At 36.7% G+C, this 270,558-nt stretch overlaps 42 protein-coding genes, 1 long non-coding RNA gene, 1 other non-coding gene and 4 pseudogenes across 63 annotated transcripts; 25 read left to right on the top strand and 23 right to left on the bottom strand.

Moving 5' to 3' along the window:
- Window positions 1-1,018: 1,018 nt before the first annotated feature.
- On the top strand, window positions 1,019-3,350 carry LOC147792651 (L-type lectin-domain containing receptor kinase S.6-like; annotated as a pseudogene).
- A 5,886-nt stretch (window positions 3,351-9,236) lies between these two features.
- LOC147792650 (uncharacterized) lies at window positions 9,237-10,359 on the bottom strand (annotated as a pseudogene).
- A 362-nt stretch (window positions 10,360-10,721) lies between these two features.
- LOC147792649 (uncharacterized) lies at window positions 10,722-11,552 on the top strand (annotated as a pseudogene).
- Window positions 11,553-29,483: 17,931 nt separating this feature from the next.
- On the top strand, window positions 29,484-35,004 carry IVD (isovaleryl-CoA-dehydrogenase). Its single transcript, XM_023678666.2, has 15 exons — window positions 29,484-29,665; window positions 29,985-30,068; window positions 30,183-30,240; window positions 30,568-30,692; window positions 30,816-30,860; window positions 31,210-31,258; window positions 31,362-31,471; window positions 32,351-32,427; window positions 32,646-32,696; window positions 32,789-32,853; window positions 33,481-33,635; window positions 33,714-33,754; window positions 33,840-33,894; window positions 34,186-34,242; window positions 34,615-35,004. Exons 1-15 carry the CDS (start codon window positions 29,555-29,557, stop codon window positions 34,759-34,761), a joined length of 1,230 nt encoding a protein of 409 aa, XP_023534434.1. The 5' UTR covers window positions 29,484-29,554; the 3' UTR covers window positions 34,762-35,004.
- LOC111795958 (auxin response factor 4) lies at window positions 34,995-41,191 on the bottom strand. Of its 3 annotated transcripts, none has more exons than XM_023678608.2 (12): window positions 40,248-41,189; window positions 40,078-40,134; window positions 39,728-39,922; window positions 39,528-39,612; window positions 39,375-39,465; window positions 39,143-39,307; window positions 37,976-38,095; window positions 37,823-37,898; window positions 37,128-37,281; window positions 36,367-37,040; window positions 36,087-36,277; window positions 34,995-35,404 (listed from the first exon to the last, which is right to left on the bottom strand). In XM_023678608.2, exons 1-12 carry the CDS (start codon window positions 40,587-40,589, stop codon window positions 35,218-35,220), a joined length of 2,337 nt encoding a protein of 778 aa, XP_023534376.1. In that variant the 5' UTR covers window positions 40,590-41,189; the 3' UTR covers window positions 34,995-35,217. The 3 variants fall into 3 exon arrangements, with proteins under 3 accessions (XP_023534376.1, XP_023534375.1, XP_023534377.1); XM_023678607.2 differs by having other exon boundaries at window positions 36,367-37,043; window positions 40,248-41,188; XM_023678609.2 differs by lacking the exon at window positions 34,995-35,404 and having other exon boundaries at window positions 36,153-36,292; window positions 36,367-37,043; window positions 40,248-41,191.
- A 5,486-nt stretch (window positions 41,192-46,677) lies between these two features.
- LOC111796018 (uncharacterized) lies at window positions 46,678-48,934 on the bottom strand. Its single transcript, XM_023678699.2, has 4 exons — window positions 48,795-48,934; window positions 48,620-48,707; window positions 48,052-48,526; window positions 46,678-47,177 (listed from the first exon to the last, which is right to left on the bottom strand). Exons 1-4 carry the CDS (start codon window positions 48,820-48,822, stop codon window positions 46,848-46,850), a joined length of 921 nt encoding a protein of 306 aa, XP_023534467.2. The 5' UTR covers window positions 48,823-48,934; the 3' UTR covers window positions 46,678-46,847.
- Window positions 48,935-51,372: 2,438 nt separating this feature from the next.
- LOC111795977 (MLO-like protein 6) lies at window positions 51,373-55,001 on the top strand. Its single transcript, XM_023678643.2, has 14 exons — window positions 51,373-51,651; window positions 51,735-51,792; window positions 51,897-52,150; window positions 52,260-52,376; window positions 52,474-52,534; window positions 52,601-52,689; window positions 53,152-53,226; window positions 53,309-53,403; window positions 53,482-53,531; window positions 53,627-53,667; window positions 53,748-53,957; window positions 54,153-54,220; window positions 54,297-54,357; window positions 54,425-55,001. Exons 1-14 carry the CDS (start codon window positions 51,529-51,531, stop codon window positions 54,881-54,883), a joined length of 1,761 nt encoding a protein of 586 aa, XP_023534411.2. The 5' UTR covers window positions 51,373-51,528; the 3' UTR covers window positions 54,884-55,001.
- A 5,766-nt stretch (window positions 55,002-60,767) lies between these two features.
- LOC111796044 (Preprotein translocase Sec, Sec61-beta subunit protein) lies at window positions 60,768-61,423 on the top strand. The gene has a single exon (XM_023678737.2). The coding sequence runs from the start codon at window positions 60,888-60,890 to the stop codon at window positions 61,209-61,211; it is 324 nt and encodes a 107-aa protein (XP_023534505.1). The 5' UTR covers window positions 60,768-60,887; the 3' UTR covers window positions 61,212-61,423.
- A 2,504-nt stretch (window positions 61,424-63,927) lies between these two features.
- On the top strand, window positions 63,928-67,049 carry LOC111796023 (syntaxin-71). Of its 2 annotated transcripts, XM_023678707.2 has the most exons (9): window positions 63,931-64,272; window positions 64,361-64,486; window positions 64,576-64,735; window positions 64,817-64,902; window positions 65,143-65,211; window positions 65,302-65,346; window positions 65,434-65,496; window positions 65,572-65,648; window positions 65,740-67,049. In XM_023678707.2, exons 1-9 carry the CDS (start codon window positions 64,117-64,119, stop codon window positions 65,759-65,761), a joined length of 804 nt encoding a protein of 267 aa, XP_023534475.1. In that variant the 5' UTR covers window positions 63,931-64,116; the 3' UTR covers window positions 65,762-67,049. The 2 variants fall into 2 exon arrangements, with proteins under 2 accessions (XP_086980229.1, XP_023534475.1); XM_087124103.1 differs by lacking the exon at window positions 65,740-67,049 and having other exon boundaries at window positions 63,928-64,272; window positions 65,572-65,652.
- On the bottom strand, window positions 66,840-69,105 carry LOC111796031 (uncharacterized). Its single transcript, XM_023678722.2, has 4 exons — window positions 68,555-69,105; window positions 68,324-68,408; window positions 67,132-67,173; window positions 66,840-67,046 (listed from the first exon to the last, which is right to left on the bottom strand). Exons 1-4 carry the CDS (start codon window positions 69,026-69,028, stop codon window positions 66,964-66,966), a joined length of 684 nt encoding a protein of 227 aa, XP_023534490.2. The 5' UTR covers window positions 69,029-69,105; the 3' UTR covers window positions 66,840-66,963.
- A 331-nt stretch (window positions 69,106-69,436) lies between these two features.
- On the bottom strand, window positions 69,437-72,409 carry LOC111796024 (putative pyridoxal 5'-phosphate synthase subunit PDX2). Of its 2 annotated transcripts, none has more exons than XM_023678708.2 (7): window positions 72,155-72,409; window positions 71,934-72,061; window positions 71,529-71,616; window positions 71,370-71,443; window positions 70,430-70,621; window positions 69,913-70,007; window positions 69,437-69,735 (listed from the first exon to the last, which is right to left on the bottom strand). In XM_023678708.2, exons 1-7 carry the CDS (start codon window positions 72,258-72,260, stop codon window positions 69,615-69,617), a joined length of 804 nt encoding a protein of 267 aa, XP_023534476.2. In that variant the 5' UTR covers window positions 72,261-72,409; the 3' UTR covers window positions 69,437-69,614. The 2 variants fall into 2 exon arrangements, with proteins under 2 accessions (XP_023534476.2, XP_023534477.1); XM_023678709.2 differs by having other exon boundaries at window positions 72,206-72,406.
- A 425-nt stretch (window positions 72,410-72,834) lies between these two features.
- On the bottom strand, window positions 72,835-73,138 carry LOC147792648 (signal recognition particle RNA). Its single transcript, XR_015421275.1, has one exon.
- A 1,339-nt stretch (window positions 73,139-74,477) lies between these two features.
- Window positions 74,478-78,998, top strand: LOC111795987 (serine/threonine-protein kinase GRIK1). The gene is made up of 13 exons (XM_023678656.2): window positions 74,478-74,964; window positions 75,179-75,342; window positions 75,545-75,926; window positions 76,638-76,712; window positions 76,798-76,842; window positions 77,011-77,085; window positions 77,392-77,479; window positions 77,565-77,689; window positions 77,895-77,990; window positions 78,067-78,133; window positions 78,218-78,333; window positions 78,416-78,494; window positions 78,578-78,998. Exons 3-13 carry the CDS (start codon window positions 75,609-75,611, stop codon window positions 78,760-78,762), a joined length of 1,269 nt encoding a protein of 422 aa, XP_023534424.1. The 5' UTR covers window positions 74,478-74,964; window positions 75,179-75,342; window positions 75,545-75,608; the 3' UTR covers window positions 78,763-78,998.
- A 1,178-nt stretch (window positions 78,999-80,176) lies between these two features.
- On the top strand, window positions 80,177-82,419 carry LOC111796001 (F-box/kelch-repeat protein At5g60570). 2 transcript variants are annotated; one of them, XM_087124088.1, is made up of 2 exons: window positions 80,177-80,358; window positions 80,620-82,419. In XM_087124088.1, the coding sequence occupies exon 2, from the start codon at window positions 81,070-81,072 to the stop codon at window positions 82,198-82,200; it is 1,131 nt and encodes a 376-aa protein (XP_086980214.1). In that variant the 5' UTR covers window positions 80,177-80,358; window positions 80,620-81,069; the 3' UTR covers window positions 82,201-82,419. The 2 variants fall into 2 exon arrangements, with proteins under 2 accessions (XP_086980214.1, XP_023534444.1); XM_023678676.2 differs by having other exon boundaries at window positions 80,177-80,391.
- An 850-nt stretch (window positions 82,420-83,269) lies between these two features.
- Window positions 83,270-87,861, top strand: LOC111795953 (zinc finger (CCCH-type) family protein). The gene is made up of 14 exons (XM_023678602.2): window positions 83,270-83,977; window positions 84,334-84,426; window positions 84,514-84,819; window positions 84,922-84,994; window positions 85,152-85,284; window positions 85,364-85,517; window positions 85,623-85,706; window positions 85,824-85,946; window positions 86,064-86,234; window positions 86,318-86,452; window positions 86,550-86,645; window positions 86,827-87,210; window positions 87,323-87,366; window positions 87,465-87,861. The coding sequence occupies exons 1-14, from the start codon at window positions 83,405-83,407 to the stop codon at window positions 87,709-87,711; spliced, it is 2,616 nt and encodes an 871-aa protein (XP_023534370.2). The 5' UTR covers window positions 83,270-83,404; the 3' UTR covers window positions 87,712-87,861.
- LOC111796039 (uncharacterized) lies at window positions 87,588-93,402 on the bottom strand. Its single transcript, XM_023678731.2, has 2 exons — window positions 92,778-93,402; window positions 87,588-87,728 (listed from the first exon to the last, which is right to left on the bottom strand). Exon 1 carries the CDS (start codon window positions 93,299-93,301, stop codon window positions 92,795-92,797), a length of 507 nt encoding a protein of 168 aa, XP_023534499.2. The 5' UTR covers window positions 93,302-93,402; the 3' UTR covers window positions 87,588-87,728; window positions 92,778-92,794.
- Window positions 89,101-92,062, top strand: LOC111795981 (uncharacterized). Of its 6 annotated transcripts, none has more exons than XM_087123973.1 (9): window positions 89,101-89,287; window positions 89,366-89,448; window positions 89,533-89,982; window positions 90,078-90,240; window positions 90,352-90,673; window positions 90,863-90,935; window positions 91,011-91,101; window positions 91,266-91,373; window positions 91,604-91,825. In XM_087123973.1, the coding sequence occupies exons 2-9, from the start codon at window positions 89,395-89,397 to the stop codon at window positions 91,687-91,689; spliced, it is 1,347 nt and encodes a 448-aa protein (XP_086980099.1). In that variant the 5' UTR covers window positions 89,101-89,287; window positions 89,366-89,394; the 3' UTR covers window positions 91,690-91,825. The 6 variants fall into 6 exon arrangements, with proteins under 6 accessions (XP_086980099.1, XP_086980098.1, XP_086980096.1 ...); XM_087123972.1 differs by having other exon boundaries at window positions 91,005-91,101; XM_087123970.1 differs by having other exon boundaries at window positions 89,103-89,287; window positions 91,294-91,373; window positions 91,604-92,062.
- Window positions 93,403-96,122: 2,720 nt separating the features above from the next.
- On the bottom strand, window positions 96,123-97,567 carry LOC111796022 (aquaporin PIP2-7). The gene is made up of 3 exons (XM_023678706.2): window positions 96,880-97,567; window positions 96,662-96,802; window positions 96,123-96,579 (listed from the first exon to the last, which is right to left on the bottom strand). Exons 1-3 carry the CDS (start codon window positions 97,480-97,482, stop codon window positions 96,466-96,468), a joined length of 858 nt encoding a protein of 285 aa, XP_023534474.1. The 5' UTR covers window positions 97,483-97,567; the 3' UTR covers window positions 96,123-96,465.
- Window positions 97,568-101,891: 4,324 nt separating this feature from the next.
- LOC111796040 (protein S40-4) lies at window positions 101,892-102,927 on the top strand. The gene has a single exon (XM_023678733.2). It carries the CDS (start codon window positions 102,308-102,310, stop codon window positions 102,806-102,808), a length of 501 nt encoding a protein of 166 aa, XP_023534501.2. The 5' UTR covers window positions 101,892-102,307; the 3' UTR covers window positions 102,809-102,927.
- Window positions 102,928-108,750: 5,823 nt separating this feature from the next.
- LOC147792647 (uncharacterized) lies at window positions 108,751-110,770 on the bottom strand. Its single transcript, XM_087124105.1, has 2 exons — window positions 109,407-110,770; window positions 108,751-109,086 (listed from the first exon to the last, which is right to left on the bottom strand). Exons 1-2 carry the CDS (start codon window positions 110,497-110,499, stop codon window positions 109,052-109,054), a joined length of 1,128 nt encoding a protein of 375 aa, XP_086980231.1. The 5' UTR covers window positions 110,500-110,770; the 3' UTR covers window positions 108,751-109,051.
- Window positions 110,771-110,916: 146 nt separating this feature from the next.
- Window positions 110,917-113,873, top strand: LOC111795990 (double-stranded RNA-binding protein 2). Of its 2 annotated transcripts, none has more exons than XM_087124104.1 (3): window positions 110,917-111,369; window positions 112,188-112,435; window positions 112,819-113,873. In XM_087124104.1, the coding sequence occupies exons 1-3, from the start codon at window positions 111,209-111,211 to the stop codon at window positions 113,610-113,612; spliced, it is 1,203 nt and encodes a 400-aa protein (XP_086980230.1). In that variant the 5' UTR covers window positions 110,917-111,208; the 3' UTR covers window positions 113,613-113,873. The 2 variants fall into 2 exon arrangements, with proteins under 2 accessions (XP_086980230.1, XP_023534429.2); XM_023678661.2 differs by having other exon boundaries at window positions 110,925-111,369; window positions 112,216-112,435.
- A 4,130-nt stretch (window positions 113,874-118,003) lies between these two features.
- LOC111795957 (homeobox-leucine zipper protein REVOLUTA) lies at window positions 118,004-123,531 on the top strand. The gene is made up of 18 exons (XM_023678605.2): window positions 118,004-118,827; window positions 119,115-119,274; window positions 119,376-119,461; window positions 119,554-119,644; window positions 119,729-119,824; window positions 119,901-120,014; window positions 120,109-120,192; window positions 120,340-120,495; window positions 120,575-120,649; window positions 120,750-120,856; window positions 120,957-121,140; window positions 121,302-121,490; window positions 121,781-121,861; window positions 121,945-122,079; window positions 122,265-122,599; window positions 122,757-122,862; window positions 122,970-123,119; window positions 123,224-123,531. The coding sequence occupies exons 1-18, from the start codon at window positions 118,595-118,597 to the stop codon at window positions 123,371-123,373; spliced, it is 2,532 nt and encodes an 843-aa protein (XP_023534373.2). The 5' UTR covers window positions 118,004-118,594; the 3' UTR covers window positions 123,374-123,531.
- A 3,739-nt stretch (window positions 123,532-127,270) lies between these two features.
- LOC111795956 (uncharacterized) lies at window positions 127,271-137,067 on the top strand. 2 transcript variants are annotated; one of them, XM_087123943.1, is made up of 19 exons: window positions 127,271-127,558; window positions 128,781-128,884; window positions 129,058-129,144; window positions 129,244-129,319; window positions 129,419-129,493; window positions 129,655-129,708; window positions 130,307-130,366; window positions 130,454-130,570; window positions 131,415-131,509; window positions 131,594-131,802; window positions 132,108-132,205; window positions 132,363-132,466; window positions 132,631-132,796; window positions 133,112-133,234; window positions 134,089-134,171; window positions 134,728-134,869; window positions 134,997-135,026; window positions 135,238-135,308; window positions 135,955-137,067. In XM_087123943.1, exons 1-19 carry the CDS (start codon window positions 127,520-127,522, stop codon window positions 136,772-136,774), a joined length of 2,553 nt encoding a protein of 850 aa, XP_086980069.1. In that variant the 5' UTR covers window positions 127,271-127,519; the 3' UTR covers window positions 136,775-137,067. The 2 variants fall into 2 exon arrangements, with proteins under 2 accessions (XP_086980069.1, XP_023534372.2); XM_023678604.2 differs by having other exon boundaries at window positions 135,952-137,067.
- Window positions 137,068-143,834: 6,767 nt separating this feature from the next.
- Window positions 143,835-148,413, bottom strand: LOC111795965 (auxin response factor 18). The gene is made up of 5 exons (XM_023678621.2): window positions 147,608-148,413; window positions 146,288-147,409; window positions 144,387-145,297; window positions 144,214-144,282; window positions 143,835-144,120 (listed from the first exon to the last, which is right to left on the bottom strand). Exons 2-5 carry the CDS (start codon window positions 147,374-147,376, stop codon window positions 144,039-144,041), a joined length of 2,151 nt encoding a protein of 716 aa, XP_023534389.2. The 5' UTR covers window positions 147,377-147,409; window positions 147,608-148,413; the 3' UTR covers window positions 143,835-144,038.
- Window positions 148,414-151,150: 2,737 nt separating this feature from the next.
- LOC111796011 (UDP-xylose transporter 1) lies at window positions 151,151-153,409 on the bottom strand. The gene is made up of 7 exons (XM_023678690.2): window positions 152,675-153,409; window positions 152,400-152,584; window positions 152,240-152,307; window positions 152,032-152,164; window positions 151,793-151,954; window positions 151,436-151,705; window positions 151,151-151,348 (listed from the first exon to the last, which is right to left on the bottom strand). The coding sequence occupies exons 1-7, from the start codon at window positions 152,793-152,795 to the stop codon at window positions 151,253-151,255; spliced, it is 1,035 nt and encodes a 344-aa protein (XP_023534458.1). The 5' UTR covers window positions 152,796-153,409; the 3' UTR covers window positions 151,151-151,252.
- Window positions 153,410-153,559: 150 nt separating this feature from the next.
- LOC111796000 (uncharacterized) lies at window positions 153,560-157,907 on the bottom strand. Of its 3 annotated transcripts, none has more exons than XM_023678672.2 (15): window positions 157,672-157,907; window positions 157,057-157,208; window positions 156,829-156,940; window positions 156,646-156,753; window positions 156,352-156,456; window positions 155,860-155,943; window positions 155,660-155,775; window positions 155,394-155,495; window positions 155,195-155,308; window positions 155,047-155,103; window positions 154,754-154,820; window positions 154,576-154,629; window positions 154,306-154,380; window positions 154,069-154,104; window positions 153,560-153,953 (listed from the first exon to the last, which is right to left on the bottom strand). In XM_023678672.2, exons 2-15 carry the CDS (start codon window positions 157,071-157,073, stop codon window positions 153,852-153,854), a joined length of 1,149 nt encoding a protein of 382 aa, XP_023534440.2. In that variant the 5' UTR covers window positions 157,074-157,208; window positions 157,672-157,907; the 3' UTR covers window positions 153,560-153,851. The 3 variants fall into 3 exon arrangements, with proteins under 3 accessions (XP_023534440.2, XP_023534443.2, XP_086980257.1); XM_023678675.2 differs by having other exon boundaries at window positions 157,057-157,190; XM_087124131.1 differs by having other exon boundaries at window positions 157,784-157,906.
- Window positions 157,908-159,645: 1,738 nt separating this feature from the next.
- On the bottom strand, window positions 159,646-162,266 carry LOC111796033 (cytokinin riboside 5'-monophosphate phosphoribohydrolase LOG1). Of its 2 annotated transcripts, XM_023678724.2 has the most exons (7): window positions 161,939-162,218; window positions 161,696-161,793; window positions 161,576-161,606; window positions 161,209-161,308; window positions 160,324-160,394; window positions 160,101-160,244; window positions 159,646-160,023 (listed from the first exon to the last, which is right to left on the bottom strand). In XM_023678724.2, the coding sequence occupies exons 1-7, from the start codon at window positions 162,056-162,058 to the stop codon at window positions 159,931-159,933; spliced, it is 657 nt and encodes a 218-aa protein (XP_023534492.2). In that variant the 5' UTR covers window positions 162,059-162,218; the 3' UTR covers window positions 159,646-159,930. The 2 variants fall into 2 exon arrangements, with proteins under 2 accessions (XP_023534492.2, XP_086980268.1); XM_087124142.1 differs by lacking the exons at window positions 159,646-160,023; window positions 160,101-160,244; window positions 160,324-160,394 and adding an exon at window positions 160,411-160,704 and having other exon boundaries at window positions 161,939-162,266.
- A 6,705-nt stretch (window positions 162,267-168,971) lies between these two features.
- Window positions 168,972-173,508, bottom strand: LOC111795964 (protein CNGC15b-like). The gene is made up of 8 exons (XM_087124140.1): window positions 173,447-173,508; window positions 172,323-172,399; window positions 171,698-172,232; window positions 171,402-171,614; window positions 171,038-171,327; window positions 170,315-170,426; window positions 169,930-170,166; window positions 168,972-169,824 (listed from the first exon to the last, which is right to left on the bottom strand). Exons 2-8 carry the CDS (start codon window positions 172,349-172,351, stop codon window positions 169,153-169,155), a joined length of 2,088 nt encoding a protein of 695 aa, XP_086980266.1. The 5' UTR covers window positions 172,352-172,399; window positions 173,447-173,508; the 3' UTR covers window positions 168,972-169,152.
- Window positions 170,025-173,308, top strand: LOC147792646 (uncharacterized). The gene is made up of 3 exons (XR_015421168.1): window positions 170,025-170,160; window positions 170,230-171,306; window positions 171,423-173,308. It is a non-coding gene; the product is annotated as an uncharacterized LOC147792646 (long non-coding RNA).
- Window positions 173,509-174,436: 928 nt separating the features above from the next.
- Window positions 174,437-177,178, bottom strand: LOC111796028 (exosome complex component RRP41-like). The gene is given in 8 exon segments (XM_023678717.2): window positions 174,437-174,855; window positions 174,944-175,093; window positions 175,176-175,264; window positions 176,109-176,229; window positions 176,320-176,422; window positions 176,617-176,695; window positions 177,038-177,118; window positions 177,121-177,178. Coding segments are annotated over 8 exon segments (771 nt in total). The 3' UTR covers window positions 174,437-174,765.
- On the bottom strand, window positions 177,092-180,928 carry LOC111795962 (E3 ubiquitin-protein ligase WAV3). 3 transcript variants are annotated; one of them, XM_087124139.1, is made up of 3 exons: window positions 180,469-180,928; window positions 177,802-179,769; window positions 177,092-177,230 (listed from the first exon to the last, which is right to left on the bottom strand). In XM_087124139.1, exons 1-2 carry the CDS (start codon window positions 180,685-180,687, stop codon window positions 177,820-177,822), a joined length of 2,169 nt encoding a protein of 722 aa, XP_086980265.1. In that variant the 5' UTR covers window positions 180,688-180,928; the 3' UTR covers window positions 177,092-177,230; window positions 177,802-177,819. The 3 variants fall into 3 exon arrangements, with proteins under 3 accessions (XP_086980265.1, XP_086980264.1, XP_086980263.1); XM_087124138.1 differs by lacking the exon at window positions 177,092-177,230 and adding an exon at window positions 177,362-177,435; XM_087124137.1 differs by lacking the exon at window positions 177,092-177,230 and having other exon boundaries at window positions 177,590-179,769.
- Window positions 180,929-183,409: 2,481 nt separating this feature from the next.
- LOC111795984 (lysM domain receptor-like kinase 3) lies at window positions 183,410-184,777 on the top strand. Its single transcript, XM_023678652.2, has one exon. It carries the CDS (start codon window positions 183,424-183,426, stop codon window positions 184,696-184,698), a length of 1,275 nt encoding a protein of 424 aa, XP_023534420.2. The 5' UTR covers window positions 183,410-183,423; the 3' UTR covers window positions 184,699-184,777.
- Window positions 184,778-186,113: 1,336 nt separating this feature from the next.
- LOC111796014 (OVARIAN TUMOR DOMAIN-containing deubiquitinating enzyme 12) lies at window positions 186,114-193,920 on the top strand. Its single transcript, XM_087123836.1, has 12 exons — window positions 186,114-186,247; window positions 187,153-187,264; window positions 187,402-187,736; window positions 187,833-187,993; window positions 188,688-188,761; window positions 188,936-188,990; window positions 189,227-189,301; window positions 189,438-189,511; window positions 189,619-189,667; window positions 189,876-189,960; window positions 192,753-192,809; window positions 193,555-193,920. Exons 3-12 carry the CDS (start codon window positions 187,418-187,420, stop codon window positions 193,617-193,619), a joined length of 1,014 nt encoding a protein of 337 aa, XP_086979962.1. The 5' UTR covers window positions 186,114-186,247; window positions 187,153-187,264; window positions 187,402-187,417; the 3' UTR covers window positions 193,620-193,920.
- Window positions 193,921-194,703: 783 nt separating this feature from the next.
- LOC111795036 (uncharacterized) lies at window positions 194,704-195,225 on the bottom strand. Its single transcript, XM_023677261.2, has one exon. The coding sequence runs from the start codon at window positions 195,223-195,225 to the stop codon at window positions 194,704-194,706; it is 522 nt and encodes a 173-aa protein (XP_023533029.2).
- Window positions 195,226-196,536: 1,311 nt separating this feature from the next.
- LOC111795978 (ruBisCO large subunit-binding protein subunit alpha) lies at window positions 196,537-200,040 on the top strand. Its single transcript, XM_023678644.2, has 8 exons — window positions 196,537-196,699; window positions 196,953-197,130; window positions 197,298-197,419; window positions 197,543-197,750; window positions 197,856-198,001; window positions 198,106-198,412; window positions 198,651-199,102; window positions 199,522-200,040. The coding sequence occupies exons 1-8, from the start codon at window positions 196,646-196,648 to the stop codon at window positions 199,804-199,806; spliced, it is 1,752 nt and encodes a 583-aa protein (XP_023534412.1). The 5' UTR covers window positions 196,537-196,645; the 3' UTR covers window positions 199,807-200,040.
- Window positions 200,041-204,000: 3,960 nt separating this feature from the next.
- Window positions 204,001-205,282, top strand: LOC111796042 (uncharacterized). The gene is made up of 2 exons (XM_087124337.1): window positions 204,001-204,912; window positions 205,059-205,282. The coding sequence occupies exon 1, from the start codon at window positions 204,058-204,060 to the stop codon at window positions 204,904-204,906; it is 849 nt and encodes a 282-aa protein (XP_086980463.1). The 5' UTR covers window positions 204,001-204,057; the 3' UTR covers window positions 204,907-204,912; window positions 205,059-205,282.
- A 47-nt stretch (window positions 205,283-205,329) lies between these two features.
- On the bottom strand, window positions 205,330-208,263 carry LOC111796030 (uncharacterized). 2 transcript variants are annotated; one of them, XM_087124338.1, is made up of 6 exons: window positions 207,992-208,263; window positions 207,303-207,364; window positions 207,026-207,158; window positions 206,546-206,618; window positions 206,042-206,146; window positions 205,330-205,667 (listed from the first exon to the last, which is right to left on the bottom strand). In XM_087124338.1, the coding sequence occupies exons 1-6, from the start codon at window positions 208,150-208,152 to the stop codon at window positions 205,458-205,460; spliced, it is 744 nt and encodes a 247-aa protein (XP_086980464.1). In that variant the 5' UTR covers window positions 208,153-208,263; the 3' UTR covers window positions 205,330-205,457. The 2 variants fall into 2 exon arrangements, with proteins under 2 accessions (XP_086980464.1, XP_023534489.2); XM_023678721.2 differs by having other exon boundaries at window positions 205,364-205,667; window positions 206,081-206,146; window positions 207,992-208,259.
- A 429-nt stretch (window positions 208,264-208,692) lies between these two features.
- LOC111795985 (putative polygalacturonase) lies at window positions 208,693-212,708 on the bottom strand. Its single transcript, XM_087124047.1, has 5 exons — window positions 212,140-212,708; window positions 210,663-210,783; window positions 210,369-210,543; window positions 209,677-209,747; window positions 208,693-209,509 (listed from the first exon to the last, which is right to left on the bottom strand). The coding sequence occupies exons 1-5, from the start codon at window positions 212,467-212,469 to the stop codon at window positions 208,869-208,871; spliced, it is 1,338 nt and encodes a 445-aa protein (XP_086980173.1). The 5' UTR covers window positions 212,470-212,708; the 3' UTR covers window positions 208,693-208,868.
- A 489-nt stretch (window positions 212,709-213,197) lies between these two features.
- LOC111796020 (ethylene-responsive transcription factor ERF061 pseudogene) lies at window positions 213,198-214,315 on the bottom strand (annotated as a pseudogene).
- Window positions 214,316-220,492: 6,177 nt separating this feature from the next.
- On the top strand, window positions 220,493-223,542 carry LOC111796049 (endoglucanase 6). The gene is made up of 7 exons (XM_087124286.1): window positions 220,493-220,801; window positions 220,888-221,100; window positions 221,178-221,378; window positions 221,766-221,855; window positions 221,953-222,117; window positions 222,208-222,492; window positions 222,600-223,542. The coding sequence occupies exons 1-7, from the start codon at window positions 220,607-220,609 to the stop codon at window positions 223,302-223,304; spliced, it is 1,854 nt and encodes a 617-aa protein (XP_086980412.1). The 5' UTR covers window positions 220,493-220,606; the 3' UTR covers window positions 223,305-223,542.
- Window positions 223,543-224,386: 844 nt separating this feature from the next.
- LOC111795970 (long chain acyl-CoA synthetase 4) lies at window positions 224,387-229,958 on the bottom strand. The gene is made up of 19 exons (XM_023678631.2): window positions 229,558-229,958; window positions 229,252-229,318; window positions 229,077-229,172; window positions 228,935-228,991; window positions 228,808-228,856; window positions 227,992-228,068; window positions 227,861-227,900; window positions 227,705-227,799; window positions 226,900-227,067; window positions 226,702-226,812; window positions 226,535-226,622; window positions 226,289-226,355; window positions 226,124-226,199; window positions 225,929-226,046; window positions 225,605-225,850; window positions 225,371-225,510; window positions 224,998-225,180; window positions 224,785-224,904; window positions 224,387-224,592 (listed from the first exon to the last, which is right to left on the bottom strand). Exons 1-19 carry the CDS (start codon window positions 229,704-229,706, stop codon window positions 224,545-224,547), a joined length of 1,995 nt encoding a protein of 664 aa, XP_023534399.2. The 5' UTR covers window positions 229,707-229,958; the 3' UTR covers window positions 224,387-224,544.
- A 1,095-nt stretch (window positions 229,959-231,053) lies between these two features.
- LOC147792645 (uncharacterized) lies at window positions 231,054-231,761 on the top strand. The gene has a single exon (XM_087123773.1). The coding sequence runs from the start codon at window positions 231,284-231,286 to the stop codon at window positions 231,536-231,538; it is 255 nt and encodes an 84-aa protein (XP_086979899.1). The 5' UTR covers window positions 231,054-231,283; the 3' UTR covers window positions 231,539-231,761.
- Window positions 231,762-237,819: 6,058 nt separating this feature from the next.
- TRE1 (trehalase 1) lies at window positions 237,820-241,488 on the top strand. The gene is made up of 11 exons (XM_023678639.2): window positions 237,820-238,735; window positions 239,128-239,247; window positions 239,338-239,453; window positions 239,553-239,653; window positions 239,738-239,847; window positions 239,964-240,036; window positions 240,118-240,282; window positions 240,381-240,468; window positions 240,566-240,665; window positions 240,782-240,995; window positions 241,112-241,488. Exons 1-11 carry the CDS (start codon window positions 238,104-238,106, stop codon window positions 241,193-241,195), a joined length of 1,803 nt encoding a protein of 600 aa, XP_023534407.2. The 5' UTR covers window positions 237,820-238,103; the 3' UTR covers window positions 241,196-241,488.
- A 7,021-nt stretch (window positions 241,489-248,509) lies between these two features.
- On the top strand, window positions 248,510-250,544 carry LOC111796013 (short-chain dehydrogenase TIC 32 A, chloroplastic). 2 transcript variants are annotated; one of them, XM_087123734.1, is made up of 8 exons: window positions 248,510-248,770; window positions 248,860-249,091; window positions 249,177-249,256; window positions 249,324-249,480; window positions 249,575-249,659; window positions 249,746-249,833; window positions 249,904-249,950; window positions 250,056-250,544. In XM_087123734.1, the coding sequence occupies exons 1-8, from the start codon at window positions 248,644-248,646 to the stop codon at window positions 250,254-250,256; spliced, it is 1,017 nt and encodes a 338-aa protein (XP_086979860.1). In that variant the 5' UTR covers window positions 248,510-248,643; the 3' UTR covers window positions 250,257-250,544. The 2 variants fall into 2 exon arrangements, with proteins under 2 accessions (XP_086979860.1, XP_086979861.1); XM_087123735.1 differs by having other exon boundaries at window positions 248,511-248,770; window positions 249,578-249,659.
- Window positions 250,545-251,500: 956 nt separating this feature from the next.
- Window positions 251,501-256,497, top strand: LOC111796016 (P-loop containing nucleoside triphosphate hydrolases superfamily protein). The gene is made up of 12 exons (XM_023678697.2): window positions 251,501-251,701; window positions 252,058-252,209; window positions 252,309-252,352; window positions 252,810-252,890; window positions 253,734-253,926; window positions 254,521-254,551; window positions 254,631-254,689; window positions 254,807-254,880; window positions 255,406-255,492; window positions 255,855-255,916; window positions 256,059-256,087; window positions 256,193-256,497. Exons 1-12 carry the CDS (start codon window positions 251,668-251,670, stop codon window positions 256,277-256,279), a joined length of 933 nt encoding a protein of 310 aa, XP_023534465.2. The 5' UTR covers window positions 251,501-251,667; the 3' UTR covers window positions 256,280-256,497.
- Window positions 256,498-257,073: 576 nt separating this feature from the next.
- LOC111795991 (uncharacterized) lies at window positions 257,074-260,197 on the bottom strand. Its single transcript, XM_023678663.2, has 6 exons — window positions 259,924-260,197; window positions 259,638-259,779; window positions 259,083-259,241; window positions 258,356-258,616; window positions 257,544-258,209; window positions 257,074-257,457 (listed from the first exon to the last, which is right to left on the bottom strand). The coding sequence occupies exons 2-6, from the start codon at window positions 259,716-259,718 to the stop codon at window positions 257,368-257,370; spliced, it is 1,257 nt and encodes a 418-aa protein (XP_023534431.1). The 5' UTR covers window positions 259,719-259,779; window positions 259,924-260,197; the 3' UTR covers window positions 257,074-257,367.
- Window positions 260,198-260,630: 433 nt separating this feature from the next.
- Window positions 260,631-265,845, top strand: LOC111795963 (glutamine-dependent NAD(+) synthetase). Its single transcript, XM_023678619.2, has 14 exons — window positions 260,631-260,889; window positions 261,005-261,224; window positions 261,481-261,786; window positions 261,902-262,125; window positions 262,222-262,325; window positions 263,243-263,377; window positions 263,464-263,632; window positions 263,829-263,964; window positions 264,062-264,200; window positions 264,287-264,463; window positions 264,544-264,711; window positions 265,077-265,172; window positions 265,262-265,390; window positions 265,466-265,845. The coding sequence occupies exons 2-14, from the start codon at window positions 261,031-261,033 to the stop codon at window positions 265,649-265,651; spliced, it is 2,163 nt and encodes a 720-aa protein (XP_023534387.1). The 5' UTR covers window positions 260,631-260,889; window positions 261,005-261,030; the 3' UTR covers window positions 265,652-265,845.
- Window positions 265,846-265,924: 79 nt separating this feature from the next.
- LOC111795968 (endoplasmic reticulum chaperone BiP) lies at window positions 265,925-269,821 on the bottom strand. The gene is made up of 8 exons (XM_023678627.2): window positions 269,643-269,821; window positions 268,759-269,026; window positions 268,449-268,663; window positions 268,116-268,358; window positions 267,165-267,644; window positions 266,906-267,060; window positions 266,724-266,806; window positions 265,925-266,633 (listed from the first exon to the last, which is right to left on the bottom strand). The coding sequence occupies exons 1-8, from the start codon at window positions 269,698-269,700 to the stop codon at window positions 266,135-266,137; spliced, it is 2,001 nt and encodes a 666-aa protein (XP_023534395.2). The 5' UTR covers window positions 269,701-269,821; the 3' UTR covers window positions 265,925-266,134.
- Window positions 269,822-270,558: the final 737 nt, after the last annotated feature.

The raw sequence follows: 270,558 nt of genomic DNA, 5'->3' as shown, positions 1-270,558 counted from the left end.
GGAGAATCAGTGAGATAGAAATCGTGAAGAAGATGCTACAGGTCACCCTAGATCACCTCGAGCAAGTTGCGATTTCAATCAAGATATTACTTGATGTGAACGACCTAACGGTGGAAGAGGTGACCTCTACTCCTCACTAAGGAGGAATGGCTTGCACGCCTAAAACTCTGCGACAACACCGGTGAGAGCAACGGGTCCTCTAGCCGCAAAGGCGGTAAAAAGCCATGGAAATCTCGCAAGCACACGTGCGGGAAAGAAGGGGATCAAAAGAAGAAGTCGACTAATGGCGGGCCGATCCAGTGCTTGAACTGCGGAAAAAAAAGCCACCTGAGCAAGAATTGTTGGAGCAAGCTCAAGGAAAAAGTCCATGTGGCCCAATCCGAGGATGTAAAGGCAAACCCCCTTTACATCCTGGAGTTGGAGATATAACAACCAGTCAGCCTCTCGGCCAGGATCGAAGAAGTATCTTGGAGGTGGCACGTAAGGTATGGGCACCTACACTTTCCTACCCTACAAAAATTACACAAGGAGGAGATGGTGCACAGTTTGCCGGCAATAAAAGGCGCAGAGGCGCACCCCCTTTCCATCAAAGGGATCCTACCGCACCGGTGAGCCATTGGAGCTCAAGCACGGTGATATCTGCAGACCCATCAAGTCGATGACCCCAGGCGGCAAGACCCTCTTCCTTCTGCTGATCAATGACAAAAGCCGCTTCATGTGGCTAATCTTGCTACAAGCGAAAAGTGAGGCGGCAGAGGCGATTAAGTACATTCAAGCGTGAGCAGAGGCCGAATGCAGGAAGAAGATACGAGTGTTGCACACAGACTAAGGAGAAGAATTCACCACGACGAGCTTCGGTAAGTATTGCGACAAGCTTGGCATACAACAGCACCTAACGACGCCCTACTCCCAGCAGCAGAACGGGGTGGTGGAGCGCCAAAATCAGACCATCGTCGGGACAGCAAGGTCATTGTTGATGACGGCCAGGATGCCCGGGAGGTTCTGGGGAGAGGCGGTAATGACGGTCGTCTACCTCCTCAATCGGTCGACAACACGAAGCCTCGATGGGAAGACGCCACACGTGGCTTGGTACAACAAGAAGTCAGTGGTACGTCATCTCCGAGTCTTTGGCTATGTCAGATACATGAAGGACGCACGTCCCCACCTCACCAAGCTCGATCCTAGAGGGTTGAAGGTCATCTTCATCAGCTACGATCCCGGAAGCAAGGCCTAAAAATTTTATGATCCTGCAGAGGGATGATCTCACGTGTCGCACGACGTCATCTTTGACAAGACCACCTTCGTAGTGGAATGATGTGACCGAGGTAGACCAAAACCCAAATCAATTCACGGTGGAGTACCTCGTCAACGAGCCAGGAGAAGAAGGAGCACAGCATCAGGAACCGTCACCGCCGCCAGCAGCTGCGCCGGGCACGCCTACGCCAACCCCGACCACAACTCTGGCTACACCCCCTTATTCAGTGACGTTCGCAACACCTCATACTGCGAATTCGACGCTGGATGCCGATCACGATGATGGTCTAGTGGCCAGGTACTAGAAGATTGAAAACCTACTAGGAGGAGGTGAACAACCTGGACTGGCAACAAGCGAGCTCGAAGATTGGAGTTTAAACAGTAAGTAGATATACGATAGGGCTTTAGGAGGAGATTGTTAGATAAACCTTTCTATTTTGTTGTTAAAGTAATCTCTGAGTGGAATAGACACGTCGAGAGGGAGGGCATTAATTTAGTTGTCATTTTCTTTTCTATTTTTAGGATATGTTGTTATTTAAATATGCTAATTGAATGACAAACAGCATCGGGTCTTCAGCGCATACTTTCTCTCTCTATTATTGTTCCGTTATTTTTTTTTCTTTCAACAAATTTCCTTCGGTCGTTTTTATTCCATCGACGATTTCCTCGTGATTGTCAGAAGTCAACAGGCATTTATTTGACCAGTGGTAGACAGATAACGATTTGAATCAAGTACTCGCCGATTAGGCCTCCAAGTCCTCTTCTTCCCCAATTTACCTCTCCAAGCAATTAAAAGATTGAATGCATTTTGGTTTCTCTGCCTCTAACAGATAGGGCTCAACAGTTCACATTGTTGATTGGTGGCAATTCAAGACCTTTGGGTTTCTTCTCTCGGTGATTCCATGGATACCAAGAAGGAGACCCTTTTTTGTGCTATTCTAAGGATGAAAGCATCAATTATTACCCCTTTCCCTTTGATCCTCATGAAAGAAGAAAAAAGGCAGTAGATATGGCTCTTGGATTGGGAGGTTTAGCTGCATTCTTCTTCTTCATATTTGAAATTCTTGCTACTATCTCTTCCTGATAAGGAAGAAAAGACTGATGGTCAGAAGAAAGAGAGAAGGCCTCACATGTAGAGTTCAAACGAGTAGAGTACCCTCATGTCACTTGCGGGGATAAGATTAGCCCTTTAACATGTTTACGAAGACCTCCGACTTAATAGAAAAAGGGGGTTCGATCGAAACAGAATTGTTAGTTCAGGGGCATCAGCGACTAGAAGGGGTTTCTTCCATCTGGTGGAGAAGTGGCTATTAAAAGGTTTGAGAGGGCCAATGGAATGGATTGCGTGCGCAATCCTTTCACCACAGAGTTTGAAACAATGCTAGGTTGTTTACGGCACAAGGACTTGGTTCAACTTCAAGGATGGTGCTGTGAAGATACAGAGTTAGCCCTGGAATATACCCCACAGAAACTCCAATTCGACGAGAGTCCTGTCATGGAAGCAAAGATTGAATATCATTTTGGGGGTTGCTTCCGCTCTGACTTGTCTGAATGAAGAATGTGAAAGGCAAAATAATTCAAAGAAATGTTCAGACTTGCAATAGATTGCTTGATGTGGAGTTCAATGCTAAGCTTGGGGATTTGGGTTTGGCAGAAGTTTAGGAACGCTGTTCGAATACAAGAGAAGCTACTATACCGGCAGGAACAATGGGATATCTTGCACCTGAGTATCTTTATTCGGGTATTCCCACTGAGAAGATAGATGTTTACAGCTTTGGTGTGGTAGTGTTAGAGGTGGCACTGAGAAGACAGATGTTTACAGCTTTGGTGTGGTAGTGTTAGAGGTGGCAATAGGGAGAAGGCCTCTTGATTATAATGGAATTATTGTTGTTGACTGGGTCTGGGTCTGGGACCTATGAAAAAAGGGGAAACTAATTGAGGTGATTGGTTGATGGGGAAGTTTGAAGGGGTGGAAATGGAAAGGATACTGATGATGGGAATTTCTTGTGTGCATCAGACAAAAAAAGTGAGTGTCGATGAAGGAAGTTGGAAGGATGATTAGAGGTGAAGCACCACTCTGTGTTACCGGTGAGTAAACCAAGAGTGGGCATTTGACCTGTTTTACTTATGAATCTGAAGAAATATTGAATCTCGGTGGAGATCGTCGCAGTCTTGATGATGCACTGTATATGACCCAACCCAATTTAACTAAGACTTGCTCAGGAGAGGCCACAAACATTACTTCAAATGGTTGTTAGTATGGGGTCTTTGTTGCAGTTGGTATCAGACATGGTTGAAGCTTGTTAACCAAGACCAGTCTTCAATTTTTTATATCCGTGGAATTCCACCTTTCAACAAACCTCATCAAAGAAGTTGTGTTTCCTTTAATATACTTTTTTATAACTATTCATCTGTAATGCCAAAAAATGAGGAGGCGATTTCTCTTATCACATTCAGTCTTAATTCAAAAACAATTCTTATCAATTTCATTCTCATTTTGACCGTTATGCACTTATTTCTGCTTATTTCTTGTTGTATAATTTTTATACAGTCTCCTTATTGCTAAGACTCTTTTTTATTGAATAGTGTGAAACTGTATTAACGCTCACCTCCTCCCCAAGGGCTTAGGCCTTGGTAGGGGTGAAGTCGAGCTAGCCCAGATATAGTCTTTCAGTTCGTTTCTAATAAGCAATACTTACTACTCATAACGAAAAAGATCTCGATTTATTTACAGACAGATATCTTGTGTACTGATTGACCAGATGCGACCGATACCTGTTGGCAGATGACAGATAGAAGAGCGATAAGTAGCATATCTTTCAAGCAAGGTATTCGCCCCCCCCCCCCCCCCCCCCCCCCCCCCCCCCCGCGAATAAAATCAAAGCAGCTATCTTGAATAAAAGAAGGGAAGCGGTATTGATTGTATTGACAGATTGAGGACTTCTTGATCCTGCTGATGTAATTTTAGCATAAAAAGCTTCTATTTCTTTAGCACCTCAATAGCACATAGTCATGCATGCTAACCGAAGCACCTGTACTTCAATCGATTAACCAAGCATGGGAGATATTCGCTAAAAAGATAACTGAGATATTGAATGAATAAAAGAAGGGTCGTAGACAAATGAGCCTTTGCGACCGTTTACAAGAGTGAATATCGAAAGAGACAATTCTAGATGCCCTCAAACAAATGCCATTAAACAAGTAAAGGACAACAGACATTTTTCTTGGATCGAAACACCAACTCTCATTAAAGGAAGCGGACCATTGACGATAGTAGGCCGGGAAGGAGAGAGACTACTAAAAATGGTGAAACTCACATGTTTTTAGAGGCCGTACTTGACCCATCCGACCCCATGAAACTCACAATTTAGCAAAGAAAACCATTCCGTACCTTTTTCTCATGTCGCTACCAGCTACAGATCATATATGACCGGTTGAAGAAAGAAGAAAAGAGAAATGAACGATTAAGCGAGACTTTGCCTTAGAGACCAATGAAATGAAAGTTTGATTATACAAAAGTTCTTTGAAGCCCTCTTGCTTCAACTTCCCCGCTTATTATTGCTATCACCTCAACAACTTTCGACCTGCTTACTTAGAATGAAGATAAATAATGGGCGGAAAGGCTTTACACAAAACCCTTACACAAGAGAGAGAGAGCCTTCGCTTAACTGTTTAATTGTTGCCTCCTATCGTATCTATATCCCCTTTCTTTCCTTTAGTTACATCAAGTCTTAGTTCTGCTTCCAACTACCGATGGAAGAAGGCTTAGACGTATAGCAAGAAAGAATAAGAGGTATGACATACGGGAATGGTATATGAAATGAAAGGCTAGAAATAGAGCTGGAGATGAGCGCTAGCCGATGGTTAATACTGAAGAAAGCACCTTAGTAATTACCAGTAATGCCCCTATCGACCTTAGTCTTGTTTTTTGCCAACTTGAGTAACAAACATCGACTATCTCATTAAAGGCCGAATATCCATATATATCTTTATGGAAGAGATTCGGCCCACTTTTAGCTATTCCAGCAATTATGCCCGTTTTAGCCCTACCGTCCACCGCTATCATAATAATGGAAAGGGTACTTTTGAGCTGATGTCTAACGGATCAAAGCGACTGTTAGTCGGGCTGATCTGTGATTGGTCAAGGTTGTTAGTTTATTTAATATTGTATTAATCGTAATTCATTTGTATTTACTGTTTGTATTTCAAATTATGTCAGTTAAGGGAAGTTTAGCGGTTAAGGGAAGTTATTAGGGGAAGTTATCAGCAGTTAAGGGAAGTTATTGGCAGTTATTAATGTGTGGTCATGCTGTCTATATATGTATTGTGTAACAAGTTGAATAAGATGAGTAAGTTGGTTCTTCTCTTAGTTGTATGAGTGTTTTCTGACATTTGGTATTAGAGCGTGGTTACATGCCAAAGATCATGCCGTCGAAGTCTGCAACAAGGAAGGTCTGGTATCACTCCAATACCCGACGTTATCGAGAACCAACTACTCATAATGGGCTATGAAGATGAAGGTCTATTTGCGTGCTCAAGGGGTGTGGGACACAATCGAATCAATTGAGTCTCTGGATAGTCTTGATGAAAGGAAGGATCAAATGGCCTTAGCAGCTATCTATCAAGCAATCCCTGAGGAGATGTTGTTTTTGTTAGCAGAGAAAGAGACAGCAAAGAAAGCATGGCAGACGTTAAAAACTATTCATGTCGGTGCTGAACGTGTAAAGGAGGCAAAGATCCAAACTCTGAAGACTGAGTTCGAAATTATGAATATGAAGGAGTCCGAGACTATTGATGATTATGCCGCAAGGTTGATAGGAGTTGTTAATAAAATACGTACTTTTGGAGACAAGTTTGAAGAGGCATACTTGGTGAAAAAATTTCTCCGCTCAGTACCTTCTAAGTTTCTTCATATCGCATCGGCAATAGAGCAATTTGTCAATTTAAAGGTGATGACCATGGAGGAAGTCATCGGGCGTCTTAAAGCATACGAGGAACGGATCGGTGGCAACAAAGAGAATGCTGAGCATGTCTTATTGACTCAAGGAGAATGGAAAGCAAAAGAACGTAGCGACAATGGAGGCCATAGCTGAGGGCGAGGTCGCAATGGTCGCTGGAGAGGGAGAGGTCATGGACGTGGAAACGACTCGTTTCATTAAGAGAAGAAGGCTGACAAGAGCAAGGTAAGATGCTAAAATTGTCAAGGCCTTGGCAACTATGCCTCAGAATGTCGTAAGGTGAAGTGTTATAAATGTCAAAAGATTGGCCATTATGCATCCGACTGTAGATCGAAGAAATGGGAGGATCAGGTGCACTTGGCTGAGACGCAAAGTGATGAGGATGAGCCAGCCTTACTTACAACACAAGTTTGTGAAGTCCGAACTCTCGGTTCACCAGAGTTGACAGAGATGGCTCTTAATGAAGAGAAGGTTGTCCTGGAAGAAAAACAACACTTGGTTCCTAGATACGGGAGCCAACAATCATATGACTTGTTGTCGAAGTTGGTTCTCGAAATTGAACGAGTCAGTGACCGGCACTGTGAAGTTCGGAGATGGATCACTTGTATAAAAGGACGTGGAGATGTGAAGGCTGCGTCTGTGAAAAAAACAGAGAAGATGATTGATGGCAAGAAAATCGTTAGCGCTGTGAAGTTTGAATCCGAGGAGAAGAGCAATGGCATTGTGGCGGAGGTCCAGAATGTGGCAACGGAGGTAGCGAAAGCAGAGGAGATAAAAGAGAAGGAGGTCACCTGTGACGGCAAGAAGAAGGAGAAGGAGGACTGAAACAATGGCGGTGCTATTGAAAAATAGGTCGCCGAAGAAACGAAAGTAGAGAAGGAGAAGGAGAAGGAGAAGGAGGCCATTGTTTCCGGTAGTGCAATTGAAGTAGCACAGGGAACTAAACCTGTCGTGGAACAGCAGTTAGCCGAACAAGTAGAACAGGTAATTAAACCTGTTGAGGAAAAGCCATTGGCTGGACAAGTAGAACAGGTAATTAAAACTGTCGATGAAAAGCAGTTTCCCATTGAAACAAAGATAGAGAAGAAGGAAGGCGGCGATAATGGCGGTAGCGGCAGCGTTGAACAAGTAATCAAACTGGTGAAAGGAACTATTGATATTGGATGTCATTGTGTGAAGGCAAAGCAAGCAGAAAGAAACAATTGCATGGGAATCCAATTACATGGACTTCAAAGAAACAAAAGATGGTGGCACTTTCATCCTGTGAAGCGGAGTATATTGTGGCGACGTCAGCTGCTTGTCAAGGAATATGGTTAGGACGTTTACTGAAAGAATTGGATTGAAAAATGTAAGAATGTGAAGATCGAAATACAAGATTAAGGGGATGATTTGTTAGTTTATTTAATCTTGTATTAACCGTAATTCATTTGTATTTACTGTTTGTATTTCAAATTTTGTCAGTTAAGGGAAGTTTAGCAGTTAAGGGAAGTTTAGCGGTTAAGGGAAGTTATTAGGGGAAGTTATTAGCGGTTAAGGGAAGTTATTGGCAGTTATTAATGTGTGGCAATTCTGTCTATATATGTACTACGTAACAAGTTGAATAAGATGAGTAAGTTGGTTCTTCTCTTAGTTGTATGAGTGTTTTCTAACAAAGGCAAGCGAGAGGACACATACCTCCTCCATATTCCTTAAATGGGAAAGACTCAGACACTGCATGCGAGAAGTATAATAGTTTACTAAACAACGACTTAGATCGTCGATTGATTTGTATGCGCAATGGAATTGGAGTGGATAGAGCATTACTCCAAAAAAAACAGGCATCCCTTGAGTATACGTGACCTCACTACCTGTATAAAGCACGCATCTCTTCTCAGAGAGTAGGTCAAAGACTTTTATCAAAGTCAAAAGCCGAAATCCGAGAAAAGAAGACCCCTAAGAGCATCTTGTAAACTAATTATTCGATCTGGAGATCCCAGCAAGGCTGTCGGAGACATCACTAAACCACCCAAGGATATCTCTTGCAAAGAAGAATTCGTAGATATTTTTACAGAACCCAAGTCCAGCATACCCGACTCATATAATCTAACATCCACTCTCCGCCCTAACTTAGTAGTAGGTGAATAATGACCCTACTTGTACGCGCATTCACAGGGCACATTCCAACATCTCCCGCAATGAGAACCTAAGGCATGGTTGATTGATAGTAAGTTGAAAGAATAAATGGATCGACCATAGGTTGGTTGAATATTGAGTTCCGCTTAGGCTACGTGTTTTGTTTACGCGCTACTAAGCCAGCACACAAGATCTTAGATAGAATTCGTCCCCTTTTGGGAACACCTTCTTACTAGTACGATAAAAGCCTGATGCAAATATACCAAAAAAAGAATTCTTTATAGATGAGTTGTAGTCGATTTGCCCCTTATATTATGGCTCGTCTCGCGCTTAGTCACTCGCGGGATTCGGATAAGGGGGCATCAAGTCTTTTCTGAAAAAACTCACAGTTCTACCCCTTTATATATATATGATTTTTTAGATACTAACTCTTTGGTTGGATCGGACAGGGAACTTCTATAAAGATCTTTCCACTGATTCATCATACTCAAAGTCGAAGTCACGGCCGGAAGAGGGGGCTCGGAAAAAGAATGAGAATTGGTGTCATGGTGGTACTACGAGATGGCGATTTATCGTATAGAAGAATAAATCCGCAGACCTATTGATTGACCATAGATGTGACCGTTATCTAAGAGAATCTTAGTAGTTCTTCAATCGTTCAAGGGCAAGGGGAAAAGATGTAGCGGCTTGCCTAGATCTCATATTTTCCACGTAGTCCGTCGGTCAAACCAAGGATTCTCTAATCAAAGTAATACAGAGATTCTTTTTCTTTTTCTAATATGTAGCTCCGCGAGCTAGGAGCGCATCATCTGGGCGAAAACGAAGATAGGATCATCATCATGGCCCTTTTCTTCTTTCTTTTGTTTGTGTCTAGCTTTAGTTACAAAGAGGTGTGTGTGTTTTTTTTAAGGCTTATCCGAGGGTTGCTGCTCTAGGGCATCCAATTCCTTTTCTTTCTTTTTCCGCGGATCTCACATCGAGAGCAACTTCTTCTTGCTCAAGGTCATCAGATGAGAGATCTTCCCTGATTCCGAGAAATCGGTCAAGAAGGGGGTTACCCTCTCCTCTTTAAGTCGAGCTACTTCCTCCCTCTCCTCACCTCTCGAGATATATATATAAACTCTTCCTAGAAGCTCCAGGATGAGTATGTCATGGACTCCCGAATTCATTCTCGTCCTGATCCACCATATAATTTTCTAAATCTACAAAAACATTGATGGAGAGGAAAGAAAAGATTATCGACCAATAGGGAGAGGAACGAAGCTGGTTTACCAATAGGGAGAGGGCTTGTAATGATCTTTGAAAACATCACAAGGTGCTGATAGGAGGGGGGATCCATAGGTTTTTGTGAAAAGGATGCCCCGGATCTGACATGACGCTTGCTGAAAAGAAAAAATGAATTCTTCTATTTGATGTTGATTCATTTTCACTTCCATTATTTGTAAAGTAAAGCTAACTGCTTGTTGGCTAGGAGCTGTATGAGCGGTAACGTCTACGTACAGCTTTGTGAGAAGGGCGGTGGACAGAAATGGTGTTGTTGTACCTCACTCTCATATTCAATGGGGTCTGCCTTCTTTTTTTTTTTTCTTTTTTGGGAGAGGACGCCAATATGATCTTAATGAGGTGCAGGGCTTTGCATCTGAGACTTGTTGGGCTTCCTTCTTTAGGGGCCTGCGTCTCGGCGTTTTTGTGAAATAAACCCCTCCAGCCGAAGACTAGTGGTAGGTGGTACCTCAGAGCTTTCGGAGAAGGATAGCCTAGTGTGTAAGCATAGCAATGAACTGCGGCGAACCCTCAGACGACCTATCTAGGATTAGGGGGGAGATCCTCAGTAGTGGTTACCCTTTCACTCTTCCACGGACTAATACATGTATCAAATGCTCATACGGGAAAGTTGACTCCTAGGTCTAGAATCTAGGGGGTTGCTCCAAGAAATCTCCCTTCTTTCTCGTCCACTCAAGGGGGTGCAGACACACCTGCGTGGATTACAGACGGTTACAAGAATGGCGGGAAAGTGAATAGTACTTAACGACATTTAGGGATGGATGTAGACCTATCGAGCAGGGATAATCATTCTGGTCCTGGGAGGTGGCGACCATTCTCAAGAACCAAAAAGACTGAGCTGAGGGAAGCTCTATAAGTCACTGAAATGACAGTAGGATGGTCCTTGATCTATCAATAGAGGAAGCAAAAAGGGGCTTTGCTCCCCTTTACAATATGAAGAAAGAAAGAAATCAGGGTCAAAGTTTAGACCGCTCACACTAGTTCGGCCTATAGAAAAGATCATGAAAGAGGTGATCAGAATGGTACTCGAATCCATTTACGATCCCAAGTTTCCAGACACATCGCACTTCCACTCGGGGAAAGGCCGCCACTCGACCCTAAGACGGATCAAAGATGAGTGGGGCACCTCTTGCTGGTTTTTGGAATTCGACATCAGGAAGTGTTTTCATACCATCGACCGACATCGACTCATCTCAATCCTGAAGGAAGAGATCGACGATACCAAGTTCTTTTACTCCATTTAGAAAGTCTTTTCCGTCGGACAACTCATAGGAGGTGAGAAAGGCCCTTACTACTCCGTACCACACGGTGTACTACTATTAGCCCTACCACGCAACATCTACCTACACAAGCTCGATCAGGAGATAAGGAGGATCCGATAGAAGTACGAAATTCTGATTGTTCAGAGAATTAGATCAGTTCTATTAAGGATAGGTCGTATTGATGACCAATCAAACTCTGGAGAAGAAGCAGGCTTCAACGCTCCCCAAGACTACAGAGCCCTCATTATGGGGAGGGTAAAGAGCTTCCAACGCAAAGCGGCCCTTCATTCCCTTGTTTCGTCGTGGCACACCCCACACACAAGCACCACCCGCTCAGGGGGGACCAGAAAATGCCTTTCGATTTACTCCCGGCCCTTGCCGCATTCCTTAACAAGCCCTCAAGCCTCCTTTGCGCCGCCTTCCTCATAGAAGCCACTGGGTTGACCCCTCAGGCCAAGTTCTATGGTCGAGAACACTGTAATAAGAAATTGGCCATGAGAGACCTTTTAAGTATTGCAAAAGAAAAGGCCTGCTGATAGAGCTAGGCAAGAAGGCGAGACTAGTTATCAGGTCAGAGAGACGTTTGGCCCGTAAGCTGGCCTCCTTAAAAACTCATTACTTAAGAAGGATTTGTTACGCGTGATATGCCGACGACTTACTACTGGGATCATGGGTGTCGTAGAGCTTCTCATAGAAATACAAAAACGTATCGCCTACTTCCTACAATTTGGCCTGAACCTTTAGGTAGAATTTGCAGGAATAACAACAATAGTTGCACGGAGTACGATAGAATTCCCTGGTACCATCATTCGGGAAGTCCCTCCGGGGATAACTCCCATAAAATTCTTGCGAGAGCTGGAGAAGCATCTACGAGTAAAGCACCGTATCCATATAACTGCTCGCCACCTACGCTCCGCCATCCACTCAAACTTTACGAACCTAGGTAATAGTATCCCGATAAAAGAGATGACGAAGGGGATGAGCAAAACAGGGAGTCTACTGGACGGGGTTCAACTAGCGGAAACTCTTGGAACAGTTGGAGTAGTCCGTCCCAAAGTGAGCGTATTATAGGGGACCATCAAGCACATCCAGCAAAGATCAAGGGGGATCTCGTTGTTGCATAGCTCAGGTCGGAGCAAGGCGCCATTGGACGTTCATTAGATAGTTTCACGATCGGGCATGACTGCCCAGAAGTTGTCATTGTATTTCTCGGCATGATCTTTGGCATGTAACCACGCTCTAATACCAAATGACAGAAACACACATACAAGAAAGTAATTTTTGCACAATAACGTTATTCTCTAAGAGAGACAATACTTAGAAAATAAACAAAACGAACTTACTTATTTTTATTCAACTTGTTACAAAGTACATATATAGACAGAAAGAAAAACTAACTTCTTACAATCTTAGCCACACGTTAATAACTGCTAATAACTTCCCTTGATCTTAGCCACAAATAAACTAACATAATTTAAAATACAAATGAATTTCGGTTAATACAAGATTAAATAAACTAACAAATCATCCCCTTAATCTTGTATTTTGATCTTCACATTCTTACATTCTTCAAACCAATTCTTTCTCGAAGCTCCACAAATTTTTGTCGTCCTAATGGCTTCGTAAGTATATCAGCCAATTGATCCTCAGTTTTTACATGATCCACTTCAATCTCTCCTTTTTGCACACATTCACGAATGAAATGGAACCTCATGTCTATATGTTTGCTGCGATCATGATGAACTGGATTTTTTGCTAATGCTATAGCAAACTTGTTATCGATATTTAAACGAACTGGATTTACTTCCTTCCCATGCAATTCCTTCAGTAAACGTCCTCACCATATTCCTTGACAAGAAGCTGACGTCGCCGCAATATACTCCGCTTCACAGGACAAAAGTGCCACCATTTTTTGTTTCTTTGAAGTCCATGTAATTGGATTGCCATATAAGAAAAACAATGTCCCCGTAGTGCTCTTTCGATCATCTATATCTCCAGCAAGATCACTATCACTATATCCGATTAAGCGATTTTCTACTTGCTTTGCCTTCACATAATGACATCCAATATCAATAGTTCCTTTCATGTACCTGAGTATCTGCTTCACAGCTGCCATATGAACCATAGTCAGAGCTTCCATATAACGACTCATAACTCCAACGGAATATGATAAGTCATGTCGTGTGTTCACTAAGAACAAAGACTTCCGAGAATACTCTTACAAAGAGTGGAATCAACAGATGTACAATTACTCACTTTGCTTAGTTTTGTTTTCGGCTCCATAGGAACATGACACGGATTACAATCCATCATTCATAGTTTTGCCAAAAGCTTTGCCGCATAACTCGACTGAGATAACCTGATTCCATCAACATCTTGTTTAACTTCTATTCCCAAATAATAAGACAACAATCCTAAGTCACTCATTTCAAACAACTTCTTCATTTGTTGCTTGAAGGTTAAAATATCATCCTTGCTTGACCCGACAATAATTAAATCATCAACATAAACTCCAACTATCTGAATTTTATTTTCCTTCCAACGTGTATACACAGCATGCTCTAAAGGACACTTTTGAAATCCAAGAGACTTTAAGCAATTATCCAATTTTGCATTCCAGGCACGAGGTGCTTGACGTAAGCCATACAATGCTTTCCTGAGTCGTAAAACATTCCCTTCTCGACCTTCCTCAGCAAATCCTTCTGGTAGTTCTACATAAACCTCTTCCTTCAACTCACCATTAAGAAATGCTGACTTGACATCCATATGATGAATCTCCCAACTCTCCTGTGCTGCTATAGCAATCAAGACTCGCACGGTTTCAAGCCTTGCAACAGGTGCAAATACCTCATCAAAATCCACTCCATATTTCTAGACAAAACCCTTTACGACTAAACGGGCTTTATATCTCACGATCTCCCCATCCGGATTTCTCTTCAACTTATATACCCATTTCAACCCGATTGCTCGATGTCCATTTGGTAGTTTTGCGAACTCCCACGTGCCATTTTTTCAATAACTCACAACTCTTCTAGCATTGCTTGCTGCCATTTCTCATTATCTCTTGCTTCCATATATGAATTTGGCTCCTCAAGTGAAAGAAAACACATCCCAACTTCTTCATCCAACTCAATAGAATCAGAGTAAATTTCTCTTAACTGTCGAAATTTTCTTGGACTTGATGAGATGTATGAATCGTCTCTTGGTGATGAATTGTCTCTTGGTGATAAATCATTTGCTGGTGATGAATCATCTCCCAATAGAGTCCCTGTTGATTCTCCCCGCTCTTCTAAAATGTCCTCGTCATTCACATTGACCTGTGGATCATAATGAACAGCGAATTTACCACCTTCCTTCTTATTTTCTTCCAATTGGTTCACATCCCATTTATATTCTTCTAATTCTAGAAACTTGACGTCTCGACTGATATGAAGTATTTTTTGCTTTAGGATCATACAAACGATAAGCTTTTGAACCTGCTTCATATCCCACGAAAATCATTGGTACACTTCGGTCTTGTAATTTTGTTAAATTTGGTGTTGTATTTCTTGCATACGCTAGGCTTCCGAACAATCTAAAATGCTCTACATTAAGCTTTCTTCCTCTCCATTTCTCATAAGGAGTTGCTTCAATTACACTCTTCGTTGGGGATCTAACAACTCTTCTCAAAATCTCAAAAGGTACTGAGTTGGAATCCCATTCTAACTAAGGATTCTTGTGGTTCCGGAGAATCCAGCTACAGGAGAACCAGGAAAGGAGAGCTTTCCCCTCTTTTCCGCCCGCCTCTTTGGTCTTAAGAATGCTGGTTTTAAGAATGAGTGATTGCCCTTCTCCGACCTTTACTGCCCAACCGGATAGCGGACAGCTAATGCGTTCCACTTATTGAACAGGGTTCTATGGTCAGTCTGCGACCCCTGGATACTGAAGGTGTCCTTGGGGTGATCTCGTAGTTCCTACGGAGTGGAGACGATGGGGTCGGTCCATGGATTTTCCTTCCTTTTGCCGCATTTCGCTCAAAGGGTTGAAGGGAGATAGTGCATCAAGCTGTTCGCAAGGGCCAACTTGATCCTCTTCCCCAGGGATCCCAGATGAAGGAACCCTAAGAGAGCCGCCGACTCCAACTACCGTCCATGTACAATCCATACTAGATCTGACCAACTGCCCATCCTACCTCCTCTACGTTCTTGACAGCCCATCCTACCTCATAAGGAGTTGCTTCAATTACACTCTTCATTGGGGATCTATTAAGAATGTAGACAGCTGTCTTCACCGCTTCTGCCCAGAAATACATCGGCAAATTTTTGCACTTCAATATGCTTCGCACCATTGCAATAATAGTTTGGTTTCGTCGTTCAACCACACCATTTAGTTGCGGAGAATAGGGTGTTGTTAGATATCTTTTAATCCCACTACTCTCACAATATTCTTTGAACTCAATACTTGTAAATTCTCCACCTCTATCAGTTCTAAGCGCTTGCAATTTCTTTCCGGATTCAGTTTCAATTTTATTCTTTACATGTTTGAATCCCAAGAATGCATCAGATTTATTTTTAAGCAATTCAATCCACATATATCTACTAAAATCATCTACAAACAGCAAAAAGAATTTATTACCTCCATGAGTTGTTGGAGTAATTGGACCACACAAATCGCCATGCACCAATTGTAGAACACTAACGGCTCGAAAATTCGCTTGTTGTGGGAATGGTGTTCTTCATTGTTTAGTGATTACACAACTATCACAAACTTGTTTGATCCTTTCAACACGCGGAATTCCTTTCACCATTTGTTTCGTAGACAGGTTTCTTAAAGCCTCAAAATTCAAATGCCCATATCTAGCATGCCACAACCAAGAATCTTCAGACAACTTACCAAGTAGACATGTTGGCCTTCGTTGTTTTTAGGCTAATTGTATATAGCCTATTTCTTGACCGCTTCACTTTTGCCAAGAACTCCTTTGCCTTTGCGAAAATACAAGTAAACCATGTTCGATCTCAACTTTACAGCCTTATTCATCCAATTGTCCTAAACTTAAAATGATACTTTTAAGTTTAGGAATGAAATATACATCGGAGAGGATACAGTAATCTCCATTTTCACATTGCAGCATCACATCTCCACGTCCTTTTATCTCTATAAGTGATCCATCTCCGAACTTCACCGTGCCGGTTACTGACTCGTTCAATTCCGAGAACCAACTTCGACACCCAGTCATATGATTGCTGGCTCCCGTATCTAGAAACCAAGTGTTGCTTTTCTTCTCAATTTCTTCCAGGACAACCTTCTCTTCATAAAGAGCCATCTCCGTCAACTCTGGTGAACCGAGAGTTCGGACTTCACAAACTTGTGTTGTAAGTAAGGCTGGCTTATCCTCATCACTTTGCATCTCAGTTAAGTGCGCCTGATTCTTTCTTTTCTTCGATCTATAGTGGGATGCATAATGATCCTCCCTTTTCTTCGATCTATAGTCGGATGCATAATGACCAATTTTTTTGACAATTATAACACTTCACCTTCCGACATTATGAGGAATAGTGGCCTAGGCTTTGACAATTGTAGCATCTTACCTTGCTCTTGTCAGCCTTCTTCTCTTGATGAAACGAGTCGTTTCCACGTCCATGACCTCTCCCTCTCCAGCGACCACTGCAACCTCGCCCTCGGCTATGGCTTCCATTGTCGCTACGTTTTTTCTCTTTCCATTCTCCTTGAGCCAATAAGACATGCTCAGCATTCTCTTTGTTTCCACTGATCTGTTACTCGTATGCTTTAAGACGGCCGATGACTTCCTCCATGGTCATCACCTTTAAATCGGCAAATTGCTCTATTGCCGATGCGATATGAAGAAACTTAGGAGGTACTGAGCGGAGAAATTTTTTCACCAAGTACGCCTCTTCAAACTTGTCTCCCAAAGTATGTATTTTATTAACAACTTTTGTCAACCTTGCTGTATAATCATCAATAGTCTCGGACTCCTTCATATTCATAATTTCAAACTCAATCTTCAGAGTTTGGATCTTTGCCTCCTTTACACGTTCAGCACCGACATGAATAGTTTTTAACGTCTGCCATGCTTCTTTTGCTGTCTCTTTCTCTGCTAACAAAAACAACATCTCCTCAGGGATTGCTTGATAGATAGCTGCTAAGGCCATTTGACCCTTCCTTTCATCAAGACTATCCAAAGACTCAGTTGATTCGATTGCATCCCACACCACTTGAGCACGCAAATAGACCTTCATCTCATAGCCCATGCTGAGCAGTTGGTTCTCGATAACGTCGGGTATTGGAGTGATACCAGACCTTCCTTTATTGCAGACTTCGATGACTCTACTCTCTCTCTAGTGTTGTTATTATTTCTCGGCATGATCTTTGGCATGTAACCACGCTCTAATACCAAATGACAGAAACACACATACAAGAAAGTGATTTTTGCACAATAACGTTATTCTCTAAGAGAGACAATACTTAGAAAATAAACAAAATGAACTTACTTATTTTTATTCCACTTTTTAAAAAGTACATATATAGACAGAAAGAAAAACTAACTTCTTACAATCTTAGCCACATATTAATAACTACTAATAACTTCCCTTGATCTTAGCCACAAATACTAAAACTCACATAATTTAAAATACAAACAGCAAATACAAATGAATTACGGTTAATACAAGATTAAATAAACTAACACTTCCTTCATTCATTTGCTTTTAGTTGCGGTAGCTCCCGCGCCAGCAAGATACAGACGAGGAAGCCAAAGCAATACTAAACGAGCAGCCGCCCTAACGAGACTCTTAGTCAAGCCTAAACGTCCTTATTTCAAACTAAAGCGCTAACGAACAAGAAAAGGCCCCTTCCTATACGAGAGATAGGCTAAGGCGCCTTTACTAATATTCTAATAATTGGCCCGGAAGTTTGCTTCAAGTGACTAGCTTCTACTGCTAGCGCTTGGACTTGGAAGCAAGCTACAGCTACCTTGAATCAATCAATGAAGCGCTTACCGAGGAATAGAAAGGGAGGACAAGTTGGTTCGAGGACCCGTTGGTCAAAGGAAAGGGTAGGTCCTGATGCCGGGACGGAGCCATATGAGGCGAGAGTGTCACGTACGATTCCTTTGAGAAGGTTGTGATACCACCACCTATCAGGCCCAACGAGCAGTCCACGGAGCTGCATCCCTACTCACCTAATCCATGCACATCGCTCTCTCCAGGAGGTTGGCCGCCTATCCTAGATCTTCCCATTTTCAAGAGGATCTCGGGCTAGATCTGGTTTAGTATCAAGGTGATTCTCTTTCTCTTTCTCTTTCTATATATATGGGTCCGTGCATCATTTCCATGATATCGTTATGATCAATTAATGGGACTTGGCCAAAAAGTGTTCTTGCCTCTATCATTAGTTCGGGTAGTCGCCATTTTTGGTGTTTCAGTCACCTTTCAATGGCTCCCTAAATTATGTGCGAGGAATTTCCCTCGTCGAGTAATGGAAAATGGGCTAGTCTCTGAAAATGCCCGTTCCTTTGTCTTTAGGGCCCAAAATCTTCCTTGCTGAGACTTGACTTGTAGTCGTGTAAGATTGTGCACTTGAAAAGACCTTTAGAGAAAGAGATGAACCCGTCGTACCTAATTCCTCCGAGGAAGAACAAGTGCATAAAGCTAACCCATCTAACTAGTAAAGAGCTAACCATATTCTAGTATATGTTATATATAAAGAGAAAGGAGACCAAAATCTTGATCGAGAAAAGCTTATTCAAGGCCTTTTTATGATATTCTACAGGGCATTTACTCTAGAAAGGTAGAACTACAAGAAGAAAGAGTGAACTATCGAGACGAGTAGTATCTCAAGGAATAGCTTAAGGCATGAACACCTCCTCGCTTTTTGCATAGCTTGCACTCTCTTTATTCGCCACTGAACATCCACCTTTCTTTCGTGTAAAGTGTATTTTTTGCTTGTTTGGATCCTCAAACGTCGAGTGAAAGCCAATGCGTTTTTCGAAGGGGATTTTGAAAAAAAGGCCTACCCGAGGAGATGTTGAAGTTGTGCATGAAGTAGTCTCTATCTTCCGGTCAGAGACAAGGGATGGATGTCACTAGGCTAGGTCAACTCTATCATTGGTTTCATTATCCCTATAACAATCACTAAATTAAGATATGTGCTACTACGAGACCGATGTTGTGAAGCTAGGTGGTGCTATTATGGCGAGAGAAGGGTCGACTTCTACTCCGAATGCTTTTTGTGGCAGATCTTTCTATTACCGATATGGACCTCACTAATGGGTCACGTTCTGTATCTAGGTCTCGATATCCATCACTAAGGTCAGTATATGAATCTGCTGCCTCTTTTATCTCAGGTCTTGATTACCTACTAACTACTGCGCTGCGACAAGGACTGGACCTATAACCATACAAAGGGGTGGAGTGTATAGGTCTCGATCACGTGGTTGGGGTATCGATCTGGAGCTACTGCATATGCGGCTGGGTCACCCAAGTATATCTGCTAAGTATGGATCGACTGTGTATGGATCACTGGCTAAGGCTGATGGTGTTAATATAACACATGCGGAAGCAATTTGGATCTTAGGCACTTTTAGAACATCAATTATATTAAATAACTAGCATGTTCATAAGTATTAAAACTTAATGAGTTTAGATACTAACCTTTTGTAGTTCAAACTCCTTTTTCCTCATGAACCAGTTTCGAACCACCACTAGTGTCTTCTCCACTATCCTCCAGCTTTAGAACGGGATTGTGGAATCTGGTGAGTGACTAAACTTGGGAGGGATTTTGTATATGTGAAGAGAGTGTTTGTGAGAGGTTTTTCTAAAGGTTTTTCACCAAGAAGAAGAAGACCTTCCATGTACCATGATCACTCTATTTAAAGAGCCATGTTTGCATGTTCATGCAAATTTGAGATCACCCAATTTTGACACTTAAAATTCCACTCAAATGTTTGGGATTATGTGGCAAACATGCATGTTTGAGTTAACCAAATTTTGACACTCAAAATTTCACTCAAACTTGTGGGGTTTATTTGGCAAGCATGCAAGTTTGGTTAAACTAAATTTTGACACCTCAAAATTCCACTAACATGAATTTTTCCATTAAATGAGGTCAACATTTTGACTTTCTTCATTTTAATTCAACAATTAATTTGAATAATGAATTTCAAATTAAAGTAACATTAAATGATTAATTAAACTATTTAATTAATATTTAATATTAATTCAAATGTCAATCTCAATCAATTCCCACACATAATTGATTAAGACATTTAAATCTTATTTAAATATCTCAGATTCTCTCTTTTTGTTTAATTCGTAAATAAAACAAAAATGCGGTTAAATATATCGTATATATGTAGCGCATATTCCCTAATTTGAATTCGAACACTTCGAACTCACTCGTCACACTGTTCTATGGTTTAGTCCGATATGAGCTAGCAGAGGGACCTAATGGACCTATAGATCATGGGCTCCAACGATCCAAGATTAACCGGTTAAACTCATTAACCTTGTTAACCAACATTCGTTAACTACTAGGACACTCCACTATAGCCTAGTAGTTGCACTCCCCTCACTATAGATATATTTCTGTCCATTTGATATAACCATGATCCTCTAATGAACACAGGTTGTTCGTAACTAGAGCTGGGTCAATTTACCGTTTTACCCCTAAAGTTACTTCTTGTTCCTTATGTCTCACTGATCCTCTAATGAACAATTGGTTTGTAGTCCAACAAGTAAACCGAATCCCTCTCAGGCTAATGAGAGGGTGGGGCCCCTTGTTCAAGACCTGGAGTCAGTGCTTAAGGGAACTACCTCACTTCTATCCCTAAAAGTGGGTAGGAGTGAGTTCCGTCTTGCACCCCCACGTCCCCAGCCATTTTCCCAGTCTTACCCCTGAAATGGGAGGCCTATTGAGTCGGCGAACTAGAGCCACTCTCACCCATGCAAATCTAAGGATAATTCCGAATAAACAGGAGTTCATGGTTAGCTCCGGATTAAAACCGAGTTACCTAGGTTATCGAATGAAAAGAAAATCAGTCTCAACAGTAAACGACATTATAAAGTGAGAGTGGTTTTCTTCATGGTCCAATCTTATGCAATACTCATTGCATAGGACGCCCCCACTCACATGTCTCCACATGTACAATTTAGTGATCACATTGTTTATATCATATACAAAAGTGGGTCGCATCCATAGTGTCCCCAGAATAGGTACTCAGCCTTATCCTTATACTATAGATCATTTTGACTATATACTTGAACTTGATCCACTCTTATGTCTCTACATATAGTTCAAGTAATCATACTATAGCCAGAGTGTTCTTAGTTTATTGGATTTAGATTAATGATCGTAAAGTTCACAATGAGTTTTAGGACATAAAACCCAACAAAGGCTGGCTTAGATGGGCTTGATGGACTTTTGGCAATTGTGAAACTATGAATCTGTGATGGATGGAATTATTGGCGGTAGTGGGACTAAGAATCTAAGAGATGGACTACATCAGTAATGGGGATTTTTTGCCGTAGTGGGAATGGATGGATAAAGTTATATGGTGATGGGCTTGTTAGGCTTGTTGGGCTTGCTGAGGTAATACGGTAGTGGTAATGATGGATGGGCTTGTTACAGTGATGTGTATGGACTAGTATTGGTGGGTTCGCTGACTTGAAGACTTGCGGTGATGGGCGCTACTATCAAAATATAAAAATTGATTGAAAGCGGTGGACTTGCGGATTTGCCGTGGAATTACAGCGAACTTGCAACTTGCGGCTTTATTCCTAGGACTTGCGATAAACTTTAGAAAAATTGTGGTAAGCTTTAGGGAAAAAAAACAGTGGTTTGGAAGTGGTGGTTGTTGTGATACTCAATTGGACTTACAGTAATGCATAGAGAGGTCAACAGCTATGAAGGCTCCAAATGAAATTTGATCACGATGGATGATCGGCAGCTATGAAGACTTCACCGATTGAGTTAGGATTTGGTTTTAGGCTCTGATACCATGTTGCAAGTATAAACAATCTTGTTCTCAATTCTGCGTTTATTTTCATAGAGATACATGTTTTTTTTACAATAGAGAAAGGCTAAAAAAATCTTCCTATATATTAGGTCAAATTAAATCGAGTTAAATCCCTAGATACTAGTAATAATATATATAAAGAAATCTCTTAAATCAATCTCTATATATTAAGGAATATTTTCCTTATTCGAAGGGATTACATAAATATCTCTTAATTACACAAATATTCCTTAAATCAACATCATTCCTTCAACTGTTGCTATTAAATTGGGTGTACCTGGAACGGCGTCGATCTCTAAATGGATCTGCTATAGCTACTCGATTTCGATCAAATAGGTTTGGATTTGTCTCTACATCTGAAATATCAGTTAGAGGATATGGAACTCAATATCGATTTGAAATGTCGAAGGGGTGCTCCATAGCGAAAACGGAGACTACTTCTAGCCAACATCGGTTATGGCTCACGCCCATAATAATAAGGGCATCTCGATATGGGGTTGGATCATCGGCCCTGGTGATGGCTCCACTTACTAGTAAAGGGAACTGAAAGGGATGCTATTGGTGGTATCGGTACTGCTCTCGTTATCATCCATCGGCGGATATGCTTTTTTTTCTATTAGCGTGGGTCTTTCTCTACTGTTCTTGGTATCAGCTTCTGTATATGCTTCTGCTTTTACTAATGCATATGGATTACTTGCTGGATCGAACCCAAAAACGTCTCGATTTGATCGGCCTGGCCTCGGGTGGTGGATCGAATTCACTCAACTGTGTCATCACAACTGCGATGTGTTGGGATTTATGCGCTAAAGCCTCATAATTAATTATGTAGTTTTTAAAATAATTTTTATTATTTTATTTGTAATTTAATTGTTATCTATTGTATGAAAATCTAAGGTTATTAATGTAATCTTGAACAGTATGTGGTTGACATACAAGAGGATCGTGTTCAAGTAATAACCTAAAGAGTCTATAGTATATGGATAAGGTTGGGTGTCTTATCCTGGTAACACTATTGATATGGCCCACTTTGTAATCGTTACAAATGATTTGATCCAAATCGTTCATGTGGAAACATGTAAGTGGGGGTATCCTATTCAATGAGTTTGTATAAGACTGGACCAAGAAATATTTAGTCTCTTTTTATAAATCCGTTAATTAAGAAGATTAATATTTCACATGATGATCATATGTGACTCGATCTTAATCCTGAGTGAGTTATGAACTCCTGCTTGTGAGGGCTTTTTCTTTAATTTACATGGGTGAGAATGGCTCTTTTAGCCGATTCAATATGTCTACCATTTTGGGGACTTGACCAAATAGGAAGTTGGGAACATAATATCATGAGATGGAATTCACTTCTTTCCATATAAGGAAAGTAGATGAGTTGTTCTCTTAAGTACTGATTTCGGGACTTGAACAATGGAGCCCCACCCTCTCATTGGCCCGAGAGGGACTTGGTTTATGATTGGATCATAAACAAATTGTTCATTAGAGAATCAGTGGTACTTAATGTGAAAGATGTAATTACAAGGATAAAACGAACTTTTGACCCAACCGTAATTATGAACAACTCGTGAAGGATCGACTTACTTGTAATGATTATATCAATGGACATAACTTGTCCTACATTGCATAAGAGTGCAACTCTAGGTCTATAGTGGAGTGACCTAGAGTTAAATGAATGGAAATTGATTAATTAATTAATTTTGTATCATTGGAGCTTATAATCTATAGATCCTTTTGCTAGCTCGTAGTAACGCTAAAGGATTCAATTTATTTGAAAGAAAATTCAGAGGGTTCAAATTGATATTTAATATATTAGATATATTAAATATAAAGGAGAAAATAAATTTAATTTGAAATGTTAAATTAATATTTAATATATTAGATATATTAAATAAATAGAGAAAATATATTTAATTTGAAGTAGGTTAAATATAAATAGAAAAAAAAGAAGGGTTCAAATTAATATTTAATATATTAGATATATTAAAAAAATATTTATTATATGTGATACAATTAAATATTAAATTAATTAATGTATTTTGATACAATAAATAAAAATATATTTCAAATTTGAATGAGATTCAAATTAGTTAAATATATATTAAGATATCTTATAATATCTAAATATGATTTGTAAAGGTATAATATCTTAATATATTAAATATGCAAATATATTATTTTGCAAATATTCTCCTAGAGTCCCTATAAATAGGACTCTTGGGTTGAGCCAAAGATACATCAATCTCTTCCACTTCTTATCGGGAGAATGAAATTATATCTTCAGAGAATTCTCGAAACTTTTTCTCCAATCCCTTTGAGATTTTCTTTCAAGAGGCTCCCACAAGCCTTCACCTTGTGTTCGAGTCATAGTAAGGAAGATCTTGTGAAATGTTGAAGAACTTCTGCATGGTTGGAATACTCGAGTCTTGCAAGCTAGGGTTTCTATAAAGGTAGAGTTGTTACTCTTCTATTTATTGCTTTGTTTTAATTCATAATAAAATCAAAACGGTTCCCAATGCTTCCGCTACGTGGATGAAGAGTTCATTCCCTTCACGATGGATGCCCCACCTTTCTATCTCTTCCTTCTAACTTCTCAATAAAGGCGGGGATGGACTCTGAAATCCTCCTTCGATCGATTCCGACAGTCTTTTCTTCACCTTCTCTTCTCGGCATGATCCAGGCATTCAAGCTAGCAGATCAAATCATGGGTTCTCATCCCCAATGTTGGGAGATGATATGTGGAAATCACTACAAGGGAAGTAAGATTTGGATTACCTTGTTGATCGAATATCTCAAGGCAAGAACATTGTTTGAGATTCGAATCATTCCACAAGCAAGATTGATCATGTCTAGATTGAATGATTCTTGTTGATCAAATATCTCAACGCAAGAACACTTGTTTGAGATTCGAATCACTCCACAAGCAAGATTGATCATGTCGAGCTTGAATGATTCTACATGCAACCTAAATTGCAAAGAAACTTAGTCATTGGTTAAAGAAAGCACAAATGCTTTTTTTACTTCATTCTACTTACCAATACAACATACATGGCTTTATATAGCCTCAAAATGAAACTATTAAAGGCATTCCAAGAGTAGTAACATTCATACTTTATGGTCATAATTAACCATGATGTAAATGTAACCTAAAGTAAATATAATGTCTTAAAATACATTAATGAAATACAATAACTCTAAATTACTCTAAATTGTAATCCACCCAAAATTTATAACAATTCAACTTCATTTCTATTCAATGTGGCATGAATTGAAATATCTTTTGATAATTTCAACCGCATTTTCTTTGCATCTTCATTGAAATATATTGTATGATTGATGTCTCTTGGTTCATATTAGGAGAGGCAAGTGAGTTGGTTGGTGGAAATGCAGTTATGCCGGGTGGACTCAAGTCAACTGGGAGGTGGCATCGTCTAACGTATAATAAAAGCACACTTGCTCTTCTTGTTTCACTCTGCTTATTAGTTGAGACACCTATGTGTTCTCATCTAAGTAAGATGTACAGTGCTCGGGGAGCGCACTTGCAAAGGACCAACAACGAGCTATATAGAGGATAAGAGAAAGAATCCCATATATATATATATATATATATATATATATATATATATATTTACAAAAAAGAAAGTGTTCGGGGTTGAAGTTTAGTTTCTTTGTTTTTCGTCTGAATATTCTGGAGCTAACCATGCATAAACTACACCGGATAAGCTAGTACGAAAAGAATCTATATAAATGGAGAACGGATACGCCCAATACATTAGAAACTCATTGCCCAAAAGACCTTTTCGACATAAAAAAAAATGACTGTAATGTAATGAGAGTGTGGATTCCAAATAGTAACCTCCCATTGCTCGAGATCCGATAGCATGCAGCAACTAGTTGTAAGAAAGAAGGGGAGGAGAAAGATATATAGAAAGTGTGCAATGAGGGTGGTTGTAAATCACTAGGTAGCCAGTCTTTACTTAACTCGGACCAAGCAATGTCAACTCCCATGCCTTTCTTGGTTGGACCAACCCAACCGGCCACTTTTGTCTTCCTGAATTGGGAGAGCAAGAACAAGTCTCTCTTTTTTATGGGGGAGAAGAGCAGTCAAAGAATAAACCAAACAAAATGATTGTTCTAAAATGGCTATTCCTCACAATTGCTCCTTGTGATGCAGCGGAACCATGGCAATTAGGATCTCAAGACGCAGCAACACCTATGATGCAAGGAATAATAGACTTACATCACGATATCTTTTTCTTCCTCATTCTGATTTTTGTTTTCATATCACGGATCTTGGTTCGCGCTTTATGGTATTTCTACTGTAAAAAAAATCAAATACCGCAAAGGATAGATCCAGCCATGACTATAGCATGACTGCTACCACAAAGAAAGGGTATCTAAGTCATACCGGTGGAATAGTTTTTTCATGATAATTATCTCAATACAATCAACCATGTTTTAGGTTCTCGTTGCGGGAGATCTTGGAACGTGTCCTGTGAATGTGCATACAATTAGGGTCACTGTTCTAAGTTAAGTAAAGGCGGAGAGTGGATTCTAGATTATATCAGTCGGGTAGGCTGGACTGGGGTTCTGGAAAAATCTCTACAAATTAGTGTTCGATAGAGGGGATAGGATCCATATGCTCTTTCTTTCTCAATTTGATTTATATAAAGATATAAAAACAAAAGGGATGTCTATTCTATTCCTCTTTGTTTTTCCGTGCAAGACAGGAAAGCGCCCTCCTTTTGTCATCCCTGTAGTTTTTCAGATTTTGTATTGAACACATGGCGTAGCTAGGACCTGAAAAATCCTCTTTGAGCCAATGTTCACACCCCTATTTGTTTGAATAAGGCTAGTAAAGAATGCTCGTCAAGTTCAGATAAGGAAATGCTTCCCCCAACCATTAAAGGAAAGGCTCAACGAAGGGAGGGGAATGAAAACGCTTTCGGAGATCGAGATTGGATTTCTTTTTCATAAAAAATGAAGAAGGCCAAGGATGGCCTACAGTGCGTCTTATCTGAAGGGAACGCGCTTTTTCGAAAGCGGTGGTATAATTGTCGGGCCCTCTCCTCGTTCCGCCCGCTGGCCTATTGGTAGGATAGCAGTCTTCAGGCTTTGCCTGCCCTTTCTCATAAAGAATTCCGACTTGGCTCAGGAAAGCGCTGGCAACAACAGAAAGGAATGGGTCTATGTAGTTGCTGCGCCCGCCCCCTTCTTAGTCACTGGGGCACATTCGACGAAAAAGGAGGACCCAATGTTATGCCCTTTATCCTCCCAAAAAAAAAAAAAAAAAAAAAGAAAGGCTTGGATCCCCTATTTCTTTTTTTTATAGGAAAATCAGCCTGCCCCAAAGAAAAATCTGTGTCCAGGAAGGCTATGTAAATTAGGGTCTTTAAGCCTTCACTCAGCACCTATTAGTTCAATCAACATACGTTTCAAAAAGCATTTCAAGCTCAAGCTTCTCGGGCTAACTTCTCAGGCAGAGTTCTTCCGCACGCAAATCTATATATCCTCCTTTTGTCTGTCCACTCCAATTAAGAAAAAAGATTGAAAAGACCCTCTCGTGTTCTCTTTCATTTGCCAGTTCCAAATCTACATTGTCAGTCAACTGCTGCACCATTTTTCTTACAGGATATCGAGATGAGGCGAGATATCATCGAGGAGGCCAAGTTAAAGAAGATAAGGCGAGTGAATAAGGTCCGAAATCCAATATGAAACATTTCTGCTCGTGGCCAGACCAAAAAAAAATGTGGGAGCAATGTCACTCGATCACAAAAAAAGAAGCAGGAAAGGATAAATTCTTTCCCTCTCTTTCCTTTTATGTCAATTACTTCGTACTTTTTTTCTTCTTTGCCCTTCTCTCTCAAGCTGATTAAAAAAAGATTTTTTTTTAAAAGCGTTCCGCCCCTCAATCTTAGACATTTTGGCGAGACTTTCCTTGCCCTCCTGGGGATTCCAGTCACGAATCCCAAACTTCTCGCTTCCACTGGCCGGCTGTTCCCTTTGGCTACTCTCACTCAGGTGCTGACGCTGGACACCAACCCAATCTCAACGAAAAAAGGAAACTTATTGCAACTACATCAAAAACTGAGATTTCTGACGTGAACGGCCGCTTTCTTAGAACTAATTCATAGAGGGCAACGTGTGATATATAAAAAAAAAAATATAAGAAGAAAAGATATGCAGCATCAACTTGGTGCTCATAATATCTCTCCATGTTTTTTTGAATAAATCAGGGATTCTTTCTCTTTAAGAAGGTAGCTAGGCAGATTTAGATCGATCAAATCTACTGCCTAATTGGTTTAGCTTATCGATGTCCTTGAGTCCAATGAGGATAAAGAGGATGGTCCGACTTATTTAGCATTTTATAGGAGTGGATGATAACAGGAGAAAAAAGGATGAAGTATTAGCTTGAGAGAGTAAACAAGAAAATGACACTTAACAAAACAGAAACGGAAAGACATAGGGTAGTAAGGGGGACTCACTTGCTGCAATGCACCAACTCCCCATTGTTGGACCGAATGAGACCTCTATAGAAGCAATTTTGTGGACTAATACGAACTACTTCTCACAAAAAGAAAGATCGGCAAATAGCGTACCAATCAGATCCCCTCTCTAATTCACATGGAAAAAAAACAAACCAAACAGACAGTTGAATTTGCAGCTACAGGCGCAACATGCCAATGGACATCGAGAGTCGCCCTATGAAGTAAGGAAAAGAGAAAGAGGAAGCGAAGCGAAGGAGCGAGGACCAAAATCTCATTGTATAGTTTGATTATGTGTAACTTATCTCACTCAGAGGCATTTTTTTTCCCATCAACTGCTGCATTCTCCCTAAAAATTCTCCCTAGAAATTATTCAACCTACCATCAGTAAGCATCTTGGTAACTCATTCAGGGATGAATTTAGGTAAAAAGGAGTTCAAATCAGAATTAATGAGGTTTTGGTTTTGGAGCTAATTCTACCGTTCATTTTTGGAAAAAAGTTACCCAACATAGTTTATTTATTATTATTTTCTTTTTTTTCTAATTATTTAGAATCTATTAAATAGATTTATATATTAAATTAATTTTTCTTTTTTTTCTAATTATTTAGAATCTATTTAATAGATTTATATATTAAATTAATTTTTCTTTTTTTCTAATTATTTAGAATCTATTTAATAGATTTATATATTAAATTAATTTTTAATAAATTAATTATTGTTTAAATAAGAATATTAGTTTTTACAACTCTTGCGTTGTCCAATGAATTCGATTATTCCGAATCAAAGATAGAGAAACAGATGACGAATTGATTTCTTATCTGTGTCACAAGATTTTTGTTAGTATTATTTATATATATGTATCCTTGATGATGGATATATAAAAAGAAAATGGCTAGATGATGAGTCATAGGTCACATCCAATCCTATTGAAAGTGGTTTTACCCTGTGGTCGCAACTAGCAGAGCACGGAAGAGTTCTTGTTATTCAATTGGATAACAGAGAATCTTCTCTTATTCTAACCAATGAATGTTTGCCACGTAGCGTACATTTTGTTTCATCCCAACTTCCGGCCTATTTACGGAACTCGTATGTCGTTTCACTATTTAAAGCTTCCACGTTTTTCCCCGTCTCTCTTCCATTCTTGCTCCGTTCTTCTTCCGGCCATCTTCCAGTAAGCGAGATGCAGAGACTCTTTGCTGCAAGGACTGCTGCATATGCTTCGATTTTTAGGAAGCAGAGGCATTCTGCTTCATTCTCTTCTGCTCTGCTTTTTGATGATACTCAACTTCAGGTCTTTCTCTCTTATTTTATGATGATGATGAGCTTTCAGTATGATTTGTTTGGAAGTTGTTGATTTCGTTGTCGATGGCCTTCTATTTTTGGATTTTTATTGTTTGAATTGGTCTGCGGAATCTTCAGTGTACCTTTGGTTGGTTTGTGATGTGAATTTATGACCATGAAGCTCGAATTGAGAATTGTTAGTTTCATTTGTGGATGGTTTGTTTTCGATTGTCTTTGGTTACAAGTTATGTACAACCTAGTTTGCATCAGTAGAATGATGAAAGTGTTTGTTACTGATTTTCTAAAAGAATTGATTAAATTAATTGCAGTTCAAAGAAAGTGTTAAACAATTTGCTCAAGATAACATTGCTCCCCATGCTGCAAAAATTGATCAAATGAACTCTTTCCCGCAGGTTAGTTGAAAGTCTCTCTCCCCCTATATATTTACTTCATATGTTTTTTCTTTTCTTTTTTAATTTACAAATGTGAGTTTCTTTATGATTTGGCTAAAATGTACCTTATTGTAGGATGTTAACTTATGGAAGCTCATGGGGGACTTCAACCTCCATGGAATTACTGCACCTGGTAAAGCGTGAGAAATCGTTTTTGATGCTTCCCTCATTCACTGTTATTTGGAGTTATTCAATCTTAATAATTATATTCATATCCTCTTTATTCATGAATTTTCATCTTTTCCGCTTCTAGTTATTATCCATAAAATTTTATTTAATTATACTCTTATTGTACATTATGAGTGTCCTGATGGAGGTAAATCTAATTGAGATAATTGATACATAGTAAGTGCCTTCTTAAATTAGATGAATATTGAGATGGTTGCATATATTTTGCTATAGTATTGTTTCTCTCATTCTTTCAAGATATTTTAAAACTAAGCTATTGATTGTCTTGTAGAGGAATATGGAGGACTTGGTCTTGGTTACTTATATCACTGTATAGCAATGGAAGAAATAAGTCGTGCTTCTGGGTCTGTTGCCCTCTCCTTCGGTGCACATTCTAACCTGTGCATCAATCAGCTGGTAAAGTGAAGTGATTAAATATTGTGTTAGTGACGTCATAGTAGGATTATATGTTGTAGTGAAACCATTAAGTGCAGTATGGACTACATAAGTTATGTTACCTCGTATTTATTGATTTTTCAGGTGAGGAATGGAAGCCCAGCTCAAAAAGAGAAGTACTTGCCTAAGGTTTTATCCTTTCTGCCATTGCTCTTTGTACCCGATTCCCACAATAATGTTCATGTTATAATAATTACCAAACTGCACATAACAATGTCATGCTCGCTTCATTTTCTCTGATGCCTAGCCATCTGGAAGTGTCATACCGGAATTTTTCTGTTTTTTTTTTTTTTTTTTTTTCATTTTTAATATAATTGCTGAAGTAAATTTTTCATTCCTTAACAGCTATTTTTTACTAAAGAAGATTTAGTAAATTCTATCTTCATGCTTTCCTTTGCTCTATTGCCTTCTCATTGCTCCTTTCTTTTCTATTAAAGTAATTCTTTTTGGCTACTAACTTAACTATATCTTTGTTAAGCTTATTAAAGGGGAGCATGTAGGAGCTCTTGCAATGAGTGAACCCAATGGTAACTTTAATGAACTTTTGTTTTTCATGTGTGCATGCAAAGGTAGATCCTTTTAAGAACTAAAAATGTTTTCATCCTTGGATGATGCATTTCCTATTTTCAGCTGGCTCGGATGTTGTGAGCATGAGATGCAAAGCCGACCGAGTGGATGGTGGATATATCATTAATGGAAACAAGATGTGGTGTACTAATGGTCCTACAGCTCATACATTGGTAGTTTTTGTTGCAATTTTTCTAAGCATGTTAAAAAAATTCTCCTCTATTTATTGGTTAATACTTGTGTTGCCTAAGAAAAAGATACCGATAGATAATATAGCATTCGATTCATTTATAACTGTAGAATTATTAAAAACAAAACTCCAAAGAAAAATCTTTAAGACCACTGAAATAGTTAGTCATGTTGGATGTGTGATATTTCATCAAAATTACATGACCTTTTTTCTTTGTTGCTATATGGTGAAAACTTTTCTTTCTTTCCTTTTTTTTTTTTAATTATTTTTTTTTAAATTCAGGGGTCTTTTATGGTTTGTGAACAACCTTGGACTTGATCACTTTCGTGTTGTGCATATATTAAATGTATTTGGCTATATATGTATTAAATGTATTTGGTTTATATGGAAACCTAGTTTTGATCGGTCATAAGCTTGTTGAAAAGAGCTGTCTTAAGCTTAATTTTTTGTTGTCATAGTATGTTAGCATGAATCACCAACATTTTCAGAGAAATTGGGACCCTTAACTAAAATTACCCTTGCAAAAGCTGAATCAACGGGAATCAATAAACTGAAAGGCCATTTAAGTAAATAGAAATAAAAGAAGAATTGCTTGACACATTCTTCTCCTTTGATTTTGTAGAATTCATAATTGATGTTATCGACCATGCCGTGGGTTTTATTTATTTTATGTATTTTCATGTAATGTAGGAGGGAATAAACATGTTGACGGAGTAACATTTTATAGGTTCAGGTTACATGTAGTAGTTTGTATTCCACCTTAAAATCTTAAAACCACGTAGGATGGTCAAATTGTGGTTGTTGGAACATTTTATTCTTGCTTATTTCATTAACTCATAGCTGATATACACAATTGTATCAGGTTGTTTATGCAAAAACAGACGCAAATGCTGGCTCAAAGGGAATTACAGCGTTTATCATTGAAAAAGGAATGCCCGGGTACTTGAATAATCTTTGGTCTGGTTAATGATAGGTTGAATTTGCAAGTGAGAGTTTTCTGTTCCAGTTCTATAGCATGCAGTCGTGTAGCACCATAGCATATATTTTTTTTAACTGTATTCCTAAACTAACCCTATGCTGCTGATTCCAACATCACTTAGAAACTATGAATGTTCTTATTCCTTCATTCTTATATTGGCTGCTTCTATGTTTCTCAGATTCAGTACTGCCCAGAAATTAGACAAACTTGGCATGCGAGGGAGTGATACGTGAGTCTACTGTGGTTTGAAATTCAAGTTTCTAAAATTAGAGCATGCAATCTTCTTGCCTCCTCCACTAATGTTGGCGATGGTTCGAACAGATGTGAGCTTGTCTTCGAAAATTGCTTCGTTCCTGAAGAAAATGTACTTGGACAAGAAGGAAAAGGTATTCTGCTGGTGTACTACTTCATTCATGCATCTAGTAAATAGTTATATTTATTAATATTTTATCTCTGTAAAATCATTTCAATGAGGTTGGTTGCGCAATTGATGGGGCTGTTACTTAATGGCAGAATTCAACACAGGGTTCTAATTTATGGTGGTGGCCTAATTTTGATCAATCTATTTTCTTTTCTCAGTTAAAAGAATCACAACATTCCAAAAAAGAAGAGAAAATATTATGTGATCTTATTGTTAGCAATCTTTGGACCTAGGCATTCAATAATTGTTGTGTAGGTGACGGTAGTTCTCTGACCAAATGTTGCGACGGCTAAATGTGATGTCTCCAAGGAATAATAATATCTAAAATGCTGACATTTCTAGCTCCAATGGCATCTCTTTATGATAATGTTCCAATCGTTAAGATTTTTACCTTTTGAATCTTGATGTAATAATAGATAGAAAAGATACGAAAAAGCTTTGGTGTTGTCATGCCAATTACTTGCTACGATACATATAAATGTAAATAGTAACTACCTTGTCTTGTTGCAGCCTGATTGGAAGAGAACCAAACTATTGCCATCATCATGTTGGTCATTATTTTAGTAGTGTAATGTACTATGTTTTATTTCAGGAGTTTATGTTATGATGTCTGGGTTAGATTTGGAGAGGCTTGTTTTGGCTGCTGGTCCCCTTGGTCTTATGCAGGCATGCCTGGATGTTGTTCTTCCTTACGTTAAACAAAGAGAACAGTTTGGTCGTCCAATTGGGGAATTCCAGTTTATACAGGTTCTATCACTGTGACTATCTTACCATACTTGCATCTGACGTTTCCTCTAAAATGGCTCAATTAATCTGAAATTGCAGGGAAAACTTGCCGATATGTATACGTCTTTGCAATCATCAAGGTAGAGATTTTGGAGTAATTATGTATTATTTCTGATTTCTGATTTTTGTTCTTTTGTCATGTTGACTCTCTCTGTCCCTCTCCAGGGCCTACGTTTATTCTGTTGCGAGGGACTGTGACAGTGGAAAAGTAGATCCCAAGGTTTGTAGGGCATCTTAAGCCTTTTTTTCCCATTTTTTTCCGCTTGAATCTTTTGGTTTCTCTATTAATATATAACATGTTCCTCTGATGTTTAGTTAAATAGAGTACTTTAAGTTTTGATCTACCCGTTGCTACTTTACTCTGATCTTTCACTACTTCTCTAATTAATATTATATAAGCACATGTTCGTAGCAGCTATGCTTTTAACCCATTGTTTCTTTTTCCATGGCCATGGAAACACTTGGTCAATAAATTCCTTGAAGTATTCACCCCGTGTGGTTTTGTGTCCAGGATTGTGCTGGAGTAATATTATCTGCAGCTGAAAGGGCAACACAAGTTGCTCTGCAGGTAAAAGTTGCATTCATTGAACATTTTTTTTTCAATCGTTTATCGCGCAGAACTATCAGAAGCACGTTTCTTTCAGAAGCTTTTGTTTCAGTCAAACTTCGAAAGGAATATTTGTTTTACACGCCATTCTTATCTATTTTCCAATAGAACCATATTACTTCTAAGTTCTATGCCAAAGCAAGAACTTGTGAAGGAAGTAACACCAACTCCAACTTGATGGGCCAATACTTGTCAAACGATTCGAGATTGAATCAATTTAACTGATCAAAATGACTTGATTAAATATGCCATCTTCATATTCACAGTTATTTTAGCACATTATGTGCGTAACATTACCGTGTAAATCGTTCATGTTCTTGTTCAATCTTGCAGGCCATACAATGTTTAGGAGGCAACGGGTATGTAAACGAATACACAACCGGTCGACTACTAAGAGATGCAAAACTATATGAAATAGGTGCAGGAACTAGTGAAGTGAGAAGAATGATCATTGGTCGCTCGCTGTTCAAAGAACAATAGGACAACTTTCACTCGTTGAATTGCTATAGATTTCATCCCACGATCAAAGTCTATACTCATGAGCAGCCCCCTGTGCAGATTTTGAAGAAGCAAAGGTGATTGAGATCTTTATCCACAATGTGTAATTTTAAGGAAACATTCACATTTATTATAAATAATTGTTGCCTTTGTTTGAAATAAATTAAGATGCCTCTGTTCTACTTTTCAAGTTATTTAAATCCCAATGATCTCTGTTTCTACTAAGTTCAAAATATTCAATATCATTCCATACCATTCCACACAGCTTAAAGGATTTGTAGAATTACACTGTCCATTAGAAAGCAGAGGTTTGAAACAGATTCGAACCTATTGGACCGAGAGGACGAAGCAAAGCTACTGACTTCGAGCTCAACTTTGATATGGAAAACATATAGTCCTAAGGAAATATGGGAAATCACACATCTTGATTACTACTAATTAAAACTCTCTTACTACTGTGGGAGAAGAATCAGGTTGGCCCACTGAAGAGGATTTTGAGGCTTCCATACACAAAGGAGCTTGGTCTAAGCAGCTTTGAGTATCATCGCTGATCACTCCATTTGTCATCTTCTCCACTTCTTCTTGGGTGTATATATGGATTTTTGAAACGGCATCACAGAAGTCACTGAACAGCAAAGAATGAGATTTAAAATGATCATAAGACAAGATTAAAAGCTGAAATATGTTTTAGAACTAATGTCAGAAACGCGCAATACAATAATCTATTCTGCCACCATGATCATCAGAAACACAAGGATAACCTTTAATTGAAGTTAGCCATCAAGCAATATCACGAGACTTTCTACTCAGGCTTGTCGTAAGTTTAACCCGTTACATATTGTCGTTAGCCTCACGGTTTTAAAACGCGTCTACTAGAGAGAGGTTTCCACACCTTTCTAAGAAATGTTTCGTTCCCCTCTCCAACCGATGTAGGATCTAACAATCCACCCCCCTTGGGGGCTAGCGTTCTCGCTGACATACCGCACGGTGTCTAACTTTGATACCATTTATAACAGTCCAAGCCCACCGCTAGTAGATATTGTCTACTTTGGCCCGTTACGTATCGTCGTCAAACTCACAGTTTTAAAACGCGTCTACTAGAGAGAGGTTTTCACACCCTTATAAGAATGCTTGTTTCCCTCTCCAACAATAACCGTTATTTACATATCTACATTGCTTAACAAGAATCCTTTGGCAGAACATGTTATCCAGATCTTATTTTATGTTCCTAGAAGTTCCACCTTAATAGCCCATCTTAATTGTTTTCATGCAATGAAATAATCAAGATTTCAAGATAAAGCACTTACAGCCATGGATAATCCCCAACAACCATTACGTCGTTCTCGTTGTCGGTGTACAGTACACGCCATCCTTTATCAGGATCTTTCAAGAGTCCTTCCATGCAAAACAGCCGCTCCAGTTCAGAAAGCAGATCAGTATAGCCACTGAGTCTAGAGAGATCAATGGCTCTTCCCACTAGACTACCTTGTTTGTGAACCTTCGCTTAACAAGACTAATATCAGAGCATGGAAGAACAGTAAAAGATAACATTACTGACCAAATTTCTCAGCAGCACCCATTTCTTACCTTAGTACAACTCCTCTTCCCTGAACTCTGCATGTTTGTAGCAGTTTCTGTAGTCAAGGAAAAGCCAAAAAGTCTACAGCCAGTTGAATTCTCATTCACATTTTCATCCTTTGAATTCTTTATATTCGACCCTGAAGTAGTGCTCATAACACTAGCATCAACAGATGGGCTGAACAAGGCACTCTCTCTTGGAAAGTTGCCATCATTTGAGCGCATCACAGCAGCAGCTTGGCCTGTACTGTAAAATTCACTACGAGGGAAATACATGTTTTGGGCTCCATTTGACGCCATGTGATAAAAACTAGAGTTTGGTGAGTGAAATGTGTTAAAAGAGTTGTCACTGAGATTGAACTTTCCCCAAACACCTAAACAATGTTCTGGTTTTCTTGTTTGTGGCCTCAATGAGCATATTTCTTGACCTTGCAAGACCTTCAGGAATCTTTCAGATTCCATAAAGCCTGTGAAAGATGAGTTCGGATGAACCTTTACGTAGTCACCTCTATACTTCTCAGCTCCACCCGACGCTTGATGTGCAGAAGATCGCACCTCGAACTCCAGGGAACGTTTTGTAGTATCACGTCCATAAAACGGTGATACAATACCTACATTTTCTTGACCTTGCAAGACCTTAGAGGATCTAATTGAATCCTCAAAGTCCATAAAACCGCCCCTCCCTACTGTAAGAAAATTTTAATGAATAGTTTTAACAACTCAAGCTTAGAAGAAACACAATATATCAGTTTCAATTTGGTCACTCATACCAGCAAAGGCGTTAGGTGGGGCTGCCTGCAGACTAGTCCTCAGTTTCTTCAGCCTTGGAGAAGACTGAACACTCAAGGGTGGGAGAGAAACAGAAGGTTCGATCTCCCAGGGTGAAACACGTTCTTGATGATCACCGTCTTTATCCCATCGTACCTAATGGATTATAAATATTAGAAAAATATTGTGTGACGACGTTCACATGGTTCTTGCTAGCTTCTATAGTACAGCGTGTAATGTTGTAATAGCCCAAACTCATCACTAGCAGATATTGTCCTCTTTGGACTTTCCCTTCTGGGCTTCCCCTCAAAGTTTTAAAACGCATTTGCTAGGGAGAGGTTTCCACACCCTTATAAGGAGTGTTTTGTTCCCCTCTCCAACCGAGGTGGGATTTCACAATCCACCCCCCTTGGGGGCCAGTGTCCTCGCTGGCACATCACCCGGTATTTGGGTCTGACACCATTTGTAACAGCCCAAATCCACTACTAGCAGATATTGTCCTCTTTGAGCTTTCCCTTCTGAGTTTCCCCTCAAGATTTTAAAACATGTATGCTAAGAAGAGGTTTCCACACCCTTATGAGGAATGCTTTGTTCCCCTCTCCAACCGATATGGGATCTCACAAATACGATTGTCCAACAGATACCCATGGTGCATTCTTATATGCAGCAACACCCTTATGGGGATTATAACACTTACCGTCAAGCATCTCCACTTTGAGTTCGGCCATCTCAAGGGATCCATGTCACCAATTCCGAGAACTACACCATTAAACCTGTAAGAAACAAATAGCTATAAATATATTTGTATAACATAGTAAAAACCATTGATCTTGATCGTGTATGGATAAACCTTCTTTCTGGCGAATCATCCATCTCAAATCTCATTTTGAATCTTGTGCCAACGGTCACTGGATTATTGATGCTCTTCACATACTTCTGACAAGATATAACAAACTGTGCATGATATGCCCTGCAAGTCAGTATGTTTAACATGTTATTGTATTTTCTGAGTAAGCAAAGGCTGGTCAAGAACACTATCAAGTTCTAATAATAAACATGAACCAGTATGACACTAAATAGAGAATATTTGAACGAACGGACTATTTCTTAAAAATACCACCAACAGTTCTGATTCAAACTTTTGTTCTTACTTGCAAGATCACAATATTTTAACTTAGAAATCAAGATTTCGCATATGATGTCTATCGATTCACTTAAATCCAAAATTGTACCATCTATCTGGTTTGAGATAACAGCTTTCATAGTTTTTCTGCTCAAGTTCAGAAGTGTTATTATACAATGGGAGGCATTTAGTAACGAACCCCCTCTAAGATTGTTATTTCTTCTCAGTTACAAACAGAGGTGTCTTAATGCTAAACCTAATAGAACATAAATCACAAGGCCATATGATCCCATGTTTGACTCTTGGCAGACCTCAGAAGAGTAATGACCACAAAACCTAGAATACCTACGTCGTAGTAAGTAAAGAATGCTTTCCCTTTTTCATCGTTAAAAAAGGTGGGTTGTTATGATTACATTTACTATCTGGATAATATGGATGCTTGTGATGCTTTGACCTACTAATATCACAAGGCCATATGAAACATGTACTATCAGTTCTAACCTGGCATAGCATTAACCTACTAATATAGTTGGTTATGTTAGAAATCATGAACCATATTGTCCACTTTCGGCATAAGCTCTCATGGTTTTGCTTTTGGTTTTCCCAAAAGGTCTCATACCAATGGCCATAGTGTTCCTTACTTATAAATCCATGATCAACCCTTTAATTAACCGATGTGGGACTCCTCTCCCAACTTAAAGCAAAAAGATATTCTCCTTTGTAAATTTATTATCATGGATTGGACCCAGGGTACAGATTTACAAAATTCTACATATCTGCTCATACCTCAAAAGCAAAGAGTTTTCCTGATGTCCTCTATCACCGCTCTAATAAAACAGTAATATATAGCTAATTCTATTTCTTGATTGAAGAGTACTGAACCATTAATGATACCTTGGATTGTAAAACACATCAAATATGCTCTTGGTAGATATTGCTTTCACCACACGAGCAAGATCATCTGCACAAGAATTTTGGTTGCCCACAATTGAATCAGGAAGACCATTTCTAGGCCGAACAGCTCGCCTTATGCCCAACCTTAGCTCTCCATTTTCACCCCTGCAGACAATCACAAATGGTTTAAATAAATATGACCAATTGTAGGGGTTAATATGTAGATTCATACCTTAAAAACAGCACTGCATCCCCAGAAATTAGATTCTTTTGGCTTACAAAAAGACTCCATCCAGTAGTCAGCAGATGCCGCCTAGGTTGACCTGCCGAGTTATTAAGAGTTAGTTCAATTATGACAGACAATCAAAGGAGTCTCACATTATACCTCTGTAAATATGTTTAAATCTCCACTCGACGCCATGTAGGTCCTTGGCAATTAGCTCTTGAGACGGCCTAAGCTGAGTGTAATCCTGCAGTAACCCATCGACCTCACTCAGAACATTTCCAAATAAAACAACCCAGATAAAACCCAATTCATTTCATTTGAGAAAAACTTAAAACAAGACATAGGAAAGCAGTAGCAACCAGAGGAGGGAAACAGTCTTCGGCAGCTCTGCGAGGAACAGAGAATCCTCCATGGGTGCTCGTATCAGACGCTGTGAGTGTTTTGCAAAACATGTGAGGTGTAGATCTAGTAGGCGACACTCCGCTCCCATCTCCATCAGCTCCATTCAACGCCAATTCCTCCAACTCTTTGCCCTCTAGACCAGTGCCTAAGAACTATAGAATATCCAAATTTATGGTAATCCACTATAAGGGTCATCTCATCCTCAAGCTAAATTAAACAGAAGAAAATAAGCTACGAACTTTATTAACCTTCCCAAACTCCAAATTACGAGTAACGTACTATAACAAAGTTTTGAATTGGAAACTACCTCTGGCAAGGGAAGCAGAGTAAGTTGTGTGTAGACCTCATCATTCTCCTTATTGGCCTGTCAAAATGGTATGAGCAGTGAAAAGCCGAAGGCTGTCAAGGGAAACTGGGGCGGCTGCTTGAGAGAGAAGAAGGCAGAACATGAATTTAAAATGTAAACCCATTACTTACAAGTAAGTGGACATTGATGACCCTGCAGAGGATCTGCGGCTGGAGGTCAAAAGTGCGCATTTCCATGGGGGAAAAGGGAGAGGCTGAGGCAATCTGCTCCAAGTGACCTTGTGGGAAATAGACAACTACATTTCCTTTCTTAGGCAATGAGGTGAGAGGACCAGCACAAGCATGCCAAAGCTCCAAATAAGTTGAAGAAGAGACGAGAGCTGGCGATGAATTTGAGGAACATGAAGAAGTTGAAGAGGATAAACAATAATTGCAGCGACCCTCTTCACAATTTCCATTGCAATATGCATTCTTGCCCACATCACTGGCTGTTAGGTTCAGATCAATTTCCATGAACACCCAGAGTTACTTCAAGTGTCTTATTGCTATGTTTCCCAACAGAAAGCAAAAAAGAAGAACAGCAACAGAACTAAAACAAGAAAGTGGAATCAATTGGCAATAAGGTGAGAAGAAGACCAAAGCTGTAGAAAACTGGAAATGAGGTCAAAGCATGGTAAAATTGCTAAAAACATATCCAGAAGAGATACCATTAAAGCTAAGAACGGGAGAGAAATGAAAGGGGATGAGTAGAAAAACAACAAGAAAGTAGTGTTTGGATGGATGCTAAACCAGTAGGGTGGTAGCTAAAAAGATAGAAAGAGGGGTATCAAATAATAACAAGAAATTCAAAGTATGATTCCTCGCCCATTTGCAGGTATTGAGAAGAGGGAGCAGAAGCAGCAGACATAGACAATTGCATAGGAAACACAGAAGCAAAAGGCGAAAAAAGGCCAATGCTTTGGTGGCTTTTGGAGTGTTAGAGAGAGAGAGTGCGTATATGTGTGGGTGGGTGGCGGGGACAGGCTAAGACAGAACAAAACCCACACTCCCCCATCCCCTTCTTCTTTGCTTTGCTTTGCTTTGCTTTGCCCTTTCCCTTCGGGCCTTCCCCCCTTCTCCTTTATTAATAATTTCTTTCACTGTGAAAGTGTGTGGGGGTGAGGCCGCCCTGGCCCTCCACCAAAGACAAAAAGGTTGGTTTTCATTAATGCAACAAAAATAATATATCTTTATCTCTTTGTACAATCTTTTTCCCTAATAAACAAGAAGATCCCTTCACTTAGTCATTTTATCAAACAGGTACTGGGCATATTCAGCCAACCCAATTAAAAGCTCCTAAACCCCATTGCCTATCTCCCAAAATGCAAAAGAAAGAGACCCACAATCACACAAACAGATGGAAAATCAATTGGATCAAAGCTAATCCAATCCAATCTAATCTAATCTAATCCGAAAAAGAAGCCAATAAAGTGGGGGCCAAGGCCATGGCATTGGTGGGGTAAGAGGGTCTTTAGCAGCATGTATAGTGGGCGGGCGGGGGTCAGAGCCCCGCCATTGCTGCAAACTGCAAATAGCAACACATAAACACCAAGCAGTGATACCAGTTCAGCAGTCAGCAGTGTATTGAGTACAACCCTTTTCTGCATCTCATGTCCTATCTCACTGCTTTTGTTCCTTTTTCTAATTCTAATTATGGAATCACTGTTTCCCACTCCCTTAAAACGCGCGTCCTCTTCTTCTTCTTCATCTTCTTCGAAGAATCGCCATTGATGAGCTTAAAAAAAGAAGAAGAAGAAAACCAAATCATCCATTTCTCTCTCCTTTGAAGGGCTGAATTAAGTAACTTTTCTTAAAAATTATATAAACATAATTAATGGGAGTTATAACTGTTTGAAATTTCCGTGAAACTAATTTTAAATAGGCGTGTGAGGTCAACGCCTGAGAAGGCGAGTGAATAAGAAGAGGATGAGTTGAGTTGGTCGTTTCAAAAGAGGAAGAGATCGAGAAGCCTGCGCCTTTGGCGCTGCTTCAATGCCCCACCTTCCCAATTTTACCTCTCCTTTTTACTGTTATGGTTAAAATATTAAATTGCAAGTGAAAAATTAAAATACCGTACTTATAATATAATATAATATCATAAATAATTTAATTAATTAAAATATGTTTTTTAAAGTCTGTTTCTCTAAAAAAAAATAAATAGAGTAATTTTTTATAATCAGATAGGTTTTTGAAATATCATAATAATGAAAATTTTCTATTATTTTAAAAATATTTATTAAGAAAACACTCTAAATATATTATTTAAAACACTAATAAATAAATAAATAAATAAATAAATAAATAAAGATGTAAATATATTTTTATTAAAAAATGCATAAATTAGAAGTATTTTGAATAAAATGGTTAAATATATATTTTTCTTAATTGAGTACGGAATATATTACCCTACCATTTTCCAGGAGGAGCAAATGAATGGAGTTTGGTTTAAAATATTAAAAAAAAATGGTTCCTTAAATGTTAATTAAATAAAAGTATATCCCCACAGCTGAGTTATTTATTTAACAATTTAAACTTTCATTTATGACCATTAATCTCTTCTCAACTATATTAAATTCCCATTATATACAAAATTTAATGATTTATTTTTTCAGTAAATTTAGCCGGGTTATATTTTTGTTTTTTTTTTTTTTTTATTTCTTAATAAAACCTCATAAATAATATTTATGATTTGATAAAACCGGGAGGCTTTTCCTACATTTTATTAAACCATGTGATATAATTTAAACAAACATTAATTGTTTTATATATTTATTTATCAAACCATCTTTATTTTATTTATTATTGATTATATATATAGACCGACATTGATCACCGTTATAATTTTTTAGGTTAAATTAATAAAAATATTCGTAAATTTTGTACTATTTTATCTTGAAAATACTCTTAATACTTTTTAAATATTCAATAATAACTTTAAATTTTAAAAATAAATAAATAAATAAAAATTACACTAATGGAAATCTTTAATATTTTGTTTAAAAAATATCCGACTTTATAAAATTTCAATATTTTTTAAATTCTTTTTAAGAGCGTTACTACTATATTCAAAGAATACCCATCAAACTTTAAAAAATAATATTAACGCATTTTCTTTTTATAAAAAAAAAGTTTTAAAAAATTATTGCCATTAATAATATGAACAAAATTCATCTATCGACATATCATCGATTATCTTCAAATTTTTTAATGTCACCTTTAAAAATTCATAAGTTTTTTTTTTTTAATTTCTACTGGTATTTTTTTTAATTATTTAAAAAAGTTTAAAAGTGTTTTTAAATTATTTTTTTAAAATTTAAGTATAGTAATGACTTTTTTAAAAATTCAATAAGAAACCCGAATATTTTTAAAACAATTCATTAATTTTTTCAAAATATGTATAATTTTGAAAAGAAGGAATTTATTTGGTGGTGTGTTTAGAGGGAGGAGAAATGGTGTGTGCTTTACACGACCATTATAGTGCACGTGGGGATGAAAATATAGAAAGAAATAATAATTGTATAATTTTTAAAAACAACAATAAATAAAATATAGAAGGAGGAAGCAAAAATAAAAATAAAAATAAAAATAAAAAAGGAAAGATACGTAACATCATGGTGAGAGACAGTGAGAGGTCACACCAACAATTGTCGCCAAAAAATATTTAAAAAGAAAAAGAAAATAGAAAAAATAGAAAACACTTTATTAAAGGCGTAAACGCTTACTGTCCCCTGCCCTTCTCCTCTCTCTCTCTCTCTCTCTCTCTCTCTCTCTCCCCATTTCCAATATTATCACAATTTTACCCTCACTAAAATCCAATTAACTTTTTAATTTTTATTTTTTATTTTCTTAATATAAAGCTTTCACATTTAAATATAAATATTAGTGAAAATAGGAGCTTTTCAAGTAATTACGTACCAAGTTAAAAATATATTTTTTTAAGTTTAAAGTTATTTTTCAAACAAAATATTAATAATTTACCACCAAAAACAACAATATAATTACGAGTAATTGTGTAAGTTTATAATTCAAAGAATATAATTATTAGTTTATAAATTGTATTTATTTATATTTATATGTTTTTTTTCAACATTTTGCTCCTCCACTCCCTTGGCAAAAAAAAAAAAAAGTAAAAAGTAAATAAAAAAAAGTGAAAACATAAAAGTGTTAATTAAACCAAATTTATGGTTATGTTGTTTTATTTGACAGTTTAATGAATATGTGTGTTGTCGGGTAGATTTTGTTTGTATTAGCCTCCATCTCTTTTTTTTTTTTTTTTTTTTTTTTTTTTTTTTTTTTTTTTTTTGCTTTAATCGCCCCATCTTTCCTACTATTTCCCATATGTCCATGTGTTTCTATCTTTTCTTTTTTTTCAACCCAACCCCTCATCTTTACTTTATTTACACTTTCACATTCATCTCCTCTTCTCCCTCCTTCAAAATCTTAATTTAATTTAAACACTAATAAACCTAATTAAGGAGTTTCTCTAATTCCAAACTTTGACTAATCCATATTATAATTAAGGATCTTCATCGGACTCCAAAATTCAACCACAAATCATAAAAGTTTGGTACTATCATTTGTTTTCCCCAATTTGTATTGAGAAGATTTTTTAGAAAATTGAAAAAATTTGACCAACCAAAAATAGGGTTACAACTCAACCCTATTTTTAAGATTATTACAAAAATAAAAAATATTTATCCTTTGTAAACTAATGGAGTTCAGTGATTTGTGAACGTTTGATATTTAAATTCTATGATATTTTAGTTATTCATGTAAACTGCATGGTAGATAAGTATATATTTTCTTAAATAACAAAAAAAAATAAGAACAATCTGACAAACTAACCAATTTTTTGATCCAGTTGTGAACGGTAGTTAGGTTTACTCGAATCACCAATTGGTTTGATTTTTTTTTTTTTTTTTTTTTTTGAAGGGTACATCCGTAAATGTAATCAAAGTTAAAAACTCAAAACGAAGTTGAAAAAGGTGTTTGAAAATAGTGGTGTAATTCAGGCCTATTTATGTGCCCAAACAGAGGAATCCAACCAGTTCTATTATTGTTTTTTTGGTTAATAATAATTAAAAAAAAAAAAAAAAAAAAAAAAAAAAAAAAGGAGAAATAAGGAGGAGCTGTGGGTCCTACTTTTAGAGGGGGACAAATGGTATCCCCATGATGACATGGGAATAATTACTTGCTTTTAACAAAGTTTCAATCCTCTATTTCAAACCCAAACATGATCCCACAATTATCATCATACCATAAATAAATTTAATATTATACATTTTAATTTAACAGTAATAAATAAAGTAATGAACATAATCTAAGACAAAATATTTTTAAAAAAAACATCAATAACAATAAAGTTTGATTGATTAAAGTTGTAAAGTGAGAAAGAAACAGAAATAAAACTCAATTATTTTCATCAAAACAAAAACCAAACAAGACAGAATCTAGAAGTCTTTATGTTTGAGAAATGAAATGGGCCTAGTTGGGCTCGGTGGCTGTCACTGTCCCCTTCTCCCTTTGAAATATCAAATCAATGTTTTATAAGATTTATGGGACGGCATGTTTTGTTCGCTAAATGGCCTCATATTGTGCTGTTCAACGTTATGGCTCGTGTCCAATATCCTCAACCCATCATAGGGCCCAATATCAATTCCACTGCCCCCGCCCTTCTTTCTCGGCATCTTAAAACAGTCAGGCTGACCAAACTAGACAATATCTGCTAAGACTATTACAAATGGCATCAAAGTCTGTCGCTAAACAGTGTGAGACACTGGCCAGAGTAGATCTGGACCCTCTACATAGCAAACACGTTTTAAAATGGTGAAGCTAACGATGATATGTAAGGCCAAAGCAGACAATAGCTACTAACGGTGGACTTACACGGTTACAAAAACATTTTGAATAATGGTATTTATATGTAGTTTTACTATCAACTGCAATGTTTTCGTTAATGTTCGTTTTGGTTCTAACACTGTGTTAAGAGAGGGCCGATTGCGACAACAAATGAGGTGGTGGTGTGGCGGGTAGGGGACAAGGTGTTGACAGTGTGTTTGGATCAATCAAATTAAATGGGGGTGTTTTGTATGCGCATAAGCCTTGCAAAATGGGGAGGGGACCAATTATAAAGGACAATTATGTGATGTCCTTTCTATTTTCCTATAATGGGTCCAACTTTGCTTTCTTAGTGAGCGCCCGAGGCTGATTGATGGACTCACTTTACTCTGTTCAAGCAAACTTAGCCTTATCTTTGATTCTTACTACCTACCATGTAACAGCTTAGGAGCCAAACAAAACTCGACACCATTCGATCCAACCAAATCAATCCATGTCGGGTAGTTTCAATTTGGTTATGCATTATTGAAAAAAAAAAGTGAACACGAGTGTAGTGTTAATCTACCTACACTCCAACTCTCGAGTCAGTACTAGAGTCTTAGATTAGCTTAAACCATAAAATTTATGAGTGATTTTGTATGTACCTTTGAATGTCGTCTTCCGAGTACCGATTTCATTGGCTCGATCTCAAACCAACCCCCATCCAATCACTTTACACTCCCAGTGACAAGTGGAACACAAATCCGTATCATGTATGTTTGATGAATATCAAGCAATCTTTAAATCATTTGCCTAGTATACAAAATAGAATATGAAAATGGCAATGCAAAACACAAAATTGGATGCATTTATAGAACACAAGCTGAACTAAGGCTACAAAATCAAATTCCGGTGTCATGTTTGATGGGTTTGTTCTGGTTCCATAGGCAAAGAACTTGGACATCTTTGGCATGTCTCCAGCTCTCCAACATCAGTTCCCACAATCTCATCTTTATCGAATTCACTGCTACTGAATTCTGGGGTCCTAGATTCGATTGCCGTAGTCTGATTACCTTCGTTGAGTTCACTGTCACAAATTTTAGTAGACGGATTGTGGGGGCCGCTAATGTTTTCATCTTGAAGTAAGCCGTAGCTAAGACTCACATCCTTCCACTCAGTTTTCATAGATAGATGTTCATGCCGAGTCAAGTAACGCTTTAGCTCGACCTTGAGGTTCCTGATCGGCTGTTGCAATAGACCAGATATCAATATAAATGGGAATGTAAAAACTGAGTTCTAAGCAGACCCAAAAGATCAAGGAGAAATTCAGGAAGACTCTTGTTCTTATGGCCAACAATTAGTCGTATTTTAAGAATAGATGGCACAGTGGCAACAAATTCAAGAGTGGAAAGGTGATGAACATGAAATTAGAAAAAAGAAGATACTTATCCAGTTAGATGTTTCACAAGACAAGATTCTCTTTGATAAAACTCTCGAATTTATTAGAGGATGGTTATACAACTACTACAGCCCACTGCTATAAGATGTTGTCATCTTTTTTAGGCGGTCCTTTCTGAGTTTCTCCTCAAAATTTTTAAAACACGTCTATTAGTTTCTATACCCTTGTAAAGTATGTTTCATTCTTATCCTTAACCGACGTGGATCTCATAATCCACCACTTCAAGATTTATTGATTTTGCTGCTACTTGTTCCTCTCTCTTCCATCAATATGGGATCTCGCAGATTAAACGGGCAGGAACTTGATACTAAACCAATATTGGCACCTCAATGTTTCACAGGAAATAATCTCTCTTTTCTATAGTTCTAACTATGGGTTGGGGGGCATGGGAAGGAATTAGCTGTGAGACCTGCCACTCTAGAAAATTCAAGAGAAACACGAAAGCCATGATATTACGTTCTTGTTTCTTCTTTTGCTGACTAATTTAATTCTAATTATGTCCAGACTACCTCATAATCACTTCCAAAGACATGCCATTAACAGCCTTTTGCAAAAATGGTCAAAATCAAAGTACTTTTTCTAGCATTACTAATGCTATAAGCTCTTCTAGATATGATCAGAGGTAAAGATAAAGATGTTCGAATATGTCATTTACACTACCTCGGCATTGCAGACATATGCAAGGCGAAAGAAATCAGCTGACACAAAATGCTTCCCAACGGATTCAGCCGATTTGATCTGAGCAACCCAATATGACGAAGTCTCCATCTTGTCAAAACGACAATTACTGCATTTTTCCGCAGTCTGATAAGGGGTGCCAGCGTTTCTCATCTTATGCAAACGAGGCCTAGCCACCGGCGTCTGAGGCTCCACAACGTCGTTCATAACACGCAAATCCTTTATGGCCGTTTCCATAAATTGCTGCTTGGTGCTAGGGCTCTTCTTCTTTGGCCTCGGATTCAACTTTTCAGTGATCTTCTTCTGATCAGCAGTAGCATTGACGGCGATTTGAGTTAATCGAGTGGATTTAGGTTGTTTCTTAACAGCTCCAATTAAGGGCTTAGCTAAGGGATTTTCATTTACTGATTTGATTGGAATGTTTGAGCTCCGAACAATTCCAAAAACTCGTTTCTGCCTAATGGTAACAACAAGATTCATACTCTACTACAGAAGAACATGATTCAACAAGGAAATTCCGAATGAAATCGAGAATAATAAAGTATAAAACCTGGAAATAGGAGGTTGAAGGGCAGTGATTTGGGGCGCTTCACAGGCTGGCTTTCGGATGAATTTCGGTTTAGAAGAAACAGGTTTCACTGACGATTTGAAGCAAATTTGAGAGAAATCAGTAACGAAATCAAGCAGAAATGAATGAGAAAACAAAAAACAAAACAGATCAATACCTGGAATCCGGGAGAGTTTAGGATCCATTAATTGCAAAGAATCGAGAGAGTAGAGTTGAATTAAGGCCGATCTTTCTGCAAATCCAGATATGCGGAAACAGGGGAGAGAGAACGGTTAGATCAGGACAGATGGAATTTCTTGAAGTTCAAAATTAGAAAAAGGCGGGAACGAGGTACTATTTAAATGGGCCGGGCTTCAACTCTTACGGCCCAGTTTTAGAGCCCAACCTAATATTAATTAATTTAATCATTTAATCTGTAAGTGAATATTAATTAAATAAGTTATAAAAAAAAAAAAAAAAAAAAAACATTTCATTAAAAACATAAAAATCATTAAAACTGATAAGCCCCCTTTAGTGATAAGGGCCAAGGGGCGGCTGGAATTTCTAGAATATGTAATATATGGAAAAAACGATGAAGAAACAAATAACGGTCCAGAATTGCGGTCTAAAAAGGGGACAACCCGGTCCGCATTCTACCTTCAATTACGTGTCAACACGTGTGACGATGAATTCTAAATTGCTGACGTGTGGAAATACGATTTGTCATTGACTGATAAAAAAGCAAAAATTACAAACGAACCCCTTGCATGAAGTTTGACCGAAGAAGAAGAATTAGGACTTTAAAGTCAGAAAATTATTTAAGTAATATGAATAAAATTGTATTTATAATTCACAAATTTCCTTTGAAATTTAAAATATAATATCTGAAAAGAATATACATATTATCATATTATTTTTGCGTACAGTTAGGTGGCTGAGCCCGCAAGTGGGCGTTTTTTCTTTTGGAATAAATGTTTATTTATTTATTTATTCGTTTAATTAGAAAATCATTTGTCACCGACATTGTATAAACACAGGTGTTGTTGGTGTATCTCTGGGGTTTAACGGTTGGAATATAGGAATTATATTATTAAAAATTGATTATATGTATATATATATTTGTCAAACAAGCTATAGTCTTCTTAGAGAGTCGCATGTGATACTTGTGGTATCGGTAGATTTCGAGAATGAATGACACCTTAATATTTGTACGGTGTTTATATTAACAATTAAAAAACGGAAGACTATGAGCAATTTGTTTAAATTAATTAATTTGAGGAGTTTTTATATCTCGAGAGATGAGTCGAGGGTAACTCTCGCTTGACCAAATTCTTAGAATCCTATGAAAATCGAACTACTTTTGATGTGAGATCAAAAAAGAAAAGAAAAAAAAGGCATGGTTATTGTTCCTATCGTTCAAAGGTTGTTGGGCCTCGAGAGAGTTTGATTGTGAGATTTCACATTGGTTGGAGTGAAAATCTCTCCCTAATAAACACGATTTGAAACCGTGAGATTGACGACTATACATAATGAACCAAAACGAACAATATCGGATATTTGTGAGTTTGGACCGTAAATAGGCAATAATTATTTTTAAACTTTTAATAAATTAAATTTCAAAATGGTTTTCCGGAGTTGATTTTGGATAATTATTTTAAAAAGAGTAATATAATTTAAATTAGGTCCGTACGATATATAATATAGTGATTTAAATTAAATAAATGAATGAAAATTGGAAAATCCTTTTCTTTCGGAAAGAAACACCATATGGGCGGTATTAATTGCTATTAAATGGTTTGAATTGTAGCTGACGTCATACCTTTTATTTTATTTTATTATTTTTTCAAAAGTAACATTGTTCAAATGTCATAATAATGTAACCAAAAAATGGTTGATTATGAGTATTTGATAATTGAAAGATATTTTAATGATTTAACGACTAACGATCCATTAATTTTGTTACCAAATTAGTTTTAAAAAAACACGACAACTAATTTATTAATATTAAAACTTGCGTTAAAAGTAGAATTATACTTCTGGTTTAAATGTCCAAATTCTTCGAGTTGAAAATAAAAAAAAGACAAAATAAAGAATTAAAGTCTTCTTGTAATACCTAATATGGATTTTTTTAAGCACATTATTTCTCTTTTGTATTCAAAAACAAAAACTCATTTTTCGCAAAATTTATATTTAAATAGAGAATAAAAGAGAAAGTGAATAGAGATTTCTATTTACTAATTAAACCAGGTGGTCGATAATAATAATATTTCTCATCTCCCTCTTCATACAGAATCTACCAAATCTCCTCTCCTTTATATTTTTGTTTATAAAATATTATTCAATTTTACATTTTTTATAGAAATTATTTAAAAAATAAAATGAAAAAAAATTACCGTAGAGAACCCGATCCCGTGAGGATTCCCCTCGTCAACCCCACAAAAATAAACGGACTTTTATTCATATCATACACACGAGTTTCTCTTCTATTATTGTCAAATTAAAATAAGATTAATGATTATGTTAGGTATGCCAAGAAAATAGAGTCTACAACTTATAGAAGGCTAATGTTGAAAATGGGAGAGTGACGTCATTTTTAAAATAAATTATTAATGTTTATAAACATGATATATAACGTGATTGATTCAGACGTAGGATTAATTAAGAATCCAATTTGAAAATTAGTCAAAAAAAAAAAAAAAAAAAAAAAAAAAAAACTCCAATAATTAGAAGAAAGAAAGAAATAAATAATTGATAAGGATAATCATACAACGGAGGAGGTTCATAATTGTGTCTGTTTCTCTTACGCGTTCTAAAGTCAAAACTCATCGTTTTGCCTTCACTTCCAACCTCTCCCCATTTTATTGTTTATCAATCCTCTTCTTCTCCTCTTTCTCCTCAAAAAAAACTTCCCGATGGCCGGAGGTGGCGCCGGAAGGTCCTTGGAAGAGACGGCCACATGGGCCGTCGCCGCCGTCTGCTTCGTCTTGGTCTTGATTTCCATTGTCATCGAACATAGCCTGCATCTCATCGGAAAGGTACCTACTCTAAACGCCACCGTTTCGTTTCATTTCATTTAACCCCATTATTTCTTCTATCATAATCTGTTTCTCTACTGTAGTGGTTTAAGAAGAAGCACAAACGAGCTCTTTACGAAGCCCTTGAGAAGATCAAAGCAGGTATCCATACATACATACATGCATGCATGGATACAACATACATATATATTTATATATATATATATATATATATATATAATCTGGGTGTTGTTTCAAAATTGTAGAGCTGATGCTATTGGGGTTCATATCGCTGCTGCTCACGGTAGGACAAAGCCTAATCACCAATGTTTGTATACCGGAAGACGTGGCGGCCACGTGGCATCCATGTAGCCCCCAAAAGGAAGAGGAATTAAGTAAACAAGATGACGTGTTGAACTCCGACACTAATCGCCGGAAGCTTCTCGCCGTCTCCCCTGTCAATGCCACTTTCCGGCGCGTCCTCGCTGGGGGCGGCGGAACCGACAAATGTGCTGCTAAGGTATGGAAAATAGAATATTTGAAAAGTATAAAAAATAAAAAAAATTGAATAATTAATTATAATAAAAACAAATTGGATATTTATTTATTATTATTTTGAAAATATATAGGGTAAGGTTCCATTTGTGTCGGAAGAAGGCATTCATCAGCTACACATATTCATCTTCGTGTTGGCTGTCTTCCATGTTCTGTACTGTGTTTTAACTTTGGCTTTAGGGAATGCTAAGGTATGTGTAAATTCATTAATTAAATCCCAATTTTATTATTTATTATTATTTGTTTTCTTTAATGATTTTTTTTTTTTTTTTATTTTTATAAAAAAAGATGAGAAGTTGGAAAGCATGGGAGAAGGAAACAAGAACTGTGGAGTACCAATTTTCGCACGGTAAATTAAATTTATATTTATTTATTTATTTCCGTGTGAATTAATGTTTATGTCTAAATACGACAGATCCAGAGCGGTTCCGATTTGCAAGAGACACATCGTTCGGGAGAAGACATTTGAGTTTTTGGACCAAATCTCCTTCTCTCGTATGGATTGTAAGATTAATCATCTCTCAGACTTTCGAGTTTTATTAAACATAAAATTTAATTTAATATTTAATATATTAATTAATTTAAAATCAAATCAAATATGTTTTTTTTTTTGTAGGACGTTTATAATTTTTTTTAAGGTTATTTGTTTTGTTTTTGTGTTTTTTGGGGACAGATTTTAATTGCATTTTAACGGCGTTTATGATTGGGCGTTTAATTCTTTTGACTTTTTTGTATAGGAAAGCTTCTTCAACCTTCATTTATGAACCTCCCCTCCCCCTACCCTATATATTTTCATTTTCATATTTAATTCTTTGTTGAATTGCATTTTTCAATTACATTATTAAATCTTTTAAATTATATTTCTAAACTAAATTGACGATTGATACGTGATTGACGTGAAAATCATAATTTTTAATTGAGTTATTTAATACGAAACTTTAATTTATTTTATATTTTTTGGAATAGGTTTGTTTCTTCAGACAATTTGTTCGGTCTGTTCCTAAAGTTGATTACTTAACCTTAAGACATGGTTTCGTCATGGTTAGTTCTAATTTTCTTTCTCAGTAAATTTAATATTTACAAAATTAATATTTACCTATTAAAAATTAATATTTTCAATTAGGCTCATCTCGCACCACATAGCGATCAGAAATTCGACTTTCAAAAATACATTAAACGATCCCTCGAAGAAGATTTCAAGGTCGTCGTTAGTATCAGGTAAATATTATTATACCAATTCTGCCCCTCTCTTTTTTTCTTATTTACTTTTATGCCCCTAATTCATTAATTCTGCAGCCCTCCAATCTGGTTTTTGGCTGTCCTCTTCCTACTCTTCAACACCCATGGTGAGTAAACTCAAATTAATTAGCCTAATTCATAATTAATTAACTATTACTAAACTAAACGCATAGTTAATTAACTTGTTGGGTGGGATTTGCAGGGTGGAGGGCGTACCTATGGCTTCCATTTATCCCATTAATCGTAAGATTAAGTAATTTAATTAAGGTTTAAAATGGGTGTATTTGATTAATTAATTAATTAATTAATTAAATTTTGTGCAGATTGTATTACTGGTGGGGACGAAATTGCAAGTGATAATTACGAAAATGGCAGTGAGGATTCAAGAAAGAGGCGAGGTGGTGAAGGGGGTGCCGGTGGTCGAGCCAGGGGACGAGCTTTTCTGGTTCAATCGGCCTCGCCTCATTCTTTATCTCATCAACTTCGTGCTGTTTCAGAACGCCTTTCAGCTCGCTTTCTTTGCTTGGACTTGGGTATGTTAGTTTAACACGACTCTCTAAAATAGTATGATATTGTCACTTTGAGCCTAAGCTCTCGTGATTTTGCTTTGGGCTTCCTCAAAATGCCTCGTAACAATGGAGATAATAACTCTTGATTATAAACTCACGATCATTGTCTCTTAATTTCTTTGAACTATTTTAATTCCATTTCGTAATTCAATTTTACAGAAAGAATTCGGGATGAAATCGTGCTTCCACGAGCACGTAGAGGATTTGGTAATCAGAATAACGATGGGGTGAGTGAGTTTGTAATCTTTAACGATCGTGAAATCAAATATTTACGTAGCTAATTAGATCTTGTGATTGCAACAGGGTCCTCGTTCAAATCCTTTGTAGTTATGTTACGTTGCCTCTTTACGCTCTCGTTACACAGGTAAAGTCATTACATTATGTTACAATTCCAAAACTCGTTCTAATTGTTTGTTTTTCTGTTTTTCTAGATGGGTTCCACAATGAAGCCAACGATTTTCAACGAAAGGGTAGCAACGGCGTTAAAAAACTGGCACCACACGGCTCGCAAACACATTAAGCAAAATCAGGGTTCCATCACGCCTATGTCTAGTCGCCCGCCAACCCCGTCCCACCATATGTCGCCGATGCACCTCCTCCGCCACTACCGAACCCAATTGGACAGTGTCCACACCTCTCCCAGACGGTCCGTTTTTGACAATGACCACTGGGACCCTGACTCAACGTCGCCGTCGCATCGCTTTCACCCTCGCGACATGGAGACAGGCGGTGATGTTGAAGTTGAGACTGATCATTCAAACCAACCCAATTCAACTCAAGTCGTGGATGTGGATGTTCAGCCAATGGAAATGAATAATGATTCTGAACAGCATGAGATTAAAATGGGTTCGAATGAATTTTCGTTTGACAAAAGAATTGATAGAATATGATGCTATTTGTATACTTTGTTTTTGGTTGATGTAAATGAAGGGGATACTTATCGTTTTAGTTAGTAGCCCAATGTAATAAATTTATTTTAATTGCAATAAAATTTATAATTTTAAAATATTCAAATTAATTTTTTATTTTATTAAACCTCATTTATTTTAACAAATTACTTTTTTACCCATTTGTAAACTCACAACTTTTCTTTCCCAGTAGTTGCGTGAGGGTCAAATGGACAATTATTAAACTTTAAAGCATCCCAATGAGATATTTTCAAAAGGATAGATATTTTAAGAAAAGGTATGGATGGAGAAAAATTCATAGTCAGAGTAGATCATTTAATATTAATACTGTCACATCCCATATTGTTGAAGAAGGGAAAGCTAGTCTCTCAAGTAGTAGATTGTGATATCCCACATCGATTGAAGAGGAAAACTCTCTTGTCCTCTCATGGATTCTGAGATCTCATATCGGTGTTAGAGAAGGGAGTCTTAATCCCCTTATGGATTGTGAAATAGGCTAGTCTCTTAGGGGTGGAATGTGAGATCCCACATCGATTGGAGAGGGGAACTCTGTTCCTTTATAGATTGTGAGATTCCACGTCGGTTGGAGAGTGAACCCTAGTCCCCTTATGCATTGTGAGATCCCATATTAATTACAGAGGGGAACTCTGATTACATTTCCACATATGTTGGAGAGGGGAACCCTAGTCACCCTAGGAGATGTATGGTAAGATTTCATGTCTGTTGGAGAGAGGAACACTTGTCTCCACAGAGGATGGAGGGTGAGAACCCACATCTTTGGAGAAAATCTCCTTATAGTTTCAGAGTGCTTCTTTTGACGATGGTCATTCTTCACGATGTCGGCGACAATGAGCCGATCGATCTGCGTGAGCGGAGCAAGCGTCGCTTCGAGCATTACAGAGCCCAATGATTTTCAGCAGCCGGTTTGAATCATGATGTTTGGTTGTGAATGTTGGTGACAACAAAAATTGAAGTGAAATTGAGAGGAGTAATTTGAATGATTGGAAAGGGAGGTCATTTTATAGGACGGGATTTCATTGCTTCCCAGAGTTTGTTGGGATTTCTGTGGATGAAATTGCTTTCACCTCCTCCTTCTCCGTAGTAACTAAATTTGTTAAACAAATTACTACTTTTTCTATCTTTAGAAATGTATCTACTAGTGTCCCTTCAACACCCTCCCTTAAACTGAATTCTGCATAAATAAGTTTAGGACTTCATTTTATCTTCTTGATATACATCTTGGATTCTGCACATCCTCATCTTTCTTCTAAGCTTCTCGAACAATGGTTGTTTTAAGGGTTTTGTGAATAGGTCTGCAATTTGTTCATCACTTCGACAAAAGTTGAGTTCAATAATGTCTTCTTTACACAAATCACGCAAGAAATGAAATCGAACATCGATGTGCTTACTCCTTCCATGCAACACAGGATTTTTAGACAACTTAATAGTTGACATATTATCACAATATATAACCGTACCTGGTTGCTTCTGATTAAGAATTTCAAGCATTTTTCTTAACCAAATTGCTCGGCACGAGCATGTTGCTGCTGCCACAAATTCTGCTTCTGTAGTTGAGAGTGTTACAATAGGTTGCTTCTTTGAAGACCAGCAAATAACTCCTGAACTCATCATGAAAATACTTCCTGAAGTACTTTTACGATCATTTATATCACCTGCATAGTCGCTATCTGTATAGCCAACCATCTTCGGATCATCTCCTTTCTTGTAGAATACCCCCAAATCAAAGGTTCCTCTCACATAACGAAGTATCCTTCTTGCTGCATTGAGATGTTTTTCCGTTGGATGTTCCATGTAACGACTTATCATACTAACCGCATACATGATATCTGGTCTTGTTGAAGTTAAGTACATCAAACTTCCAACAATTTGTTTGAAGTACCTATTATCAACCTCTCGCCCTTCAATATCCTTGTGCAACTTCAAACCCAATTCTGATGGAGTTCCAAATGTGCACTTATCCAATTTAAATCTTTCAGGTAATTCTTGAGCATATTTCTTCTGACAGATAAAGTTACCTGCGAGAGTTTGAGTAACTTCTACTCCAAGAAAATATCTCATCAAACCAAGATCTGTCATTTCAAATTCCTTCATCATGCTCTTCTTAAAAAATTCAAACATTTCTTCATTAAGTAAATATTAAATCATCAACATATAAGCAAATAATGAGAATGTTACCTTCTTTTTCAGTTTTCACATACAACGGATGTTCATACGGGCATCTAGTGAATCCCATCTTTTCAAAATGAGAATCAATGCGACTGTACCATGCCTCGGAGCTTGCTTCAAACCGTACAAAGCTTTCTTCAACTTGTATACTTTTTCCTCTTTACCTTTTTGAACAAAACCTTCTGGTTGCTCCACATATACCTCTTCTTGAAGCTCTCCATGTAGGAAGGTCGATTTCACATCAAGTTGATAAATAGGCCAAGATTTCTGTGCTGCAATAGAAATTATAAGCCTGATAGTATCTTGACGTCCCATTGGTGCAAATACCTCCTTATAATCAACTCCATCCTTCTGCTTATATCCTTTTGCAACGAGTCGCGCCTTGTACTTATCCACCTCATTATTTTCATTCGACTTGGTTTTGAAAACCCATTTTACTCCGATTGTTTTCTGCCCTCTAGGAAGATTAGTGAGCTCCCAAGTCTTGTTCTTCTCTATGGATTTGATTTCACTGTCCATAGCTTCCTTCCATTTCTTCTCTTTTACCGCTTCTTCATAGACAATTGGATCACTATCCATAAAGAATAAGAATGCAAAATAAGTACTATCACTTGCTTCATAGTCCATCTCATAATCAACCATCCAATTTGGTCTCTTTCTTGTTCTTGGATTTCTTTGATTATGATCATGATCTTCTTCTACTGGTTCTTCTTGTTGAGCTTGTGATGAGCTCTCTCCATGCTCATAGTGAGGCTGAATAGGGGCTTCAGTTTGTTCTTTTTCAAGATCTACAGGAATCTACTGATTCACAGTGATCTTTTCTTCCCATGTCCAAGTCTTCTTTTCGTCAAAGATTACATCACGACTGACCACCACCTTCCTTGTCAAAGGATCATAGAGCTTGTATGCCTTAGAAGTCTCGCTTCCAAGGAACACACTTCAAACTCTTGTCCTCAAGTTTCTTCCTTTTCTCATCAGGAATGTGTGCATATGATATGCAACCAAAGATTCTAAAGTGGTCTACGGCAGGTTTTCTTCCGCTCCATGCTTCTTGTGGAGTCATATTTCTAACAAAAAAAGTAGGGCTCCGGTTGAGAATGTGAACAGACCACACGACAGCTTCTGGCCAGAATTCCTTCGGGACTTCTCCTTTAATTAGTAAACTTCGAACCATGTTGAGAATGGTCCTGTTTTTCCTTTCGGCTACACCATTTTGTTGTGGTGTATATGCTGTTGTTAACTGCCTCCTTATGTCTTTCTCTTCACAAAATTTAATAAACTAGTTCGAGCAGAACTCTCCACCTCTATCAGTTCTTAAAGCCTTGACTCTTCTTTCTGTTTCCGTCTTCATAGTAGCACAAATTTTTTAAAGCAATCAAAGGCTTCTGATTTGGCGTGCAAGAAATAAGTCCATGTTTTTCGACTAAAATTATCGATGAGGGTCATGAAATATTTCTTGTCACCATTTGATGCTGGAGAGATGGGACCACATATGTCTGAATGAATTAACTCCAAAATTGCTTCAGCTCTTCTTGATTTTTCGAATGGAAAAGAATTTCTTTCATGTTTTGCTACCACACAGCTCTCGCAAATTTCGGTTGGAGGAGTAATATCTGGCAACCCAGTTACCATCTTTTTTTAAGACAACGTCTTTAATCCTTTGAAGTGTAGATGACCATACCTAAAATGCCAAAGCCAGGTGGTATCTTCTTTCTTCGCCATCAAACTTTTGGCAACGATATTTAAAGTCAACGGATATAGACGGTTGGTGCTCATCTTCATCTTAGCAATCGATCCTCTTTTGGAGTCATAAATCTCACATTCATCATTTTGGAATGTGATCACATACCCCTTTTCTTGTAACTGACCAATACTAAGTAAGTTGGCCTTAAGATCAGGAACGTAGAATACATTAGAAATAAGACTCTACAAAGCCATTTCTAGTCTTGATATCTACTGTTCCTTTCCCCATCACTTGGATAGTTGAATTGTTGCCAAGAGAAACCGTAGTATGAAAATTTTCATCCGAGTTGAGAAGAATTCCTTACAACCTGTCATATGGTTGCTGCATCCAGAGTCTACGACTCATACACCTTGATCTGCAGCATGGAATGACATTAACAATGTCTCTTCTTCTCTTCTCTCCACAAAATTGGATTGATCTCTTTTCTCCTTTTGGAGCCTGGTATAGCATTCATTTTTGTAATGTCCAAGGTGTCCACATTTGTAGCATTCCACCTTAGACTTGTCAAAGTGTCTCTGCCTTTGTTGTCATAATCGTTTCTGACTAGATCTGCCTGCCAACATCTCCACTTCTTTCTCGACTGCCTCTTCTTTTCCCTCTACCTCTAGGGCTTGAAGTTTCACCTGGTGTGGATATCTTTAAGGCTGTCATCTCCTCTATTGCACTTGTACGATTGAGTCTCTGTTCATGTACTAACAGGGAGCTCATCTCTTCGATATTGTTTGCTTCTTCGATAGAACATACAATGTAATCGAACTTTGGAGTTAGTGATCGCAAAATCTTTTCTACGACCGCAACATCCGTGATTGAATCACCATGCATCCTCATTTTACTTGCAAGACTCATAACCTTGCCAATATAATCATTCACCGTTTCTCCCTTTTGCATTTGGAGAATTTCAAAGTCTCTTCTAACTGCTTGAAGTTGAGCACGCTTTACTCTCGTTGAGCCTTGATACTTCCTCGTCATAGAATCCCAAATTTCCTTGGATGTCTTCTGATGAAGCATTGTTTCCAAGATAGTCCTATCAATGGACTGAAATAAATAGTTCTTGACCTTCAGGTCCTTCAACTTCGATGATGAAGCATTGTTTCCAAGATAGTCCTATCAATGGACTGAAATAAATAGTTCTTGACCTTCAGGTCCTTCAACTTCGATGCTGCCAACAGTTGCTGTTGACCAGCTGATAGTACCTTGCCTTCATTTGGCTCTTCATAACCCGTCTCCACCATATCAAAAAACTTCTTTGATCTAAGAAAATTTTCCATCAACATCGCCCAATGATCATAGTGACCATCGAACCTCGGGATGGCGGGCTGAACGTAGCTCTCAACTTGTTTTTCTGCTGCCATTCTTACTGCTGCAAGATTGATCTGATACCCCTTGTTGGTGACAACAAAAATTGAAGTGAGATTGAGGGGAGGAGTGATTTGGATGATTGGAAAGGGAGGTCATTTTATAGGACGAGATTTCACTGCTTCCTGGAGTTGGTTGGGATTTCTGTGGATGAAATTGCTTTCACCTTCTCGTCCTCAGTGATAACTAAATTTGTTAAACAAATTATACTTTTTCTATCTTTATAAATGTATCTACTAGTTTCGGTGAATAAATTTTGAAGATAAAAAGATATTGTTTTTTATATGAAAAAAAAATTAAAACATGGGGAGAAGTTTTCAGAAAAAATAAAGATATTGGGAGTCAAATAATAATATAATGTATAATTTGCAGGGTATAATGATATGTTTCTATATTTCTTTAATTATAAATAAATGTTGTTTTTCTTTGACAAATTCGAAATCTCGAAGAGATTTTAAATTTATTTTTTAAAAATCAAAATGAAAATTTCAATTTTATTAAGATGGGGAATTAGGATTAATTATTATAAAGTTACCTTCAATTTTAGTAATGTTAAGCCATGGATTTACCGTTTCATTTTCACTATTAATCGGGAGTCTTTGAAGCTTCTGGGTTCCCTTTTGTCTCTCTCATTTTCCACCGTTCTGATCTCTCTCCCAAATTCGGCGGATTCCGATCTTCTTCTCCGATTTTCAATCTATGGCTAGAGGCACGTCTCAATCCCAATCCGCATCATCCTCCACCTCCAGGCCTGGCGTTGTGGCTCCTCGCGGCTCCGCGGCGGCGACGGCTGGTCTTCGCCGTCGCCGTCTCGGCTCCACTTCTGGTGCCGGCACCACTGGACTTGTTTCTGGCGGATCAAGTGGCGGCGGCAACATGCTGAGGTTCTACACTGACGATGCTCCTGGTTTGAAGATTTCTCCGACCGTCGTCCTCGTCGTGAGCCTCTGCTTCATCGGCTTCGTCACTGGCCTCCACGTCTTCGGTAAGCTCTATCGCGCGCGATCCGCCGCGGGAGTTTAATCCTATATGTTTTGTGTATCGCGTGTTTTCTTTCTGGATCTTTTCATTCCTTAGATGAAATGTTCCGGTTTCGCTCTTGAACTAATGAATGAACGATTTGCTTTCGGCTTTCGGCTTTTTCTCTGTAAAATCAACAATCGTTGTAGTGCCTTGAGGCTTCAATTTAATCAGTTGTGGACGAATTGAAAGGAACGAGATAGTCCTTTTGCTGATATTTTGTCTTAGGTCAATCTACTTCGTGTGAGTGATGCGGATTGCAGGGAGGTTCTTTTTCACGTCTGTATATACTGTTTGTTTCCACTGGAAATTGTGCTTTCGTATGCTATGAATATTAGGTTTTCTTATAGATTTTATTTTGGATGAGTGGAGGTTCTATACTTGGGGCTATATTCTTTATTAACAATTGCGGATCAATTATGGATCATGTCCGCTTTCTGCTTGATATTCACAGATTAGATTTTCGTTTGATAAAGCTGATGTTTAGTTGTGCTTGGGAAGTGTCATTGACAAATCTTTTCTACTCACTATTAAAGTTGAGAAGATGGAATCACACTCCATTACACAAAGCTTGTTTCGATTTGTGGTTTTTGCCTCTTTTATCATTGCCTTTTTACAAGTGGGTAAAGTGGAAAGTGCACATGAAGGTATCTTTGTTCACACTGTAGAGTATTTAGAGGATGGATGATAAAATATGCTCCACATCGCACAACATGCAAGATTTTGAGTGAAGATTTAAGTATTCTATGTGGAGTACATTTTGGATGGACGAAGGAAACATTATATTATCTATTGAATAAGACTTCAATCAATCGTCATTGAGCTGCTAAGCATCCGATTTCCTCGTTGGAGGGCTCCATTTACAGGAAGTCTTGGCTGTAAACTTTTGGAAACTTGAAAGTTTTGATCTCTTTTTCATTTTTTGGCTGAAGTTATTACTTGGAAGACAAAAACAATGCCCTTGATACAATATTTTCTTCCTTATGTGGTTATTTTCTTCTTGTTCTTCCTTTTTTTTTTTTTTTTTTTTTTTTTTTTTTTTTTTTTTTTTCTTTTTGTGAGGGCTGGGTGGAGCTCTGAGATGTTAGACAGATTGAGCCAGAGGTTGCCTAATGAAAGTTTGTTGCAGTAAGTGGTGGCAATTTGAAGAGATCTGTTATCTGAAAATTTCATATTCTGGAAACTGAAGTCTTATTCATTTGTCTTTCTGTGAAGGAAACGAACGAAATTTCATAATCCAATTTAGATTATTGAGAATAGTTGTTAGGAAGTTGAAAAGTGGAGAAAAAAAATATGGTTTTGATTTTGGAATTTAGTTTCCATTTAGTCTATAGATTTTTAAGTGTTACATCTTACACTTCCTCTTGACAATCAAATTGGTGTGTAAAATAGAAATTGCTAAGGTGTTTGAAGTTGTGACTTAGCAACTCTCGCTACCTCAATTCTACTCAATCGTTCTATCATATTCTTAAGAACTTGAAATGTGTTCATGGTTCAAACTCTTTATTTGAAATCAACATCTCTGGTATATTAATGCTGGAAAACCTCACATTCAAACTCTTTTTTTTTTTCTAGTTCTAAATTTTTAGTCTGGATTATTCGATCTCGAGGTTAATTTTTATTTATTAGGATTTTTCACTTTTATCCTTGAGTTTTCACCATTAATGCTTGCTTTTGGTCCTTGTGTTCGGTTAATTAGCTTAAATATTATGAGGTAGAATTGGTTTAATTAATTCTAATAGTGATAGTGAATTAATTTAAAGGAATTAAATTAATTAATAAAAGATCCATAACTGAACAAAAGCAAGTATTACTAAAAATTAAGCTAGTTTAAATCTTATTTTACTTCCAATTTACTTCCAATTGGAAGAAAGTATCTAGAGTCTTGATCCTTGTTATCAAATTTTTCAATAATTCTAAAATCGACAGTAAGTTGACTAAGTTGATATTCGAGACCAAATCTAAACCTTGAGGGATCAAATTGATGAATATGTCATTCAAATATTTGTATAATGTCAAGTATGATGTACAAATATTAAATAACATAATAGTCATGAAAAGTGAGTTTTTAATTTTTTTTTTTTTCCAAGTTTCCAAGTTAATGAAATAAATTAAGTGTGTTTGGATTATATGATTTTTCAACAAAATTAATTAAACTTATCGAGTGCTTTTACGTGAACAATAAGTTTTTTTTCAAAATAATAATAAGAAGAAGAGATGAAAAGGTGCTTGAAAAACATGAATTAATTAAAAAAAAAATTGAATGAACACTTATAGAGAATTATCTAAAAATGAATTAAAAATATTCCAAATATATAATAAAAAAAATTAAGAAGAATAGAATTGTTTTTAATGTAGCATAATCATACAAATTTATAATTTAAAATACATGAAAAATATAAGAAATTATAAGAAATTATTTTCCGAAGTACTAATGGTGAAAGGTATTTGAAAAAAAAAAAAAAAGAATTAATTTTAGAATGTTTTTTAAATAAACAATTGAATTATCTTAAAATAACTAGAAAATCTTCAAAATAAATAATAAGAATACAAACAAATTTATAATGAGTAAGAAATTATAAACATTTTTTTATTGAAAATAATTTCTGAAAAAGTGTTTAAATTATTTTTAAATTATTTTATGAATTAATTTATTTATAGAATATTATTATTTATTGATTAAAGAGAGTTAGTTAGGGGGGAATGGGCGTTCCATCTGTTTCTCCTGCATCTTCGAAACCGCTTTGTACGGTGGACGTCTCAGAGTGCGAGAAGAGAAGGGGTTTGATGGATATGTCCCAAATGAAGAACAAACCATCTTCCGACCATTTCTATCTCCAAATCTCTGCCTTCTTCTTCTTCTTCCTCCAGCCCTTCTTCTTCTTCTGCATCTGCTCGCGACGCCAAAATGACCGTAATCGACGTCATCTTCCGAGTCGATTCCATTTGCAAGAAATACGAGAAGTATGATGTCGAGAAACAGCGCGAGCTCAATGCTTATGGTGATGATGTTTTTGCTCGCCTCTACGCCGCCGTCGAACTCGAAATCGAAGCCGCTCTCCAGGTTTAAGTCCTTTTATTCTCCCCGTTGTCTAGTTTTCTTCTTTGATAACCTATCCTATTGTTTTGATTCAAGATTGATTTGGTTTTAGAAATATGAGAGTGCCTGTACGGAGAAGAATAGGGCTGCTGCAGTTGCGATGAACGCTGAGGTTCGGCGGAAGAAGGCCCGATTGATGGATGAAGTTCCCAAGCTTCATAAATTGGCTCGCAAGAAGGTGAAAATCTTCCCCCTCTTTGTTTTATTAGATACTAGGGATTTCTCTCCTTCTCGTTTCGTTTTTTGATCGCCATGGATGTGGTTCAGATTAAAGGGGTTCCGAAAGAAGAGCTTGAGGTCAGAGGTGATCTTGTTCTTGCGCTTGAAGAGAGGATTAAAGCGATTCCAGATGGGAGTACGACAGGCAAACCATCTGGAGGATGGGCCTCCACCTCATCTAACAATATTAAGTTTGATTCAACAACAGGTTTGACTCCATTTCAATGAAGCTTGAGATATGTTTGTTCATTTTTGTTGTTTGGCTTTGATTGTTTACGACCCACTTTAGATGGACACTTCGAGAGCGAGTATTTCCAACAAAGCGAAGAATCGAGTCAATTTCGACAGGAGTATGATATGCGGAAGATGAAACAGGCATGTGAGTTTCTTTACTACTTTTCTGCATTGGAAATTAGTTCTAAGACAGAACGCATAGATTATTAAAGATAAATGGATAAATGCTTTGGGGAGGATTGTTGGGTTGGAGTTCACATGGGCTAATGGGCTAATTTAGAGGATGATCATGAGTTAATGTAATTTCAATGGCTTATCAGTTTTGCTATGACAATGTGGCTGTGCTTAGTTTTATCATCTGTGTTTGCTTCATCTTTGTAGGACGAAGGTCTGGATGTCATATCTGAAGGGTTGGATATGCTGAAAAATCTAGCCCATGATATGAATGAGGTCAGTAGGGAAAAACAACGAACACACATAAATTGGTGGTTAATAGCTCTGTTTAGGGCCATCTAATTAGGGTTTTATCCTTGTTTTTAGGAATTGGATAGGCAAGTTCCATTAATTGACGAGATTGACTCAAAGGTATAACTTAGAATTTTGTTTGGTTTGAGATTATTATGCATATGATAAGTGTATCTTAGGTAGCTCTGTTTTTTGACGTTGTTATAGGTAGACAAGGTGACTAATGAGATGAAAAACACCAATGTTAGGCTCAAGCAAACACTGAATGAGGTAATTAATGTTACAGAAAGCAAGCATTGTGTTAATAAACAGACCCTTATACTGTGGTTTTGTAATTGAATGAAGGTGAGATCCAGCCAAAACTTCTGCATCGATATCATTCTTCTCTGTATAATTCTTGGAATCGCTTCTTACTTGTACAAGTGAGTTCTCTGATTCTGCGAAATTCTCATTAATGGCTATCAAATTCAAGAGATAGCAAATCTGGGTAACGCTTGGCATGTTTTTGTGCAGTATATTGAGCGGAAATGGTTGAATTATGGGCTGACCATGAGTTACGAGGTGACATGGAGGCATTATTCATTCATCAACTTCAATACTACATGTCGAGACCTGCAGCCGTGTACAATTTCTTTATTTCAGTGGCTGGATAATTTGTAAAACATCTCCCATTTTCACTATGGCTATATCAAGGAAGAAGTTAAATTTTTTTGTTGCCTTTAGTTTCTGCTTCTCTGCAGTTGGATTTGTCTTTGTTTGAGGGACGAGAGCACGAAATATATGATTTTTTTTTTTTTTTTTTTTTTTTTTTTTTTTTTGAGTTGTTGAAATTGGAGTTGGAATATATTTGAGCAACAAAATAGTTTCCTTCTATCTCATTTCAATCCCGGGAAAGAAAACGAAAACAAATTTTGTAGTTTCGAAAACAAATTTTGTAGTTTTCTGGTTATTAAGAACATACATAGAAACATAAAACGATTACATAATAAGATAAATGGAATGATACTAAAAATGTAAGAGTCCCAGCTTGGTTGAGGAGAAGAACGAAATACCAGGAGTGTAGAAACCTTCTTCCCCTATCAAACACGTTTTAAAGCCTTGAGGGAAAACTAAGCCCAAAAAGGACAATATCTGCTAGCGGTGGGTGGGTTTGAGCCGTTACAAATACTACAGAGCCGAACACCGAACGATGTGCCAGCGAAGAGGTTGTTTCCCGAAGGGGATAGACACAAGGTGATGTGCCCGTAAAAACACTGGGCTCCAAAAGGGGTGGATTTGGTGGTGGTCCCACATCGGTTAGAAACACCGAGCTCCAAAGGAGTGGATTTGGTGGTGGTCCCATATCGATTGGATAAAGGAACAAATGCAGCGAGAATGTTGGGCCCCGAAGGGGTGGAATGTGAGAGTCACACATTGGTTGGGGAAGAGAACAAAACACCCTTAAAGGGTGTGGAACCTTCCCCTAGCAAATGCATTTTAAAGCCCTAAGGGGAAGCCCAGAAGGAAAACCCAAAGAAGACAATATCTGCTGACAGTAGGCTTAGACCGTTACAAAAAAAAAAAATAATAATTAGGGTCCTAAAGTTTTCTTTCCCCTTAGAAAACAAAAGAAATAGAAAATAAAAACTTTGCTAATAACTTTGGTAAGAATTCCTGTTATTAAGGTACAAACTAGGAAAATAAAGATGACTAAATATAACACATACAAAGAAGAAGATGAAGTATGGAGTTGAAATATCAAGACGCCTCGCCTTTCCCCGACTCTGCCATGCCTATCTCCTTTACTGCATCTTCAAATTTTAATTTTTCAGGGACAAAATCTGGAGAGGAAAAAAATAGTGACGTTTCATGAGGAGTCTCTATAATAGTAGTTGAGAATATGAAGATGGGATGTATAAATAGTACCTGAAAGAAAGTCATATCGTTTCCTTTTGCTAACTACTGATGCTGCAACGACAGAGGATAATCTTATTACTGCCATTCTAGAAATTGTCTCTTCAAAAGCATAAAGTAATGCACTGATAATACAAATCAGTGATTCTCCACAGAATACCATGATAGATAGAGGCTGATAATTCAAGTCCCTTAACCAAGTAATTGGAGTAACCTAAATCTAAGGTCGTAATCCATGTTTGCCTATGACCATGATCGTGGATATTACTCGTCAATAAATGACCATCATGCTGCTATTCACTTTTGCAGCATGAATACAGAAAGAAAGAAGCACGATTGAAAATATAACGGCCCAAGTCCACCGCTAGCAGATATTGTCCTCTTTGGGCCTTCCCTTTTGGCCTTCCCCTCAAGGTAATTAAAATGTGTCAACTAGCGAGAAGTTTTCACACCCTTATAAAGAATGTTTAGTTCCCCCTCTCTAACCAATGTGGGATCTCACAATATCAGAGCCAGACACCAAAGGGCGGTGAACACCGAGTGGTGTGTTAGCCAAGTGGTGTGTTTGCGAAGACGCTAAGTCCCGAAGGGGGTGGATTGTGAGATCCCACATTAAGCCCTGTAGGAGGGTGGACATCGGGCAGTGTGCCAACGAAGACATTGAGCCCCAAACGGGAGTGGATTGTGAGATCCCACATCGATTGGAGAGGGGAACGAGTGCCAGCGAGGACGCCGTCCCCCGTAGGGGGTGAATTGTGAGATCCCATATTGGTTGGAGAGGGGAACTAAGCATTCCTTACAAAGGAGTGAAAACCTCTCCCTAACATACGAGGGAAAGCCCAAAGAGTACAATATCGACTAGCGGTACACGAACAGAAAACATTGCAGCTCACAAAAAAGTTAAAAGCTCTGTCATGATGGGAATACGCTAGTGGAGTTGTAATCCCCTCTACTATTTCAGGTCCAAGCTTTCCCTTTTCTAATACACAATTGGTATGAAATATACTATGATATAATTCACAGGTCTATCCTTCTTTTTAGATCAAAACCAGACAACAAATGTAAAGGTAAAACAGTGAGAATCCAAGCAAGAGATGCAAATAAGCATTGAGCATAATGGATGGCACAAAGTTATTGCATTTTACGCACTATAACAACGAATAAAGATAGACTTCAGCATTAGAATAGAGAGTAGAAACATTACATAGATGCTTGTAAGCAAGAGACTTCTTGCGATCCCGAGCACAGCAAGCATACGCATCTTTGCAAAATTGTAAAAGAAACATCTCCTGCACCAGTGAAGAAGTTTGCAGACATAAGCAGATCAAATTTTAGAAACAATTCCACCAACGAGAAAATACCTAATTCTTCAAATAGAGCTAAAATCATACAATTTAGGGTGCTTGCGCGTGTGGGGGAAGTGGTGAGGGCTTACCGTAGCTTTGTTGACGAGAAATAGAGCTTCCTGATTTATACGAAAGTCAGAATTTTCATCCCTCGTGATTTTCTTGATCCGCTGCATAGGGAATGTATAAATCTTCTCCTGGACCTCTTCCTCTTCCTCTTCCTCTTCTTGTTCTGCATATCCATTCTCTTCTTTCTTCACATGGTTCCACTTTCCTACCTTCGATTTCGAGGTCTTGGCTTTTTTACTTGTGGTTTCGGCTCTTTCCTCGCCGGCATCCTCCTCTTCCGACGCGGAACCTGGAGCAGAAATAAATACGGCGTCGTCCTCCTTCACAGAGTCATTATTCGAATGCTTATTGCTGTAAATCTTCTTCTTCTTCTTCTTCGAATCGTTCTTATCTGATTTTCTGGCGTTGAGGGTTTTGGTGGTTTTGGTAGCTGGCTTCGACGTTCCCGCTTCTTTGCTCTTGATTTCGGTACTTGATTTTTTGGTCGAAGCCATTGTTAAAGTTCGGTGTTTGGGTTCTTTGTCACGACGGATTTAACCATGATTTTGTGTTTTTGGGCCCTCCGTTGGGCCGATTTGGGCGGCCCGTACAATCGGCCCAAAAAAATGATAATAAGAATGTATTAATTATTAATACAACTTTTCTTTTTTTTTTTTTTAATTTGGGTTAGAATCTCAATTTAAATTTAGAATACATTATTTCAATGTGGATTCTACATTTTTTTTTTTTAATTATTTTAAATTTTAAAAAAAATTAAAACAACCAGGCATTTAAAAATAAAAAATACAATTTTTAATTAAATAAAACATCCTCTATTTTTTACATACTGAACTCTGAGTGATATACAGTATTTTTATTTTTATTTTTAAATTAAGACTATAATTTCCAAAAAAATAATATAATTAATTAAAATATTGTTCTTTAAAATAATGCGTCGTGAAAGTGAGTACTTTGGTGAAGCATCTCCTATAAGGAGGATAAAGCATGGTGCAAATTACAGAATAGATAAAAGATTGAACCTGCAATGAAACTTGAAAAATGTAAAACTGAGTTGAGAAGGAGGGGTTCATTTGGTTTAAGCTAAAGAAAAATCGGAAGGTCGATGTTCGATCGTTCGAATCTCGAATTGTCAACTCCTATGCTTGCTATGCTACTTGAAGATCCTTCAACATCACCAGCCATCTTCAAAAAGTAACTGTGCCTGCATAATTCATCGTTATTAACTCAATTGAGATGCATAATTCATCGTTATTAAGTCAATTGAGATGCATAATTCATCGTTATTAACTCAATTGAGATGCATAATTCATCGTTATTAACTCATGAGATGATCATCATAATATTAAGTGATGTATTTCAAGGTAAAACTACACTATACCATCTATTATCTGATGTTAGTTCGGGATGGAAGGCAGTTGCGAGCAAGTTCCCTTGCCTGACTGCTACAATCACTTTGTCTTCTGCACCTTTTTCCTGAGATATTCAAACCGCAGTGTCAAGGGATAGGAGGAAAACGATCGCAAAAGCAAACTCCAGTGGAGACATGTAACAGCCCAAGCCCTAATCCATAGGTCCTAGGATCGAAACTTGGCTCTAATACCATTTGTCACAGCCAAATCCCACCGCTACCAGATATTGTACTATTTGGGCTTTCCCTTTCGGACTCCCCTCAAGGTTTTCAAAACACGTCTGCTAGTGGGAGGTTTCGACACCTTTATAAAGAATGATTCGTTCTCCTCCCCAATTGGTGAGATCTCGCAAGACAAATGAGCTTATAGTCTGAAACTTTTGCCTCATGTATACAGATAACAATCATTTAGACGTACAAATTAGTGGCAATAGCAGTGTATAGATCATACGAGATCAAGGAATGATGAAAGAAAACAACAACAAACCTCTTTGCCTTCACCAGAGGAATTTGAATGCAAGGCAGAGTTTGAAGAGACAGGGCAGTGAGCCAGCACTTGTACTTCTGGCCCCACATCAAGAATTGCAGGAGCTCGGATGAAAACTCCACGGAATGTTTCTGGACCGCCTTCCGTGGACACGAGCTCTGGAATTGATAGCTCCGTTTCGAAGCTTTGAAGCTAGATAATCATGATCTTCTTAAATTAGGAAAATCTGAACTCAAGAAATTGACAGTGAAAATAAAGCGAACTTCAACATCAAGTTAAAAGGGGCTTGCTATACTTTTTAGTAATACTGGTATTCAGGAAAAGAAAGTGAACATTCGGAAACAAAATCTAAGCAGAAGTTCATTGGATAACGGTGTTTGGATCAGCTTATGTACAACAGAAACCACGAGGATTAATTCCACACTTCAACTAAAACTTTATACTTTATAACCCCACTGCTAGGAGATATTGTTCTCTTTGGACTTTTTCTTTAGACTTTTTCTTTCAGCTTTTCCTTCAAGGTTTTTAAAACGAGCTACTAGAGAGAGGTTTTCACACCATTCTAAAGAATGATTCGTTCCCCTCTCCAACCGATATGGGATCTCACAATCCACCCCCTTTCAAGGCCCATCATTTTTATTGGCACTCGTTCTCACAAACTTCATTTTACCAGTTCTCATGATGCTTATCATACGGAGGATTTAGACCAAGTACGTGCGTTTTTTATGGGACAAAGTCATTATTTGAGTTGATACAAAGTCATTTTTTGATGGGACAAATCCATGTCTGCAACAAAACAACACAGGCAGAGGCCGCCTTCATGCAAATTTGATTCCTAATATCCTATGCATGTTCTGTACTAATTCCCAAGGTTCTTTTGTTTACCAGATATTGCTCATCCATTTTGATAGCACAACCCAACATGAGAAACCAGAGTTACCTGACTACCAAAGAAGTTTCTGTGAACGGTACAATCCAGCCCTCCAACAAGCTCCTGTCCACCGGTTTTCTGTCCTGAAAATACATGTATATACTGTATCCAATCAAGTTTGAAACACATTTCAAGCATTTTATTGAGGGAAAATGGAAGGAAGTCTACCAGTAGCTTTGTTTGCCAAAAAGATAAGCCCAGCACAGGTGCCCCAGACAGGCTTCCCCATTCTGACGAACTCTCGAAGAGAGGGAAACTGCAATACACAAAAATACCACAATATAAATACTATACTCGATTTTAGTTCTATCTATTATCAGAAATTAACCAATCCAGAGTTACACAGACGATCGTTTCATACATTTGGGATGTTGGTATGTCTAACCCGATAAAATAGCGTTCAACAAATTTTAAATTAAAGATTACATTTCTGTTTGGTTCACGATTGAATGCAAGATCTTACAACTTTTCCCCTTACTCACGTGTTCGCTCTTAATGTATTTCGGCCAAACTAAAGAAAATCTTTAAAGACGAATACAGATGTAGCAACGTCTAAAGAAAAGAGGAACAAACCAAATTATGGAGCTCCGCCAGTTTGGCCATGGTGGTGCTTTCCCCTCCAGGAATAATCAGAGAAGCTACATCAAGAAGCTGCTCGGGCTTCTTTATCTCTACGCTCTTCACTCCGAGCCTTCTCAAAGCTGCGCGCCACAATCAATTAAGGCCGAAAACTCGTAATAAGAAAAAGATAACGAAATGAAAGGAAATGAAATATCCGTAGAAACGCCTATTACAGATGGAGCTAGCGATAGAGAAGAAGGAGGAGGAGGAGGAGGAGAAAATGCCTGCGATGTGCTCGTTATAAGATCCCTGCAATGCTAGGACGCCGACGGTCGCCATGTTAGGGAATTGGAGCGTTCAGTGGCCCTAGAAGCCGCCGAGCTCCGGCTCCGGCGACGAAAAATCAGGCAGAGAGAGGGAGTGAAAGAGAGATTCAGAAACGTGTATTAATTGAACACTTCGAACCTTCAACTTAACCCTTCTAACTCTTAACCGCGGTTTAATAATTTATTCAAGGAATTTAAAAATATTTGTATTCTTCTAAATAATTCTCAATTAAAAAACGTGCTCAATGAGTAACTCAGTTCAAAATAAATTGTTTAAAACATGTTTTTATAATGGACAAAATTTTAAATATATATGTTAAATTAATAAAAATTATTTTCGACTTTGTCTTATAATAATATTCTTAAATATATATAAGTTAAATTAATAAAATGTCTTATAATAATATTCTTAAATATATATAAGTTTAATTAATAAAATTATTCAGATTTGCGCAGGTTTTCAAAGTTCATGGGAAATAAAATGAAATAAAAAAAAAGTGTAAAATAATTTTTTAAATTTTATATTAATCAGATTTGCGCAGGTTTTCAAAGTTCATGGGAAATAAAAAAAAAGGTGTAGAAAGAGAAAAAGTGGTTGTCAGGCTGAGGACTACCCACCAAGCATTATTGGGCCCATGGAGAACCGGCCCGCTATCCTTCCACCGACAGGAGAGGGAGGTTACGCTGCTCTGTGAAGCCAGCCTCACGCGGTTTCCTCTATCTCTCAAGGACGCTGCCCTCGGGCCTTCGCCCAAGCACAACGGCCCAACTCCATACTTGGAACGGACAGGCCAGATATTCACTCCATGCGCTCTACCCATTGGGCTGGGCCAACCTCCAACCACTTTAATGCCCCCATTTGAGTTACAAGCTCGCATTACCAAGCTCGGCGATTGCATGTGACGCAATGCCAACTTATAAAGACTACCTTTAATGTCAAATCTAGCAATGTGGGATACCTTTAAAATTTAAATTGGTGGAAAACTATTTTTTCTTCTTTTTTCTTTTTCTTTTTCTTTTTCCAACCCAAAAAGATAATGCAATTCCTCTGGTGCCCCACCCATTATAAAAAAAAGACAATGAAATTAATAAAATTGAATAATCTTTCTTTTAGATAAAAATTTTGACTAAAAATCAGATAATGAAATATAATAATTTATGGTACATGTTTTTACCTTCCTAGTTTTAAACCACTTTCACTAAAAAAAAATTAAATAATAGTGTTTTTTTTTTTTTTTAATGGAGGGTTATTTTCCTGTCCAACAACAGTAAAACCAAAAACCAGACAAATATTTTATTGGTTTAGTATAAGTGAAGAGAGGACATGAATTTCAAATTCAACAAAAATAAAGTCAATTATAAACTATTAAAATTGAGTTTCATGCTTCTCATTAATATTTTTTGTTTGATATCCTATACGTGTTTAATATTTTAAAATATGAACAAATAAATTATACAAAATTTAAAATATTTAAACCACCTATTATAACTATATATATATTTTGTTATTAAACTTGAAATGTTTATACGAAACGACCTACCATAATCATTTTCAATACGAACTAAAATTCAAATGAAATAATTGAGGTACGATTAAATTATAATTTAAAAATATTTTCAATTTAGTCCATGCTCAAAATATTGTTTAAATTTTGGATTTATAAATATTCACAACTTTTAAGTTTTAATAATACTCTTAATAATAATATTTTCAATTGTTTAATAATTTTTTTTACAAATTTCAAAAATAATCTCAATCTTATCCTTAGTATAACATTTAAAAAATATTAATGAACTCTAAAAAAATAACATCAAAATAGACATAATCTATGAAATATTGATAGATAATTTTTGCCAGTATATTTACGGTATTTTTTATTTTTTATTTTACTTTTTAGTATCTAAAGGTCATGGAGAGTTAATAATAATTTAAAATTTTATGGGTATTTTTTTTTTTTAATGATGTAAGAGTTTTTTTTTTAAATAATAATGTTTTCTAAAACTAATTTTGTTTCTGATATTATTGAAATAGCATATTTTTATTAATTTAGTCTATATATTTTTACAAATATTTTAAACTCAAATTAAACTAAAAGAAATTAACAATATCTTACAAGTTAATAAACTTATTAAACCTAAAATTTAAATTTAAGAATTAAAGTTAAACAGCAACCGAAAATAGTTAAAAGCTTGGGGTTTTTGGACGTTGATGGAGGAAGGGAAATCATCTGTCCCGCTTGTCTGGACCTGTTTCTCCTCGTCGTCGTCTTCTTCTTCTTCGTCGGATGCGTCTTCTCTGTTAGGTCTTTTCCTATTTTAAACAGCATACCAAATTCCTCCCACTCTTTCTCAATTCCATTATACCATTTCTCCATTTCCCTGTAAATTCCCCCAATTCAATAATCTGTCACCCAACTCCATTTCACACTCTCGATTCCCCCACATCGTCTCCTTCGCCCCATTAACCCCAGGGTTTTAATTTCATCCCCTAACTCCTCGATCGCTAGGGTTTCGATTGTAATCATCCCTCCTCTGGGCGATTCTACCTTGTTCTTCTATTACTTGTGATTGATTTCGCTAATTACGTTCATCTGGGGCGTTTGAAGTTCGTCCCAGCACTTATCGCGAGCCTCTGGAACTGCTGAATTTGATATGGGGATGCCCTTGGGGTTCTTGGCTTGACAGTCTTCTTTTTAACAGCTTATTTGATTAAAGAGGTAAGGGTTTTGGATTTTCTTTTACAATTGTATGGGTGTAGCTCTGAATTTGTTGTTGTGCTTGATGACGTTTGCAGTTAATTTAATTTAATTTAATTTAATTTAATTTAATTTAATTTAATTTAATTTAATTTAATTTAATTTAATTTAATTTAATTTTTCCTTTTTACCCTTACCTATGTTTTCTAATTATGTAAATGGTCAACGTGTAAAGGTTTGGGATTCAAGCCTGCACTGGTTGCCCATATAAGGCGATGTTAGGTCTGAATTGCAACCCCTTCGCTACTACCAGCTGTTTCTTTCATCGGGCCGAATGGCATCCGTTGGAATAGCATACCGGACACGGGCTTGCTGGCCCTTCTTCCCTTTGTAAATCAGGTACAGTTCATATCTCAAAGCTGGAATAATGCGCTTCCAAAAGTTTTTGTTTTTTCTTTATCCCATTTCAGTAGTTCAATAATTCTGAACAGCTTTTAATTCATATAGTTTTGGTGCATGATGCACTCTCCTTCATTTCGTGAGTCGTCTATGGATTATAATCTACTGAATTCGATGCCATTTTTCTCTTTTCTCTTTGCAGGATAGGGTTGTTTTGTTGCTGATAATTTCAACAACTACTTCAAATTTGAGGTTTTCAGGATCTCATGTACAAAAAAAGTTTCTCTATAGCCAAAATGATGGGCTGTTGTGGTTGCTTCGGGTTTACAAAAAAACCCAAAAGATTGCTGAGACCTGCTTCTGGCTTCAACCGCCTTTCTGAGGATTTTTTGTTGGGTGAAGATATGGAAGACGAAGAAAGCTGCTCGTCTCAAGATGATATGGTCAGTACTACACATGAAGAAGAACCTGACTCACATTGCCGTGTCAAAAATTCAGAAGAGATTTTGCGGCATAGAACGCAGAATGGTTTGATTTGCCGGCACTTTCCTGTCAAGGAGACAAACACAGTTATTCGTTCAGAGGTGAAGTTAGTAATTAATATGTCCTTCGGTTATGTGAAACTAAAATTGAACTTTGCAACTTCTAATGCTTTTAATTTGAATATGGTTTTATTGATGTTCTAAGAGTTATTGCTGAATATGTTTTAAGAAAAATTTTGACTTCCTGAACAGGTTTTAGCACAGAAATGTTTTATATTTCCTTTATATTTGTATTCCTATGGACTTTGCTCTGGACAATGCCTGGATGTAGTTTGGTTATGTTTGATTATAGAAGGGAAATCATAAGCTGAACTGTTGCTTTGAATATCTTATATTGCTCGCTGATTGAGGGAAACTTATTGTACTGTTCTGTGTTCATGACCTCTTGCTTCTTGTAATTTCAGAACCCTCTTTTCATTATTCTAGAACGTCCAGTAAGCGGCTCTTTTCTTTCGAAAACGATTAGTCTGGTTATTAAATTTTGGAGTGAAGCCTGACTCTGATTCTTGGTTTTGAGTATCGCCAGCTAGAGAAGTACTTGGATCGTTTACAATTTATTGATAAAACACACAAAGCACATATTCTTTTGAGTTTCTTATTCCTTGAATTAAATTATTGGAACAGATTCAACGTCTCTCCATTCCCCCCAGTTTTTATGAAGCTATGAACCTGTCTTATTGAAAATGTCAGCCCAATAATTACCTCTAATTGGTTGTTTGATGTTAATCTTCATTAGTTGCTTGATGTGTTCAGGATGAAAATGGAAACAAAACGGTCAATGAATATGTTCGTGAGTGTAAGATTGGTTCTGGTAGTTATGGGAAAGTGGTAAGCATTCTCTGATAACATCATTTTATCATATTTTCTCCATTGATATTATTAATTAAGCCTCTTCCTCTTCATATGTATACAGGTTCTATATCGAAGTCGTGTTGATGGAAAATACTACGCAATTAAGGTGTTCTTTCTGAAATCTCTTTTAGCTTTGGTTTATATATTTGAAATAATTTGGCGGTGGGGAGATTATACTATGTCCCTATGTTTTTTCTGTCACTTCAATGTTTGCTGGAAGGCTGAGATATCAAGAGGTTCTTGAAAATAAAATTGCTGTCATACATACATGTAGGCATTTCACAAGTCTCATTTGTCGAAGCTGCGAGTTGCTCCCTCAGAGACAGCTATGACTGATGTTCTTCGGGAGGTAAATGGAAAGTTTCAATTAGTTGCCCCAGACACCATGGTTCATTTCGATGTTTGATTGCTATGCATATTAAACAAGTGTCTTTTCCTAGTTAATGATACATATATTTTTTGGCACGAACCGCTATGTACCGCTATGGTGAGTAGATTTTGTCAAATGGTGTGTTGTATCTTAAAAATTTTATTTGATATGAATGTTTAACTCTTGACAACTCTTTGGCTAAGCTTTGTTGTATGTGCATATATTTTCTAATTCTCTTAGGATCAACGTTTCTGAGTTGCAAATTAAGAATCTTCTTTTTTACAGGTTTTAATCATGAAAATGTTGAAACATCCAAACATAGTAAATCTATTTGAAGTGATAGATGATCCAGATGACGATCGCTTTTATATGGGTATTACGGCATCTTTCTTTTTCTTTATGGAATTGCTCGAATCTTCGAATATAACCTTTACGTGAGCAGTCATTCTTTGTTTTAGTTCTTGAATATGTGGAAGGCAAATGGGCTTGTGAGGGTTCTGATCCACCACGTGGTCTAGATGAAAATACTGCTCGGAAATACTTACGTGATATCGTCTCAGGGCTGATGTATCTTCATGCTCATGTATGTTCCAGATTTTGATCACAGTAGCTTATTTTTTCATTTACCTTCCAGGCGAAGTGTTCGCCTCTTGTTAAATAAGTAGAAACTACATGTTGATCTCAGTTTGCATTATCCTATGTTATCTGCTCTGGGCGTCGCTGAAATATTGCAGTCTTAGTGAAAAATGGGGTCACCACTTGATTGCATATACGCTGATTGTTTGCAGAATATAGTGCATGGTGACATCAAACCTGATAATTTGTTGATAACTCGCGACGGTACAGTGAAGATAGGGGACTTCAGTGTTAGCCAGGTTTTTGAGGTAATCAAAGGACTTCCTTCATCTCTTCACATTGAGATAGATACCTGTAAGGGTAATATTCATTTTTCATTTGCAGGACGAAAATGACGAGCTTCGCCGTTCTCCTGGGACTCCTGTTTTTACAGCACCGGAATGCTGTTTAGGTCTAACGATTATATTTGTTTTGATGCTTAGTAAGGTTGGGTTACGGTCGACATATCTCAACGGTTAACTCTCTCTGTTTTTAGGTATTACTTATCATGGAAAAGTAGCCGACACATGGGCAGTCGGGGTGACTCTGTACTGTATGATACTCGGTCGATATCCATTTCTTGGGGAGACACTGCAAGATACCTATGATAAAGTGGGGGAAGTGTTTGTTTGTGGTATTATCGCTTTCATTAGATGCATTTTGATGCTAAATGGACAATATATTTCTTCTCCAGATTGTCAATAATCCATTGCTGCTGCCGGATGATATGAATCCCCAGTTGAGAGATCTACTAGAAGGAATTCTATGCAAAGGTACTGTCTTCTATCTCCAAGATTTTTCGTCCCACAGTCAGAAAACTCGCCCCCGTTGAATACTTAAAAGCCTTTTCTTGCAGACCCGAGCCAGAGAATGACACTCGACGCCATTGCAAAGCATAGCTGGGTGATCGGAGACGAAGGTCCAATCCCGCAATATCTATGCTGGTGCAAGCGCAAGTCCGAACAATCAAACTTAGAACCAGAAGAAAACGGGAGTAAATACAACGATTTTGATGTGGGTTCGTGTAATTCGTCCAGTTAGAGTGTGGATTTGTTGTGTAAATTGAAATGTAGATGGATTAGGTGATCTATGTGCCTCCCTATACAGCTCTTGACCATAAGTTTATTAAGTCTTCTTCATGTTTTTGCGTGGATGAACATGGGTGTTGTGCAATTTGATGGGCAAGGGGAAACCATGGGGTTGGTTTTTAAGACTTTTTCACAAAAGAGAAATAAGTACAATTTGTTGTAGTGAAGAAGGGGTGACCCTTTTGTGTACTTACATATTTCTTTTAGATTCTTTTACCTTTTTGCATTAAAACCCTACAAATTAATGTACTCTCCAATTCTCAATCATGGGGTTAGGGGGTCTGCCCCCCTACCCCCAATTGTACCATCCTTTTTCAAGTACTGATTTTCAAATATTATATTTTCTGTTTTTTTTTTTTTTTTTTTACTTTCTCAAAATATAATTTCATTTATTATAATTCCCAACTTTTGAATTTTGAGTTTCTTTGCTTTGGAAATGTGAAAACGCGTCAAATTGCACCAAACTTTGTTACACCAACCGTACATATCTACCGCTATCAGATATTGTTTGACGTATTGTCATTATTCCCTCCCAGTTTTAAAACGTGTATACTTGCGAGAGAGTTCTACACACACCCTTGAATGTTTTGTTTCTCTTTTTAACATACCCTTTATCATACCCTAAGCCTACAACTAACAAATATTGTACATTCCACCCTACGGAGTTTCAGGGTCTTTGACACATCGTCTGTTATTTGGTTTTGATATCATTTGTAACCGTCTAAGCCCACAACTAGCAGATATTGTTATTTTTGGGCCGGAATGCGTTTTAAAAATATTGAGAAGAAGTTCGAAAGGAAAAGTCCAAAAATGACGATGGGCTTGGACTCTTACCTTAATTAATTAATTAATTAATTTTTTTTTATTATTTTTTTTTTCATTCCTTGTTTTTGAAGGATTTTATGTATTGCTTAGAGTTTCAGAAATTAAAATTTTTTGTCAACCCACTATTTTAATTCTCGTAATTAATGTGAATGTTATTTTAAGAGATTTTAAAGTATAGAAACAAAATTAAAACAACTTTAAGACATTATATTATTTGGTTTAACAAAATATGTTATAAATTTAAATCCCCATAAAATAAATTTATGGTTGATAAAAATTAAAATAGTAATTTAATTATAAATTAAAAACGTAACATAATTAAATTAGTTAATTTAAGAGTGTAAAAATGAAAATAGAAAGAAAAAGAAAAAGACCAAACCATGATGCAAAATAGGGAAAGAGGGGGGTGAAGGTACAAATACCCAGAAGTACGGTGATATCTGAGATAATTTACCATTATTATTATTATTATTATCATTATTATTATTTAAATAATTTCCACTCTCTTTATATATATATATATATATATAAAAATTATAAATTACAACACATCGACACAACACGGGGCCGCCCCACCCATTTGATCTGGTACCGCTGTTTTCGTTTGCCAAGGCTGACTCCACTCTGCTTCTTCTTTCTTCCTTTTTCTTCCTTTTTCCCCAGCTTTCCTTCCGACATGTTCGTCGGCAACTATTTCAGGCAACCGCGTTCATCCGAGACTCAAGTAATTGATCCCTCTTACTTTCCCCAAATCCAGGTCTGGATTTCCTTTTTCTCTTTCAATTCTCTTCCTTTTAATCTGCTTAATTAATTTCCCTTCTTCCTCTTTCTTTTGATTTCGATCCATTTACATGCACTAGGCTTTTAATCCGTGTGGTTATAGAACTCCGGACTCTTTTATGATTGTTATCTGTCTTCTCCTGTACAAATTAATTTCATCCTTGGTTTGCGATTTCTAGCTAATCTCTCTTTTCAAAAATTCCAGATCGTTCTATTTGGCTGCCGGAGAGAAATTGGGATCGTTCGTGGAGGTTATTGGTGATTCGATTACTACTGGATTTTCGAGGGTTTGGCGTATTCGTTTTCTTAATCTGTTTTGCGAGGACTGCGAGGATTTCTCTAATTGGTATAAACTTCGAGCGCGTATTATCACGAATATCGTATAAATGGAATATTCTGAGTATACATTCTTCACATATTCCCACACTGTTTCATTAAATTAATGGGAGAAGGAAATAAGTGTTTACTGGTTGCTGCTTTCAAGGATCGGAATTTGTTCCCTGGGTATTGGGAGGATAATCAGAGGCCGCCAGCGTATTACATTTTAAGATTGGTGCTATTTATCGGTATAGCTTGTTGATTCTTTTGTTTTGATTATATAAATTTTTGCTGACATTCACAAACAAAGTTTGTTGTAATACCTTATTTGGAGGAGATGGAGGATGAAGAAGTAAGTTATGTTTCGAATGTAGATTTGATAGAAAGAACGGTTGATGGTTCGCAGCGTCGGCGTATATCAAATGATTCACTTCTCCCAGGGCTCAATGATGATGTAGCAATGAATTGCTTTGCGTACGTTCGAAGGTCGGATTATGCTTCTCTATCATGTGTTAACTCAAGGTTTAACAAGCAGATTAGAAGTGGTGCCTTGACTGAACTGAGGAAGAAGGTAGAGAATGTGGAGTATTGGGTATATCTGGTTTGTGATTTAAAAGAGTGGGAGGCTTTTGATCCTGATAGAAATAAATGGATGGCATTGCCTAAGATGCCTTGTGATGAGTGTTTCAACCATGCTGATAAGGAGTCCTTAGCAGTAGGTAGCGAGTTATTGGTTTTCGGTAGGGAGTTTTATGATTTCGCTATATGGAAATATGCGTTTTTTCCTCATTGTTGGGTAAAATGTCGAGGAATGAACCAGCCTCGTTGTTTGTTTGGGTCTGGCAGCCTTGGTTCAATAGCAATTGTAGCAGGTGGGAGTGATAAAAAGGGAAACGTTCTAAAATCAGCCGAACTATACGACTCATCCAAGGGTCGGTGGGAAATGTTGCCCGACATGCACGTCCCACGTCGGTCATGTTCGGGATTCTTCATGGATGGGAAATTCTACGTGATTGGAGGGATGTCGAGTCCTACAGTGTCTCTAACATGTGGAGAGGAGTACGATTTAAAGAAGAGGAAATGGAGGAAAATCGAAGGGATGTATCCGTACGTGAACCAAGGAGCACAGGCTCCCCCGCTCGTTGCAGTTGTGGAGAATGAGTTATATGCAGTGGAGCATTTAACGAACATGGTAATGAAGTATGAGAAAGTGGGGAAGACATGGAATGTGTTGGGGAGACTGCCGGTGAGGGCGGATTCTTCGAATGGATGGGGGCTTGCTTTCAAAGCGTGTGGGGAAAAGCTTCTGGTTGTGGGGGGACAAAGAGGGCCAGAAGGAGAATGTATTGTGCTGAGCTCTTGGTGTCCAAAGTCGGGAGTTAATAATGGAAGTTTGGATTGGAAGATAGTAGGAGGGAAGGAACATGTTGGGGTTTTTGTCTACAACTGTGCAGTTATGGGGTGTTGAAGCTGAAGAATCATTTAAAACTCTCTGATTTGACAGAGCCTACTTTTTGGGTTGGTTTGCTTTCTTTCTTCTTCTTCTTCTTCTTCTTCTCATTCTTCTTCAGTGTTCTTGTTGTTGTTCTTCTGATAACTGTAGCTAATAAATGTTTGCATAGTTTCACTCTGCGCTTTCTTTGGCTTTTTACTCAATATATTATGCTGCTGCTGCTGCTTTCTGATTTGTCAAGAACAGCTAAAATTGTCCAATCTTTGTTTGTTGTAGGCAAACATTTTATGTGAAAACTCGTTTCTAGTTACTGTTGTTTCTGAATTTTAGGTACTTTTCTGTTTCTGATCATCATTTTACACACAATTCTCTCTACCCAAAGCCATTTAATTGTGCTTCTGACTTTCCATCAACAGTGCTTTTGGATTGAATGAATGCCTTCTTGCCCTATCTTGTTTACTCCTTTTCTCTTAGCACGCCTCGTATTTACTTACCGTCGACTCTAATTATCAAATAGGTTTGGTTCGGATTTTCGTTAACCTGAAGTTTGGACTGGTCAGGTCTAAACGAAAACCCATTGTTAATAGATACAATTTGGGTTTTCGTTAACCTAAAGTTTGGATCGATCAAGTCTAAACCTATTGTTAATAGCCACCATTCAAGCATTAGAAGAAGTTCGAAAATTTAAAACCTTCTATTCTCTTATAAATGTTCAAGATTCTTGCTTTATATATCACTAATTTTAGCTATTCTTCAATATAAGCAAATCATATAAATACTAATTTTGACCCGAAAACTCAAATAGTTTTGTGAAAGAAGTTTAGAGATCGAATTACAAATTTGGTTGACAGAGTGTCTATATAGTGTAAAATGATTGAATTATTGTCCATGGTATGATAAAAATTTTAAACATGGATTTTATTTATAAATAATAATAATTAAATTTGTAATTTATTATAAAAAAACAGACTTGTAAGAAATTAGATATATAAAAATATATATATATATAAAATTAGACGTGTGGGAGAAAATTTCGACGAGTCGGGAAAATGGGAACGTCACGTCGGAATAACGGAATCAGATTATTGATTAGAAACTGCCCTAAAATACAACAAAACGAGAGAAGCGAAGAGCGAAGACTACTTTCACTGCAACTTCACGAACCAAACATAAAGGAGCAACTGAAGGAACTGATTATCTGAAATTTTGATTAGCTCCAATGGCGGCCTCTTCAATTGAAGAAACCCTTGTAACCGAAGCGTTGGAAACTTCCGAAGATCATCTCCAAACGTCGATGGACGCCCAAGACAATACTGATAACTTCCCACAGACTAATGCGCTGCCGGCTGAATCTTTACTGGAACAATCTGATTGCCAATCCACTGAAGCTAGCGTTGCGGGGGAAAAGCGGAAGAGAACAGACACAGATTTTGATACTGCAAATCCGAAGCCGGATCCGTCTCTGAATCCTCTTTGGAAAACCAGTTTATGCTCTTACTTTAGGCGTCATTCGGGGTCGTGTAGTCATGGAAGTACGTGTCGCTACGCTCATGGCGAGGAGGAGCTACGGAAACGCCCTGATAACTCGTGGGATCCAACGTCGGAGCGGGCTAAGAAGGTGATGAAAGTGGAGGAGGAAGTTAAGGAAGAGGAGGTCATGATGACGGAGGCTGTTGTGGACGATGACGATGAGGACGGAAATGACGGAAGGGATAATGGTCTTAGCAAATGCTTAGTTCATTTGCCGAGAAAATGGACTTCTGATCATCTTCGGGATTACTTGAAGGAACAGGTTAGTATAATTCTCTGTAGTTTCTGTTTGCCTATATCTTGTTCATCGTCTTGAAAGCGTGTATACCTGGTGGTTTACATCTTGGATTCGAGTATTGGTTTACAGCGACGATGAATCCAAAAACTGAATTATGGGTTTTTCATTGTACATTTCCCCTTAACTATACGGTAGTTTTAAGATATATTGGACCTGCCTAGTGTATGAAAATTGTGGTTCATTTCAAGAATTTCCGTGCTGTTGTTTTCTTGCTCATTTTTCCTTCTTGTGGTTTATGGAAGGCCTCTCATAAATTGGTTATCTCGTGGTTCCCTGCGTGATGTTTAGCCCTATGGCATTGCAATGTCTTCTTTTTGCAGGGTATTCATTTTCAATCCGCAAAGAAGAAGAAAGGAATGACCGTAGGTTTTGTTCATTTTGAAAGTACAGAACAATTGAAAAGTGCTGTTGAGGTATCTCTTATTACAAACTTAAACTTCTTCGATTTATGAATTTAAAAGGAACTGGGACGATTTTTCAAATTATGGATGCAATAATAGGAGTTAGATGGAAAAACCATTGGCAACAAGAATTTGAAGGTTGCAGACGTGATTCCCAGATCATTTGATAAGACAATTCAATCATCGAGGGATCGTGACAATATTTCTAAATCTTCGGTTGCTGTCTCTTTATCATCAAATGATGGTGAAGATGCTGATAGCATAAATGGCGGGAATTGTGTTCCTAATGATTCAGTTTCTAAGGTAAAAAGTGCCCGTGAAGTGGTGGCTCCCCTTGCTCACATGTCATACAGTGATCAGTTGGATCATAAAAAGAATTCATTGACGCAGGTTCTCAAAAAACTTGTAAGAGCTTTCATCCTTCACAATTTTCATCCATCATTGACTTCATCTTACAATTAAGTTTTTGTGGAATATGATGCTGGACCATTCAATTTATACTGACAGACTAGGAACGCCCGAAAAGCTTGTCCTACTGGCATTTCTCTTCCCGATTGGATATTAAAATCAAGGGATATAGGTACCTACTTCATATAAGGTCTTTTTTAAAGAGTGTATTATCTCCTAATTGTTTAGATTGTTTATTCAGATATTCAAGATTTCATGCCCAATTCTTCTTCATTTTAGTTTTCTTTTTACCACATACTGATGATCCTGTTGTTTTTTGTACCTTTAAGGTGGTCTTCCATGCAATTTTGAGGGTATTCTTAAATCACCAATTATAGATGGATACCGTAACAAGTGTGAATTTTCAGTTGGATACTCTTTGGAGGGCAAGCCAACAGTGGGGTTTATGTTGGGAAATTTCAGGTCAATTCAACATTATTTTTTATTTGTACGCTTGCTTGTTGGCCTTGAAGGATTTGTGATGGATTAAAAAATTGCACAGGGAAGGTGTAACAGCTGTTGAAGAACCTGAAAATTGTCCCAATGTTTCTAGACTTTCTTGCAAATATGCATCAATCTTTCAGGAATTTCTGAAGCTTTCAAGCTTGCCAATTTGGAATAGATTTAAGAATATTGGGTTTTGGCGTCAATTGACGGTAAGTGATTTGAGGTGTTCTAGAATATTTAAGAAATATAATTTCTGTATCTGATAATCATCCAGTCTTTTTTCTGTTGACAATTCTATTCTTGAACCATGTAAGGTTCGAGAAGGACGAACTCCAAGGAAGTCGATTGATTCTGAAAATTCTGATTCAAAAATCAGTGAGGTCATGCTCATCGTTCAGGTTAATGTTTGATCTGATAAATCATATCAGAAGTTTTTACCTGAAAATTATAGTGTTTGATCTGATAAATCTTTCTGCGTTTTCAATTATTTGTTTTTGTCGTCCTTCCATGTGTAGGTCTGCTCTGTAGGTGTTGAGTGTGAACTAATGACCAATGAATTCAAGAGACTTGCTCAAGCTTTTGCTGAAGGAGCTGTTGCAAATTCTCCATCACTGCCACTAACTTCTTTAGTCATTCAGGCATAAATTTCTTTTCTGGAGTTACTCAGTTCTTTCCTAAAACTTAAAATCAGTTGCTTCTTTGAAGTTTTCTCTTTTCAGTTTTCTAAATTTTCAAACTTTATTTTCCTTTTGCAGCATCACCAAGGAATATCAAATGCAGCACCTGCTGATACTCCATTACAGCCACTAACTATTCCAAATGTCCATGGCGCTGAACTGGAGGCTACCAATGCTGTTGTAGAACCAAGAATCCATGATTACATTAGCAACCTTAAGTTCTGCATATCTCCAACGGCCTTTTTCCAGGTATGACCATATTAGTCTTCCAGTGAAAATGGACGATGGTTTTTTGTTAATGCTGTGGTAAATAGAGAATCTTTTTGTCCCAGGTGAATACACTTGCTGCTGAGAAGCTGTATTCACTAGCTGGGGATTGGGCTGGGTTAGGCCCTGACACCTTGCTTTTTGATATTTGCTGTGGAACTGGAACAATTGGACTGACGTTGGCTCATCGTGTCGGTATGGTAATATTCCAAAAGCCATTTCCCATGGAGTTCATTCGTACTCTGCTTTTGACTTTCCTAAATTATCGACTTTTTTCGCGCTCGAATGATATTGCAGGTTATTGGTATTGAAATGAATGCTTCTGCGGTGTCTGATGCTCAGAGGAATGCTGAAATCAATGGGATAAATAACTGTAAATTTATTTGTGCAAAGGTGAGATTTATAGTTTTCATCATTAGAGCATGATTTCATCCTGTCTATGTTTGGCACTGAAAAAGGCTATGCAACCAACTTATAATTATCTGATTGAGCCATGCTAGACTTTGTAGAGGAATTACACCTCCAAATACTTGACTTTATATTCATTTTCTGCATTTTGTCAATGAGGGAACAGGCGGAGGATGTTGTGGGATCTTTATTGAAAGAGTACCTAAATGTAACCGAGAAAGAAGGGGAAATTTCAAGTGACACTAATCCAAGCGATGGAACTTCAAGTGCCTCCAAGAAAAGTGAGGAAATTCCATGTGCCTCTGAAAAAAGTGATGAAGTTCCTGCAACTGAGGAAAGAAACACCTTAACGGATGGCATCGAACAAGATTCTGTGGCGGGGCGAATGCCTGAAAACAATGCAAATGCACTTGAGACTTCAGAGGTTGCTAGCCAAGAGAAAGGGAGCCAACTCAACGGCTGCAAAGCAGAAAATGGGACTAGTTTGGCACAGCAGTTCAAAAATGTCGTTGCTATTGTCGATCCTCCTCGTGGTGGACTTCATCCCATTGTTAGTGCCTTCTTTTTTAAATTATCGTGGAGCTTTTTCCTATATTTTTCTCAATTACTGATTTCTGTTTCCATCAAATTGGTGATTGTTGGCTATTTTGGCAATAATGCAGGTGACAAAGGTCCTGAGAACCCATACGCATTTAAGGAGATTAGTGTAAGTTCTAAGGCCAAATCTTCTGTGCACTTCAATTTATTCTCTGTTTTTTTCGTTTTCAGAACATATATACATAATACAACTTGGGTATTGTGCAGTTACATTTCATGCAACCCTGAAAGTTTGATGGCTAATGCCATAGAGCTGTGTACACCGTCATCTGAAAAAACTGAGAAAGGAAACAAGAACAACCGTGGGTGGAGAAATATGGGGAGTGCTGGTCTTGCTCGGCACAGAGTGAAGTCGATGCCGATGTCGGAGCCTTTTCGGCCTGTAAAAGCAATGGCTGTAGATCTTTTCCCTCATACGCCCCACTGTGAGATGGTGATGCTGCTGGAGAGGTAGATGAGCAAATATGCTGCCTGCGAGGTTTGCATTGAAAGATATACACTAATATTTATTAGAGGATTCAGATGGATAACCCTTCGTTCAAATATGTAGGACGATTTGATAAATTTTGGGACATATTCTATCAGAAAATTCACAGTTTTGTTATTCCTTTTGGTTTTATTTATTTTGGCGCAGAGTTTTCCTGAGATTCTTTTGATAAAGTGAGCCCTAATATTCACCCAAGTTTATTTGTTTAGTTGCTTTAGAATATTGTTAAAAAAAAGTTTTTTATACATATTTTTTTCAATTTTTTTCAATTTTTTTTTTTATAAATATTATTTTATATACTACCATGTTAATATTGTTGAATGGTACTGTTTCTGATATTATAAGGATTTTTAAGAAATGATGAACCAAAAAAAAAAAAAAGGATGAAAGCAGATTGGATATCTGAGAAGCTGAAAAAGGTGCCAGAAAAAGAAAATTAAAGAAACAAAAAAGTTGATTTGATAAGATAAAATAATGGTTTTCATAACTCCACTAACAGACTAAAGAAATTAAAACAAAAGGACTAAAATAATTCAAGAGATTAGATATGAGATAGATGAAGATTGCAAAAACAGACATTAACAACCAACCAGTAATTGGTAAACTAACTTTATTTTGCATTAATTTTTAGAATCTTAATATGGAAAGATTCAAGAACAGGAAACAAATTTTAGAGAACTGGAAACAATATAAGTTAATACCAACAATATAGTAAAATCAAGACTTAAAGATAATCCATAAATCTAGGGGAAGGTTAACTAAATCATTATTTCCTCCCTAAAAAAAGCTATACACAATTTTACTTATTTATTTTGTAGCTACCAACCACAATATTTTAAAGTAGATGCAAATTTTGAAAAAGAGAAAATAAAAAACAAAATTGATATCAAATAGAGCCTAAAAAATCAAACATTAAATCATATGTAAAGGTGAAGACCACTTACTCTTATCAAACCTACTCTTTTTCCTTGTCATTAATTCAGAGAAGTACAAAATTACAGGGACCAACATCTCAAAAATAGCTCATTTATCATTGACAGAGACTACGTTTCTCTTTGGGGGAGGAAAATTCAAATCTTTATAAAAATGGGAGCGAAAAAAGTACAAAATTACTCTAATAATAAAACAATTTAAAAAAACAATAAAAAGGAGATAGAAGAGGGAAGAAAAAGAGAGGCAGCATGGTAAGTGGGTTTGATTGGACAAAGGTCAACTCAATCATGACGTTTGAAAACAAGCTTTCATTCATTTTGGGTGCACAAATATTTGGAGTCATGTCTCTCTCTAGCTTAGAATTCAACCAATTCACGGGTCACACACTCACAAAGCAAAAATACACAGTAAAACAAACATTTCACACTACGAAAGAAATAAAAGATTGAAAGGTTGTGAATCTCAACTGATTTCCAGTTGAGGAATTTGAGTGAGAAAGAAAGAAAGAAAGAAAGAAAGATATCAGAGAGAATCTGATTCGAAAGGAGGAGGGTTTCAGCTGAGAAAATAGCAGAGTGGAAGTGTGGAGGATGGTGGGGGAGAAGTGAAGGTAGGCCACCAATTGCCACCATAATCATTCCCTTTCCTTTTTCCCTTATTTACTCTCTGCAATTCTCTTCCATTTCAGGTTTTGCTTTCTGGGTTTGTGTTGGATTTATGGGAACAGAGGAGATAAGTGTTGTGAGTTCAAGTGCAGATCGTCTCCAGAAGGTTGTTTCTATTCCATCTTATGTTTTCTATCTTATGGCTGTGTAGTAGTGTTAGTGTGTTGTGTCATTTTGTGGTCTTTTTCAGGCTGGGACAACAGAAGGAACCTCTCATGGTAACCATTGGAAGAGGCGAAATCTCTCTCTTGAGATACCTTCTAGGACACCCGACTTTGTTGCCAAAAGAATGCCCCCAACATCTAGTCCTACACCAAGGAAAGTGAATTTTGTGTTAACACCTACCTCTTCAGATGATGCTATACCTACTGGACCTTCAGGGCCATCTTCGTCAAGAGCCAAACCATCCATCAAAAGTTTCTTGCCAAAACTTAGCTTCATTTACCGAAGTTCGTCGGATGTTGAGGCGGTGTCCTTCCTTGTTTCTGAGGCTTCATCTTCACGGACACATGAAAAGCCTCCTCAAGCTTTAATGGCGCCTAGGTCGAAGCAAGCTTCATCACTACCTGTAACTCCTGTAGCTCATTCAAATCCAGAATCTACACATGATGGAAGCAAGGGAAGTGAACAGGAATCAGTAGTAAGCACTAGTTTTGAGTTTTATTTAGTGGTGAAGCTGACCTAGTTGAATTTATCATAGGGTCACCTTACAAAGATTGCAATTTTATTGTGCAGAGAAGGGGATCTCAGAAACGGATATCACGCTCCCTTTCTCTTCCAGTCAATAACAAGGGTAGAAGCATAAGGAGGACGGATTCATTTTTTCGAGTAATTCCTTCGACCCCACGACCAAAGGAAGGGGATACGACATTGAATACTTCTACAACAATAGAAATAGGTAAATCGACCAAACTTTACTGTTTTATTCCCATTTAATTACAACAGTTACTAACTCTTTTACATCCAATCTTGAGAACTAAAGCTTGTTTTCTACAATGAGTGATGTCAGTCTCATCTCAATCTAATGGTCCAGAAAATGAAGAAAGCAATGGCGAAGACATCTCTGAAGAAGAGGCTGTCTGTAGAATTTGCATGGTTGAATTGTGTGAAGGAGGTGAGACTCTAAAGATGGAATGTAGCTGCAAAGGTGCACTTGCTCTGGCTCACCAAGAATGTGCAGTCAAATGGTTTAGTATCAAGGGAAATAAAACGTGTGAAGTTTGCAAGAAAGAGGTCCTAAACCTTCCTGTAACTTTGTTAAAGGTCCAGAGCATTCGAACTCGAGTATTAGGGGGAACTAGAACTCAGCAGGACAATGTCAATATCCATAGGTCAGCAACTATCTGTTCTGATAGATTTTGAAGTGTTCAATCTTATTGATCCAATCCCACCATGTGTAATGTTTCAAGTAGAGCTTGCTCTTGGTTTTGTCCAATTAAGAATACCAAAAAAACATAGAATAGAGTAAGAGCTAAACTTCGACTATGCATACTAATGTCTATTCTATTTGAATAAATCAGGGTGTGGCAGGAGTTTCCTGTGCTTGTGATTGTTAGCATACTTGCCTACTTTTGCTTTCTTGAGCAACTACTGGTAAGACAAGAAACCATGAAACTCTGAGTTTAAATCCATCATTTGTCATGTCCTCTGTAATATGTTCAGACGCAGGTTGCGAAAATGGGCACCAGTGCAATTGCCATTTCACTTCCATTTTCGTGCGTTTTGGGTCTGTTCTCATCGATGACCTCCTCGACCATGGGTAAGTTAACAAGATCTACTAGAACATATAAGCATTCTAATCTAATTAGAGCTCTAATGATTGATGACTAATGGTGATGAAACAGCATCTTTTCAATTCATATTTGCTAGTCTATTACATTCCATTACACTGATCATTCAACAAGCCTGACACACAAAGTTCAGTAATCCTAAACAGAAGTTTTGTCTGTAGTGAAGAGAAGATACATATGGGTATATGCAACAGTTCAGTTTGCGATGGTGGTTCTCTTCTCACATCTATTCTACACTGTGGTAAGAGCTAAAGCTATCTATTTTTCCTCTTAATTTTAACTGCATAGCTTTGCTACCATTCTTCTGGATCACTTATTGAATGGCATAATCTGGAATCTAAACATAATAATCGGATGCTGTTTACACATAAGACCAATTGTTATTTTCATCACTCCCCTCTATCTATACTGCTTTGAATTTAGACTTTTTGTCGCTTAAATCTTGGAGATGAGCTTTAGAATGGCTTACAGGTTGGTATCCAAGCAGTTTTGGCTATCATACTGGCTACATTAACCGGGTTTGGCCTCGTTATGAGTGGAAGTTCAATTATTGTTGAGTTTTTAAGATGGAGAAGACGTTGGGGGCTAACATCACCACAACATCACCACAACTCTCAGAGAGCAGCACAACCAATACGAGCATCTATAGCTATAAGTTCAGTGCACCATGCCATACCCCGACAACATCCCACGGTTGTTGAAACATTAAGCAGAAGCTGAATTGAGACGGTGTTGGCCAAGGTGAATTATCTTTTTTTTTTTATGCATTATCATTGTTATATGTACAATTGAGTATAGGCAGTGACTTCCCTGAACCATAGTTCCCTTGTAAGTAAGACTTTATGCCGTGGTTCTGAAAGTTGTCAATTTGGCAAGAGTTGATGGATATATAAGGAACACCCAAGAAAATGAGAGAGTGAATCTAATCCATTGCAACTCTTAAACAAATCCAATATACATATGTGGCGTTCTTGTGATCTTTTTCTTGGTTAAATCCTGCCCTGTTTGTGTCAATATTGTCTCCCTAATTGCAAAAAGTTGTTGTTTTAATAGACCTAACCATTGATGAGCTTGATTTCGCTTTCACAAGGTGTAACTCATATTGCTTGAGCTAAAAGAAAAGTATGCTAGCAACTACAAAAAATGGAATCTAGTAATTAATGTTATTTAGTAGTTTGTGAAACTAAATCACAGGTTCTCCAATGTGAAATAGGAAAGATATTAATGGAAAAAAGACTGGTTGTTTCTTAATTAAAAAAAATGAAAGAAACAATTGGAGGTCGAGAAAATTGAATCCTCATTGATAATTAAGTAAAATCTACAAGCACAGAACTACAAAAAATTTGTAAGCAATTAAACAAGCGATGAACGAGGCAGGCAGAAGATATATTATATATTGTATGATAAAATAAACTTTTGCAACAAAACGGAATGGCAGAGAAAGCGGCAACGCCGACTGAATAAGCAAGAAACTAAGAACTATCGTATGAATAAATAATCAGACTACTACTCAAAATTAGCCAGTAAAACGAGTTGACTACAATCTCCAGAACAATGACTTTACCAAACTATGTAATCAAACTAAAATAATAATGCTAGTTAATCAATAGAAGGCTATCTTCTACTAATGCGGAGAATTCCGTACCGTCATCACTTAGTTCCTCATAGGAACGATGACCTAGCGGCATTCCCGAACTGAGATCGGCGAATGTTGTCTTGGCGCTTCTTGTAAACGATTCCTCCTACTCCCACAAAACACGCAGCAGCAATCACTCCAACTGCAATTCCAGCCTTCTTACCGCCATTCATCCCGCCCTTGGAAGTTTCCGTCTCTCCTCCACCGCCATTGGCAATACTGTTACGAAAATCACTGTCGGGAGTCAGTGAAGGGGCTGGAGCCGGAGACGGAGATGGAACACGCGCTGGAGATGGACTGGGAGTGAGATCTGAGGGCGGTGGAGCAGGAGGAGATTTTAAAGGTGATTCCGCCGGAGAACTAGCAGGAGCGTGAGGGAATGGAGTAGGGGAGGGCACTGGAGGAGAATCTGCAGCAGATTCAGGAGATGGAGAAGGCGGAACTTCCACTGGTTGTTCCAAAGAGAAAGCGGCGTCCATGAACACCGCAACGAACATCAAAAGAAGGCAATAGAAAGCAACGGATTTCGCCATTTTCGTATAGTGTAGAAGAATCTGTGGAGATTTAAGAATCAGAAAATGGAATGCGAGTAAGAAATAGAAGTCGGTGAGGGAAAAATAAAAATGGAGAATTATGAGTAGCAGTATAAAGCGGTTGAAATTTAAGGAGGAATGGGAGGCAAATGAGCCAATGAGTAAACGCCACGTAGGAATTCTTGAAACAAAAAATAGTTAGTGATTGTACTCCTGGATCCGCGCTGGCAGAGCGAAAGGCCGACTCTGAACGATAAAGATAATTACTCGAATTATGGGCCGGTGATTTTATAATTAATTATTTCAAACATTTTATATTATATTTTTATTTATAAAATATTATTAAATTTATTAAATATTTTGTATTTTTAAATAAAAAGTAAATTAAAAAATATAAATGATAGTTTAAAATTATAATTTTTTTAAAATGGAGAAATTTTGTGGAAATCTAATTACATAAATAAATAAATAAATATATATATATATATATATATAATTTTTTTGTGAATTAGAAATTGAAATAGGTGGTAGGGACAAAGGCAACGAAGATTTGGTCATCCTTGTCTCGCCTCTTGAGCATATTTACTTTTCCTCTAGAAATCGGGCAAGGTAGCACAGCTTGGTCGACGACTAGGCTTAGTTAGATGACGTCTTGAACTCATAGTGATACCTATGAATTTTTTTTTTTTTTTTTTGGGCTATTTCTCCCTCTTCTTCACGGATCATATATGCTTCTTTTTAGCTAATGACCAACTGTACTTATCCACAAGAATTCTTGGTTTGGTTAATTAGCAACGTCTCTTCTCTATCTCAGCCACGAGCAACCAAGGCAATAAATCATCTATGGTGACACGAGTTTTGGATTTTGACAACCATTTTTTGACCTGCTTCTCTATATAAATGACTTGAGATAGTACGTTTCAAGCTACGGTTTAAGATCTACTTGGATGGTTATTGGTTTTGATTTAAGAATGACTCATGAATGTTCGACTTTTTTTTGGAATAAACACCGATTATAAAGTGTAATTTTGCAAAATTTTGAAATTTTGAAACGTTTTTCAATAAGTATCAAGTTCAATTTTAAGTAAAGATTTTAATAGACTAAACCAAATATGGATCTTTTTAGATTTAATTATATATTGGGACAACAAAGGTCCAGTCATCCCCGACCATGTCATTATTTTGTTTTGTTTTATTTTTATTTTACCATTAAATATTATAATTTTTTATTTTATTTTAATTTTTTTTCTTTTTTTAAGGATTGGATGTCGAAATTTTCTATGAGGAAAATTGTTGTGTTGGATGTTTGGGCTTTGTTCTGAGGCGGTCCATTTTGTCCAGAGTGGTCAGCCCACGTGGGCCTAATATACAAAAGACGCAACCGATCCAGTGAATGTTACAATGGGTACATTCTGACTTAATTAATTTCAAAAACTTTATAATTTTGTCTTTTAATTCTATATTTAATGTATAAAATTAATATTTTATTATGTATATATAAAAATAAAAATATGTAATGTATATATCCAAATTTTAAACATAATTAATATTTTTTTGAACTCTATTGTTTAATAAATCATTAAATATACAATACATTATTATTGTATTCAATATTTCTTTAAATATTTAAAATTTGCTGTCCTATATACAGAAAATTCAATTTTCAATCTATTAAATTTTAAAATTTTAGATATTTATTAAAATTTTATTTTAGGCTTAATAAAAAGCTTAAGCAAGCAGAGGGGTTTGGCGGTGAGCTGGCTAAAATAGTGGACCCCACAGGACAATGGAGGAGTGACCTAGCAGTGTCCCCTCCACGTGAATGTTTAGGTCATCTTGAAACCTCCACCCCTTTAAAGTTGTGGCATTGGTTTTTTACGTGCTATATATTTTATACATACTATATAACAAAAATATGAACATGATTAACGCTCCATATCTTAATCGTTAAACTTTGCTCAAAATTGGTGATTTAATAGACGAGATACGTAGAAAACGCTCTTTAAACTGACATTAGGTTAAAATTATAGGGTAAAATGTGAACTTTATTAAGGAGACCTGAACCTTTGAGTGGGACCTACGAGAACAGAAACAAATAGCTACATGGAATATGGTAGAATTCCCAACAAGTCCCTCTTTTTATATATTCTTTTTGACACGTTGTTGTTGTTGTTGTTTTTTTTTTTTTTGTCATTATGGTACTAATTTCATAAAAATGAGTCTGATCAATGGTGGCTACAAAAACAAACATCTCTTTAGAAGTAATAATGATGTAGCGAGAATACTCGAGAACACATTAGAAAAGACAATTATTAATAATATTAAATAAATCTAATCATCATCAATATCTTCAAGGAATCCCGAAACAAAGTTAGGGACGTCGAGAGTGCTATAACAACAAGCTAAAACAAACTCAACCATCATGACCGAAGATTAGTTGTCGCAATCTTGGCTCTACCATCAAATAATGGTGCATTCCCAAAAAGAATATTCTTGAAGACCATACATTATTTCAAAACCCTAATGTAAATAATTAAATTATGTAACGTAACAGCTAGACTTTACCTACTGAAATAATTTAATACAAGATAAGATATGATATTTATATATAATTAGTGACCTAACTTTTTTTTGTTAATATATATATATTTGTAGCTTGCCACTCTGTTGGATAAGGTTTCCAGTGGGAGAATATGAAGCCTTTTGAGAGTTTCAAGGTAGTATCTCGACCACAAATTCCCAGACATTCTAAATCCATGTGCTGTACTAAACCCTCAGCTCAGCTCATAATTAACAATAATTTTACCATTAAATACGGAAATTAAGAACATAAAGGAGATTCTTTTATTAATAAAACAAAGAAGGGGAAAGGGATAAGGATGAAACACGAGAAAAATACGGCGACAACAGACATGAAAAATATGTACAATTTCCAGGGCCAATGATTGATGTTTTTGTTCAGCTCAATTTCACGGCGGCGGTGGAGGAGGAGACTGGAGAAGAAACAGAGCAAGCAACAATGGAGTGTTCCAATTCCACCATTAAAACCAACTCTATTCATAAAAAAAAAAAAAAAAAAAAAAACAGGACATAACAAAACAAGACACAATCATGAACCAATTTGGTGTTTTTTTTTTTTTTTTTTTGGAAGGAAAAAAGGTTTCTTAAGCGTTGCTCCTGAAGGATCCAAGAGCTTTAATGGCGCCAGCTCTGAGTACATACTGGTGGTAAATTGCAGCAATTGCAGCTCCAATGAATGGACCAACCCAGAAAATCCACTGCTCAAAACAACAATTCGAACAAAAAACCATTAGTTAATACTCCAAAACAAGCGAAAAGGAATGTAATTTAGTTAATTACTTGATCATCCCAGGCTTTTTCATGGTTGAAGATGACAGCAGCTCCGAAGCTTCTTGCAGGGTTAATTCCAGTTCCGGTGATGGGGATTGTGGCTAAGTGAACCATGAACACTGCAAATCCAATTGGGAGTGGCGCCAAAACCTTTGTTGAAAGAAACAGAGTTGGTTAATTGATGCAGAGAAAACAGAGTAATTTAACGATTTGGGTTGGAGACTTACCGGAACATGGGAATCTCTGGCGCTTCTTTTGGGATCGGTGGCGGAGAAGACGGTGTAGACAAGAACAAAGGTACCGATGATTTCAGCTCCCAAGCCAGTGCCTTTGTTGTACCCATCACTGAGCATGTTGGCGCCGCCATTATACCTCACGTAGTACGCCGACTGGAAAGCCTTAACCAACCCACAGCCACAGATAGCACCCGCACACTGAGCTACCATGTACAACACGGCCCTAACCAACGACACCTTCCTTGCCAAGAACAGCCCAAAGGTCACTGCTGGGTTTATGTGGCCACCGGAGATCCCGGCGGTGCAGTAGACGAGGATGAAGATCATGCCGCCAAAGGCCCAGGCGATGCCGAGGATTCCGACGCCGTTACATGGGTCTTTGGAGATATTAGGGTCACTTTGGTGGGAGTAGCCGATAACAGTCAAAACGGTGACGTAGAGGAAGAGGAGAGTGGCGATGAACTCGGCGATGGCGGCTCTGTAAAGTGACCATTTGGTGAGCTCGTCTGGGTCGATGAAAGGAGCGGGAGGTGGGTCTTGGTAGTCCTTGGCTTGGAATTGGCCTTGCTCGGCTGCCTCAACGTCCTTGCCCATAATTTGGGTTTCTGCTGGTTAAAGCGGCGGAGAATGCGGCGGAGGGAGCGGCGGAGGGAATGTCAGTGAAGAGAAGGAGGAAGGGGGGGAAGGGTATTTATGGAGCGGGGAAGAAAATACTAGAAGGAGAGAGAAGGAGTATGATTAGAGAGAGATAAACAGAGTATAATTAGAGTGTTAATTAAAATTTAATGCATTAGAGATTGTGTTTAATTAATGATAAATGAAATTAGAGGTGGACCGTCCAATGAGCTTGATTTCGCTAGCAAGTGGGGCCCACTCCCGCTTCTACCGCCTCCTGATTGACATATTGTTTTGTCTTTATTCGAGGAAGATAAGGAAATGGTTCTTTTTTCTTTTCTTATTTATTTATTTATTTATTTTACCATTCAATGAAGTCTCTCACAATTTAACGGCTATTTAGCCATCTTACAAAACAATCCAACGGATCATAATTGTTTTACGCAGATCTTAATCACTTGGGGTAAATTGGTAAATTCACACCCTCATCCCCTTCAAAACAAACCTATAAAGTACAAACAAAACCTCTGCTTTTTAAATACGTTATTTTGGTTCTTTTTCTTCAATTATATATAAATTATTAAGTTTAAATATTATTTTTCATACTTTTAGTTGTTTTATTTTAAACGCCTATTTTAGTGGTTGTGCTTTTTTTAAACATAACTATTTTCATTTTTTTTTTCTATTCTGTTTAAATTTTTCAAACACTAATTTACATTAACCAAAACAAATATTAAAAAAAAATAAAATTAATTAATTTAATTTATAATTTAACTTAAAATAACTAATCATATATTACATATTAAATGTACGTATCATACATCAATTTAAGTGCATATGCGATTTTATTTATTTACTTACGTTACTTCACGTTACCTTATATTCAGTTGAAACAGACAAATTTTTCAACTGACTTACATTTATTGTTTAGCTTGGTCGGTAAGTTTTCTAATCTTTCATAAATATAATAGTAAAATTTATTAAAAAAAAAAAAAAAAAAAAAAAAAAAAAAAAAAAAAAAAACTTCACGTGCTCAGTACCCTCTCAGTTTTAACGTGTGTTGTTTTTTCTAAAAAATAATAAAAAATTATTACTAATTAAAATCATTAAGTTTAAATTTCAAATATCTAGAAGTTAAATATATGAGTAATATCCGTATTTCGTGTTTTTAAAATAAATGAGAAAGAAATATATAAATAATATATGTCGTAAATTATTGTTGGGCGATGATGAGCCAAGCCAGAGAAGCTTACCTGGATTTCCACCGAATTTCCATATTATTTATTTACTTAATTCTTATTTTTTTAATCGCCAATCATTTAGACTAACCATCCTAATCTTTTATTTAATATTTTTTTTCCATGTTAACGATAATGAAAATATTATAAATAAATGAAAATCTAGGCAATATTTTCGTAAATTAAATATCCACGTTTTGATGTGAAATCATAATATATGATATTATATTTTAAACAAAAAAAACTAGAGGTCTTCGTTATTTTAAATAAAAATAATACGCCACTGCTCTTCACTATCTACATAATTTATATATAATATATTTTATATATTATAACGTAGAAAGCGAATTTAAAACCTACAACATATAAAACAATATCTTATTTATTTATTTTAGTTTTAAAAATGTATCTTTTAAGTCGAATTCATAAAATAAATACAACGTTCTATAAGAAAATAATAAAACATATTAGACCTAATTTTAAAAAAATGTTATTAAATAGGTTTATATATATATTTAAAATATGATGGGAAAGTTAAAATGTTAATTTTATTGATAAAAAAATGCGTATAAATTAACGAATGTAAATGGATTAAATAGGCCTAACTTGTAACATTCGACAATCAAATTATAACTCGAATGTATAATATTTTAAAAAGTCAAATTAATTTTTTTATTTTAAAAAAATTTGTGTTCGTAAGAGAATTTAAATAGACCAATCATATAAACGCATTATTTTTCTAATTTTGAAGCAAACTTTCCAACCAACTCATAGAAAATTATTTAAATAAGATAAAAAAAATTTAAAAAAATTGAAATATGGGGAAATTAAATCATACAAACCGACTATGGATTTAAATAAATTGACATTGAAATTGTTTAATTCAGAAAATGGACCATGGCAGCCGCCCACTCAAGAAATTCCACATATTAAATCATTCTTATCCACATTTTAAATCAATATTTTCGACAGTTATTTATATATATATATATATAAATGTCTGTGGCTTTGGCTTCATTCAAGGGAATAAAGTTGTGGATGGCAGAGTGACACGTGGAAGTTATAAAATCCGTTTTGAAGACAAACATTATTATGGGGGTAAAAATGGACGAGGTTGGAAGTGACAATGGTCGGTTGACTAATTTTCCAACACTTGTTTTAAATATTTTCTCTAATTATAATTTCTAACAATATCATTGTATTTGCTCAAAGTCATAATATAAAAATGTCATCATAGTTCCAAATTTTTTTTTTATGAAAAAAAAAATTAAAAATGAGCATGAACGCGAGAATAATTGTTCGATAAAAACTTATTTAGTAGATGATCTATTTAACCTACATGCGAGGAGAATCTCAATTAAAATGGATAACGAGGCTGTTGATCTCGGTGATAATAGCAAATATGTAGATGAAAACTTTGAAGATCGAAGAGGAAAAATGTTTAATGTGAATGACACTTGCATATAGATTAGTCAGTCCTAAGAGATGGAGAAACCTCGTATGCTAGTATAATAGTGTGAGCTTTAAAAGGGAATCGAGACGTGGTGGCTGACGGCGGTAACAGCTCAAGCCCATCAATAGCAGATATCGTCTTCTTTGAGCTTTCCCTTTCAGGTTTTCTCTCAAGACTTTAAAACGCGTCTTCTAGGGAAAAGTTTTCACACCCTTATCACAATCCACTCCCATCGTGGTCCAGCATCCTTACTAGCACACTGTCTCGTACCTATCCCACTCCGTCCGGTGTCTGGCTTTGATACTATTTGTAATGCCCCAATTCCACCGCTAGTAGATATTGTCCTCTTTGAGCTTTTTCGATATCAAGGGAGTCCCACGTTGCTAATTTAGGAAATGATCATGAGTTTATAAGTAAGGAATACCTCTCTATTGGTATTAGGTATTTTGGAAAAGTCCAAAGCAAAGACATGAGAGCTTATGCTCAAAGTGGACAATATCATACCATTATGGAGAGTCGTTATTCCTAACAACAACAAATATTAGGGAGTCCGAAGACGTCGGCAAGGACCTCGGGAAACAGAGTCGTCGAGAACGTGCTTTCCTTTCCTATTAGCATTAAAAAAACAAAGGCCATGGAGAGATCAGTGATTGGAGGCCCTAGCTATTGGGCTTATCCATTTCAATAAGGCGTCGAGGAAGGAAGCCCGTAAAACTGAGAGCCCATTATGTAGATGGCTACACAGGCCCAAGCCCAATAGAACAATAAAAAGTTAGCGTTTGAAAGGGAAATGATGAAAAGGAAGGGAGGTTAGTTTTAGGGTTAGGCCCACTCCTCCAATTCCGATCAGTTGCCATCAAAACTCACCCTCCGCTTTCATTTTCCAAACCCCACTTTGCCCCTCTTACCTCCTCAATAGCCAAATAAACACTCATTCCCCTTTTTCTCTTACCTTTCTCTCTTCATTTCTTCTATCAATTTAGATATTTTTTTATTAATATCTTTCCCTATATTTAACCACTTATATACATGTCGTCACATGACGACACATCCATAAGGGTAAAATTGTAATAATGATAATAACGCACGAATCAAATTTACATTTCTGTGTTATATTTTCAATTTTTACGTAATCACACCACAATTACGTTTATAACAGGATTTATTCGACCCATTTTATAAACAATTAGCTTTTTTTATTATTAATTTTAAACAATTTCTTTAAATCCATATGGGTGTTCATAATTTAAGTTAATACATTTTAATATGATTTAATAAGATATATAGTATATGATTTACGTGTTTATAGTATTTATTTACTTTTTATGATATTTGTCGTAAGTTATCATAATATTTGAGCCAAAATATCAATGATAACAATTTTTGTATTTTTCTAAAATTTGCTTGTTTTTTTTTTTTTTTTTTTTTTTTTACCATTTTTCTACGGAAAAAAACTTAAATATTAAGAAGATTAAGAATATATCGCGAGAAATTGGAAGGAGATTTTGAGGTGTCGCTTGTGAGAGGACAGCAAAGGCCAGCTGGCAAGCGTGGGGCCTACTTCACGTGCAATCATACTTGTTCCGTAGCCTGCAACAGAATCTCGCCACGCGTCCTTTTTTCTTTTCTTTATCCAAACCCCAGTCTTCAATTAATTACCCTACTCACGTCGCGACAAAAACTGACAGCAGCCGTGTTCCTCTTCCCAAAATTGCGTGACCCAACGGCTAAGCTTCTTCCTCTTCCCAAACGTGGCACTCATCGACCGCATTCACTGACATGTCGGTTCATTCCGATTATTATGAGGCGCGATGCATACGATCATTGCTCCTTCCAATGAAAACCCTGCATTTTAGTGGAAATTGGAATTATCCGACGTGTCATTTCTTAAAATTACAGGGTGTTTTTGGTAAATTTAGGGTTTATAACTGCACAGTGAAAAGAATAAAACCTTATCCATTATCAGTAAAAAAATAAGATGGAAAGAAACCCCAACAAGCTTTATAAAAAGAACTCAACCAAATCAATCCAAACTCCAACGATTTTCCGCTCCGATTACAGAAAAAGTTAGTTTCAGATTCCAAACTAATTCACAAGTTTCCTTTCTCATCTCATGGCGACTGGAAAAAGCTGTTACGGCCGCTCCAACTACCGTTTCCTCTCCGGCGACATCTCCGGCCACCACCACTCCTTCACTTCCGACTTACCGTTCGAACTCAACGAATCGGACATCTACAACTCCGGTAGTTTGATATCGCCGGAGATTCGGCGATCTCCGATCCCGGCGAAGCGAATCTCGAAAAAGCCGTCGTCGAATCCAGTGGAGTTACGCGGTGGTGCTTCGTCGCTGCCGGTGAATATCCCGGACTGGTCGAAGATTCTAAAGGAGGAGTACAGAGAGAAGCGGAGTGTTGAATACGACGAGGATATGGAGGAAGACGAGGACGATTGGGAGGAAATGAGAGTGCCGCCTCACGAGTTTTTGGCGAGGCAAACGGCGAGGACTAGGACGGCGTCGTTTTCGGTGCACGAAGGAATTGGAAGGACGTTGAAAGGGAGAGATCTGAGTAGGGTGAGAAATGCAATATGGGAAAAAATTGGGTTCGAGGATTGAAATATGATTATTATGAAGGACTTATAGTGTAAATAATTGTTGTATGGGCGTTACTGGTAAGTTTCTGGAAAATAGAAGCTCCATTAATGGCTGTAAAATATAATTATTTCTTCTTCTTATTATTGTTATTGATTTTGCGGCTGGTTCTTACGTCTGACACGAACTCCCTATAACTTTCTGATCTCTGGGCATAGCTAGAAGGGAGTGTATGCTAGTAATCACGGATCTCGTAATACGATATTATTTCCTTTGAACCTAAGCTCTCATGGCGTTGTTAGGTGCTTCTTAAAAGACCTCGTACCAATGAAGATCTATTTCTTACTTATAAATTCATGATCATTCTCTAAATTAGCACTTACTCCTAACAATCTTCAATAGCGTAATAGAGGGAGTAGGCCTCGTGGATACGTTATGCAAAATAAAAATAATAAATAAATGTGGGACCATTTGTAAATGATTGATTTTCTTATTATATATTTATAAATAATTTATTTTATGATAGGTTATTGGGTGGGTGGGTAGGTATTCTTTTTAAAAAATTATTGATTTGTTAGGTTTCTAATAATGAAATGATGTATATTTAAAAATTTAGTTTAATTTAATATTTTAATTAAACTTTTAAAAGTTAAAAGAGTATATTTTTAACCGGTTTCAAAGTTTAAATTTATTTAAAATAAAGTGTTAATAGGTTTCATCTAAAATTAACTGTATGAGTATTTGTAACGATATTTTTTTTAGATCTTTTAATATTTAAAAGTATTTTTAAAGCAATGCGTAAATATTAAATATATTATTATTAATTTAACCTAATTTAAAGTCGATTATGAATTGTCAAACATCATGAACACTTTTAAAATAATAGACAAATTAATCAAAGGGTATATATAGACTAAATTATACACCTTGAAAGGCACCCCCAATTATCAGTTTGGCAACAAGTGACCAATAATGTAAACTTGATGCGATATTATTATTATTATTATTATTATTATTATTTTCATTAGTAACATCATGCCCCTAAAATCAAACATTTAATAACTTATTTGCCTTTAGGTGAATTAAACATAATTGGGTGGCCTATGATTTATTAATACATAATTTTAAATTAAATTAAAAATTAAGGAGAATACAATATTGTGTAATAATTTTAATGTTATCTTTCTCAATAATATATTTTTTTTTTATTTAAAAATAATGTGCCATAGTTCAATAACCCAATAACCATTAGACTACTTAATATTATTTTAAAATTTAATAAATATAATAAATTGAAAATAGTTTTTTTAAATAAATGTTATAATCTTTCACCTTTATTATAAAATTAAAAAAAATATAATAAAAAAAATGAATAATTAAATGAAAATATTATATTCGAAGTAGATCTCAAAATCAAGAATTAACCTTTGGGTGAAAGCAACATATGGGTAAGTATGGAGCGTACGATTTATTCTTATGGTTATTGGTGGGGGCCACAAATTGAGAGCAACAATTGTCTTATAAACTTTGTCATCCACGACACTATCGACAACCTTGCGTTTTATTCAATATAGGGCGTCGTTTTCATGGTTCTTAACGCACTCAGTGTCGAATAGCGTCACCATCGAGTTCACCAAGATATGGTGCAGCTCAAACATTATTGTTACACGTGGCCATGTTTTAAACTTTTTAACTGAAATTGACTTGTACCATAAAACCGCGTTTATTCTTGTTTGTTTGTTTTTTTTTTTTTCTTTTTTTTTTTTTTTTCTCCTAATGGCAAGTGGCCTCTAAATGCATGTGATTCGAGAATATCTACACTCAAAAGTCAAAACACCCGTGTCGTATTATACTCAACGCACTCTCATATGTAAAAATTTTATTAGTTTTACGTCAAATTCTGTTTTCATCACTCAAGTAAGAGCAGCTCAACACTACACGATAGTTGATCTAGAAAAAGAAAACAAGGTGCGTCATTCAGAACAATAACTAAAGGGCAAATGTTCGGGTAAGTTTATCTTATTGAGACGGGAAGTGTATAAAGAAATGGCCCTTTGGCCTACCTAAAGGGCAATAATAGGGACTGCAATAAACAAAATGGTGATTTTGGATTTTATTAATGCACCAACAGACAAAATAATACATCTATTTCAATTATCTGTCACAATTTTTCAATTATTTTTTCTTCCAATAATTTATGTTTATTGCGAGAAAATCCATCAAATACTTAGTGGGCCGATAAGCCCAATATTTTTAAGGTTAAGCCCGTCACGCACTGGCCCAAGTAGCTACTTTTTGGGCTACAATTATTTCCCTTACGCAACAACAGGCCCAATACACTATATAATATATTTATTCATTTTTTAATTCATCAACTTTTATTAATTATTTTGATATATAATAATTTATAAGGGCCCTCCAATAATTATACGATTTCCATCACCTTTTATTTTGTTCAGGTCTCTTCTTTTTCTGCTGTCTCCCACTCAATTTCCCTTCCTAATATTTTAAAAATAAATTTATTCAATAAATTTAGGCGGAGTTTGACCTAAAATAAAGTATATTAACCGATTAAGCTATGATTTAAAGGTCGTATAAGATGTGACATGTCTCACTTCTTATATATTTTAGCCTACAAATTATTATATATTTCATTTCATTTGTTTATGACAATCACATGTGAAATGACAAGTCATCCTATATGAATGGGCGTTTTAATTATATATTTTTCAAATAATGTAGGAGGGACTCCTTGTTTTCAAACATAATTCATCTAAGTTAGCTCGGAAGTGGCGATCGTTATATGGGTTTTGTTTGTTTTTTTTTGTAATAGCTGTCAACGGTATAAATAAATGTTATTTTCATAAGTAGTTTCTACGATGATCATTTTTTCGTGGCCTACTAACTGACACGTGATCATGATTGATGTCATGTGATTTAGTTTGAGAGGGTAACTTCAGTGATCCGACCTACCGACCTACCAATGATAGCTCCTCGAGAACTACTTTGTTGATGGTTTAATTCAAATTCATCATCATGTAATGACTTGAAATTAACTCCATCAATGTCTGTTTTAAGGTTCTAAATTATGATAAATGGCGTAATTAGGGTGTCATTAATGTGATAAACAAGATAATTAAGAATGGTAGACTGAGTTGTTAAGAATGAGAAATAGAAATAGAATTGGGATCGAAAGTATGATCTTCATTCAGGTTTATCACGTTTATATAGGATACAAACTATCAACTAATACCTAAAAATAGAAAAAATATATATCTAACTAAATCTGGTAAATAAATAAAATATACCGTTAATCAAATCTATACTAACAACTCCCTAAATATCTGAGATATATTCTAACTAATTATCACCGCAAAATATCCTCTTAATACTCCCCCTCAAGTTGGAGAGTGTATGTCGATCACACCCAACTTGTCCTTCAAAAAGTCAAATTGCTGTCTTCCCAAAGCTTTAGTAAAAACATCTGCCAATTGCATTTTGGTCGAAACATAACACGGTTTGATGATTCCAGCTTGTAACTTTTCTCGAACTATATGACAATCTATTTCAATGTGTTTCGTACGTTCATGAAAAACTGGATTGGCTGCTATATGTAATGCTGCTTGATTATCACAATATAATAATGCTGGTCCGGACAGTGGAACATTCAAGTCTTGAAGAATGTATCTTAACCAAGTTAACTCTAAACAAGTATTTGCCATAGCTCGATACTCGGCTTCTGCTGATGATCTGGACACATTAGTCTGCTTTTTAGACTTCCAAGAAATAATTGAATTTCCGAGGAAAATGCAGAACCCAGAAATAGATCGTCTGGAAGTTCGACAACCACCCCAGTCAGAATCGCAATATGCCTGTAATCTTAAATTGTTTTCAGATGGCAGTAGAAGTCCTTGACCAGGAGTGCCTTTGATGTACCTCAGAACTCGAAGAGCTGCCTCCCAATGTGGTTTTCTTGGTTCATGCATAAATTGGCTAAGCATACGAACTGAATAAGCTATGTCAGGCCTAGTGACGGTCAAATATATTAATCTGCCAATCAACCGTCTGTATTTACTTGGATCATTCAACTTCTCTCCTTCAGTTAAAGAAAGTTTCAGATTTTGCTCCATAGGAAATTTGTCTGGACGTGCTCCTGTAAGACCTGTGTCTTGAAGTATGTCTAGAGCATACTTCCTTTGAGACATAAAAATCCCTTTTCTAGATCGAGAAAATTCAATGCCTAGAAAATATTTCAAATTTCCTAAATCTTTGATAAGAAATTTCTGGAGTAAACTAGTCTTGAGATATTGAATTTCTTCGAGATCATTGCCTGTCAACAGAATATCATCAACATAGATTAGAACTGCAGTGAAAGAAGTACCTTTACTCTTAGTAAACAAAGAGTAATCTGCTTTGGACTGAGTGTAGCCTGCATTTTGTATAGTTGTAGAAAATATGGAGAACCAATTGCGAGAAGCCTGTTTCAATCCATAAAGAGATTTATGGAGCCGACATACTGTATTCTCCCCCTGTCGGCGAAGACCTGGTGGTAAAGACATATAAACTTCCTCGTCTAGATTACCATGGAGAAAGGCATTTTGAACATCCAACTGATGGGTGAACCATTTTCGAGCAGCAGCAACAGTGAGTAAGCAACGAAGTGTAGTAAGTTTTGCTGTAGGGGAAAATGTTTCTGTGTAATCAATACCTTCAACCTGAGTGTATCCCTTTGCTACCAGTCGAGCTTTATAACGTTCAACAGAACCATCAGAGTTGTATTTAATTTTGTACACCCAACGACAACCAATAGCTTTATGACCAAGTGGTAGAGGAACGAGAGACCATGTATGATTACGTTCCAAAGCTGCAATTTCATCATTCATAGCCTGCTGCCATAACGGGTCGCCAACTGCCTCGTCATAGGTTTTAGGTTCTGTCTGGGATGTAATAAGAGCTAGAAAAGCACGTTGAGTAGGAGAAAAACGAGAGAATGAAAGGTAATGATGAAGGGGATACCTGGTGCCAGTGCCGGGACTTGAGCTAGAGGTTAAATGATTGGCTCCAGAAGACATCTCATAATCCTTATGCCAAGCTGGAGGCTGTTTAGTACGAGTAGAACGTCGAAGTGGAGCTGATGTATCAGGTGGGATAGGATTGGAATTAGTGGGCGAATCTGGAGAAGGTGGAGGAGACGACGGAGTAGTAGGTGAAGGGATAGGAGGTGAAGGAGGAGTAGGAGGTGAAGGAATAGAAGGTGGAGGATGGATGTTTGAGTAGGATGGATCATGAAGTGGTACAATAGGAGTCAAAGGAACTAATGTCGAAGTTTGTGAAGCTGATGAAAAAGGAAAATCATCTTCACAAAATTTGACATCACGGCTGATAAAGAATTTGTGAGATTGCATGTCATACAACTTGTAACCTTTATGACCACAAGGATATCCTACGAAAACACAAGGAGTTGCCCTAGGTTCAAATTTTTGCTTAGGATGTACTATAGTTGCATAACATTTACAACCAAAAACTTTAAGATGATGAAATGTAGGTGGTCGTTTGTAGAGTGCTTCAAAGGGTGTCTTGTTAGATAATAATGGTGATGGCGTTCTATTTATAAGATAAACAGCCGTTAAAATGCACTCTCCCCAAAAATTAAGTGGAACCTGTGACTGAAAAAGAAGAGACCTAGCTACATTTAGGATATGGCGATGCTTGCGTTCTACGACTCCATTTTGTTGTGGAGTATAGACACAAGTGCGCTGAAATTCAATACCACAAGAAGTAAAGAATGGTTGCAAAGATAGGAACTCAGTCCCATTGTCTGATCGAACTATCTTGATAGTAGTATGAAATTGAGTTTGAACGAATTTAACAAAGTTCATTAACAAATGATGTACTTCTGACTTATGTTGCATTAAAAAAACCCAAGTACATCGAGTAAAATCATCAACAATAGTGAGAAAAAAACGCAAACCAGAATGGGTAGGAATTTTATGTGGTCCCCAAACATCACAATGTATCAGATCAAAAGCAGAATGGGTTGTTATTGAACTTCTTGGGAAAGACAACCTAGTTTGTTTTGCTAACGGGCAGATACTACAATTATGAGAATAACTCGCATTATTAAGATGCAATTGATCAGCTAGAAATTTAAAACGAGAAAAGGAAGGATGACCTAGGCGTAAATGCCACAAATCAGATGACTGAGATACTTGATGAGCTGAAGATTTGATTGGAGATGAAGAAATATGATAGAGACCTCCAAATTGTTTACCCGAGCCAATCATCTTCCCCGTAGCCAAGTCCTGCATAACACAAGAATCAGGATAGAAGGTGACATAACATTTCAAGTTATTGGTAAGTTTGCTGATCGACATTAGGTTTAAATTGAATGAAGGCACACATAAAACGTTGTTTAATTGAAGGTTAGGGCTAAGGGAAATATTGCCAGTATGTGACACACGTGCTGTCTCTCCATTAGGCAAATTTATTGTAGACATGATGGCAGCCTTTGGTTCAGTCATAACAGAAGATTTTGATACTATATGATCTGTAGCTCCACTATCGAGAATCCATGAATTAGAACTCGCAGAGTTAATAGATAATGTAGATATGGGAAACAAACCTGCAACATTGATGTGATTGTCAGAATTACCAGAAGGGTGATGATTGATTGCAGATAAGGCTTGTGCTATCTGTCGTAATTGCTCAGAAGAAAAATTTGGAATGGAATTAGGTGACTGTTCTTCTGTATTCAACTGTGAAACATCGGCCATATTTGCAGATGATCGATATCCACGGTTATTGTGTTGATTGTCTTGTCTTGTCCTTCCAGAATTATTTTTCTGTCGACACCGATCTTCTGTATGGCCCCTTCTATCACAAAACTTACAGTGAAACTTAAGAATTCGACACTCATTAATTGTATGACCACTTTTATTGCAGTGTTCACACAATTTGTCCTTGGCGAATTTTGAATATATTGTTTTCTTTTGCACTGCTGATGCAATCGAGATTTTCTCAGTAGGTTCGGAAGTTACCTGACGCTGCATCTCTTCTTGTACAAGTAATGAATAGGCTTGCCTCACATTAGGTAATGGAGACATCATCAATATGTTAGATCTCACCGTTTTATAAGACTGATTGAGCCCCATGAGCAATTGCATCAACTTGTCTTCTTCGCGTTGATCAATATGTATTTGACGTTGATTACAGGTAAATGGTGTGCGGTACGCTTCCAGTTCATCCCAGAGTGCTTTGAGCTTGGTGAAATATGTTGACAGTGCCATGGTTCCTTGTGACATCGTTGCTATCGAGTTTTGTATTTGAAAAATTGCTGGAGCATTCTTTTGTGAGAATTGATCGTGAAGATCAACCCACACTTGATGAGCTGTCTTGGCGTGAATAATGCCTTTAGCGATATCTGCTTCAACGGAATGAGTTAACCAAGATATTATCATACTGTTGCACTGATTCCAGAGTTCGAATTCGGTTGAATTTGCATCTTGGGACGGTTCCTGAATTGTGCCATCAATGAAGCCAATTTTCTTCTTGTCAATAAGAGCATGCATAACTGATTTACTCCAGGATTGATAATTTGCTCCATTTAATTTGATTGGAACAAGTGAATATCCTGGCTGATCAGAGTGATGAATATAGTACGGATGTTTTAAATCAACATCCGAAATTTTGAAGCTGGATTTGGCTGATTCCGCCATAAAGGAAATTTTGATATTTAAGAACACCAAGATCGGTGCTCTGATACCATGTTAAGAATGAGAAATAGAAATAGAATTGGGATCGAAAGTATGATCTTCATTCAGGTTTACCACGTTTATATAGGATACAAACTATCAACTAATACCTAAAAATAGAAAAAATATATATCTAACTAAATCTGGTAAATAAATAAAATATACCGTTAATCAAATCTATACTAACAACTCCCTAAATATCTGAGATATATTCTAACTAATTATCACCGCAAAATATCCTCTTAATATGAGTCAAGCATTGATTAGTGTATTCAAATTCAAAGTTTAAATTTAATTATGAAGAGTGAACAGAAAATCTTTGAAAGAGATCACATCCCATGCAGCTGAAGGTTGACTCAGAGCAACATTAAATTCCCAATCCCCAACTTTTTATTCCGATGAAATATCGATTACCCACTTTCTTTTGCTTCAATTTTTGCTCCAGTTTTTGTCTGGCCGATGAAATCCTTTGCATCGTCGGATTTCACTCTCCGGCGACCACTGCGGCGGTCCGATTTCCTCTTCCGCCTCCGGCTACCGTTCCTATAGGTGATTGAGGGATAAAAGGGGGCTGAAATCGGAGGCGAAATGTATAAAAATCAGCTTCAGGAATTGGCGCAGAGGAGTTGCTTTAATCTTCCTTCTTATTCGTCGGTTAGGGAAGGGCCTGATCATGCTCCGAGGTTCAAAGCCTCCGTTAACTTTAACGGCGAGATCTTCGAAAGCCCTAACCATTGCCCTACTCTCCGGCTGGCTGAACACTCCGCGGCCGAGGTTGCTCTCAATTCCCTCGCGAATCGCGGTCCATCTCACTCGCTTGCCGCTCGGATCCTGGTGCGTATTCTTACACTCATTGTGCCGATTAGTTTCCGCCGTTGTTGCTGTTGCGACTATTGTGTTTCACGATGTGTTTGATTTCGTTCTTCTTGTTCTTCTTGGTCTTTTGTTCTAGTAGCTATTGCAAACTAGAGTAGGTCGCATTACTGTGTGCGAGTTCTATGTTTCCCTTCCTTGCCAGTCTTCAAACCTACGATCGCAGTTCAAAATCTGATGCCAAAATTGGAGTTTCGATCTTATTCTTGAGTTCGGTTTCAGGTGATCGCCTGAACGTTCCGGCTAGCGACCTCTATCGGCCGGAATGGAGTCGGCGATTAAGATAATCTGGTTCTTTCAGAAAGCAAAAATTCACGAATAACCTTTCATTTTTCACCTCTTTTCCTCTAATGGCTCATCAAATTCCAAATCCAATTGTTTTTTCTGACGAAGCCGACACCGTAGACTTTAAATTCAAGAAACAGAGTACATTTTAGGAAACTTATTGACGGAAGCCTTCAACATTGATTGATATCTGCGATTGTTTTGTCGTTATCAATATCATTAAGGGACCAGTTGCATACGTGATTTTCTGTGGGGATGGTTGGTGATATTAAGTTCAGTTATAACTTGTCCTAGTAGCTTTTCCCCTTGCACGCCCCTGAAAGCCTCTGTATTCCCAGTATTTTGACAATAACATGGCTGATTGAGCTGAAAGCTGTGGCAATTTATGTATGATTGCAATTCTACAGAGTTTTTTTTGCTTGTTTTTGTAATGTACATTTAGATGTGAACTCAAATTGTTGACCTTCTTGCTCAACTCTGTATCTTTGGTTTAGTGATAAAGTAATATATGGTAATCGGCAGGACGAGACAGGGGTTTACAAGAACCTCTTGCAGGAAATTGCCCAGAGAGTTGGGGCTCCATTGCCACAGTATACAACAGTCCGGTCAGGACTTGGACATCTGCCTGTTTTTACAGGGTCTATAGAATTGGCTGGAATCACGTTCACTGGGGAACCTGCGAAGAACAAGAAACAGGCAGAAAAGAATGCAGCCTTGGCAGCTTGGTCGTCTTTAAAACAATGTGAGTTTTGTTTCTGGATTTTTCGTCCCGATCATTTAAATCCATCTTAGAAGATCATGTAGCTAGCATAACCTTGGTGAATGTACTGTGGTTTAGCCCTTGTTGAACTAGAAAATGTTGCATATGCCACTTTCTGTGACACCTCTTATCCCCCCAGATTCAATATTTCTTAGCAGTCTTTAAGATTTTCAATCAACCCATTGCATTTTACGACCTTCATACATCTATGTCCTCGAGTTCTAAAGATACGATATTAAAGCCATTGTTTGGATATTATGTGAATCACGATTATTATTTGTGGAAGAAGATGTTGCCATGGATGTGCACTGATATATCAATTGTCGTTAAACATTTGGATAATGTAGTGTGTTTTTTCTGTCCAGTGGCAAAAGAAGCGGCCAGTTCATCGGAAGTTGAAAGCAATGACGAGCCAGAGCAGGTTATGATAGCTCGGGCGTTATTGAACTATCGTTTGAAGGAGAAGATGTTCAAGACTAACCCAAATGTCCCAATGCCATTCCCAAAGAAGCTTTCATTTCAAAGTCCAAGGGCAACTAGTCCGCAACCACCCCCCGCTACCACATCCAAAATTCTACCTTTCATTTGCAAAAGGCCAATTTCTCGAAGCAGACTACCACCAACAGAATACAACAGCCCTACATTACCATCACATCCTCTTACAGCCTATGGGAGTCATCCTCAAAAGTTCCCTGCACCTGGAGCCGTTCCTTATGTCCCGATTCGACAATATAGGATGCCTTGCCGGGGAATTGTACCACCTGTGACTATAAGAACTGCTGTGCCTGTTTATGCTGCACCGCCATTCGCACAACCACCCAATGTACACTCCCAGGTGCGAACTTCCCAACACATTCGAATTGTCCCCCCTGTCTCAGTTAGACAAGCTATTCCAGTTTTTGCTGCTCCTCCACCATTGTCCAGAAAGGAGTTCTCAGCTCTTCACAAAGGAGATTCCCTCACTGTCCATAAACAAGATCCGTCAACCACTACCGTAGAGGGTTCTGCCAATACCTCGAAAGCAGATCATTCAGCTGCATCTGGCCCAGTCTTGCTCACGACAACTTCTAATCAAGTACCGGAAACTCAGAGCCCAAATGCAACCAGTTTGGATGAAACCAAAACTGTTCAGAATCTGAAACAACTCAAAATCCAATAGATTGTTAACTTCGTTGGATATATACCATAAGATGTGACAATCTCAGATCATCTAGTGTTGTTAGATTAATGTTCTGTTTAAGCGTCGTATGTACTGTCTCGACAGTTTTGCCTTTGCCATATATGACCAATAGTTAGCCCCAAGGTAAAAGAGAGGGCACAATTTCCTTGTAATCGGCTTTATCCAGTGGCAGTAATGTTAATTGTGAAGTCCTACCCCTTTAGCTATTTACCCAAAAAATTAAGTCATCTATTCATAAAATCTTAGTTCCCTTGGCATTGCAGGCTCACAAAGCTGAGGCAAGTGTTAGAACTGTCGAAAACGATTCGTGGGTTGAGCTCCATATCTTACAGGTACTATTCCCTTACAATTTTGTAATGTTTTTGCATCACTTCTCCATCTTTCTGACTCTAATATTGGGTAGGAAGACACAGAACAAAAGGTCTTAATTCTTAAAGCTTATTAGAAGATACAAAATCATGAAATCAAATAGAATGGATGGTAAGATTAGATTGTCAGAAATAAGGTAAAGATTTGCATGCTCTTAGACGTATACTGTCATAATGATCGAGAAACTATAATGAGATTAAAAAAAAAGTCAGAAAGTGGTCGAAAGTTGTCTGAAAGTAAGGGGTTAGTGGGGTGACAGGGAGTGTCTATTTCTCATCCTAACGAGAAAAAAACACAATAATTTCACCCTCCAAATCATAGTGTTGTAAACGCTAGAAGCCTTAAATATTGACCACATTTTAGTTGCCTATGACCGTTTACTTCTATTTGTTTTCTTCTTTTACTTTTCTATGATTGGATATGCTAGTATCGTTTCTTTTTTCTCCCTCAATATTGTGTGGTGCCTTGAATTCTGTGGTTTTGATTTGTCTTGTTTTGGGAAGTTTGGTTTAAGCTGAAGTAAGTTCATAAACTTGAGCGTTCAAATGGGTTGAACTGTATGATGATGAACAGGGCAGTCTTGAAATCCTTGGTTCATAGTCTGATATTGTTAACCTCTAAAGCTTTGAACCCATCAGCTTAATCTCAGTATTAAAAAGCGAAAGAATAAAGTGATTACTGATAGATAGATCCATTGCAGGAATCAAGAAAAATGAGATTTCTAATTTCAGGTGTCATGTCAAATTCGGTGGAAAAAGAATTGACATGAACAACACCTTTTGTTTTTTAGTAACATTGTTGAAGACATTCCAATTGCCCTGGATGAAAACACGAAACACCACACCCACTTTACTTTCTGGTAACCTACGTGTTAACGATGGGATTTGTTTCTAGTGGCTGCCTCTGCTAATACCCTTTGGATTATTTTTGAAGAAATTGTATTTTTTTTTTCTTTTTTTTTTTAATAAGGCCAGGCAATATCCAAACTGGTTGTTGTGTGTTTGTTGTTTTCTCCATTTTGTGTGTAAATTATTTGTGTTGAAAGGGAATCAAAAGGGACAAAAAGGAGGGGAATAGGAGTTGCTTGCACATAACGTCTCGAGTTCTGAATTGCAATTCAATGCCCTTAGAGATGTCCACAAGGTGGGGGCAGTAGCGTTCCAATGCCCCACAAGGAATTTTTCTCCATTTCTTAATGTTGTGTGAGTAGATATGTTTAGAACAGTGTAGAGAATGAATATTCTCTTTCCTTAGCCTCGTTTAGCTAATAGGGAGAAATCTTTTATACTCGATTATCCTTTTGACCATGTTGGGGTGGCACGTTTCCACCCAATGGAAAAAAGGAAGGGAAGATAAGAGTGGTCTAATATGGTAGAACAATTCCCCCAACTACCCATTGCCCAAAACAAACTCTCAAACTCTCCATTTGCATTTGGGCATTCAAAGTTCACTTTTTATGGCGAAAACAACAGTGCCTTGAAATGCCCAATATGATGCTTTTATTTATTTATTTATTTATTTATTTATTTATTTATTTATTTATAGGCTAAAATAGTGAGATAAGTGTGAGAAAGAAGCAAAGTTATTGAAGTGGGACCAAATCTCCACTTGAAGGACACCAACTCCTCAAAGCAATGCCACGTCAACCCCTCTCTCACACAACAACCATTTGTTTTTTCTTTTCTATTTTTCTAAACAATGTGTTATTTTATGGATCTCCCACAGACATATTGGGCCCACATTTGGGCCCATCGGCCCACTCCACATATATTATTCCTTTCCTATCACAAAAGCAAGCAATGCCAGATGGAACCCTCCACCACCTCTCTCTCTCACATTATATGTTTTGTGTTGAAGAAGAAAAAAAAAAAGGGTTTTAGGGTTATAGAGGGAGAGGAGGAGTACAAAGTGGACGAATGTTAATCCCATCACCTAAAGTTTTGTAAAGGAAAGTATACCCGTTTGACTTTCTTTCCTCTTTCTATCTTTAACGAAGTTGCTACAATGTGACTGTGTCGACTACATTATAATACTATAATTTGAAAACTATGATATTCAAATCTTGAGTTCAGCTTGAAGGATACTTCATTACACCCACATGACGAGAAACTTAACAAAACAAAAGAAGACGGGAAGAGGGTTATGATTACTAAAATACACACAATGATTGTACCAAAAAGATTAATCCCGACCCGATGCGTAAAATCAATAAACAATCAACACAATTCCCCCCATGTTGCTTGTAATGCAATGCAATTCCAATTTTCTAAATTTTCCTATTCAAAAATACACTCCCACTTTGCCTTTTCTTTTTCTTTTTCCAAAAAAAAAAAAAAAAAACTAAAAGTTCTCTCTATTTTTTGTGCTCATCATCCCTCCTTTTACTTATTTAATATAATTCCTAATTTTCATTACCACTTTTAACCTAAACTCCAACTTTTCCTAATTTATTTCAAGAATTCAATTAAGTCAAAATTTATTTGTTTAATATAATTCTTATAATCTTTTTATTTATTTTTTATTTTTTGTTAGAAGAAGTAAATGAGAGGTAAAAAAAATAAATAATAATAAAAGATAAAATGTGAGTGGGGAGCACGTGAGGTTACTTTTTGCGCGTGCCAAAGGATGAAAAATAAAATATATGGCAACCCATTAAATTCATATCATTTCATACTAATTTATTCCCATATATATAAATAAATAAATAAATAAATAAATAATGAAGATTGGAGTTTGTGGACCATTTTCGCCTTTATTTATTTTTATTTTAAATAAAATATAAGGAATGTTGGTCTGGAATTATGAAACCGCCTTCAAACTGCTCATCTTTTCGTCTTTATTGTCTTTCCCATTTGCCCTTCATATCCCCAACATTCTCCATTTTGCCACTCCCTCCCTTTTACCAATTTTTATTTTCGTTCTTTTCTTTTTAATTTATATATTTAATAAAATATTGAACATTCACGCTCATATATTTGCCTACACGTTTGGTAACTCGAAACATTATAGAATGAATACACCTATGTTTTAACTCAAACGAATGTTGATTTATTGTATGTCTTAATGTACGAGCATGAATTCATTTAAACTTAAGCCATCAAGATGCTCGAATTTGACGTCAAATTCTTGGAAGGAAAAACAAAATCTCGATGACCCACCTACCACTTCAATCTCAAGTTTTGTTTTTCGTTAGCAATCGTTCATATAGAATTAAACTCATCTCGAAAACGATAGCTAGCCAGACTAGTGCACAATAACTATTTTTACATTGCTGCTACGTAAAAGTATTCAATAAAATATTACAAATGTACGAGTCAAATTTTAATAGTATACACATAATTTATGTTGTACGATACAAAAAAAAAAATGAATACAATCAAAATAAAATAAAAATCATAAATTATGTGAAAAAGACAAAAATACACCCATATAAATAAAAATTATTGTAAGTTTCTTATTATAGACGATTAGCAATAAAGATTTATCAATGATTGGTTGGTGTCCCGTTTTTTTTTTTTTTTTGTATTAATTATATTTGTTTTTTTTGTTTTTTTTTTTTTTTTTAACTTTTAAGTGATTATTTAGCCTATTATTAACAATAAATTGATGATGATTTAATATTAGTAACAAAAAAAAAAGATTTATCACTTATATACGAGTAGCAATAATTATTGAAATACTTTGACAATAATGATTAAAAATAATATATTATATATTATATATATTTCAAATTCTCGTATTTATTTATTTATTTTAACTTTGTAGAAACTAGTGGCCTAACATGTCATTTCAACTCCACACTAGGGACAACGACGTAAATGCACCCAAATCAATTTTAAAAATTTATTATTATTTTATAGAAAAATAATATATTATTATCTAAGCCAAAAAATAAAATAAATAAAAAAAAGAAAAAAAGAGTACTCCCACTGGCAAGTTTTGTCGATATGCGTGCAAATCAATCCCTCTCTTCTCTTTTATTCTCACTGTCTCTGCTCACTCTCAGATCATCTTCTTCCTTCTCTCTTCACGCCCAAACATCTCTCTGATTTCTTCACCCCTCCACCGCCCTCCTTTTTCTTTCTTCTTCATTATTAGGGCTCCGTTTTTTTCCATTGCCCTCTTCTTCTATATGTTTTCTTCCAAATCCTCTGCATTCTATGTCCGATTGAATGACTTCTTCTTTCTAATGGGTTGTCTGTGTCTGTGTGTGGAATGCCATAACCGGCCATGGGGATGGATGGATGTTTAGTTAAACTCCTTCACTTCCCTTTTGATTTCTTGTTGTTCTATTGCGCTTAGTTGAACTAATAAGCTTTGATTTCTGGGAACGGGAAGTCAGGGATTGCTGTTTTGAATTTTGAGCCGAGTGTTTGGCATTATAGGGCTTAATTTTGCTACCCCATTTGGCATTTCTCGAGCTCTAAGGCTAAGAAACTTTCTGGGGTTTCGAATTACTGCTGTTTCCCATCTGGGTTTGGGATCTGAAAGCTCTGTAATCGAATTCGCCAGGTTGTTTTGGTTTCTGTGTTGGGGTTCTCTGCTTTTTTAGCTTGGGATATTGGATTCTGCGTTGTGGGTTTTTTGACGAGATGGCCATGGCTATAGCTCATCACAGAGAGAGTAGTAGTGGGAGCTTAACCAGGCATCTTGACAGTACTGGAAAGTACGTTCGATACACATCAGAGCAGGTTGAGGCTCTTGAGCGAGTCTATGCTGAATGCCCAAAGCCAAGTTCTCTTCGAAGGCAGCAGCTCATCCGGGAATGCCCAATTCTTTCAAACATAGAGCCCAAACAGATCAAAGTTTGGTTTCAGAATCGGAGGTTCTTGATCTGATTTTATGCTTCTAGTTAAATTTGTTCGTTTTTTTCCTGAAATTGCCATGATCCTAAATAGCTAGAATCCTATGGCGTTTGGCAACAGTATCTTGAAGCTTTTGTTTACTTAACCCAAGAAGAATGGAATAAAACCTGCTTTACTCAGAGTTCATAAGTTCTTATTTCTTACCAATACAGATATACTTACTTTCTGGTGAAGGGTTTTTTTTCTTTCGTTTTTTCTAATTTTCCTGTTCTGGGATGCGGAATGGTAATGGCGTTTGGACATGCAGATGTAGGGAGAAGCAAAGGAAGGAGGCTTCTCGGCTGCAAACAGTGAACAGGAAATTGAATGCCATGAACAAATTGTTGATGGAGGAGAATGATCGGCTGCAGAAACAGGTGTCCCAATTGGTGTGTGAAAATGGGTTTATGCGGCAGCAATTACAAACAGTAAGCATAATTGTTCTTCATCCATCTGCAAGCTTATACTTGTGGGCTTTTACAGACATTCTTAAATTTTAAACGGATCATTATTATCTCCGATGTTGCAGGTGCCAGCAGCAACCACTGATGCAAGCTGTGATTCTGTGGTCACCACTCCTCAACCCTCTAAAACAGATGCTAATAACCCAGCTGGGTAAACTTCGAAACGAATTACCGATCTGTTATCTTTTTCGTACGTCTGAACGATTGTTGTCATGTCTTATTGGTCTTCTTTGTGCTTGGTAGGCTCCTCTCAATTGCAGAGGAGACCTTGGCAGAGTTCCTTTCAAAGGCTACAGGAACTGCTGTTGATTGGGTCCAGATGCCTGGGATGAAGGTTTTAACATGTTCTGATAATTCGTTAAGTCGCCTTCTATTATCTGATCTTAAACATCGAAACTGAATTATAATTAACTGTCAGCCTGGTCCGGATTCTGTTGGGATCTTTGCCATTTCACAAAGTTGCGGCGGAGTGGCAGCAAGAGCCTGTGGTCTTGTAAGTTTGGAGCCTGCAAAGGTAAAGACTGTTTATGTCGGTGAATAATTGACGAGTCTGTCTGCAATAAGAATATTTATGACAAGCTTTTCTGCAGATTGCAGAGATCCTTAAAGATCGTCCATCGTGGTTTCGTGATTGTCGAAGCCTTGAGGTTTTTACTATGTTTCCAGCTGGAAATGGTGGAACAATTGAACTTGTCTACACACAGGTAAAGTCGACTGGACTGGACCTTTTATGTTTCCTCTTTTCGAAGTAATGGTCTTATTTAGGCATAGTAGTAAAGGGAGTACGTTCTATTGTAGGTATACGCTCCAACTACCCTCGCTCCTGCACGTGATTTTTGGACGCTAAGATACACAATAACTTTGGAAAATGGCAGCCTTGTGGTAAGCTTGTCACGATTTCTAGTCATTTTATCTTTTGGAAATGAAATATTTGTTACAATCCGACGTTATTTATGGGCGGTTGATCTCTCTGAAAAAATAGTTGGATGGGATAATATCTGTTCATTTTCGTGGTCGTCCATATTTCAGGTCTGTGAGAGATCTCTCTCGGGTTCTGGTGCTGGTCCTAGTCCAGCTGCTGCTGCTCAGTTTGTTAGAGCTGAGATGCTCCCAAGTGGTTATCTGATTCGACCATGTGAGGGCGGTGGGTCCATCATACATATAGTAGATCACCTAAATCTTGAGGTTTGTCTTGCATTCTCACCTAGATCTTTTTACTCTGGAAAAGCTCGATCCCTCGATTGTAACATTGCTCCTCTTATAGGCGTGGAATGTTCCTGAGGTGCTGCGACCGCTTTATGAATCGTCGAAAGTCGTGGCTCAGAACATGACTATTGCAGTAAGAGAATTTCCTTTCTTTAGTATTGGAGATTTCTTGAGAAGATTTAGTTTTTAATCCAGAAAATTTAATAATTGAATATATGCATTTGTTTGTGTAGGCACTACGGTACGTTAGGCAAATAGCTCAGGAGACGAGCGGTGAAGTGGTTTATGGTTTGGGCCGACAACCTGCTGTTCTCCGAACCTTTAGCCAAAGATTGAGCAGGTATCTACACGTTTTCTCTATTATTAAAGTATTTGAAATATTGTCTTTCACTTCGTCATTAGCGTATAATATTTCAAACTCGTGCATTATTTTCTTTCAGGGGTTTTAATGATTTGGTGAATGGATTCAATGACAACGGATGGTCATTGATTAATTGTGAAGGTGCTGAGGATGTCGTACTTGCTGTGAATTCTACGAAAAATTTCGGCACAACATCCAACCCCGTGAACTCCTTAACGTACCCTGGGGGAGTTCTTTGTGCTAAGGCTTCCATGCTACTCCAAGTATGTTTAGTTTCTGTTTGCAGTGTAACATTAAACTTATGGTGGCTGTTTACTTCCCGTGGATTTGTCGAACGTTTTGAACGTTCGCTTTCATATTTTTTAATGGGATACAAATAGGGGAAGATTGTATTCATATTTCTTTTCTTTTTCTACCTTGCTAGAATGTTCCTCCTGCCGTGCTAGTTCGTTTCTTGAGAGAACACCGTTCCGAATGGGCTGATTTCAACATTGATGCATACTCTGCAGCAACCCTTAAAGCTAATTCGTACGCATATCCAGGGATGAGGCCGACAAGGTTTACCGGGAGTCAAATCATCATGCCACTTGGCCATACAATCGAGCACGAAGAGGTTTGTTCTAAATGGCATCTGTTTCTTGTCATTTATGCTGTCTAGCTAGATACCATATTGGCATGAAGTAACATGATGAATTCAATAGATTTTCTTAGAATTCAAGGACGCAGTTGTACAATCTATAGTACGAATCCTATTATACTCGATGAGTCAGTCCGATGATTATATTTTCTAGTCGTCAAAACTAGATCAATGTCCATTGCTTTTCTTGGATATACATTTTGTCGTTCTTTGCTGATGAACCACATCAAACACGAGTATCCGTTGCTGATTACGGTGTATTCCAGTTGCTTGAAGTTATTCGTCTTGAAGGACATCCTATGGTACAAGAAGACGCTTTTGTTTCAAGGGACATTCATCTTCTTCAGGTTGATAGCCGACTATTTGATTATCGTACGAAGTTTCTTTGGACGCTCATGATCTTATACGGCTTTAATAACTTGATTTTCAGATATGTAGTGGAATCAACGAGAACGCTGTAGGAGCCTGTTCAGAACTCATTTTCGCCCCAATCGATGAGATGTTTCCAGATGATGCCCCATTGCTGCCTTCTGGCTTTCGAATCATCCCATTGGATTCAAGAACAGTTGAGTATAATTATTTCACATGAATTTTTCGTAGCCCTCCATGCTCGAACTTGAATTTTTACTCGTGTGGCATATGGGATTCATCTTTTGGGATTTGGGTATCGTCGTATATCAAATTCGTCGTGTTGTGTGTGTTCATATGCTCATATAGATAACCCTACAACCTGATGCTTTCTTGATGCAGAGTGATGCTAAAGGTGCATTGACTACACAACGGACTCTCGATCTAACATCAAGTCTTGAAGTGGGTTCTGGAACAAGCAACGTTGCAGGAGATGCATCATCGAGTCAGAGCCCTCGATCCGTGTTAACTATTGCGTTCCAGTTTCCTTTCGAGAGCAGCATGCAGGATAACGTAATGAACATGGCACAGCAGTACGTACGTAGCGTCATTTCCTCGGTGCAGAGAGTTGCAATGGCCATATCTCCTTCTGGGGGCAGTCCATCACTAGGTCCAAAGTTGTCTCCTGGTTCTCCAGAAGCTCTCACTCTAGCACATTGGATATGCAAGAGCTATAGGTATCTTCTAATCACTACTTTTCTTTCATCACTACAGCAAGAAAAAAGGAAATATCGAGAATTTACGAGGCTCGATGAAATTTTCGGAGTTAGGAGTGTCGTTTGAACGCCATGTATCTGTAATTTTATTGATCGTTTAAACGATTCCTCGATTCAGTTTACAATTAGGAACGGAGTTGATCAGTTCAGATAGCTTGGAAAGCGATTCCCTTTTGAAAAATCTCTGGAATCATCAGGATGCAATATTGTGCTGTTCGTTAAAGGTACATCGATAAAAGTAGCATATGGAAACTCCGTTTTTTCTGCAGTATGATCGAGTCGATAAAACCGAACTAAACGGAGAATTCTTGTCTGGTTTTGTTCATTGCAGTCACTGCCTGTTTTCATGTTTGCGAACCAAGCTGGGCTCGACATGTTGGAGACAACTCTAGTAGCCTTACAAGACATCACATTGGATAAAATTTTCGACGAGGCGGGTCGTAAAGCTTTGTGTTCTGATTTTCCAAAGTTAATGCAGCAGGTAGATTAGATTAAATTTTCAGTCACTGCACTGCAACACAACGTTCTTGGTTTAGCGTGGTTCGAAATGCATATCGTTGAATGTGTTTTGGGTTTTATGATCAGGGATTTGCATACTTACCTGGAGGAATCTGTGCATCGACAATGGGGCGACACGTTTCGTACGAACAAGCGATTGCATGGAAAGTCCTCGAGGCAGACGAGACGACGGTCCATTGCCTTGCCTTCTCCTTCATAAACTGGTCTTTTGTTTGATTGAAAGGCTTCTCCAATGGCTCTTCCAAAAGTAATTTAATTAAATTGTTAATTAAATCGCTTTTTATTTTGATTCATGTAAATATTGGGGAGCCCAATTAGATACAAACACGTGACCCTTTAAGGAGACAGTTTTGAAGGCTATGATTCTTTTTTTATTCCCTTCATCCACTAACTCTTGTCGTGATTATATTATTATTATATGATAATGTTTTTCAATCATAGCCTTACGTAAGCAGAACGTATGGTTCAAATTTAGCCGCCAGCCGCCAGAGGAAACCGGCAAATCCGACCAAGCCAATTACTTGAATTGACTGATAATGAACAAAAGTAAGATTAAACTTAGGTAAGAAATAATGAGAGGACGAGCGTAAACAATTGAATGCGTATTCGGGTTCATGTAATTTTTCCATTCAAACTACAAAGTTAGTAAATATGGTAGATTCTTATATATATTATATTTTGTGACAAATCGACAAGAACATGAACAAAAAAATTCTCGCACCAAGGAGAACGTATGACATTTGATTCTATCTCAAATTAAAAGACGTGTTTGATGATTTTGACATTATCAAAATCACTTTTTTTATGTCTTTTTTTTTTTTTTTTACTGAAAATGCTGTGACAAGAGTGATTTTGACCATAAACGTATCCTAAATAACATGTATGTTTTTAGGATGCAAGTCAAAAATGATTCTTTCCCAATAATACACACAAGAGATAAAAGACAAACGTTCCCATTTCAGACAATAGCATTGGACTCTACATTTATGAGAGAATATTGTAAACAAAACATCAAATTTCTATATTGTAATGAAAACATTATGCTATCCAGATATGTATACCAGCCATATCAGCCAAGAATATCCAAACGAAACTAAGAGTAGAAAAGAAAAGTGAGTGTAAGTTGAAGGGCATTGTAACTTTTCAAGCCTACTACTAGCTGATATTGTCATTTTTTTTTTTTTTTTTTTTTTTTTGCTTTCTAACTCCATTCAAGGTTTTTAAAACGTGTCTGCTACGGGAAGTTTATACATTTTTATCACGAATGTTTTGTTCCTCTCCCCAAGGGATCTCACAATCCACCCTTTGGAGGCCCAACATCCTCAATCGCACACCGCCCAGTGTGTGGCTCTAATACCATTTGTTAACAAGCTCAAGCTCACCGCTAGTCGAAATGTCATATTTGGGCTTTTCCTTCTGAATTTAGGTTTTAAAATGTGTATGGTTGGAAGAGGTTTTTCTACACCCTTAAAACCAAACACCAGGTGGTGGAAACCTCTCCCTAATAAAAGCTAGAAGCTCAAAAAGAAAAGTTTAAAGACGAGAATAATTACTAACAATGGACTTGGACGGTTAGTTTTGCTTAAATTAACTTTTACCTTTACCTTGAAGGAAGGAATTATGGTGATGCAAGTGACGAGAAGTTGAAGAAAAGGGAAGGCAATGTGGTGAAGCAGCAAAGGAATGCCATTGCGGTTGCAGCATTGAAACCGCTGCACACAATTGTTCACCCAACAGGGGGCAACGTCGATGTCTATTAGAACTGTGATGCCAGCACAAGCACAGGCTGCCGCAGTCTGCTGGTGATCTGCAGGAGGAGACAAGAAAGCCAACCATTTCACTATTTCTAACCCACATAGACACCCCCTTGTAATCAAAGCCCTCCCTATCGGTGCGCCGTTTCCGCCACCGGTCGTCCGAGTTTCGTCCACCACCGGATGAACCGACGCCTGCCTCGCCTTCATCTCTCTCCCAATTACAGCCCCGCCTAGCACCGAAATCGGCTTCTCATCCTGCTCGGTCAACTTTGACTTGTCCAACAGCTTATGATTGGCCCACCGACAGTGGTGGGGTCAGGTTTGATAAACGAATGCATACGTGGCATCAGTTTAAGATATATTGTTCATTAATTCCGACTATTTGAATTTCGCCTATTATTCTTATTTGAAAATATAAAATAAAAAATTGAAGTCTCACTCAATTTTTTAAAATAAAACCTACCCTAACTTAATTGGTTGGAATTGATAGTTTTTATTTTCTTCCATTATTATTATTTTAAAATTTTTAAATTATTATAATCTCATTTCGTTATCTATAAAACATATTTATCAAACTTCGAAGAAGTATCGAATAAAATATTATAAGATATTGATGCATGTATAGATTTAGTTCAAATGGATCGAGGTTACTTATAAATCAATAATTAAATATTATGTACGACACGCATATTTTTGATAAAATATAGTTTATAAATTAAATTTTCTTTTTCTATAAATCCGTTGAATTTAAATAATTCAATCTAGGTAAAAAAAAAACATCCAAGCTGTTGTCTACTAATTTGTACTCTAATACGTATTCAGTTGTACAACATTTTGACTTACATAACTCCATTGATGTAATTTTCATTTTTCTCCTTCTCTATTTTTATACTCGATGAATTACATGTATTATGACGAACCTAGCTAGGTGGAGTACATCCAAAACTTATATAGATTTGGAATCAAGACTCACGGTGGCCAATTCATAGGTCGTGATTGCCCGACGCATAATGGTGAGCCAAGGCTCAATTCTGTTGACCCACCCCAAAGGCCAATGTGGTGAGTCAAGGCCTATTCATTCGACTTTCGTGTAGATCGCTCATAGCCCATAAGACCTGACCCCATACATGGGTCACCTTGGGTCCACGAAACTGTCTTGTACACGGGTCAACCAAAGCTCATTTGGTCGATTCGTACATGCGTCAGTCCAATTCATTGTAATTGGAAGGATGTCAATTTTGCAACTTAATAGTTATGCTACAAGTGGAAGAACAATTCAATTTTAACCTCAGTTTCATAAAAGATTCATTGAGTAAATCTTTTAAAAGTCACAAAAGATTTATATGAGATCATGATTGAGTAACCGTTAACAAAGTCTTTTATTACGGGAGATTCCTTTGTTTTGCACGAACATTTATAAATATTTTCTCCAACGTTAATTATGATAATTTTTATTATTAAGAATTTGAAGTAATAATAATAAATAATAATAAATTACAAAATACAAATAAATGGTAAGTATTAAATTTGAATTAATATGATTATTAATTAATTGAACCTGGAAAAATAAAAAAAGAAACACAGTCAACAATTAATTTATTATTATTAAACCCACAAAAATCCACGAGTTTTTCATGAACTCCTTATGGTAATCGTTGAACATTCAAATTAAAGAGATAGTGATTACCGTTGAACATTAAATACAAGTCATGTTATGCAATTGCTGTAAGCATCATATTAATATCATCAACCAAATTCCAAAAACACCCTCGTGCCACGTCAGCGAGCCTAGTTCGACGTGTCACTTTCAAATTTCAAAGACGCCTCTCGCAAATTCCACTTGGACCGCGTCATACAACACTCAGCTTCACTATTTTATTCCATCTTTACTGCACGTAGTAATATAATATATATATATATATATATTACATCATTTAAAAATATTAATTCTTTAAGTGGTGCGATGTCCGTATTATTGTTTAATTTTTAAATTTTAAATTTTAAATTTAACTTTGTTTTGAAATTAAAAGCAATAATAACGCCAACCCTTTTTTTAAGCTCCCATTAAATTATGCTTAAAATATAATTTTAAATTTTTTATTATATAAAAAAAAAATAGTCTTGAAAGTGAAACTTTACAAATAATTAGTAATGGGTCTTTTTTAATTATTTTTTATCTCTGTAATTAACTAAGACTTTTGACTATTTTTTAAATATCATCCATAAAATAATAATAAAAAACAAGATACCAAAAATAATTTATCACAGGAAAAATAATTTTTTAGAAAATATTATTTTTTTTTTTATAAAATTTATTTAGTTTAATTTTATATATATATTTTTTCCGTCCCCTTCTTTCTCTGAACTTTGAAAATAATATTTCATTCGTGGCTCTGTCTTCTCTATTGCTCTCGATCTTTACGGCCTTGCCTACTCCCGATCTCTATCTCCCTTAAAATTAGGGTTTTCAGATTTACAGCTCTTCTCTCACAGCTGCTGCACTTCTCTTTCAGGATTATCCACCTTCTTTTTTCCTCATTTCTCCAGCTAAACCCTTCCCTGCGAATAGGGCTTGCAGATCTACTCTTCCTTCGATTTCATCAACATGTTTTGGAGGCTAACTTCCCTTTCTACTTCCTCTCCTGTAAGTGATTTTATTGCATCTAATTACACCGACTATGGCTGTCTAATTCACTCTATGTCTTTTTCTAATGGCTGGGGAACAGAGAAGGGGGTGGTTGTTTTTCTGTTCTTTGCAAAATCGTGGATGGATTTATACTCTTGATTTTTTTGTTTCTGTTTTTTTTTTTTTTTTTTTTTTTAATGTATCTTGTTTTCTGCCACGGCTAATTACTTTGTTTTCGATTTTATTTGTTGCCCATTTTCTTGTGTTCGAGCTCCCTAATTACGTTGGGATTTTCGCAATCCAGTTATACTTTTTAGGGAATCGTTTGTAGACTGGACTGTTTGAGCTGGATGACCAGCAGCTGTTAGTGTTTGTCGTAGTCGTTGTTTTGTAATTCATGTTACATGCATATACCATGTGTTGCAAAATGAAAACTGGTGCTTCCCCATCTAGGTGTCTCTTTTCTATGTTGTCCCGCTTTAACTATTCCTGAATTTGAAACGCCCTAGCGTTGGTTGTCAGATGTGTTTTTCCCTTTAAAGGTTTTTTGATTGAGTCAGGTTTAAGTTAACTGATGAAGAGTTGACCTGTTACGTTCATCTGCATTCGGCTTCCCAAGAAATTCCAGAGTTGGGCTGTTCGATTGTACAGATACTTCTTGACTTCAATAGCACGTTCGCTAACCTTTTGAATTAGTTTAAGTTTAGCCTCTGAAGAGTTGACCTGTTAAATTTATCTGCACTCTGTTTCCAACTAAATTCCAGAGTAAGGCTGCATGATTGTATTGATACATATCGAATTGAATAACATTTCTGCTAACTTTTTGAATTATTATAAAGTTTTCCCTTAGTTTGGGGAACGTGATATTTATCTTGCAAACAAAATAGCTTTATCATCTCTCCCTCTCTCTCTCTCTCTATTTCTTTTCCTGACTGTGGAAACACGATATCAATCAAATTTAACCGGTTCTTTGATTTGGAAGTATGAATGGATTAGATGTAACCTGTTTGGTTCTTCAGCATGTTGTGTAACATTAATCACTTCGCATATTGAATGGGTTCCCATTGTTTCTCAGGAAAGTATTGCGATAGAAGCATATAATTCTTTATCTTTTATTTTTAAAGAGGCATGTAAACTGAAGTACATTTCAGTGTGATGGAAATTGGACTAATGTTATTGTCCTAATTTATAGTTACATCACTTAATCATCTGCTGATCTTTTCATTTATTTCCCTGTCAGGTGGAATCAATTTTAGACAAAGAGAATTTCTCATTGGAAGAGCTTCTCGATGAAGAAGAAATAATCCAAGAATGCAAAGCTCTGAACAGTCGTTTAGTTAACTTGTAGGATTCATTTTTCCAATATATCAATATCTTTTACTTTTATTACTAACATGAATCTTTTTGTTATCATATTATGCCTATTTCAATATTTGTTGAATTTTCTTGTCTTATACGGGTGATAATATTTTATGATTAATACATGGACAGTAATGGTTAATTGTTTTTGCATTCAGTCTACGAGACAGAGCCCAGGTGGAAGAATTGTTGCGCTACATTGTTGAAGAACCTCCAAAGGATGCAGAAAGCAAACGGGCATTCAAGTAATACCATTTTAATTATTTACACTCACCCACATTTCAGTTTTTTGTTTCTTCACCGAGCTTTCAAACTGCTCTATTGATAACTAACTTGTGAATTAGGTTCCCATTTATTGCCTGTGAGATTTTTACTTGTGAAATTGATGTTATCTTGAAGACTTTAGTAGAGGAGTCAGAGGTACAGGCTTGTAATTTTTTTTTTGTTGATCATCTACTTGATAAGACAATTGATGTGGTTAACATAACAATTAACACCACAATTTTACTTTTACTACAGCTGATGGACATGCTTTTCTCCTTCTTGGAACCAGACCGACCTCATAGTGCTTTGTTAGCTGGTTATTTCAGCAAGGTACCTTGAAATTTTATTGAGCAATTGGATTCATCTCTTGCTCCTTAAATTTCGCTTTAAAGTTTGGGTAATCATAATGAAGTTTCTGGTTGGGTTGGTGATCTTTGTATACTCCTGAAGGGAGTTTTACACCTTGTAACTTCTCATTTTCTAAAAATTAGGTAATCATATGCCTCATGATACGGAAGACAGTTCCACTTATGCACTATGTCCAGGTATGTCAATCTATACAAGATCTTTACTTCTGCCTCTTGCTCTATTTGTGACTTCCTTTCACTGTCTAGTGTCTGGCTGCAATATATGTATCTATATAATTCGACTACATGAATTACCCAAGCTGTATTTTATTTTATGTATGTTTTCTCTTCAATCAACCAAGAATTTATGCTCTCAAAAGCAAACCCTTCTCAGCTAACACTTTGGTCAATATAATTTTGTTCTCTTGAGTTTGAATGTGTTGTTTTTTTTTTCTTTCAAAGTTGATCTTATGAGGCTGCTCATTATCGACTCTTGAGGCACATTAATTGAGCCTTTCATCTTCCCAGACATTCATGACTGATTTACTTCTCATGTAACTGTTGTTTATTGCTGTATCTGGAATGTGTTTCCCAGATGTGGTATTGTTTATTAAATTATGCTGGATTTTATCAAACACTCCATGTCAGATATTGCCAACTGCAGTTGATGGTTGCAAGCTGCTATATTCTTCTCGACATATAGCTACAATTTAGTCTCAGTTCTTCTTTTGAACTTCTTTGTCCTACAGCTTAGAAGTTGAACAGCCATCTCATGCTTTTTCTTCCCCTTTTGCAGGCTCATCAAAATGTACTGCGCCAATTAGTTGATTTAATTGGAATTACATCCATTATGGAGGTAATGTAGGCGTGTGAGGCTTCACTATCTATAAAATCTTAAATTCTACCTAGTTTACACTCTGATGATATGGAGTTTTCTATACAGGTTCTGGTTCGACTTGTAGGTGCTGATGATCATGTCTATCCAAATTTTATGGATGTGATGCAATGGTTGTCTGAGAGTGATATGCTGGAAATGATTGTTGACAAGCTGAGTCCATCTGTGAGTGATAAATTGCATTTGCATCAAGATTTTGCCTGTTGTATAATTATATAGATGTGAAATATTGGTTGTTGGAGACTTTGTGCTCTACATTGCTGTTGATAAGTTGAGTTCATTTTATATATTTGATAAATTGCATTAACATTGATCTTTGGCCCAATTAAATGTTTTTGAACTGCTTGTGCTGCTGTACACTGGTGGAAGCCAACAACGTCACATATTTAGCTGGTTACATTTTAATCTGAGTGTCCTTAGTTTGCCTCATGCTATACACTAAAACAGTTGCTTTTATGTGGGGATCTTCAACATATTTTCTCCAATTTTTCACATCTTCTTGTGCTATGTCATACTAGTTGTAAATGGATTGAAGTAGGAACTGTATGGAGTTGTAAATTTGGACATATTGTTGATTTCAATTATCACGAATTCATTATTAACTCTAAAATTTAGGACAATTTTTTATTTTATACAATTTGCAGCACATGGCGGAGTCTTTGTGAGGACAAATTAGTTGGATACCTTTAGGGGTATGATAGTTGCAAAGGAATTTCTGAATGCTTATAATGAAGGAAAGAAAATGGGAAGTTGTAGTTGAAAAGGCTAAATTCAGTTTTCTTTTCGGTGTTCCTTCTGGTTGACATGCATGAAATTTAAATTTAATAGGAAAGAAAAAAATGTATTGAAGTACTAGTCAATAATTGATACAAGTTTGGAATGGATTAATTTCTGTTTGTCCTCATGGTTAAGCATATTTCATCATTTATTAGTTTGGAGACTAGTACTACATAGACTCTTTGAGTCATATCAATTACTGAAATAGTATTAATTTTGTTCCGTGGATCAGAATCTGCCCGAGGTTCATGCAAATGCAGCCGAAACATTATGTGCTATAGCTCGTAATGCCCCCTCTGCTCTTGCTACCAAACTTTCTAGCCCCAGGTTGATCAAGAAGCACCTCTTATTCTTCAGTTTCTATGTAAAACAATTGTAGTTGTTTTGACTCCTTAATCACCTCTTGTGCAGCTTTGTTGCAAGGATATTTGATCATGCTTTGGAAGATTCACATTCAAAGTCTGGCCTTGTGCATTCACTTTCTGTATTCATTTCTTTGTTGGATCCTAAGAGATTATCGGCATATTCTCCTTTGTTTCATTCATTTCGAAATCAACACATGTATGAATGCCCAGTTCCTGTTGATCCAGTGACTGTTGGTGCAATGCTCCCTAAACTTGGTTAGTTTATGATGTTTGTTTCACTGTATGGTGTTGCAGCACACATTTGTGTTCTCTATTAGCTAATTAATAGAGAACACAAATATGTTCTCTATTAGCTATTAAATTATTTGGAAATTTGATGATTATTGACCTGCTACTGTTAGGTGTATACCCTTTGTGGTTTCTTTTATATATCTAGCCCCTTGATTTGGACAACGGAGTGCAGCATTATGAATAGCACTTTGATTTTTTAATATAGCGGCATGGTCTCCATAATTGGAAATATTTTCTTACATTAATTTCTGATAGCACTTGTCTCACAGGTGATTTGCTAAAACTCTTAAACGTTTCATCTGATGATAAAGTATTACCTACAACATATGGTGAATTACGGCCTCCTCTTGGAAAACATCGTTTGAAGGTAGGTTCTGAATTTGTTTTGTATAAATTAGAATATACGTCATATGTGACTGTAATATTCTTAATTTCTCTAGTTTTCAGAGGATTTTGTTTTATAACTTGATATGGTTTGTGTGTGTGTTTAACTCCTGAATGAATTCTTTGTACTGTTGTTGTAGATTGTGGAGTTCATTTCAGTGCTGCTGAAAACTGGCAATGTAACTGCAGAGAAGGAATTAATTAACTCGGGCACCATTAAGCGAGTCATCGATCTTTTCTTTGAGTAAGCAATTCTTTATTTCATATTAATTGAAGCCTTGAAAGATGATAAGAATTATATTTTTATGGGATCTAACATTTTTGTAGGATCTTTTGTATTTTACGGCTGATTAATTTTTAAAATTATTTGTGTTTTATATTTATGTTTATCTGTGTTATCTGATGCAGGTACCCTTGTAATAATTTCTTACACCATCATGTAGAGAACATTATAATGTCTTGTTTGGAGAGTAAGAAAGATGACATTGTTGATCATCTTCTTCGAGAGTGCAATTTGATGGGGAAAATTCTTCAAACAGAGAAAAATCCAATTATTTTGGCCGATTCTAATCAGGTAGAGAATCTTCTGACATGGTTTGTTTGCTGATATACATCATTGTATTAGATACAAATTGTGACGGGGGAATAACATTTAATCATGTATATACCAACATAAGAAGAAAAGTGCACGCCTTAAAATTAGCGTAGATTCATTTTGTCTTATACATTTTACATCTGTCTATAAAATTTGCCATGGATTCTGTATTTCCTTGGTGTTAGTGGTTGAAATGAAACATGGTTGAGGTAGTTTATTTGTGAAAACCAAACAAACCCTTCTTGACATCTCTGGAAGCTTAAAGATGGTGTAAATATTTTCTTGTTCTTGTAGCCAACATCTCCTGCTGTTGGAAAGCGGGCACCACGCGTATGCAACTTAGGACATACTACACGAATCTCTAATAAGATTCTTCAGATGGGAAACAGTCAAAGCTGTATTCGTACATATCTTCTGGTATGTATGGGATTACTTTAGTTTCTCCAATAGTCAAAGCTGTATTCGTACATATCTTCTGTATGCTCAATATCATGTGTATGTTCATTTTCCGTCTAACAACATTGTTTATAGTTGGCATCTCACTAATATTTTCTGAATAATTATAATTTGTGAAAAAACCATTTCCTTTTCCTGGAAAATTATAAAATTTATAAATCATTTACCAATTTGAAAGCTCTGATACATGGTTAAAATTGAGAAACGTAGGTTAACTCTGTCCCGTACATACGTTGGGTCATGCATTGTTGGAAAACAAAATTGTTCTAATTTAAAAATGATCTCTTAATTTGCACTCATTAATCCAGGTTCAGTTTAGGGTAGAGTATAACTGACCTCCTGATTATAATTAGCTTGGAAGAAATTTTAATATTGTAGAATGTAAAACTACCATGTCTAGCCCAAGTTCCTGACGGAGGAAAGGGTGGCTTTTTGTGCTACTTGGAGGAGGTATGGTCTGTAGTCCACTATAAGCCTGTTATGAATCAGGTCTTTTCTCCGTAGCTAGCTTGTTCCATATGTATGTCATTAGTAATTGGAACTTCCCCTTTCCACTTCTGTTTGCATTTAGCTCTTAATGATGTGACAAGATGGATGATTTTTGATGTATTTTCTTGACTCTAAATTAGTATGATGCCCCCTTTTCTTTGCTTTAAGTGCATGTATTCAATCTATATTCAAAATGATTCTTAGATAAATTATGATAAATTATGCAAGACTCAACCCTCTTTTAAACATTTTCTTGGACCAATGACATTTTAGAATAACCGCATGGCATCTTTGGTTTGGTTGACATAACTGTAAATTCTTTGCAGGAAAATACTGAATGGAATGAGTGGCAAGCTACAACTCTGCATGAACGCAATTTGGTTGAAAATGTCTATCGGTGGAGTTGTGGGTATGTTTTGTTATAGGCTTGTACCAAATTTATATTCATGAGAACGAATCATTTCTTTGATATCAGGATTTTTGTTTATCTGAAAACGATTTGCCCCCTGGTATTTTCCCAAAAGCTCATGAACGTGCATCTGCAATTTTATATTTTCAGTTGTATGGAAGTTTTATTATATGGACAATGTAGTTTTGATTCAGTACTTTCACTTTTAAGTACAAATCAATAGAACAAAATATTTTTTCGAGAATGCTCATCGCCGATAAATTGTATGTATGTTTCTTCCGATTCCCCCTCTATTTTGTTGCTTTCTATTAGATTATTGTTATAATATATTTTTATGCTTCTTGGGGGTCCTTTTACATTGTTTGATTCTCTGCTATTTTAAAAGACGGAGAGAAAGTCTTTAATTATTTGGATTCATTGAATTTAAAACTTATTTCCCAAAATGGCAACTTTCCTTTTAATGCTATATAGCGCTCTTCTCATATATAACGAGTGGTGGGACTTTAACCTCTCGGACTATTTTTGAATTCTCAACAATTCTTCTCTGAATTTGCAGTCGCCCAACTGCATTGCAAGACAGGACAAGGGATAGTGATGAGGATGACCTTCATGATAGAGATTATGATGTGTCAGCATTAGCAAATAATCTAAACCAGGCTTTTAGATACAAATCATATGGGAATATTGATACTGTGGAGGTATAGAGCATGCACAAACATTGATCAGGCGCAACTGTTTATGCTTTTTTTTTTTTTTGTGTGTGTGTGGAGGAGAATGAGTGAAGATTGGAGTTATTTATGTATTCTTTCTTTGTTTTGGTTGCAGGACCCTAGATCTCTTGGTCAAGATGATGAGGTAATAATGTTATTTTAGATGATGGAGTGCTAGGTTTCTGTTTACTGTGGGAAGTTGGTTTTTGGTTAGAACACTGACATAGTTTTAGTGAGGTTCTTTAAGAATACGGTTTACAATGTATTAGCTAGGTGGTGGGTGCAGGACATCTTTTCATTTTCTTGTTTAAATTTTCTCAATTTTCTTACTGATCTGCCGTGTCCTTTGAGTACAGGATGTATATTTTGATGATGAATCTGCTGAGGTTGTTATATCATCACTTAGGCTTGGTGATGATCAAGGAAGGTGAGTTTCATAATTATCAACTATGAAAAAAACCAGCAAAATGCTTAGCTCTTTGACTATGATCATGCCTTCATATTTAGGTTTGTAACTGTGGCAAATAATCCTTTGTGAGATAAGTTCTTTGATGCCCCTTTATTGGATTGATCTTGTACTTCATGGTTACAACGTTTCGAAGTAAATGTGCTCTGATCGGATAGGACATTCAACTGACCTTGTTTGGATCAACATGAAAGTACTCGACAGGACCATTGTTGCCTGGAAATTGTGTCGCATGGCAGGATGACTATTTCACTTAAGCCTGGTCTTTATTATGTAGATGATCTGATCTAGTTTTGAACGATTTTGTTCTTATACCAACATTCTTCTTGTTGAATCTCCAGGCTTGTTTCCTATGGTTCACGGCCCATTTGTAGGCATATTTACATATGCTTGAACACTTAGGATGGGATGTTGGGCGTGAAGAGGGAACTTTTCTTCATTATAATTCATCATATATTGATTCTTATCTTTGTAATGGCTATGAGAAAGTTCATCTAGGAAGTGTATGTGAACTTCCGATTGTGTCTGTTTTTCACGGGCTAGCTTCTTTTATTGATTGAGCTACTATGTGGAATGTATAATATGGAATGTTTCATTCTTGCAGTAGCCTATTCACCAACTCCAATTGGTTCGCATTCCAAGACGACAGAGTTAGTAGTGAAGCTGCAGGCACAGCACCCCCTGAGAGGATGGATGAGATTAACCTGAATGGAACTTCTAATGGTGGTAACAGCAGCAGTGATGATGAGGTCGTGATTGGCGAGGAGGAGTTGACCATTAGCAAGAATTCTGTGGTGGACACCTCCTGTTCAAAGTCGGGGCTTCCTGATAGATTTTCTGGGAGTGAACCTGCTGGTGACGGGATCTCAAACTCTGGGTTGAGTGCATCCAATGATTTGGGATTCTTCAGGTTTGAGACACCAGATGCAGGGGATATGTATGGAGACAGGCCTTTGCCTGACTGGGTAGGATGGGGTGAAACATCAGATTTGCAAGTTGGCGGTTCAAGAATGAACCCGTTTGAGGACAATGACAATTCTGATCCCAATGATTTATCTCAAATTGAATTAGCAGCGCCCAATGTCAATTCTCCAACAAGGGGAGAAGCCTTTCTTCCAAATGGCTCTCCAACTACAACAGGCTCAAGCGATGGATCAGAAGGCAGTGATCAAAGTCAGAAAACTACAGCTGTGCCCTCATTGTTCGAAGAAGATGTTGAGTTCGTTGGTGTGGAGTTAGAGGGCACTGAGAAGGCTATGGAGCAGGCTCTCAAGGAGGGGATTGTTGGGGAAGCAGGGCCACTGAAGAGGAGCGTTGCCCCCAAGGTGCCAGAAAAGGAGAATTCCGATGAAAATGAGGCTGGGATCAAGGAGTTCAATGATGCAAACTACTGGAGAGTGGATCATGAGGTTACTGTTTTGGAATGATCATGGGTCAATCATATTACGTTATTTTAAGCCTGAAAAGGTGGTTTCCGACGGTCATGGACACCATTGCGGTTGGCATGAGCATCGGTGCTTGGGGCAGATATATGTACAGTATATTTTTGTTTCTATATGTGGGAGATTGGATGGTAGAATACGTTGTGGGTGTCACTATTTACCTGTTACCCGACTATTATGCTTATTATTCAGGGTTTTATTTTTTTGTTTCTGATTCATGGGATTTCCCTGATCCTTCGTACTTCATATTTAATTTATGAGAACATTCTTGATTCTTATGTCAAAATTTCAACATATTCAATTAGCTGGACGTATTGGCAAGCTTCAGATTGGCGACTTCTCCTTTGGTTGTTCTCTGGGTAGAACTGTAGTGATGGCTATGTTGTCTTGCTCAGAGTTTGATGAATAGTTTCTGAAACTTGGGGGTCAGAATGCTCCCATAAATTCTCGAAGTTCACGTTCTTCTGTGATCACGAAAACTGTACACTGCTTTTTAACGAACTAGAGTTGCTTCTTTCTTATGATGAAATTGGATATGCTAAGTTTCTCGATTAGCTAGAAAATTGGCCGCTATCTGAGCAACCTGCAGTGGCTTTGATAATGCAGTCTGTGATGCAGTATCTGCCGTTCCTGCCAGGTTTGTCATTCGTCTCTTCCTTTGATTGATTGATTTATTTATTTAATTTTAAATTAGTAGACACAATGACTCCTTGTTCTGATTTATTTGTTAAATACTATGTGGCATATAGTCGAGATCGTCTGTTTGTATCTTGTATCGGTTCGTGTGCTAATCTGTCATCATATTCATGTCTTGATTTTTGACATTTGATCTGCTTCCAATGCATACATTAGGTTGCTGTGTTTTAAATCAACTATGCTGTATAATTATGTTGGTAGATGAAGGTGAAACTTTCTCTTAGGGAATCAAGACCGATCAATAAAATATTGTGCATTTTTTATATGAGTGTCCATTCGTAATTTGCATCCGTCTAGACGTGTGGATCTTAAACTTTTATTTTTATATGTTCCCAAGGGTAGTAATCTGCCATTGATATCTGTAGAAAGCCTGCTGAGGAAAGAAAATTGTACATGATAGATATTAATCTGGGAAACTCATGTGGAGGGTTATTACAAATTAAAGTTAGGCTTGTGAACCATCTAAAGTGGGATAAATAGACATTTATTCAATCGCAAAATTTCTTAATCTCAAGGACAATCGAGGCATCAATTCTAACTATAACCGCCAAGATGTGATTCTTTAGGGGAGTTGGGAATATTGATCCATCCAGTCGGAAGAGACTGAAATGATGGGCAATACAGCTGTCTCCACCCCTATGAAAGTAAATCCCACAGAGATTTTAAGCCGATTGTCGACCCATAAAAAGCACCCATGCACCGTCCTTTTGGATTCCCATTTCCATTTGTCAGTGTATTAATACTTCAACAGCTGCATATAACCTGTAATTGTTCTATGAAGTTGTATATATATTCTAGATATCCATTTTTGTTTCTTTTCAACCCCCTTCAAGCGGGTTCCAGTATTGCTGCTAGCTGAGATGAGAATGAGTCATGGTTTGACGAAAATATTGTGAGATCTCGTATCGATTGATGAGTAAAACAAAGAATTATTTATAAATACGTAGAAATTTCTCTCTAGTAGATATACTTTTTAAATTTTGAGGAGAAACTAAGAAGGAAAAACTCAAGAAAGACAGTGTTCGCTAGCGGTGGTTTTGAGTTGTTACAAATGGTAAACGAGCCAAACATTGGGCGGTGTGCCAGCGTGGACGCTGGAATTGTGAGATCTCACATCGGTTGGAGGGAGTAATGAAACACACTCTCATTGGTTTGGACTTGGGCTGTTACTAATAGTTTTAAGACAAGACATTAGAGTGTGTCATGAGAACGCTGGAATAGTGAGATCCCACATCTATTAGAGTAGGGAACAAGGTATACCCTCGTTTCAAAACCTTAAGGGGACACCGGAAAGTGTGCCAACAATGACACAAGAACTCTGAGATTACACATCGATTGGAGAGAAGAACGAAACGTACCATTGTTTTAAAACCTGGAGGAATATGGTGAAAAGTTTTTCACTTTCCCATTAACAATTAGACACGTATCTGAACTTGATCATGCAAAGGGACATGTGCACTTTTGTAGATTGAATAGTTTGAACTACCTACCTAGACGGCGTAAATTAGGCACGTAGAGCTGCAACTGTCACCAAGTGGGCAGTGTGTTCTGTTTTCACCAAAAAAGAGAAGAAAATTTGTTGAGACGAAGCAGAAGGGTTTTCCTTTTTCTTTGTGTGTATTAGCTATTATGGAATTGATTGGACGTAGCAGCAGGCAAGTTGCAGTTTAGTGTGTCCTATTTGTAGGGTTACGGCATAGTGGTGGTTCTATGTCAATATTACATCAAATGTATGTTTTGATTGTGAAAGAGATTGGGGGCCACACAGGTACGTTTGCCGTCTGCAATGCCTTACTTTTTTTCATCTTCTTTTGTAAGCTTTTAGTGAGCGTCAACATTTATTCGGTATATGGTACAGTGTTCACACAGCAGAAACCCATCCAGTCTCTCTATTTATTTACTCTACCAATAGCCTTTGCTTGGAAGCCTCTGTTTGTGTTAACTACGTACACAGTACCAAATCCCTCTTACAACGTGACTCCTTTAAGATTACCTCAGAAATAATGTTCAAATTATTATATGAGTCTCTTATGTCTATGGTTAAAACTTCACGCCTCACTTGCATTAACCTTTTCTATTTGTCTGGACAAGTAAGTTGAGTTGAGTGGAGTGGAGTGGAGTTAGTTTGATATTTTGTTTTCATGCATCGAGGAATGTTTGGCCGTCTGCACTGTTTTTTATGAACATCCTTTGTTCAAGAGTCCAGCCAACCAAATAAAACTATCATTACTGACCAAATACTCTTTTGTTTTCTGTAGGATTTCTTTTTTAAAAGAATCTCCTTTAAGGATTATCATGTAATATTTGGATTAAAGGATGTTTAGACTGAACTGTTCAAAGGAATTAGAGAAGCTAGTCGGGAGAAGTTTGAACCTCGAATTCACGGAGTTTCAGTACGTGTTTGGCGGATTTGGAGGAAGTCTCACATCGATTGGAGAAAGGAACGAGTGCCAGCGATGACGCTGGGCCCCGAAGGGGGGTGGATTGTGATGTCCCACGTTGGTTGGGGAGGAGACCAAAACACCATTTTAAAGGTGTGGAAACCTTCCCCTAGCAGACGAGTTTTAAAGCCTTGAGGGGAAGCCCGAAAAGGAAAGTTCAAAGAGGACAATCTCTGCTAGCGGTAGATCTGGGTCGTTACAGTTTGGGCTCAAGTTTGTGGGAGTATTGTTGGAAAGACTCTTTACAAGGAGGTTGAAGAGGGAATTTAGACAAAGAAGCTCGAAAGAGGAGAATCGCAACTCGATTTTTTAGGTAACTTCACGGGTACTATCCAAAGTTTTTTCGAGCAAATTAACCATCAAATGTTAATGGATCTTGTTGATTTAAGAAAAGGACAGAAAAAGCACATAATTGAACAAAATTGAAAGCATGATATGATTATCCTATTATACGAGGACAATTAGAGATTCATGAACTAATTCTTAATCATGAACTCGACTTGAATTGTTGAGCATTTGAATAACATTTTAGAAATGGTTATGATTTACTTGTATGTGTAGAGACTATTAGGGGCTTGCCATTTAATTTCTATTAGTGAACCATTACCATTTAGCATGAGTTTACATTAATACCTTCCTCAGTTGTAGATAGAACTAGGATTGAGCCCAAAAAATGTATGAATCCTATGAGAACCTTATGAACTCATTGTGCAACCACTTATGACTTATTATTCATGATCTTGTTTGGATTAAAGTAAGAGACCATAAATGAGAGTTCACTAAATTGAGGGTCATAGTCTCCTTTATGATGTTTATTTTATGAGGCGTACTAGAGAAATGCAGACTAATCCTTACTAGAGAATTTAAGAACAATGTCCATAATGGTATGAAGAGAACATGAGTTGGAACCGACGTTAGAGTCCCGTCTTGAGAACCTATGAGATATAGATTGATAAAGATGATGATGATGAAAGGACTAATAGAACATATAACCAAGATACCCTAGAACCTTAGAACCTTAAGAACGAACCATGAGAATTGACAATCTAGATAGGGCTAAGAAAATAGAACTCATTACTTCCTTATCGTGACCACAAATCGGGCTTAGGTGAAGCAAGTACACTTAGAGGATAGCCTAAAATATCCTATAACTTAGGTATGAACTCTTAAGTATGAATAAAACACCGAATGAACAACATGAATAAATGAGAATAAGACTTAAGAACAAACTAAGAACTACAACCAAATTACTTACCGAGTATTTTTATACCCATTAATGTTACTTTAGTTCTTTTCAAATGAGACCTAAGTGGAGCAGTTGAGGCGAGGGTGTGCACACGCTTGTGAGGCTTTAGGGCTCAAGATAGTTTGGTGTCTCATATTTGTCGTACTTATATGTTTCTGAACTTAGTTGTTTTAAATTCATATTTTGACATCTTTCTATGGTGTCTCATGTTTTTTGAACTTAGTCGTTTTAAAGTTTTAAATTGTTGTGTTTTTTAAATATCTTAGATAAGTAAATGACGGTCCATGACGTGAGTCTCTTGAAAAGTGAATCGTTACATATCATGAGTATCCCACCAGCTTGGTTGTTCTGAGACAATCACATGATCCTACTATAGGATAACATGCATAAACGTGTCCGTAAACGTGTCCGTAAACGTGTCCGCCGCGACTTAGGACCATTTTCCTCTAAACCTTTTTATTAATTTACTTGGCCTTAAATTTAAAAATGTGAGTAAAAAAAGTAAATAACAAAATGATTTACAAAACCAGACCTAAAAAATTAGTAACTATTGGTTTGAAGTAACCAATTGAATTTGGTCCGAATCATTTATTGGTAATTAAAATTCTGGAAATAAACCCCTTTTCCCTCCCTCCAATAACGACAAAGCTTTCAATTTCCTGCATCGCCAAACAAATTAATAACAAAGAAAGCAAATTATCGTACAAATTTGGAGACGGTTTCATATCGCGAGAAGTAAACAAATATCGCGTGGTCCACAACGATCAAAATCCCTATCAAATACTACCGGAGGATCTGCTCCGTACACGTTAGCGCTCAGATAGCGTACACATCACGCGCCGCGTGTGGTGAAAAAAATTGGTTCGTTAGGACTGTGATGGGGACGCATGCAAGAAAAACTCACCGCACGGGCGGGTATAGACGCCACGTCATCAAATCTCTGTCGCTTGCTACCAAATTACCACTTTGCCCATTATACGACAAACTCACATTCACCCCCTCGACGTGACCACCCACTGCCCGCTGAATTTCCGTTCGTATGCCTGCCCCTGACCTTCTACACCTTTCGTTTTCCGCCTAATTAATCATGTTTTTTTAATATTAATTTCATTAATTACTTCCTTAACTATTCACTAACCAAATTCCACCTCATTTTTAGTTTTTAATTTAGTTTTTATAATTTCATAAATTTTAAAACTTATTGTGAAATCTATTTTTTATCATACTTGATCATGTATATTTTTAAAATTTACGAAAATTATTAATAGAGAGTAAATACATTTTGATTATAAAAAAAAAAAAAAAAACTAAAATAATATTTTTAATCAAATAATAATATAATATAATGGTTTAATTAATGTGGTAAAAGAAGGAGATTGTTGCGTGGGTGGATGGGCATATAATACATTTATTTATTTAAAGTATAATATAATTTTAAAAAATACTACTAAATTATACAACTACTATTTTAAATATGATTTTCTTTACTTTTACACGCATAATAGGCCTTTTTTAAATGATAAATATCTCTATTTTTTTTTATTTAAAAGAGAGCTTAATTAAAAATAATTTTCCCACAAAATATAAATTTTAATGTATTTTGTATTCAATTTAATTTTTTTTGGGACAAAAGTTGTGAGTTGTGGGTTCTTGGATCACGTGTAAAACACAGAAGTTGCTTAATGTCAAAGTTAAAGAAATATATATATATATATATATAATCCATGAAAATGACACCCATTAACACAACCCAAAATACCCTTTTTCTCTCCTAATTTATTTATTTATTTATTTATTTATATTTATGTTATGACTCACCATTCAACTTCGTGCTATAAGCGAGCATTTTTAAGTATTTTTACTGCTTCTTTTAATTAAAAAAAAAAAAATAATAAGATCATGTTATTTTCAAAACGATCGATAGGTAACTTGACTTATTCTAATGAGAAAGTAAATGTATCAATATCTGACCTAGTTATATCCGTTGATTAGATTAGTATTTTATTTTCATTTTTTTTAGGCAAGAATTGTATAAATAATAATAATATAAAAAGTGATTGGGTTGGCGGTAAGTTCAAAATCATTGACCAATTGTCTGCTTTTAGTTTCACATTGGGATCATCATCAGCAATTAATTATGGATTTGTATTAATGGATGTTATATATTATAATATTAATGTGATTAATTAATGTAATTAATAAAATTGAGTTTGAATGAAAAAGAGGAGGGGGTGGAGAGTCAAACCTCCGACTCCCAAGCAGCTGCACCATGAAACAAGCACAAGCTCAAGCACCAAAACGGCGACACAAAAAGGTGGACGCCACGTGACTTCTGCCCCATTCCCACGTGTGCCTGCTTTGGACTTCCAACTTAAATTTTAAAATATTATTCTTATTTGCACAAAACCCCCTTTTCTCTTCATAATTCAAATCCAACCCCCCAATTTTTTTTTAATCACTTGCCCTACACACTGTCATTCATTCATTCAGGTGTAGTACCGGTTTGGTATAAAACATTATGCATTTAATTCCCTTCCCCAATCCATGTGCAAAGCTTATCCATTTAATAGACCCATTTTAAAAATGGTGGGCCTGAAGGCAATACGTAACGGGTCAAAGTAACTATTATAGGGATCTAAATGGAAGTTCAGCTGGAATGATATCGGGGTCAAAACATGCATAACATTAGGAGGCATTAAGATCGAGTTAGACATTATGAACAGTTGCATTTGATGATACATAGTAAATAAGAGAAGAAGATGGGTGATGAAATGATTGAAAATAAAGGTAGCAGAATTCTGCAGATAGTGTTGTTGGGTTCATCATTCGTTCTTATATCACAAACACAATCAGAAAAGAGGCGAGGCTATGCAAATATGCTCAAGGGGCCCGTCTTGTTTGAGGAATCTAATCCATTTTCACCACTTCGCAGTCCATCCATCAATCTCCTACAAACAAATTTTCAACCAAAATTCATTCTTTTCTTCTAACTTGCATACATACAGCTACAACAAACATGGCACCAACAAATCGAAACTTACCTTCCGACCATCTTGTCCGACCCCGAGTCAGTTAGAATCGTCAGTCTTCTAGCTGTTTTGATAAAATCACTGAAATCAAAAGGAAGAACACGATTGAATGAAATCATATGCGAGGAACATGGTGAGTGAGTGTGTAAGAGAGAAATCAACTAACAGAATTGTTGATATGATACCTGAATGGTTTGTCTCCAGCTTGTTTGACAGCACCTGTTGCATCTTGGTAAAGGACATGGCTAAGAATGTCTGGTTTCTCCATTCCGAACATGTTTGCCAGCCTCCGGTATAGTTCTTCATACGAGCCAATGACCGAAAGGTTAAGCGTTCGGCCTACATCTTCTGACTCCATGAATACCTTGCAGTGACCGATGTCTAGGCCGAGTTCAGTGGCTTGATAACCCTGGTACCATGGAAATCCAGCTCCCGGTGACTTGTTTGGAGATATCTGCTGCTGCTTGAAAGTGTATCCTGAGCCATCAGATAGGAATTTCACTCTCTCCAAATTCACGTCTAAGGAACTTTTCTCGGTCCGAGGTGAGTGAACGTCACCGGAAGAGCTGCGTGTGATTTGCTGTTCAGTGAGTATAGGTTGACCAAAGAGTAAAAACTGATACTTCTTCACAGAATCGGATCGTTCCAACTTCGGACCAGTGTTCTCCGCATTGAGCAGTGCCGACGAGTTCTGACTGCCGCTGCCTCTGTGGTCTGTAACCGATCTATGGGAAATTCTGGAGTGAAAATCAAGCTGCTGAAAACTGGATGGAAGCAGCCCAAGTTGAAGTTTGTTGTTGAGATGGAAATCTGAGGAAGATATTCCAAATTGAGTATGCCTGGCTCCCTGTATGCCTACAGAAGTGTTATCAGATAAACAACACATGGGACTGCTTGGCCTAAGGGTATTGCTTGGAAACGACGACAATTGGAATTGGCTGTCGAGGGGAAAGTCGGGGTGTTGAGGTAGTCGAAACTTCTTTCTTGGTGGAGAGAATGGTGATAGTTGAATGACGGGCATGTTCGATACCAGTTCGACCAACCATGGGCTAACACGCTTCACGTTCTGTAGCAAATCTGGCTCGTCCCACGTCACCTGCAGTAGTAGGTTTTACCACACATAAATCCAAGAACAAGATATCAACAAAATTGTAGCTTACCATTGAGCCTATAGTAATAAACCAATCGTTTCAAGATACATTGAAATTTACTGCTTGGTGGCTGATACAAGAAATGGCAATTTAAACGCCCTATAAACCACTGTACTTCAACAGTGCCACTAATTTAAAGGCCCTATAAACCACTGTACTTCAACAGTGTCACTAACTAATATAATTCATGTAACAGCCCAAGCCCACCGTCCGCTAGGGAGAACTTTTCACACTCTTACAAGGAATGTTTTGTTCCCCTTTCTAAACAATGTGGGATCTCACAATCCACGGCCGCTGGAACACAGTCCGGTGAATGGCTCTAAAACCATGTGTAACAGCCCAAATCCACTACTAGCATATATTGTCCTCTTTAGGTTTTTCCTTCCGTGCTTTCCCTCAGGATTTTAAAACATGTCTACTAGGGAGAGTTTTCCACACCCTTGTAAGGAATGCTTCATTACCCTCTCCAACCAAGGTGGGATCTTACAATCCACCCCATTAGGGGACTATGACTATGAATTCATTTGTAAGAGCCCAAACCCACCACTAGTAGATATCGTACTCTTTGGGCTTTCCCTTCCGAGCTTCCCCTCGGAGTTTTAAAACGCATCTACTAGGGAGAGGTTTCCACACTTTTATAAGTAATGCTTCGTTCCCCTCTCCAACCAGTGCGGGACTCACAAATCAGCTCTTGAATTCAAGCAAAACAAGTTCATCAGCAAGCCCAAATAGAGAATGAACGATATGTCAAAAGGCAAATAAACCCAGAAAGAGTATCATCTTTATGAGCTCCTAGAAATCTTAAAATTCACGAAACTGAAACTATGAATACATAGAACCAGACAAAATCAGAACTTTGGTACTAAAAAGCAGCATGGCAGTTGAATAAATGCAGTTCAGTGACAGTCCGGATCAGAGGAGGAGGAGGAGATTACCTGAAGAAGCCGCCATGGAGAATTCGGCCAGCGGATAGGATCAGCAACTTGAACAGAGGAAATGGTGCCCATAAACCAACTAATCCGAGAAGAATCCTCAGTTTCAAATGGCATCTTGAACCTCATACCAGAGCACCACTGGATTCTCATGGCGGCTCGAACCGATGAGGCCTTAACACAGAACTCCGGCGTGCTGGCGCGTGGGTAATAAACCACCTCAAACGCCTGCCCACTCGCTGCCAGCGCCGCCGCTTCAATCACTGATTCTGGCCTAACTTTGCCTTTTCCCCTCAAATTCCCACCACCATTAGAACTCAAAGACCCTTTTCTACTCAACTTGTTGTCCTCATCTCTCAGAAACATCGTCAACCCACCGTAGGGTGGGATGCTATTTCCACCGCCGGGATTCCAGCCATATGGGTGATCAGCAGCACACCCAATTGCCCGTTTGGCTCGCCGGATTCCAACACAGAGGTCGCCATTTTTGGATCTCAGAAAAACAATCGAATCGCCGGCGACAAGCTTCTTCTGATTGACAAAACTACTCCACCCAGTAGTTAATAAATGCCGACGAGGCGTCCCCCTGTAAATTTGCCGAAACTTCCAAACCTCGCCGTGGACATCCTTAGCAATCACCGTCTGAACCGGCGGATCCGCCGTGTAATCCAGCCTCGGAAATATCGTCTCCGCACAGTACCTCGGAACCGAGAACCCACCGCCGTTGTTAGCATCGGATTGGGTCAACGTTTTGGCAAAGGAAGCCGGTTTCTCCATGTTATTCTCAGACCCATTACTCCCAAAACCACCCTCTTCCTCGCAATTAATTTCGTTATTCGCCAGTGGAACCAGTCGTACATTCGCATAAACTTCATCCGTTTCATGATCAGCCAAGAACTTGACGGCGAGCACTCTACATGGAATAAGCGGCGGGATTCTAAGTGAAGAAGTGAAATCGACGGCGGCCTGAGCGTGCTCGGCATGACCCTGAGGGAAGTAAAAGACCTTGGAGTTAATAGCAGGCATCTGGACCATGCCTCCCGCACAGGCATGCCATAGTTGAGGATCCAAGTTCTTATCCGCTTCTTTCATTCGAATGATTGCGTTTTCCCCCAAATGCAATGCCTGAGAAAAGGGAAAAAAAAAATCAAAACTACTGAGGAACAGTGCCTTCAAAGTTGAATGAAATTAAACATCCTCCGTGTTTAATTTATAACCAGGCAAACAAAGCGACTTACATTAACTGATCAAAATCGAGAACCCAAGGCTATAGCCATGAAATAATTGAATCGGGATTTATTGTAACGAAAAAATTATTCTCACCTTACTCTGTTGAAATGGGACAGGAAATCCCAGTTCTGTTTATCGCCAATAATACAGATTCCTTGATTGAAAGAACAAACAGATTTGCCTTACCAAGAACAGTCGAAAATAAAAACGAAGCTCAGAGTCGGAATGTGAGAATCAAACTCAAAAGGCTCAGATTCAGCATCTTCAGTTGCTTCAAGTTCATAGATAAAAAGTCAAATACAACCCAGAAAACGAAATTCCAAAAGAAACCCAAATGATTTCAGAAACAGACACGATGATGTGAGTGAGAAGCAGAGGTGATTTCAGTCAAAACCCAGGAAGGAGAAGAAGAAGAACAACAACAAACCCAGTAAACAAAGAACACCAAAAAGAAGAGAAACCCGTCAAGAACAAACCCGTTCCCCTTCTTCTTCTTCCTCTTAAGCATTCAAAAGACAGAAGAAAAGGGCAAAAACAGAGAGGCCAAAGTGGCGTCAGATCAAAGAGAGAGGACGATTAAAAGATGATCCGGCGACGATCTGATCCCAAATAGCGAGGGGTTTTCTTGGTTGAAGGAAACAAACAAAACAAAACAAAACAAAACAACCAAACAAACAAAGAATCAAAGAATCTGAAAACAAGGAAAACGAAGGGAAAAGAGAAGGGAGGGGGGGGGGGGGGGGATTATGGGTATTGTTGGATTGGATTCGTATCGTATTATCGTATCGTGGGATGGATTAAAAGGGAATGAAATGGTGGATTGACGATGAACATCAAATTCCAAAACAAAGAAACAGCACAGTGAATGAAGAAGCAGGACGACACAGATGCCCTTTTCCCGTTTTTACTCTCTTCTTTTACTCTTCAGCTGACTCTGTGTATTTATTTCTTTCGCGCGTGTTCTTCACCTCCTCACGCGCTCTCCCCTCCTCTTTTTTCTTTTTATCCCTTTTTAGATCAACTTCCAAAATCATTTTATTTCATTTATTACAACCACACCCACAAAACTATCTTAAATGAAGGGTTTAATTTATTAAATTAAAATTTTTAAAAAAGTAATTTCTCTATTTTTTTTTTAAATGTTATTTTTATAGTATTGAAGGCTATAGCTTTAAGCATTTAAATATATATAGTAAGTAAAAAATATATTTAGGCTTTAATTAAAAATAATAATAACAGTCAGCACTATATTAATTCATGTCTTTCTATTTTCTGCACTATATTAATTATTTAAAATAGAAAGTGGGATTAAAAAAAGAAAACCCAAGAGAGATGAGTTATTAATAATGGGTGATTTTCTTTTTTTTAATTGTTTTTTGTGAAAAACAAATGGATGAAACAATTAATTATTATCTACTGATAATTAATATTCATGTGCTTTAATTAGAAAATTTTAATTAATGCGTTGTGAGCACCATCCTACTCTTCTCTACCACTTAATTTTAATTACTGCTTCCAACCCAAATTTTAATATTATTTTTACTCCTTGACATTTGTCGATGAATTTTCAAGTTTACCATTAGTAAATATTGTCCACTTTGACCCGTTATGTATTATCGTACGATTTTAAAACGCGCTTATTATGGAGAGAGTCTAACCCTACTCCAACCAGTGTCTTGCAATGTCTAGTGATGGGCTCTGTTACCATTTGTAATAATCAAAACCCACTACTATTAAATACTATTCACTTTGACTTCTTATGTATCGTCGTGAGTCTCACGGTCTCAAAACGTGTCTGCAATGAAGAGATTTCCATACCCTTTTAACGAATGATTCGTTCTCCTCTCCAACCGACATGAGATCTCACATCCATATCAATGAAAATTACGGAGTATTTTTAATATTTAATTTGTTTATGGACACTGAAAAACGACATGACGACATGGGATACGACACCCACATCCTTTTGTGTGACCAAATTTAAAATAAATAGACATTAAAAAAAAAAAAATTAGGATGATTGGAGGAGACAGAAGGGGGTCTTGGGTGAAGGTAGTAACGTGAATGCCGACATGTCGCATCAGGAGGAATTGGACAAAGTTTATGACAAGTATTGGTGAATCGCTGTCATGAAAGTGATGATGACGTGGCAGAGGAAAGGGTAGGGTTTTAGGGTTTTGTAGGAAAAGGAAAAAGAAAAAAGAAAAAAGAAAAAAGAAAAAAAAAAGTGAGAAAGAAAGAGATTGAAAATGTAGAGTTAGTTGGGTTTTGGAACCAACATTGATACCGACATAGGGATTAAAGATAGATAGTTAAAAGAGATGACCTCTCAATTAATGCAACCCTACTACTACTAATAGATATCAACCACATTCATGAGCATGCCCCTTTTTCATTTTATCCCTAATGTATGTATCTCTTTCAATTTTTTAGTTGATTCATAATTCAACATGATATTCGAACAATTTTAAATTTTTTGATTGGTGGGTGATTTTAATGGTAAGATTTGTTATTGAATATATATTAATGAAAGAGGAAATGCGTGAGATCTCACGTTAGTTGGATAAGGGAATGAAGTGTTACTCATGTTTTAAAACCTTGAGAAGAAGTCTAGAAGAGAAAGCACAAAAAGGACAATATATGCTAATGAGGGTTTGGGTTGTAACAATGGTATTAGAGCCAGGTATAGGGCGGTGTGCCAGTGAAGATATTAGGCCTCCCGTCAGGTTGATAGGGAGGTGGACTGTGAAATCTCACATCAGTTTGATAAAGGAGTGAAATACTTCTTATAAGGGTCTATAACCCTCTTTCTAGCCGATGCGTTTTAAAACTTTGAGGGGAAGTCCAAAAATGAAAGCTTAAAGAAGACAATATGGGAAGAGGACAATATCTGTTAGCGGTGGGTTTGAGTTGTAGCAATGACATTAGAGCCAAGAATTGAGCAATGTGCTAGCGAGGATGCTGGATCCCCAAGGGGTGGATTGTGAGATCCCACATCGATTGTACATAAACGAAACATCCTCTCCCTAGCAGATGCGTTTTCTTTAGTGGAAGCCCAGAAGTAAAAGTCCAAAGAGGACAATATCGGCTAGTGGTGGGCTTGGTTTGTAATAATGGTATTAGATCCAAGTACCGGGCAATGTGTCAACGAGGACGCTGGAAATTCAAAGAAAGTGGATTGTGAGATCTCACATCGATCAGACAGAAAATCGAAGCATTTCTTATAAAGGTGTGAAAACTTCTTACTAATAGACATGTTTTAAAATCTTGAGAGATCGTTATAACAGTGTAAAAATCTCTCACTAGCGTTTTAAAATCTTAAAGGAAAACCTAGAAAAAAAACTAAAAAATGACAATATCAGCTACCGATGTACTTGAACCAATGCAAACAAAAAAAAAAACACAAAAATGAAAATGAAAAGGTGCATCATTTAAAAAAGAAGAGGCTTAAGTTGGGCCTAAGTGCTATCAAATTGTTAGTGTGGGCCGCCTATACCGACAAGTTGCAGTCACCCATTACGGCTTCCACGCCACTGCCAAACCCATGTGATCCAATTTCATTCTCCTCTCTCTCTCTCTCTCTCTCCCTCCCTCCCTCCCTTCTATGCACAAACAAAAAGAATTTAGATTTAGACGAGTACGAAAATGGGTGTGTGTTTATTTCAAGAATTCAAATCCATCTTTCCCTCACAAAACAAAAAAACAAAACTTTCTTCACAATATCTAAATACATCTTAATTACACCAGAGAATCCTTGTTTGATTTCTTCACTTCATGGCTTTCTTTATCTTGATGAACTCCTGCTAGAAGAGCTGCAGTTTCCTTATCTTTTATCTGAAACAAATCCAAATCCAAATCCAAACCCAATTTTAGATATAATCCAGCGTAAACACATCGTTGCAAACAGATATCCGGTAGTACCTGAGATCCTAAACAGAGGTCACCCTGCTTCTTTTTACTCTCTTGGGTACAAAAATATGAATACAATCCCATCCCAGCAATGGCTACTAGAATTCCAATGAGGTTCCTCTCAGTGAAGGGGTCATGAAGAAGAGTATAGCCAAATCCAAGAACAAGGCAAGTCTTGAGGTGACCGAGCACCTGGTATGTCACCGGCGACGTCTTTCCAATCACCAAAAACGTGCTAAAGTTGACAGACACAGATATCAAACAAGAAAGGATGATAAACGCCTGCATGTGCAACATCACCGGCATTCATCTAAAAGAAGAGAATTATAAGAACAATGCAATGAAACCAGTGGACAGTAACTAACATACCAGCACCACAGGGGAATACTTGTAAGCAAACACGTTTTTGTTGGTAAGACATTGGTCTAAGAAAGGGCCAGAGACGAACAGAATGGCTGCTTGAAATGGAGCAGACTGATACAGCAGCTGGGTAGAAGAAACACTCAGCCTCTTCTGTATAGTGTTGGTTAGCTGAATCAAACACCAAGTTAAGAAATAACACAAGAAATTCTTGAAAGTTTATGCATACAAAGAAGGGAAAAGGATACAATTTGGCCAACACAGGTTGTTATGATAGCCAAGAGAGAAAGAACAGTGCCCATGAAATTGAGCTGGAGATCAGTGATAGAGGCAATGCCAACTCCAACCAGCAAGAGGAAAAGAGAGAGCCTAATCTTGGAGCTGCAACAAGAATCCAAGTGAGAAATATGAACTGTTCTTTGTGAGTGGAATGGGCAGAGGAGAAAAAGTTTGTACCTGAATTGTTTCTTAAGGAATATAGTCTCTAACATAACAGTGAATGGTATGATTGCAAGTTTTGTCATCTGTAGAGGAAAACAAACCCCACCCCCACAAGGTTAAACCATAATTATTGTAAAACTATCGATCAGTTTGCTAGAGAACTCATGAACCCAACCTGGTAGAATCCAACAGAATTGAATCCCAAGCTCAAGTTAAGAAATCCAATGGAGATGCCATTGAGCATCCCAAAGAGCACGACGGTCTTTGTGTCGATGGGTTTGGATTCGAAGAAATTTAAGCGATGAGCGACGTGAAGAGTACAATATGTGACCATCAGATGCCAACTAGTTAGAGTAGTTGCTGCAATATAGAAAGTGAACATGTTATGATCGGATCCGTTTTATAGGCTAAACTACGACCAAATGCTTAAGAATTGGATAGAATACGTACCGAAAGGGAAGCCGAGGTTGCTCATGAGAGCTTTGTTACAGATAACAATGGACACAGAGGATGCTACTGAGAGGAAGAGTGCCCCAACGACACCCAGTTGGAAATTTGAGATTTCTCCCATTTCTGATATCAAAGTTGAAACGATCAATCAAACAAAACAAGCAAGTGTGCTTTGAGTGAGAGATGTTCAAGATTTCATAGGCTGCTACAACATCATTCAATTGGTAGTTTGGAAGAGAGATTGAAAGCTTGAAGGAGAATGTAGGATCGTGGTGGCTTATATTTTTGGTGGGGCGGGGGAGGGGGGATGAAAGGTTGGTGCCTACCGCTTAAAGAAAGAGTGTGTGTGTGGAAGAAAGCAAAGCAGCAACCATAACCCTCAAAGCCCTCCATTTTCAAATTACAGTTACAGTGCCTAACATTTTGATCTGAAACGACCAACACACCCATCTCGTGCGATTATCGCACGATTATGACGTAATTCACTTAACAAATATAATTACTCTCTAAAAAAATAAAATAAAATAACTTAACTAAACACTATTGGATGTTTTGAAGCATATGCTTAATATTGAGTCTTAGTAGACAAGTCAGGATGGTGAACTGAACATTCAGTTGTCTATCAATGCAAGCAAAAGAAGTTGGGTGTCTGAAAACTCCATTATTGTTAGGTGAGGAACCTTGGATCTTACTCCAAGGCTAAGCCACCAGACTTAGCATTGTTAAGCCTTCAATAAAGGGTTCTCTTAATGACGGCAACCATATCTTAGTTTCAAATAAATATTACCAATGGTCGATCGTCATCTCCGGTGACAGATGGGCAGTCGACATTAGATCAGCAGGATTCTGGACACTGTAACTAAATTCAAACGGGGAAAAAAGTAGTAAAAAAAACAAACAACTTGTGTTGTATTCATATTACTTCTTTCCTGAAACAACTTGGGTATATTGACTCCCATCACCCAAACATTGACACACTACATAGAACGAAACCGGTAATAAAATGACTTGATGTGTATTTTGCTTTTATATGAATTATTTCTCCATCACTAAACAAAATGAAAATCCTGTAACAAATGAATCAGAGAGAGATCTCGCTCAAGGACACCATTGGAGAAGCCCTCAAGGTTAGAAGAGGACATGTACATGTGACAGGTTCAGAAGAGAGGTCTCTCTTCTATAAACGTTTGGCCTTATTAATCTGAGCCAGATATGCTTTGTCCGCATTTGCAAGCCGAGATTGGAACTCAGTCCATTCAGTTCTGCACCTTGCTCTCACCTGCAAGGTCAAAACAAGGAACAAATAACAAGTTTAGTTGGTCTGACAAAATACAAGAGATTGAACCCAGGTATAGAAATTCGCATACTAAAGACTAGCTATCATTGATATTTACCCCTTCCCATGGAGCCTTCCCGTTCTCAGATTTTCCCTGAAAGTAAATAGATAATTAAGTATAAAATATCAAACATATGGAACCTATTTCAAAAAGATACCTAAATTTAAGAGGTGAAGAGCAAAGGAAAATAAGGAAACATAGACAATAACACAGATACAATACGAGTGTCTGCATTTGCATCCACACATGAAGCCAAATAGATAATAACACATATGGCATGTAAATGTAACTCACCTGACTCCCAAGAGAAGGAATTACTTGATGAACAATCCACTGCGAATCAACTACACCAATTTTCTCATGTGCAGGCTGCAGGAAAGGAACCCATCAGAACAAAAGAGCTGATCTCATGATCTCATACAGAAGGTATATGCATAAAAGATAGACCTTTAATTTTTATTTTTCAACAATGCTCCTTGAAAGGAAGCTGTTAAAAACCAGATAAAAAAAAATGGCAGACAAAAGGCTCACAAAAGGGATAACAATAGGAGAGAAATTACTGACCTCTATACATCTTCTGAGAGCGAAGTCTAATCCCCATCCATGTACCAAATCATTCTACAAGTAAATAACTACTGAGATGAGATATAGCAAGTAAAAAAAAAAATCTTAAGGTCACAAGTAGATGCAAAAGTTTATAGATCATCAAGCAACACTGCCGTATTATGTAGTAACAGTACACCTGAATTAAATGCCAAACACATCTCCACGCTTCACGCGAAAAAACAGGAGCCATAATTTCTACAAACCTGTGACATTTGAAACCAGTGATCTACTAATGAGGACATCATATGACTAGATCGGCACCAGTTAGTAGTTCTCCACTAAACATAATATCTCATAGTACTCCATATAGAAAAGATATTGACCACTTTAAGTGCATCAACTACTTTTAAGTTCATCCATGTACAAAGTTCTCGGCTTATAATATTCTGCTAAGGAAGAGAAACATAATTGGGCTAGAAAAAAACTTACGCAGCACATGGAGGCAACTGAGGGTCACTACACCAGCCTGGTTTCTCTTCCGTCTCCCTATTTCACCATTGGAAACGTGCATGTCAGTATCCAAAGTATATATGAAAGGTGAGAATCTAATATACCACCCAAAGAGAAAATAGCATACTTATGAACCTCTCTGTCACCTCTCCTCTTTGTCATCTCCCATGTCAGTCCATTATTAGGCTCAAGTCCAGGTTGGGAGATTTCCAGACCATGCTTTTTCACTAACTCAATATACCTGATTGTCAAATCAATATGAGCAAGCTATAATAAATAGCATCGGACCAAACGTCACCAAAAGGATAAAAGAAAAATATGCTTACTTCTCTGCATTAAAATGTTCAACTCCAAGGTCTTCATCCCATATAAAAATATAATCATATGCAGCTACAACATCTGGGTGCAAAAACCTTTTTGCGTACCACCTGGAGTGCAAAAGAAAAAAGAAATAAGAAAACAAAAAACTGAATCTTCTTCTTTCGTAAGATCTTAAATATCCATTTTTCAATAAAAATGTGATTCAGGTTCCAATTGTAACAAAAATTATACAGGATGAAATACCCAAACCATACAAAATATCAGAACTTACCATTTTGTTTGTTTCCTGACACTGATATGGATTGCAGTCTTTGACCACTCAAACTGATCCCACTCAGTAGTCAGGCCGTCATAGTGAAACAGCACAATTGTAAAATTATCAGAGAACTGATACAACAAGATCAAACGTGAGCCTTCACAAGGTAGTTATTTGTATAAACAATATGAACAACAATTGTCAATATATATAACCTTTTTCACTGCTGCATCAATATTTTTTCTCTGATCAAAGCCCACAGTGAATGTAACCAAGTACTTCGGTTTTTTATCGAGATCCTGCATATTTAAGGGCTTTCGGTATAGGCTTAAATCATTTCGAGGCAATTAAGTTGCAATGTTGATAAGAAAAAGATCCTCTACAGCTAATATCAGATGCAGAAATAGATCATACAAAAATTGGCTATTAGAAATTATGATAAAGCTCCTCTGCTCCCCCCACTTATCCCTAAAAAATTACACAAATTTAAGGATATTATTGATAGACTTAACGGAATCGCTAAAAAATTACACAAAAAATTGCCACTGTTAAAAATGAACTGTAAATTATTTTGAGAGCGGATAGAGCCATTTCCATATAAAGAGGAAACAACAAAACATTTAGAACGTGTTCCAAGTTCTTTCTAAAAATAAGAACTCGAGATCAACCAACAATGATAATTTGGCTAGACATTAATGCACATATACCTCACTGGGGTTACCCCATAATCTGCGTAAATAAAAATCAGATTCGGATGCAACAATTTCGGGAGGTAATGACTCTGCACCACGAGGATTTGTTGGCACATATATCTGGTAGATTATAAATAAAATAAGAGAAATTGTGAGAAACCAGCAATTTATTAGAACCATAACAAACACATTTAGATAGTCAAACTTTTGCGCCCATTTATCAATAAACAGAAGGCAAAAAATGTCTGCATGAAATTTTAGTTTTTTTCTTTTCCCCTAAAGAATAATTGCTGAATTCAACAATAATACCTTAGATGTTTTGTTTATTCCAGGTATCTCAGTTATTCTGATACTAGGAGATCTTTGCACATCAATGGCTACATCAAGAGATGATATAAGGCTTGAAGGTAAGTTAATCTGTAAATTTTGAAATATATCAAATGGATGTAGGCATAAGGGGCTGCATTGACATTCAGATGAAGCGAAGCACACCTTATTTAGAGACACTAAAGGAAATGAAGCACCAAGAAAATATCCAAAGACCACTCCCACTAAAGTTGTGAGCATAATCCTTGCACTGTCATTTGTTTTTCTAGTTCCTCCACTGTGAAGAGAATATGAAAGCCAATAAACCACATAAACTAGCACAGTATGAAAAACTAACAGAAAAATGACAAGGAGACAATACACAAATAAGACGAACAACTAGCATATGTATACCGGTGTCCGGTTCCCATAGTTGTAATGAAATGTCAAGTATACCAACTCAAAAGGCTCGATCTCTCTGATAATTATCAATTTTGTAAGCGATTTGCCAAGGCAAAGACGATGTTCCTAGACAGTGAAAGTCTAATCTGCACAAAGTCGAAGCCCTGAAAGTTTAAACAAAAGACAGCGAAATTACGAGAATCACCATCGGTCAGGTTCATCCATTCGTAATGCTAATTAATTGAAATCCAGAAAAGGACGGAAACAGAATTCAAGTAAGTAATTCGCAGGAGATAGAGAAAACGAGATTCACATGAAAAACAAGCTGCACAATAGAACAAATATGAATAGATGCATACAATAACCGATATGAATGGCGAAAGAAACTTAAAATCACAATGTATAAATGTCCAATAAGACCGGAAAAAATCGCATTAATTCTAGAAACCTCAGGCATTCGAATCCGAAAGATGTACAAAACAACTGATCTAATAATTCCGTCGGCATTAACAACTGTAACGTAAATGTTATTAGAAACCAAATCGCCGAAAGAAATCAAATAAAAGGAAAAGGAACAGAAGAAATGGACAAAAAAAAGCAATGGAAAACTGCAGAATGAAGCGTTACCGGGAAAAGTAAATCACGAAAAGAACCGCGGAGAAGGAAGCACCTGGCGGCGGGTTAGCAAGGATTCGCCAGTTTTACTCTTGGATTGGTTTGATTCGAGTGAGAAAATTACCTTTACTTGTGAATTTCATCAAGAAATCGTAACGCTACGCAGCGTCTCTTTGATGGCTCCCGCTTACCTGCATGCCGCGGGTGCCGGGCTGGAGCAACCGACGTTTTGGACGTGTCTTTGTTTCTGAAATATGTTTCAAAATTGGTCATTTTAGCTGTATATAAATTAAATAAAACATTTTACTTTTAGATTAAACATTTACCCTTTTTATTTATTTATTTTTAAATAAATATTATTATTTATAATCATTCATTTTGCAAAATTAAATAATAATAATAACAATAATAATATATTTTTTAAATAAAAAAATGGGGGCAGAGAAATTCTTTGTCCCTAAAAGGACATACACATTTTTTTTATTTATTAAAAAGTCTCTTAAAAAATCATTTCCCTCTCTTTTTAATTTGAAAGATAGTTCTTTCTTTTTCTAGATTAATACCTATTTTCAAAGTTACTTTTTCTTCAAATAATAATAATAATAATAATAAAACTATTAAATTAAAAAAAAATTGCATTCATAAATTTTTATTTTGATAAATTAGTATAACCCAGACAGTGTAGAGCCTCACGATTTTTAAAACGTGTCTAGGAGAGATTCTCCAGGAAGGATAATCTACCCTCTTTAAGGGCCATACCTTTTATAGGAAGGATAATCTACCCTTTTAAGGGTCATTATCTTCACTGTTCCACTGCCGTCCCACTACCCAGTGTCTAACTCTGATAGTAAAAAAAAAAATATAGGAGTATATTTGTAAGACATTACTAAATTTAATTAAATATATAAATTTGAATGTGAGACATTCCCTAATTAAAATTAAAATGTAGTCAACACTTATAATTAATATTTTTAAAGTGACAAAAGACAAAGGGAAGGGGCTCTCCTTGGGGGAAGAGGATCAGTCTGACATAGTCCACGCTAATATTGTCGCAAATTTATAAAATTGCCATATTAATAATTAACTTGGATTCACTGCCATTAATTTACAATTACTTCAACTTTTATCTTTTTTCATTCCAAAAGTTAAAAAGATTCTTGTGTGGGTGAAAGGTAAAAAAGAAAAATAATATTGAATTCATTTGCTCACTAAAGTTTTACCTTTTCCCTATACCTAATTATTCTTATTTTTTTAGACCTATATTGAATTTATACCCTTTCATTCTTTTCATAAAAATTTTTTAAGTTTATCAACTACGATTCCGTCAATAAGTCAAATCTTTTTTTGTGTTACTCTCGAGTCAATTCAATCATGGCCCTCTTGAACTCTAAATAAGGAAAAACATTTGAACAGGACATACATCTTTTCGAATTTGGTATTCGAACCTCCTAAAGATTGTCCTCTGTGCTCGACATTGGTCCAGCCTACTATGAGGATCCTTTATCCAATGATCCAACTAAAACTTATTACTTTTGGTTTTCTCAAAAAGTATTATATAAGGAAAATAACCCTTTACTTGTATATTAATGATCTCCTTAATTAGTTGGAACGGTAACAACCTAAGTCCATTGCTAGCGAATATTGTCCACTTTAGCCCATTACGTATCGCCATCAGCCTCACGGTTTTAAAACACATCTATTGAGGAGAGGCTTCCACACCCTTATACGTTCCACTCTCCAACCAACGTGAGATCCCATATCAATTGGAGAGGGGAACGAAGCAATATTTATAAGGGTGTGAAAACCTCTCCTTAGTAGATGCATTTTAAAACTATGAAGCTGACGGCGATACGTAACGAGTTAAAGCGAACAATGTTTATTAGCAATGGGCTTAGAAAGCTTTCTATACCACAACATGAAGCTCTGTTCGTCATTTCGTTGATTCTTGATCGAAAATTGAATTAGTGAATCGAACAAACGAGAGAATGGTCGAGACAACATTGAATTGATTTGATCTAAGCTAAGGTAAGGTAAGCTTCCATGACTTTTGAACAACAAACAATTAGGACACAGCTAACAAGGAAGCCAAGCTCCAACCAAACTACATAAGACTCTTAAACCTTTTTTTTTTTTTTTTGATGTCAGTTTTTCTTCTCCACCTTTTTCTTGGTAGTTTACAGAAGCAGAAGCAGAAAAACAAAACAAAAACAAACCCAACTTCAGCAAATTCGTTGGTCTTCTAAATCAAATTAGTGCCTTCCACTCATCTCTTCACCTTGAGATATCACATTTTGTAGGGTACCCTATTTGTTCACTCTCCCAGCTAAGCTTTGAAGCCACTCTTTCATGCCGTGGAACATACTCCTGATATCACAAAGCCTACCATTTCAATATCCATTTTCAAATTGGTTCAACAAACTAAAACATTTGCCTGGTTTTACCTCCATTTTCTTCACTAACTCCTTTGCATTAGGTGCAGACACAATGATATGGCGAGCACTTGGGCTGATAAAACCTTCCTCCACCGCTTGATCAATGAAGGACAGCAATGAATTGTAGTATCCATCCACATTCAACAGTCCAACCTGAACAACAACTCAACTCACTTCATGTTGATCACTGATAAAACATCACACGTTTTGGAATAGCAATGATATGGCTTACTGGTTTATCATGAATTCCCAGTTGAGCCCAGGTGATGACCTCAAGCAGCTCTTCCAAAGTTCCATACCCACCTTCATCAAAAAGGAGCTAAATTAGTTGGGCCTGCAAATGGGTTCTATGTGAGTTAATAAGAACCTTAAGCCCAAAAGGACAATATCCGGTAACCTTGGGGTATAAGAGTTAGTCCACTGCTAGCAGATATTGTCTTCTTTGGTCTACTCAAAGTTTTAAAACGCGTTTTAAAAGTCTTAAAGGAAAGTCCAAAGAGAACAATATCTGCTGACAGTGGATTTAGACTGTTACAAATGGTATCTAAGCCAGTCATCGAGCGGTGTGTCAACAAGAACGCTAGTTCCAAGGAGGTGGATTGTGAGATCCTACCTAAGTTGGAGAAAAGAACGAAACAATTCTTATAAAGGTGTAGAAACCACTCTCTAACCCATGTGTTTTCAAACGTTGAGAGTAAGCTATAAGAGCTGGGGTGGGGAGCTAGGGACCATCTGTTATAATTTCTCCCTTTTTTTTCTTTCTTTCTCCAGAGCTAAGGATGGTACCCTTGAATTGTAGGTTGTAGGCTGCCATATTGGCAGCCATACCACAGAATTCTCAGGAAAAAGGCTGCCCCTTAATTTCTTCTGTCAGAGATTGTTCATAATCAAAACGTTCCTCTGTTTAATCTTTTCATAGAAAAAACATTCTAATCACATAATAAACTCTTTAATTACTATGTTTTGAACATTGTAGAGTAGCTATGCATATTAAATGTTGGGGTGAGTCTATTTTGGCTAAGGCTCTTGGAGGTTGGGGCCCAAAACAGGGCGAAATGGAGCAGCAACAGACAAATTATGCATAGTGATTGAAGAGAAAAGAGAAGAAAAGACGAACCAGGTAAGGCAATAAAGGCATCAGAACGCCTGGCCATCTCGGCCTTCCTTTGGTGCATGTCTGCCACTGCCTTCACTTCTCCCACTGTCTCTCCAGTTATCTGCAAAAGTCAGTCACTGCCTCTCATTTCAATCCCCATACTAACTCCCTTCCCATTTTATGCCAAATTTGTGTGTTAGTTCACTGTATGTTACTGAACACAGTGACTCCATATGTGTCATACCATTCAAACCTCATGTTTTTTTTACCCAAATGGTTTCATATCACTCGAAACATTCTTTATAATATTGTAAAAACGTCTCCGTAGTAATACGTAATGAGTCAAAACACTTGATATAACAGTGGAATGGAATCATAGTAAACATACCTCCCTTGGCATAAGCGTTTTGGGGATAACACTGCAAAATTCAAAAGGAAATGAGTAATTATCACCATTTTCATGATGTTAAAGCTCCTGAAAATGGCAAAAGGAAAAAGAAAAACAAACCCAACAACATGACGACCACCATTATGAACAGCTTGAGAGACTAATCCCATCAATCCAACACTCCCTCCACCATAAACCAGATCAATATCCCTCGAAACCTTCCAACAAAAAAGCCGTAAAAAAACTGTCAATCAATCAATTGATAGAACAACCCAAAATCCCAATTCATTGCTAAAATTATGAACAACCCACTTCAAATAAGGAACAGAGACATAGAGGGGAGAAAAAACAGAGAGATTTTACCAGTTCTCTTCCAAGCTCAATGGCAGCATCTTTATAACTAGTCTTCTTGCCATGGCTGCTACCACAAAACACACAAATCCTCTTGAAAATTGGTGATTTGGGTTCGTTTTCCTTCTCCATTGATGAACTTTGTGAAATGGGTATGCGAGAAATGGTTAGAAATTTGCCTCAGATTCAGTGTCGTAGAGGTAAAGAAGTTTGTGGGTGGTTCACGTTGGTGGAGAAACAAGGCTGTGGTGTGGTTACATATATAGCTGTACAGGAACAAACGTATTGAACGCTGCTAATTTCTTTTTTTTTTTCTTTCTTTTTTTCAAATCTCTCTCCAGGTCCACTCTTTTGAGGACAGGGGAAAGTGACTGCATTACCTCGACTGAAATTTATCAAACTTACCCACCAATAAAAACATCCCTTTTTCTTCCTCCAAACCAAATTTCTTGTATTAATTAAGAACCCCCAAAGAACTTTAACAACTTTGTTCAAATTCCTTTGTTCAAAAGATGGTGGCTTTACATGATGATGCGTGGTAATTGGAAAGTGAACAGTTTCATAAGGACATAGCGTGGGTTGATGGCATCCCCACAAGCCATGGCTTGCAGTCCACATGAACTGTTTAAGAACAAAGGCTGTTGGGGGGTTTTTGACGTTAGTATGAAATAATTAGAATATTCTTTGGTGACTATGACTAGATTAGTTTCATGTTTGTGTTTGTAACATTATCTATTAATCAAATCTGTCACGTTTTGATGTCCCTAGATTGGAGAAGATGTTTCTTCGACATAATAAATGTCATACTCCTTTTTTATTGTCTTAAGCAAACAACCAAAGGTTTTGGTACCCATGATTTAACCCAACATAATCAATGATTTACATCACAAATGTTCTAAGCTCTTTATTTACTTCTACACTTCATCTAATTGGGTGTGTCCTAGAAAGGGAATGCATCGTGGACAAGCTTGCTATAAGCATAGGAAACACTTATAATTTAAGTTTAAAAACAATGGAGAGCCTCCACTTCCCCACCTCGATATTGTCCTTTCTGAACTTTTCATTATGAACTTCTCTATAATGGTATGCTATTGTGCATAAACTCTCATAACTTTGCTTTGAGCTTCCCAAAAAGGCCTCATACCAATGGAGATGTATTCCTTACTTATAAATTCATGATCATTTCCTAAATTAGTCAATGTGAGGCTCACTCCCAACAATTCTCAACATCTACTATAGAGAAGGTCTAGCCCTACTCCAACAGTGTCTCGCACCGTCCGGTAACTTGGCTCTAATACCATTTGTAATGGTTCAAAGATAATAATATATGTTAGCAGTAAGCTTGGACTATTACAAATGGTATCAGAGCCAGCCATCGGGCGGTGTGTCAATAAAGAGATTGGACCCCACATGGGTTGGAGAGTGGAACGAAATATTTTTTATTAAAGTGTGAAAACCTCTTTCTAATAGACGTATTTTAAAACCTTTGATTTGTAGCTTCTGGCTTACAACACGGAATCTTCTTATGAAGCTAGCTCGATAGCATTATACACATTCATGGATGAGGAATAGATCTTGGTTAAGTTAGGAAAAGCATTGAATGGTAGACAGTGCACATGCATGCAAGATTGTAAGAGGGTTTGTTTTGTTGTGTCTTTATCCATTAAAGTTATGTGAAATTTGATTAACGACAAAGAATCAAATTGTATAATAAATTGTTGTTGTAATTAATGTTTGTGGTTTGTGTGTTGTAATTTAATGTTTTTCCCATGTCCTTGGACTATAGGAAGAGAGACATGGAGCGTTGAGCAAAGGAATGGGTGATCAGAGCTGCTGCATCTTCTTTTTGCTGCATCACTGTCCCATATAGCTTTGGATCTCAAGCCCCAACTCCTCCATTATTGCTTTTGTTTTCTCATACACCTCGCCATTACTCCCATAACTCATCAAATTTTTGTTTACAAAACTCCAGATTTCTTTTTTTTTTTTTTTTTTTTTTTTTTTTTGTTGTTGACGACTAAGTCAAAGGCGGCCGCCTATCTCCAAGATGGACAGTATCATATCGTTGTAGAGATAAGTAAACGCTTCGCACAAAAGGGCGACCAGGTTTATGTCAAGTCCACTACTAGTAGATATTGTCGTCAGTCTCATAGGTTTAAAACACGTATAATAGAGAGAGGTTTTTACACCTTTATAAGAAATGTTTGGTTGGTGGAGTTGGTTGTTGGGTTTGTGCGTGGAAGGAGAAGATATGGTTCCCACTAGAAAGGAAAAGGAGAGAAAGAAAGATGAAAAAGAGGAGGAAGGAAGGGAGGAAAGGGAGTCCCTTGGTTGACACGTGGGCATCTTCCCCCACCTCTTTAGAGAGACAAGATATGAGGAATATGCTTTGAGGCACTATGAGTATCATAATTGGAGGTAGCAGAGGAAGACAGCCTCCATGGAAGGCTTTTGAAGTTGAAGCAACCAATGAGAGCTCAAAACCTGTAAATAAGAGTGGTCAAATTGGCTTCACCAAATGAGGAAATTGGGTCTACCACACCATACATTTCTTCCAACCCAAAAATGTCATCCATATCAAAATGCATATGCATGCCCTCTCTCTCCCTATCTATCTATCTATCTATCAGTCAACAATATCATACTCTACTCGTCTCGTTTTGAACTAAACTTTTGAGATTCTATATTAGTTAGAGAGAGAAACGTAACATTTCTTATTAAAGTGTAGAAAGTTTTTCTTAATAAACGCGTTTTAAAATCGTGAGACTTACGGCGATACGTAATGGACTAAAGCAGACAATATCTACTAACGGTGGACTTGAGTTGTTACAAATTGTATTAGAGCTAGACACCAAGCGGTGTGTCAGTGAGGACACCGATTGGAGAGGAAAACGAATCATTTCTTATATAAGGGTGTAGAAATCTTTTTGTAGTAGATGCATTTTAAAACAGTGAAGCTAACAGCGATACATAACAGGCCAAAACGGATAATATCTATTAACAGTGGGTTTGGGTTGGTTATAAATGGTATTAGAGCCAGACACTGGACAGTGTGCTAACAAGGATACTGGGATTGTGAGATCCCATATCGGTTGGAGAGGAGAACGAAACATTCTTTATAATAGTGTAAAAATCTTTCCCTAGTAGACGCGTTTTAAATCTGTGAGACTGATGGCGATATGTAACGGATAATATCTACTAACAATACGCTTAGTCTGTTATAAATGGTATAAGAGCCAGACACCGAGCGATATACCAACAAGAACGCTGACCCCCAAGGGGGTGAATTGTGAGATCTCACATCGGTTGGAGAGGAGAATGAAACATTCTTTATAGATACGGAAATCTTTTTCTAGGAGACGCGTTTTAAAATCGTGAAGTTGACAGTAATACGTAATAGATTAAAATGGACAATATCGGCTAGCATTGGACTTAGACTATTATAGAATATAACACCAAACCGAAAGAGAGATTAGCAAAAAAAAACAAAAAAACAAAAAAACAAAAACAAAACAAGCTTGGTGCAGCTTATGGGTGTTTTGTCTGAGAAACATAGGATATGTGTAGGTAGCAAGCTCGAGTGAAGTGATCCATATGTTGTTTCTTTGTTTTTTTTTTTAAAAAAAGTTTTTGAGTGGAGAATGGCCTTGTTTGTTGGAGCTCCAATTGAAATTATTTCAAAAGGCATTTTATGATTGAACGCCCACTTCCCAAGAACAAAAAAAAAACTGGTGGAATTCCTAGTCAGATAAGAACTGAAGCTCTTCTTTTGCAGCCTACCACTAAGCCCCACCCTCAATCCCCGCAGCAGCCCTTGGTTGTTATGCCCATTTTCCTACCACACTCACTACCTTAGACAACTACTTCTCAGGTACCACTTGAGCTGTGTGTCTTCTTACTTTGCGTGTTCCAATTCTATTCCTTTCTCACCCTACCAAAAACAATATTCTTGCTCGACTCTCAATGGAAGTAGAGGGTGAGATCTCATATTCAGGAATGTCCTCTCTCCCACAGACGCACCCGAAAAAGAAAATCCAAAAAGAACAATATCTACTAGCAATGAACTTAGACTATAAAAAATACAATCTCACACACTAAACGAAAAGCCCAAATAAGTCAATGGACTTAGATTATGAGATCCCACTCATCTCCCTAGAATACAAAAAAAATTCAAAAAAGATAATATCCGAGCTGTTACATATCACATGCATTCCTTTTTAGAAAAGTTTTGCCTTTTTGAATAAGACCCAATTTCTTTCCGACTAAATTTAACACTCACATGGGTTGTAAACAGCCCTTTAATCCTACATCTCACCGTAATTTTCTCCATTTTTGGCCCAAGGATTCAAATTTTTTCAGAGCCAAGTTCAATTTTTTTTTTTCCTGAAATAAATAAATGGTGGATGTTGTAAGAAAATTATGGGTGTTTTTGTGTGTTCTTCCTTGGAATGATTCCCATCAATGCCTTTGTTTCCTTTCTTTTCCTTTCCTTTTAACTCATTGACGTGTCTCAAATCTATTGGTGCATAGAGAATATTAACCAAAATAATTAGAGCGAAAAAAAAAAGAAAGAAAGAAGATAGCCTTTCCCTTTTCATATATCTATGATCTTCTTCTTAATTACACGAGATTATCGAGAGATGCAATAAGATCATTATTAATATCGTCCTTATCTACTATAAAAAAAGTCTAATTCTTCTTTGACCAGTGTCTCGTACCATCCAGTAACTAAATCTTATACCATTTGTAACATGCTCTGCTAGCAAATATTAACCACTTTATTTCGTTACATATCGTCGTGAACATCACGATTTAAAAAAAAAACGTTTACTAAGGAGAGATTTAAACATCAAATGAGTTGGTTTTAATATTTTGGATGGGTATGTTTCATAAGGACAGGAGCTGAGGAGTTGGTTTAATTTCTCTCTCAGTGGCTCTGTTTCTCGCCGCCATTGACAGGTGAGGTTAAGCTGTTGCTTTCTTCTTCTTCTAATTTTTCCTACACCGCCTTCCTTCCATCCTTTTCTCAAACTGTTCCCTGCTTTGACCTTGCCTCCATATTAATTACTCCCTCTTATTGCTAATGTGGTCCTTTTTCCATTTTCCACCTTTTATTTCAATTTTCTATCATTTATTTTTAATATTTAATTCAATTCCTTTTTAATTATAAAAAAATAAAAAATGTGGAATTTAAGAATTTTAATGTAAAATCTTTGACATCTCCTTTGCCTTCGTGTCCTTCCCGCATGCTGTCGGCAGGTTTCCTTTTCTTTCCTTCTCCCCAATTAAAAATAAATAAATTAATTAATTTAGCATCTAAAAATGACTTGTGTTTATATCATAATTTACATAATTCGAGTATTTGTAATAAATCTTAAAATTAATTTTTTTAAATTTTAGAAATAAATAAAAATAATTTTGAGAAAAAAACAAAAGCGAGAACCGACTTATTATTTGTGTGAACAGAATATGCGTCACATTGCTATCACCTCATCTCCTCTCAACATCACCACGTTAACGTCATACATTATTGAATTTTCTAAATAATAGAAATAAAATTTTTAACCTATGGTTGATTTGTTTAGGACATCCTTTTGCTGCCATTAATTTTGGTAACCCACCCACCCCAATATTTGAATAATGCCACCCTATCTATTACTACAATAAACCATGCAACATTCATACATTAATAGTTATTTATTTATTTCAAACATCATTTAATAATTTCAAAATCTTATTTAATATATCGACGTCAGTTCGATCTAACTTTTTAAAGTAAACATTTGAAACACTTTTTTCTTTTCTTTCTACTCTTCATTTTTCTCGTGCTTTCCCTCTCCCACAACTCACTTTATTCTCAACTCCACGACTTTTTCTCTTCCCACCATTGACAATGTTCTTCCTTTCGACGAGCTGACAAACTTTTTCACTATTGTCGACTTCTCTACTATTGACGAGTTGACACCTTACAAACCTAATTTTTAAGGGTCACTGTAGCATAATTAATATAATTAAAAATGGGTACTTATTTATTTTCTTATAGAATTATGATAATGACCAAATTATGAACCAACTATTATTAAACGAATGTAAATATACTGTTGTGTACTATATGTTATTCATTAATGTGGGGGTGTGGATTACATTAATTATATACCTACCTTACTAAACAAAATTAGAATTGGCCACCATTTTATTCATAAAATCGTGTCAATATAATTAAAAATAATGTTAAATAAAATTATGTATTTATATAATTGAATTATCTGAAAATAAAAATAATTTTAAAAAATGGTGTGAAATTGAAGGGTCATTATTATTGTTGGATTCCCATTTAAGTTGAATTAGATTATTAGGGTCCCTACTTCCGTATGCCTCTTTTCCACATATGTGCAAACATAATAATTATTTTCCATGTCATTTTCACCCAATTATCTTATCTCATTCATTACTTTTACTTCCTAATAATTTACCCTCTCCACCTAATCTGTACAAAATTGTAACATTAACCCTTTTACCGTCCTCGGTAAATTATTTCTTTTTACAGTGTTCTACGTAAATAAAATTTATTAATTTAATGGAAGAAAAAAAAAAAAAAAAAGACAGAATACTGTTGTTAGTACGCAACATTATTATTTTAGCGTTGGACTTTGTTATAAACCTCACATGGTCACACGAACCAGAGTGGGGACTTTGCATAATGCAACCGAATTTTACTTTTATTTTTTTATTTTATTATTTTTTTTTATGTATCCGACAAATAATAATGTGTTTCTATTTGGTCTCCAAAGAAACTCTAATTTCGTTAATTAATCGTGATTTGGTGTGTTAATTACATGATCATTGCAAAATAACCCCTCCAATGGTCAATGGAAATGAATGCAGAGGACTGGTCAAAGTGGGCCCGATGGTAATGACTACTGCTGCTGATGTGGCCAGATGTGGGACCCATACTCTTTTTTTATTTACTGAGTTGTCCCATTTTTGGAGGGTTAAATTAAATGTTGTCCACCTCCACCCTCCCCATTCATTTGTCTACTACATCTTTCATCAATCCGGGCCAGGCCCATATAATAGGAAACGTAAAATACATTGGGCCTTTGGATATGTATTTCAGCCCATTTTGGAGAGTTGGGCCTTTGGATCTGAATTTGGGCCCATTTTGGGGAGTTGGGCCTTATCATTTCATTTTACACACACAACAAATAATAGAATTGTAGATTCATTCATTCCTCAACAATGGAGAAGTCGGGCTCTTCTGGCTTCTGCAGTGAGCTTACTACCCCAGCATCCGACACACAGCGCTTATTCATCCTTATTCTAGGGTTTCCTGAACATGTATCCGAATTTGATGCAGTTGGTGGTGAAAATGGCGAGTCGAGGTTGGTAGCTGGATACCTCTCTCTAGCCATGAGCTCGGCTCTTCCTTTGCGTCTCTTATATCGCCGCCATGCTGCTTGAACAAAGCAGGCAGCCCATGTTCGCCATTGATGCGAGTAGAATCGAAATTTGTGTCTGAGTTGTTTGCTGTGGAGTCTTCTGAACTGGGAGGATACGAATTTCAAATCCTCTGCTATGAGAGCGAATGCTTCTACTTCTGAGATGGCTTTGACCGTGCGAGTGGAAGAAGGAAGTACAACGCTGGGACGAGGATCGAGTGCCCATGTTAGCAGCTCCTCACCACAGAAATCACCTGGACCGATACAACAGGAGTTGAAGAATCCTGTTCTGCCGCCATTAGTGGTGTATGAATCGAGATGTCCTCTGATTATGAATAGCATTTCATTGACTGGATCTCCCTCTCGCACCAGAAATGTGCCTTCTGTGCTCAAGGCAGGCTTAAGTCTCTCGCATATTGCATCTAGCATTCTTTCATCCATTTGATCGAACAATGGAACCTGCCAAAATCAAGGAAGAGTGTGCAGCACAGAGAAGAATCAGTTTAATTAGCCACATTTTGATCATTTCCACAAATGCTCTTCCAGTTTATGTGTGAAACTTACCCTTCGAACAAGATCGAGGCAGAGGTGACGTTTTATGTCTCTTCGGAGATCCAATGGAAGGCTTCTAAGCAGCGATTCTTCATCAACTCCTCGAGTTGCTACCCACTTATACTGATCATATCTGCGGACAGATTGTCTGAGCTCTGGAGGTAGCTGCCTGTGATGCATCCATTGCTCTGTATCAGTTCTCCTTATTCTCCACTCTTCTAACCGGACAGTCGTCGATTGGAGGTATTTCTTAAAACAAATAAGCATTTATGATTCATTTAACTTCAAGCAAGACTGACAATGATTTTATAGAAACTATGAAGAACAAGCATGATATATAACAGAACTGGGTAGGACAAAATGATCGATTACAATAGCAATTATACGAATGGCTTACCTGCATATTGCCAATGAGCAATGCAAACAGAACCAGTCCAAGAGTTGCCACAATTATGGCAAAAACTATTTCCCCAACAAAAGTGCTTGTGGCAAGATTTTGTCCCAAGGAACTGCAAGTATAAATCAAAGATAGTTGAAATTTTCATATCAAACTGTATCAGCCAAGCCCAAGCCCACACCTAAGCCCAGCTAGCAGATATTGTCATATTTGAGTTTTCCTTTTTAGGCTTCCCCTCAAAGTTTTTAGATCGCATCTCTTAGGAAGAGGTCTCCACACCCTTGTAAGTAATCGTTCCCCTCTTCAGCCAACGTGGGATCTCACAATCCACTCCCTTGGGGCTCAGCGTCCTCACTGACACACCACCTAGTGTCTGGCTCTGATACCATTTGTTAGCCCAAGTCCTACCGCTAGCAGATATTGTCCACTTTGACCCGTTATGTATCGCCGTTAATCTCACGGTTTTTCAAACGCGTCTATTAGGGAGAGATTTCCACGCCATTATAAGGAATGTTTCGTTCCCCTCTCCAACCGACGTGGGACCTCACACTGATCTTCAACCATTTTATGGTTTGATGGTTTAAAGAATATACAGAGTCTCCCAGCCCCTTATCATATTGGAGGCCAATGTATTTGAAGCATATGATAATTCCATATTGTTTAATTGCTCCTTCGTTTCAAAGGAGTATGAAAAGAGAACTTCCAAATGCAGGATTAGCTCACCTGAGATTTTTCAGACCCCACCAAAGACAGTAGAAGTACTTGTTGAAAAACGGTGAGGTTGTGACATGGAAAGTTATTGAATCACCATATATACCAAATTGATAAAAGGGATCATTTGGATTGCATGTGTTTTTGATGTTGCTCGTACGAAACCACGAGCCCCTTTGAGGGTCATCGATCTTATGACAGTCGAAGAATCCATTGTTACAAGATTTGTCAAACTTACAAAGTGTTCTCCAGCATGCTTCTTGTCGCTCAATTGAAAGAAGGTACCAGCAAGCTCCTAGAACCTTTTAAAAGGATAAAACAGTAGGATCAGCTTGAGTCATATAAGTTATTCATTTCTACTTATTCTTCTACTCACATGGCTTGCCAACATATACAGGATCAGGTTATAAGCAGCTCCAGCCCATGCTGTTTGTGTCACAAGTCCAGTGGCCTTAACAATTTGTGTTGAGAGAGGAAATATGAGAAAAAGCCTTGGGATGTACTGGAATATGAGAAAGAACCGCAGAAAGTTCTTGGTGTTTGTCATTATTGAGCCACTGAGGTTGGGGATGACAATCCATATCAGTACCTACAAAAGCAGTGCTTAGATCAACAATTTGTCAACCTCATACCCAACATCAATGATAAAGCAATTGAAAGACCCACATATACCTGAGGAACTGGCACTGCTGCAATGAAATCAATCCAGAAACCATGCCGTAGATACCTTACTGCTATCTTACAAGTGTCTATAACAAGCTCTCCTCTCCCAAATACACGAGAAGAGGGCGCGACATAAGCTGTACGAAACTTAATGAGAATATGAACTGTGTAGAAAACATCAGCTATTGTTCTTATAATTGTGAGGACGACTTCGAGACCTACTCCTATATCAATGCAGACATTATCCCGGACGACAGGCAAGTAAAAGAAAAGTGGGTCTACAAACAAAGAGATTAAACAAGCTACTAAAAAGATTTTATTCCATCTCCTTATGGCTGGTCCTCTAGGATCCAATATTTTTCTTTGCACTCTCTCATAATCCTCAGAGAAAACTCTAGACAGAACTTTAGCTCGCAAGGATCTTCCAGACTTCCTGGAAGCCGTCGATTCTGGTATATGTGTGCCATCAAGGTTGTATATGATCTTCTTCACGCCACCACCATTGATAGTAGGCAGGGTGGATGATTCAAGATCATCTTGGAATCTGGAAAAGAATCCGATAAATGCTACAGAAAACAACAGAAATTGTGTTGAAAATTGAGTTCTCTGGTTTGAGGTTGAGAAGGAAACTAACCTTACGGATCTAGAACTACCATAAGCCATAAAGATCTCCCCAAATGAACCTCTGGCCGGAGTTCTAATGTAGTCAACCTGCAACAGAAGAAAATAAGATTAAAGGGATGAATTCAGTGCCACATAGCCGGGAGAGGAAGATTTTCCATGCCTGGTGTCACCATGAATCATGTGAATTAACAAGATTGCAGCAAGGATGAAGCTGTAAAGCCTCTCAAACTGCACAACTCAAATGAACAAGTTGGACATGTGAGTATTTTCTATTAAAATACCCTCTTCAACAACCAAAAACTTTAAATATCATAGAGAATCTCAACCCCCTCCAAAAGGAGAATGAAAAGAAAAAAAAAAAAAGTTGGTGATACAGAGATGAGAGAAACTTTGCTTCTTTCAGCCGCTCAAGATCATTTGAACTCTGTAACCCAATTCTTTAAACCAAACTTCCTCTCTCTCTCTCTCTCTCTCTCTCTCATTCAAATAACACACCGACAGACAAGAGAAACATGGCAGTGGGGTCTTATAGAAATACCTGTTTCAGAACATGAAGAGAAACCCTTCTTGTTCTTCACGGCCCAACGACGACGACGACGACTTGAAATTCAGAATTTGAACAAATGGGGAATATGGGCTTTGAAACGTTCAAGGTGGGTTGAAAGAGAAGATTGACACAGGAAACTAAGAAATAAAATAATGGAAACCCAGAAGCAGCGCTTCCATGAGTATGTGAAAGAGACAGACCGACAGAGACAAAGAAACAGTCCATAACAGAAAATGGCGAGAAGATGCTCTTGTTGGATCTTCAAATGAAGTAAATTTTTTTAAAAAAGGTACTTTTCTTTTGCCCTTTCCTTTGGCTGTTCTTATTATATAGATCCTAGGAGTTGACTTCACTCCATATATTTTGGGGAGGAATAAGAAACAACAAAACCCCGACTTCTTTTTCTTTTTCTGTTCCTCAGAGGAAGCCAAAATTTGGCTTTTGATTCTTCTTGGTTTTTATTGCTATTTTTTTTATTTCATTTTCCCTCACTCTAACAAATTAAAAAATTTACTCCATTCTTTATAGAATTCTTAGTTTTGTAGAGAAAATGCTTATAATAGAATGTAAATAAAGAAATCAAATACCTTTTATGATAGATTATTGTGAACACCAAGAAACCAAACTTGTGAGCTCCTCTGAATCTCTGGTTCTGTATCAAGAGCAATATTGGCTGTTCTATGGCTTGAGGTGGAAATATATATATATATATATATATATATATATATATATATATATATATATAGAGAGAGAGAGAGAGAGAGAGAGAGAGAGAGAGAGAGAGGGGATTGGAATTATTTGTGAAACTTCTTTGCAATTTGTTAATAATTTAGTACTTGTAGTTTGGTCGGCCTTGTTTTCTTTATGGAAATTTTATAAGGTTTAAATTTTCTATTGTATTATGTATAGACTATGGTTTATAGTGCGTTTTTGTATTGAGTTGTTTTAATAATAATGTAAAGTAAAGAGAAGGAAGGGGAAATAAAGTAGAAAATAGGGAGTGAAAATGGGGCCATAATCTGAGAAGACCTTTCGACACCCCTTATGGGAGCATTAATAATACCCATTTATTGCTGCTCCTCTTCCATTGCCATTGCCTTACAGACTGTTCTCATTTGGCATTGCCTCCATTTTTAGCCTTCTCCTTCCCCACGCATATCATATACATATGCATATTCATGCTCTATAGCCTTGCTTGCTTGCTTTCTTAGACTCAATAAGAAAATATTTATTTGTACATTATTATGGATTCTTACTATTTCTTTACTGTTCGCTATAACATTCAATCGTGGTTCAAGTGGGGAGAGATTGGAACTTAGGTACCCATCATCATTCATGTTTCCTACTCACAAAATAAACATGTTTCAATACTTAGAATACATTTCCCATCCACTTATGTCTTAAACAATTGAATTATACTTAAATCATACTTGGGTCTCTATGCATTTCAGTTATTGTTTTCGTTAGTCATCGGCTAAATCACTGAAGTTGGATAAAAGAGAGCTAATCGACAAAGAAAGAATGTTCTTCTAGAACGAGTAATGAAACTAATAGAATAGTTTCAAGTAATGGATATAGTCAAAATCATGATCAATCTCATATTATCTCGAAGGATCATAACTAACTATTAAAAAAAGAATACACATACATGTATATAATGAAAATTGACTTTGATGGGGGAATAGACTTTGAAAATGGGCGGTGGCAGAAGCGCAGAGCTGCTTGTTTGCGAAGACCACAGACCAAAGACCAGGAAGACCAGAAAGAGGTAGGCGGAGGCTCTGACTTGACTCGCCAACATTATAATAAATGCAAAAATAGCTTCAAGTCAACTTCGCTTCTTCCACCATTCCAATTCTTTTGTGTTCTTTTTTGTTCTTTTCCTTGAAAGAAAAAATGGCTACTTTTATTCCTCTGAAATGGTGGCAGATTCCTTCAAACATGACCGCATGATCTTCACAAGCTTACACAACGCATCAACGCAAAGTTGCATACCCTGTGGTGGTATTATTGATAACTTATTGTTTACTTCTCAACTGTGACTCTGGCAGGGTTGAAACATGAACTTAAAAGTAGATGTTTACCTCATTAATTTTAGCAGTTGACCACTCGCCTGTGATAGTGAGCTGAGTGAGTTCGCAACGAGATGGCATACAAGTTATCGTCAAACTTCCATCTTCGTAGTTTTCCTCCTCCAACATAGGATCAATAAGAAGATTCTTCCCAAAGCAGCTCTGGTTAACAGATATGAGTGACTGTATAAGAACTTGAAAATAAAGAATTATGAGTGCATTATGTTGGAATCGGAATGCATACCACAGAAACTGCGGCAACAAGATCATAAAGCATAATCCCTGCATCAGCAAGAGCAAGACTAGCACATGATATTACAACAGGAAGGTCACCTGCCACAACAAAAGGTCAATATTAGAGAAAAGGTAACCTTACTTCCATGCTTTAGTTTACATAAAAATCAATAGATATTGTCCTTTTTGGACTTTTCCTTTCGGGCTTCCCCTCAAGGTTTTAAAACGTGTTTGCTAGGGAAAGATTTTCACACCCTTGTAAAGAATGCTTCATTCTCCTCCCCAACTGATGTGGGATATTACAATCCACTTCTCTTTGGGGCCAGCGTCCTTGGTGGCACTCGTTCCCTTCTCCAATCGATGTAGGAAGGAGAACAAAGCATTAAGGGTATGGAAACCTCTCCCTAGCGTTTTAAAACCTTGATGGGAAGCCCAAAAGAGGACAATATCTGCTAGTAGTGGACTTGAGTCGTTACATGCAGAGAGCTAAGGAGAAAACTAGTCGGTTCTATCTCCAAAGTGATGCCAGCAAGCATAAAATTTGCCTCATGGATACCTTAATGTGAAACCTATTGCTAACAAGTAGTTAAGTGACCCAAAATAAGTAACCCAACAAGCTCCATACCATTATGATCTCTTGTTAGAAACCACAAATCTCCACAATGATATGATAGTGTCCACTTTGAGTATAAACTCTCATGGTTTTGGTTTGGGCTTCCCCAAAAGGCCTCGTACAAATGGAGATCTATTCCTTACTTATACACCCATGATCAACCCCTTAATTAGCCAATATGGGACTCCCTCCCAACAATCCTCAAATTGAATAACAAATCATTGGTACTCCCAGGTGAGAGTAAGCCATAATACTTGTTCGTATTCGTATTTGTGTTCGTCAGCCAATATCTAAACGATTACTATCCATCTAAAACAATCTTAAACTTACTGCCTCCAGATTCCAACACCAAGGCAAATGCATCAAAAGTTGTCTTGGGGAACATCTCCAGTATTATTGCCCCTTCCAAAGCTTTATGTAGCATCAAAGAGAACTCCTTGTTTTCTGATCCCTAACAAATGAAGTTCATACAAAATCAGATAATCATGATGATAAGGTATGATGTATAAAACATATACAACGAGAGCGGTATCCGTCACACCAGTCCCCGAACTGGAGTCGAAAATGTTGAATAACTGACACTACAATTCAGCCGGCCAATATCACTGTACATCATTGCTTTCTTACTTTCTCTAGGGCCAAAACTGATGCAAAGAACGCAGAATATGAATAAAGAAGGGGTAAAGCTCTTAATTCATGCACAAAAAGCTGCAAAAAGTGGCAAAAGATTTGAACGATAAAAGGAAAAGCATCAAAGTTCATGTAGGTTAGAGCGTTGGTATTCAAGCTCATCAGCAAAGAGAAGGATAGTTGGGGTAGGTTGTAAGCTAGAACTTACACAGAAACAATGACCTTGGTATTACCAAACTCTGCATAAGCTGAACCTGAAGCAGCATTTACAGCACCAGTCCTGAAAACTGCATGTGAATGATAAAATGATGTTTCAGTGCAAATTCAACAACAAAAATGTAAAATCCTCATTTTCTGAAGTCAATGACTATATGATTAACTACTGAACCAAGCCTCCAAGGATGAACCTATCAATAAGACTTTGTTGGAAACAACACATTTTAAACCACAAGGGTAAACTAATTGAGAACGACGAGCTCAGACTAGCAGCAATTAGAAACCACAGTTTTTTAGCAAGATAATTAGAAGCTGCAGCTAAACATACAATAAATGAAACAATAACGTAAAGCTAATTATGTGGAGCAGCGAACAGCAGATGAGAAAAACAGAAGCGGGCAGGATAGACATACAAGCAGGACGGCACTGGTGGAAGCCTCGGCCATCTGGGCGAACCCAATCGACGTCGTCGCTTCTGAAGATGGGTGGCCTGGTTTGTGGGTAGTAGGAGACGGAGAATACGTAGTCGTAGCAGGTGTCGCTTTTTTTGCCATTCAGAGTGCCAATGACTCCGTCGATAAATTTGAAGGCTCCGCCACAAATTTCCTGAGGTTTGTCACACGATGAACTGCTTCACTACCTCTTTCGCATTCATAAACACTAAAGATTTCATTTCAACAAAAACTCGCAATGTAAATCAGAATTTAGTGTTCAAAAATCCAAAAAAAAGATCATACCTGCCGCCGTCGGGAAAGATAAACACATTGAAACAGTCCCACTGTGTGGAGAAGGCCAAGGAACCAAATTTGGTCTAAATTTTATAAAAAAAAAAAATTAAATAAATAAATTAAATTAAAAAAAAAAAAAAAAAAAAAAAAAAAAAAAAAAACATTCTTGCCATTAGTACTCTGTTTCAAAACTACACTACAAAGTTTAGATATGTTCTAATTTTTTTAGATAAAATATAAAGTAGAATGATATTTTTATTGATGTAGTGAAATAAATACACAAATGGTATTTCCAAATAACGAATCCTAACGACAACGATTAACCCACCCACGTCAAAAACAAAAAGAATTGTATAAAATCAAATAAACCAATAGAAGAACCATGAAGACAAAAAAAAAACAGAGCATTGGGAATTGCAGAGCCATTTCAGCTCATTTCAGCTTCAAACCTCATCAGTCACTACAATTTACCGCGGAGATGGCGGCTGCAGTGCTCTCACCGGGAAAGAGTGAGTGGGAATCAGTGTTCTTTGAGATGGCGGCGCCTCCAATATCATGGTCCGAGAACGAGTCACCATATCCACCATTGATGGCGTTTGATAACTCTGCACTGCGCTTCCCATGTCCACTGAATCCCCTCTCGCAGTTGCTCTCTGCCATGAATGCGAGCTCAATCCCGACAGCATATATGCTCTTCCAGACGCCTCGTACATATGCTTCGTCGCCATTCTTTCCTTCATTTCCTTCAGCTCGGCGCAAAGAGCCGCACATAATTGGTCGCTACCTCGACCAGATGCTGATTCAGACACGGTTCTATAACAATTGTCCAACACAGACACTGCACCAGCTAAATCACCCCGTTCCGCAGCAACTCTAGCCTCCGATATCGCCTCTGCTGCTCGAAATCTATTTCGCTGTCTGTCTACTTCTAATGACACTGCTTGTTCCCCTACTCTGTCTAGCCTCTGTATTTGAACCTCACTGACCTCGTCCAAAGTGATTGGCTCTTTGGTGATGGGGTTCTTGTAAACGCATTTAACCTTTAGCAATGGCATCTCACCTTCAGATTCATCAACTGGAATGTTGAGTGTCAACAAAAAGTCCCTCTCTTCTTCGGCATATAAGTCTCCGAAGTGTACGGTGGCACATCTTGCACGTTCTGTGATGCTGGCTTGGTAACTTCCTGCTTGTATTGAACCAAGCTGCAGACTTGGGTGAATGCATCTTACTTCAACCTGCAGATCCTGCACCACCACGCTCAAGAGGCCACCGATGCACTGAGCGAATGCATCCTGGATTGTGCTTTCGTTTTCTATAACTGAAAATGTGCCCCCTGATGCGTTGGAAATCGTATGCGCTGTCACGGGATCATGGTCTGCACCGACTCCAAACGTATGCACCGGTATCTGCTGCATTCCAGAGTGGTTATTGCGAAGAATTGAAACTGGAAGGAGGGACTCGTAATCTATTTGAGGACGAGCACTACTAGAACCATTGAAAGTATATGTATCCTGCCCATCAGACAACATTATAATGCTAGCAACAGGGTTCTTCAACTTGCGGTCAACCAACACCTTGGCACCTTTCTTCAAGCCTTCAGCAATGTTTGTCCCACCGTTTGATGATAGAGAATTAACAGCCCGCAATGCCTGCTGTCGTCCAAGGTCAGTCATTCGAGAAAGCGGGAAAAGACGATGAGCGGTTGAGGAGAATGATATGACCGAAAGCCGATCAGAAGGGCCGAGATTCTGGATCACAAAACCCATAGCACGTTTGAGCAGGGCGAGCTTCGTACCTGCCATACTGCCACTAACATCAAGCACTGTTACCAGATCAACTGGTGCACGAGAAGGTTGATTCAAAAGAGGCAATGCAGCCTGGCTTCTAGAGTTATTTTGTGTAGCAATGGAGAAAGGAGCCTTGACATGGACTAACACAGAGAAGTGATCACGAGAAACTGATCTTGGAACAGCTGAAATTTCAGGGTACGTTTTGACCTCTACTTTATCAGTGCAACTATGAACAGCGGCACCATCATTTGATGTGTTTCTCTCGGTGGCATGAGGTTGTTGATCTAAAGCTTCATCATCATCATAAGCTACTGGTTCAGAACCATGAAAAAGAGAGGAGATCTGTCTACCAGTATCGGAGCGAGGAGAAGCCATCTGTCGAACCATAGCCATCCACGGATCATCTGGGGCCGAGCCAACTGGGTTGGTTCTGGGGCTAGCGTAATCCGAAGTGGAAATCTGGAAAGGAATTTCTTTCCATTTCGCTCTGCAAACAGGGCAAATTTGGCTCCCATGCTTTACATTTGAGGCAATGCAATGGAAATGGAAAGAGTGAGAACACTCTGCAGTGAAAATAGCATGCCCATTCCCTGCTTTCATGGTGATCAAGCATATTGCACAGGTCCTCTGCAATTTAGAAAGAACATTCAATCAAATGGGCAAGTCCAAATGCAAATAAGTACCAAAACTAACTCCAAAATACTGCATAATATGATCAGATTTCCCAGAATCGACAAGAACCTTCTTGGCCAGAATTAAGATGCATTATAGTTTTAACACTTCACAGATTATGCTGAAAAGAACAAAGGGTTCTTCCACTAGATCAAACGATTAGAACATAGCAAAAGAAAGATAATAACATAAACAGTAAAAAACAGAACCCAACAAGGAATAGCCTTCTTCCACAAATCACAACTAAGTTCTAATAAATCCAATCGTACCCCACACGAATAACGAAAGAGGCAACAATATTTCAAAACGGGATAAAACCAGAAAACACCAATAGCCTCCGTCCGTCGAAAGAAGGGTTTGTCTTTCTGTAAGACATAAATATTCTCTGATAAAGTGCAAAACCAAACCATTATGTAAAGTTTTCTTGAAAACCCATAATTGAGAGGATCAGTAAGAATCCGTCATAGATATTCTACGAAAAAACTGATCGAATACAAAAAGAACAATCATAGGAAGAGTATTCAAAACAACCTAGAATCAAAAACCAAAAGAGTAACAAGATTTCAAAAGAAGATAACACAACCCACCAAACAAAATTGAATTGAAATAGGCAATTAATCGACAATTCCAATAACGAGAAAACAGAATCATTACCCTAGAAGACCTTGATCTGCTTTTGGATACACGGGAACTAGACGAAGAATGAATCGGCGAAGATTGGCGGCAATTTGAAGCACTACCCATCGGAGAAACGGCCTCAGAGGACATGGGAGCAACATTACTAGACGGCGTCGAATCCCCAGCAACACGAGGAAGATGGAGACACATACGAGTCCCAAAAGCCATCTTGAGTTTCTTCCATGTACCGGTCATTGTGTAGTGGTGGGTTCAGAGAGATGGCAATCTGTATAAAGAGAAAGCCATGCGAGAAGTGGAAGAAAGAAGCAGGAGGCGCAATGTAGAAGAAGGGAGGAGCGGTGGTCCAGAGAGAAATTCACAGAGAAGATATAAGGGAAGGAAGGGGATTGAATCGGCGTTCTGAGTTCAGGGGAGGAGGGAAAAGAGGAAGAGCAGCCTTTTTTGCTATTTTATTTCCTTTTCTGTTACCCAAGACGTAAATACTTTGCCCTTTCGCTTTTTTATTTATTTCTGTAATTGCCATTCTTTTATTATTATTATTATTATTATTATTATTATTATTATTATTATTATTCTTCTTCTTCTTCTTCTTCTTCTTCTTCTTATTATTATTATTATTATTATTATTATTATTATTATTATTATTATTATTATTATTATTATTATTATTATTATTATTATTATTATTCTTCTTCTTATTATTATTATTATTATTATTATTATTATTATTATTATTATTATTATTATTATTATTATTATTATTATTATTATTATTATAGTTTGCCTAATGATTTTTTTATTATTATTTCTGTAATTGACACGGTTTGGGCTGTATACTGGATGATACTTGGTGGCTTGACCCAAATTAGATATCCATATTAAAGTTATTTTCCCGGGAGCCACCAAATTAATTTGTGTTTTAAATGATAAATATATATTTAATTTGAATGGTATAAATTAATATTTTATATATTAAATATAAATTACAAATATTATAATTAATTTAATATTAAAGATAATATATTTACTGTATTTAATGATTTGAATTATTGTATATAAATATATATTTGAAATTTAAATTTGATTTAAATTGGTAGAGGCTAAATTAATTATAAAAAAATATGTAGACTTTGGTAATTTGTATGAAAGTACGTTTAAATTTTTACAATTTTCAATAATATTTTAAACGTTTAATTGTTATTTTTGGATGAACATTGTTATTTTTCTTCAAAAATATCTTCCATTGTTTTAAAAATTAAAAATATCTATGTGTGGATTATTAATATTTTATTTCAAAATATTTAAAAAAATATTCTTGAATTTTAAAAAGTTTTATTAACATGGTCCAACTTTTTAAAAAAATAAAAAGAAAAAACATATTAAAAAATATCTATCAACTTTTAAAAATCGTATAAATAAAAATTATTCGTCAATATATTAACAAAGATAAACTATCTACGTTTCATAAATTATTTATATCAAGGTATTGAATATAAAAAATATTTTATTTTTTTCTAAAAATTTGAAGATATTAATTTTAATTTTGAAAGTTAATAAGTATTTTTAAGACACATTCCACTTTCACGTATTAATTATTTTTTAAATTAAAAAAATTAGGGTATTGTTAGAAAATTTTAATTAAACATTTTTTAAAAAGTTTAATTGTATTTTTGTAAAAGCTTCTCCGACTTAGAAAAATTTTGCAACTAACTATTAACCATTTTTATTCAAAATTAATACGTCTTCCAAGTTGGGAGTATTTTTATTTATTTATTATTATTATTATTATTTTGTTATCTATTGTATTTTTCAACACATTTAATTGTGCGGTTAAAAAAAAAAAAATTTATGGTGGATATAAATATTAATTACCAAGAAATCCGACTTAAAATTTTGAAATTTGAAAATCTTATATATATTAAGTTGTTGTAATCTTATATTTTTTAAAAATATATTAAATATGTCCGTCAATTCTGTTGTTTAATTTAAACATGCACGATGGTGGATGTTTTTAAACAATTATTTATTTGATTACCTAAACTATATCATCTAAATAAAAATGATAAAATAGGTAAACAAGATTATACACCTTATTTATTTTGAATATAATTTGTATATTTAAACATTTTTACTAAGCTCTTTATTATTATAATTATATTTTTCAATTGATTACATAATAATAATAATAATTTGAAACGTGCACATATTCATAAATTAAATACTAATTTAATTTTTAAAAAGCCAACCATTAACCAGTTTTAAGCCGCAGTTTTATTTTATTGCGATAAATAATTTAAATAATGTAGGGGAATGTCTTCTGTATGTACACACATATAACATAATCTTGACAATATGACAATATCTATTATAATTTATTTATTTATTTATTTAGTGGATAATGTTACTGTCGTGGAACCGGTAGACAAAAACAGGCCGTAGACGTTATTTCATCATTTGTTTATTTTTGAAGATAATTTGTTTTATTGTCCACAAAATCTTTATTTTTTTTTTATTATTTTAGATGGATACAGTGAAATATAGAGGATTGAAAAAGACGAATATTTTACAAAATTCAACCAATTTAAATAGCAACATGAGTGTTTTTTAAGCTTAATTATTGTAGTGCAATCATTATTATTAAATAAGCAAGAATAGTAATAATAATATAATTTTGTTTCAAACCTATAGTATTTTAATATGCTGAGTTTATGTAGTTCTATAAATCTTTAAATAATAGATCATAAACTAAATTTGAAAATAATAAAATGTCAATAGCTAAATTTAATAATAGAACGTGACTTTATAAATATTATTTTACTTTCATAAAAATAATAGTTTGATGTTGATATGTGTAACTATTATATATATATATATATTTGAAGTAGACCTGCTAAGAGTTTACTACACATCAATTTCTTCCCCCCAGAAAAACTTCATCTTCTTCTTCTTCTTCTTCTTCTTCATTCCTTTATGTGTATAACTAAAATGGCGCTCCATGTTGCAGAGATTGAATCAAATCCTCCCCTCTCGCGATCCTCGCGATCTAAACTCTCCGATGCAAATTCATCTACCTCTTCCCCTTACAAGGATTCCGAATTCATATTCTCCAATTCCACCAACAAATTTTCTTCAGGTTCCTTTTCTAGCCTTCACGAATCTCTTCCTGAATCTCCTCGAATCTTTGATTTCTCTGAAATTAACGCAGCCACTAACAATTTTCTGAACAAGCGATACTCTGCCTCGTCCTCCACGCCTTCATGGCGTTGCACGCTTCGTGGTAAGGATGTCATGATCTTCCAACGCAAGTTTCATCGCAAAATAAAGCTCCAGGAATTCAGAGATCGCTTCTACGAGATTTGTCGAAGTCACCACACGAGTATGATCGAACTTCTTGGCGCTTCAATTTCTGGAGAATATCTCTATTTGGTTTACAATTTTGTAAATGGAGCGAATCTCTCCGATTGTTTGAGAAATTCTAGAAGCCCTAATTTCACTGTTTTATCCACTTGGATTTCCAGAATGCAAGTCGCTACAGATTTGGCGCAAGGCCTCGATTATATCCACAACAAATCAGGATTAAACATAAGCCTATCGCATAATCACATAAAGAGTAGCAGTATTATAGTAACAGAGCCTTTGTTTAAAGCTAGGATTTGTCACTTCGGTGCAGCGCAGCTCTGTAATGAGGTTGATTGGAACAAAACAGTTGAAGAACCGACGGATTCGAGGTGTAATGGCGAAATTTCTACGGATTCAATGAAGAAAGTACAGATAAAAGGGGTTAGAGGATACATGGCACCGGAGTATAAATCCAGCGGCATAGCAACTCCAATGACCGACGTGTACGCGTTCGGCGTGGTGATTTTAGAGCTATTGTCTGGAGAGGAGCCTTTGAAGTTCAAATTTGACAGAAGAAAAGGCAATTTCGTTAGGGTTTCTTTGATCGAGAGCGCCATGGCAGTAATCGAAGGAGATAATGACGAGGAGCCTCAAGGCGGTGTAGCCCTAGAAGTAGGAGGAAGGTTGAGAAGGTGGGTGGACCGTAGGTTAAAGGACTCTTTTCCGATACACGTGGCGGAGAAGGTCACGCGATTGGCTATTCATTGTGTTGACGTGGATCCATCTAAGCGCCCTAATATGGCTCACGTGGCAAGCAAGATTTCCAAGCTGTATTTAGAATCGAGAATTTGGTCAAATAATCGGGCAATTCCGGCCGGGTCGTCGGTTTCTCTAGCTCCTCGCTGAACCAGCTTGATATTGATGTAACTCAAAAGTTTGATTAATTTCTAGTTACAATTTAAATAAATTTAGAATTACATCATTGCATTCGTCATCAAGTTGACTAAATAAAATAATTCAACGAATATCAACTACCGATTATAATCTTTAATTGTTTATAAACACATCTAATTACAGAAACGCATTAAAAAATAGATTAGAAATATCCACATTAGTCTTTTAATTTATTTAAAAGACATTATCTACACCGATATGTTTATGGTAAAATCATTGCTTAATTGCCCTTCCTCATATTAATTCGTAGGTGTGGGCGGTGTGGGGCCTAGGAGCATCTAGAGTTGGCTCATATTGGGTGTGGGGCCTAGGAGCATCTAGAGTTGGCTCATATTGGGCCTCAATTGAAGATGTGGGTCTCTTGGGCCCAATGAGAATTACGAGTGAAGAATCATACAAACGTTGGAACCGAAACCGGAGATTTTTTTGTTTAAACATGAAATAAGATAGAGAGTGAGGGTTATTTTTTCTTGATTAGATAAATAGGACCAAAGATGAGATTATATTCCTCGTTTATGTCCCCACCAATTCAGTACGCCACTACTCTTAATATAAATATATGTTCAACATGCATAAATACATATCTATCCTTTTCAAATATATTAAAATATTTAAATAATATCACATTTTTATAATAATATTATAAATAATATCATAACCCGCATGAAAATGGGCTGGTTTGATAGAATAGTTTTAGTGTAAGTAAATTTCTAATATATATATATATTTATATTGGAAATGAGTGGTAAATTAAATGGCATGGGTATAGTCATAGGACATTATTATTGTTTATACAATTATTACCACCGTCCTTCCTTGTCGGTCTAAAAGCACAAACGCAACCTCTTTTTTACTAAGCCTACACTCTTTCCACTGACTGGGCTTCTTCTTGCCTAGGCCCAACTCAAATCTTATCAACCCACTCCTTAATTTAATAATATTATATATAACCACCAAAATAAACATAATATTATATTCAACATAAGGTGAGTAGTTATTTATTTATTATTTTTACCATTTATATTCCAAATAAACATAACTTGGTGATTGATATATCTTCATTTTTTAAAAACAAAATTAAAATTTTATAATACTCAGATCTATATAAATTAATAACACACAACAAAATAAAATAATAGATATAGTTGACGTGTCATAATATAGTAAAACACGGTGGAAAATATAATTAGCTGGAAATTTGGAAAAAAGTAAGTAAAAAATAAAGATGTTTGTCATGTTTTGTAATTAAAAGAAAAAAAGAAGAAAAAAGAAATAGTGAGGAAGGGCGAAGGATGTGAATGGTCGGTCTTTTCTTTTTTTCTTCTTTTGACCGCTAATGTTATCTACGTGGCATTTCGAACCCGTGTTCAACGTCGTGTGTATATATATATATTATATAAAATATTTATATGATTTATTTTTTTGGATTCCACCTCGCGAAACACACTCTGTACAGCGATGGAACTTGGAGCATCTTTGTTCTATCTCGATCCAATCGAAGGTGAATGTGCAATGCTATCCGTTTTTCCCTAATTCATTTTCTTCTACTTTCTTTTTCTGAATCTCATACTGTCTCCCGCGAATGGTAAGATTCTCTCTATTTTTCCCGGTTTCGCTTCGATTGCTCATATTGGAGCGTTTGGTTGCTAACAAAATGCGAGGATATCAGTAACTTCATTTGAGCAAGAATCATGTTCAAGTCACTTTTAGCTTAAAATCAGAGCAACTCCGGAGCAATGATGGATTGTGGATAATTTTGTCCTGAACATGATACAGTGACTGTGTTACTTCTCTTTTCTTTTATCGTTTTATTTTTTATTTTCTTCTTGTTCCTTCTTGGTTATCAATTGCTTTGACTAAGTTTCCTCTAGATTCCTTTTTATTCTTCCGTTGATTTCGTCTATTCTAATTTTAAGTGATGAACTTCTGTGAGTTTGAGCCTACTTTTCCAATTCTATCTGTTATTTCACAATGTATGAATGTGCTGGAGTATTTGTCTATTGTGGCTGCTGTAACTGTTATCGGAGAGTGATTTTTATTGGTTTTTTTTTTTTTTTTTTTTTTTGTTTTTTGTTTATGAGTCCTGTGAATATTTAAAATGTGTTGATTAGAGGATCGATGCAGATAATGTCACAACTCTCTCACGCCTTAATTATAATCTTCAAATCGTCGATTGTACGGAACCTATTTCTGAGCTCCTTATTGTGTTATCTAACTCATTCTCACCTCAATGTAGTAATTGAATTGCTCGTTACTTGGATTAGTTTTCTACATATAAATGTTCCATCTGTAACTGTGTTAGTAGATTGGGTTTTTAGTCGGTTTCTTTTCTTTTTTTTTTTTTTTTTTTTTTTTTTTTTTTTTTTTTTTTGTTGACATGAAATATTAACAAACGACTTTCTGCAGGTTGAAGGCCACGTTAAAATTTCTGCTCCAATAAACAGAAGGATGACTTTGTATTTCTCTGCTTTCTGTTAGACAAATCTCTATTTGCACTTCCGGGGGGTGCTCATTACAGGTACAACTCTATGTTCTGAAATGTGGAAAATAGCATTCTTTGATTTATTGGAGGAAATTAGGGGGAAAAGGTATTTCTTATTTAATATTTTGTTTTCTTTTTGTGTGTGTGTAATTCAATGGTTCATTCTGATTTAGGAATTTTTATTTTGAGATGATTACTCACGAGCAAGATCCTGATGTTGTTCGATGGGGCCTTGAACTCTTTGATGGAGACCCATTTTCTAATTACGGATATTGTGGAAACGTTTCTCATGATGAGATACAATACTATCAAGGGCAATGTTTTGATGTAGATAATTATGACAAGGCATGCAACATAGAAAGTAATGAGCTTATTGCTCAAACCCTCCAAGAACTCTCACAGCTTGCGATCACAGAGCCTGTATCCTTTGTTGAAGGGTTAGAAAATTTACAACTTTCCGCGTGTCCGCAAGATTGGCTTAGTTTATCCATAAACAGCTATAGTTCAGGTATGTGCCATCGAAATTAAAATTTTAGTAGAACATATTCGAGGTTATATGCCTGGCTTCTATTCTCTAATTTTAAAATTAGTATGTGTTTTTCAGAGCATAATAATGATCTGGAAGAGGAAGATGATAGTTCATGTACTATCCCTGACGAGACATCCTACAGTGGGGATGACTGGTCATATTCTTTAGAGCTGACTGATGAGTATGCCCTTGATGGAGAAGTGGGAAAAAGATTGAATCAGATGGTCTCAATTCCTGTAAGTTTCTCATTGAATGAGAGCTCATTACTTAAGTGCTATGAGATGCCGTGCATATATCTTCAGCTGAGGGTGGTTGATTTCCCAGTTAATTGTATTTCTGGGAGGAACCTTCCTTGCATCGGTCAGATTATTAGAAATCTCTCCTGGTTCTCATGTTTTATCTGTCGTAGTTTAGCCCTTCTGTTGAAATCTTTTTTTTTTTTTTTTTTTTTTTTTTTTTTTTTTTTTTAATTTTAATATATATATATATATATATATATATATATATATATATATATATATATATATATATATATATATATATATATATATATATATATATATTTTATTTTGTTTGCTTGTGAAAAAGTAATCTTGTCATCCTATTGTTAAGAGTTAATAAAAGCTAGGATGTAGAAAAAAGTGTAGTTGAAGTACACACAATTTTTTTGTTTTATTTTCGTTCTTTCTTTCTTTTTAAAATTTGTACTTTTAGGGTTATGTTTTCTTCAATAGCTCTTTGGCCAAGGCTCTTAAACTATGGTGTTAGTGGAATTGAGAATTTGAAAGTGGCAATTGGAGATGATGCATGTACCTTCATGACAATTGGGATGGTTCATGTACTACTATGGCTTCTGGTTTTCTGACTACTTGCTAAAATGGTCCATGGAATATACTCAATGTTTTTAGTGCTTAATCTGAGTTTTTGTAGCACGTTCCAAGAATTAATGGAGAAATTCCTTCTGTTGATGAAGAAGCTTTAGATCATCAAAGGCTATTGGACAGGTGGTGTTTCTATGTTCGTCTGATGCCCCTTTTCCTGCCTGTCCCCAGCTCACTCTCACACATGCACGTCTCTAACTTCGGATAGTGACAGTTATTTGTTGTAGCTTAGCAAGAACATGACATGCTAATGTTTAGTGCTATAATGCTGAACTATTCTGCTCCTTCCCCCCTTAGACTGCAGCTATATGATTTGATCGAGATGAAAGTGCAAGGAGATGGTAACTGCCAGGTTATCTCTTCTTACTGTATCATCTTAAGTTTTGTCTGCTATGGTCTCGTTGGTGCAAACTTTTGTCTCATATTATAGTACTATGTGACCACTGTCATGATTTTAGATATCTTTAGTTTTATCTGTTACCTTAGTAATTTGAATTCCTGGTGCTAATAGTAATACCTATTAATTACTTTTGATGGCTCTATTTATTCTTTCTGGAACATGTATCCTTATTTAAATTTTGTTTCCAGTTTCGTGCCCTGTCGGATCAAATTTATCGAACTCCTGAGCACCATAATTTTGTGAGGGAGCAAGTTGTTAATCAGGTTCTGACTTTTATATTTATATGGAGTATTTATATTTATACGTTGCTTCAGACTTTTATTTTTGTGCTATAATTTTATAGCTTTTATTTTTTTTTTAGTGTTGAAGTTTGTTATAGTGAAATGTTTGAACTCTCAGCTAAAGTCATATCCAGAGATATACGAAGGATATGTTCCCATGGCCTACACTGACTATCTGGAGAAAATGTCGAAGTACTTATCTGATACATTTTGCGATATGTTTTTTCTCCTTGATTTTTTGACTGGTAGGATGTCTAACTGGACTCTTTGGTCTTGGGATTTCTTTTGGTTGTGCATAGGAGTGGAGAGTGGGGAGATCATGTCACTCTGCAGGCTGCTGCAGATACGGTATGTATGGGCAACAAGCTATTATTGTAGTATTAGTCGGCAACAACATTATAAATCATGATTCAGCCTTATATTGTATACATACAGCAACTAAATGCATGCTAAGTAACGATTTTAGCATCTACTTGTAGGACGTGCAAGCCTTCTGCCAAGACGGCAATGTAAATAATTTGTCACAAATCCTAATATATGTTGTGCTGTGGTGCAGTATGGTGTTAAAATTTTCATGATTACATCATTCAAAGATACCTGCTACATCGAGATCCTTCCTAATATTGAAAGGTCCAAAAGAGGTACGTTCCACTTTCTATCGTTTTGACTTCCTAATATTTAATAATAAGTTCATTGAGTATTTAACAAATGACATTTTCTGAGCATAGATTTTCCATGTGAACTCTCAACCTATACATGTGAAGATTATATGAAACACATAACTTTCAGTTGATTTTAGACCTGTAGTGGTCGGGAACTTAGAATATGCCATGTTAAAATGTTGATAGAAGATTAAATTTAGTGTAGCTATTTAAGTTAAGGTTTTGAGTTCAATGGTGATTTAATATGGCATTAGAGCAAGATGTCTTATGTTCAAAGCCGGTAATGCCATTTCCTCTCTAGTTGATATTGATAACTACTTGTCAAGTCTTGTGCAAATTTCAAGCCTACAAGAGAGGGAGAGTTTTAAAGCATTTATATTAGACTATATTTTCTTTAACTCATTAACTTAAGTTTTTGGGTTAAATGGTGTTTTAACCTATAATATTCTAGGTTAGTAGGTTGGTGGAACAAGGGGGTTTTTATTCACTTTCTTGAAACGTAGTATCAATGCCACTATGTCCAACCCTGGTGCTAGTATCCTAAATCTGTTGATCCCTTTGGTGGAGGAAGATTTTGTTCTGACAAAATGATAGGGATATCTTAGCGGAAGTTTTTTTTTTCTTTTATAATAAACAGTCGCAGAAACCAAAAAGTGTGAAGCTTGTTGAAGCATGATGCATGTTAATAATGAAATGTACAAAAGACGCGGGAAACCCCATTAGCCTAAGGATTGTATAAAAACCTTCCAATTGCCAATAACTGGCATATATATAATAAATAAAGAAGAACTTGGAACAAACCAAAAGGAAAACTCCAAGAAGTGGAATAAAAAAGCAATAAGGTCTAGTGGTTGATCCTTTTTCCCTAGAGAGCTCTTCTAGTAACTCTCAGTCTGAATGAAAAGCACAGCACAAATATCGTTCAACACAGGTGCTTCAGCTTTCTTTTTAAACTTATTGGTGAGTCAAAGTTAGGAGGATACACGCTTTATTCTTCTAGAGAAGCAACTTGAGAACCAAAATTGTGGAGGATATTGTACTGAAGATAGCCCGTGAAAGGAGACTAAATGAAGAGTATAATCCTCATCATCACTGCTCTCTTGAAGAAGGCAGCACCAATTTGGAGAAAGTACTCTCAATTGGTTTCTCATCAGAAACTCATCATTAGCATTGATTCCTTTGAGGCAGGTAGCTCAAATGAGTATCTTACAGTTCTTCAAAATTCTTAGGCAAAGTTACGGTACTCTGCCATGTTTGAATGAGCAACAAACCGATGATCAAGATTAGTTACTAAGTCTGACGCTGATGCAACTTACATCTCAAAAGGTTTTTTATGATTCATTACATTCCTCATTTAATTGTGTAAACTTATTCAGACAAATTCCCCATGTATATTGGACTTGAATAGAAAAGCTTGCCTCTGGGTTTCAGCTGGCTAGCAAGACTTCTCCTGGTTTCTATCCATTAATATCATGTTAAGGCATCGGCATTAAAGCTAATCACTGCCGCCGAGAGGTTTTTTAGCCTCCAGGAATCCGTGAACCACAAAATACCTCTATCTCAAAACAATAGTTTGGGTCCTCTCCTCCTATAAAAATGGGCATTTCCTCACGCTTATTGTTTATTGTTGTCACCAACTCCACCCATTCAGCTTCCCTCTTCACTCATCTGTATTCCTACTCCAGTCTTGTTGGCTTAATGTACGCTCTTGTATACCATTCGTTCAGAACATTTCCATAATACCGAGTCTGAATATTTCCTTTGGCGTTGGGGATGTGAAGGACTTTATTCATGTTCCTTTAGAATTCATCAGGTGCTTGGGTTCTCTATTAGCGACTCTGTTGGCTTATTTCTATCAATAGCTTAGCTTCTGGAAGCTAAGGCTTTCAATTCAGTATCCCCTCATTTACTTAGCTAACACTTTCACCTGAAAGGTTCTTTTAGATATCACCCTCATTCATGCATTCGTTCATTAATGACCTATTTGTGGAAGAAAGCTGAAATTTCACCCCTTCATCGTCTGAGTATGCTTCTCTCTTAACATAGTGCTGGGTGTAACATATACTTTCCATCGAAAACGAGCAACTTCAAATCACCCTCTAGTTCCCCCTGATAGGAATGCATGCACAGTTATATTAACGAGTACGAAATTTACCATTAGAACCTGAAGCCATTGATTGCTATATATACTTTAAAGTGGCTACGTATTGTTTGATCAGTAATGTGCAGCTACTACCGAGTGTTTAATTCCATTACCCCACATGAGCAATCAATCATGCTCAAATTCCTCTCAATCAGTTTTTTTTTTTTTCCCCTTTCTTTTTCAAAACCCATTCAGCTACTTAGAAAAGTTATATGTTTTATTTTCATTGTTAAATGGCCTAAATGTTGAGTTTAAGAGTACTTTGTAGCTTTAAACTTAGCAATTGTGGAAATGTTGAGGGATATATGGATATGAAAAGACATGTAAATGTCGAATATAGACAAGTCATAATGATATGAACCAAGAGACATCGATCATACAATATGCTTCAATGAAGATGTGAAGAAAATATTGTTGAAATTATCCAAAGATATTTCAATTCATGCCACATTGAAGAAGAATGAAGTTTCATGTGATAAATTTTGGGTGAAATACAATATATTGAAGCATATTGTATGATCGATGTCTCTTGGTTCATATCACATAATGTTCAAGTTATCTTATTTTTCTCCTTCATGCTCTTTTATTATTATTGAAAAGATTTTCTAATTGGACTTTTGACTTGCAGTTATTTGCTTGAGCTTTTGGGCAGAAGTGCACTATAACTCAATATATCCTGAAGGAGGTGAGCTCTCACTATCTTTAGTTTGATAATTGACTATTTCATTTACTTCTTTGTCAACGGCAATGGGACTCTTAAATTGTTGGATCCTTCTGCACCTTTCATTGACCATATGATAATTAATCCGTCAAGTATTAGAGGTGTTTAGTCTTTATGTGAATTTCATCAGAACTGGTGGGCTTGATGAGATCTTTATGCCCCTTCTTTCCTGAAGTATTGTCTTTCATTAGTTCTATGTTTATGCCTAATATCTTGCTCAGCACGATTGTATGATATTTCAAAGTCTTAAAGCGATTCTTGTGTGAATAAACTGACATTTGTCACGATTCAAGAAGGAACTCATTGGCTTGTGAAGAAGCCGGCAAGATGCGCTGCTTTCACATCTTCCAGCACATCTTACATAATTATCCTCATAATCTTGTCAACTAAATGGTATCCTTATTAAAGATTACCTCGGAAAGGCACTTTTTCCATTTGACTTTGGGTGAAATGATCATTATCTAACGGTGGTTGATGAAGTTTTCACTGAAAACTAAAGTCCTTAATTTAGCATGAAAAACAAGCTTTATGATTCCTTAGTACTCTCCCCTTCCCCTCTCCTTGCCTCCCCCAGTATTCAGAAACAGCCAATCTACGAAGTTTTTAATTGTTGCTGGTATTTGTTATCTGTATGGAAAATTGATTCCTTCTCGTGCACACTGTTTGTAAAGCCAATAGAACCTTTTGCATTATATTTGGTTTTCTCCAGATGTACCCATGTTTGAGACGAGGAACAATAGATGGTGGATGCTTCAAAACGAGCATCTGGAATGACGGAACAATTAGCAATTTTTAATATTGCTAATCACAGAAAGTTGTATGGATACATCAATCCTAATTGGATCCGTAAGAGTTCTGCATTTAATTGCTCTTACTCGCTAGGTTTCTTTCCCCTGTAGGAAAAATTATGTGAAATACAGAAATGCCGCCATGCTTTTTGATTAATGTGTGCATCTCTAACATTTGCCTGGAATATTTTGTTTTCCCCCTCATTTTTTGGGGTTCTAGTAACTTCAATTGTAATCTCGCACTTTGTTTTCAAGTGCTTTGAGTAAATGCTAATTATGTTATGCTATTTTCTGCTTCCAATTTGCTCCAAGTTTCCGTTCATTATGTGTAGTGCAGGCTATTTCTCTGCCTCTCTTACCTACTCTCTTTGATGTTCCCATTCATTAAGTTTTCCTCTCCTCAAACTTCCTTTTAGACAACAAGAAGCTATTATTTGCACTCTTGTACAGCTCCCATGACAAGAATGGTCTCATTTTAGCCTCCTTCAGGTGTATGTGGGTCAATTTGACTCCGCAAAATAGGTCCCCATGTGATCCATTGGAAGAAACATATATAACATGTTAGGGTTTGTTTGAAAAATGGGTTTGTTTTCAAACTCATTTCAAGGGAGAAAAGGATAGCTTGTGGAAATTGACCATCTTAATGCATTATCTCTATCTTTAAAGAAGAAAATTCTAAACTATCATTGAGTCGTTATGGAAAAGGACACCATACCCAAAAATTGATCCAATAATTAGCGGAGTAGGATTGAAAATGGTCACTTTTGGTGATAAGATATCAGGTGATGTGTTGATCAGTGGTGATAATTTCTGAAACAAAGAATCAGGAGCTAAGAAGCCCTAGCATTATGACGGCCTATTACAAAACCAGAGGCGTCTGCCCATGAATTGAGCTCTTTTCCATTGATGACAAAGTAAGAACAAAACAACCATTCTTTTTTTTCTTTCTTTCTTTTTATTGTTCTTCTTTTAAGAGAAAATACTCTGTTCATACTTCATATTCATCAATGGTCCATTTAGAGATACCATTTATATAGATCACATTCCATAAACTGCCATTCATCTAAATCTCAGTCGTCGTCCTCGGCTTCTCTCTCGGAGTTTTCTGGTACTTCTTGAAGAGTGTTGATATGACGAGCAAAAAGTTCCATCTCAAAATCCGAGACCAAGTCAAATTCATAATTTGGCAAAGGTACCTGCTCATCAACAGTTGGGAATGCATAGTTGTTTCCATCCAAAGTTTTTGCTGTAGTAGTAGTAGTAGATGAAGATGGATCAGAAGGCTTGCAGCCATGTAACTCTGGAGCAGCAGAGGCAATATCTTTACCAGTTATAGCTATAATTGATGGCTCAGCCTTCTTCAACAGCCACTCTACAGTCTGCCCATCTGTTTTATTTCCAAGCTCGCGAGTTAGCTGAAATACCCGAGCTGCACACAATGGTGGAAGGCGGATACGTCGATCGCGCCCCTGAACCTTGGCATGGCGATCTTTCAGAGCTTTGGAAGGGATGGGCTTAGACTCTGAGGCATTTGGTACACTTCTTGGGGAGTTAGATGTAGCCTTCTTGACTCTCATGTTTTTTGAACCCATGAATCCTTTTAGAGAAGTTTTCCCAAACACATGAGGATTCAATGTAATGTCCTTTTAGGGTTTATATAAATCTCCGTTGTGTGCGCACGCACGTGCAAACGTTTGCGTTACCAAAAGCTTATAACGGTGTCATTAGTTGTTTATAACTTAGAAAATCAGGTGTTTTTGTGCAAATTTTTGGGCTTTCCTTTTCAGAGATTTCGATTTCAATTAATGTATTATAAGAATTGAATTTCTTCTTAGCTTAGTAATACCATTGCAGTAGTAGTACATATCTGCATAATAACCCCAAGTTTTTTTTTCTCAGGATTGAAAGTTGTATTGGTGTTAATACAAATTGATTAAATGATAGAAATGTAAATTAATTAATTAAGGGAAATTGATTTGGTTGAAAGTACTTTGTTAGGCAGGTTGGTGATAGTAATGTTCTTACCAAAACTGGGTGGCAAGAAATGGAATGTGTGAGTTGTGCTGTGAAGGCTCTTTCTTGGCTCAAATCTACTCTCCAATATCAATCATTCACATGAAGAGTCAATTAGGGTTGTTTTGACTTGGAAACGGATGATTCAAATTTGGTATTTTATATAGCTTTATATATATATGTCAACCTATGTTTGGATTCTTCTCTTGTAAGTTTTTGTTCTAATCTTTTTAAACTGCTACACGATTTTAACAAACTTCAATTTACGCTTAGCTGAGTGGTTAATACATCCACTCGTTTTCTTGAGGTCCGAAGCTCATATTCTATATTCTGGTCTTTTTGAATCGAGGTTTGGCTTGCATCACTCCAATAATTGGCGGAGAGTGAAGCTGCGAGTCTACCCTTATCGAGCCTACTTAAATACAAGATTCAAATGAGATTTTTACTTTTTAGTATAAGTATGTTAAACAGATAACGAACCTAAAAATAATCTATCTAAACTCTATTGCAAAAGACGATAGAAGTTCAGAGTGATCCATTAGTTGAAATGATAAGGTAGTTGAAGGTAAGTTCAGTCTTTTTTTTTTTTTTTTTTTTTTCATTTATTTGATTTTGAATAATTGAGGATTGGACTTATTGTTTTGGGCTGAAATGGATTTCGTGGAAGGGAGCCAAAGGCCCAATAGGCCCAATAGGCCCATGTTTGTTAAATAAGTGCAGGTTAGCAATACGAAAGCCTTGAAAGCTTAAATAGCGCCATGAGTGCGCACTGTACGGAACATTTCTTGTTAAAATCACATTTGGGCCGTATCGTAACAAAACTAATCCTGGAATAGCCTCAACGGTTCTGGAAGAAGAAGAATCTTCTGGAACGTCCAACCCAACAATAAAATCAAACCCTAAATTCATTCATTACGTTCATCCTTTTGCTTACACACCTTATCCCAAAACCCAGCCAGCTCTACCGGAACTAAAACCTCCGAGCTTTGCTACCGGAAAATGGCGTCTGCGAATGCAATTTCTTCCGCATCCATTCTCTGTTCTTCCCAGAAGGTACTGCTTCCACTGCTTTTCTCATTTCTACCTCGGACTCTGGACTCTAGAGCAATAGCTCTCATGACTCCGTATTCTAAATAGTTTGTAGCTTTCGTTCATTTTTCTACGTAACTGGCATTCTAGCTAGAAATTTTGTGTAATTAGCTATGATAGATGAGCTGAGGGTGGGTTCTTTAATCTTTTAAAACGTGGGGAGTGGGAGGACTGTGCCATTTCCGGTAGCTTACGCTGCATTTGTCTAATGATGCAGAGCTTGAGGAAGGTGAATCAACCGCAGAGTAACAGGGTGAATTACAGACAAGCGGGTAGCAGATTTGTTGTGAGAGCTACTGCAAAGGATATAGCGTTCGACCAGAGTTCTAGGACTGCACTTCAGTCTGGGATTGATAAGCTTGCCAATGCAGTCGGTCTGACTCTTGGACCCAGGGGTAACTTTCTGGTTCTTTTGATTTATGAATTAGTTAGCATTGAATTTCGTTACTGTGCTCCTCGTTATCCCGCCTTGCGTAGATATTTCCGCTGTTGAAATCTATACAAGACACTGTTCAATTTGGTTCTTAACATAATGAAAAACTTGCGACCTTTGTATTTGAAGGGAGGAATGTTGTGCTGGATGAGTTCGGCAGTCCCAAAGTAGTAAATGATGGTGTGACAATTGCTCGTGCAATTGAGTTGCCTGATCCCATGGAGAATGCTGGGGCAGCTCTAATTAGGGAGGTTGGTCTTTTGTACCCTGGACCTTTTTATATACTAGTGCCATATATATTTGATCTGTTATGATGCAAAAGCTTCTCATCTATCGGCCATTGAACATTAACAAGCATTCTATCTGTCATGAAGGTCGCAAGTAAAACTAATGACTCTGCTGGTGATGGGACAACGACTGCCTCAGTCCTGGCGAGGGAGATTATCAAACTAGGCCTTCTGAATGTTACTTCCGGTGCAAATCCAGTATCACTGAAGAGAGGAATTGACAAGACAGTGCAAGGATTGATTGAAGAGCTTGAGAAGAAGGCTAGGGCTATTGAAGGCAGAGATGATATCAAAGGTATTGCTTTCCATTTCCCGAATGGCCTTACTGTGGAACTTCTTATTTCTGACCATTTTTTTTTTCACTAATTGATGATCTGCGTTTTGTTTTAATTCTGTGTAGCCGTTGCCTCTATCTCTGCTGGAAATGACGAGCTGATAGGGTCCATGATCGCTGATGCCATTGAAAAAGTGGGGCCCGATGGTGTCTTGTCCATTGAGTCATCATCTTCCTTTGAGACCACTGTGGAAGTTGAAGAAGGGATGGCGGTGTGTAGTTTTTTCTGTTTAGTAAATTATATTTTTTGATCCAATTTTTAGTCATATACATGTTTTAACTCTATTCTGTCTTCATTTTGTTTTTTGCTTTGCAGATTGATAGAGGCTACATTTCTCCTCAGTTTGTCACAAACCCTGAGAAGTTAATTGCTGAATTTGAGAATGCACGAGTGTTAATTACAGATCAGAAAATTTCTGCAATAAAGGATATAATCCCTATATTGGAGAAAACCACGCAATTGAGAGCTCCTTTGCTCATTATTGCAGAGGATATTACTGGTGAAGCTTTGGCTACACTTGTTGTGAACAAGTTGCGGGGTATTCTAAATGTTGCTGCCATTAAAGCTCCAGGATTTGGGGAAAGGAGAAAGGCTATGCTCCAAGACATTGCCATTTTGACAGGTAATCTCAAGTCTTAAAGTTATAGTGGGCAACTACATGCTTCATCTGTTTAAATGCTAACACATTTGAGATCTCTTGTTGGATTTACTTGTTCAGTTGATGGCATAATTGTTTCTTTATTCTCTGTATTCGTGAATTCGCTATCTCAACCAAGCATGTGAAGTTGCATTGTTTAAATCAAAAGTTCATATTAGGGGAAGTTATTTATAAATCTTACGTGCTTTCATGTCGATTTCAGGTGCTGAATTTCAAGCCAGTGATCTTGGATTGCTTGTAGAAAATACTACAATTGAACAGCTTGGTTTGGCCCGAAAAGTGACCATCTCGAAGGACACTACCACCATCATTGCTGACGCTGCTTCAAAAGATGAGCTACAAGCAAGGATTGCACAGCTAAAGAAGGAATTGGCTGAGACGGATTCTGTTTATGACACTGAGAAACTGGCTGAAAGAATTGCCAAATTATCTGGTGGTGTTGCCGTCATTAAGGTTGGAGCTGCGACAGAGACTGAACTTGAGGACCGGAAGCTCCGTATTGAGGATGCAAAGAATGCAACTTTTGCTGCCATAGAGGAAGGGATTGTACCTGGTGGTGGTACTGCACTGGTTCATCTCTCTACTCTTGTCCCTGCAATCAAGGACAAGCTTGAAGATGCGGAAGAGAAGCTAGGTGCTGATATTATCCAAAAGGTATTGGAATTTGAGGCTTCTATTTGATAATCACTTGGTTTTTGAAAACTAACCTTATAAAAACCATTTAAACCTAGTAGTTTCTTTGTTTTGTCTTTGTGATCTACTTTCTTAAGGCAAGTTTTGAGGACAAAAATCTGTTGAGAGTGATGAAAAACATGCTTGGTAATTGGGAGTTGGTTATAAGTTTTATGAACAGAAAATTAAAAACCCTGAACTTTCTAGTTGTGTCCAGAAGATCATCCCAACCAGTGGTGTAGGTAATTTGGTCACTTAATGGAGATGATTGGTTGGGTTGTGTTGTGCCTTCATTGTAATCATATCTAAGCATTCCACTTGCTTTTAAGGAATTCCTGGAAGTGCTACTTGGTTCTGGCGTGTTTGGCATTTTGTTGTAAACTAGTATTTTTTGTACGCAGGCGCTGGTAGCACCGGCATCCTTAATTGCCCAAAACGCTGGAGTTGAAGGGGAAGTAGTGGTGGAGAAGATCAAGTCGAGTGAATGGGAAATTGGATATAACGCAATGACAGACAAGTACGAGAATCTGGTAGAGGCCGGTGTGATTGACCCAGCCAAGGTGACAAGATGTGCATTGCAGAATGCGGCTTCAGTTGCTGGCATGGTCCTAACCACACAGGCCATTGTAGTTGAAAAGCCCAAGCCCAAGGCACCCATCGCTGCACCACAAGGCCTTACCGTTTAAAATTCCTGAGAATCATCATCATCTTCATTTGTAGGACAGACACCAGATATGATGAGTAGCTTCTGGCGGCGCGTGTTCATTGGAAACGGCGAGACAATAAGAAAAGATGGAACTCTGTATGTGAATGCGCTTTTTTTGAACGGTTCTGGAAACTTGCATTAGATATTGTAAGATCACTGAAATCAATTTCATCAAGTTTGTGTTTTTTCGTTGGAAAGAAATAATTTTGATGAATCGGCTGTGTGCATTTTAGTGTATAGATTAACCGACCCTGTTTCTTACTCTTGGACTTCAATGATCTCCAAAAATCAAGGGTCAGGATTTTTAGTTGCTAAAATGACCCTTGATGGGGGAGGCTTGGACTAATATAGACGCACAAATGAGGCTAGTAGCAATATATAATGAGTAAGATGAGGAACAAAATCGGCTAGTGATGAAGGACAAAATCCGTTAGTCCTGAGCTTGAACTGATATAGATATAGTACCGGATAAATATTCACTTTTATAGACAATGCCCTACAAGAAGAGGATTGGATAATTCAACTATAATGGATGAAGAAATGAGTTGGATGCTATGTTGCAAAGAATTAGGCGTAGTTAAAGTGTTATATACAAGATACCTATAAGATGTTAAAGTGTTACACGGTTGATGTTTATACATATAAAGACATTATTTAAGTATATAGTTAGGATTGATGTTTTACGTATAAAGACATTATTTATGCATATAGTTAGAGTGTTACATGGTTTTGATGAAGAACCAAATCAAACATTCAAAGACAAATTATCTTGTATACTATACCATTTTACTCGTAGATTAGTAGAAGATATTTTGTTTCCGAATTTTATATACTTTATTTTATTTTAATTTTTTAAATATAAAAAAATATAAGTTCTCTTTTAACTTTTAGTGTAAGAATATTGAATTTGAATTATATTTTAGTTCTTATCTTAAATTACACCTACATAAGTTCATGGCAATCTCACTTAAAGCATTTGATTCTCAATTAAAGAGGTTTTGGGTATTGTAGCATCATGCTCCTCAATTAATACCTATTTTTTCTTATTATCTTTTTCTTTTTCATATTTGAATCTTCCTCTTCCATTGGAGTTTTTCAATACTATAAATAAAAGGAGGAAAAAAAGTAAATGAAAATTTGAGTATCTTTTTTTGTTTTATCTTGTTTCAAATAATAATTAACGAGAATTGAGAGAAATTTTGAATGGTAAAACAAATCTAATTCAGCTAACTAAATCAAATCTAAAGAGTTCATAACAGACTTCGAGTCCTACTCTTTCCATTTTACTCTAACCTTCTTTTTGCCCTCTTGCCTCCATTTCTCACTCTTCAATGCGTCTTTTAACTCTTTAATGCTCTTTAAATCAATATGTACTCCAACTTTCTTTTCGCCCTCTTGCCTCCATTTTTTACTCTTCAATGCGTCTTCAAAGTTTACAGGATCAATAGTGGTAAACATGGTCGAGTGAACTTCATCATCTTCTTCACAAAAATCTTCTCCTATTGCATAGTCTCTCATCCAGACTGGTGGTCTCCTATTCCTGACCTTATTCGAGTTAGGAGAGCTTGTTTTAGCCAAAGAGCCAGAGGAAATATTTTCCTCTGCATTATTTTAGTCGGTAAGCTTTTGACTTCGTTAACTCCACGCAACTCAAACTCTTATCATCTAGCTTAGTTCTTTTTGTCTTGCAGCAGCAAGAGCGGCCTCTTTCTTTTTCTCAAGATGCACATCAACGTCATCAAACATCTCCTTGCGACCTTCCTCTATTCACCTCTGTATTTCTAATTTAGTCTCTTCAGAGTTGTCTTTCTTCAACATTCTTGTGAATTAATTCTTCCATCCTCCTAACTTGATCCTCCTAACTTGAATGGCTCCATTCTTCCATCCTCCTAACTTGAACCACTCCTTCTCCTGGAACGGTTAGTGGAATGATAGGGGAAGGAATTCTTCCATCCTCTTAACTTGATCCTCCTAACTTGAACGGCTCCTTCTCCTGGAAGGGTTAGTGGAATGATAGGGGAAGGACTTGGGTCCCTTCTACTTCTCCGACTATGGCGATAGGAATTGGAGCGAGAAGTGTACGACGGAGACCTTGAAAACACTTCTCCCCATAAGTTTCAATTGAGTTTGAACAGTTGAGAGATATAGCACGCAGTATGAACATTCAATCATTCGATTCAAAGACATTTTTGTCTCATGATTAAGCCTCTCTCAGGATGAAACACCTTGCACGTTACATTTTGAAATAAAATGCTAGCCCCTTTGCTTGCAATTTCCCTAAAGCAGATATGATTTCATTCACTTGCAGTCGTACATTATCCTTTCCCGTTACGTACAGAGTTGCTGCCCAGCTTCACTGAATCTCTGAAACTTCCAATCAAAATCTGAAAAATATTCTTCTTCCCACACTCGGGATTGCTAATCCCGAGTCAAGGAACCACATATCTTCTTTATTGGCCTTATTCATATTCACATAAGCCATCACCAACATCTCTTCATAGTTTGCCTCCTTCTCCTTGCTTTGATCCTTCTCTACTATGGCCTTGTTGAAGGTTTGTCTGCCTCGTCCCCTTCCTCTGCCTCTAAAGCTTCCACGACCTTGACTCCTTCCTCCAGATTGTTCACCATGAGTGATCTTCAAGGCGTCTTCTTCTTCAACGTGAGAACCCATGCGTTGTTCATGCACAAGCAGACTGCTTTGCAACTCATCAATGGTTAAGATTGTTATATCCTTGGACTCTTAAATGGAACACACAATATAATCAAACTTGAGTCAGATCTCATAATCTTTTCAACTACTCAACATCTCCTTTGTTCTCACCATTTATTTGTTGGCTATGCTAAGGGTACGAGCAAAATACTCATTTACAGATTCTCCTGCCTTCATGTGAAGCTTTTCAAACTCCTTCTGAAGAGCTTGCAAATGTGCACGCTTTACCCATGTCGAATGATCATAGTACCCATCAAATTTTGGAATCGCAGGCTGCACAAATGAACTCTGCATCGACATACTTTTATTATGACACACGTAGAAGACTGCTGCTTCTAGTTTTAACTTGGCTAGTTTAGGGCATGACTCTTGATCCCAAATGTTTGGAACAGAAAAGATCATAAGAATAAGAACTATAAAAAATAAAATTGGCTATTATATATGGTTATGGAATACAAAAGCAAATTGGATGACTAAATCAAATCTAATCCAAATAACCCAATCAAATCTAACCCTAACAATTAACTCGGTTTATCATAAGATTCTTCATAAATAAAAAAAGTTATATTTTTGGGTGTGGATATTTTTTTCTTACCATATATTATATGATTTTATGTCTCTTTAATATATGATCTAAACCCAAGCTTATTACATTCATATTTAATAAAATAATAAATTCTCAATTATTTTGGAGGAATTAACGCACGAAGCATAAAAGAGACATTTTCCCAAATTTTAAATGTCACTTCAATTTTGATAAAAACAGCTCATCTTTTATTCTTACGCTAAAATTAAAAAAAAAAAAAAAAAAAAAAAAAAAAAAAAAAAAAAAGAATCTGATTTCCTCTTCAAAGCAAGATTTATTTTTTCTGTCTTATCTCTTTCTTTTTAATATTAACCTTAATTACCGTTCCATTAATCAAGTTCACAATTCATTGATTTTAAATACAAAATAGTCCATTTTAAAATTTATTATGTGAGCTAAAGTAGTATTGGTCTGTTTGAAATAAATACCTTTTAAATAAAAATTAATTTAATTTTTATAAGCATGTCCAAAAACCAATATTTAAAGTAAATTTATTTTAAATAATTAAAAGTGGTTAAAATAATAATAATAATAAGCAATTTAAATTTAGATGGACTTGAAACATATTTTGAATTAATTAACAAAAAATATTTGAACATGTAGTAAGAAAAAATATACATTTTTATAATTAATATAATTTTGGAAAAATTGTTTAAAGTAGGAAGTATTATTTGAATTGAGTATAAATCCTAATGTATAATAGTGTCCTTTCCATTGGGCAATAGGATAATGTAAAAACAGAACATATTCGTTGATGGATTAGTCAAAAGAAAAAGGAATCATAAAAGTTTTGTTTCTTTTATTATTATGATTAAAACAAACGAGGAAGTTGAATATAAAAGTGGGAATCACATCCATTCCCACTTTTGAGGACTATAAAAGGGGTCCAAAGCAGGTGTTTGAATTGCAGGCAGCTCATTCTAATCTTTGCATCCATGGCGTCTTTGCAATGCAACAAACCGGCTGACCGCAGCCACCACCAGAGGCACGACAAATGCCATCAGGAACACCAACAACAACACCAACACCATCACGGCCACGGTCCCGCGGGGGGTCACGGCTGCGGTCCGCCGGGGGGTCACGGCCACGGTCCGGCGTGGGGTCACGGCCACGGTCCATCGGGGGGTCACGGCCACGGTCCGTCGGGGGGTCACGGCTGCGGTCCGGCGGGGGGTCACGGCCACGGTCCGGCGGGGGGTTACGGCCACGGTCCGGCGTGGGGTCACGGCCATGGTCCGTCGGGGGGTCACGGCTGCGGTCCGGCGGGGGGTCACGGCCACGGTCCGGCGTGGGGTCACGGCCACGGTCCGTCGGGGGGTCACGGCCACGGTCCGTCGGGGGGTCACGGCCACGGTCCGGCGTGGGGTCACGGCCACGGTCCGTCGGGAGGTCACGGCCACGGTCCGTCGGGGGGTCACGGCTGCGGTCCAGCGGGGGGTCACGGGCACGGGCACGGTCCGGCGGGGGGTCACGACCACGGTCAGGCGGGGGGTCACGGGCACGGTCCTGCGGGGGGGCACGGCCAGTGCATGCCAGCCAATCCCAATGTCGGACACTGCCAGCCAGCCAATCCCAACGTCGGCCACTGCCAGCCAGCCAATCCCAACGTCGGCCACTGCCAGCCAGCCAGTCCCAATGTCGGGCACTGCAAGGCTGGAGGGTCGAGGAAGAAGGGACATCACAAAAATAAAGAAGGGGGTTTCTTGAATAAGATAAAGGATGCCTTCTCTGACCACAGCGACAACAGTGACAGTGACGACGATTGTCGCAGAGGTCAGCACTAAAGGAAGGCAAGTTCGTTCTTTTTTTATGTCGGGTCGAAATAGAATTCACCAAGTGTTTGATTGCTTCAACGCTCATATGAATTGTTACGGTTGAACTCATAGGATTGGTTGAAAAGAATAACTATTTATCATTGTTTTGATTGTATTTGCAGAATTGGAAGAAGGAGGAAGTGGAAGGGTACTTACTAGATTGAAGGGAAGGGAATCAGAGAATGCATCTAAACTGCTACCGCTACTCCTACTACTAAGTATTCGAGTGACGCCTAAAATAAATAAGACAATTTATAAGACACCCTACTTTATCTCATTTTCCTTCTTCCAAATAAAGTTTCTGTATTGCTATCCTTACTATCAATATAAAATGCATATGTTTAAATTTTGCTTGCTATAATATATATATATATATAGATATGAACATAAATCTGATACGCAATAAAACGAGATACATAATGTCAGATGACAAAATTATATGCTTGACATTACGACCATTTTATATTACAAAGTAATGTCTAAAAACACAAATTTGTACAGCCAAAAAAGCTTAGCTAGAGCTATCTAAGACATCCAGAGACAAAAGTAGCAAGTGACTGAGCAGCTACATTTTCGGCTTCATCTTTATTCGAACCCTTGCCTTGAAGGTACTTCTTTGAGATATGGAAAGAGTGGTCACCACCATCAATCACATGTAACCCACTAATTGATTTCATCCTCTTCCGAATATCCTCCAGCTTCTCTAAAGGACACAGAGCATCCCTGCTACCCTGAATGGCAAAATTATGATGTTAAAGACTGCACAACGATGTGATTGAACTTCAATCGAATCTCTCAAGTGTCTATGAATGTCTATGATCCCTTAACATTCTATCATTAATAGGTGTGAAAAAGCAAACTTGTATCCAACTCAAGGTGGCCCATAAATTAACGTTCCCTCATGAAACCAGAGTAGATCTACCGATATGTTATTACTTTGCCATAGAAGGTGTGGGTTATGCTTCATATCTTTCAAAAGAGAATATTTTGTGTTCAAAAAGATGTGGGCCCCAGGGGGGATTCGAACGACTGACTAATAGAAGATACATGTCTTAACCGCTTGAGTGATGCTCAAGTTCTTCTAGAGGAGAATATTGCAACTTACATTGTTTAGTTGTTGAGGTAAGTTGTAAAGAGGATGTACCTGTACAAACATGATAGGAATGGTAACTTGCAGTAGCGTCTGGTCTCGGACATCCCCTTTCAAGCCCTAAAAACATGCAACTTTATCTGATTAATTGGCAGAAGCTATAAGCTTCCATTGTACAATGGAAAATGTCACCTTCATTGTCATTCCTACCCGCAGAGGTTTTTCAAACCCATAAAGTTCGCAAACACTTAATTTGAGGTATGAGTCCATATCCAACATATACTAGTCATCTATCACTCACTTATTGCATATCTGAACTAAAAGGTCAAGTGTATTTACTCATTCAAGTTTCTTATGAGAAAGGTAAGGTTGTCCCAAGTTTGGTATGACCATAACTGACAGTGTATATACTTGATAGATAGCCATCTACAACTTGCAAAAGAAACCATAACAAGAGATGTTTATTTACCCTAAAGCCTGAAGGATTTTTCAATCTGATATGCATAAATAGTCTCAAACCTTCAAGGGATAGCCCAAGCAAATTATTGCAGAAGCATGAATGTCTTCCTCACAAGCTACCATGCAACTTACTCTGCGAATAATAAAATAAGTAAAAACCATATTTACCGAACAGAAAATCTCAAATTATGAAGTTTTATTGTGACTATCATCTATGAAGTTGAATGTTCATGGTTTTATAAAAATAAAAAAATAAAAATAAAAGAGCCTCAAATTATTCAAAAAAGTCGGAATAAGCAAAAAATGAATCGGTCCTAAAAATCACCTCAAATATTTTCATTCGTTTGCATAGGCTATCTGTGAACATTTTTTTTTTTCTTTCTAAATCTTGTTAAAAAAAGATCACTTGAGGAGAAGTTTGTTCCATTTATAGCTCACCAATGACAATATGCTTCGAAAATATTTGAAAATTTCATACTTATGAAGACGCTAAGCAGAATTCCAGACGGATAATTTCAAGCAAAGAAGCAAAATTATTACCTCGAACCCATAGATTTACCAGCCAAAATTAAAGGGTGCCCAGGGTACTTTGCAATAGTCCTTTTGACAATTTCTACATGGTATGGAACCAATTTTTCAGCCTTGGGAGGAGGCTTCCTTCCACCAGAAATGTCTGTCAAGTCAACTCAAAATTTTAAAAGTTAATTGAAAGAGACAGCCAAATTTCAAGTTCATCATGTTCCAAGGCCTAGTAACATCGAAAAAGGTATATAGTCCTATATCTATATCAATGTATTGTTAAATGGTAAGTACTCACACGGATAGTCAAAGGTGACAACATCAACAGCATGTAGTGCCTTGCCTAACACATCTTTCCATCTGGATGAAATCAAGAAATTTTAAGTCTTCATAAGTCAACTAATTGGTCAAAAATGTTTTACAGGATAAATCAAACCATACTGCAAGGATTTGAATCTCAAATAAGAGGTCGAAAATGGCTTAGGAAACATCGTAAAATGCAGAAAAATAGATAACATGGTAACCAGCTTGCTTATGCTACTCAATGGGGATAGCAAATTCAGCGGGAATTTCCAGACAAGATTTCCCAATTTAACCATCCGAAAAAGAATTCTACCCTTCAAATGAGTGAGGAAGATCATCAATCTCTAAGATAAAAACACATGAACGCTTAAAGAGGAACCATACAGAGCAACACTCAAGGCCAGAAAACTGTATTAGCCAAAGCTCAAGGAACAACTATCCTTATAAGTATTTGCTACTTAAAATTTCAATTACGTATAATTAACAACACTGAAACGAAATCACACCCAATTTCATTCCAAATTAAACCTACATTCTCAGTACCATCGCTCCCCAGTTCTCGCAGTTCATCAACAACAGAAAACTCCAAAACAAAAAGAGGAGAGACAAAAAGGGGCAGAGCGAGAACGAGAAAGAAATCATCGGAGAAAATGGAAAGACGAACGAAAAAGAAAAGAGAAATGCCTGATCATCCATTCAGAAGAAGAAGTGGCACCAGCACCGTGAGCGAAAACGACGACAGGGGACAATCTATTAACCGAGGAAGACGTCGCAAGTAAGGTCTCAAAGGCGTCATCGATGGCGAGGTTTTTACGTCGGCGTTTTGAAGGAGGTGAAGAAGCCATCGCTAAGAAGAACCACAAACTCAACCCCAAATCAACGGAACCCTAATAAACCCAGAGAGCAAAACTAACTTTGCCGCCAAACTGAGAGAGCAGCACTTGGAACGACTAGGAGTGGCAGTTGTTCAAAAGTTTCACTCCTATGGCGTGCGGCCCATTGAGGCCCAAATGAGGTCTATTTATTGGGCTTTCAGATGGATCTGAAGGCCCACCTACAAGACAACATTGACAACGAACAATTTGTACGGAAAGTTAGTTGGTAACTTTTTTAACTAATATGGTTAAAATATATTACACAAATAAATAATTTATAAATATAATATATTTTTTAATTAAAAGAATCACGCCTATTTATATAACTAATAATCATTAATAGATTATTTATATGTTTATCTACGTAAAAAAAGAATTATACGTTAGTCATACATTTACTATTAAAAAATTATTGCTCGTTATTATTTTTAATTTTTTGATATGATATATCGATGATAGGCTAAATAATTGAGCAAATAATGACTCTCTATTTATGAGATTTTATCGAAGTATAAGGATAAATTATAACTTTTAAAACAAACTTTCTTCCATCCATTGGGACCAAATTTGTAATTTAATCTCTTTTAATCCCCATTGACCTTTGCCGGTGAAATGGGATATAGCTACAACAAACACGAAGCGAAATTTCATAGGTTTAAAGAACGAAATATACAAAGTAGATGTGTTTAGAAGTTATTGGAGCACAAACCATCCTGCTGTGTGCTGGTAAGCTCTGAGCATGGCCATGGACTAACCAAGAGAGCTGCACCACTCACATACGAGCAAGTCCACGGTACTGATCTCGGTCTCGCTGTGCCACGAAGGTTAATGTTCGAAAGACATATACCAGTAAATGGGGAGTTCCTCAAGCCATATATAGAACCTGCTTGCTGCACATTCACACCCCAAACGTTTTTAATTGTGATGTCTTTGACAATTGGAAGAGCGTTTGGGTCGAACTTGTCGTCGGGATGATCTCCGGTATCGCTCGCAATCTTTAGACCCTTTCGCGAACTCTCCATGTAGACATCGGATATGGTTATGTTCTTTATGAACCCTCCTCTTCCAATGTTTGTCTTGATGTTGATACCAACTCCCATGTCGTATAAGCTTAGGTGTTCTGCTAATACATTTGACACACCACCGGAGGTTTCGCTTCCTACAGCAACTCCAGCAAATGGACTTGACCCCGATATTCTTCGGATGGTAATGTCGTAACTACTACGACCGTAAGCGATACCATATTCGTCCCATCCACTCTTCACAGCCACAAGATCATCTCCAGTTGAAATGTAGGAATCTTCTATACAGACGTTGTTGCTTGAATCTGAGTTCATCAGTTTAACAAGTTTTGTTACTTTCAAGCGTATACGGAACTAATGTTATGAGAATTTTGAACACGACTTGTAATAAGCAATTATTTTAACCAGAGGTCGACTGGGGGTGGGGGAGCTAATAACTACATGATATGTCCTGAAGGATCTGAAAACGCACCTGGATCGATTCCATCGGTGTTCGGGGAATCACGAGGAGCTAATATTGTGACATATCTGACAACAACGTTACTGCAACAAAGATTAAAAAACGCGTTATGTAACAGCTCAAGCCCCAAAGGAGTTATGTAACCGGTTGATATTACCCCAAAGGAGTTATGTAACAGGTTGATATTACCCCAAAAGAGTTATGTAACAGCTCAAACCCACCGCAAGTAGATATTATCCGTTTAGGCTCGTTATGTATCGCCGTCAATCTCACGGTTTTAAAACGCGTCTACTAGGGAGAAGTTTCCACATCCTTATAAGGAGTGCTTCGTTCCCCTCTCCAATCAATGTGGGATCTCCCAATCCACCCCCCTTGGGGCCAACGTCCTTGTTGATACACTACACAGTGACTGGCTTTGATACCATTTATAACCGCCCAAGCCCACCGTAGTAGATATTATCTGCTTTGGTCCGTTACGTATCGCCATCAACCTCAATTTTAAAACGCGTATGCTAAAGAGAGGTTTGCACACCCTTATAAGGAATGCTTCGTTCTCCTCTCCAATCAATGTATGATCTCACAAGTTAAAAGTGTTTTTGGTTGGAAGAAAAGAAGAAAATATGATGAACATTCATGGGGTATTTCAACACGATACGAGCAAATATGGAGCTGTAACGTGATTGAAAACGGACTTTAATTCTTACCTGCAGTAAACTGGATGAATGTTCCAAAACGGAGAGTTCAGGAACATTACGTTGGAAATGATGATATTGTGAGAATTAATAAATTCAACAAGATTAGGCCTAGTGTACATCAGAGTCCTTGTCCTCCACATATTCCACCAGACATCACCTTGGCCATCAATGGTCCCATTCTCACCTACCACAACAATTTAACTCGGGCTATTAATATACATACTTTTGTTCCAAGAACAACACAAGTATACCAGGTTTGCAATAGCCTTTATATACATTTTAAAAGAACTAGATGATTCATACCAGTGATCACCACATCATGAACACCATCTCCATGAATAAAGCTTACATATCTTCCACCAGGGCGCTCCCTCCCTCTTCCATATGATGGCAACGGCTCGATCACTGGCCAATTTGAAGAATCCTGGACATCAAACAGAGAAAAGAAAAAAAAAACAAAAGCTTAATACAAAAGTAAAACAATAAAAGTGAAGGATTAAACTAGTTTAAAAAAAGAGAAATTTTATGAAAAGATCGGACAATTCTCGTCATCTGCAGAAAATTACATCATCGAGAAGTTGATGGAGACAGTAACACGAATGGTGAAAAATCTTAGACCAAAGATCTTGCACTCACTAAATTGACCATCCATTAGGATGCATACAAACCCAGAATTAAAATATTGCTTATTGGAAGCGGGTAATCATATAGGAGTCAAATTTTAGACACTGACGACATATAACAGTTCTAATTTCAAAATCTTGACATAATTTCCACGCATTTTACTTGAAGTACTAGAGAAATAGGTAAAGTTCCTTCGGGGAAAACTGTAATAGCCTAAGCTCACCATTAGTAGATATTGTCCGCTTTGACCCATTACATATCACTATCAACCTTATGGTTTTAAAACCCGTCTACTATGGAGATAGTCTAGCCCTACTCCGACTAGTGCCTTGCATGGTAACCTGGCTTTAATACCATTTGTACGAGTCCAAGCCCACCACTAGCAAATATTGTCTGCTTCGGCTTGTTACGTATCGTCGTCAGCCTCATGGTTTTAAAACGTGTCTTATAGGGAGAGGTTTCCACACACTTATAAAGTAAGGTTTTGTTTTCCTCTCCAACCGATGTGGAATCTCACAAAAACAAAAGAACATTAAGGAAAGGATCCGATTGCGTAAAACAGATCCTTTCTGGCCTGTTTGCTAGCTGAAATAGACATGGATTGAGTTAAGTAATTGCTACAACTAACTAATAACATTGTCATCATCCTTGTTAAAAGAATCAACCGATGTCTTGACATAGAACTATGGGACAGCCAATTTTGGCTGCTTGAAATTGATGTCCAGATCAGCAAAATAATAATCACAAATTAACAAATCAGAACTTTGAACGGATCAATCAACTAAAATGGGATCACATTCTAATAAAAATTTAGCATCAGAATCCGACAAAGAACAGCCTGTCGAAGGTCCAATCATAATTATATATATAATGTTATTAATTTAGAGTGGATGCACATGCCACATCTCAATCGAATACCCACCCACCAGAACACACGTTCATTCTGATAAATCCCAATCCCCTAATCTAGAAACCATTCATAATCACCGACAAAAATAAGCTCAATATCAGAATCACCAAACAAAAGAAACCCTAAGCACGAGAATCACCAGCGAAAAATCAGGGAAATTCTCTCATTCAACAACAACCAACACTAGCCACACTGCTGAATCACAAATAAGAGAAACAACAAAGAAGTTCAGTGAGAATCATATACCTGAACAGCTTTGATAACAGCGTCTTTTGCAAGATACAGAGTCATATGGCTAGTGAGATTAAAGCTCTCCGTCAAGTAAACCCCAGGAGGAATGTAAAGCAAAGTACCCCCTCTTCTTCTCAAATGCTGAATTCGATAAATCGCAGCTCGAAACGCTCTAGTGTTCAATGTACGGCCATCGCCGACACCCCCAAAATCGGCAATGGAAATCTTATCGCTCCGGTACTTCATGGGGACTATCCCGGAGCAGGTAGTGAGCTCGCCGGCGGCAAGTGGAGAAGACAAAAGAGCATCGAAGCAGATGAAAATGAAGAGGAAAAACGGCAACATGGTGGAGAAATGGGAAAGAGAACAAAGAGAAAAGAGTGGAGAAACGCTTTTTGAGGGATTCAAGTAAGATTTTAAAGAAGAAGAAGAAGATGGGAAGAAGGGGGAGTAGATCTGGGAGTTAGGACACGGAGAAGAATCCAAGGATGGTGCGAATTGGAGAAGTTAATTAATGGAAAGGGTTAGAGAGAGAGAGAGCAGTAACCAGAGAATCAGAGCTCGGCTGTTTGTTTGTAGGAAAAAGAAACGCATTTTTAAATTAAAATTTAAAATTATAAAATAGAACGTTCCTCCTCAAATTTTACAAATAACGTCTCTAAAATTTTATAATCTTTCAGATTGGTTTTAGCTAAAAGCCCAAATTGGGCCCAGTCCACAGCGGCCATAAATTGAAGCCCAAGGCCCAACTCAATTCTTGGGCTTCTTTCTCATCTTACACCTTCCCTTCCTAATTCTTAATACTGGTTTTAGCGAAAAGCCCAAATTGGGCCCAGTCCACAACGGCCATAAATTGAAGCCCAAGGCCCAACTCAATTCTTGGGCTTCTTTCTCATCTTACACCTTCCCTTCCTAATTCTTAATACTGTATTTAATTATAATTAATAATTAAGGAATACTATCGCCATTCTCGATTGTTAGGAAGGTTATTGAGAAACTCGAGAGCAAAACTATGAGAGCTTATACTCAAAATGGGTGAACAATATCATAAAATTCTGGAGAGTCGTATTATATGGATGATGGACCCACTTTTTTATACCTTTAAGAAGTGTTTAAGAAGTGTTTAATAGTTTACAAAGTTAGAATCAAAATCCAAAATTCATCATCAAACCAAAAGTTTGTTTGGTCCCATGAAGATTGAACAGAACAAAAAAGCTCTAGCTTGCAAGAACATCCCAAATCTGCTCTGCATCAAAAGAAGGCATCTTCTCCAACGAGTACCACTCTGTTTCCGATCCCGTCGCCGTCGCTGTCAAGCAATCCACTGAACCAGCTCGAGGCGAGTTCTCAAAGTTCCACAACCCATCTTCCGCTGCTCCAATAGGCGATACCCTTTCCCAACTCCACTCCTCCGTCATCTCCACTACCGCAGGAGGCAGAGACACCGACGATGACGACGAAGAACACGAACCCGAGCCTAAATCGCCGCCGATTCTCCGACAATCCTTCTTCTTCCCCTTCCCCTTTATCTTCTGAAAAATCGCTTGAATTTTGGCATCCACCAATTTTTTCAACCCACTCAATTTCACAAACTCGTCGGAACCTAAATCGCTCTTTAGATCCTTCAAATTTGGAAAATTCAACCGAGCATATTCCCCTCGGAGTTTGCAGGCGGCGCAGTCGTAAGCATAGGCGGCGGTCTCCGGCGAGTCATAGGTTCCTAACCACACCCTCATCCGATTCTGCGGTAGTCGAATCTCCGCCACCCATTTCCCCCATTGTCTCTGCCGCACTCCTCTGTAAACCTTCCTCTTGCCGCCATCCACGGCAGCACCGCAACCCGAATACAGCAATTCATACGCCTTTGTAAATAAATCCCGAGACCCATTTGCTTTCCTTTCCTGAGAAAATCTCTGCAGTACTTCCCGCTGTCGGAGATACACCGACGACCCAACTGCCGGCTCGAAATCTACGCCGTCGATTACAGAGCAGCTGAAATTGTCGCAGTGAGAGAAGATTGAATCCAGAGTATTTCCTCCTGCAGTTAGAATGAGATTGGAAAGAGCCGTTGAAACATCCGTGAATTGAAGGGTTCCTCTGTTCGTCATCGTTTCCATCTTTTCCGGCAATATTTATTTGTTGGAGTATGAGGAAGAAAGAGAATTAAAGTGGAGATTTATAGGCGATGAAGAAACAGAGAAATGGAGAAATGGTCAAAGCGGGGAAAAAGCAGGTTTTTGGATTTAGTGAAAAAGTCAGAGTTAGCGTTCATCGATTCACACACGGAAAAACACAAAAGTCTTCGAAGGTTCATAAATTGCAGAGCCACGCGGCCCATTTTGCTGCCGCCATGCTTTCATTTGGTTGCTGTCTGTCGAAGGAGACGCTTTTCTTCCTTGCCTTCCCACTCCATGTCAACTTTATAAGATAATCTTTTTTATATGTATATCATATAGCAACACCAAACACTATCACTAATAGATATTATATGCTTTAGTCTATCATGTATCATCATCAGTCGATTTTAAAACATCGATATTATAAGTAAACAATAATCTTCACTAGCACACTACTTGATGATGTGTAGCTCTGATATAATTTGTAATCGCCCAAATCCACCGTTAGTGAATATTTTCCAATTTACTTCATATCAGCTTCAACATCACAGTTTTAAAACCTGTATGTTAGAGAGAGGTTTACATACTCTCGTAAAAAATGTTTTGTTGTCTTCTTCAATCGATGTGACATATATTAAAATTTTTAATGCATTAAAACTATTCAAATGACAATATTCAAAAATGGGTTTTAAATGAAAAAATAATTATGAACCAATCATGATGGGTATGAAAAAAGAATGAATATTAAAATGAAAAAGGGTAGGTTGGAGTCAGATGGGGTGCTCCGCCAATATTAATGGCTGTAATGCGATCCTATTATCCAAAATTAAACACCAATTTTATTTATTTATTATTATTATTATTCTATAAATCATTTCCCTAACGGATAACTACTAATCAATGTGAGATAGTGACTATTTTTTTTTTTCTAACAAAAATTTGACATTTTTTTCTTCCCAATTTTGATATTACATTCTATTTTGACCAATATTAAAAGGTATGGGTTAGTTTGGGTCTTTTAGGAAAGGATACACATTTAGTTTCAAATTTGGACGGTTTGAAAAACTTTTAAGATTGTGCAATCAAAATTATCGTGTATTTTTTATTTCAAAAGAAAAATATTTTTAAAAATATAATATTCATGAACGAGATTAGGTTACTCTTGGTATACAATAAATTTACAAACATAAAGGGATAGATCATTTTATCGAGTAGAGATGTCAAAGGGAAGGGTGAAGATGGAGAAGCCTTCTCCATCCCTTGCTTCCTATTTCAATATTCATCTCCACAAAATTCACCATTTACTTACATGTTTACACGAACTTTTTTTTACCATGGGCGGAGACAAGGAATATAATCTACATTCTCAGTCCCGTTTAGCTAACGTGAAAAAATTTCTCCTTGCTCCCTTCCTATTCCTCGTTTAAACGAGAATTCTTCGTCTTATTCAATGGACATTGTAATATGTTTTCACATGCCTACGTCAACCTTAGCTTTTAATTTCACTATGATTCAACACAATAATAATAATAATAATAATAATAAATAAAATAAACATTAAAAAGGAAGGAAGAGAGTCTGTCATTTTCTAATAAATAAATAAATAAATATATTAATGGGCTTGAGATGGGCTTTGGATGGGCTTGAGATGTCATGGCCCAGTGGTCTTTAAGCCCATATCACTTTCCTTAATAACAATAATTCAGCTGATAGAAGGTATTAATCTCAATTAAGTTTTTTTAATTAAATATACTAGTTAAGATTAAAGGGTTGAAAAGAATATAAATTAAAAAAATTAATTATTATACAACACTAAAAAACATATTAAGTAGAAATATATTCCTTCCATGGTTATTATTGCAAACATTAAATTTGTCTCATTATGAAATGAGACATTCAATGATTAAGTTTAATTAGACATAATCATACAAATAAACTAATTTAAAATTAAAAATAAATAAAACCCAACACCTCAATTTTAGTAATTTATTTAATTAATCCTCAGAAATAGAAATTATATTTATAAAAAACACAGCTAATTGTGTGTGTAGAATATAGAAACATGGTGGCTGCAGTAGGGGAGAACTGCCGAAGTGTCACGTGGCGGGCCCCACTTTCCACGGGGTTTCACATGACCCATGTCTAATCGTTACCGTGTCCGTCCACGTACGAAAAAGAAAAAGAAAAAGGAAAAATCACCGCCAATTACGCTTCCTTTTTTTATTTTTCTTTAATTTTTATTTTATTTTATGAGGATGATGTGGGTCCCAAAAGGAAGGGATCGACGGCTGAGATCAGATTTGATTATTTACAATGGACTCACCGTAGATTCAAAGTTTATGAAAGTAACTAGAAAATATTTTTGAAGTATGCAAAATTACAAAAATGACATTAACATTAGTGATTATAAATATTACAGAGATATATTAATTTGAAAGTACTCCCAGCAGAAAATAGTAATGACAATTATTGCACCCATAATAATAATAAGTAATATTAATTATAATGCTCCTCAAATAATAACAATTATTGGGATGGAAGTTGATATGAAAAATTTACGACTAGTCACTGAAACCCTTTAACTTGGTGGGGCTTTTCGTCTCTTCTTAAACTTTTAATGGTTGGACTCCGAACATGTGGTCTTATACGGAGACTATGTGAATGTTGAAGATTATTGAGAAGAGGAGTCTCGTTGACTAATTAAGAGGAGATTATGAGTTTATAAGCAATGAACACTATCTCTGTTAGTATGAGATCTTTTGGAGAAACAAAAAACAAAACCGTGAGAGCTTATGCTAAAATGCATAATATCATGCTATTATGAAGGGTCATGGTTATATCTTACAATTCTCGAGTCATTTTGGTATATGAACTGAACATATTCCTTATTGGATCACTTTGAGTCAAATGGTTCTTAATTGGGTTACTATCGTGGAAATATATAATTTAACCACTTGTTGTTGTCAAAGTTGACATTTAAATTTTTATTTATGACAAATCATTCCGACATGTTTAATAAAAGCAAGGAAAGTGTTGATGTCTTTGTCGTTGTCCTCAATTTTTGATTTTGTGTTCGTTAAGAACCAAAGGATTACTCCATTGCTAATCTAAAAATAAAATTTTAATTTGGAATTAATTATCATCTTTAAATTAAAATATAACCAAGTTGAAAGGTCAATCCAAAAGCTTATATCATACTCATCTCTTTATATCAAATTCACAGCTCAATCATATCATTTAGAGGTAGAAGGTAACGTTTCTAATATTCCAAGTTTTTAATCATTTCATTTTCTTATTATATGTTTTGACAAACATACAAACTAAAGCATGAGAATTTAAACTCAACTTGTTCGGGGATGATTTTGATCCTACAATTGATTGTATCGATTGCATGTTACTGCTATGATTGGAGTTTCAATGCACATTAATAGGAATCTGTCTCGATTTTTCATCATCTCATAATAGTCATGTAATGATCACGATAGCTTAACACTATAACTTGTTGTTTAGCACATGTTAAGTGAGTAGGGTCACAATCATACTCCGTTAAGACTAACAGCGCAATTGTATGACACTTATTGTGAGATCTCACATCAATTAGAGAGGGGAACAAATTATTCTTTATAGGGTGTGGTAATCGCTCCCGAACAGACGTATTTTAAAACATTGAGGGAGAAGTTCAAATATGACAATATCTGCTAGCGGTGGGTTTTGGCTGTTGTAAATGGTAGAAGAGTCAAACACTAAGTGGTGTGCCAGCGAGAACGCTGAGAGCCCAAAGAGGGTAGATTGTGAGATCCCATATCTATTGGAGAGTGAACGGATAATTCCCTATAGGGTGTGGAAATTTCTTCCTAACAAACGTGTTTTAAAACTTTGAGAGAAAACCTTCGAAGGAAAAGCCCAAAGAGGAGAATATCTGTTAGCGGTGGGCTTGAGTTGTTACAAATGATATCTTGGTCAGACACCATGCGGTTTGCCAGCGAAGACGCTATCCCATAAAGGGGGTGAATTGTGAGATCGCACATCGATTGGAGAGGGAAGGAAACAATTCTTATAGGGTGTGGAAACCTTCCCCTAACAGATACGTTTTAAAATCTCGAGGGAAAGCGCTCCAAAAAGAACAACATTTGCTAGCGGTGGACTTTGGCTATTACATTTACTCTCACCTTCGAGTAAGCCAACCAACTAGAATTTGGAAGTCGGTTCATACCAAAAAAGTAATGTGTATATACCCAAAGTAATGCTTTTTGTTCTTCTTTTGAAAAGAAAGTTGAATTGTTGTGCAGATATAGTTCATGTGAATGCATAGGCTTAAAATGCAAGAGTCCCAACCAAGTTTTGGTAGTGGCCTTAACTACATTCATACATTTCTTACCTATGTGAATGCCTTCAAAGTCCTTCCCTTTTCCCCCTTTTGTTGACCTTTTCTTCCGGTCTCCCCCAATATTAAACCTTAATAACTTTAAATTTTGTATTTTTTAAAAGAAAGGAGAAAATATTAAGTTAAAATAAAGTGGAGTATAATACCGAAAATAGCCGGTAATCTCGGTAAGCTGCCCCCATAATCCCAGCTGACTGCTCCCACTCTCCTTTTATTTTTATTTTCCTTTTTTAAATAACGCCAAATAAAATCAAATTACACAATTTAGCACTTCCACCGTTGATTGCGGTTCTAAATCAATTAAAATAAAATAACTTATTTATACCCAACTATGCACTTTTTTTTTTCTAATTATTTTAAAAATATATATATATATTTAGCTAAAACATTTACGAGTCACAATAAATCACTAACATTTATTAAAATATTAATTTTTTAAATCTTTTTAAAAATTCAGTAGAACTAGATTGGTCAGATTGATTCAACTAAAGAATTTCAACTGGTCGATTTTTTAAAAAATTGAACCCAACAAAAAAAAAAAATAACGAATTAGTGCATGAATTTATTTTGTCGGTGGTGGTGTTTGGTGTTTAAGAAAATATATATAAATATAAAAATATAGTAAAGCAGGTTTATGGGGGTATATTTAAAAAAGATGATTAGTTGGGGGTGGATCTCCTTTGAAATATGAGCGTGAGTTCTCCACCAAACCCGCTTATTACACTCCACTTTTCATGCCCTAATTTTTGGGGATCTTTTTCATAAAATAAATCCGTTCTTTTTCCTTCTTATATTACATTTCACTTACATTATTATATTAATAATCATAAAATAGGAGTTTCATTACATATCTTACTAAATACTATTTCTAAACTTAGATTAGAATCTTGAGTTAGTTGAGATTTCTTAGACAGTAGTAAATCTATAGTGATTAGTGGTTGCATTAATGTTTCTTTAATCTCTATTTATATACTATAAGATATATTGTATTTTTATATATAATATTTATATGTTTGACATTTTTATTGTATCATAAAAATGTTTACCAAATATTAAAAAAAAAATACAATTTCTTTGAGAGAAAAAAAAAAGACATACAAATCAAAATTCTTTTGTTTCATTTCATAATTTTCCAGCACGACATTTTTCATAAAGAAAATAAAATAAATAAAGATTTGCCATATTTGTCAAAATCACATGATATGTCCCAAAATATTTGCTTGGTACGTGTCTGTCAGATAAATTAGGTCACCTCTCTGTCACCGTATCTCTGGTTCCCTTCATCTTCCTCCCTATTTCCTCTATTCATCCCATTAATTATTTATTTCTTTTTCTTCTAATTTTGAATTCAAAACGTGGAAATTCTCCATGCCCATTTCCTAGTTATTTCTCATAAAAATAAAAATAAAAAACCCTTTTAAATTCTAAATTACATTATTTTTAATTGAAATTTGAAAATTAATTAGAGAATGGGATTGGCCAAATTTTGTGCGACTTTTTGACTCCTAGACACCTAATGCACTTTAGTCATTCTAATACCGGTGGCTCTTTAAAGAAAGACCCATCTTCCCAACAAATTATTATTATTATTAATTAATAATATATGAAAGGAAAATAAATATTTAATTTTTAATAAATAATAATAATAATAATCTAACCAAGTTATAAATTCCTTTTTCTTTAATATTTTCACAGCTACACCGCTCGTCCTGGCAACAGATCCCCACACGACGTGGTTCCTTTCACAACGGGTTACGTTCATATGAGCATTAAAAAAAAAAAATTAAAAAATAAATAAATAATCTGATTTTTCAAATATTATTTAATTCAGTCGCATTTATGGCTCTCCCTCACTCTCCACTCCATATATACTCCTTCACTTCCCCTTCTTCTCTTCCAAATCCTTCTCTTTCCTCTCCAATTTACCTGGTGATTCATTAATCAATGCACCTAATTCACTGATTAGTAACTAAAACGAACAATGGCGAGGCTAATTTCCATGGCTCCCCTGTTCCTCCTCTGTTTCGTCCCCTGCGCCTTCGCCGCCCACGACTACGGCTCCGCCCTAACCAAGAGCCTTCTCTTCTTCGAAGCTCAGAGATCCGGGGTCCTGCCCCGTAACCAGCGCGTCGCGTGGCGGTCCCATTCCGGTCTCCAAGATGGCAAAGCCAGTGGAGTGAGTTCCACTCTGTTTTTTTTTTTTTTTTTGGTTTCTTCTCTAATGGGAATGTTGTTTTAATGTCGACGGAGTTTCTTTTGTAGGTGGACTTGGTGGGAGGGTACTACGACGCTGGTGACAATGTGAAATTTGGGCTGCCAATGGCTTTCACCGTCACCATGATGAGTTGGAGCATTTTGGAATACAAGGCCCAATTGGCAGGCAGTGGGGAGCTTGGCCACGCCATGGATGCTGTCAAATGGGGCACTGATTACTTCATCAAGGCTCACCCTGAACCCAATGTTCTATACGGCGAGGTGATAATTTTCTCCTTTACCCAATATGTTGTGACTTGAAGACGTGGTGTTAATGTTTGTGGATTTTTGTTTCTAAGGTTGGAGATGGGAACACTGATCACTACTGCTGGCAGCGTCCCGAGGATATGACGACCGACCGCCGGGCTTATCGGCTTGACCCGAGTAACCCCGGGTCGGATCTTGCCGGAGAGACTGCTGCCGCCATGGCCGCCGCTTCTCTCGTCTTTCGCTCTTCTAACCCCGCTTATGCTAACAAGCTTCTCGCCCATGCCTACCAGGTAAGATGAGGCTCTGTTTTCAATTATAATAATGAAATGTTAATTGAAAATAATAATAATTAAGAAAAATTCAAATTTCAACTCCGCACGTGGAAAAGCGAAAGTACGATACGACGTAGTTTTGGTTTTATTCCAATTAGTTTAAAATGTTCGGCGCATATTTAGGATCATGGTTAGAAACCGTACACGTAGTTTTAAATAATGCGACAACCGTTCATTTCACATGATCCAAGTAAGACGCGCGAAGCTTACGGTAGTCGTGGAAGTACGGTGTCGGTGGCACTGTGTGTTTTACCTTAATGCCCTCACTATTTATTTATTTTATTACAATTCTACCCTTGGATTAAAATAAAATATAAACTTGTTCTGTTTCATTGGCATTTTCAGCTGTTCGATTTTGCGAACAAATACAGGGGCAAATATGACAGTAGTATTACAGTGGCCCAGAAGTACTACCGATCTGTCAGTGGATACAATGTACGTGATTAATCCTCTTCTCTTATTTTTATTGGGCTTGGGTTTGGGCTTGGGCTTCGGCCCAAACAAACAATTTTGATTGAATAAAATTTTACAGGACGAGTTACTATGGGCGGCAGCATGGCTGTACCAAGCAAGCAACAACCAATACTACCTGAAATACCTCGCCGACAACGGCGATTCCATGGGTGGCACCGGCTGGAGCATGACGGAGTTCAGTTGGGACGTCAAATACGCCGGAGTCCAAACCCTAGTCGCTAAAGTAAAACCCTAATTTCTCCAAATTTCCCCAAAATTTCCCCACTTTCTTTCCCTATCTAATCCTCTGGTATCCTTCTTCCTCCTCTCGTAGTTCCTCATGCAGGGCAAGGCCGGCGCCTACGCTCCAGTTTTCCGGCGCTACCAGGAGAAAGCCGAAGCGTTCCTTTGTTCGTGTTTAAGAAAAGGGAATCGGAACGTTCAGGTTACCCCCGGTGGTCTCATTTTCCGGCAAAGATGGAACAATATGCAGTTTGTCACCACAGCCTCCTTCGTCGCCACCGTCTATTCTGATTACCTGACCTCGTCCCGTGGTTCCTTGAAGTGCGCCGCCGGCTATGTCCGACCCTCAGAATTACTCACCTTCGCTAAATCTCAGGTATGTTTTTTTTTTTTTTTTTTTTTTTTGTTTCCTCTGAAATTTGTTTGTTTAAAAACAGAGATTTGAATTTTAAATTTTCCAAAATGTTTGAATGAATTGAGCAGGTGGATTACATTCTTGGCGACAATCCAAGAGCCACGAGCTACATGGTGGGATACGGCAACAATTTCCCCCGCCGCGTCCACCACCGCGGATCCTCCATCGTCTCCTACAAAATCAGCTCCAAATTCATCGCCTGCAGAGAAGGTTACGCTACTTGGTTCAGCAAGAAATCCGGCGACCCGAACGTCCTCACCGGCGCCCTCGTTGGTGGCCCCGACGCCTACGACAACTTCGCAGATCAACGAGACAACTATGAACAAACAGAGCCGGCTACCTACAACAACGCTCCCCTTCTGGGCGTGTTAGCGAGATTCCACGGCGGGCATTCCGGCTACAATCAGCTCCTTCCAGTAGCCGTTCCGCTTCCACCGGCACGAAAAAGAAACCCAAATCCTGGTTCTTCTTCTTCTTCTTCTTCAAGCCCGGTTGTGATTTTACAGAGGGTAACGAGTTCATGGAAGGACAAGGGAAGAATTTACTACAGATATTCCACGGTTATCACAAACAAATCGTGGAAAACCGTGAGAAATCTTGAGCTTTCGATTTCGAAGCTGTATGGGCCGTTGTGGGGGCTGAGGAATTCTGGGAAATCGTACACATTCCCGAAATGGGTGAATTCTCTGGGCCCTCAGAAGAGCTTGGAGTTTGTGTATATTCACTCTGCTTCTGAAGCGAATGTGTCTGTTTTGCGCTATGATTTGGGCTGAGGGATGAGGAGTGGTGGGATTTGATCCAACTGTGCAGATTATAAGATTGAGTTTGGTGTTTTTGGAAGGAATGGAAGGAACTTTACTTTTTTTTCTTTCTTTTACTTGGTGTTTATGTAACTCAAAGAATGAGGGTATATTTGTACTTTCCTTGTAATTGAGTTAGGGTAGTAGATCTCTCTTCTTCTTCCCTTTTCTTTTTGTGTTTTTATATAATCTTTGCAACATAATTTTATGAGTTATGCTTCCCATTATATATTAAATTTTTGTTACAAGACGCAAGGCCTCCTTGTGAGATCCCGTGACTGATGTGACGAATTGTGAGATCCCAAATCAGTTGGATAGGGGGGAATGTTGACATTCTTTGTAAGGGTCTACCGTTGGATAGGGGAATGTTGATATTCTTTGCAAGGATCCACATCTCATATCTGTTGACATTCTTCGTAAGGGTCCACATCAATTGGAGAGGGGAAAGGTTGACAGTTGGAGAGGGGAAGGTTGACATTTTTAGTAAGGTCCACATCAATTGAAGAGAGGAACACATCAATTGGAGAGGGGAAGGTTGACATTTTTAGTAAGGTCCACATCAATTGGAGAGAGGAAGGTTAAGATGGTGGAAACTTCGGAAACCTCTCCCAACTATGAGGAAACAAGAGGGACATTTTTCGTAAAGGTGTGGAAACCTCAGAAACCTCTCCCCACTATGAGGAAACAAGAGGGACATTTTTCGTAAAGGTGTGGAAACCTCAGAAACCTCTCCCCACTACAAAGAAACAACTCAAGATTAATGATAAGTAGTTCCTGAAGAATCTATTTGAATGGTCTCATGTTAAAAAAAAAAAAAAAAAAAAAAAAAAGAATTATATTTAAAATTTACCCTAATCTATTAATGTTTAAAAAAAACAAATTATATTTAAATTTTACCCCAACTTAATAACATTAATAGGAGATTTATAATTTACAAAATTAAATTTTAATATAATGCATTTTAAGAGAATTTTAATTTAATGAAATCGAAAGTTTGTTAACAGAGATTAGAGGTAATTTTAATTTTTTTAACTTATCAATGAATAAAGGAAAAGTGAAAAAAAAATATATATATTAATGGGTATAAAAATGATGAATGTCTAGTTTAACTCCAAAGGAAACCAGAAAAAAAAAAAAAAAAAAAAAAAGAGGAAGAGTTGAATTTCCATAGAAATATGAAGCTTTACATCCTTCCCATCTTCAATCTTCTTCCTTACGCAACCGGCTTGCTCCCGCTCTTGTACATATCATCGATCTCTTTCTGTTCACAAAATTCGAAACCTTCATTTAGTCTCTATAGTTTGATTAGAGCGTTTTAGGTGTCCTAACTCTTAATGAGAAGTAACGAAACTCCAACGTGAATAACCCCTCACATTCATTTCTATTAATCATTAATTCCACAAACATTCGAAACGTAAGTTAACGATATCAAGTTTTGTAGACAAAAAAGAACCTGATAGTATTTGAGCAATTGTGGTCTCTTCTTCTTAAACGATGGAGTAAGAAGGTCACGCTCAATATCGAATAAGATGGGGTCGAGATGAACCGCTCGAATAGCTTCGTAACCTTTTAACTGCAAAAGAAAACGCTTCAACTTCAATTCATGTTTCGTTCGTTCAACTCATCTTCGTGATCATCATGACACGAGAAGAAATAAAAAACGAACCTTTTTTTCTTTGGAAATCTTTGAAAGTTGTCCAAGAATATAATCTTTTGCCCTTTTGTCTCCACAAATATCAGCAAAATCCCCCTTGATTCCATTTTCTTCTGCCCAATGTTCAAGTGCTTCTTTTTTTGGGTTAACAACAGCAACAAGGAAGGACTCGAAGCTACTCCCATATATCCAAATCTGAACAATCTCATTCAAATATTATCAGTTTCTACACTTTAGTTAACTCTTAACGACGTTTATACTCCGTGTCGCTAACGTTTCGAACATGGTTTCGATATATTTTTTGTTAATGATGAACGATTATGCTATACAAGTTATGGCGACGTTTTTGGCGTTGTATAATAATAGTAGGAGATAGAATTCGTACCATTTCGATGTCGGAAACAAGGCCATAAATCAGCTCGAGATTTTCCACTGCAACATATTCACCTTGAGAAAGTTTGAAGATGTTCTTCTTGCGGTCGATAATTTTCAAGCTTCCATCGGGTTGCCATTCGCCAACATCCCCTAAATACGACTCAAAGAATGTAAGGATCCGAGTGATATCGACATGCTTTTGAACGTCAAGAGATGAAAATTTCGAAAGAATAATCGGTAGTACCAGTGTGAAACCATCCATCAACTAAGACCTCTGTGGTAAGATCTTCGCGTTTATGGTATCCTGAAAACAACGTATCTCCCTTGATGCATACTTCACCCTGAGGCGTGCTAGCGAGAGCATCGTATCCCAATTCGGGTACTGATTCGAGACAGATATCCACATTAGGAACTGGAGGGCCAACCGTTCCCAACATTGGCAACTCATTTGGTAGACTAACAAATGTTCCACCACAAGTTTCTGTCAAACCTGCAAATAAAGGCTTGTTTGGAAATTCTAAACAGAACATGTTTGTTTTTGTGTAAATTAAGGTAAGGATGATAATACCATAGCCTTGTAGAACATGAGCACAAGACACGACTCGAAAGAAAGTTTCGATATGAGCTGCAAGAGGGGCTCCGCCAGATAAAATGATTCGCACTCTTCCTCCTAATCCCTTCTTCACCTAAAAACATCCTTGCAAGAACATGAATGAGCTTTCGACGTTTTTAAGGTGGTTTTGATTGAAGTGAAGCCTTTTACCTTGTCAAACACAAGTTTATCAAAAAGTGGGGCTGCTACTTCATGTTTTTTCCCCTTCTGCATTTGGTTATATTTGCTGCAGAGATAGAACAGCATGGAAGAATTTAAAACAACAGGAACTTGAATATGAACGAGTCGAGAGTTCGATAAGAAATTTCCACTTACTACGAGTATGCAAAGTTAAACATCGATTTTTTTATCAAGCTTCCTGAAGATATCTTCTGGTTCAAAGCTAAACAACGTCATCAAACACATTGGTAAAAGTTAACATATTCGCTTAAGTTGATAGATCCATATAAATATAATATCTTTTTACGTGTTGGCCTAAGTATTAGCCCGAATGTCAAAACGACATTGCAGGGGTTTGAATCCACGATATCGAATTTGAAAGCAACAAATTTATACGCTCACCACCATAGATTCTTTCAAGAACACGAGGAACTGCACAGAAAATAGTTGGTTTCAACTCGCCAATGTCTTCAACTAACAATTTCACATCCTACAAAATCCATGGACATGATATGAGTTCTTCAATTTATTTGCCTTGAAAAGGGAAAGATCAATATATGATTTCTCACCCCACGCCAGAATCCGATGGAGCCACCGTTTAAAATGAACACCTCCTCGATCACCCGGTCGAAGATATGAGCAAGCGGAAGATAAGATATGTAAACATCGTTTTCTTGAACCTATAACAAGAACGATGAACACATACGCATCTCATTTGAATCAACAAGCTTGAGAAATGAGTTATGAAGGGGAAGAACTGAGATCACCTCTACATTTAAAGATGTAAGCAAATGTTTGACGCCGGCTATAAGTGCTATAATGGCATTATTGGATAACAGTACTCCCTTGGGATCACCAGTTGTTCCACTGGTGTACATGATAGTGCAGATATCACTTTTCTCTTTCACTGGGAGTTCATATTGTTGGCTATCTCCCTGTTTCAAGTGGTAAAAACAGCATTCTGAAAGGAGAAAGCGGCTTGATATTCACTTTTGTTCACAATAACAGCCCAAGTCTACCGCTAGTAGATATTGTCCATGAGATCCCACATCGGTTGGAGTAGGGAACGAAGCTTCTTTATAAGGGTGTGGAAACTACTCCCTAGCAGATGCGTTTTAAAACCCTTGAAGGGAAGCCTAGAAGGGAAAAGCCCAAAGAGAACAATATTTGATAGTGGTGAGGTTGGGCTATTACAAATGGTATCAGAGTCAGATACCGAGGCAATGTGCCAGCAAGGATGCTGGGCCCCAAAGGAGGTGGATTGTGAGATCCCATATTGGTTGAAAAGAGGAACAAAACGTTCTTTATAAGGTTGTGGAAACCTCTCCCTAGCAGACGCGTTTTAAAACCTTGAGGGGAAACCCGAAATGGAAAGCCTAAAGAAGACAATTTCTGCTAGCGGTGACAAAAATGGTATAAATTGTCACCCCATATTTGTTCACAGGCTAGATTTGTATAGCTTGGAGTTGTGAAACCGAGTCTAAGTTCAGTGGTAGACGTCTAAATCTTTCCAAGACTACGTAGTTATTTTTACGAATCAAACACAAACGTACATATACTTATACAACTCACCTTTTGCAGAAACTCTTCCCAAGAATATATTTCCAACCCGAACTTGTCGACTTCTTCCTTATGATCATTCGAAACATTACCAAAGCTCACAATTGCTGCATAGCAAAAATAAATGTTATAAATTGAAGAAAATGAAGAAAATGAATAAAAGCTTACTTTTAAGAGTCTTTGCTGTGTTGGGGAGTGTTTTCAACAGCTGAATAAGAGAGAGTTGAAAGTAAATATGAGAAACATTTTAGTTGAAGCTATATGGCTCGTAATTAGTTGCAAAAATGATGGCTATGAACCTCAGAGATCTTCTTCTCTTCTACAAAAGCATTGGAAATCTCTGCATGACAGATTATAAATTCTATGGCACCAGCACCTGAAACATATTACAACAAGTTTGAATCCGAAACGGCTTTCATATTGTATAGGAAACGGAACAGGCTAATAGAGAAAACGCTCAGAGAAGAATCATTCGTTATTTTAAGGTCCAAATCCTATTTCAAACCTTAAAAATGTTCGCATTCCATTTTGATCTCTAAACTTTTAAACCTCCTAAATTTTCGTAAGGAACTGTAACAACCCGAGCTCATCGTTAGCAGATATTGTTCGCTTTAGCCTGTTACGTATCACCATCAGCCTCACGATTTTAAAGAAATGTTTTGTTCCCCTCTCCAACCGATGTGAGATCTCACAATCCACCCTCCTTGGGGGACCCAACGTCCTCGTTGGCACACCGCCGGATGTCTAGCTTTGATACCATTTGTAACAACCCAAGCCCACCGCTAGCAGATATTGTCCGCTTTGGCCCGTTACGTATCGTCGTCAGCCTCACAGTTTTAAAATGCGGCTACTAGGGAGAGGTTTCCACACTTTCATAAGGAATGTTTCGTTCCCCTCTCTAATCGACGTGGGATCTCACATGAACGGTTTTTAGTCCTTAATAATTTTCTATGAATGATTTCAACAACCCAAATTCGTATGAAGATCAGCACCTAACCTACTACTTCATGTGGCTTCAAACATTTATCAGTATAGAAATGAACAAAAGATGTACCTAAAAATGAAACGAACATGAAGTTTAATACCAAAAAGTACATTTGAACCATGTCTTTTACCTAAAGTATCATATAAAGGAACACAATAAAGCCCATGAGCATTGCAAGCCTGTAAAAAAAAACAACACCAAATAGCCTCTTATATATCTGCATTCTGCTAGCAAACAGGAAACAATGAACTAATTACCTCCATGCTAATGATCCATTCAGAGCAATTAGCACCATAAATCCCACATTTTTCTCCCTGTAAACTCACCACAACATATAATAAACGTTAGCACCGAACCGTGCAGAGCATTTTACGAGCATAAACGTCTTCAAAAACTTACTGGTCCGTAACCCATGCTGCGCATTGCATTCCCAATTTTCAACACCAAGTCATAGACTTCTTTGTAAGTTAGCCACTCATATTCACCAGCATTAGCCTACAGATCAACAGCAACCACCATTACTCTTTACCCTCTTCAGTTCAATGCCATGGCTACTCATTTATCAGTAACTTACTAGATTGCCTTCAACTATTTTTCGACGTCCAAGCATCCGATTTCCAGGATTTTTCTCCACAGACATTCTGAATCAAGCATTATGAACACAAGTGTTTAGAGAACATTTTAAAAAGTTTCTAAATCCAAGTTATTAAAGCCATGAAGTGTTCACATTTTTTGCTCAAGAACCCTTAGATGAATCTATAATTTCTCCTATTAGGGATCGAAAAAGATTCAACAAAACAGATTTCACAGATTTTGCTTCATGGGGTTTCTCATCCATAAAACAACAGATTAACAAATAAAAGATAAATTATTATCATACCGAAATATATCCCAGCAGGTATCCAAGCCTTCAACCGGAGGCGGAAACCCATCTTTGGCAAAGACGCTCCGGTAAACCGCCCCCACCGATGGGCGGTCCTCGGCGGCTTCCTTGGGCTCCTCCATCTGAATCACATACTTCATCTGCATTGTTCTTCCTGTTCTTGTTCTGAAACTTCAAGAAATTTCAAGAAATTCCCAAAACCTGAGAACTTTATTCAGGGTTGAAATCTGGAGACGACGTGGGCGCAATGTTACTGATATTGAACTGGAAATCAATGATAAGTCCGTTTACTTTCATGAATGGGATCGCCCAGATTTCATGAGTGAAGAATTTTGACTTTTGAAAACCAATATTTATTTGTAATTTTCTTCTTTTGGTTTTTGTTCCATAAGAATTGTCCAAATTAAGGACGAGGGGGCTGTCGAGTTGTTTGGGTATGGCTTCGTGAAAATGAGAACTTTTCTCCACCCTACGATTGGTTTTGACTTTGTACGATCGTATCACGAGATCATTTAAAAACAAAGTCAAATTGGATTAAAATGGAGATTATGTTAATTATCGTTATTAAACTATGAGCCATTTAATTATTTAATTCCATTAACTTCTCAACCCATCTTTTCTTACTTACTTCCCTAAATTTAAACCATACAATCTCGAATTAAAAATATTAAAAATTTACCAACAAACACAAATCAATCAATATTATTAAGGAAACAAATTTGTCGATAAAAACATGAGAAATTATAACATTCTGATATAGTTCAACGTTACCATAGAATTAAAGACAGCTAAATACCGACATTTATTAAATATAATGATAGATTTAAAAAACAATAAAAATAATTAGTTTAAGAAAAATATAGGTAGCAAAAATAAAAAATACTATCAAAACATTTTACCTAATTAGTGTAGTGTTTTGCCTCTCCATGATTCGGCTTCAAACCTTGGGAGAGTGCTATACTTCAATCCATAATCTTAACCTCTCGAGCCTCTAAATTTCTTTCGAGGATTGCGCTTCGTGGGCTGATAACTAAGTTTACATATAACAATTATAATATTTTTTTTCATCGTGTTTTAAAAGTGGTTATAAAAAACATTAAGTCATGAACGAGACTACTTTTAAGATCAAAAATGTTTTTTTTTTTTTTGTTTAATCTCTTAAAAATCTAATAATAATCATTATTTTTATTTACCTAATTATTATCTTTATTTACAGTTTTGTTTTCATCGTTGGGATCACTTTGAAACCTAATCTAATAAACCAGATAAGTGAGGTGTATTTTTTCTTTTTCTTTTTAATAAAAAAATTTCTATATTTAGGATTTAAAACTTTGAACGAAACGAATATTTAAACAACTGGGAATTTGAATTTAATTTCACATTCAAACGTTTTATTTTCTAAAAAAAAAAAAGAAAAAAAATTAAATAAAGAGGTTTTTGTTTTTGTTTTTGTTTTTGTTTTTGTTTTTGTTTTTGTTTTTGTTTTTGTTTTTGTTTTTGTAGCCTCGATCTCCAACACCTCACCCTTTTATCGTATTTCGACGAATAAAGATTCAATTTCAGAGTCGCTTTATCTCTTTTCGTTGAGCCCTAGAGCCACAGATCGAACCCTTATTTTCATCGACCAGTCCCTCTCGCAAATCGCTTACGCCAACTCCTAATCTCGAATTCCATTCTTCAATCGCCAATCGGAATTCCGTCGGAAAGGCTCTGCTCAGATCGCATGGAAAATACCAACAACAACGTCCTCAGTATCCTTTCACGGGAGAAGCTGGACCAGGTTGCGGCCTGGGTGGCGGCCACCATGTCTTCCGCGTTTTTCTCCTCCTTAGAACGATTTTCCTGTGTCAACATTGCCACCAATGATCCTGACGATGACGACGACGACGACAACCAGTTTCTCTCCTCCGATCAGCTGCGTTCCGATCAATTTCCAAGCTCTGACCAACAAGACGGGTTTGTCGATCTTCCTGTGTGATCAATGATCCAGAATTGTAGATCTTAATTGCGTAATTGTGGTTTTTTTTTTTTTTTTTTTTCTTGTTCATTTTTTCCGTTATTGCTGGTGTTATGTTGGATTTCTTCCTTGTATGCGTTTATGATATGCAATGGTGATATGATATTCTTCTGCGCTGCTCTAAATGACGGATTGTTTTGATTTCGATATGCAATCATCCTAAAATTCGAGATTGATTTGTTTATTTCTTTCATTTGGATATTGTGAATATTATATGCACGATTCACTGCATTATTGCGCGAACAAATGTTATTGAATCCTTTAGTTGGGTTTGTACTGTTCCCGAATCTTTAATTCTCTATCTAAGAATGAAGCAATGTGAGATTGATGCTTTTTTACTGGGAACAAAACTAAGGAATTTGGGAGCCCGCCTGAGCATAGCTCACAATTACTTATAGCTTTATACGTTTCCTGAAGTTAAGATGTTGGAATCTCCACCTTAATTGTGTTTTCCTGTGCAGTTGTAAATTGTAAAATTGTGGGAGTCTATTTGTTCTGGCTGATATATATTGTGTCAAAACACGAGTCCACATATATGAGCATTGATTTGAATTGCTTCGATTGGTTATCCTATCATATCCTCCATGTGGTCTGCTCAAAAAAACTATTAGACCACAAGTCTACAAACAAACGGGCTATCAGTACTTCTAACCATCAAACGATATGAACAGACACAGTTCTTGGGAAACCTCCTTACCAATTCTGTTCTGAATATTAGCCTCCTCATTGCCCTTGAATGTTTAGAAGTTACAATCCTTAGGTGATCATTTCAATCACTTTTCCAATCCTTAGATCAGTTCTATTAGCTTCCGAGTCCCTCTCTTTGCTCAATAGTTTCTTAGAACACTTATCATTACCTGATTAGATAGAGAAGTTAGCTGGGGGGATGTGGGTGTCAGATATCTGATTTTTTCTGCCCCCATGATTAGAAACTGAAATTAACTTCAATTGCAAAGCTTACCTTTGGTGGATGAAAGGAAACTGAGCTTGTACCAAGAAAGAAATAAGATGTTTAGTTTTTGTGACTTGTACCAAGAGTTTTTGAGTTTGAGTTCGAGTTTGAAGGTCTATCTTTTACCCATGTTGGACTTTTTTTTTTTTTTTTTCTCTTTATCCGCATTTGGAAGTCTTGAGGTTGAGTTATGAGCTTTGTAGCCAAGATTTTGACTGGAATCACTGGTGTGCGATCTAGTGGTATTTTTATGGAGATTCTATCTATTGCCGTAGGATTCCTATTCAAGATCATTGCAGTTTCTTTTCAGATGGTTGTAGGACGGACGACGTCTATAGGTGGTAGGGTAGGGTCAAATTGTGGCCAATCTTCCATCCACCATTGTCTTAGGTACTCAGCTAGTTTTTTTTTTTTTTTTTTGTAGGCTCAACATTATCAGAGATTCTGAGTACTTGAAAGAAAATCATGTGAAAGAGTCATCCTTATCATTCACATATGTTTGATCCCTTCCTTTATCATCAAGAGTTCTCTTCACTAAACTCAAGATCAGCCTTTTGCGCAAGACTACGTGTTAATAACTAAAGTTTCCATTGATTGATGAGATTATCATGTCCACCTCCCTCCCCAACTAAATGGAACACATTTTCTTTCCTTTGTTTTGGGCTTCATGTTGTTCCCGTTGTAGTGGGCCTAATATAGAATCAAATTGTCGGCCATGGCCCATAGTCTTTGTCTATTATGTTGGGTGGGCCTAATGGTCCAAAATCTATTTAATAAGCATCCCAGTTGGAAAAAAAAAAAAAAAAAAAAAAAAGGCCTTTCATGTTGGTAAATTCATATCTACCCTTTGATTATAAAGTTGGTAAGATGGATTATTCAACTACCAAAAATCATACTTGGGTTCATTGAAATAAGTCTTCAAAGTCCAAAATATGTAGTAAGTTTGATGAGTATTTGTGAAGGGAGTTTGATGTAATTTTGTGACACCCGTGTAAAGGAGGGTACATAAATGAACTGAAACCATGTCATGATGATTGAATGATTAAGAAATGCCCAAAGGAATAGAAAGTTACTATCTATATTAACGACCTTCTTTTTTTATGATTTTATTATATAAACTGCATGGTTAAACATGCTTTATTTTAAGCAATTTCTATGTTGGGTGATTTCCTAGTAATTTTCCTAAATGCACGTGAGGAAGGACAAAACATATTTGGCTTGTGTTGGTCTGTGAGGAGTAGATAACATATATTAAATAAGTCCTTAAATTCTTTTAAAAAAATGCAAGTCTTTAAATTTTTTATTACGTCTAATAAATTTCTTAATCTTGTAATTAAAAAATGATTCCACTAAAAAATGTTTAATTGAAATATAATTGAACGTAGAATAAGAGAAAAAATGTTTAATTGAAATATAATTGAACGTAGAATAAGAGATTTGTAGCACCATCTTTGTAGATGCTGCTTCACACGTGGACTGTTTTCGCTACGTTATGTTATAATTTAAGTGATCTTGTATGGACCTATTTTTTAATTATTTTAATAACTTGGCGTGTTGGTCATAACTTGTAATATCTTTTTTCTATTAAATTGTTTGACCCTACAATTTCTTCCCCAAATGAAAGAGGATAACCTTTGTTTTTAACATTATGTATTGGATAAGCTTCTAAAACCAACCTTTATTAAATTACAACAAAACTTTCCCATAATTTCATTTTTGTATACAATATTTCTTCTTTATTACTTTGAAATTTTTCAAAAATGGAATATAAACCCCTACCAACCCTCCTCTCTGTATATATATTAATTATTTGTCTATTATATTAATCGGTGGATCTGTTCATTTCTTTGACCTAAAGAAATAGTTAAATTACGTACGCATTTGCATACCTAACATTAGATGTTCTAACGTGTAATTTAATTTTTTTATATATATATGTTTGCTTTTTTTCCTTTTTATATACGAAATAAAAAATATTTATAACTATAACAACATTGACCTATCAAATATTTTATGCTGAAAATATAATTATATATTTTAAATAATTTTGAAATCAAAAGAATGTCGACGTGGAAGGGATATTTGAACTTCCATCTTGGATCACATTATTTAATAATAAAACTAACGTGATACCGAAACGAGTGGACCCACCAATCCGTGCTTGGTTACCTTTAGCTCAGCTTACGTGGCGCCGCGTCATTTGGATCCACCATTGTGGTCCCCCCCTTGTCCTAAATATCCGTTCTTTTTTTTCTAAAATTAAAATTGACATAATTATATAAAGTATAAATTTTAAATTTTATGGATTGAATTATATTTTTTTATTTTGAAGTTAGTAGATTTATTAGATGGAGTTATTATACAATAAATATTGAAATATTTATTCAAATTTAAGATAAATATTAAAAAATTTAAAGTGAAACTGAGTAGTAAATTTAATGTATTAAAATATATAAAATAATCTGCAAATGGATAAAATCAAAAGTTTGAAGTGAGAGGGTTCCCATGAGTTAGTTGTTTTCAGGTGCAAAAGATATAAGAACCAATCAAAATATAATTTATTTTATTTTATTTTATTTTATTTTTAAATTCACCGGGTCCAGTTGTCGGTGCATGTGAAGATCTGAGTCAAGTCTGACCACGAACTTGACAAGTGGCATACTTGCATTGTATGGTCCACCAGACACCTATTTCTATTTTGTCAACGTGTCGAACTGTAATTGGCCATTTTTATTTCAATTATAGCATTTTTTTACTAAAATAATATCTAAATTACAAAAATATTAATTTTTAATATTTAATAAGTTCTTAAATTCATTAGATTTTTGTCCATATAAATAATCTGTTCAATACAAAATTGAAAAAATTTGATCTATTAAATTTTGATTAACTTGTTAACTAATTTACCATTTTTTATTTTTTTTTAATTCAACTAGTTAAAAGATTTGAATTACTTAATTTAATAGAGAAAAATAATGTTTGACCATATACTGAGTCGTGTTTGATAGTCATTCTATTTCAAAAAATTAAATCTATGAATACTTTTACTAAAGTATTGTAAATAAATATATAAAAAATAGTTTTACTATATATAAAAAAAAATTAACTATATATATATATTTTTTTTTTTTACTTTTTCCCATCCTATTTTGAAGATTTTTAGTTAATTATTCTAAAATTTTATTCTTTAGCATGGTAAAATGTGGACTAAATTTTTTTCTTAATTCATTATATATAATTATGTTTTTGTTCACGATGTAAGCTAGAAGAATAACATCTCGTTGACTATATGAAAGTAACGATAATAAAATTTTATTAAAAAATATTTGAAAGTTACAACGTGTAAAACATGATTATTTTAGAATCTCTATTAATTAGAAATAAAAATATTGTATGAAAAAAAAAAAAGTCAATAACTTTTATTTATTTTTAAGGAATATGAAAAAGTTTCACAAAATGGTTGGAAAACAAACCTTATATTTTTAATAGTAAAAAAAAAAAAAATGGTAAGCTTATGCTTATCCTTTCCCTTTTAAATATTCGTGGATGAAAGTCTAACGAGATTTCAAACTCTCGAACTCTATTAAAAAAATGATTAACTTTATTAAAGTTGATTGGATTATATAAATTAAACCGGATTAAAGTTAGTTTAAACGATAGAGTTCAAATTGATAATTTTATATTTTTTTTTATGTTATATAATAATATAGGTTTAAAATATGTGGTTATTAAAAAAATATATTTTAAAATAGTGAGTATAAAGTATGTCAATAATTGTCACTTTCCTGAAATGGGTATTGTTAATCTCAATGAACTCTTGAGATCTAAACCACGGTTTAATGCTTATCATCAACCATAAGGACGACACTTATCCACACTATGATGCCTTTTGTTACACCTAATTTTCACTTTTAAATTTAAAATTAAATAGTTAAAATTTGCATATTATAGGTAAAAGTCACAAAAATAATATTAAAAAAAAGTTGAAAAAAAAAACATGATTTTGTTACTTTCAAATTTGTAATTTTTTAAAAGAAAACAGTACGTTTATATTTTTCAAACATTCAAAGCCAAAAAAATATAAATGTTGTCAAATCAATTGAAATGTAAACACATTTGAAAATAATAATAATAATAATAATTTTTAAATGCATTTAGTAAAGTTTTTTAATTTATTGATTATTTGTAAAAGCTAGTTGTGCCAGCTTTACTGCTCTATCTTTCGGTCGGAGACAAGGGATGGATCCCAAACTTCTCGCTCCCACCACCTGGCTGATGGAAATAGTATTGGATGGGCAAGAGTGCAAATTGGACTCAAGCGCTCTAGGAAATGAGCTATTATCTTGTTCAATACGGAGTTGCGTCAACTGTAGATATAGACTAGCGGGGAAGTGAATAGTACACGAAGACATTAAAGAAAAGTTGACTCCTAGATCTGGAACCTGGGGGTTTCGGTGACTCATAGGACTTCCCTTAGCTCAGTCTTTTTAGTTCTCGAACCAAGGAACAAATTTATTTTTTGTTTTGTTAATTAGATTCATTAATGAACAATTTAGAGGAAAGAAAATAAATTAAAAAAAAAAAAATAGAAGTAATAAAAAAAGAAAAAAGAAAGAAAAGAAAAAGCAATTATTTAACGCGTGAAAATTGGAATCTCCGCCTAACTTGTTTTGATTTTTACTATTTATTTGGACAGTTATGACTTTCATATAAAATTTAATACCCACAAGAATTTTTAATTAAAAAAAAAAAAAAAGCAATTATTTATCATTTTTGTTCATATTTTCATAATTACTTTATAAAAAAAAACACTATTTTCACTATTTTCACTAAAAAACAAAACCGTTTTTGTTTCATTCAATTTTAAGCTAAAAATGATAAAGAAACCGACATAAATTAAAAATAAACATAAAGGTGATTTTATCATAATTATGGAAGTGTATGAGTTGGCATAATATTTTTTATTTTTTATTTTAAAATATAAAAAATATATATAATTTATTTGATCTTAAAAGGTCATAACCGTAAAGCTTTCAGTTTCAATTTCTGACCCATAAACGACGCCGTGACAATCCACTTGCTTTCTCCGCGTTTCTTTTTTCAAATACCATATTTTAAAAACTTTTATTTTATTTATTTATTGAGTTATTTTTAATTAAATTAATAAAAAAAAAAAGGGAATATTGAAAAGGTTTGAACAAGATAGCAAAATAGGAATTGAAGTCCAGAAAACATTGGTTAAACCCAACAGGCCGCGCGCCGCCCGTTGTGTTTGGTACCAAATTTTGATATCAACAGGCGGAGAGAGAGAAAGAAATTGATATCCATTTGTTAATTGGCCTAATCCATTGGACACTATTCATAGCTTCTTTCCAAGATCATAAAAACGAAATTTCCATCTCGATTCTCGATTCATTCTTCTCTGATAATTTTCCCATCAATCCTCGTCATCACCTTCTTCTTCGCCACAAATCCCTCTCTCTCTCTCTCTCTCTCTCTCCTCTGTACTTTCTTTTTTCTCTCTCCTAGTCCGCACTCTGTCATCACCTCCCCCAGTTTTCTTCCTCCATAAATATGGCTTTCTTTCAACCCCTTCTTACTCCGCCCGTTCATTGTTCATTAACTCTTTTTCTCTTTTTCCTCGTCGTTGTACCATTGCTTCCTCCCGCCGCCCCCATGCCTTTGCACGAAGTTTACTCTCCTCGCTTGGCCTATAGGGGTCCGGTTATTCCGGTCAACAATCTCGTCAAGTTTCTCGAGCGTCTTCAGGTTGTGGCGCTCAATTCCTTTGGTAAACTTGATTTCGATCTTAAATATTACGTCGATTTGTCGCTTAAATTTGATTTGAATTCCACTGAGAGGGCTTTTGATGCCCTTTCACGATCCTCCAATGGCTCTGTCCCGGTTGAGGATTTGAAGTCGTTTATTAGCGAGTATTTCGATAGTGCTGGAACCGATATGGTGTACTCCGACCCGGTGGATTTTGTCCCTCGGCCTCAAGGGTTTTTGCCGAAGGTGGAGAATGCGGAGGTTAGAGCTTGGGCTTTGGAGATTCATAATTACTGGAAGAATCTTAGTCGGAAAGTCTCCGATGATATCATTCATCGCCCCGATGCCCATACTCTGCTGCCGTTGCCGATGCCCTGTATCATTCCCGGAGCCAGATTCCGGGAAGTTTACTATTGGGATTCCTATTGGATTATCAGGTATTGTGATGGCTACAGTTTTGTCTCGATTTCTTTCTGCTTTTTCAACGATTTTATTTTAATCTCCAGCGTTTTAACTTGACTTGTACTTTTCCAAGAAAACTGTTCCTGATTGAATTTGGCCTTTTATAAACTCACTTTTTTCTTCACATTGTTCTTATCTTTGCCGGCCCCTTTTCTTGGATTCTGTTTCCCCCTTTTGTCACTTTGTTAAGAAACAATCCTCAGGCCGTTCAACTGGTTTCTGTGAAATATTCCACTGTGAAATTTGGGAAATGCAGTTTGAAAATTTCCCATTAAGAAACTGAAAATTTTGTATATTATATTTTCTTGAATGATGACAAAACTGGGTGGGATTGTTCCCTCATTTGTTTTTATTTCATTTTGTGCAGAGGATTGTTAGCTAGTAAAATGTATGATACTGCCAAGGGAATTGTTATCAATCTCATTTCAATGATTGATGAGTTTGGCCATGTTTTGAATGGTGCTAGAGCTTATTACACTAACAGAAGGTAAATTAACTGATCAATCCCTGTGAAGAATTGTGTGAAAATTTAGTAGTTTTGGAAACTGATTATCCAACCCTGGATTACATTTTGCAGTCAGCCTCCTCTCTTGAGTTCCATGGTTTATGACATATACCTTAGAACAGGTGATTTAGAGTTCGTGAGGAATTCCCTCCCAGCTTTGATCAAAGAGCATATGTTCTGGAATTCAGGTACGACGAGATACCGATGCGTCTTACTCGATCATTATAGCTGTATCGATTTCCTTAGTTTTAGTAAGTTTGTAATTTAGTGTTCTCTATTGGTTTTAGGATTCCATTCTGTTACTGTCCGGAAGGCTCCTGGTGGAAATCATTCTTTGTCTAGATATTATGCAATGTGGAATGAACCCAGGCCTGAATCTTCTCTGCTGGTGTGTTTTCCTCTTGGATCTTAGTTACCTACCTCCATAATATGAACTTACCTTGTGTTTGACTTCATGATTTATTCTTGACAGGATGAGAAACTTGCCTCAAAGTTTGTGAATAACTACGACAAGCAGCGTCTATACCGTGAACTCGCATCGGCTGCCGAATCTGGTTGGGATTTCAGTTCAAGATGGATGAGGTATAACCATTGTGATCTGGAATATCTGCAGAGCTAAGAGTTTATTAAGTTTTGAGACATTTTTATAGCATTACAGCAATGAAGTTTTTAAACGCTTTTGAGTTTACTTCTTGAAGGGATCACACGGACTTATCAACATTGGCTACAACTTCAATCTTGCCAGTTGATCTCAATGTATTCATACTCAAGGTATGGCTTGAACGAGTTCTTCGAAAACCTCGACGTTCTTCATATCACCATTAGCACAACTAATGTTTTCTCTGAATTCAGATGGAACTTGACATCTCCAATTTGGCAAGAGCTGTTGGAGATTTCTGCCTTGCTTATAAATTTTTGGAGGCTTCACTAGTCAGAAAGAAGACAATCAACTCTATTTTCTGGAACTCAGAGAAGGGACAATGGCTTGATTACTGGCTTGATAATGGCTCTCACAAGGTATATATATATATATGTATATAATTTCTGAAAACTTTCTAAGCTTTTGATACTCTTCTTTTAGCAGTTATGTTGATTGAAACTTTTGGAGCTTTCAGGGTGTTCATGCATGGGATGCTCGGAGCCAGAACAAGAACATATATGCTTCGAACTTCATTCCGCTCTGGATCGAATCGTTCTACAACGGTTTGTAGCTAATTCCCTCTTTATCATAAGCATTTTTTCAGCTAAGTTTCTCTGAAGGCTAAGGTTAGGAATGGTATGCTTGTTTTTGTATGAACAGACAGCATACAGATGAAGAAAGTGTTGAAAAGCTTACGGAAGTCAGGCTTGCTATGCAATGCCGGGATTGCAACTTCTACTATTAATTCAGGAGAACAATGGTTAGTAGTACTGAATCTTTAGGAACTGTTTGTTTTACATACACAACACTCAAACCTTTCATATCACTCAAACCTTTCATATCACTCAAACCTTTCATATCTGTACACAACAAAAGGGATTTCCCGAATGGTTGGGCGCCAATTCAGCACATGATCATCGAGGGACTGGCGAGATCGGAGTTGAAAGAAGCAAGGGTATTGGCTGAGGATATGGCCGTGAGATGGCTTCGAACCAACTATGTGGCTTACAAGAAAACAGGGTATATGCATGAGAAATATGATGTCCAAAAGTGTGGAGACTTTGGCGCAGGAGGTGAATATGTCCCTCAGGTACATCACTCATCAACTTGCATTGCATTTCTCTCTTCCACTCATTTGAATCATTAAGAAATGAAAAGTGTTCCTCTGCTGATCTGTTTCCTTTTGGTTCCTATGTTTGAGTGTAGACTGGTTTTGGATGGTCAAATGGAGTTGTCTTGGCTTTCCTTGAAGAGTTTGGATGGCCCGAAGATCAAAATATTGACTGCTAATTGACTAGACAGCCGTGTACATGTTTGGGAGTGACTTTGGAATTGCCTAACTTGACTTTTACGATGACCCACATGACTAAACTACTTTTGGCCATAGATTCATTGAAGAGTTTGAAGGTGATTTTGAAAGATGGGTAGAAAATTAGAGAGAGGAGCCCCGTGGTTCGACGAGCCTCCATGTTAATGTAAAGTTTAGGTAGTAAATATTATATTAGATTCCTATTATATAATTCACACGACATCAAAATGAATGTAATGTCTTTCTAATATATTTGTTTATGCTTTTTTATGAAGTTTAAATCTCTATTACTATCGTTGTAGTACTAAAATTTGGCTCTAATATCAATTTTTAGATTTTTGTAGAGTAATTTGAATAACGAGTTTAAAATCGAGTTTTATTTACTCTTGATCTTAGATCGAAAGGTCTTATTCTTCCGAATTTTCATGAATTTCGTATTAATATTATAACATCCTATTATCTATTCTTCCTATATTTTGAACTAAATAAATTATTTAATAAAGACCAATAAAATTTACTCAATAAATTTTAATTAAAAATGCAATCCGAAAAATTCCTATTAAAATTCGTGTTCGACAATTAAAAAACATAATTTAGAGGCCCAATTTAATGTGTCAACTCGACAGGCCGAACTCATTAGACCATAAATTGATTTATGAGCTTAGCTTCTAGAAATTGGGTCCACTTTGAGGCTCAAACAATAATATTAACGTTTTGGGCCTCAACCTGTAACAAGCCCATTAAAGTTTTGGGCTCAATGGGCTGACCCAATGATCCACCAACAACTTTTTATCCTTTTCTCTTCTTGGGCCTTATTGACAAAAGTTGTGCCAATTTCACATCTCAAATTTAGATTTTTCTATCCACTAAAAAATTTTGGTGGCGAGAATTTAATTTCTGTTCATCTATTCAAACATTGAAATTTTATAATTTTAAAAAATTTAATCCTCCAAATAATTTAATTAAGCTAGTAGTTAGGCTCCTAAAAATGTAACTTTTTACATTAAAAAAAAAAAAAAAAAAAAAATCTTAAAAATCGAGCTTTAAACCTTATTATGATGATATTTTTAGTGATGAAGATTTTAGTCGTTCCTAACCCAAGTGTTTGTATGACTCAATTTGATCCGAAGATTAGTTTTGTAATATAAGGTATTTATACGGTTCATTCTTCATTTTTTCGAAATAAGAATTCATCCATAATACAAATATCTTAATAAATTTATTAATACATTCCACTGATTTTTTTTTAACTTAAATTTAAACTGTGCCAAAGCATATATTTTTTAAATTTGAAAAAAAAAAATTATCAATTGGGTTCTACATAAATTTATTAAAATTTGCATTATGATTATAGATTTTCTAAAAGATTGAGATTAAGATTTGGTGTAGCACTCAATAGACAAAAATAACATTTAATTTAATATGTAAAGAACTTTTGGATAATAATAATAATAATAATAATAATAAGAGCAATAATAAAGGTTCCAAAGGTGGTGGAGTCAGGTTCTTCCAACTTAATCCATTTGTGTCAATATCCATACCAATTAAAACAACTTTCATCAAATAAATTATTCCAATGCTCTTTTCTATTTAATCTCTCTTTTAAAACTAAAATACCAATATTTTGATTCAATTTATAAATTACAATTTAATTCAAAATCTACTTTATTCTAATAAATAATTATTTTTCGTTTTTATTTTATTGTTTTATTACTTAAAAACCCTCCACCTAAAACATATATTTTTTTAAAAAAATTAGTTGAATTATACTTAAACTGACCTAAAAAAATTAATAAACTTTATAAACTATAATTAATATATCACGAATTTTGTATTATGAATTAAAATAATATGTTTAGAAGAAATTAGCAATGAATTAAGAGACTCCAATGGGACAATCTGTTTTGTTTGTATTCACATCTTCTTCCATTGCCATCAAATTATTAAACTTTTAAAAAAACATTTGACATTTGACATTTGACAACATTATTATTTACGAACCAAATAATTAAAAGTGGAAAAAAGAAAACTTTGGTTTAAAGATATTGATTGGTGATATGAAAGAAGATGCATGGGAGGATTGGGATCCAATAATTTAAGAGCAAAAGAGGATTGAAAAATTAGGCCCCAAAAACCCTAATTTTAAGGGGGAGGGACCCTTCAAAGATTCCTAGCCTTCCCCACATCAAACGTCTACTTACTGCCAATTATTGAATTATTGAACCTTTCTTTTATGTATTCCTAACATATTGTGTATTTATATTATATAACCTAAGCTTCCTTCCACGTTATTATATTCGAATAAGTGGGTATCGTTTATTAAATATGTTTTGGTTACGAAAAGAGGGTTAGTGGAAACAAATCACAAATCGGATAGTTTATTTTCATATCACATCAGTCGGATTGTAAAAGATTTCAACGCATAAATAAATAAGAAACAAACACGAATTGCTCCAAGCAAAACACGTTAGTTATAAAGTCTTTTAGGCTAGGTTGTAAGGTACAGGATCTTCGTAGTAGGATGAACCAACATCTAGCTGAGTCTCACAATTCTATTGTCTCTCCCTCTCGGTCGAGTCGAAAGGGTCCTGATGTAGTGGGATTGTTACAATCCGACTACCCAATCCAACAAGTCAAAGACAAGTTGACCATAGGTTTGAATCTTGTTTCTATGATTGAGCCACCGAAAAGGAAGGTTGTGATGTTCCACATTGGTTGGGGAGGAGAACAAACCATCATTTATAAGGGTGTGGTAACCTTCCCCTAGCAGACGCGTTTTAAAACATTGAGGGGAAGCCCAAAAGGGAAAGTACAAAGAGAACCATATCTGCTAGTGGTGGATCTGGGTCGTTACAAAGGTGCACCTTAAGACTACTCTTATTCAAATATGGTATCGATTCATTTATGTACTAAAATATAATATATGATTGAAAAATTTAGAAAAGGGAGAAAGACAAAAAAGTATATATATATATAGACAAAATAGGGTTTAAACCTAACCATTAGTATATGATATATAATATAGTTAAAAGTATAATGTTGAATAATAAATCATCCATGGAACATGGTGTAAATGTCACACATTTATTTATTTATTAATAGGTATGTTATTAATCACTGTCCTCGCCTAGATTAGGTTGGATTAAATTTAGATTAGTGAAAGATAGTTGGGCAATTAAACACCCAAATAATTAGGGATTAATGATGGATTAAGCAAAAAGACACACAAAATCCAAGATTAGGATTTCATGGGCTGTATCCATATCTTGGACACAAATCACAATCCAATTTACATATTTTTTTAATGTGGTGGAGTTGGAATTTCCTTTTCAATTTACATATTTATGTCCTTTTTTAACATTAAAAATGTTTTATTTATTTCTTCATACTTCGATTTGATTTTGCTTTATTACCAGATTTCTTTGTATTAATGGGCTTATCCTCGATTACTATGCAAATTAACATCCTTAATTAATTAATTAACTAATCAACTAATCATAATGCTCCCTTTTGTCCTCTTTCTTGGTGCTATTTTGTTGCGTTAATTCTTAATTATGTTAATTATGTTGCCCCACCACCATTACCTTCTATTCTAACCTTTTTTTTTCAAAAATTAAATGTCACTATATTCAAATATTAATACCCTCAATAAATATCTTCATAACATATATATAATATATCAATTTATAAATTATGGTTTATCATAGGAACATGTATATACATATATGTGATTCGCTGATTATTCTTATTATAGGCTATTCACTTAGACTTGTCTATACAAACTATTTAATGATCATATTAGGAAGATCTACTCACGTAATTTTATTAAAAGAATACAAAATACTCAATTTACATGTCTATTAACTCACTCTTTTTTCGGAGAACATAATGCATATTATCTTTACGTGACGACTATAGTAAATTTTGTTTTAGGAGATAAAGGCGACCTGCAAAATAAGAAAAACTTTGAACATAGGTGTGAAGTTTGCCACACAGACACACGGTTAAGTTAGCTAAGGAAGGAGGAAGAAAGCTTTAGAATTTGTGATGTCGGGTGTCATAATCGCATTTGTGTGGTAGCAGGACAATGATTGTGTGACATTCCTTCTAACGTAACGAATAAATCAGTTATGAGAAATTCGGACTTTGCAGACAACATTGATGTATGCTTGAGACTCGGGTCACATTTGAGAGAAATATTTTAGAAACCGTGAATGAGAAAATATGTTGAAAACAATTTGAAGAAAAAAATAATGTTATGAACTAGAAGCAATTAGACGACAACAACGGATTTGATAATATATAATTCAAGTATGAAGTAGTAACAACTCATCATATCCCCTAATAGTAAATTTTGGGACATTTTAGTTCTATCGGGTGTAAACATGATTTTGGTGAATGACCATACAATCCCGTACTGACACAACATGAAATAATAAAGGTTTATTTAAAATAGATTTGGAACGAGCATGCGGTCATGGACCATACGTCCTGGACAAACATGACCGAAACATCTGACATGTGATCACAGACAACACGCCTTGAATATGTATGACCATAACACCGGACACAAAGATGGCATTAAGGCGAATAAGGTTGTATGAAAATGTGATGAAGAGCGGGTAATTATATCAAAGCACTAGGGGGAATAAGATAATGGGGGTTGTGGAGTAGAGAATATGATGTCACAGGGTCCCCTCCTTAGGCCACGGGTTTGTGTGGTAAGTGCTCCAAAAAGCTCGAATTTTTTCTTTTTTGCTTTTTTTTTTATTTTTTTAATTCTAACTTTTAGCTCACCATCAAATTTAAATAATTTAATTACCTTTCTTTCTACCAAAAACAAAATCCTTGATTAAAATGTATAAAACTAATAATAACAATATCTTTTTTTTTTTTTTTTTTTCATTTTTTAATACTTCCAAGTAAATTAAACATGGCTTTATCTATATATTTATCGTATTTCTTAATCTTTGTGGAAAATTTAGTATTTTGGAAAATAGTATAAAAAGATTATATAATTACAGAAAACACCTTCCCAATTTTGGATTATATCATGTGAAGCTTACTAAAGTGAAAAGATGAATGAAGGTGACTAGGGTTGTGACACATGCCTGCCCACGTGACATGTTGCAATTAATAATTCATTGCGACTTATTTTTCAATTTATACAATTTTTCTTTCTTCATTCAATAATACATCTAAATCAAAAGGGTTATAAATCTAATATCTTTCCTACCATATGCTTAATTTTAAATTCTTAAATTACAAATAAATACGTTATTAACTCAAGTATTTTTTATTTTATTTTGATATATATAATAATAAGAATACTTTCGGTCAATGTTTCGTCAAACGGATAAATACACTAAGTTATGGTTTTGTTTGTGATTTAATGAAAAATATATCTATGTTAATATTAACATTGAGATCTAGATCCAAAATTGGCATTTTTGGTTTTTACCTTTGATTTTTGGCTATCAATATGAGTTAAATTGATATCAAGATGTGATAGATTGCCATTATTTTTTTTTTTTTGTTCTTATTTGTAACTTTTGATCATATCAATATCGAGATTAGGTAAATTCAATATCATATTTTTTTCTTTTATGCATGATTTTTAGTAATTTTTTTGTCATATTGTAAGAACAAAAACAAGGATCAAACTAACATTTTCGTCCCGTGATTTCACCACCTTTATACAAAATCATGCAATGTGATTTTGTTCCCGATATTATATTATAATATTATAAATTTTAGAACTAGACTAAGGCGTTTTATTACCATGAATTTTGATTATGATTACAATCCATGTTTATTATGAAAAAGTAAAGACATTAATTATAGTTTACATGATTATTTATAATAAAATGTTGATATAATCATGGTTAAATTTAACTGAACTGTTATAAGAGATTCGTTGAATAAAACCAGACATTTTAAGGAATTCCATGAATCCAACCATGTGTGTATTGAAGAGCGAAAGAAACTTCGTAATTTGCCAAATAAGAAATTTTAATTTAATTTATTTATGGGGATGACAACTAGTTCAGTTCAATTAATTTCAAACCATGTGATTGGAGTCTTGATCTGTTGGATAATAATAATAATAATAATAATAATAATAATAATAATAATAATAATAATAATAATAATAATAATAATAATAACAATAATACAACAAAAAAAGAAAATAACTAAAATTTAAAAGATGCCTTTTCGACGATTAATGATTAGCCAGCTGGCATTTTCCTTCTCCCCGTATCAGTCTTACGGAATCGAGGCCGTGGAATTGACCCTTCCAGCCGATCCGAACAACCCCTCACGTGCACTCCTTCTCTCTCCTCCCAACGTGTCACTCAACGACTTTTTCAACCCTTTTAAATTAATCGCCGACTCCTCCCTAACCAATCAACGCCTCATAATTCTCAATCATTCCATTTATTTTCCTTTTTTCATTTTTTTAAATTTACGTGAAACTATTGTTACTCTACTAATTTCTTTAAATATCTATATTTCTTTTGTACTTACATGTACTTAGTCCTTAATATGTATGATTTCTTTAAGATTTTCATAAAAAATTTAATTATATATCTTTAAAAAGAAAATTATCTCGACCAAGAAATATACAAACTTTCAAAACTTATATATATTTTACCCTTAATTTTTTATTTTCTAATTTTTAATGGTAAAATTATGAATTTGGTTATTATGGTTTATAGAAAATTTTTACCTCCAAAACGTCGTCGTTGCAACCTACATATACCCAACCTAAATTAAAGCTACACGCATTTTTTGAATATAAAAATAAAAAAATAAAAAAAGTGGAAAAGGGAATGGCCATCTGTCACCTTTTCTAATTCCAATTCCACATCCAACTAAAAGCTATGAACCCAAAACGTTTGCGTATGAAACTTTTTTTCTTTTCTATATATATATATATATATATATATATATATATATATATATATATATATATATTTTTTTTTTTTTTTTTTCTTTTCTATATATATATATATTAATAATTTAAAAGAAATTATTATTTTTTTTGTCTAGATTTTATGTTATTTTAATTTAATGAGAAAAAAGTGAAGGGAAATTAGTAAAAAGTAGCCGAGAAAGAAAAAGAAAAAAGAAAAAAAAAGAAATAGTAATAAATGAATGGAAGCTCCCAATTACCCATTTGAATAAAGGAAACAAAGGCGTTCTGAAATGACAAATATGTTATCCACCCTCTCTCTCTCTCTCTCTCTCTCTCTCTCATGGGGCTTTATAAATTGCAGTCCAAACCCTATCCCCCGGCTTCCCTTATTAACAAACCCTTCTCTCTCTCTCTCTCTCTCTCTCTTTTTCAATTCCTCTGCCTTCTGAAGTTGACACATGAACCCCGGCGTGGCCTGCCATTTCTGACACTCTCCTCCATTCCCTCCAAATGCTCGATTCTTTCTACTACCTCGCCGGCTCCCCCGGCCCCTCCGGCTTCGGCTCCAAATCCACCGCCGAACAAGTCACCGCCTCCTCTCCTCTCCCCCTCCCTTCCCTCACCGCCATCATCACCGGTATTACTCTCCTCTCTTCTTTCCGTCTCACCCTTTTATTTATTTATTTATTTATTTATTTATTTATTTATTTATTTATTTATTTTCAGGCGCCACGTCTGGTATTGGAGCTGAGACGGCTCGGGTTCTAGCCAAACGTGGGGTTCGTCTCATCCTCCCCTCCCGGAACCTCAAAGCCGCCGAGGAAACCAAGGCGCGGATCCTCTCCGAATGCTCCGATTCCCAAATCATCGTTATGCCACTTGATTTGAGCTCTCTTTCTTCCGTTACAAACTTTGTTCATCAATTTCAATCTCTTAACCTTCCTCTAAACCTCCTTATGTAAATTTCCCTTTTCTTTCATCACTCTAATTATTCTCTTAACCATAACGCCGTTATTCATTTTAATTTCTTTTTTTAATTTTAGAAATAACGCTGGCAAATTCTCGCATGACCACGCAATTTCCGAGGACGGGATCGAAATGACCTTCGCCACTAATTATTTGGGTAATTTTAAAAATATATAAATATTATGTATTTTGAAGTTTATTTATATTATTATTATTTTATTCAGGTCATTTTCTGTTGACGAAACTGTTGGTGAATACGATGGCGGAGACGGCGAAAGCGACGGGGGTTGAAGGGCGGATAGTGAACGTGTCGTCGAGTATTCACGGGTGGTTTTCCGGCGACATGATTAAATATCTGGGCCAGATAAGCCGGAACAAAAGGTGAGTTTCTTCAATCAATAGGGGGGGGGGGGGGGGGGGGGTTTGACTTTGTGTATTAATAATTGTAATACAGTTAATGTGGGTGGATTCCCAGCAGGAACTACGATGCCACACGTGCGTACGCGCTCTCCAAGCTTGCCAACGTTCTTCACACGCACGAACTCGCTCGCAGATTGAAGGTTCTTTACATTCTAATATTATTTATTACCTCTTCTTCATTTTTTTTGGTTTATTTATTTATTTAATTCTTTTTTTTTTGATTTAGCAAATGGAAGCTAATGTTAGTGTGAACTGCGTTCATCCCGGAATTGTAAGAACTCGACTCACCAGAGATCGTGAAGGTTTTATAACTGGTATGAATTTTATTTTATTTTATTTTTCTTTTCGGTTAATTCAATATTAAATAAATAAATAAAAATGCAGATTTGGTGTTCTTTATGGCTTCCAAGCTGTTGAAGACAATCCCTCAGGTAAACAATTCAAAACCTCTGGATAATTAAAAAGAAAATAAAAAAAAGAAAACAGAAAAAGAAGATTAAAACTGACACCGGCCGCCTGATGCTCTTCTTGGACAGGCGGCGGCAACGACATGCTACGTGGCGACGAGCCCGAGGTTAATCCACGTCACCGGGAAGTATTTTTCAGACTGCAACGAAGCCTCGCCGTCGAAGCTCGCCGCTAGCCCAACGGCAGCCGCCCGTCTCTGGTCCGCCTCCGAGATCATGGTCAACACTAAGTCAAAGCTGGTTTTCGATCCAAACAACGGGTTGGAGTAATTTAGTATATTAAAAATCCAAATCCAAAAAAAATTATAAATTGTTTGGTTTAGAGAGGGAGAATCTTAGTCCAGAAATGAACTATAAATATATATATATATAAATATATATAAATATATATATTGGTAGATGGTAGGTAGACAAAAAGCAAGAAGCTAGGTAGCTAGTGGAAGGGGGGAAGGAATATATTCACATCAAATGTAATATTATATAGTTTCTTTTTTTAATTTCTCTGTTTATAATGTGGTAATGGATATAATCAAATATCTAATTTTCTTATATTTTTAATTAACTACTCAATTTTTTATAATTTCAATATATATATATATATATATATATATATATATATATATATATATATATATGGTGACATATCAGCCAAGTTAAGTGCCTGATTACACTTTAATTATATTATTGGACCCATCAAGTATTGGATGATTTGGCTGTGTATAAGATCATTTAATCATGATGATACTAAGATTCTAGGGCCATATTTAAAGTAAGAAAAAAAAAAGTGGCTTTATTTATTTATTTATTTCTATTTTTAAATGGAAATAATTAAAATTAGACAATGACTACTATTTCATTCCAATTATTTGAAAGACCCATGCTTTTGTTTAGTTACAAAATACGAAAACGACGGCGTATTGCATCTTTGGACTTTGGGGGGATGTGGGGTAGGATGGTGGCAGATTTTCATGTGGGTGGGATTATATTTATTTTTTTTATTTTAATAATTTAAAAGAAAAAAAAAATCATCAATATAGGACCTACTAACATGTGCCCTTAGTTTTAAAAAATACCCCTATGAAGTCATGGATTTAAATTATGGATGGTCTCCTACCTAAAATATAAAATAATTCATTGAGTTATTTTAATATTTAAATATCGTAAAATTAAATAGTTGTCAATGTGAACGGTCAAAGTATGGTGTATGTAGCTCTAGTATCCATATTTATTCAAAATAATTAGTTTTAATAATAATTTCATATATAAAAACAAATTAATTAATTAGGTCCTTAAATTTTTAATTTAGTCTTTCGAAGAAATTCTTGTTGAGGTATACATCAAACGGGCCTGCCCACAAAGAAGCCCAAAATGAGGCCCATTCAAAGTCCAGACCCATTGGTTGCCAGATCATGCAATTTTCATTCGATTGACACGTGGGACGTCTCGTTTTCATCGACCGGTGATAACCGGTTCGAACGCTCAGGGTTTGGTTGAACCAACCCGTCTTTCTGAACTGTTTTCGATCAGAACGGGATTCGGCGACAGGCAGTGAATTATGGCGTCGGTTTCAGGGCTTTGTTTATTCTAATCTCTCTCGGACTAATAAGTTCCCAGGAAGTTTTTGATTTCGATTTGAACATTTTCATGCACTTGGCATTCTCCTCTTCTTCCTAATCCCGCCATGGAAGCTTCCCTTTCTCCAGCTGCTTCAAAAGGTCTGAATCCTTTTTCTTCTAAAGATAATGCATCTCTGTTCTTCTTTTTCATCGATAATACACTTGATGAGAATTGCCTCAAATTCATAACTTAATTGCATATTTGAAAACCTAATTTGCTATCGATTGGCGATTCTTTCATCAATTTGCACTCATGAATTGAGCAGATGTGGTTTTTTAATCCTTTAATCGATTGTTGATGTAAATATGCAACTTCGTAAAAGATTCAGCAGATGTGGTTTTTTAATGTGGCTTTTCTGGTGATTGATTTTATTTTTCTCGCGGGAAAATACTATTGTTCATCATTATTCTCAATAGTTAGTCAACTGAAACGTCTTGTTGTATTTTCATTTCAGGAATAAATTTATCTGCAGAATTTGTGTGTTTCAGAAAGGAAAAATTTGTACCAAGAGCTCATAACTTTCTGTCATTCAATTCAGCCTATAAATATCGACCACTGCTCTTAGGTCAGACAAAGGATTTCTGTAGGAAGAATAAGTGTGCGACGGTAGATTACCATTACCTTTCTTTCTCTCCGCAGTCTCAATAATTACTTTCGATTCTTTTTGTATGCGAAATGTCACTGTTGAATCTTTCCCTTTTCCAGTTTACGTGCAGTCAGAGGAGAGAATTTTCTGTTGTCGAGGGCAGGTACGCTAACAAACCGTGTTCAATTGCCATATTTGTATTTCAACTGATTTCCATGGTTTGAAATTTGTGAAAGAAAAATAGGACTTCAATAAAAACTATATTCAAAGATCAAATGTCAAGTCTAATTAATCACAAAGCTTCATTTCGATTTCTTAATATTTGGCCGCTGGAGGACGTTTCTTGGAATTTGGTCTTACAAATTAGTGTGCTGGAGCATCCTTGCATTTCCATCATTCATAAAACTGATCAATGGGAAAAATTAGTGTGATTGGATTTAACAGCCATTTTATCATCTAAATGCTTTAAAGCTGCATACACATGATTTAAAAGAAGCATTGCTGCATTTTAAACATTGTTATAACGTTTTTTTTTTCTTTATCCATATAAGTAACTAATCATCTTTCTATTTCTACTTTTCTTGTGTTCATTTTGACGTTCCTTTCTATTATCTCTCAAGGTGTATAGATGACATATATGATGATTTAGCTAAACGTCTTCTTCCAACAGCAGCAGCAGCAGCTTCAGATCCTGATCTTAAGTAAGTTGCACCTTTCAAAACTTTAAAATGAGGGGGTTCAGGTAGTACACCAGATAATAAATACGATTTTTGAAAAAATATTACAACATATTATTATCCACTTGGTATTGATAATTTTTTGCCGCATCAGCAACATTAAAATCTTATAACCCCGACCAGAGTTATTGTATTTAATAGACAGAAAAAACCATCTCTGTAGAATTTCAACGATAAGCGCAGCATGGTGCCTTTTTTGATTCTGATTACCTTGAATCTCCAATGCCACATTTGTGTGTGTGTGTGTGTGTGTTTTTTTTTTTTTAATCTTTTGACTAAAATATACCACTTGTTTCTATTGCCCCTTGACCACCCCAAGAAGATTAAAATAGCACCAAATCCCATCATTCTATGTAAAAACACATATAATTCCATATTTCAGTCAAAAATTAGAGATGTGCATACAAGTATATACGAGTCTTACAAATTTAATGTATTGAATAGGTCGATCACTTTTAAGTGAGGATTATAAAGCTTCAAATTTGATGTAACCTCTGTACTCAAACATGAATGACTCTGGAGGTATTGTCAGATAGCAATAATGGCAACCGATGTTATATTGTGTGAGACATAATTGAAAATGCTTTATTGTACTTAGAAAGAAGAGAGAGAGAGAGAAAAAAAAAAAAAAAAAGGACACATCCATTTATATTAAAGGGAGTGCGGTGGATAAGACAGCTTATTTTCTGATAAATTTCAGAATTCCTAATAACCTCTTCTTTCCCCTTTTTCAATTTTTATATTTAATGCTTGTGCCATTCCCACCTAGTATTCACATTTTTTTTTTGTACTTAACTGATCATGCAGATATATTATAGGTTTGGCTGGTCCTCCTGGTGCTGGGAAAACAACTGTAGCATCTGAAGTGGTGCGGCGATTAAATAAATTATGGCCTCAGAAAGCTTCTTCAATGGATTCTCAAGTAAAGTCTGCTGATGTTGCTGCAGTTCTCCCTATGGATGGTTTCCATCTTTATCGTTCTGAGCTTGATGCAATGGAGGTGAGTTTTTATATGTTGATTTCACGGAGTTTACACTGCTTCTTTTGTGGTACATCATATAGAACCATCAAACTTATAGGATTAGAAATTACATGTGGGGATTTAATTGTTTTGTATACAGTTTAATTTCTTTGATACATTGCTGAAGTCTTGTTTTTGGCCGGTAGTATTCCAGCCATGCTTAACCATTTTCAATCAACGTTTCTACCTATGATCTTTTCGGGTACATGATCTGAGTAGAGATTTGGCATACTACAGCACTTTTCCCCCCTTAATCTTGTCATAGGTTTATCATGGCACTATTTCATCGAGTATTTTATGATTCCAGTGCGTGAACTACAAATGACATGCATAGTTATTATTACCATCTGATGGGCGAACTTTTGATCTAATCTTTTTAATAAGTTTGTCATGTATTATTATGATGTTATCGCCGTCTTTAATTCAAGATGCTACGTACATGCTCTTGTCGATGTCATGCCCTCCTGGCTTTGAGCTCAAAATCATTAACTGCTAAATCCACCTGTAAATCTTTTCTGTGATGTATGTTGCTTTACTTACTCCTAACTGTAAGCTGTGTCCTCATCTCAATAGAATCCAGAAGAAGCGCATGCAAGACGGGGAGGTGAGATCTAAGTTAAATTAATTGTTGATTTTATACCTTGCAAGCACCAGACGGGGTTGATTTCTAATTGATGAATCAGCTCCTTGGACATTCAATCCTCAGCAGCTACTCGCATGCCTCAAGACACTAAGAAGTCAGGTAATTTAGTTACTTAGGAAGAAAGGCATCATTTCTCTATTTGAGCATCCATGCTTTAGTAAGATATCTTCGTCGTGTTCTTTCTTTCTGTTCAGTTTGAAATGATGGCTTTTCCAGGGATCAGTATATGCACCATCATTCGATCATGGTGTCGGTGATCCAGTTGAGGATGATATCTTCGTGAGCCATCAGTAAGTGGTTTTTTCTTTTTCTTTTGCTATACTGTTGTATTAGTCAATCGTTGCAAATAATTTGGCCGACTACGAACGTTTCCCTTGCTGACATGATTATAACTAATGGAAATTCTTTGGGTACCTCTGTCTGGCAAACATAAACTATTGTACGGCAATTAAAATTTAAGAAGGCATTAATGGATTCAATCTAAGGTGGAAAGCTGATACCAATCTCAACTAATCTTTGAACTAGGTTGAAAAGTTGTATCAATTGGCTGCCTGAAGTTTAGCATATCAAGTTTTGATCTGCCTGATTTCTGTAAAATCATGTGATAAGATTTTCAAAAAAATTCATGGGGTTTTCTGCTTATATCCTTCTTTTGCTATACTGACAGCATTTTGATTGGAAAGTCAATCCATCTTTAATTTTTGGATTCAGTTCCGCCCCCCCCCCCCCCCCCCCCCAACAATCTGGATCTGAAAATGGTTCTATTTCCATGATATTACTAAGTATGTTATATAATTATATTCTTTCACCTGCAGGCATAAAGTCGTTATAGTAGAAGGAAATTATTTACTACTGGACGATGGGGTTTGGAAAGAGATCTCATCAATGTTCGATGAAAAATGGTAAGTTTACATTACATCTAGGCTTCTACTAGATGGTAACAAAATTGTGTTCAAGTGAGATGGTTAAATTTTATACCAACTTGTCATTTGGTGATGAAATGTACTTTTCTTCTCGTTATGATCTAATCATTGGAGGATTTAAAAGATTCTAGGACAATGATTTAAAAGTTCAATCATTGTACTTGTTTTGGCGTCCATCTCTCCCGAACTGTTCTATTTTCTAAGATTCCAAGCACTCACTTAGCTTGCCAGCGAGAACTGTAAGCTTGTAAACAAAGAATGTGATAGAAAATGTTTCCTTTGCAATAAGAATCTCTTTTTCCTTGTAATTTGTAATTAATCTAATGGTATTGATTGTTCAGGTTCATAGAGATAGATATCGACAAATCAATGGAACGAGTTCTCAAAAGACATATTTCGACGGGTATGGTGGTTGGCTGGACTTTTTTTTTTCCCCCTTTTCAATTAAAATGTTTTGGAGATGGTCAATGCAACATTTGTTAAAGAAACAACTAAATCTGTAGACTAACAACCTATACTACTCTTTCCTGCACGATCAATTACAGGAAAAGCTCCGGACGTTGCCAAATGGCGTGTAAGTTCTTCCTTATTCTTAGCATTTAACAGATAGAGCACATGTTTTCGTTCTCTGATTAGCTCCGTGATAGCATTTCTCTAACTTATTACATTCACGCAACAGATAGAGTACAATGACCGACCCAATGCCGAGCTCATAATGAAGTCTAAGAAGAATGCAGATTTAGTAATTAGCTCGGTCGATTTCTGAATGCAGGATGGAATATTTCCTTTTCTTCTCTTTGTCCTGTCTCATTATCAAGTAATTGAAATAAATTGGAAGCCCTGGGGAATCATGTTCTTGTTGATTAAGCAGCTGTGGTTTGAAGCATCTGAATTATATGGTATTATTAGTATGATGGGTTTAACTTTTAGAATAATTCTTCAACAATGTCTTGGATATCAGTGAAATTCTTATATTGCCATCAAGCCCTCAAGTATGCAAGTGCTATCATCTTAAAGCACTTTGCATGCGTCCACACACTTGAGCAGTATCTAGTTTTTCATACCAATTCTAAGCAACAAAATCATTTAAATACTTAAAAATAAAGAAAGTGGGACCCACCTAACCCTTAAAATAAAATAAAAAATAAAAAACGTTCTTCCTTAAATTGAGATCTTCTTCTGGGAATTTAAACCATGACTTACACAGGGAATTCTCACCTCATGTCCACAAAATTTAACAGGAAATTTGGTAGTGTTGGAGGGTAATTTGAGGGTGAAGACTAAGTCATAGAGAAGCCATCTTCCTCCCTGCACATCTTGTGAACATTCCTTAAATGAATCCTCGTTAAATTGAACTAATCCAACAATCTGTATAATTCCATGTCAATACTTATCAGTTATTTGCAGTCAATAGCTATGGATTGGAACCTAATGGCAACTATCCACATCAAAATCTTGAGCGTAGAGCCAAAAGAATCTTATATGAAAATAGTTGAAGAACAAGTTAATTGCAGATGCTAAAAGAACATTTAACGAGGAAAAGGGATCAAATGTACAGAGTGAGCAACACAATCCATCAGGGCCAGGTGTAGCATAAATTAGAAACAGGGTCTGAAACTAAGTTGAATTTACAGCTTAGCACCTCCGGTAAGCCTAACATGGTTTCCAAAACAAGTCATTTCAGAAAGCATAATCTAGTTCTCAAGGAGAATTAAGTCCCATAGTTAACAGTTTTACACGACAGTATTCTGAAAAAAAAAGACAGCAGCCCAAGAGTATATTTAGTCAGGACAGCCTACTTGAGAAATCCTAAGACCATAGATGCTCAAATCTACTGAGGTTCCTCAGAACACTTCATTCCGTACGACGCCTCTTTTTAGCTAGATTCTCGAAAACCTGGTGGATATCTGCGGATGTGATAGGCTTTGACGAGTCGAACGATTCCTGAAAAGAAGAAAACATATATTCATTGACATTTATTCATCATTATAGACACAAAAACAAGGGAAATATTGAAACTGAATAAATACCAGGAATGTATGAATCTCATCCTTCATATCTGCAATGCCATTCAGAATCTCAATTTTCTCTACATGGCCAAGGTTATCAAACAACTTCAACTCAGCACCCTCTTGTTGCTGTAACTTCTCTTCCCTCTTCTGCTTTGCTATTTTCTCATATTCAGCAATGGAGTCCTCTTCATCTAGCAGGAAACTAATATTCATCCGCTTAAAATTATCGACGCATTTTTCACATCTGCACAAGGCACCCCTCCAGTTCTTTGAAAGAAACATTGGCTTGTTTTGAACGGCTGTAGAAGCAGATGACTGAGAAGCGCCAAGCACACAACTAACAGTTTGATCGTTATCTTTAATAGATTCGTTGGAACCACGATCATTCTCAGTAGTAGGTTCACTAAGCAAGCTGTTTTTGTCAGCAGATTTATCAGGAGCTACTGTAAGGTCGACATTGGCAGAATCGTGAGCATTGGCATCATCATCGCGCTTTACAGATGTACTATGTGAAAGTATGGGTTCTGGAGCATCATTTTTCTTGGTAACGTCCAAGGAGATATCAGAGGGCCTTCCCACAGCCCAAATAGAAGAAGGGTATTGACTCAGAAAAGAACAAACTGCAGAACATGCCGAGCATATGAAGTCCTCGTACAGGGGCTCCCCGTCTTCATCTCTCGGAATCTGCAGAAGAAACAAATGCATGTGATGCTTAAATCCACAGTAAGAAAATTCTAACATCATAGACATAAAGGCAAAGTAATTTTCTTATAAGGATAAGAATTTAGTCAGTGATTGTAATTCCATGAAAGGATTTTAAGCTAACACACCTCATCTATGGAACTGAGACCCAGATGTTCCTCGTGGAACCAATCCTCACACATACAGCACTGAATCATCTCCACCTGCTCTTCAACATCTGGATCAGGATAAGGACGATTGCATATGCAATATGAGCCTTTAAAGTTATGGTTATACGAATTGTTGGCATTTTCTACATCTTTGTTTGAGAACAGCTTGCAAATGAAATCTCCAAATTTTGAATTTCCACAGTCGCACCTGAAGTTCCTTTTCGTCCATAATTCCACAATCTTGCCCAATAGAACGACGACCATAATAAGACGAGGGGGTTAGGAAGCAAAGTACTTGGAAAGTTCAACGTAATTGAAATGAAGTCAAAACAATTGATATAAATCATTTATGCAACTTGGGAATACCAACCATCAATAATCGAAATGATATGTTCATGAATCAATGGACCTAGATTGTGAGATCCCACATCGGTTGGAAAGGGAAATGAAACATTCCTTACAAGGGAGTAGAAGCCTCTTCCTAATAGACACGTTTTAAAACCGTGAGGCTGACGGAGATACGTAATGGACCAAAGCGGACAATATCTATTAGCGGTGGATTTAGGCTGTTACATAGATATACAACATAAGGAACCACTAAATGCTTCCACAGAACAACAAGCCTATAGCTTGGCACTATACACTGGACAAAAGAACTTAAATCACTGCATATGCTACACAGAGTTGTTTTTCATAACATGTATACCTCGTGTCCATCGTGACAGGACAAGCTACATGCTGTGCAAACTCCGGCATTTCCATCAGGGGTACAAGTTAGACATGAGAAAATGGCTTGTCTCTTCAAATAACCCTTGCTGTAAGTACATTCCTTTCCTTCGTCACCTCCCAAAACCAAATCTGCTTCCTTGATTATATAACATAATGATAACAATAATCAGATACCAAGCACTCAAAAAGGATATACAGAAACAAGAAAGAAAGCATTAAAGTTGTATCACATTCTTGTGGAAAGCCAGAATAACCTTCGTTAAATGCATACTTTAGAACAGTATAGATTACAGGTACTATCTTCCAACTCACACTGGAGCACAAACAAAATGTCGCGACAGGTGATAAACTAACAATAAATAGGACGCCCCAATCGATTATAAGAAATAGATTAAGGTTTGAAGATATGAACACGCCATGAACCCTAATTATAGAAAACCCAGTACGTTTCCAGGCCATTACATCGCAAATTTTAGGAAAACCAACCAAACATCAGACATCTTTACTCGAAGAGTGGGAGAGAGTGAGTTACCAGCTCCTGTTCCTCAACTTCCTTCAGATACTCTTGAATAGAAATCGTCTGTTCGGTTTCGTCATCAAAAACTTCCGCCATTTGATATCGAACTCTGCAATAACCTTCAACAACACTCCACTTCCGATAATCGAAGCTAGTTCTGAGGACCCAAATCGGAAGATCAAACAACCCAAAAACAGAAGTCAGACTCAAAACCCCAAAATGAAAATTCGCGATAACAGCGATGGTGATGCCCTAGAACAAACGGGTGCGATCCCACGAAATTAAAGAGAAAAAAAAGTACCTTATTTGCCGCTGAAAGACCCCTCCGGCACCGGAAAGCGTTGAAATTGAAGCACAACACAAGAAGAGTCGATTGAGAGAGAGGCTTTTTCCCCCTTAGGAAGAGGAGAGAGTATCGGAGGAATGATAGCGAGAGGGATAGTGAATGGAAATGGGTTCGGGTCTCTTACGACATTTTCCCGCCACAAATAGCAAAAGAATATATACTTCCCTTCATCTTCTTCCCTCCACTTCCAAGTTCTAAGCCTTATGGATTGATTTTAATTTGTTCAACCCAAAACCAGAAGACATGTTCAAATTGTAGAGGGAAAAATCCTCATTAATTATATAATAAACTACAATTAATAAAAATCAATTAAGTATTCTATTCAATAATTATCTTATCCATAAATCCTTTTTTTTAATTCTTTTTATCTTTAGATTAATAAATTATTTTAACGGTAATATATCTCATTCAATATAATTTATTCTTCCGTATATAATATTTAATTTTTAAAATATAAATCAGATTAAATATTTATATAATTTGATTAAAATTATTTATTTGAATATAATTATTAAGATTTACCGAAAATAAAGTTAAAAATCTAAGATTTAAGGTAGAAAATTAAATTAAATTTCATTATATTTTCAGACATTTTCTTTTTTGAAGTATCACGGTTTTTATGCAAATCAGTTGAGACATGTCAAACCCAAACTCCGAACCTGGCTCAGGCTCGAGGACCATGTGACCCGTCGGGCTACCTGCTACCGGCTACCGAGTGGAACTTCCGCTTCCAATTTGAAGGTACCATCTAACAAGATGCCAAAAAGCCAGCCCCGCGGAATGCGGCCCAGGAGAATTTCTGGAGGCATAAAAAAGGACCAAACACGAGAACAAGAACAAAGAACAACCCCTCCACTCATCTGCTCCCTTCGTCAAGGTCGGCTCTGCAAACCTCTCTGAATTTTCGCTGGAGTAGCGTAGGTCAGTCCACACAAGCCCTCAATTTCTTGTTTTTCTCCTTTTACCCTTTATTTCTTTTCTGGTATTGATTCGAATGGGTTCATTGATACTTGATTTTGGTTTGAACAATTGTAAGGTGGGAAGGCTGAGGAATCGATAAATATGAGGCTGTTGAAAGTAGCAACGTGTAATTTGAATCAATGGGCCATGGATTTTGATTGTAATGTGAAGAACATCAAAGAGTCTATTGACGAGGCTAAACGTGCTGGCGCTGTCATCAGACTTGGCCCTGAACTCGAGATTACTGGATATGGCTGTGAAGACCATTTCTTGGAGCTCGACACTGTCATGCATGCGTAAGTTTTCTGCTTGTTATATCCCAATTTGATTGTTCTATGCGAAAATAGCTACAATTGGTTGTGGATTACTGTTTCAATAGACGTATTCATAAACTCGGATGATTTTGGATACCAGATGTATTCCTTAGCTTATAAACTCATGATCAACCCCTTAATTAGCCGATGTGGGACTCCTCTCCCAACAATTCTCAACATTTACTGGCTTCAAGTTTCTGGGGTGCTCAAATTTCTTCGTTTTTGGATACTTTTGCAGATGGGAATGCTTGAAGGATATACTTTCGGGTCCTTTGACTGATGGGATATTGTGCAGCATTGGCATGCCTGTTATCAAGGACTCCGAGCGTTACAATTGTCAAGTGCTCTGTTTCAATAGGAAAATTATTATGATACGTCCAAAAATGTGGCTTGCAAATGATGGGAATTACAGGGAGCTACGGTGGTTCACAGCATGGAAGCTAAAGGACAAGCTTGTGGATTTTCAGCTGCCTAGAGATATCTCTGAGGCTCTGTCACAAACATCTGTGCCTTTTGGCTATGGATATATTCAGTTTCTAGACACGTGAGTGCAAAAATTACTGGTTTTATTTGTTCTTGTTCTTTTTTCGATCCGAAATTCATATGCATATGTAACTTTTGATTTATGAGCTGATGCCTAGTGTGTTCCTTCTTGTTAGAACTGTTGCTGCTGAAGTTTGTGAAGAACTTTTTACACCTATTCCACCGCATGCTGAACTTGCTTTGAATGGGGTTGAAGTATTCATGAATGCTAGTGGAAGTCATCACCAACTAAGAAAACTTGATGTTCGTCTTCGTGCTTTTATAGATGCTACTCATACCCGCGGTGGAGTTTACATGTACAGTAATCACCAGGGTTGTGACGGTGGCCGTCTTTATTATGGTATACCTCTATTGCGTGTACTGTTTATTACCCATATTGACATTTGTAGTTTGTAGCGGGAGACAAGGGATTTATTGAAGTTATGTTTTGTTGTAGATGGTTGTGCTTGTGTTGTTATGAACGGCGAGCTTGTAGCTCAAGGGTCGCAGTTTTCCTTGAAGGATGTCGAGGTTGTGGTTGCTAGTGTAGATCTTGATGCGGTATGAAAACAATGTGAAGCGTGGGATGATTTACTTGATACCTTTATCTTACATTGATTAATGCAAGATACTTGCCTGCTTTTCGTTCTACTTATGGGGGAGAGAAAAGGAAGGGAAACGTGAAGTTGTTCCCGGCACAATTGGGAAGTTCTAACATAACTCATTAGTATCATTTGTTTGGTCACATGTTGAACTTAAATTATTGGTGTTTTCTACTCTTTAGGGGTGCTTTAGTGGTGTGGTAGATGTCTGGGATACCCTCCAAAGTTCTCGGTTCAAATCCCAAGTAAAACACTCAATAGATTAGAACTCGTGTTATTTCTCAAAACTGGCCTTGTTTGTCCTGGTGTGGTAGATGTCTGAGATACCCTTCAAAGTCCCAGGTTTGAATCCCTAGTAACACACTCAATAAGTTAGTGTAACAACTCAAGTCCACCACTAGTAGATATTGTTCGTTTTAGCCTTTTACGTGTTGCCGTCAGCCTTATGGTTTTAAAACATGTCTGCTATGGAGAGATTTCCACATTCTTATAAGGAATACTTCGCTCTCATCTCCAATTGATGTGGGATCTCGCAATCCACCCCTCTAGGGGGCCCAGCGTCCTCGTTGGCACACCGTTCAATGTTTGGCTCTAATACCATTTGTAACAGCCCAAGCCTACCACTAGTAGATATTGTCCGCTTTGGCCCGTTAACATACCGCCGTCAACCTCACGATTTCAAAATGCGTCTGCTAGGGAGAGGTTTCCACACCCTTATGAGGAATGTTTCGTTCTCCTCTCCAACCGATGTGGGAGTGGGCTATGGACATATTAGTGGTGCTCAATTACCCCTGCTTAAAAACAAATAAAGTCTTTTTCTTTCTTTCTTTCTTTTGTGCTAAACATTAAGTTTGAAGAGGCTGGTTTGCCTGTCAGGTTGCTAGTCTTAGAGGATCTATAAGCAGCTTTCAAGAACAAGCAAGCTATAAGACGACCGTTCCTTCTGTGGCAGCCCCATACAGTCTATGTCAGTCATTCAATCTCAAAATTTCTCTTTCAAGTCCCCTTGAGGTTAGTTACTACTTATTCAGTAGCATTTTATTTCATTATGTCAAAAACGTATATTTCCCGAGTGTAATGTAATTGATGATTTATAGATTAACTATCACTGCGCGGAAGAGGAAATAGCCTATGGACCTGGTTGCTGGTTGTGGGACTATTTAAGACGAAGCGGAGCTTCTGGATTTTTGCTTCCTCTTTCTGGTGGAGCTGATAGTTCATCTGTTGCAGCCATAGTGGGCTGCATGTGCCAGCTTGTCGTAAAAGGTTGGTTTTTGTTAGCACGGGTATTGGTAGAGTTGCCGTAGATATCTATTTTTCAATTTCAGTTAAGTTAGGATGAGAAAAATGAACGAGTGACTGTCGATAAAGTCATTGACTATCGGTGAATAAACGTTTTGCTAATTCTAACATACCCGTCACACTTGTATTCTCTTGGTTGTTTCCATTCATTGGCTTGCAGATATTGCAAAGGGAGACGAACAAGTGAAAGCTGATGCAATACGGATTGGACGTTATGCTGATGGAGAGTTCCCGACTGATAGTAAAGAATTCGCCAAACGAATCTTTTATACTGTATTTATGGGTTCTGAAAATAGGTGAGTAGAATGGCATGAATCTGTAGGTTGTGCACTTGTTCTTTTTGGTATGGTTCAAAATTGCGTATCGTTCACTGACCATGCTTGCTCCTTGTAGTTCTGAAGCAACACGTACACGAGCAAAGGTTCTAGCAGATGAGATTGGTTCGTGGCATCTTAATGTTTCCATAGACGGGATTGTTTCTGCACTTTTGTCTTTGTTCCAAACAGTTACTGGAAAACGTCCACGGTATAAGGTGAAAATACTTGCTTCTTTTCCTTCAAATTTTATTGTATTGCACACACAAGGAGTGGCTAAGGTCATTCTCGTCTTGTTTTGCAGTTAGATGGGGGATCTAACGTCGAAAATTTAGGCCTGCAGAATATTCAAGCTCGAATCAGGATGGTTCTGGCTTTTATGTTTGCATCGCTCTTACCTTGGGTACATGGTAAATCTGGATTCTACCTTGTTCTGGGTAGCTCCAACGTCGACGAAGGATTGCGTGGTTACTTGACGAAGGTTTGATATTATTTGAGATATTTAAGCTGCATTGTTTCTTTTTATGAGTATCTCATGTTTAGATTCTCGACTCGACACAGTACGATTGCAGTTCGGCAGATCTAAATCCAATTGGAAGCATCAGTAAGCAGGATCTTCGAGCTTTTCTTAGATGGGCTGCCACGCATCTTGGCTTCTCATCGTTGGCAGATATCGAAGCAGCTCCTCCTACAGCCGAGCTAGAGCCAATTCGTTCCAACTACAGCCAGGTTCATCTCTTCCACTGTTCCACATCTCATATTTTTCTTCAGATGCATTTCTTATCCTAGAAATGGATTATAAATTTTTATAAATTGTTCCTGATGTTAATGTTTTTGGATCTATTCTTGCAACCTGTGGTTCCCCTTATGGGTGTAAATCAATCGGGTCGGTTTTGTCACCGATCAAACTGTTGGTGAGGTTGGTCCAAATTACTGTTCGACCAACTTTACAAACGGTCGGTTTAGTTATGTATTTTAACATCGGTTTTGTTGCACGTGTTTTTCTGTTTTTAACAAATAGTTGCAGATAGGTAGATTGAATATGTTGTTGCCAGTACTTGTTGTTAAAGTAGTACTATTTTACTTGTAAACAGTTGGATGAAGTTGACATGGGAATGACATATGAGGAGCTCTCAGTCTATGGAAGGCTGCGAAAAATTTTCCGTTGCGGTCCCGTGTCGATGTTTAAGGTTTGTCCCATGTCGATGGAAATGACACTTTTAGCTTTTACTCACTTGACGATCTCATAATTTTTGGGAACTCTTTGTCCTTGTTTCAGAATCTCTGCTACCGTTGGGGTTCTAAGTTAACTCCGTCGGAGGTGGCCGAAAAAGTGAAACATTTCTTCAAGTACTACTCAATGAATCGACACAAAATGGTTGTTCTAACGCCATCTTATCACGCTGAGGTAAGTATATTCAATTGTATTGATACACAATTCATGTTTCTCGTTCTTTAGAAGCTTACAAAAATCTCGTTGCAGAGCTATTCCCCGGATGACAATCGGTATGATCTTCGTCAATTTCTGTACAACTCGAGGTGGCCATATCAGTTTCGAAAGATGGATAATCTTGTGAAGGAGTTGAATGGAGACAGTATTGCTATTAAGGAACCAAGTGGGATGGGGGTCGTAGCAGCAGGATCAGGGAAACCCAATGTTGGACTTTAGTTTATAAGCAAGGAAGTTCCAGTCTTTTTCGGGTCAAATTGGATGCCACAGGAATTGGACTTTTTTTTGTCATAATAATGTCTTGTTTATTTGTTCAGAGAATCAGAATGAGAAAAAAAAAAAAAAAAAAAAATTCTTTTTTCTTTTTTTTTGTTAGGGATTAATAAAATTATAGTAGGAATTATTTAGGTCAATCCAAAATTATTCTTTAATAATAAATAATAAAGTAGTATTTAAAAATGAAGAATTTAGTTAGATATTGGAAAAGCCAAGTGTGGGGAAATAGGATGAAATTATTAAAGTTGCACTAATTGAAAACTCTCAACATAAGTGATAATAAAATCCAAAATGTATCGCAAAAGAAGCTATCTAAAGAATTACTTACTACAACGTTTTCCATGGCCTCCTCCTACCACCCTCCTATACTTCCTCTCATTTCTCAACCCCAAAGAAGATCAAAATAAAAATTACTCGGTTATTTGTTTAGAGCTCATCGTGAGACTCATCATCTTCCGCCGACTCCCCAGCCCCTGGGGCACCACCAGACCTTTGGTAAACAGCCGTGATGATGGGGTTGCAGACGGCCTCCACCTCCTTCAGCTTCTCCTCATAGTCTTCCTTCTCGGCACTCTGGTTGTCGTCCAGCCATTCGAGAGCGTCCTTAACGGCAGTCTCGATCTTCTCCTTCTCATCAGACTCGAGCTTGTCGGCAAGTTTGTCTTTGTCGTTGATCTGGTTCTTCATGTTGTAGACATAAGTTTCCAGGCTGTTGCGGGCGTCAATTCTTTCCTTCACCTTCTTGTCCTCCTCAGCAAACTCCTCGGCTTCACGAACCATCCGGTCGATCTCCTCTTGGCTCAAACGACCCTTGTCGTTGGTGATGGTGATCTTCTCAGATTTTCCAGTGCCCTTGTCTTCGGCCTTAACATTCAGGATACCGTTGGCATCAACCTCAAAGGTGACCTCAATTTGTGGGGTACCCCTGTTATGTTAAATGTTCAAAAACAAAGTTTAAACATCTGAAAACATTTGCGGGTGAGACAGAATAAAGGGTGAGGGGAAAGAGACGTACCTTGGTGCTGGAGGAATTCCAGTTAGATCGAATTTCCCAAGGTTCCTACAGTCCTTAGTGAGACTCCTCTCACCTTCGAAGACCTGAATAGAAGAGGATTTTAGCAAAAAAAGAACATGATATGAAGATTGTAGAACGACTATACAATTTCAAGTTTACGTTTTTTTTTTGTCGAAGCATACCTGAATGGAGACGGTGGTCTGCTGATCCTGGTAAGTGGTGAAGACCTGAGATTTTTTGGTTGGGATGACAGTGTTTCTGGGGATCAATTTGGTCATCACTCCACCAACAGTCTCAATTCCAAGAGTAAGAGGGGCAACGTCAAGAAGAAGAATATCTGCATGGTAAGTGAAAAGATTTGTGAGTAAGTGAATACCAGGTTGTTAAAACAAGAAATTTAAAAAAAAAAAAAAAAAAAAAAAAAAAAAAAAAAAAATCTACCTTTAGTTTCTTCACCACCCTCTCCACTCAAGATGCTTCCCTGAACAGCAGCACCATAGGCAACGGCCTCATCGGGGTTCACACCCTTGTTAGGTTCCTTGCCGTCAAAGTAGTCTTTGAGGAGCTGTTGAACTTTGGGAATCCTGGTGCTACCACCAACAAGAACGATCTCATCGATTTGGCTCTTTTCTAAGCCAGCATCTTCCATTGCCTTCTTCACTGGTCCCATGGTCTTTCTGAACAAGTCGTTGTTCAACTCCTCAAATCGAGCCCTGGTCAATGGCTCAGAGAAGTCAGTACCATCGAAGAGGGATTCAATCTCAACGCGGACCTGGTGCTGGCTACTCAATGCCCTCTTGGCGCGCTCACATTCCCTTCTGAGCTTTCCAAGAGCTCTGTTGTCCTTACTGATGTCCTTTCCGTGCTTCTTCTTGATCAATTTAATGAAGTATTCCATGATCCTCTGGTCAAAGTCCTCACCTGAGGAAATGTACGCATATGATCAAGTCAAGTCTAATAACGTGAAATCAGATGCCATCAATTTCTATCCTATAGCTTGATACCAGTGTTAGAAACTTGATAACTCTACTACATTTCTTAGAACCTTCGATATTTCTTTCTACCCCAACTCATCAACAGAGAACTTTGATAAAAAATAAAAAAAAAAACAACTTCAAGCAAATTGTTTGGGCAGAATTAGTAGGGGCAGAGATTACACTAGTCCAATTGTCGTGCATGAGGAACGAAGACCTCGGATCCTAACGAACAACCCTTTACATTTTGAGTACATATAAGTGGATGATGATAGATTATAACTTTATTGTACGAGAAAATGCAATGTATGAACTGTTTAGAGAAATAACCTAGGGTGTTAAAATATTCCATTAATGTATTGAAAAAAAAGTCTATAAAGCAACAACCATACAAACATTAAACCAACAAAACTCTTACCTCCCAAGTGAGTGTCACCGTTTGTGGCAAGAACCTCAAAAACACCATTGTCAATAGTCAAGATACTGACATCAAAAGTACCACCACCAAGATCAAATACAAGAATGTTCTTTTCACCGCCTTTCTTGTCCAAACCATACGCAATGGCAGCCGCAGTGGGCTCGTTGATGATCCTAGCAACGTTGAGGCCAGCAATAATACCGGCATCCTTGGTTGCTTGCCTTTGGGCGTCGTTGAAGTAAGCTACACATAAAATAACAGAACTCTGTAAGCAAACAAGAAACAACAAATATCGAGAATCTCAGAATGATAAGCATTATATTATTTACTAACCTGGAACAGTGACGACGGCGTCCTTGATCTTCTTGCCAAGGAATGCTTCGGCTGTTTCTTTCATCTTTGTAAGAATCATAGCACTGATTTCCTCAGGGCTGAAAACCTTGGTTTCACCATCCTTGATCTTTACTTGAATGTAAGGCTTTCCATCCTTATTCACAATCTTGTAGGGAAAAAGCTTGATATCTTTCTGAACTTCCTTATCATCAAACCTGTTTTAAAAACAGAAATTTTTCATAAGAAAACTTGAAATCGTTGATTCTGAATCAGTGAAAGTTGTCCCAAGTCTCAAGAGATGGCTGCATACTTTCTACCAATAAGTCTCTTGACATCAAAGACTGTCCTTTCAGGGTTGACAGCTGCTTGATTCTTCGCAGCCTCACCGATCAATCTTTCACTATCAGTGAAAGCGACCCAAGAAGGAGTGATACGGTTTCCTTGGTCATTCGCTATAATTTCTACATGACCGTTCTTGTAGACTCCAACACAAGAATAAGTTGTTCCCAAATCGATCCCAATGACAGTCCCCAACTTAGTCGCTTCCTCTTTCGCGATGGAAATTGCGGACAAGCATCCTGAAATTTCAGCCAGGTTAATAACAATAGACCCATGCATTCGTCCAAAACGATAAAATCAAATGCTTTCCAAATATTTTCTTCAATTCAAACTAAAAAATTCCAAATCAATGATTCAATGAACCTCGCTTATACATTCCACAGATCAAAAAAAAAAAGTATCAATACAAAAACATGTACTTCTTCGAAGCTTTAGCGGGTGAACCTATTAAGAGAAGCTAATGCACAACACTCCGAGTCTTCATTATCCTGACATTACATCTACATGCAAGACATAGGAAAAACACTTGCAACAAATTTTAACACAAGAATTCAAACAAATGTCACTCTAGATCACCTTGAATCCCACATCCATCACCAATAAACAATATCAAGATTTACAGAGCAACCGTTCTCCGTTTAAAATCAACAAAATCAACAAATGTCTAGAAAACACTCCTGATCTGTCACAACAACTCTATAACAAACACCAGCCATTACAGTCCAGCAAAAAAGCAATCATGCTTAAGACTTCAAAATTACAATCTCATAAAACAGCACACAGATCTAAACACCTTGACCAACTAAAGAAACAATAATAAGCCAGATCTAAGGCATCGGAAGGAGAAAACATTACCGAAGAAAACGATTGCCAGTACGATCAGAGACCCTTGAGCTCTCCAGGAGCCAGCCATGGCGCTAGTGCCGCCGAAAAACTATCTCTGGAAGTTGAGAGAGTTGAAAGAAGAAAATGAAGAAAATGAAGAAAAATGCTTTGGAGTTCGTTTTTGGATTTAGAAATTTTCGGAAAACTATCAGCGCGAGGTGAGGTCTTATATAGTGAGATCAATGAAATTTCAGGTTGCCACGACCCTTCATTTTGCGTAGAACCGTGTCATTCATGATGACGTGGACCAATCAAACTTCGTGTAACGTGTTTGCAACCAATAATATTGCGTTGAGTGTTGGGATGATCCACGCCGTTGATTTGGTTTTTGATTTATACGTGGCGGTGTTTCATTGGATCAGATACGTAATGATGACCCGTTCTCTCTCTCTCTCACTCTTTTTTTTTCTTTTTCTTTTTCTTTAATTTCGATGTTTGTGAAGAGGCTTCTACATAGTTCCATAAATTAAATTGTTTGGGATTAAAACATACCTTTCGAATAATTTTAAATTTAATTAAATTGAAGTTTGAAATTCCAAATTTTAATTCTAATGCCAACAAAATTAATGTTCATAATTATTTTAATAGATGAAAGTAAAGCTGGAAGTTATATATAATCAACCAGAATTTTTTAAAAATTAACTACATAAATATATTAATTTTGTCGTTAATTTAAATTAAATTAAAGTTTAACATCAAAATTAACTAAAATAAGTTCATAGGTAAAATTATGGCACTAAGATTTCTAAGGGTTTAGCCAAGGTTTAGCTCAGAACCTCATCGACAATATCTTTTGTTTCGTTCAAGCGTAAATCAAAGAGAATTGAAAGACTCAACAAATGAAAGAGAAAGGGAGTCTTGGCCGTGTTCGTTGGAGGCTGGGTAC

This window comes from Cucurbita pepo, chromosome 5 (assembly GCF_057944985.1).
Source record: "Cucurbita pepo subsp. pepo isolate OVF chromosome 5, ASM5794498v1, whole genome shotgun sequence".
Classification (NCBI taxonomy): Eukaryota; Viridiplantae; Streptophyta; class Magnoliopsida; order Cucurbitales; family Cucurbitaceae; genus Cucurbita; species Cucurbita pepo.
Note: the sequence above shows the minus strand (reverse complement) of the source record. Positions and strands in the feature narration are given on the sequence as shown.

What these genes read in the sequence shown, in the direction of transcription:
- IVD (XM_023678666.2), top strand. Translation starts at nt 29,555, where the DNA reads ATGCAGAGACTCTTTGCTGCAAGGACTGCTGCATATGCTTCGATTTTT. An exon ending in GTCCTACAGCTCATACATTG is followed by an intron (nt 31,472 to 32,350) that starts GTAGTTTTTGTT and finishes CAATTGTATCAG; the next exon opens with GTTGTTTATGCAAAAACAGA. An exon ending in GTGGAAAAGTAGATCCCAAG is followed by an intron (nt 33,895 to 34,185) that starts GTTTGTAGGGCA and finishes TTTTGTGTCCAG; the next exon opens with GATTGTGCTGGAGTAATATT.
- LOC111795958 (XM_023678607.2), bottom strand. Translation starts at nt 40,589, where the DNA reads ATGGAAATTGATCTGAACCTAACAGCCAGTGATGTGGGCAAGAATGCA. An exon ending in CTCTGCTTCCCTTGCCAGAG is followed by an intron (nt 39,923 to 40,077) that starts GTAGTTTCCAAT and finishes GATATTCTATAG; the next exon opens with TTCTTAGGCACTGGTCTAGA. An exon ending in GGAAGAGGAGTTGTACTAAG is followed by an intron (nt 36,278 to 36,366) that starts GTAAGAAATGGG and finishes TGTTAAGCGAAG; the next exon opens with GTTCACAAACAAGGTAGTCT.
- LOC111796018 (XM_023678699.2), bottom strand. Translation starts at nt 48,822, where the DNA reads ATGGATCCTAAACTCTCCCGGATTCCAG. An exon ending in CTTCAACCTCCTATTTCCAG is followed by an intron (nt 48,527 to 48,619) that starts GTTTTATACTTT and finishes TGTTACCATTAG; the next exon opens with GCAGAAACGAGTTTTTGGAA. An exon ending in CATATGTCTGCAATGCCGAG is followed by an intron (nt 47,178 to 48,051) that starts GTAGTGTAAATG and finishes CTATTGCAACAG; the next exon opens with CCGATCAGGAACCTCAAGGT.
- LOC111795977 (XM_023678643.2), top strand. Translation starts at nt 51,529, where the DNA reads ATGGCCGGAGGTGGCGCCGGAAGGTCCTTGGAAGAGACGGCCACATGG. An exon ending in CCTTGAGAAGATCAAAGCAG is followed by an intron (nt 51,793 to 51,896) that starts GTATCCATACAT and finishes TCAAAATTGTAG; the next exon opens with AGCTGATGCTATTGGGGTTC. An exon ending in GTAATCAGAATAACGATGGG is followed by an intron (nt 54,221 to 54,296) that starts GTGAGTGAGTTT and finishes TGATTGCAACAG; the next exon opens with GGTCCTCGTTCAAATCCTTT.
- LOC111796044 (XM_023678737.2), top strand. Translation starts at nt 60,888, where the DNA reads ATGGCTAGAGGCACGTCTCAATCCCAATCCGCATCATCCTCCACCTCC.
- LOC111796023 (XM_023678707.2), top strand. Translation starts at nt 64,117, where the DNA reads ATGACCGTAATCGACGTCATCTTCCGAGTCGATTCCATTTGCAAGAAA. An exon ending in TAAGTTTGATTCAACAACAG is followed by an intron (nt 64,736 to 64,816) that starts GTTTGACTCCAT and finishes GACCCACTTTAG; the next exon opens with ATGGACACTTCGAGAGCGAG. An exon ending in TTGACGAGATTGACTCAAAG is followed by an intron (nt 65,347 to 65,433) that starts GTATAACTTAGA and finishes ACGTTGTTATAG; the next exon opens with GTAGACAAGGTGACTAATGA.
- LOC111796031 (XM_023678722.2), bottom strand. Translation starts at nt 69,028, where the DNA reads ATGGCTTCGACCAAAAAATCAAGTACCGAAATCAAGAGCAAAGAAGCG. An exon ending in TTCTCGTCAACAAAGCTACG is followed by an intron (nt 68,409 to 68,554) that starts GTAAGCCCTCAC and finishes TCACTGGTGCAG; the next exon opens with GAGATGTTTCTTTTACAATT. An exon ending in ACGATATGACTTTCTTTCAG is followed by an intron (nt 67,047 to 67,131) that starts GTACTATTTATA and finishes TTTCCTCTCCAG; the next exon opens with ATTTTGTCCCTGAAAAATTA.
- LOC111796024 (XM_023678708.2), bottom strand. Translation starts at nt 72,260, where the DNA reads ATGGCGACCGTCGGCGTCCTAGCATTGCAGGGATCTTATAACGAGCAC. An exon ending in TGGCGGAGCTCCATAATTTG is followed by an intron (nt 71,617 to 71,933) that starts GTTTGTTCCTCT and finishes TGTGTATTGCAG; the next exon opens with TTTCCCTCTCTTCGAGAGTT. An exon ending in CCTCTGGTGAAGGCAAAGAG is followed by an intron (nt 70,008 to 70,429) that starts GTTTGTTGTTGT and finishes TGAATATCTCAG; the next exon opens with GAAAAAGGTGCAGAAGACAA.
- LOC111795987 (XM_023678656.2), top strand. Translation starts at nt 75,609, where the DNA reads ATGTACAAAAAAAGTTTCTCTATAGCCAAAATGATGGGCTGTTGTGGT. An exon ending in CTGGTAGTTATGGGAAAGTG is followed by an intron (nt 76,713 to 76,797) that starts GTAAGCATTCTC and finishes ATATGTATACAG; the next exon opens with GTTCTATATCGAAGTCGTGT. An exon ending in TGACTGATGTTCTTCGGGAG is followed by an intron (nt 77,086 to 77,391) that starts GTAAATGGAAAG and finishes TCTTTTTTACAG; the next exon opens with GTTTTAATCATGAAAATGTT.
- LOC111796001 (XM_087124088.1), top strand. Translation starts at nt 81,070, where the DNA reads ATGGAGGATGAAGAAGTAAGTTATGTTTCGAATGTAGATTTGATAGAA.
- LOC111795953 (XM_023678602.2), top strand. Translation starts at nt 83,405, where the DNA reads ATGGCGGCCTCTTCAATTGAAGAAACCCTTGTAACCGAAGCGTTGGAA. An exon ending in ATTAAAATCAAGGGATATAG is followed by an intron (nt 84,995 to 85,151) that starts GTACCTACTTCA and finishes TGTACCTTTAAG; the next exon opens with GTGGTCTTCCATGCAATTTT. An exon ending in TTTATGTTGGGAAATTTCAG is followed by an intron (nt 85,285 to 85,363) that starts GTCAATTCAACA and finishes AAAATTGCACAG; the next exon opens with GGAAGGTGTAACAGCTGTTG.
- LOC111795981 (XM_087123969.1), top strand. Translation starts at nt 89,395, where the DNA reads ATGGGAACAGAGGAGATAAGTGTTGTGAGTTCAAGTGCAGATCGTCTC. An exon ending in TTCTACAACAATAGAAATAG is followed by an intron (nt 90,241 to 90,351) that starts GTAAATCGACCA and finishes GAGTGATGTCAG; the next exon opens with TCTCATCTCAATCTAATGGT. An exon ending in GATGACCTCCTCGACCATGG is followed by an intron (nt 91,102 to 91,293) that starts GTAAGTTAACAA and finishes TTTTGTCTGTAG; the next exon opens with TGAAGAGAAGATACATATGG.
- LOC111796039 (XM_023678731.2), bottom strand. Translation starts at nt 93,301, where the DNA reads ATGGCGAAATCCGTTGCTTTCTATTGCCTTCTTTTGATGTTCGTTGCG.
- LOC111796022 (XM_023678706.2), bottom strand. Translation starts at nt 97,482, where the DNA reads ATGGGCAAGGACGTTGAGGCAGCCGAGCAAGGCCAATTCCAAGCCAAG. An exon ending in CCAGAGATTCCCATGTTCCG is followed by an intron (nt 96,803 to 96,879) that starts GTAAGTCTCCAA and finishes CTTTCAACAAAG; the next exon opens with GTTTTGGCGCCACTCCCAAT. An exon ending in AAAAAGCCTGGGATGATCAA is followed by an intron (nt 96,580 to 96,661) that starts GTAATTAACTAA and finishes TGTTTTGAGCAG; the next exon opens with TGGATTTTCTGGGTTGGTCC.
- LOC111796040 (XM_023678733.2), top strand. Translation starts at nt 102,308, where the DNA reads ATGGCGACTGGAAAAAGCTGTTACGGCCGCTCCAACTACCGTTTCCTC.
- LOC147792647 (XM_087124105.1), bottom strand. Translation starts at nt 110,499, where the DNA reads ATGGCGGAATCAGCCAAATCCAGCTTCAAAATTTCGGATGTTGATTTA. An exon ending in CAATCACATCAATGTTGCAG is followed by an intron (nt 109,087 to 109,406) that starts GTTTGTTTCCCA and finishes TGTGTTATGCAG; the next exon opens with GACTTGGCTACGGGGAAGAT.
- LOC111795990 (XM_023678661.2), top strand. Translation starts at nt 111,124, where the DNA reads ATGTATAAAAATCAGCTTCAGGAATTGGCGCAGAGGAGTTGCTTTAAT. An exon ending in CGCTTGCCGCTCGGATCCTG is followed by an intron (nt 111,370 to 112,215) that starts GTGCGTATTCTT and finishes GGTAATCGGCAG; the next exon opens with GACGAGACAGGGGTTTACAA. An exon ending in TTGGTCGTCTTTAAAACAAT is followed by an intron (nt 112,436 to 112,818) that starts GTGAGTTTTGTT and finishes TTTTCTGTCCAG; the next exon opens with TGGCAAAAGAAGCGGCCAGT.
- LOC111795957 (XM_023678605.2), top strand. Translation starts at nt 118,595, where the DNA reads ATGGCCATGGCTATAGCTCATCACAGAGAGAGTAGTAGTGGGAGCTTA. An exon ending in TAAGTTTGGAGCCTGCAAAG is followed by an intron (nt 119,825 to 119,900) that starts GTAAAGACTGTT and finishes GCTTTTCTGCAG; the next exon opens with ATTGCAGAGATCCTTAAAGA. An exon ending in TGGATATGCAAGAGCTATAG is followed by an intron (nt 122,600 to 122,756) that starts GTATCTTCTAAT and finishes TCCTCGATTCAG; the next exon opens with TTTACAATTAGGAACGGAGT.
- LOC111795956 (XM_023678604.2), top strand. Translation starts at nt 127,520, where the DNA reads ATGTTTTGGAGGCTAACTTCCCTTTCTACTTCCTCTCCT. An exon ending in TGCAATGCTCCCTAAACTTG is followed by an intron (nt 131,803 to 132,107) that starts GTTAGTTTATGA and finishes CTTGTCTCACAG; the next exon opens with GTGATTTGCTAAAACTCTTA. An exon ending in TTGGAAAACATCGTTTGAAG is followed by an intron (nt 132,206 to 132,362) that starts GTAGGTTCTGAA and finishes CTGTTGTTGTAG; the next exon opens with ATTGTGGAGTTCATTTCAGT.
- LOC111795965 (XM_023678621.2), bottom strand. Translation starts at nt 147,376, where the DNA reads ATGAAAGAAGCGGATAAGAACTTGGATCCTCAACTATGGCATGCCTGT. An exon ending in GCTGGAGACAAACCATTCAG is followed by an intron (nt 144,283 to 144,386) that starts GTATCATATCAA and finishes TTTTGATTTCAG; the next exon opens with TGATTTTATCAAAACAGCTA. An exon ending in TCGGACAAGATGGTCGGAAG is followed by an intron (nt 144,121 to 144,213) that starts GTAAGTTTCGAT and finishes ATTTGTTTGTAG; the next exon opens with GAGATTGATGGATGGACTGC.
- LOC111796011 (XM_023678690.2), bottom strand. Translation starts at nt 152,795, where the DNA reads ATGGGAGAAATCTCAAATTTCCAACTGGGTGTCGTTGGGGCACTCTTC. An exon ending in CAACCTCGGCTTCCCTTTCG is followed by an intron (nt 152,585 to 152,674) that starts GTACGTATTCTA and finishes TCTATATTGCAG; the next exon opens with CAACTACTCTAACTAGTTGG. An exon ending in ATTCTGTTGGATTCTACCAG is followed by an intron (nt 152,308 to 152,399) that starts GTTGGGTTCATG and finishes TTTCCTCTACAG; the next exon opens with ATGACAAAACTTGCAATCAT.
- LOC111796000 (XM_023678672.2), bottom strand. An exon ending in CTTTAGTGTCTCTAAATAAG is followed by an intron (nt 156,754 to 156,828) that starts GTGTGCTTCGCT and finishes CAAAATTTACAG; the next exon opens with ATTAACTTACCTTCAAGCCT. An exon ending in CAGTTGCCTCCATGTGCTGC is followed by an intron (nt 154,821 to 155,046) that starts GTAAGTTTTTTT and finishes CAAATGTCACAG; the next exon opens with GTTTGTAGAAATTATGGCTC.
- LOC111796033 (XM_023678724.2), bottom strand. Translation starts at nt 162,058, where the DNA reads ATGGAGAAGGAAAACGAACCCAAATCACCAATTTTCAAGAGGATTTGT. An exon ending in TTGAGCTTGGAAGAGAACTG is followed by an intron (nt 161,794 to 161,938) that starts GTAAAATCTCTC and finishes TTTTGTTGGAAG; the next exon opens with GTTTCGAGGGATATTGATCT. An exon ending in TGGGAATTCATGATAAACCA is followed by an intron (nt 160,245 to 160,323) that starts GTAAGCCATATC and finishes GTTGTTGTTCAG; the next exon opens with GTTGGACTGTTGAATGTGGA.
- LOC111795964 (XM_087124140.1), bottom strand. Translation starts at nt 172,351, where the DNA reads ATGGCTTATGGTAGTTCTAGATCCGTAAG. An exon ending in GGTAGTTCTAGATCCGTAAG is followed by an intron (nt 172,233 to 172,322) that starts GTTAGTTTCCTT and finishes ATTCTTTTCCAG; the next exon opens with ATTCCAAGATGATCTTGAAT. An exon ending in GCCTCGATCTTGTTCGAAGG is followed by an intron (nt 169,825 to 169,929) that starts GTAAGTTTCACA and finishes TGATTTTGGCAG; the next exon opens with GTTCCATTGTTCGATCAAAT.
- LOC111795962 (XM_087124139.1), bottom strand. Translation starts at nt 180,687, where the DNA reads ATGACCGGTACATGGAAGAAACTCAAGATGGCTTTTGGGACTCGTATG. An exon ending in GCAGATCAAGGTCTTCTAGG is followed by an intron (nt 179,770 to 180,468) that starts GTAATGATTCTG and finishes TCTAAATTGCAG; the next exon opens with AGGACCTGTGCAATATGCTT.
- LOC111795984 (XM_023678652.2), top strand. Translation starts at nt 183,424, where the DNA reads ATGTGTATAACTAAAATGGCGCTCCATGTTGCAGAGATTGAATCAAAT.
- LOC111796014 (XM_087123836.1), top strand. Translation starts at nt 187,418, where the DNA reads ATGATTACTCACGAGCAAGATCCTGATGTTGTTCGATGGGGCCTTGAA. An exon ending in CATCAAAGGCTATTGGACAG is followed by an intron (nt 188,762 to 188,935) that starts GTGGTGTTTCTA and finishes TTCCCCCCTTAG; the next exon opens with ACTGCAGCTATATGATTTGA. An exon ending in TATCTGGAGAAAATGTCGAA is followed by an intron (nt 189,512 to 189,618) that starts GTACTTATCTGA and finishes GGTTGTGCATAG; the next exon opens with GAGTGGAGAGTGGGGAGATC.
- LOC111795036 (XM_023677261.2), bottom strand. Translation starts at nt 195,225, where the DNA reads ATGGGTTCAAAAAACATGAGAGTCAAGAAGGCTACATCTAACTCCCCA.
- LOC111795978 (XM_023678644.2), top strand. Translation starts at nt 196,646, where the DNA reads ATGGCGTCTGCGAATGCAATTTCTTCCGCATCCATTCTCTGTTCTTCC. An exon ending in TCTGACTCTTGGACCCAGGG is followed by an intron (nt 197,131 to 197,297) that starts GTAACTTTCTGG and finishes TTGTATTTGAAG; the next exon opens with GGAGGAATGTTGTGCTGGAT. An exon ending in AGGCAGAGATGATATCAAAG is followed by an intron (nt 197,751 to 197,855) that starts GTATTGCTTTCC and finishes AATTCTGTGTAG; the next exon opens with CCGTTGCCTCTATCTCTGCT.
- LOC111796042 (XM_087124337.1), top strand. Translation starts at nt 204,058, where the DNA reads ATGGCGTCTTTGCAATGCAACAAACCGGCTGACCGCAGCCACCACCAG.
- LOC111796030 (XM_087124338.1), bottom strand. Translation starts at nt 208,152, where the DNA reads ATGGCTTCTTCACCTCCTTCAAAACGCCGACGTAAAAACCTCGCCATC. An exon ending in TCTTCTGAATGGATGATCAG is followed by an intron (nt 207,365 to 207,991) that starts GCATTTCTCTTT and finishes GATTTCATCCAG; the next exon opens with ATGGAAAGATGTGTTAGGCA. An exon ending in TGTCACCTTTGACTATCCGT is followed by an intron (nt 207,159 to 207,302) that starts GTGAGTACTTAC and finishes TTGACTTGACAG; the next exon opens with ACATTTCTGGTGGAAGGAAG.
- LOC111795985 (XM_087124047.1), bottom strand. Translation starts at nt 212,469, where the DNA reads ATGTTGCCGTTTTTCCTCTTCATTTTCATCTGCTTCGATGCTCTTTTG. An exon ending in CTGTTATCAAAGCTGTTCAG is followed by an intron (nt 210,784 to 212,139) that starts GTATATGATTCT and finishes TTTGATGTCCAG; the next exon opens with GATTCTTCAAATTGGCCAGT. An exon ending in TCATGATGTGGTGATCACTG is followed by an intron (nt 210,544 to 210,662) that starts GTATGAATCATC and finishes TTGTTGTGGTAG; the next exon opens with GTGAGAATGGGACCATTGAT.
- LOC111796049 (XM_087124286.1), top strand. Translation starts at nt 220,607, where the DNA reads ATGGCGAGGCTAATTTCCATGGCTCCCCTGTTCCTCCTCTGTTTCGTC. An exon ending in AAGATGGCAAAGCCAGTGGA is followed by an intron (nt 220,802 to 220,887) that starts GTGAGTTCCACT and finishes TTTCTTTTGTAG; the next exon opens with GTGGACTTGGTGGGAGGGTA. An exon ending in GATCTGTCAGTGGATACAAT is followed by an intron (nt 221,856 to 221,952) that starts GTACGTGATTAA and finishes AAAATTTTACAG; the next exon opens with GACGAGTTACTATGGGCGGC.
- LOC111795970 (XM_023678631.2), bottom strand. Translation starts at nt 229,706, where the DNA reads ATGCAGATGAAGTATGTGATTCAGATGGAGGAGCCCAAGGAAGCCGCC. An exon ending in GCAGCATGGGTTACGGACCA is followed by an intron (nt 228,992 to 229,076) that starts GTAAGTTTTTGA and finishes GTGAGTTTACAG; the next exon opens with GGAGAAAAATGTGGGATTTA. An exon ending in TTGTTTCCGACATCGAAATG is followed by an intron (nt 225,181 to 225,370) that starts GTACGAATTCTA and finishes GAGATTGTTCAG; the next exon opens with ATTTGGATATATGGGAGTAG.
- LOC147792645 (XM_087123773.1), top strand. Translation starts at nt 231,284, where the DNA reads ATGGAAAATACCAACAACAACGTCCTCAGTATCCTTTCACGGGAGAAG.
- TRE1 (XM_023678639.2), top strand. Translation starts at nt 238,104, where the DNA reads ATGGCTTTCTTTCAACCCCTTCTTACTCCGCCCGTTCATTGTTCATTA. An exon ending in TCAATGTATTCATACTCAAG is followed by an intron (nt 240,037 to 240,117) that starts GTATGGCTTGAA and finishes CTCTGAATTCAG; the next exon opens with ATGGAACTTGACATCTCCAA. An exon ending in TTGATAATGGCTCTCACAAG is followed by an intron (nt 240,283 to 240,380) that starts GTATATATATAT and finishes TGGAGCTTTCAG; the next exon opens with GGTGTTCATGCATGGGATGC.
- LOC111796013 (XM_087123734.1), top strand. Translation starts at nt 248,644, where the DNA reads ATGCTCGATTCTTTCTACTACCTCGCCGGCTCCCCCGGCCCCTCCGGC. An exon ending in CTTCCTCTAAACCTCCTTAT is followed by an intron (nt 249,092 to 249,176) that starts GTAAATTTCCCT and finishes TTTTAATTTTAG; the next exon opens with AAATAACGCTGGCAAATTCT. An exon ending in CTTCGCCACTAATTATTTGG is followed by an intron (nt 249,257 to 249,323) that starts GTAATTTTAAAA and finishes TATTTTATTCAG; the next exon opens with GTCATTTTCTGTTGACGAAA.
- LOC111796016 (XM_023678697.2), top strand. Translation starts at nt 251,668, where the DNA reads ATGGAAGCTTCCCTTTCTCCAGCTGCTTCAAAAG. An exon ending in CTGAGCTTGATGCAATGGAG is followed by an intron (nt 253,927 to 254,520) that starts GTGAGTTTTTAT and finishes TCATCTCAATAG; the next exon opens with AATCCAGAAGAAGCGCATGC. An exon ending in CGGACGTTGCCAAATGGCGT is followed by an intron (nt 256,088 to 256,192) that starts GTAAGTTCTTCC and finishes TTCACGCAACAG; the next exon opens with ATAGAGTACAATGACCGACC.
- LOC111795991 (XM_023678663.2), bottom strand. Translation starts at nt 259,718, where the DNA reads ATGGCGGAAGTTTTTGATGACGAAACCGAACAGACGATTTCTATTCAA. An exon ending in AAGTTGAGGAACAGGAGCTG is followed by an intron (nt 259,242 to 259,637) that starts GTAACTCACTCT and finishes TATATAATCAAG; the next exon opens with GAAGCAGATTTGGTTTTGGG. An exon ending in GTCTCAGTTCCATAGATGAG is followed by an intron (nt 258,210 to 258,355) that starts GTGTGTTAGCTT and finishes TTTCTTCTGCAG; the next exon opens with ATTCCGAGAGATGAAGACGG.
- LOC111795963 (XM_023678619.2), top strand. Translation starts at nt 261,031, where the DNA reads ATGAGGCTGTTGAAAGTAGCAACGTGTAATTTGAATCAATGGGCCATG. An exon ending in CGGTGGCCGTCTTTATTATG is followed by an intron (nt 262,126 to 262,221) that starts GTATACCTCTAT and finishes GTTTTGTTGTAG; the next exon opens with ATGGTTGTGCTTGTGTTGTT. An exon ending in CGCCATCTTATCACGCTGAG is followed by an intron (nt 265,391 to 265,465) that starts GTAAGTATATTC and finishes ATCTCGTTGCAG; the next exon opens with AGCTATTCCCCGGATGACAA.
- LOC111795968 (XM_023678627.2), bottom strand. Translation starts at nt 269,700, where the DNA reads ATGGCTGGCTCCTGGAGAGCTCAAGGGTCTCTGATCGTACTGGCAATC. An exon ending in CGCCGTCGTCACTGTTCCAG is followed by an intron (nt 268,359 to 268,448) that starts GTTAGTAAATAA and finishes TTTTATGTGTAG; the next exon opens with CTTACTTCAACGACGCCCAA. An exon ending in GGGTGGTGAAGAAACTAAAG is followed by an intron (nt 267,061 to 267,164) that starts GTAGATTTTTTT and finishes CTTACCATGCAG; the next exon opens with ATATTCTTCTTCTTGACGTT.